The 284,540-nt window shown below is 32.0% G+C and overlaps 3 protein-coding genes and 1 long non-coding RNA gene across 6 annotated transcripts; 1 reads left to right on the top strand and 3 right to left on the bottom strand.

Annotated features, from left to right (window-relative positions):
- Window positions 1–41,934: 41,934 nt before the first annotated feature.
- LOC126742297 (60S ribosomal protein L27) lies at window positions 41,935–52,695 on the bottom strand. 2 transcript variants are annotated; one of them, XM_050448934.1, is made up of 3 exons: window positions 52,560–52,695; window positions 52,111–52,335; window positions 41,935–42,165 (listed from the first exon to the last, which is right to left on the bottom strand). In XM_050448934.1, exons 2-3 carry the CDS (start codon window positions 52,327–52,329, stop codon window positions 41,977–41,979), a joined length of 408 nt encoding a protein of 135 aa, XP_050304891.1. In that variant the 5' UTR covers window positions 52,330–52,335; window positions 52,560–52,695; the 3' UTR covers window positions 41,935–41,976. The 2 variants fall into 2 exon arrangements, with proteins under 2 accessions (XP_050304891.1, XP_050304890.1); XM_050448933.1 differs by lacking the exon at window positions 52,560–52,695 and adding an exon at window positions 52,394–52,553.
- Window positions 52,696–79,747: 27,052 nt separating this feature from the next.
- Window positions 79,748–181,461, bottom strand: LOC126742584 (high affinity cationic amino acid transporter 1). Of its 2 annotated transcripts, none has more exons than XM_050449317.1 (13): window positions 181,178–181,461; window positions 151,046–151,169; window positions 150,886–150,987; window positions 127,429–127,557; window positions 125,125–125,280; window positions 103,991–104,095; window positions 103,661–103,929; window positions 89,683–89,920; window positions 89,526–89,628; window positions 86,057–86,220; window positions 85,803–85,966; window positions 82,478–82,586; window positions 79,748–82,409 (listed from the first exon to the last, which is right to left on the bottom strand). In XM_050449317.1, exons 2-13 carry the CDS (start codon window positions 151,167–151,169, stop codon window positions 82,255–82,257), a joined length of 1,818 nt encoding a protein of 605 aa, XP_050305274.1. In that variant the 5' UTR covers window positions 181,178–181,461; the 3' UTR covers window positions 79,748–82,254. The 2 variants fall into 2 exon arrangements, with proteins under 2 accessions (XP_050305274.1, XP_050305273.1); XM_050449316.1 differs by lacking the exon at window positions 181,178–181,461 and adding an exon at window positions 159,745–159,989.
- Window positions 181,462–184,911: 3,450 nt separating this feature from the next.
- On the bottom strand, window positions 184,912–230,165 carry LOC126742011 (uncharacterized). The gene is made up of 2 exons (XR_007662459.1): window positions 229,278–230,165; window positions 184,912–185,431 (listed from the first exon to the last, which is right to left on the bottom strand). It is a non-coding gene; the product is annotated as an uncharacterized LOC126742011 (long non-coding RNA).
- Window positions 228,522–271,414, top strand: LOC126741998 (cationic amino acid transporter 2). Its single transcript, XM_050448521.1, has 13 exons — window positions 228,522–229,071; window positions 241,319–241,570; window positions 244,450–244,578; window positions 245,091–245,246; window positions 245,304–245,408; window positions 245,464–245,610; window positions 245,671–245,893; window positions 245,954–246,093; window positions 246,196–246,298; window positions 248,094–248,233; window positions 248,294–248,460; window positions 248,859–248,967; window positions 269,816–271,414. Exons 1-13 carry the CDS (start codon window positions 229,032–229,034, stop codon window positions 269,983–269,985), a joined length of 1,881 nt encoding a protein of 626 aa, XP_050304478.1. The 5' UTR covers window positions 228,522–229,031; the 3' UTR covers window positions 269,986–271,414.
- The last annotated feature ends 13,126 nt before the right edge of the window (window positions 271,415–284,540 follow it).

The raw sequence follows: 284,540 nt of genomic DNA, 5'->3' as shown, positions 1-284,540 counted from the left end.
TGTAGCTGTTATAGATTAGTAAATTATTGATTTTTTTATTTATATTTACAGCGTGATCAAGATTTTTAAGAAAATAAAAATAGACAGTTGTTGCATGGGGTCAGAAATTAAAAAAAAAAACAGAAACCAGTTATCCTCAGTCAAGTCACACTAGGTCTAGGTTTCTTTAATAAATAAGTACAAGTGCATGAGTAAGAATAGTATATATACCGTGTAACGGTAACATTAAACCATCCATAAATTATGGCATTATTATTAATGATAACACTTAAAGTTTTTTTGGAATTTTTATTTTACCTTGTTTTATAGTATGTTTTTTATGGTATTATATTAAAATTTAGTGTAAAATGACTTCTTACATGTCATATTCCTATAGGTATCGATAATTTAAAATTTTCATAATATAATAATTGTCAATGAACGTTTGAAAAGCGTTTGAATAGCCAATTATACATTACCACCGAACAATAACAAGACTAGAAGGTTCACTTAACGCTCCGCCTCTTCTTATGCCTATCGCACTCGAATATCGGACGCTACTCTTTTTAAGTCTCTCGAAGTCGCTCCCGGGCGAAATGCATATACCGGCTGTCTGATAAGGCATATTTAAAGTAGTATAACAGTTGTCTCACAGAGTAGCTATTTGTAGGTAGAACCACAGAATAAACGATCTCACAGAAGCGAAGGCTTGCGTCGGCTCCTTTGATATCCGTGAACCAGTTTTTTATAAGCCCAACTGACAGATGCACCCGGCGCAAATACACTGAGATATCTCGTAAAGTTGTAGTAAATGCATACATCGAACGAAGTGCTTTTATTTTTAAAATCAAAATGGTTATATTCATATAATACGGGAGCAAACTACAAAATTTAGTTACATTTCAAATAGGATTTTTTTTTGTTAAGGCTTATATTGGTCCTTGCTTTTTTAGAATAATTATAATAATTATTATTTTTATAAAAATTGTTATTTGACAGTTTTGATACACGATAGAGGTTTAGGTTAGTATACTTTTAATTTGTTTTGGAATGGATTTTTTTTGTTAGTTGTTTTATGATAATGGTAAATAATATTTGCCTTTAGTAAGGCACTAGCTGAGAAAAAGTCTGCTATTTGTGTGATGTTAATATGTTAACAATATACATATACATATGTAAATAGGTAGGTATTTTTAAATTAAATTTTAGCTGGAAGGTTTATACACAGGTATGTTTTCTCGTATGTTTTAAACACAACACATTTAAGAGTAGGTATCATCGGCTTTTATATATTTATATATAAAAAGATATATATGTATGTATTATTATATACATATGTAGGTACCACACATACGTCCATATTTTATAAAGGTATTATACGTTGTATAGTCGCCGTCCATTATGATAGTCTGGAACAAAATATAAGATTTTTAAGGGTTTTACTACTACTATATTGTGCACTTGCATGGGTAAACCAGTCCAAAAAAAGACAGATAATTGAAAATTAAAGTCATTATTTTTTATCACATAAAAATACTGTATACCTAAATCAACCTTAATATGTTTATCTATGTACAATGTTATGTACCTGCACGTATGTACACATACATAGATACATATGGTTGTATATACATATATGTTTATTAAATTAAATAATGTTTATTTTGTATTTATTTGCATGGCACGACAAATTAATTAGGGAATATTCTGAACTTTTCAAAGCTTTTAAACAACCATAATAATAATGAATAATACATAATAATGTAACTTTTCTATACCTACTTTCTTTTATTATTGTTATTGCTCACCTTCTAATATCCCTAGGAAACGAAAATAAACTTTTTCCAGCGACACTTTTGGCAAAACAACCCCTATACGCACAAAAAGTTGGCATTTTAGTGTTTTTTTTAAGTTTTTAGCACAACACAAATGAAAGAAAAAACAAAGTCACAGGGCACAGAGTTAAACTCCAAAACGAGGTAATGTGTAATACCTACTTAACAAAAATAAAATAAAAAACGGCAAATTACAAAATATCGCAAATATACACACTAACGCTCGTACTAATACACTAATTATGACCCGATACCCCACGTAGGCGACGACAGTTGTACCCGTTAAAATGGGGGTAAATGGGAAGAGCCTGAACGAAAAACCGGTTCGGTAAAAAGGGCTAGCCTTCGCTTCTGTGAGATCGTTTATTCTGTGGTAGAACTATACTGTGCTAGAACGTGATAGCGATTGTTTTGCGATTTGGTTTTATTAGGGATTTTATTAAGGATTCTGATAAAATGCCACGAATGTGTTGTGTTAATGGATGTTTAACTAAAGAAGGGACAGAAATATCATTGTTTCGGTGGCCCAGGGATGAACATAGGTAAGAATTTATAGAATCGTTTTAGTATAATCGTATAGTCTTGAATGATAATTTTTTTAATATTTATATTTTATGTATAATAGAGGGTAATAATATTATTAAAATGAGAGACAATAATAATAATAATAATAATAATATTTTTTTCCATATTCATCAGTATAAAAGAAATTGTAAATGATATTTGTAGATGTCAACTTTGGAAGTAGGCTTTGGGATTTGTTATTAATCATAGGTATACCAATATGACTCCAGAAGAATGTAGTAATAAATTAAGAGTCTGCGAATTACATTTTCCTCAAGAAACCTTAATGCGTAATACCATAAGAACAAATCTGCTGTATAACGCTGTCCCCTCAACAAATTTATGGCAAAATAGCGGAGAAACTAGTAAGTGTGTTCATTTTTTATACAGATAAATTTACCTTGATGTATATGATGAATTGTAACAATTTGTTATAAAACATTATGGTTAAGATAAAATAAGAAAATTAATATTTCAGGTGAGGCTAGAAGATTAACAGAAACAAAAACAACACAAAAAAGTGTGGAACAAGTATTATTCAGCAATGAAACAGGTAATTTTTTGTTTTATCGTTGTTTTTATATTATAATATACAGGGTATTTCCTAGTATTAGTCAAGCAAATTAGCAAATTATTTGTTTAAAGGTTTGACCCTTAAGTTTTTTTTTGCTGTAATTTTTTTCATGAAACCAACTAACATTTCACATTTCAGATAATATCAACATACAAGACACTTTGGTTGTGTGACAAACGGAAGTTGCAAATGGTATGTATTAAAAATATTATGTATTATACACATCTGTAGTTATTTTCACTTCAAGGTTTGGTAGAAGTCAATTAAATAACATGCAATGCTCTTCTTCATGTTTAGATAATGTTTGCCAAACCCAGACCGATGCTTCTGTCCAAGTCTACGTGTTTACAAGAGGTACGTATCTCAATAACTAAACAGTTTTTTCGCCATACAAGGTATTACATTTCACTGTAAAAAAATTATTTTATGTTTTTTTAAAGTCATTATATTAGTTGGGAATGGCGCAATAGGTCTCCTATTTTTTAAAACAATCCTAAAAACTACCATTTTAAACTTAATTACGGTATACGTGAGATATTTAAATATGCTTAAGAATTCAAATATTTTAAACATGAATATGCCACAACACGCATATAATCTAAAATTTGCATATTTTGTAGATAAAACTACACAAACATCGGCAAGCCTCTCTGCACATACACCAAGAAAATCTATACTTAAAGAACAACTAAAATCGCTAATAAACGATTTGTCGTCGACTGCAAGTTGTTCAAGGCAGCTTGAAACAGGGATAACATTGGAAGATGTGTATAAATTTTTGGAACAGAATTACTCAAATCTTCTACATTAATAAAAAATCAGTTAAATTTACTAAATAAATCAGCTAAGGGATGTAGGTACACAGATGAAGTTAAACAATTTGCATTGAGCGTATATTTTCTAGGACCTAAGGCATACAAGCAAATTTCTACAATGTATAGGTTTCCATCGAAGAGTACTTTAAACCGTTTTACAAGCAAATGGATAATAAATCCCGGTTTCAATGAATTTATTTTCCGTTTGCTAGCACTTAGGGTTAAAATAATGAAGGAAATTGAAAAAGACTGTATTATTTGCTTAGATGAAATTAGTTTGAAATCACATTTCTTTTACGATATATCCCGTGATAAAGTAGTAGGTTTCCAGGAGGGTAATAATTCAGTTAGTCCCAATGCAGCAACCTCTGCATTAGTTGTAATGGCCCGAGGTATTGCTAGTAGTTGGAAGCAACCAATTGCGTATTTTTTTATAATTCTTCAGCTCCTGTGGAGGAGATAAAAACTATAATATTTGAAAGTGTTAGAAACCTAAATCGAATTGGTTTTAATGTTATGGGGGTGGTCTCTGATCAAGGACCTAATTTTAGAAAATTGGTTAGAAAGGTACTCAAACTAACACCAAATACTACTCATTTTTTTGTAGATGATATCAAACTTTTTTTCATGTATGACGTTTTTTCTTATAATTTTCGTCTGTCAGACAAAAAATATATAGACATTTTTTATAACCATGACAAAAAAAAAGCCAGTAGACTTTGTCATAAACTTTCAGATGAGCACATATTTCCTAATGCCTTTCAAAAAACGAAGGTAAGGTATGCGTCTCAAGTTTTTAGTCACTCACTGTCTGCCGCCCTATACACTTATATACACTTTAAAGTTTTACCCTTAGAAGCAATTCCTACTGCAAAATTCATACAAACAATAAATGATTTATTTGATTTGTTAAATTCTTGCCATCTGAATAATTTTAATGCATTTATGGGAACAGAAAAATAGTTAAAATTTTTGGAAGAAATAAAGCTTTTGTTAAATGATTTAAAAGTTCTTAAATCAATAGAGGTAAAACAAAACGACGGAACAATAAGGTTTGAGAAAAAATGTATAAATAATACCGTGCATTTTTTAAATGGCTGGAAAATTACAATTAATTCCATTATATCTTTATGGGAAACATTAAAGAAAAAAAATTATTCATTTCTTTTAACAAGAAACCTTAATCAGGATTGCCTTGAGAATTTTTTTGGCCAGGTGAGAAATTGTTGCGGAAACTCAAGAAATCCAACTCCAATACAATTTTGTAGGGCATTTAAAAAACTATTTATAAACATATTATTAATAAATTGTATTAATGATATTAATGAAGTGTTACTTAACTTAACTCCTAATATGCTTGAAGAATACAAAAAAAAATACCAATAATAACAAATAAACAATCTTTAAAAGTTTTTACATCTGATTATAGAAATCTTTCAAGTACAGACGGCAATGCTTTAGTTTATATTACTGGTTATTTGTTAAAAAAATGTTTAATGCAACATTCTTGCGACACCTGCATTACATATAATGATGAAAAGACTTTACAAAAAGAAGAAACTATTTTTTTTAGAATATAAAGGCTATTCGTCGTCTAAAAACTATGGTGGTCTTAATTTACCACCCAGTAGTATTGTAAAATATATACAAAATTTAGAAACAGTTTTTCTTGAAAATTTTAATAAAATCCATTGTCACGGGAATGTTGGAGGAAACTTATTACAATTATATGAAAATATACCATTTGCACATCCTTGTGATAAATTTCCACACAAATATTTTTTAAGCCTATATATTAGGATGCGTATTTATTTTACACTTAAATTTGCAAACCGGCATATAAAGAAACACTAAACAGTTAAAAAATATAAAATTAACCATCTTAAACCATCTTTAAAGGGTTTATAATTTTACAATATACAGATAAAACATTAAAGGTCACTTCAAAAAAAAAATTATATTTCTGGTTAAAAGTTCTAGTTTAGTAATAGTTAGCTGGTATAGCTAAAATAAATATAATTTAACCTATGCACTTAAGATTACTGTTAATGTCGTTTTTCTTATTTTTTAGTTATATGTATGCATGTAATGTATAATATAATAATTTAGGATATGTTATAATTATGATCTTTAATCAATTTAACAGTTTAAAATATTTTCTTTTTTATTTAAATACCTACAACTAAAACAGAATGGGTCACAATAATATTAATTACATAGTTTGATTGTTTTGAAACACCCCGGTAAGTGAACCTTTATTTTATTTTGATGGCCAACTGTCTGCATTACCCTCGTACGAGCCGACACAGCTGAATACTTGCGTGTTTTTTTTGCGATCGGCGGCTCGTATTTGAGAGCGCTACTTCAAACACCCGACCGAGAGTGGGACTTCTAGTCTTGTTATTGTTCGGTGACATTACTTAGGAGATTGAAATATGTGGATCAGAGAATATCGAGTAGGTAGATGATAAAGATTGCCAGGCAATAAACAACTAAAAGTATATGAATTTTCAAGAAAAAATCATCATATAAATAACATTCAAACTTTTATTTGACGACGATTAAAATCAAAATATATAAAACATATAATCCTAAAAAATATGTGTATTTATTTTAATTTTTAAATAACTGTTTAGGCATTGTTTTGATAAAATCCCATGGATGATGCATCATCATAGTGGCCATAAGAAGTAACTATATCATAAATATTTTGAGGCAGCTTACTTGCTGAGTAGTTTTGAAAGACAATTTGAAAATTATATAAATCATTGTGATAAAAGTTTTGAAATTAAAAAATTCCCATCATATTTATCAAATATCTTAAAGTCGACTAGCTTACTGAAATGTTTTAACCTTAAGCAAATATATTTTAAATTTTATAATAACATTTTATAATAATAATTTTTAAAATAAACTATACTATGGACTCTCTACTATATTAAAATGTATTATATTATATTATATCAACAACTTAAAACTAAAATGGTAGAGAAGAAACTAAATCCATCCAGCTTGGTTATAATCATATTATAAATATGGTTATATAATATTATAAACTAGCACTTCTGATCACAACTGATCCTACAAAGCATTGAAATTATGAATTAGTCTAGGAATATAAAAATTAATGCAATATTACCATTCTTTAAACCCTTAACTAAAATTCTTGAGGGGCATGTCCCTTGATGCATATGCTTCCCCCAGACTTAATGTTTCTCATTTTACATAAGCTATTAAATCCTAAAAGTAAACAACAAAATATACAATTATGTCTGATAATTAAGAGTTTATATAACCTCTGATGTTTCTCCTGTTACAATTGTAAAATATATGTTATCCTCCATTCTCAAATTTATTTTGGATCTGACAAGCATAATCGACTTCCCTATTACTTTGTTCTCTATAAGAGGTATATTCTTCAAAATTCCTAAAATTTAAAAATTATTGTTTTATCTTTACTTTGTGGATATTAAACAAAAATGTTTGTTTAAACTATTAAAATAAGAAAATGTCTAGGTATCGTTGGTACACATTGGATATATGTGTTCCTTGTATGCCTGGCCAAAAAATTCTGGGTGAAACTTCCTTCCTGAAACTCCTTCTCGCAGACTTCGCAGATTGCATTTTTTTGGCTAAAAAATACATAATAATTCAGATTAAACCTAAAAAAATTATATCTTACCTTAGTGTTGCCCTAATTATCGTAAACAGACACTGCAGCAGCTAAAAAAGAAATTATAGAGGAAAGAAATCACTGAACAGTTTACTAGAAATTGAAAATCAAACACTAAAATATTTGTTTCTGAACTTAAAATTAGCGTAGTACCGAATATTATAGACAACGGAGTCAACACTAAGCACTATGACTGCTGTGAGTACTCAAATAGTGGCAAAATCGATATAAATAATAATTATCGCCGATAATTAAATAATTCAGGAAGCAAAGCAAATAAAATAAAATTTGCAATCTAGGTTAGGGAAAACAAAACAAAATTAATATGCCAATATTGCCATATATACCAACCGTTTCAAATATTTGTTTTAAAATATTTCGCGGGTATTGTGTCGAATGTCCGGGGGATCGGAATTGGCCCTACTCGGAATTTGTCCTACGTTTCCGAATCCGGCCGAACGGTTAAAAACAGTGTTGTCAGAACTCTAAAATATTCTTAGCAATGTGACCGAAATTCAGTATTCAGTTCAGGGAGAGGGATACTGTGTGAAATTGAATGTGATACCGACCATACAACAACTACAACGAATAAGGCCATTCAACCTAGAACTTATTGTTGTGTGTGTGTGTGTTGCAAAGATGGAAGGATTTGGTAATCAAAGATTTTTTGATCAAGAATTTATTAATGAAGCCAGACGGTATGAAACTTTTAATAAAATTTAAATTTAAAATTAATCAGTTTTATACTTATACAAATTATTATAAAATAGACAATATAATTATTAGGAAAATCGAAGTTTTATGACCAATATGCTCTTTTTTTTTAAATATACGAAACCTGATCCAATCTTGGGCCAACCTAACTCGCCCTAACTTTGTCTAATCAAATGATAACGACTGGACATCAATTTAAGCATTATTAAAATTAATTGGGTACACAACGTCCTGGTGACTTGGGTTGGCCCAAGGTTGAGTTAGGTTTTGAATATTTTAAGAAAATAGAGAATATTGGTCATAAAACTTCGATTTACCCCATATATTGCCTATTTTACTTGAATCGTTACGTAATTGCCCGGCCATTATCGTTAATGTGCGAATTTTTATCATTGACCGTAACATATACACTATACAGAATACCCCTAATTTCCATATAACTTCATAATACAGTTGCCGCCCGCGTGCGCCATCTAGCTATTAACAGTTGCGACCACAGACAATCCATCGCATCGGTCGCTATTTAGCTGCCGAAATTCGTAAATACGGCAATAGTCTGACAGTCAAACATAAATACCTTCTAGTTTGTTGTCAAATATAAATACCTTCCTTGCTTCTATATCGAAATACAAACCCAGGATTTTCGAGGAAAAGCCAAACCGTTCCGATCGACCGTAGGACAAAATCTGAGTAGGACCAATTCCGCCTTCTCGAATGTCCATTATGTCGAATGACGATTGTGTCGAATGCACCCGTCTCCCAATGCCAATAGGCACGCGAAATTTTACGGACGTAAACGAAAGGATTAATCGGTATTTGGTCCCATCTTCAATTCTCATTGGCTGGGCATATTTGTCTTTTAACGTATGCTCAAAATATAATAAAAAATCAGAAATAAAACTCTAATAAAAAAACTTAACAACATATCATTTTTTAAATAAAAGGCTCAAATAAACTGCCTTCTTTCGCTAAACAAAAACTTAACCTATCGTAAAAGCTATTTTGCACCTCCAAAAGAGTTTCGGGTAAAATGGAATTGGCACTTCCGACAATTTTATTTCGCAACTGCTCTAAATTTGTTGGCCTACTAAATTCATACTTGTAAATGGTCTGCTTAAGGTAACCCCACAGATAAAAGTCATTTGGAGACAAATCTGGAGATCTGGGAGGCCATTTAATATCACCAGTCCCACTAATAAGGCGGTTAGGAAAAGTATTTGTTAAAAATTTTTTTACCCTAGCCGCGATATGAGCAGGACAGCCATCTTGCTGAAAATAAACCGATCCCAGATCTGCATCAGGTAGGGTTTGAATGGCAGGAAGAACTTGGTTTTGCAGCAACTCAAGGTACTTTTGGGCGTTCCATTCCAAAGTGCCATCAATAAAAAATGGCCCTATAACATTGTCGCCCAAAATACCTGCCCAAACATTCAATTTCTGAGGATACTGGGTACGAAACTGAAAACTTCTGTGCTCGTTTTCCTGAGACCAATAACGAACAATGGAAGGATTGTGTTTGCCATGTAATGGAAAAGAAGATTCATCAGAAAACAAAATATTTTTTAAAAAATATTCATTTTTCATTCATTTACTTTTCATCAATTTTCCATCATGGTTTCACAAAATTCCATTCTTCGCCACTGGTCTTCAGAAATATTTCCTGAGTTTTTGAATACTTGAAACATTTGTACCCATATTTTTTCTAGATACGAGCAACAGTTTTATTGCTCATTCCCAGTCCCTCTCTAACACTTCTAGTGGACCGTGTCGAATCAAGTTCTAGGATACTGCAAACCATTTCTTCCCGCCGCTCTATATCCTAGACCACTTCAACAGGTGGTTCTTGACATTTTGTGTGGCGTTTTTTACAATCTTGAAGACAAAAAGATGTCTCAAAATTTGTAACCACATTTAAAACCGTTTTTGCACAAGGAATTGGTCTATTCTCAAATGTCACTGAAAACAAATCTCTACATTGTACTGCCGAATTGCCTCCATAAAACCATTTAATTAGTTGAACTCTTTCGGAAGGGGTATAAACAGCCATAGTGAAAAAAACACGAAAATAACGCTCAAAAATTATTAATGCAACATGCAGTAACACAGCAAAGTGAGGTCTGCTGACTCCCGGTTCAAAAAATAAAAACGAAAAATTCCGCCGTCTGCAAGCCGCAACCAAGCGGTGTTGCCATTATTTTGGGTAACACGTAGCTCACGATAACACGATCTATATACATTTCCATCATGTTTATTTTCTTCTTCACTATATTATATATAATATGTAGAGCCGAGTTTTAAGCCGTCGTATTTTTATAATTTTTTCATATTAAAGCTACAAACATTTCCAACTGATTTGTTATTATAAAGGGGTATAATAAAAAGTTGAATTCAACTCTAAACTTTTAAACACTCTGTGGAAAAAATTCATCACCGAATAGTGACTCTTTTTAGTGCATTTTCAAGCTCTATCTTTTCTTAACAACTTGTTTTTTAATTCATTCCGATATCTGTATTCTTAAAGGAAAAACGCGGGCTTAAAGGAAACAATGCAATAATGCTTTGGTAGCAAGAATTTGTTTTTAAAAATATTGCAAAATGGGCTGTTATAATAAAAGAAATATGTAGAAGTTTCCATGGCACCGTGGCATGTCAATAAGATTGTTATCAACGAATTACAGATTTAATTTTGCTCTACATTTTCGAGTTTTTTGAAACGTCTTTTTAGTGATTTTTGAAAGTGTGTTTCGGAGCTGTTGCATAAGTGATATAGTTAAAAAAGAGTAGCCCACAAGGTACATTGTAGAAAGGCTTGGCCATTCACGCAGTACAGTATCCGATGCCATTCAAAGGTTCAGAGAAACTGGTTCTAATTCGAGTGGGCCTGGATAGGGGAGACGAAGGCCCACAAACGCAGTTGAGGATCGATTTATTCGAAGAAGACTGGCAAATGGTTACGATACCTTGGTTTCACCCGATACCGTACGAAGAAGGTTAGTGGATCAGAATTTCATATTTCGTGTACCTGCTACAGTCTATTAGATGCGGGTCATCGAAGGCTGCGCCTGGCGTTTGCTCGATCTCATGCAGATTGGCACATGGACGAATGGCGAAATGTTCTTTTTACAGACGAGACTCGTTTTACGCGATATTCACCAGACCAACGTCAAAGAGTATGGAGAAGGCTTGGAGAAAGATACTCTCAATGTTGTGTCTCTCCGAGAGAGCAATTCGGTGGCGGAGGGGTGATGGTATGGGGTGGTATTTCATTGAACCTTGTTACACTTCAAGGGGGTATAACGCCGATAGATACATTAGGGAATGCTTAGAAAAACATGTGGAACCTTATAAGCCATTTATTAGAGAACATTTTATTTTGATGCTCGACAATGTTCGACCGCAGATAGCACAAATAACAGGACAATAATCGACGTTGACGTTCATGCATTTCATGAAATTTCATGATTTTTGTTTACCGTAGGAATAACAGTTTATGCAATACACGGGAGTCGAGCTGCAGTCGAAGTTTGCCACAATTCTGCGGGTTTTTGTAAAAATTGACTAAAAGTAATTTAAGATACAGTACCAGAATTAATTATTTTATTAATAATGCTAAAGTTCATTTGCCGAAAAGCGATAGTAATAGAATGAGTCCTAAAATTCAAATCTCTTTATGAATTTAATTGAATCTATTTATGGGTTGGGCACGAAGTGAACAAGAGCACCTTTTCTTTAGTTTAAAATTCAAGTTATCCCTATTTAGTATTTCAGAGTCCTCATCATGCAGGGTGTTAAAAATTTAACCCTTATAATGTACAACCTAGTCCGCCTCAGGTAAAATAAACAAGGTAAATATGTTTTAAGAATTCCACTTTAAGTAGTGCTGATCACGTCAAATTTTTATTAAATTATACCAAGCACTTCAAAAGTTATTCAAAAAAATCCGATTTCCAGCGGCATCTTTAAAGGCTGTATCATCCTAGAGAGGGTGTATAGGAAGTTTTTTTATAGGAAATTTCCATATTATTTGTTTTTACCTGAATTGAGAAATCTCTTCTCACATTTTCCGGGACACCGTGTATAATTATATTTGAGTCCTGTGATTTGGAGTTTCATTGATTGCTATTTAATTTAAGCTGGTCTCTTTAAGAAAAAATGGATTATTTCTTTTAAAGGAACATTAAAGCCTAGATTTAACATGCCCTGGAACTATGAACAGTTTGTTTTCTTACAACATCTCTGGTGAAAGGATGCCCAATACCTGTATAGAAATGACAAAAACCCTGCGTGCTGCACAGGTTGTTGTCGAGATCAGTGGTTGCCAAGTGTGTTGGTGCATCGATCTTATAAAGTCTCTCGTTGATCCTTTCAATGACTCTGTGAAGTCCGGAGTACGGGTTATCAAGACCCTGCTTCGGAACATCCTGGCGTAGGAAGACGTATGCGCAGGACTGTAGATCCTTGTGGACGAAGGCTTTCGATTTGCAGTGGTGGCTTGCAGGAGTTAGTTTAAGGTTGCACATGTGAAGATGAAACTCCTCGAGAAAGACGTTAAGGTCCGAAGGTGGATCTTCGTGAGTAAAGAACTCACCCGGGATCCGTAGAGTGGTGCCGAAGATATATTCAGCCGGCGAGAACTTCAGATCTTCTTTGAAGGCAGTGCGTAGCCCTAGTAATACTGTCGGCAAGATGTCCATATAAAGTTGCGTTTGTTAAGAACGAATTTTCGCTTTCAAAATGCCATCGTTGTACCAAACCGTTTGCTACCGGATAGACTGCCGTTGTTTGTATTCGTTTGCTGCCAATTAGTTGAGACATGGCGAAGAACAACAGTGACTCGAACTGTGAGTCTTGGTCGGTTGTAATCTTCGGGCATTCGCAGCGTGTGAAGAGCCAGAGCGCTTGAGATCTTCTTCGTCTTGCGGTTTTAAGATCAAAACTATCAAGGAAGTGATAGACCCGATCATAGAGTAACTCTACAGCAGTGTTAACATTACGAATAGATTCTAAAATTGTCTAAGCAAAATTATATTGAGAAGGCTCTTATATAACAATATAAGATTAGCGTTTTATAGTTATAAAAGAAAAAAGAAATTAAGTTATAAGAAAATCATTACATTTTTGCAATCTGTAAAAGTCAACCTAGACGTGATAACTGGATCTAAGAATCTCCCATGGCTATTTTTAACTATTTATTTGATCCAGTCGAAAAATTCTAATAGAATAATCAGATTATTCACCCTACAGGACGGGTGTGCACCCTCCTCATGTAAGATATATTCTGGAATGTTGAAATCTCCTAGGAATAGTAGTTTTGAATTATACAAGTATGTTAGTGAATAAGTGTAATCAAAAATTCTCAAAAACCTCGGATTTAAGCCCCAGTGGAATGTCATTTAGTATAACACGGATATTACAATGACTAAGTATAATTTTTATGCCTAAAATGTCAACTAGAGTATGTAAATTTTTGAAAAAAAACAGTATTAGGTTAATAACAGAAGAAGTTTGTTTAATTACCAAAGCAACACCGCCCCCCTTTACTCTCACTCATATAAGAATAGTTTCTGTCACAGCGATACACTGTATGTATTCATCAGGAAACAGTATAGAACTATTAAACCCATGATTTGGTCACGTCTCAGTGATAGCAATCACATCATAAGCAAAGTCCTATAACACTCTGATAATAGATGCAAAGGTCATCTAAATGCTACTGGATTGTCGCAGTGACCAGCTTGCGTTGAAGTGAGAGATTATTGAGAAGCTAGAAGGAAGAGCCGAATGATCTTATTTGCTAGAGAGTGGATCCAAAAAATTCTGATTTATATTTTCCATTAATTAGTTTATAAGCTTAACAACCGTTGTAATTCCATACAGCATGATTAGTATTTATGTCCAAATTAAATTTACTTTTAAAGAGCTGCAGTTGTTACGTTTATAAATACCCGTAGTAGATTTGCAGTTTTTAAGATCATGTGAGCCTGAACATAAGGCCCAACTAACTTTATTTTTACAGTATTTACTAGAGTGAGCCAAGTGGTTGCATTAATGGCAACGAGTTATAAAGGTTGAATCATAGATATAGCAGCTATGAAGACCAATGGCTATTATCTTCTTAAAAGTGACTGTGTCTAACTGTAGAGCAGCCTGAGATACGTTTCCTTTTTTCTTTGTGGGCCAAATCTTAAGCACACTTAACTTAGATAGATGACTAAAGAAATTTTATTTAGAGTATTCTTCTGAGAAACGCACTATTCGCACCAGCAGCATAACAGTTTTAAGTTGTCGAACTTAAAACTTAACGTAACCCTTCGTGAGTTCCTCGTTGGCTAATATTTTTATTCAATTTGTATTTTTTGAATCGGTGGTGACAAGCAGTTTTCTAGCAGCAATATATTTGGCGTGTTCGATTTATGTATAATTTTGTCAGCACGCTTGATGTATTTTAAAATATCTGTTCTCGTGGGATTGTTATCCTGGTCCGCATTCTTAGGTTTAATGATAAGTTTTGATCTTTGGTTCATTATGGCATCCCTAGGTTTAGAGGGAGATATCTCAGGAAGAAAAGAAGGGAGGTTTTTTTATCAATGCTCACCCTAAAATTTATTTTTTCTTTAAATAAATACATTAAAATAACAAAAGGTACAACAAAAATTAACGATAATAAAATTAAAAGTCAAAATTAAACATAAAATTATAAAAAGATGGAAATAGAAAACTTTAATTTCCTCCAAATTAAACGACACTTTAAGTCAACTTGCCGTGCCACTCCATAAGGGCATCTTAATAAACTTACTTAAAAGGTAATGAGCACCATTACTATTGACATATAAATTTATAGATAACATATTAGAGATATTTAGACAGACATTCCAAAGCATAGGCAACTTCAATTTTGCAATATTTAAAATTTTAGTAATATTAAGCAATATTAATATTTCTAGTATGAAAATATGGCAACACTGTCAACGTTGATTTTATAAGTAGTCTTTTTCTGTCAACATGTGTCTTTCATACCGTTCAGTCTTAGTTATTAAACCTTTAAACCGTACCTAAAGTATTTTCCTTAAGCTCTAAACGTATGTGTAATAAATTATGCACATCATGTGTAATAATGTAAATGCGTAATAGGTTGATTTTAATTTTACTTAAAAATTTCAATTGTCAGGAAAAAGAAAATGTATGTAGAAAAATCATTGGTTTTTTAATGTATGTAGTTTTGGGTACTGGGCCCGATTTATGTTTTAGTGTAACCATGTTAAGTCGTTTTCTTGAGAGGGCCTTATTAGAGGTGTATATAGCACTTAAAAGAGTTTTAAGATATATTAAACGTTTTTTAAATTTAAAGCTTAGGTTTGAGACAGTAAGTGATAGGATTTGTAGACTCAGATTAGGGAGGAGATGTAATTAATAGAAAGTTTACAGGGTTTATATTTAAAGTATTTGATTGCCCAGTGTCATGGGTTAGTAAAAAACAGCAGTCGGTTTCCATCTCTTCCAGTGAATCTGAGTATGTGGATCTTTCGCTAGCGCTAGCAGAAGCTTGTTGGTTGAGAAAACTATAATGCGATTTTTCTTTTGAGTTAAATGAACCAATATGCATCTTTAAGGGTTGACGAAAAACAAATAAAAACACAAAGTCACGGTCTCACAACATGTAATTTAACGGGCTACATGTGTTTCGCTCTAGTTAGAGCATCATCAGGCCTAAAATAAAAATACTACTTAAACAAAACTAAAAACTTACATAAAACAATAAAAACCTTTGGAAGCCATCCACACACTTCACAGTACATAAATAAACAATAATTTTAGGGTTATAAATTGTACAAAGCAGAAAATAAAAAATAAAAAGTGGGCCGCAACAACATAGACTCAACGAGAATCGAACCTGGTACAACAAGGTTATAAGTATAAGTGTAAAACCTATCGGCTATACGGACCCAATGCTAAAACAACTTAACACGTTAGCCAATGTAAATTGAAGAAAGTGACTACAAGGAAAATGTTAAACGATACTTAGCTAAATTAAATTGTTAAAAATTAAATTAGGTTCGAAAGTAAACACGTCATTCACACACACGAGAACAGGACTCTTTTTAGCTTTTGTAATTTCCATTTTCTCCAGAAGGTCAAGCTTCTTACCTTTAGGGCATTCATGAAGCATTTCAGCTCCCACCCCCGGAGAAAAATTATGAGTAGAGGCCAGCAAATGATTCGCAAACGCTGATTTGGTATCACTGACATTGGTATTTTTAAATTTTTCAAAAAGCGCTACGTGTTCTTTAATGCGTGTAGAGATTTTTCTTCCAGACTGGCCAATGTATACTGCGTTGCAATCGTCACATTTTAAAGAGTAAACTCCTGATTTAGAAAGGATGCCTGCCTTGTCCACTCTACTGACTAATTGGTTCTTTAAATTATTGACTGTCTGACGCGATTTTTACATTTAGGGATTTAAAGAATCTTACTAAATTTACGGAGATAGAACCAAAAAAAGGTCAAGGATCTAAAGGAACTTATTGAGTCCTTATTATGAACAATATTGTAGGTCAATTTATACTTATTTATCAATCAATCAATCAATCAATCAATGCTTTATTATCATAAAATTTAAAATTTTGTTGACAAAGCTATTATTTAAATAAATCATACAAACAAAATATACACAAAGACAAAACAAAAAATACAAATATATAAAAATAAAAAATACAACAAAACATACAAAAAACTTAACAATTTTATAAATTGTTTAGGTCACATTTCCTTAAAATCTATAAAATATATATACATTCACTTGTATACAAAGTCGGCAAAAGGCAGTTGTTTACAAAAACATTATTAGCAAACTACTAATTTGTTTATATAATATACGAATATTATTTATGTACATTATCATAACAACATAAACAAATTTACCAGTGTTTAGGAAGCGCGTGCTTAAAATTACATAACATTAATTATTAAAAAATTAAAAAAAGTCGTTTACTGTGTATAAGGCTCTCTCCAGCAAGTATGATTTCAGAGCTTTCCGAAATTTGGAAAAAGTTGTTATTGATTTGATTTCAAATGGGAGATGATTGTGCATTTTTTTTGCATTATAAAGAATGGATCGTTTAACTAGTTCTGATCGTGGGGTTGGTAAATAAAGATCGTACTCTGCGTTTCTAAGAGGATAATTGTGAGATGGCCTTTCTGACATATCTGATAAGTGCTTGCGGATTAGGCAGACGGATTCAAATATAAATAAGGAAGGAAGAGTTAGTATTTTAAATTTTTTAAAATATTCCTGGCAGTGAGTTCTGTAATTTAGTCTTAATGAATAGCGTATAGCTCTCTTTTGTAGCTTAAATATGCGTTCAAATTGAGTCGCACCACACGTACCCCAAAACGGAAGGGCATATCGGAGGTGCGACTCAAACAGGGCATAATAAACTGTTATAGCCGTTGCCAAACTTAGCTCCCTGGATACTGATCTCAGAGCAAAACATGCAGAACTTAATTTTTTGGATAAGTAATCGATGTGGATATCCCATTTTAAAGAGTTGTCTACCATCAGTCCCAAGAACTTTACGGAATCAACGACCTCCATTCTGTTGTTATTTATTACAAAAGGTTGCAACGCACCGCTAAATGATAATACTCTAGTTTTTGAGACGTTAAGGCACAAGAGATTTGAATCGCACCACGATTTAATGGTGACTAGGTCACGAGATATGGTTCTACGAAGAGCCACCATATTTAAGTTGCTCCAAGAAAAACTAGTATCGTCCGCAAAGAGACAAATTTTACCATTTATGTCCAGATTAGCAATATCATTTATAAATAGAAGAAACAAAATAGGGCCTAGAACTGAGCCCTGAGGTACCCCGCATTCTATTGGCTTGCTTGAAGACGTCATCGAATCAACCCTAACAGACTGATTCCTGTTGTTCAGGTATGACATGAACCACTCGAGAGGTGTTCCTCTAATTCCATAGTGCTGCAATTTATTAATTAGGATATTATGGTTTACACAGTCGAAAGCTTTAGAGAAATCACAGAAAATTGTTGCTGTAGAAAGATGGCTGTTTAGGCTGGAGTATATATTATTAAAGAGGGACAACATAGCATCATTGGTGCACTTGTTACTTAAGAATCCGAACTGATGCGGGGTTATAATTTTATATTTAAACAAAAAGGATAAAAGTCGTTTCTTTACCAGTCTTTCAATAATCTTCGATAATGTTGGGAGAAGTGCAATTGGGCGATAGTTCGAACATTGATCCTTCTCGCCCCCTTTATGTAAAGGAATAATAATTGCCGTCTTAAGGCAGCTTGGAAAGATTCCAATTTGAAGAGACATATTAATCAAGTTGGTAAGATGGTTTAAAGTGATATCCGGGAGATTTGAAAACATTTTGAGCGTTAGACCATCAGCCCCAGATGAAGATTTGTTTTTAATGTCTTTTATTGTGCTGCGTAGTTCTTCTAATGCTATGGGTGTAAGAAAGAAATTATGTAAATTCTCATTAGCGAGATATGAGAGAGGATCGTGGGAAGGAGTTACGGTATTCATGAGATTTTTGGCTACATTTATAAAGTAGTTGTTTAAGTTATCCGGTGAAGTGGGGATTGTGATAGATGGAGAAGCCTTATCCCTTAATTCATTAACAATAGACCAAGTTTCCTTACCAACATTTGCAGAATTAGAAATCCTTTTATTGTAATAGAGGTCCTTGGCTGCCTTTATTGTTTTATGGTAAATTTTTTTGTACAACCTTACGTAATCGTGGAAGAACACACTGTCTGAGAATTTTTTTAAGTGTGATAAGGAGCGTATATTTTTAGAAGACAAGCGTAAGCCTTTAGTAGACCATGGTTTTTTTTGTTTAATTTTGATGGGTCTAAGAGGAAATGAGTTGGATGCCAAATCAGACAGTGACTTTATAAATCGAGAAAACTCAGTGTTAACATCATCAGATAGGAAGTCCCAGTCCGTTCTTAGACATAGATTTTTGAAATTTAGGAAATTTTTTTCCCCAAAGATACGGCACATTTTGCGCGGGACTCTTTTATTTTTGTGATTTAGAGAAAATTTAGTTAACACTGCTTCATGATCGGAGAAACCTGAGTTAAAGATAGTTAAATCAACGAGTTCCGGATCAAAGGTTGATACGACGTAGTCAATGATACTAGAGCTAGTTTTGGTTATTCTGGTTGGGGAGTTAATATGCATAACCATCCCAAATGAATCAAATATGGACTGAAGGGATTCCTTAGCAGCACACACACTGGAGAAGTCAATATTAAGATCGCCACACAAGATTAATTTGCTTATTAAGGGCAGGGATTCTAGCAAGCTTAATAATTTTTGGCAGAAAATTTGCACGTCCGCGTCAGGTGTTTTGTAAATACAAACTATATAAAGGTCAAGGGTATTATGATAGACAATGGAAAATTCGAATACTTTTTCAGATAATAAATTATCAAATTTTGTGACCGCGGAAAAATCGTTGTTAGTGGACATTATCATAGTACCCCCATGAGATAAATTACTTCTATTATATCTAGCTAAAGTGGTATAGTTTTTAATAAATACAGGCTCATCAGTCTTTAACCAATGTTCTGTTATGGCAACAATATGTGGAAAGTTTAGCTCTTCCAATAAAAGATGTAATTCGTCTGTTTTATGTCTTAAGGACTGAATGTTAATGAGAAATATATTAAGCTTGCTAACGTCCATTTTTTTAGAGGGTGCTTGATCCTCTATTCGCGTCGTTTTATTTAAAAATTTTTTGACTTAGTTGGAGAAAAATAATTAGTTTGACCTTCTCTAATTTTCTGGAGCCGTAGGAGTCTTTCTGAAGAGAAGAAGGATCCAAAGGCGGAGAGGTCTGCTTCAATTTCAGCCGAACCAATACCATAGGCATTATGAAACCGACAGTATAATTTTCTCAGGGAGTCCATGTCAGTGGGAAGTCCTTCTGCGGCAAGCATTAGTTTAATGCTAGTTTTCGTGTGCCCTTCAAAGCATGTACTCGCCGGCAGGTCGTGGAGGTATGCCAGGTAGAGCCTTAGTGATTTTAAAATTGAAGGGTCTCTCAGTCTGGCCAATAGGTAGCGGCTATTCTCAGGATCAGAATTTTGGGACAGCCTCACTATTGGCGGAGTCAACGGATCCATAAAGGGCTCGTCTTCGTTCATCGTTTTTTTTTCTATTATTATTTTAGAGGGTTTCCGTGCAAGGGACTTACTCGCAACGATTGCTTCCTTGTCTGAAGCAATTCTTAAAGATCTCTCTGGCGTAGCAGTGGCTTCTGGTGGTGGCTGAATATTGGATGTTGGTGAATCTGGATGGGTTGAAGCATTCAATTTGTAGCCATCTACAATTGTACCTGCTGGCCACATAGTTGGGTCTTTTAAAGTTTTTAGGTGCTCCTTTTTTTGCACGCCAACTTTGAAGTCTGAGTCTGGACAGTCCTTGTTCTTCAGCATAGGAAAGCATCTAACAAAGTCCGTGGTTTTAAGTTTCTCCTTGACGTAGTGTGCAAGTTGATTTGCTGTATAGGATGAGGGGATCCTAGACACAACCACGTATTCCCATTCCTCTTTTACAAAAGATTTGGAAGGTGGAGGAGTGGTTTTGTTTATGGGAGTCTTCACATCTATAGGCTTTTCCAGATGCTCGGTCTGCGTTGAACAGGATTTTTTTGGTTTCGGGAGGCTACTTCCACTACTCGTGTTTCCCTTAGAAGTTAAATTGTCGATGGAAAGTGCCATTTGGTTAACACTTTTTCGGAGATCACCCATTTCCTTTGCGAGCTCTTCCCTTGATGAGTCGTGTATCTGGACCTTAACAGAATCTCCATGATTATCCAGGAGAATAGACGAGAGATTAAAAATGCCTTGCTTCATTTCCCTGATGGAATGGAATAAGGTTTCTTTTCCGTTTTCAGGAGTTCTTGTATGGAGGCAATGAATTTCATCTATTTTATCGTATAAGGTCTTCCATTTCGAGTCATGGTAGCTCAGAATGTCGTAGATCTCAGATAATACAGGGAACAGTTCGTTGTTCTTTTTTAGGCACGTTCCCAATGCTTCAACAATTTCAAGGGGAATCTGACTTTTTTGTAGATGAGAGACTTTGTCGTGCAAGTATTTGAGTGTCGGAGAGTCACAGACATTGCAAAAATATCTTACATTGTGGCACTTCTGCTGATAAAGCGCTTTTGTCATTGTCTTGTCCAGCCCGGTGCAGTTCATGCAGAAATTCCGGCGACACTCTCCGCTGCAACGAAGTTTATATTTATCCTTATCGGATACGGTTTTTTGACACGAATCACATTTGAACTCAGTCATTTTTTTATTAAGGTGAAGAAAGAAAAGAAATATATAATAATAAAAAATGTAAGATTGTAGACTAAAAAGTTCAAAGACAAAAACACTTATGTAGGGGTCAATGCTAATTGCCAAAGTCAAGTTCAGTTAAGCGGGAACAAATTTATAAACAGGTAGCACGCGCACAATAACCACTAGCCGCGTCGTCGTAATGTTATGATGGTTCAACAAACTATGTTGACAAAACACGTGTATTAAACAGGAACTACTTTTAGATCAGGAACAATAACAGTCAAGCGGAACTATTATTTTTTGCAGGAATCACGCACAGCAGAAACGTCAAAAAAAAAAAAAAAAAAAATCAAAACAGAACAAAACAAAACAAAACATCAATCCGGCAGGGCCAACGAGTGGAAACACGACCGCTTCGTACGACTGCTGCAGAACTAACTGAAAAATTTGTAATAAATTTTGTCTATTAAATGAAAGGGAAATCCGTTGTTAAGAGCAATATGTTTTATAATATTTAATTCTTTAGCGAAAGCTTCTTTTGACAAGGGGATATTAAACAATCTATAGAAAAATGAATTAAAGGAGGCAAAAATTATTTTAAAATTATAAAAATCACCTAATGTTGTTAATATTGAAATATTTAGGATAACAAGCAGTTTATGGGAAATGAAGTCTTTAATATCTGTATTCGATAGATATTTCTCAAAAATAGACATAATGTGATTATCTTCGTTATCAAAAAATTACGATCTTGTTTCTGGAATTTAATCCTGAAGAATTAATTTTGTTTGATAACATTGTTGGTGCTTATTGTACTTTTTTCTTAAACTTTATCGACTAAAAAAAACTTAGGAACACGTTAGTAGCGATAGATTAGATTTTAATTTTTATTTTATTTTATTGTTTTTTGTTTTATCTCTTAAGAAAACCTGTGAGAATGGAGGAATTACTATATCAATTGCTAAAGGCCATAAAATCTGTAAAAACAGCACCGGAAGAAAATGGTTGTCTGAAATATCAGAAATTAAAAACGAATTTGAATGGACTGACCAGCAGACTTTGGTTAGGGTGGGCCGATTTTTAATGGGAATCTCAAAAACATGGTTTGAAATGTGGTCGCCAGAAATAAAAAGTTGGGAAGCATTTCAGCGCGATTTTGTTGAAGCTTTCCCTCCTAGAAGAAATTTGGTTCATTTACTTTTAGAGGCCGCAGAGTTCAACTCAAACTCCTGTAACACCTACGATGTTTACGTTTTCCAAAAGGCAGCTATGTTAAAGAATTTAAGAGCTAATTGGGAGGAAGCTGACCTCGTAGAATTAATTATACATGGACTAAAAGAGCGAGATGTTCAGACTACAGCGACTAATTTAAACTTCCGAAAAATATCGGAATTGTTGACTTTTTTGAGCACTATAACCAAACCTTCACAAGCAGAGAAACCTTCGACCTCAAATAGTTCTTGCAAAAAGTGTCAACTTGTAATTTGGTATTAAAAGGCATACTTGCTGGAAGCATTACTGTTAACCAAGAATTTAATGCGATTGTACAGATATCGGATGTTGTCACTAATCTGCTGTTTCACGTAGTACCAGACTACATTCTTGATTATGACGTTATTATCGGACATAACTTATACAATGATCCAGAAATATCAACGATTACAGACCTGTCAGGGACACGTGTTCGCAAAAGAATTTCCCGTATTTTTCGTATTTCAGATGTTCCAAATAGCCAAAAACCCGTAATAAATGTACCAGATAAATATTATCATGACCTTTTAACGTTGCTATCACGATTTCCTAAGTTACTTCCTGATAGTGGATACTTACCAGAGGTAAATAATGCTAAACTACAAATCATATTAAAGAATAATTTCATAGTTAACAGATGTCCTTATCGTTTATCTCTCAGTGAAAGACAGGCTGTTCGAGACATTGTTGATGAACTAATCTTCCGCAACATTATTATAGAAAGCAACTCGCCTTTTGCTAACCCTATCATTCTAGTCAGGAAAAAGGACGGATCATACAGAATGTGCGTAGACTATTGCCAGCTAAATGCTCATACAATTAAGAATAGATTTCCATAACCGCTTATAGAGGACCAGCTCGATCGGCTTGGCTCGGGATGCGTTTTTACGTCAATAGATATGTTTTCGGGTTTCCACCAAATACCGGTAGGAGGAATCTATCGAAAAACGGCCTTTGTTACACCCGACGGCCATTTTGAATATGTCCGGATGCCATTTGGAATAGCTAAGGCTTCAGCCGCTTTTCAATATGCAATAAATAAAGCATTAGGAAAAATAGTGTAGCCCTAGTGTACTTGGATGATATATTAATACCGTCCAAGAATATTAAAGATTTAATGGATTCACTAGAGTTGGTTTTTGAAGCATTACAAAAAGCCGGATTTTCCTTGAATCTCCAAAAGTGCAACCTTTTTCAAGAAAAATTAGATTACTTGGGGAGAGAAATATCAGCTGACGGCATTCGCCTTGCGTAAAGTTGAAGCTCTATTGAATTCTCCCGTTCCCACTACCGTTAAGCAAGTAAGAGAATTTATGGGGATGTGGAGCAATGTTGATACAAAAGAAAGAAGGAAATTATTGATTATTGATATTTGATTTATGATTTATTATAATATTTCAGTAAAAATACCAATAAATATGAAGAAAACTATCACTCTTACGAGTTGGAAACGCTCGCCGTAGTGAACGCTTTAAAATACTTTCGTGTATACTTGCTGAGTATTCGGTTCACTTTAATTACTAATTGTAATGCCATAAAGGCCACTTCAACAAAGAAAGATATTCTTCCCCGAGTTGCACGTTGGTGGTGCTACTTGCAAGATTTTGACTTTTCCATAGTTTACCGGAAAGGCAGTTCTCTTCCCCATGTTGACTTTTTAAGTCGAAACCTGGTAATAGTGCGCCGCTTGGATGCTAAAGAAAACTGGATATATGTAGAACAAAGGGGTGATGCTGAGATTCCAAGAGTTTGCCAAGGGAGAATTTGTATTGATGCACAGAGACGATAAAATGCATCAAGGAAAACTAAAGTACGAATTTCAAGGCCCATTTGAAGTCATGGGTTTTACTGCTGAGGGCCGCTATGAGCTAAAACGCGTTGGAAAGACCACCATTACTAAAGCTGCTAAGGAGCAGTTAAGAAAACGGCCGACTGATTGGTCCCTCTCCATGAATATAACTGATTTGCTGGATATTCTAGACAACGATGAAGAAAAAGATAATGAGTAGATCAACCATGATACAAGGTTAGTAAAATACTCTGTAAAATGTAACATTTATGGCACTTGTTAGAAATATAAATGTTGTAAGTATGTTAATGTTGAAAATGTAAGATGTAAATGTTGATTTGAATAACAATTTGTAGTATTATTAGTGTGAATTAATTTAATATTAAAGTGTTGAAAGCATGGACGCTTTGCACTGTTGTTAATGTTTAAGTGTTGAAATCATGGATGCTTTGCACTGTTGGTAATGTTGAAGTGTTGAAATCATGTATGCTTTACACTTTTGTCAATGTATAAGTGTTGAAAGCATGGACGCTTTGTTAGAACTATCAGTCCAACCCTTTTTTGCCATGTCATGGGTATCATACCAGGTTTCATCTAAATAATATATAGATCTTTCTTCCTCCCGAAATTTCTTAATATTCTCCAAATATTCTATACGCCACCTGACAATTCGAGTACTGTCCATTACAGCAGCCCTTTTGTTAACCATCTTAAACTTAAATCCAAGTTTTATTAGGTATCTCCGCAAGGTTGAGACTAAGAAATGTTTGTCCCTTGCCGATAAGGTGTCCTTAACCATCTCTATAGTTGAAACCTCATTGTTTTTGTATTTGGAATACACAACTTCCCTTAGCAATTTGGCAATATCCATGTCAAGTAGTCGCTTTGATTGTCCTGCATCTTTCCTTTTTTTTCAGTCTTCAATCTCTTTTTTTACAAAATAGCATATTGTACTATATGAAACCCCTGTTAAAAACGCTGTTTGTTTTTTGCAAAGCACTACAATCATTTGTGATATGAGGATCATTTCTTAGATTGTTATAGACATTTAAACAAATTTGTTTGTTGTACAGACGCCAACTGTACTTAAACAATTACGTTTTAAAACCCCTTGATTTTCCCCTGTAGCTTTTACTTTCCTGGCTTCTTCCTCTGCTTCCTCAACACTAGAAAATGAACCATCAGAACTATCTGAGTCTAAATCACTCTCCAGATCACTGTTATTGTTTTCACCACAAATATTATTGTCTTTTTTGTGCACCCACGGTCTCCATAAGCCGACACAAACACTGTCCTCTTAATTTGACAAATTTTCCTGCCTATTTCCCCAGGGTCGAAACATTTTAAGATCTTTAAGTATAATATCAAAATAAATCCACAAACACAAATAAAAAAACACACTTCCTCACAGAAAAAACTGCGAAAAATTTAGACGAATACAGGCCAAATTCTAAATTCTTTACTTTCATAAACGTGTAAAAAAGCAAAACCGGCAAAACACATCAAATAATAACCTCACATGACCCTCCTCCCAACTATTAAAGGTAATAGACCTATCCAACAGAACTATTTTAAAGGCAATAGACCCATCCTTAAATATCTCTTTAAAAACACGACAAAAGTAATGCAAAAACAACCCAAAAATTTATCTAGGTACGGCCTCTACGGCCCCGTAATTTTCAAAATTAGTGGGATAGAGAGAGATACACAATCACTTGCACAGCCTAAAGTAGAAATCGCCAGATCTTAGGTGTTCTATCTTTGTTTGATAGACTAGCTAAAAAGAGGTGACAAGTGCTGAGAGTATTTAAAATGATTTGTAAAATGCTTGGATTTTAGTTCGCGGTCAATTTTTTGGTGTTATTTTATTTTTAAAAATAAACGATTCTAATAGATTCCTGAACTAGACTTAAAAGATTTTTTAAATTTCCTTCCGTTGCCATTACAAGACAAACATGGAGAGCGATATGCAATTTAAATTTTATTAAGACTTTGAGCTATATAATTTACACCTAATCAAAAAGGTCCTTTTCTCTATGAGTAACCTTTTTGATGTTTGAGGGTCTGCTGAACAAATGGACCCACCAAAGATGGACTGAGTCCCCTGGTATGAGACAGGCCAAAGCGCACATAGGTGGGCTCTCTGCCTGTCTCACCAAAAATCTACTACGCCTAAAAAGACGCGAAATTCGGCTAGTGACAGGTCTTTTAACCGGTCACTGGCACTTAAGAAGCCATCTCCATACTATCGGTATTGCGGATAACCCGGAATGCCGATGGTGCTGTGAGGAGGATGAAACCGTTGACCATGTAGTCGGGGAGTGCCCAGCACTCACGCGCGCCAGGTAACAACTTGGGTAACACTTTCAGTGTACCGAACGACTTTAAGTCCTTCAGACCAGAGAGCCTTATAGGTTTCTCTAAGGCCGTTGGGCTCTGGTAACCCCCGGTGGGGCATGACGGATCCATCAGGAGACCTATATGCACAACTGCCTTGGCAGCCCACTGTTTCGTCAATTCAATTCAACCTTTTTGATTAGGCGTTTGCTTTAGATATTAGGATTAAATGAAATTTGATTTCCCGCCTCTACCATTTTGATTAGTCCAATTAGGCACGTCAAACTGTCAAGTTAGTTACAACAGTTTCCGTTGCCAAGCAAGAGGACGCTAGCTTATTTGTCAGTTTGTGTTCTGTGCGTTACAGTTTCGTGGGCCTTTTATACCGTTTAATCTTAGTCTAGATATATCTACTATCTATATATTTGTGTTCTGTGATCTTGTTATTAAACCTTTAAACCGTACCTAACGTGTTTTCCTTAAGCCCTTAACATCACACTGCGTAACATAAAAGAGACAAATATTAAACGGAATTAATCAATTTCGTTGAAAATTGAAACAACTATAAGGGCTGACTTCCAGTTTTTAGGCTATTATAGTATACATGTTACTGCCAGGGAACTTGATACGATTACAAGTACTAATTTCCTACTGATCAAGTCACACTAAAGATAGCGTATTAGGTACATTACGTCTTAAGATAGCTTATTACGTGCGTACCGCGTTTTGTTAGACATAGAATCTTTACATTGCTAAGTGCCGGCAAGTGTGTCTTTTTTCAACTAACAGTACTTATTTGACAAATTTACAGAGAACATCTCTGAGACATGACTTTAGAAATGAGTTTAATATAGCCCTTGATAGACACTTCTTGACCTCTCTCAGAGAGATATGACTCCAAATCCCTTTAAGTAGATTTCTTATAACATCTGCAAGGCTTTTGAGCAATGGCGGCTCCTTCTTAGGGTCAATTGGTCAATGACCCCCCTAAAATAATTTCATAAAAATACCAATTTTATTAAAAATGTCTTTTATCTAAAACTTCACTGTGAATTATAAAAATCTCTAAGCAGTCTGCATTGGCAAAACAAATAAATATATTACTAACGTCGCGCCTCGCGCTCATCACACAAGTCCGTGGCTGGGCCGTATTTTAAATTGTCCCTATACAGTTCTTATGGCTTATGGAGAAATGCATGTAAAATAGAACAAAGAGGGCAGATTCGCATTTCGTGAGCGGGAGTGAGAGTCACCTTTCAGTCCTATATCGCTAACGTAGTCGACGGCCCAACTGGATGAATGTTTTGTTTTGGTTAGTTAATGTATTTTAAACAAACTAATCGTCTGTGTAAATATTTGCGGAGTTTTCGAAATTGCATTGCGCGGTCATGACGAAAGTAACAGCTCCAATAATCCTGGAATTTTTCTGGGACTTATCGATTTTGTTTCTGAACTGGATTTAATGTTTAAAGAACATATTGAAAAAAGTACAGTATTTAAAGGAACATCAAAAACAATTCAGAACGATATTTTAGAATCAATGTTAGCCATTGTACATACTCATATAATTAAGGAGATTGGCCAGACAAATTTTATGGCAATTCAAGTAGATGAGACCACAGACAGCTCCAATAAAACGCAGATGATTGTCATATTACGATATGTATTAACAGGTATTGTACATGAAAGATTTTGGAAATTTGTTAACCCACCAGGTACCACGCACAACATTTAACTAATGTAATATTGGAAGAACTTCAATTATTAAAAATTAATGAAGCACCTGAAAAATTGATTGCCCAAAGTTACGATGGTGCATTAGTCATGAGGGGTAAACTGGAAGGAGTACAAACAAAAATTAAAGAAATATACCCAAATGCACACTTTATTTACTGCTATGCCCATCAACTTAATCTTATCCTGCAAAAAGCGGCGAGTCAATATAAACCGATAAAAATATTTTTTGCAAATTGACACGCATTTTCGTCATTTTTCGGCCGATCTCCAAAACGTATGATGGTTCTGGATAGAGTGGCTAAAGTAAGGGTACCTAAAGCTGCACTCACTCGATGGGCTTTCAATACAAAATTTGTTGAAATTGTATACACTTATAAAGATGATTTAAAATCTTGCTTAGAGGAAATTATTGATGAGGAGCAAGATGGTAACAATATAAATCAAGCAACTGGTTTAAAAAGACATTTGGAAGATAAGCTTTTTTTTTTTTGGTTAAATTTTTTCCATAAAATAATGCCCCATGTTGATATATTGTTTAAACAATTGCAAATGCAAGATATTGATGCCATATCTGTCAAAAATTATATACTGTCTTTTAATAACAGTATCCAAATACTGGAATCAGAAGAACCAAGCACATCAACAGCAAAAAAAAAAGAAAAAGTACTACAACTACAGAGGATCCATAGCGATGAATTGCACTGGAAATTTGTGATATTATTATATCTAGAATAAATCACAGGTTTGGTTTCAATGATCATCTCATGATTTCACAGTTTTTCTACACAGAGAAATTTGAAGCATACACTACCAACTTTCCGCAAAATATTTTAAATATGGTGAAGGCTCATTATCGCACAGTAAATATTTCCAAACTAAAATCGGAACTTGAAGTCATATATTGTCGTGAGGATTTTCGCAATAGTGCCGGTGCAGTAGCCATACTTTAGCTTTTTATTAACATGAATTTGTCTGAAACATTTTCTGAAGCAGTGAAATTATTAAATATTTTGTGCACACTCTCTATGACAACCGTGGATCTTTCAAATACTTAAAAAATCAATAGTTTGATTTGTTTTTTTTTATTAGAGTAAACTATAAGTTTTCAAACCAAAATGACCCCCCTGAAGATTGACCCACGAGCCGCCACTGCTTTTGAGCCCGACTGATTTTTGGTTACCTATTTCAAAGTTTACTGAATAAAATACAAGTTGCTTCACTCGGCTCCACGCGCCGAATTACCTATTCACCGCCCCTCACTTCATTTGCCGGACGACGCTCCTACAATCGAATCTGTTGGGTTACACAGTGAGTAGAGTTTAAATCGTTTTGATGTGCGAGCGTTTTATTACTAGTTGTACCGGGTGGACTGGCAAATTATTATAATCTATTATATTAAAATGTCGACTTATTGTTCGGTAGACACTTGTTTTACAAAGCGTGGAAGTGGTTTAATGTTTTTTAGATGTTCGAAAAATGAAAATATATATATAAAATATATATTTATATATATAATAAAATAACAAATAAGAAATAAGGGTAACCAATTACATGCCAGGTTATAGTACCTCTCTGTCTTGAGAGGGTGTGTTATGACCAAAATAACGTGCGCAGTTTCGTTTTCACATAAAATAAAATATGAAAGTTGGATTTTGGTCAACTTCTTACTTTATTCTTATATTATTTTGCTATATAAATGCGTTATGGAACTTTTGTACATTTAACTCTTATTTTATTTTTATTTTACTTTATTTGTCTGTATAAATCCAGCTTAAGAGACTACATTGTTTACATTTTAAAATGGCAAAATATATTTTCCTCTCAATCTTTTGTCCTTCTTTTACAATATTGCACTTTTGCCAGAGCTATTTAAACGCTTTTTAAGTATTAAAAATATAATACCTTTTAAAGGTTATTTGAGTCGGAAACATAACTGAGCTTATAATGAAAAAACTAATCGAAAATTAATAAAATTCATAAAAAAATCGACCTAATTTAAAAGCAAAAATATTAATAAAAGCAGTAGTCAAAACAAAAATATCTTGGAGCATTAAAAAATTTAGTCACTTCGGCAACATTGCGCTACAGTCTTACGTACGTTTTACCACCGTCTATAGATTACAACAAGTCAGACCACTTCCTATACCGCCCGTGTTAAAGCAAAATTGACCTTGAATTCTGCTGTTTGCTGCGTACGAGCGTTTACCAGGGTTTATCGTAAATATCGATGAAAGCAAATTCTGAGGCGCGCTGATTATTTTTATACGAGGAGTATTCATAAGAAGTATTTTAAGTCATAAAAGAAGAACTTTTTTTATAGGACTGGAATAGAATGTGTTTATATGACAGTGTTTCTTAATTATTAATGTTTTTACACATTTTTTATATTAGCTTCACTTCTTTGCCTTTATGTAGCAATGTTTGTATGTATGTATATAACAAATCTAAGAATTCTATTTAAACTATAACTTCTACTTGTCAGATTGTTTTCAAATTTTGTAGGTGCTTGGCTTTCCATAACAAGGACAGTTTTTAAAATGTTTTTGAGTTTCCCTTTTCTAAAATTGGTGTATCTAGAAGTTTTGATCAGTTCAATGAATTTGAACTTTTAAATAAATTGGAAGCGTTTAATATGGCGGATTCAAAATGGCTGCCTTTTAAGTCAAATATAATATATAAAAAGTGAATTTGAAAAAAACTTACTTGTTGAATTGTTTAAATTTGCTACATTTTTAGGAGTCTTGTCAAAAAATACAAGTTTTTGCTTAATATTTGTTGAAATGTTAGAGATGAATATTCAAAAAATAAATCTAAAGTTAAAATAAATAAACAATAAAAAAACACATTTAAACGCACTAAAAAATATAAAATGATTTTAATACGGCATGGGTTATTTTAATTTTTAAATTAGGTCGTTTTAAAAATACAAAAGCGTAAAAGAATAACAAACAATTATCATAATAAGCGCTAAATAAGTAGTTTTGTAAATTATATACTTTGTATTCATTTGTGGATATACCTAGTAAATATAAACTCCTGGACAAAATTATCGCACCACTAATTATTTTGTCAAGAAAATTTAAATAAAAATAAATATCAGTTAAAACAGTTATAATTGGTGCAATTGCCTGGAAAAAATTAAAAAAATATTTTGACCTACCTGAAACTTTTTTTTAATTCCAGGCATTTGAAGTGAGTTTTTTCTTGTAAAATTTACTTAAAAAAATATATCTTGAGGGAAAAAAACAGTCTTTTTTATTTCTTTTTTCTTAAAGGCACTTAAAGTCATTTTTTCATATAGGATCTCATAAGAGTGATAATTTTTATTTTTTTCCAGGCACTTGAAGCTATTTTCAGGCAATTTAGTGGAATTTCTTGTTTCTTTTAGACTACCAAGGCAGTTTTTGAAAATCTCTTTTTTTTTTAAAGATAAAACTGCTTCGATTGCCTGGAAAAAGTAAGAAATGACTTTGAAATACGTGCCACTTTTATTTATTTCAGGCAATTGAGGTTCAAGTTTGTTTTTGCACAATTGAGTTAAAAAAAGTAAATTTTTGGTGAAATTTTTATTTCTTTCAAGCAGTCTGGTCAATTTATGAAAATCACTTTTTTTCTTAGATAAAATTGATGCAATTGCTTGGAAAAAGTAAGAAATTATTCCTGCCTGAATTTTTGTTGGTTTTTACTTTAGATAGTTAAAAAGTAATTTCTTAATGATTGCAAGCAATTTAAGTTATTGCAAGCATTAGTTTATGAAGTAGTTTATAAACATAATTTTAGGCAGTCCAAACAATTTTTTTAAAGTTAAAACATTACACTACATAGCGTGTCTTTCCATTTCTTTCAGACAGTAGGTAAGGCAATTTTTGACAATAACTTTTCTTGGACAAAAAGTAAAAAATAAAACAAATATATTTTTTTAATATTATTATTTAAAACTATCCTCTTGTTTCTCGACTGATTTTTTTTTCGTGATTTTTGTTCAACTTATTTAAGAAAATTACTAAAATATATCTTCCTTTTTTATTGCTTGGAAATTTGGTACTGAAATATGACCTGAATTAAAATAGTCCAAAAATATATCAACTACCCAACGATTAATTTCAAATCTTTCTTAGCTGCATTGGAAAATTAAAACCATTGTTTTTTAACTGCTTAAGATGTGATTATTATTGTTTTTTCAATAAATGACATGAAAAAGTAAAAAATGGTTTTAAATAAACTCCTGGACAAAATTATCGCACCACTAATTATTTTGTCAAGAAAATTTAAATAAAAATAAATATCAGTTAAAACAGTTATAATATCTTTTCTCGTATAAAAAGCAGAACTGGACAAAAACTATGTTTATGCTTTATCATGGAACATGCTGCTCGTGAGGAGTGAGAATACATCCGCAGGAAAGTTTTCATAATTTGATACGAGGAATGCTGCGAAGACTTCAAGCGGTCATTGCAGCTAGAGGTGGCAATACACGTTATTAAGAATTCATTATGGGTCTATTGTTTTATTTTTGTATCAAAATTGAAGTTAGTGAAAATCGATGCTTTTCCTTGTATTGAATTTAGTTACTTAAATCTCGTTTTGTTAAATAGAATATAATTGTTTTTGTTAATTAATAATGCATAGTTAACAATGCTTATAAGTTTGCTTATTTTTTTATCTTTATTAAAAAAAAATCTCTAAAAATCAAGTGGTGTGATAATTTTGTCCAGGAGTTTATATAAAATATGTTAAAATATTAAAATTTACCGGGTCTTAAACGCCGACATTGGTGGCCGACAAAAAGAAGTGGGGTGTGTTGGTTTGGGATAATAGGTTGTAAAATCGGCTAAAACTATTCCAGTAACATTAGGGGGAGAAAATAAATAATAAACTATTTTTTAAGATTGTAATGCTTTTATGTAAAACACAAAATACAGAACAAAATATTTAACATATAGGGATGAAATACATACTACTTTATTATTGGGTAATTATATTTATACAAATAGTATGTAATCAAATTATTGTCTAAAACGCTACAAGCAAAAACTCTCTCGCGAAACGGATGCACACAAGTTAACGTACTTGCGAAAACTAAACCTGGGTTCTACCCAGCCGATGCATGGCGAGGTGAGGAACGGGGGGTGGGGCAATCGATTTCAGGGCCGCTCGAGTGCTCTGACTTGTTGTAATCTATAGACGGTGCCGACGGTGGTTTTACTATTTTTCGAGTTCTGTCAAGAATTATGAATGAATGAATCCCGAGCGATGTTGCCAAGGAATTAAAACAAATAAACGCTTTAAATTATTGAGTCTAAGGGCGTCTTTACGTTTAAACAGCAAAAGACTTTTGTATTTTTACCACCAGCGTCGTCACATGAAAAATATTAAGGTTAATTAATTATGGTAATGACATTTTTCGCCTCTATTTAAAATTGCACAAGAGCGACGAAAACAACACGTATGGATATAGAAAATTATTTGTACAGTACACAATCCTAACCCAATTTGTAAGGGAGGGAAAATGAAAATAACAAATTTGTCGATTATTATATTATTTGCACTAGTGCATAGTGCAAAAAATATTAATAAGCTCATAAGCTCTGCCCCACTGGCAACAAACCAAACAAAAATTAATTGAAAATATGCATTGTTGCCAAGGGGTACTAACAACACTTTCTCCATCCTTTTCTCTCTCAGTACTGATTTTAAAACAATAAAATTCCACATTTTTGGGCTGGTTATGAATGAAACATTACGTTTATTACTTATAATGTCTTTGGGAATGCTATTATTAGTCTGACAAAATAACAAAAACGCCAAAAAGTGTAGTAATCAATCATTTAAAATTCAAACATTTCATTACTTAGTAGTTATGTCTATCTTTAGTTGTTACGTTTAGTAACAGTAATATATGCATTTTTTCACACAAACTTTTGCCTTTGATTTAAAAATAAATCCTAATGAAACCAGTCGTACCAAAACAACCTTTAATAAGATACCTAAGTACCTAATTATTAACAAAAAAAATTTAACCATTTAGTTCTTGAATTACGTAAACTTTGATAATGTAACATTTATTTAGTTTGGTGGCTATAAAAACAAATAATTTATAGTATTATCAATTTACATATTTTTCCCAAGTAGGTACATTAAATAATAATTTTATGCCAGATAATAAAGTTATTATAAAGTCGTGCTCCGTCTTCCCCTACAGTTCGAATTAGACGAAACTCGTAAAATAATAGCTATTTTTTACCCGAATTTCCCTTTACATTTTTTGCTAGTTCCCCGTCGGCCTGCCTTTGAGATCGAAAGATAAAAGGTTTTTCGCCGAGTGAAGCAACTTGTATTTTATTCAGTAAACTTTGGTAAAGAACTCGATGCTTATATTTATTATACTGAATATGCACACAGTGCAATAAAAAGAAACACTATAAGTACTTCTTAAACAAGTTTTTTACGTTTCACCTCGCAGGTAAGTTTTTTTCATTAAAGACTCAAAACTAGATTGGAGAAACTTATTAGATTATGTATTTCTGTAATTTTGAAATTTTCATTAACCGCAAGCCTTTTTTTGTTCCACATAAAAGTCAAATTTTGGAAGCTTGACTCTTGTTTTCTTCCTACCCAAAAATTAGACTCAAATATTAAAAGCAGTGTTATGTGCGTCAGTGTGTGCTTTTGAACAAATTCATAATACATTAGAGATTAAAGTAACTAAACTAGCCTTTCATTTTATTCCAAGTTTCATAGGAAATATCTTTAAATAAAACAGTTTATATTTTAGTTCTACTCTTTGGATAACTCGCGAAAGTCCAGATTTCAAAATTTATAAGGTAGATAACTGCGTTATTATTAAAGATATAGATGCGGTTTTTGCAGTTGTGTGCTACTTTTTTATGAAATATACACATTTTACGAAAAGGTGCAGGATATTGTAAAATTCGTATGCTTATGAGTTTAATAATCGATGCTCCACAGAAGTGTAATCTTATAGACACCCTGTATATATGAAATCGATTTTATTAATAAAACTATACTAAACAAAATATCAAGGAAAACATAAATAATAAAGGCAATATTACTGTTTCAAAGTTTTAAAAATAGCTTATTTTAAATTAACGTTTGGTTTTATTTTAAATTTATCAGAAGCAGTTTTAAACATTGCCTACCATCATTACAATATCACAAAATTGTTAACACGAGCATACGAATCATAAAGTATGTTATAGAGCTACTTGTGAACGAATTTTGTTGAGAATATAAAAGTTTGCTTGTATTCATACCTATACGAGTTTGAACGCTTATGATTAGTTTAAGAAACAACAATAATTATCAGTATGTCAGTTACTAGGTAGACAGACTCTCATAAAATTAAATTCTATTTATTGGCCATCTATACTTATATATATATATATATATATATATATATATATATATATATATATACGTAATCGGGATATATATATATATATATATATCCCGATTACAAGCTGAGATCCATTTTTGTTATATGATCAACAACCCGAGATCCGATTTTCAAGATGAGATCCGTTTTCGGATCTCGCCTTGTAACACGTGTATATAGGTCGCATTTGAATGCTAAAGGTCTAAAACGACTTTTTTCAAAAAATTGTCCGGATCTCGTTTGGCACGATTATGTATATTATATACTAACATGTGTTCCGTCCTAAATCTCTAGGTGGCGCTCGAGCCGCCTTCCTCTGTATGCTGTATTTCAGTTAAGACGAGATCCGTCAATCGCGGCAACGTTGATGAATTATTTTTTTACTGCAGGCGCGGATTTTTATGGGGCATTAAAAAATGAGCTTTGTCTTGAACTTGATGATTTGCAATATATAGGGACATAAATTATTATTTTTAGTTGCCAGCGTTTTCTAAAGTATATTACGATTAAGACGAGATCCATCAGACCAGCATGACTAATATCTTTAAGCAGGTGATAAAAGTATAAATAGAGGAAATAAACTTTGATTTTCTAGAACTAGAACTTCTTTGCATAACGTCAAAAAAATTAACTGTTAAAACATTTTTAACTTATACGCTGCAGCTTTTATTAGAATCCGCCAACAAATAACTGCAGAGAAAGAAATTAACAATATTTGAAATGTCAAATTGTATGTAGACTGACCCAAATTTAACATTTTTAGCTTATTCATAGCGCTCTTTTCCAAAATTAAAAATTTAATTTTTTTATGGTATGTAAAATTAGAAAATTTTAAATAAAACAAAGTCAATTTACGATTAGATGAGTGAGTTGTGATAGAAATCAAGTAAATACGCCGAAAGATGAACACTTATGTTAGAATCTTCTCGTTTTCTTTTTAACACTTCTTTAAAAAATAACACACATCAATCTTGATATAGAGGGTTGACGTTTAATTTTATATTTGACAAAGTTCTGTCAATTACCTCCTCACCTCCAGCTAACCTCACTTTGATACATCAAATGGGAATCCCCATCGTGTGATTTTGAGCAGCATTAAGATGTCTATTCAACAGTGCCAAAAAAATTAAATAGATTGAAGAAAAATGTAAGTTTATAGCGAATAATGAGCTAAAATGTCTGGTAATAGTGAATATTTATCTTTGTCAGTCATACTTTGGTATGTCATATGGGTATCCTATAGTCGTGTATAAAAATGTAAGTTTATAGACTTATAAAGAGTAAAGGTGTGAAAAGGTGCTTTAAAAAACAATCTAATCAGTTCACAGAATTTAATTTGTTAAGTGCTCAAAATCTGTTCTGTCATTCGCGAGACACTAATAACGTCTGTTTTGAAATTCCTCACGAACATTGGCAAGTGTTTGTCCGTTAATATCTCTATATTCGCGAGTTATTCGCTCCTTTATCAATACACATCCCTGGAAACTGTTTATTAAGCAAGTCTCGAACTGTCAAAGCGTAGTGCGGGGGATCTTGTTGTAAATACAAATTGTTTTATCAAAAGATATCCACTTGGTTTTCCAAAGATTGGTCGATTCAAGGATATATTGTATTTTCAAAAAAATGGACTATTTGGACTTAATGAACAGTTTATTACCATACATTTTTACTAGTAAATCGCTTCAACTTGCATCCAATTTTTTTTTGGCGAAGTAAAATAGAAAAGTGTTTGCCATTTAAAATAATGTGTGACACAATGAGAGTAACCATTTGGCCTACTAAAGTTTAAGTTGATAAAATGTCTTTTATTACCACACATGTTTGTTGAATAAACATTTTACATGCTGCTTACAACGATGTGTCACACGATGGAGGTTCCCATATGACATATCAAAGTGAGGTTAACTGGAGGTGAGGTGTTTGACCGAGTTTAGCAATTTTTGAAGTTTAAAATATTTCTTGAAGCAATCTAAAATGTTGCCTATTGACCACTACGCTGACTCATCACAGTGGAAATTTAAAATGAGTATATTTTCTCCACAAGCTGAGATCTCGAATCTGTTTGTTTGCCCAGTTGCATTTCTGACGATATTCGATTCTCACGATATTTGTAAACGTAGCAAGAAAGAGATAAGTCCTTTTAAAACAAAGATATTAAGTCTTTTAAAAAATACAAAACATGAATATTCATCTGATTCAACTTATTATTATGTTTGTAAGTTGATAAACAAAAATATATCCTATAATTCTTTTATGTAACGTGAATTATATTTTGGAATCAAACATATTTTGAACAAGTTTGAGATATTTTTTTTTCTTAAATGAAACCTCTTGTGTATTTTTGCATTTTCAAATTCACCGAATAATTTTGTACATGTTTTATAAATAATATCCTTTACCTATATTCAACTGTTTACGAAATAATTATGTTTAAATAATAATTATAATACTTTATTGCAACAGAAATTAATAAATTATAACTTTTTGCATAGCACACCATAAAAGTCAGCGGTTTGTGAAATTTGACGTAATAGACTAGTGAAACATACCTTATTAAAAAATAAAACTTTATACAATATTTATTTCAACTGATGTTCAATTTTTTGTCAATTCAATGCATTTTCGATCGACAAGTCTAATTTCTTGTTAAATTCTTGGCTTTAAATCATCAATATTATTTGGTCTATTCACATCAAGTTGGGATTTCAAATATCCCTATTAAAAAAGTATAATGGGGTTACATCGGGTGGCCACCATTTGTTAGAAAAAGTTGCATCCAGAAATTGTCGAACAGCAATGGCAAAGTGAGGAGGTGCCCCATCTTGTTGAAACCATATCTCGCTCGTTACTAGGTATGTCAGCCTCTTGTGGATCAAGGAATAAAACAACTAAAGCGGGGATAAGTCCAAACTATAGAAAGTCTAAGTAGCGCTTTCCGTTGTATTGTATCTTCGAAAAAAAAGGGTCCAAAGATTCGATATTTCACAATACTTGCCCACATATTAAATTTATGAGGGCACTGTATGTGATATTATTGGGTCAAATGAGGACTTTCGGTTGCCCAATATCTGCAATTTTCCCTGTTAACGTGAGTTGGGTTAACGTGTTAACTTGAGACCCCTGTAACTAAAATTTTCATTACAAAGGACGTATTGAATCAAATGGACAACAAATTAAATATTACAATACAAATAGTTTATTTGTCAAAAGAAAAAAAAAAGATGCTTTATGAAAAAAGAAGGCAGCATGACAAAAAGGACGGTTCATCGATTATAAAAAAAAAAAACGCTTCACATGCTCCTTATATTAAGGAAAGTATATGTAAACTATCCTATACATAACAAACAAAACAGCTAAATATTTCTAAATAATCATTAGTATCTCTAGTCTATGAAAGAATTTAAAACGAGCAGTAGTCGCAATAAATCTAGAATTAATTTTTATTTTTTAATGTCTTATGTTTCTTTAGATATATGGTATGCTATACAAAAAGTATTCAAAATATATCATAGAATTGTAAAATATCATGATAGTCCATTTAGAAAAATGAAGGGTGACGTCTTAGTTTCTACTTGGCACCTTGTATAAAATTTCATTTATTTCTTTAAAATTTTTATTTAAAAAATGCCCAAGTGACAATACTAATCGATGTATCCAAATAAAAAAAGAAGAAAAAAATATCTTAATATAAAATTAATCTGTTCCTTTCATCGTAAATGCACTATATAACCAATCATTTTAATTATCTGTATCTCTGTAAATATTTGTATATATATTTAAATAAGTGTTAATTATTTAAAAGTTTCAACTGGATTGTTAATTTGAAATATTTACAATACACTAAACTCAGACTTAGAGAATCGAAACAATAACTATCCTGTGATGAGGAAACTAGAACACACAACGAAGTTTGAATAATCTTGATGTCTAAATATTTAAATAGAGAACCTGTAAGTCAGTAGCAATGTAATTAATATGAATATCTTTCTTGTATTCTAGTACTCTCAAAGCACACGTAGTACAAATCCATTGAAAATAAATAGACTGAAGTTTTGAAATAAAAAATTAATTTAAAAATTTGAAAGGAATCAATCATATTTAAATGTTATCACAATAAAACTCATTCAGATTATTGTAAACACTTCCAAGGAGAAAAACAGACCTTTTTCCGAAATAGCTTAAAGAAAAGAGAAAAGCGCTGTTCGATGTGTTCCAGTAAACGATTACAGATTTTAATTTTATATATGATTGATTTGTTAATCAACGTAGAATGGGGCATTTGCAATACTAAATTAGCAGCAATATACAAAATCTTCTCCTTAAAACTAACACACTTTTGAAAAGCCAAGAAGAGAGACTTATCGACCTAAGTCGATAATCTCAAATTGCATTCTGTGACGTCATCAAAATCGTGACAAAATACTTCTTCAATTGACTTAAATGCTGAATAACGCCTATTAGGTATTAACGATTTCTGATTAATTAATAATGTTATGAATTAATCAGAAAAGTACATATTTTCTCGAAGACGGTGAGATAATAAAAGACCAACTTCAATTTTAATTCGAAAACGTGTAAAAAAGTATTGTTAGAGTAGAACATTAATCGCCCTGAATCCCGGCTATTACTTAAAATGCAAACATTTCAAACGATTGTGACAATTCCTTTTTTCTATTACTTTAAAATTAATAGGTATTTTTTTATATTTTACACACGTAATTATCAAAACATTTAATAACTAATATCAGCAATAATTAAAATATTTAAACTTCCAGTACGTAATTTCCAATATATAACATTTCTAAAACAAGAGTACTCATGATTCAATATCTTTTATTCTGATTTTTTTTTGTGAGAAAAATATTATTTTTAGAGTATAATTAAAAAAAAATAATCTAAAATTTTGCAAATAACTTATTACCAGAAGAAAATTCTAAAGAAGTCAATTTACGAGTAATAAATACAATGGAAAAACAAGCTACGTCAGTAAATGAGTCGCCATATAAATTTACTTCATATTTAAGCCAATAATATTCCTTATTTTCACGGTAATCCTTAACTACCATAAAGAATTATACCTAATATTCTATGAAAGAAATGAACCAATAACCAAAATATCACATATTTACGAGATTAATATATTTAACTAATTTAAAAAAAAAAAATTAGTGATTTGTTTAGTTTGCCTTCATTAAGAAAAAAAAAATCATCAATCCGAACACATAGACTTTTATGGGATCCGACCTCTTCCCTTAATATTGTGGCACACCTATCTAATACATATAGCCGTAATGAAATATAAAATATTAGCGGAAGATTTTTAAAATATAGTCCTATTTTCTGTTTAAATTACTTAATTATAGTCAGCTACATTATCGTCACAGTATAGACCTCTTTGATTACTTCTTAGGTTTTCGTTGTTACTCTACGTTCTTCTATAGTTTCCATTTGTATTAATACAGAAATAGTTTATAGGTAAACATAAAAGATTAACAAAACCTAATTTTGTTTTACAAAATGGCAATATTTAATCTGGCAACATCGTTGGATCTCGCGTTATGCGGTGACTTTAATGATATACAAGGTCGGATCTCGAGGTTCACCATATATTTAGTGGATCTCGGGTTGATATATATACATGGTATATATAAAGGGGTTGAAAAAATCTACCCCTCTCATGATCCCATTAATTGAACCACTTTGTTAAATATATTAACAAATTATTGCTTCCATATATTAAGGGCTTCAGGTGGATCTCAGGTAGTCCACGATATGATCGGATCTCGACTTGATAGAAAGAAGTGTATATATATATATATAAGACAAGGAAATTAAGAAAAAAATGATAAAGTCCCCACAGTTAAACGATCCCAAAAAAAAAATAGTCTTAATACCAAAAATTGTGTGGTGTTGGTATAAGGTGAAATAAATAGACACGTTTTACTGTTTTTATTTTATTTAAAAGACCTTACAAATGAATCTAAAATCGCAGTTTCTGGAAAAACCATTTGTTCTTTCCTTGCTTATACCGCTCTTCAAATTTGACTCTAGTTTGGAAACGAGCCTTCTTCCTCTTCATTGGGTCTTTTAAGTCCTTAGGGGTAACTTTTACGTCAGTAAGGTCTGTCACTGAATAACGGGTAGGCATAAGGTGGTTGTAGTTAAGAGTCTGAAAAAGTATTATCAGGTAATTTCTAACTTTTTAACTTAATTTCATTAGTTTATAATTAAACGAAATAGATATTACACAATGAGCACAAACTTGAATTATTTCAAATTTTTTTTTTTAAAGCTATAACCTACTACACTTGAATGCGAGAATTCTACTAAATATTTTGAGATTTAAAAAATGACAAGCCACTGCTTTCTTAGTCACAGTTGCTGCTAGATATGAAAAAATAAGATACATTTTTGATATTTAAAGCCCCATGAATTAATATTATTACTTTAAATATAAATGAGGTTGATGTTAAATAGAAACCTAAAAATTATGGACCTGTCAAGCTTGGGAAAAGCAATATTAGAGCTAAGTCAAGTGAGTCATAAATAATTTTCTCCTTTTGACTTACCAACCAAAATCAGAATAGAGGCTCAAATACTAACATGACAAGCTCAAGTAATCAAGGGGATATTTCTCTATTAAAAAATCTCCTATTAGAGCTGAAAAGCTCCAATCAATCTCTAAGGGAAGAATTACCGGAAATTAAATAGTCAATTTTATTCCTAAATGACATAAATGATGAAGAAAGACCCAAAAATATAGACTAATGGGCAATGTGCCGCAAGAAATTAAACACAAAAATAATATCTTGCAGTTTGTTTGCTTGCAATATCTCTGATGCAATAATGCCAAATGCTTATTTAAAAATGGCAAAAAAATACATTTTATAATATCATAAAAATTTGTCTCTTATTTTGACAGGCGCAAAGTTAAATGAATGTAGATAACGTATATTAGAGAATTAGGCAACCACATTGCAACGCCGCTCGATCGCATTGTTGATTCTACCGACACAAATATATTTACCAGTGACGTCGTCAAAAAAATATATACATGATAGATTATGCTTTACATTATACATAATATTATCGTTGCGTTTTTTTTTTCCATTATTTCATTATAAATAATATTACGTACTTCATTAAAGTAAAGTTTGTCAAGATGACATGAGCCTTTGCCTGATGTGTTGCCATTTTAAATTTTTTAGAAGCGGTTTTAGGAATAAGAATGTTAATAATTTTTTGTTTGCTTTGAAGTTTGAATGTTATTTTTGCGCTTAAAATAACGTATATCTATTTATATTTTTTATTTTTAATCCAAAATCTAACATAAATAAGTTAAATTAACATTATTGGATGTGTTGGTATATAGGTGAAAATTTCCTCTTTTGCAAATGCGTATAAACTTGACAACAGAATCGATGAATATGTTTGTAAACAAAACACTCCCCTTGCCCCTGTGCATATGTTGAACTCAAACGTTGTTGTTTGCTAATTCTAGCATTTCAATGTTCTATCCCTTCCCTGTAGCCGAATTGCATCAAAAATGTTGCTGTTCAAAACACCAAGAAGAACAAGCCTATTGTGATTGTTAAACTTTCTGTCCTTAAGAAAACAAATAACAATAATAATAATAATAATTATTATTATTATTATGTCTTTTATTGCCAACAAAATGATCTGTTGTCACAAAGCAACCTCAAAATGGTACACCATTAGAATGTGTGATACAATTTAAAAAATATATATTGCGTACTTCCACACTTAACAGAATTAAGTGTGTAAGAAAAAGAAGGAATAATGACGAAAAATCTCCAAGTCGAACCTGGAAATAAGTTTGTTTTAACAAGCACAAGACGACTTAGCTTGGCTGTAAGTTAAGTATATATGGTATAAAAATGGCCAGATTTACAATAGACAAGAACAAGGTAAAGATCCTATAAGGATCCATGATTGTGTTCATGAATATGAACTGATGTGAGAAATAAAAAACTCTCATAAATCATATTAGTTAGGGTAAACAAATTTAATTAAATAGTTTTATAAGTCAAGAAACATACTTTTGTAATAATATTAAAGAGGTACAGTTTTTTAATAATTGTCATAAAGATCTTAATATTATTCATATTTTTCACAATATTAATTAATTTAATATTATTCACAAAAAGATAAAAATATAATCATAAGAAAGAATTTTGATAGTTTTAATGTATATTTAGAATTCTTGGATAAAAGTTTTGTTTTATCTGAAACTGGTATAAAAAATGTCAACAACTTCAATATATATACCAAATTGTTTATAATAATAGTACTATTAATAAGTGTCATGGCTGTATTCTGTATATAAAGCATGATTTATTATTACATAATCTAAATATAGAAATTAAAAATCACAAGTTTTTAAGGGTAACTATGTGTAGTAATTAAGTTGAAATAGACATAACAGCAATATATCGTTTCCACTGTTTAAAAATCGATCAGTTTTTACTGGATTTGGATGAGCTATTATGTAATAAACTAGACAATACTTGTGATATTGAGATTTTCTGTGGTGCTATTCACATAACTTTAGCCATATATCTATAAGATACTGTATTCAGATATCTATAACGTACATTTAAATAACTATATAAAGTACCTTAGTGAAAACGGTTTTCTCCCTGCCTTAATTTTACTGACTGAGTTGACAGAAACACTGCCACAAAGTGTAAAAATATTTTTAACAACTAATTCAGTTATTCTAAATGCAAGTCTTTCAGATCATTATCTGATTTTATAAAATATATGTTTTACTAAACCTATTACTGAAAATAATAAACCTCAAATATGTAAAAAGTTAAAATTAAATTGCTTAACTAATTAAACTATCCTAACCCAGGCAATTTAGAATGGAGAATTCAGCTCACAAAATAATGAATGCACAAAGGTTTTTACTAAAAAAATTATCAATTTTCCAACTTCATATAAAACTTTAAATACTAGAAAAAAGTGTATTAAACCATAGATTAGAGACAGCTTGCTAACCTCCATTTGACAACATGATTTTAAATCAATCAAAAATCAAATATTACAAAGATTTATTTGAAATAAATTGTGGGAACTCAACGAAAATATAAGAATCCTGGAATTAATTAACTCTTCCCATAATGAATTACTAATAAAACAAAAATCATGTCTATTTTAATTGAAAAAAATATCCTCATTACAGGGAAAGAAAATATAGCTAATAATCAGGAAACATTGAAAAAATATTTTGAGAAAATTAAAGTTCTAAAAATCGAGGTACAAAATAAGAATAATCAACTAGAACTAGAAATAACGGAGAAAAATTAAGTAAAATTAAAAAACAAGAACTATAAAAAAGATTTGCAGAAATAAAAAAAATTACTTAATATTACGGACAAAAAGTACTAACAAAGAAAATGCTGATGTACACAAGATTTATAAAAAGTTAATTAAATAGCTTAGTCAAAGAAAAACAGTTTTAGAAGAAAAATTAAAAGAAGATAGAAAATTTAAAGCTATTATTAAGGAAACCAAAGAAGTAATATAACAGTAAAGTACACTTAGAGAAAACAATGAGAAAATACTAAAGGAAATTGATGCCTATAAACCTACACAGGAAAACTTGAATGGAGTAATTAGGACCCTAGAAGATAATATAAAAAAGGGTGGCATGAAACTAAAAAAAACCTTTAATATCTGAAACAAGAAATAATTTCAACCCATAGCAACGATCAAAATACTCCAAGGATATCTGATCTACAAGTAGGTTTAAATGATCAAAATAAGTATGATGGTAAAATTTTAATATTGACAGACGAATATGGGCGTCACTCTGACGGTTTATTTATTTAGTAGAATACTCAAATTTAAAAGCTATGGCCATAGATTAGACTATTATAGCGAGGGGAAAATAGTTTTTGTTGATATAAATATTCAATTTGGAAATCGACTTAATAAGGCGATTGTTCGGCAGATTGACATGATTATTTGTAATTGTAAAGTAAGTCAAACCTTATATGTATATGTACCAACTACATCTTCGTTTATAGATGTTGAATTAAATTAAAAACAGGTGAAAGAGGCAAATTGTAATAATCAATCAATAATTACTGTAAATCCTGCAAATGATAATTTTTTAGAAGTGGGTTTAGGCCAAATTTTAATGTCATAGATAAAAATAATAATATTGTTTTGGTATATTTTAATGCATATAGTTTAACATCCCATTTTGATGAAATTTGTGACTTAACCATTAAAAAAAATCCAGTAATTGTCGCATTGTTTGAGACATGTGTTATTGATTTTATAAACTGAAACAGGCTTCAGGGAGTTTGAGCAATTGATATTGATGTTAAGCAGTTATTAACAACATGCTTAACAGATAATATTTTGGACAAAGAAATTGGCACTGCTAGTTATAATGTGTATAGAGTGGATAGTGACAATAAAAAGACTATGTTAGAAAAAAAAGATCTGGACTAGGACAACGTGCAAACCTTTATTAAAAGGATGGGCCGACTCAGTGAAGACCGCGCATTGGGAGTAGAGGCATAGGGATGGGTGATTCTGGAGTTGGCGAAAAGGGACTGTTTAGGCCTACTTGCCGAGCTGTAGCTCCCCCACCCTTACTACTACAACTAGGTTTCCTAGTTCTTCAAGGGTTGAGTTCCAAACTTTTTTTTTGGGATGGTGTGATGAAAGCATTCTTGATAATCAATCTTTTGTCATCATAATTGGTGACTTTAATATTGATTTTAGAACTCGGGAATCAGAAAATTTTAAACAGATTTTAATTGATTTGAGTTAATTTAATATTGTACATGACACAACCAGGTTACATAGAGATAAGGATTCAATTATTGATCTACTGTTAACTAACCATCAGAATATATTTCAAGCTGCAGTATTAGAAAGTCCAAGAATCACTGATCACTAATAATAATAATAATTGAAATTTTGCACAACAAAGTATATTCAAGAGAGCCAAAAATCTTGCAAAGTAGAGGAAAATACATTGATTTTATCAGTTTAACCAATCTACGGGAACAGCGCAATTTTAATTTTGATAATGGCAGTATGAATGAAAAGTACAATGAATTTATTAGTATCATAATAAATGCATTCAATGTTATAGTTACAATTTATCCTAAATATAAAGTTTGGTAGAATGATTTGGTGCAAGATAAAATATATGGAAAAAAGGAAATCCAAAAGAGATGTGGAAAACTTTGCAAGAATTTATACCAAAATTTATACCCAAGTGATGAATTTACATATCATATATATTGAATTACTACAAATTGAATCACTATTTTATAGACAGTATAAATAAAATTGTATTAGACATAGACAGAACAAATATTGCAGAGGACTTAGTAAACCAGGATTGTGGACAGTAGATTTTATCATTTTAATTTAATTAATTATACAGAACCTAAAGAAATTTTGTTTAACATGGCAAATAAAATAAGTTTTGACAAAATTAATATCAACCTCTGCTTAATTTAATAAATTGTCCTCTTGAAACTGGTGAAATCCCTGAACTACTAAAATTATCAACAGTTATTCCAATACCAAAAGTAAATAAATCTAGTTTAGTTAATGGCCTAAGACCAATACAATTTTATGTTTGTTAGGACAAAATACTGAAAAAAGTTATATATACACAGCTTGTTAACTTTGAAATAATCTTAATGATAACTGTGTAATCAGTGACTTTCAATCTGGTTTAAGAGAAAAGTTTAACTGCGAAACTGCTGTTCAGGCTGTGTTGGCTTATTGAGAAAAAAAATAGATTGTAATTTATAGCTACTGGTGCCATTTTTCTGGATTTAAAAAGAGCATTTCAAACCATCAATAGAAAGAGATTAATAACAAAATTAAAAAGTATAGGTTTAGAGGAGGTTGTTTTGAAATGGTTTAATATGTATTTAAAAGATAGACAACAGGTATTAAAAATTAATGATGTTTTATCAGAACCGTTAATAAATAAATATGGTGTTCCATAAGGTAGTGTATTAAGACCATTGTAATTTGTAATATACATTAATGATTTAATAGATTATGTTAAAAAATGCACAACTTATCTTTTTGCAGATGATGCTTTATTTTATTTCACTATATGAATACATGAGCTTTAAGTTAAATTAAATAATATTTTAAAATTGGTCTATGAGTGGTGTAATTTAAATGATTTAAAGGTTAACATCTCTAAAACAAAATATATTATAATAACAAACGAATGTACAGACACACCACAGTTAAATATAAAAATAGAAAAATTCCATAGAATGTGTTTAAACTAATTTAACTACTGTTAAAACTTTTCAAAATAAATTTAATAATTTTTTTTTAATTATGATAGGCTGGCTTACTCATACAGATACACTTTATCAAGAATTACATCTTAATAAGTTAAATAAAATACTAAAAATAGAACAATGTAAACTAATATATAAAATTAACCACAAAAAGCAAAAATCTAATATAAATATTACTTTTATAAATATGATACATAATTATCCAACAAGAAATGTAAATAACATTTATCAAAACTATACAACAACTAACATAGGATTGGGAAATCCTATTGCAAACTCTTTTAAGGTATTTTGTATTTAATGAATTGCCAGAAAATATAAGATGTGTTCAACCATTTTTTCAAAAAAATTAAAATATTCCTTGATACTTAGTTTTCTTTTTAGGCATAGGCTTACTGTATAGAAGTAAAATAGTTACTCTCATGACCAATGCTTGCATGCATTAATTAGGGAGTTTTAATTGTAATATACACATGTAAACATTATTGGAGATAATAAAAATGTTTTCAAAAATTACTGCATGTTCCCTAGATTAAGTTCCTTGGATATATCTTGCTTAATAAAAACATGTGAGACACCCAAATTTCTCAAAGAAAAATTATGTGCCAAGTGTACCTCACTGCAATAATTTTTTTGTTTGAATAAATATTTTTATTTATTGGAATATGTTACTTTGAATACATAAAACAGGGTGTAAATTGAAATGTTTTTCAATTTTTTATTTAATTTAAATACACATGGAGTGATAGACAACAGTTGTCTTGTCAGCAGGGGTCTCAATGTTATGGAAAAACATATAGTTTTTTGTTACTTTACCACCCTATAAATCAAAATCTAAGACCTTGCAAGGTACATCTTTACGAGTCCTAAACTTGAAAAAGAATGTTATATAGCAAATTTGGTTTTCTCAAGGCCAAACAGCATTCTGGTAATGGCACAGTAACCTTTAGAAAGTCTAGACTACCATTGTTATATGATTATGAGTACTTCCATAATATAATGAATCTTTTTGTAATTTGGAAGTAAAACCAGAATAATTTTAAGCATATTATATATATAATTTTTTCACAGCATCCTCTTTCACACTATTCTTAATCACCTTGAGATAACTGACTCAAGCAACCCATCGATTAAGTTGATGTTGTCATTTGTGGATTTGAACTTTTGCTGCCCCTAGGCAATTTAAAACTTACCACTCTTTTTCAACAAAAAAATGAGATATTGTGGAGGGTTGTTGGGTGGGGTCAGAAATAAAACAGAAACCTGTTTACCTAAATGTCGACGTTTCGACTTATATTAACCCAACCCAACAACCCTCCGCAATATTGAAGATATTGGGTCACAAACACGAAATTGAAAAAAATTTGATTTTGATAATTTTTTTTTGTAATCCTCTGGCACGACTCTGATGTTTTTCAAATGGAGGCCAATATACATGCAGATTTGTTAAAAATAAAAGATTGGTGTGATGCAAATTTTTTGACATTTAATGTTTCCAAAACAAATATCCTTAATTTTAAATGTAATACAAATGATATATGTTTAAATAATGAAGCCATCACCATGCCACCGTTCAGTAAGTTTTTGGGTCTTTCCATAGAAAAGTTCCTTAAATTTGAAGACCATATTGTGAATGTATGTAGAAAAGTCGCATCAGGCTGCTACGCCCTAAGGGTTATTGCTACCAGTCTTAATTTCTTCATCGCCAGATCTGCATACTTCGCGATTATCGAGTCACACCTTCGATATGGAATTTGCTTTTGGGGTTCATGTTCAAATTCACTATTTAGTTCAGTGTTTGTACTTCAGAAAAGGGCCATTAGATATCTATGTGGGGCCAAGCCTTGTGACTCATGTCGCCCGCTTTTTGTAAGTCATAATATTTAACCCCTGTGTTGTATCTTTATTTTGGAAACAGTTTGCTTAGTTTTTAGGAAATATAAACAGGAATTCCACTATAATATGCGACAAAATTATTTGCTGAGGCTACCCATTCCTCATTTTGAACTGTCTGTAGCTCTATCATATACGGAGGTAGAAAGCTGTTTAATAAACTTCCACTAGAAAAAAGACAACTTAAGACTGAAAAAAACCTATGTACAAGGACAAAAATATTTCTTAATAATAATAATAAGCTTTATTTCCAACAGGTTACATATACCCAGTTACAGGAAAATCAATTAAATATATAAATGTATGAATGCATGAATTGTATTAGATTCATGCAACTAAACTATAAAAGAATTGCTATATAATAAAAAAAAAAATAGTGAACTTGAGAAAATAAATAATAAAAAATCAACACTAAATTAGGATAAGAATCAAGAATTAATTTAAATCAAAAGACCAAAAAAAAAAATGAGTAAATAAATGTATTTCTTGCTAGTAAAGCGTAGTATAGTTTAAGTGAATTTTTTAATGATTAGCATTTAAGTATTTTTCAAAGTTTTATATAATTTTATTTTATTTTAAATTATGTTCTTGTTTTTAATTCTTTAATGTACAGTCTATTGGCTTTGTCTACAACTTCTATGTTTATATTGACAATAAAGCATTTTTGAGTTTGAGTAAGTGCTTGATTATTTTGAGAATTACAAACATTAATAAAAAACAATGCTTTAAATAATTTATTTTATTCAAATTATTATAGCTAAGTCAAGAACCCCTTTTTCCACCACTCACATTCACAAGGCTTTTGCATCTTGATTTTTCAGATGCAAAATCACAGATAATATTTTCATGATATTCATATTAACCGATTCCAAGCGATCTATCGGTTTTAACCATGGTTAAGCCCTTGGTTCACCTTGAACAGTCCCTTTATAACATAACCAATCGTATCTGCTTGGATGTGTTTGGTTGAAGTAACTTTGTAATTTGTCAGCTGTCACTATGATCATTTTGTTTGTTTTTAAATAATACCCCAGACACCACTAATATTATATGTAATTAGTTATTAAACATAAATATCAAAAAAGAAAACTTATTAGCCATAATAAATTTTGTATCATTTTTTGTTTTTATTTTTTCCCGCACTTATTTCAATATCTTTGACATTTAGAAAACAGCTCTGGACGTGGGTAATTACTGTTCCAAATTGATGACATATAAAGGGCTAATTGGTGACGTCAGGTATCTCATGAGGTTATAACTATAACCTCTTAGAAATGTTTGGTTAATACCATTTAGGAACGGTAATTACCGATAGACTGCTTGGAATCGGTTATTGACAGGAATAAATCGGACTACTGTCAACAACCCAAGTTCATTTAACTTCTCTTTCCCTAATGAAGAATTATGAGTTTTAAACATGTTTCAAGGCAAAATCTGATCTTTCAGCACTATAGTTTGAAAGAGTGAGCTGGAACAAACATTCCTAGTGCAATGCAAAAAATGTATTAATTTTTTTTATACTTAGATGACCTAATGTTCCTTTTATAGTTAACAGTGGGAAAAAACTTTACACTCAAAAACTCCACATCCTTAAAGGTAGGACAATTTATTGAGAAGTATTAGCTTAACATTTACACTACATCAGCTTACTCTAACCTTAGATTTAGGCAATTCAATAAAATACCTTATTTAATTGAATGGTATGCAGATAGAAATTGTCACTGAGAGTTGGATTTATTTTATAAGTTAGATTACATTAATAGACATAGTGACTATTAATGTAATTTTAAGCAGTGTATTAGAGAAAATACCTTTTATAGGGGCAAAGGATCAAATGGTTAATCAAAAAACATAAACTAGTTGAATAATAAATTATTAGTATAACTAAAACTCACCTTGATAAAAGGCTTAATCTTGCTCCTTTTGTGCATTTTAGCTTTGCCCATCCTTTTGTGGATTTTACGGGGGTATCTGTCGATTCCAGCAACCAAAGCGTGCCCGTAGGGCTTGTCTCCAGTTCCTTCATCATAGGTTTTTACTACGATGGCTTTTCGTCCCGAGTATCGTCCTCCAAGGACCAAAACAACTTTTCCTGCTTTCATAATCTTACCCATTTTGGCCTAAAATAAGAAAATATTGGTTAACTAAATCAACTGAAAGTGAAATTAGGTTTCTAACCTAAAAATTAAAAATACACAAAAATGAAATAAACAGCGGATTTTAAAGAAAAATACTTTTACGGAAATATCGTTTACGAATACAAATAACAAACTAAAGTGTTTTGCTTGGAAATGATTAGGTATTTTTCTAGATGAATTAAGATTCTTTAAAAACACCAACTTACGGGATTTGTTATTCTGTCAAAAAGAATAATTAAATAAATTCGAAGTAGGTGGCGCTTGAGAACAGTGTTGCCAACTTTTGGAATTCTGAAATCCGTAGGAGCAGTGCGAAATATCCGTAGAAATCCGTAGACTTGCTTTCCTAGGAAATAAATTATATTTACAATAATTTTTGTATAAAATATTATCTGGCATGAATAAAATAACATAATAATCATAGAAAAAAATCGATGCGGTAATAAAACAATAATAGAAGAAATATAATATATATTTATTATACATATATTTTGTCCTACTTTAATATAACCCTACATAAGTAAGTTTTTGATAAACTGACGTTTTGATTATGAAAAAAATACTTAATTAATTTTAAAAATAACATAAGGGGAATAAGCATAGAAAACACACGCACACCAATAAAAAACATGATACTTAGTTTTCTTCTTCTGAAGATAAAAGAATTAGATTTACAGAATCGGTTTCTAGACGCTGTCGCTGATGTTTATATAAAATAAATGTACCCATATTGGTTACCATTGATTTATCTATTTCCCAATTAAAGGTAAGTAAATGATTTTTTTAAGTGCAAAAAGCCTGATAAAAAATTAGAACTTAATCTATTTCGAGTTTTTGTTTTATTTAAATTTATAACCGAAAAAACTCTTTCGACACAAGTACTACTATGTGGCAAAATTTGAATATGGTGTACAAGCTTTAAAACAGTTGGAAAAAATTTTTAATACTCTTTTAAAAATACACTTTTTTAAATTAGAAACATATTTCCAAAAAAGATGAAAATCCTTTTTTTTCAAAGTCTCCCAAACTGTTGAGCAAAAGGAGTCATTCTCTGTCTCTGCTATTGTAGTTATTTTCAGTAATTAAATTGGGAAAGTGCAAAACCAAAGGCATTATTGACATATCTACTTATAACTGGGTTCAATAAAAGTCATGTATTTTAAATCGTTTCTTGAGAAGATGGTGGGTAGTATTATACCCACCATATTTAACATTTTGGCCACCTTTCAAAAAACTGATTTACCACTATTACATGAGTTATGTGACGAGCTACCCTGTAAACTACACAGAAGCCCAGATGCTGACCCTGCAGTTCTCCCGAAACAATGTGTCCGCCATTTTTCAACTAGTCAATTGTAGCCCGTTATTCATGTAGCATATACTTTTTGTAAATTTTTTATAAATTTTAATTAATAAATTGTTTTTAAAAAGGAAGTTCGGGAGTTTAAGAATTTAAGTGGCGCAGTCGGTAGGATAGTCCGAAGTCCAATTGAATCGCGCGAACGGATTTATCGATTGAGACGTTCGTTTTAACGATTTATCGGACTATTTAAAACTTGGTGAAAATTCTGTGGAGGTGTTGTGTGAATTTATCGCAGATCTATGGCTTAGCAGCACACCATTGGAGGTTCATCGGTGATTGAACAAGTATCGTCCATTCACGCAAGGAGGCAATAGCTGAAGTTGTCCCTTATAGAGATGCCCGTCGCCTTTTTTATGTAAGTAGAGCTCATATAAATATAAATGTCGTATGAAGACGATTTGAGCGTAACTTTATATAATTTAAATATTAATACGGCTTCAGTTGTCTCAACATTAAATAATACTTCTAGTAATTTAGTACTTAATTCAAACCCAATAACTATGCCTACTTTTAAACCAGAATATCTTAACTGTGTCCCGAATTTTGATGGGAACCCCAACGATTTAAATCGATATCTTGTAAATTGCGAAAGTCTTATAAAACACTTTTATGATTAGGTATACAAATTCAACTAAGTTTGAATATACTATGATTATATTACTTATGATTATACAAATTCAACTAAGACCTAGGAATTTACCCCAACGACCATTACCAACAAACTCTCAGGTTTTTGGTAAACCGCAGAATAGAGATTTAAACGTATTTAGACTTAATCAGATCCGAGTTAGAGATCTCCCGCGACCAACACCTATGAGTATCAATTCTAGACAAGTATCTCATAATTCTCAAAATAATCAAAGTATGAATACTTATAAGGGTAATAATTACCAAAATAAATTTCAAAATAGACCAAATAATATATTTAAACAAACAGGACCACCAAACTTTATATCAGAAGAATTGTATAATACTGAGTTTAGCCCCTATTGTGACGAATATAATAATTATTCTGATAATTATTATGATGAAGAAGAATACGACCCCCAATTTTGCGAAAATAATATTCAATCTCAATACGAAGTTTACGAGCCTGAAGATATACAACCAAAGCCTGAAACTTCATCAGAAAATTTTACGATAGAGCCTCAATAGAAAATCAACAGTTAGCAGCACCTATAATAACTTACAATTTAATTACTGCTAGTAAATTACCCTACATTTTATTTCCAGAAGATAATCTTAAGTTTTTAATCGATAATGGTTCATCTAGATCGTTTATTAACCCCGATTTAGCATTTAAATATTACGCGAAAAATATTATAGAAGGGCCTTTTATTGTGTCACGCGGAAATCAAATGTAAGCTCATAAACATAGTACTTTAATTTCATCATCTAAAATTTTTAATTTACCCAGAGCCGTACCCTTGAAATTTTATTTATTTAAATTTTACGATATTTTTGACAGACTCTTAGGAGTAGATAATCTTGAAATTTTAAGAGCTAATTTGGATTTTGGTAAGGGATATTTCTTTACCGCCAACTGAAGTTAAGCTCCAACTCAATCACAAGTTAAATTGCTTTTTCAAAGTACTAAAAGAAACTCAAATCAAATTACTGTAGAACCCCGATGCTAAGTTATTAAAATTAAAACATCTATCAAAAATGGTGAAATAATTATACCATATGAAAGTATTGGAAATTGTGAAATTCTAGAAAGTCTTTCTATTGCTAAAAATGGTGTAGCCATTATTACAATCTTAAATCGTTCAACAGAAAAAGAAATTTTAGACTTTTCTGTGCCAATTAAAGTAGAACGTTTTAATCGAAAAGAAATAGAATCAATTGATTTTAATCTTATCGATGACTGTATGGAATATCATAATATCGACATCACTAATTCAATTCGAACTGATCATATGAATAAAGAGGAGAGAAATGCAATTTTAAAATTATGTAAAGAATACTCTGGATATTTTTTATGACGAAAATACCCCTCTTACCTTTACCAGCGAAATAAAACACGAAATAAAAACACGGATGAGACCCCAATTTATTCAAAAAGTTATCGGTACCCCTATATTCATAAGGACGAAGTCCAATGACAGATTCAGAAAATGCTTGACCAAAATATTATTAGATCCAGTTCGTCCCTCTGGTCGTCACCAATTTGGGTAGTTCCAAAAAAGGTTGATTCCAGCGGCAAACATAAGTGGCGTGTCGTAATTGACTTTCGAAGACTTAACGAAGTCACTATTGACATGCGCTATCCGTTACCAAGCATTGTAGACGTTTTGGATAAGTTAGGCAAATGTATTTATTTTTCAACCCTCGATTTAGCAAGTGGATTTCATCAAATTCCCATGAAAGAAGAAGACATACCAAAAACTGCATTTAGTTGTAAAAATGGTCATTATGAGTTTTTGCGAATGCCTTTCGGACTTAAAAATGCACCCGCAACGTTCCAACGAGCTATGGATAACGTTTTTCGTGGTATTCAAAACGAAAAATGTGCAGTATATATTGATGACGTAATCGTTTATTCTACATCTCTATAAGAACATCTAGATAAGTTACGCGAAATTTTCCAACGACTTCGCGAAACAAATTTTAAATTACAATTAAACAAAACCGAATTTCTAAGAAAAGAAGTGGCCTATCTAGGACATATCGTGACTCCATTAGGCGTTAAACTGAATCCCGACAAAATTAAAGCAATAAAAAATTATCCAATACCTAAAATGACTAAACAAATCAAAGTTAAAATTTTGTTCAAAAAAAAGAAACGAATTAATGTGCAAATATCGCAAAATAATTTTGATAGCGATATTAGAAATTTTATTAAAGATTATGTAAGACCGGAAATACAATATCATCTGTATTTCGAAAACCCTGATTTTTTCGAACCTTTTTGTGAAGTAATTAGGCAAACTTTTAAGTGGCCCTCTTTAAAATTAAAACGTTGTTTAAGCAAATTAATCGACGTAACTCACAAAGACGATATACAAGATATAATAAAAAATTATCACGAATCAAAAACAAATCATCGAGGAATTGAAGAAACCGAACGTAGAATTAGAGAAAAATATTATTGGCTTGATTTGAAAAAATCAATACAAACCTATATAAATCATTGTGAAATCTGTCAACAATGTAAATATGAACGTCAGCCTGTTAAAGTTAAAATGAATATAACACCTACAGCTAGTAGACCATTTGAAATACTTCATATGGACGTTTTTACTGTTGAAAAAACTAAGTCTTTGACAATAATCGATTCTTTCTCTAAATATGCGCAGGCGTATCCTATTTCTACAGCCGAGTCTGTCGAAGTGAATGATTGTTTATTAAATTTCTTTTCCCACCACTCAGTACCCAAACAAATAATAACCGATAATGGTACTGAATTTAAAAACTCTTTAATCTCAGAATTGCTTGATATGCATAAAGATTCATTTTATTTGTCCAAATCATCCTGATTCTAATGGTATGATCGAACGATTTCACTTTACAGTTTTAGAACATATAAGAATTTTAAATACGAGCGGATTTCTAAAAACACCAGCTATTAAAAAAATGGTTTATGCAATTCTTGCTTATAATCATACGATCCATTCCGTAACTAAATTAAAACCGGTAGATATAATTACTGGACATATATCAGAAAATAGCCCTTTCGACATTAAACTCGATCAATTATTGATTAGCGACTATGTCAATGTTCATAAAGATAAAGTTAAATTGCTATACTCTCGAATTAATGAAAAATTACATCAAAATAAAGAACACGTTATTGAAAATCGAAATAAAAATCGCGATGACCCCGAAATTTTCTAACCAGATCAACAGGCTTATATCAAAAAACATATAAGACAAAAAACCGCGAATGTTTTCAGAAAACCAACGATTCTTAAGACTACTGATAACGCTCAGAAAACAGTTTCTACAGATGTTAGCAAAAAGATTCATATGAACAATTTAAAGCGACCGCGAAAGAAATTTTCTTTTAGCGACTCCGAATAAGTAGGTTTCTTTTCTTTTTTAGATTACTCACGTTCACCGTGGGAACCCAAGGAACCGGCAAAATCGAAATAAGAAACTTAAGTAACCATGCTGGCTTAATTCCTGTAAAATTAGGTTTAGCCAAAATACAAAAATCGACTTATAATTTAATACATTATTTTAATCTTAATCCGTTAATTTTAGAAATAGATCAGTTAGATAATAAATCTGATAATTTAAGTTTAGTTTTAGAGAGTAATAAATATTATAGGAATGATAGTCATAACCAGTTAAAAATATTAGACTTAATTAGAAACAAAGTAACTATAAAACTTCATGAAATTTTACCAAATTATAGGGTAAAAAGAGGTTTAATTAATGGGCTAGGTTCAATCTTTAAATCAATAAGCGGTAAGTTGGATGCATCTGACGGCGAAAGATACGAAAAATTGATAAAACAACTAGAGCAAAATCAGCAAAAAATAGCTGACGGTTTATCAAAACAGAATGCAATATCTCTAAATGTCATTGACCAATTTAATGACACAGTAAGCAAAATAATAAGTAATCAAAAAATATTAGAAAATAAAATTAACGATATTTATTCACTAATTTTAGGTTCTGAAGGTCACTATTTTGCTATTAAAGAATATCTTGATCAGTTAAATAATCTTTATGAAATAATTAATTCGATTTTACAGGATATCGAAAATTCCATCACTTTTGCAAAAATGAATGTCATGCATCCTGATATAATAAAAACATACGAATTATACAAGGAACTTTTAAAGATCGAAAAAAGGCTAGATAATAAGTTACCATTTAAAATAACATTAGAAAATACTTTTATAATTCAAAAGTTCATTGACATTGAATGTTCTATTTCTAACAAAATAACATACTTTTTAAGAGTCCCAGTTATGCAAGCTTTTGATTTTAAATTTTATCATTTATATTCCGTACCAATATTTAATGGAAGTCAATTTAAGGCGCTTGTTCTGCGTAATACATTTTTCCTAAAAAATGAGCTTTACCATGCATTTACGAGCGAGCCCTGCAAGAAAGCTACCCCTCAAGACTACATCTGTCAAAGGATTAGCCTCGAAGAAAATGGAGTCAATGAACCTTGCGAGATCCGAGTACTGGACAACAAAAACACCTCTACATGCCAAAAAGTCCAAGTTCTTGTCACAAGATCCAGAGTCCTACCTATTGATGAAACTAACCAATTGATTGGAGTTTTTCCCGAAGCCGAGGTTATTAACCTTAATTGTACTCATCACATTGAGTCTATTCGTTTGCAAGGCAGTTTCCTTTTTAATGTTCCACGAAGTTGTGAAATGCAGACCAGTCAAGGACGTTTCCTGATTAATCAACCAATATTCAATAGCCAATCAATGATCCTGCCAACAATCGAAGAACCAACGGTCCAAGATAAATCAAGCTTTCAAGTTCACCTCGAAGACATCAAACTGGACGAACTTCATGCAGTCAAGTTTTGCAGAATCCACCCTTTAATCCCTTGGCAGAACAGTCGATTATTGAACCCCCAAATTTATGGACAATATGTATTTATTGTTTAATTGCTATTGCAGTTAGCTATTGTTGCTATAAAAGGTTCCAGTCTACTAAATGCCAAAAGAAGCCCAAGATTCCAGAACAGATCAACCTAGGAGATGTTCCACTTCAACTTTAGCCCGTTAAGTTGAAGCTTAGGGGGACGAGTTATGTGACGAGCCACCCTGTAAACTACACAGAAGCCAAGGTGCTGACCCTGCAGTTCTCCCGAAACAAAACCATTGTGTCCGCCATTTTTCAACTAGTCAATTGTAGCCCGTTATTCATGTAGCATATACTTATTGTAATTTTAATTAATAAATTGTTTTTAAAAAGGAAGTTCGGGAGTTTAAGAATTTAAGTCATGTCAAACAATAGAAATAGCAGATGAAAGGCTGGTGTTTTGACTGGTGCCCAAAGTCATAGAAATATGACGGCTACAATACAGTTTAAGAAACGAGGCAAATTTAGCCTTTTTATTTCTAAGCTGACACAAGAGCGCCACCAATAATTGGTTTTATTACAATACGTTTGATGTCTGTGATGACATTGAAAGCAGGTTGTATAGTAGTAAAAAAAGAGAAAATAAAAGTACCATATGGGAATGATGTTGGGTATGTTGAAAAAAACTATCAATTTCAATTTCTTTTTTCATATTTTTAAATTTATTCATGTACTGTTTTCTCTTTCCTATATAAAGTTTACCTTCTTCCTTTTCTTAACAAGTTTCTGTTTTTTTATGAAGTTCCTTTCCTATTTTTCTTGTTCCTACAATCCATTCAATGAAATAAAAGAATGAAATGGGCAAGACTAAAAAAATAATTTAATTAAACAACAATTTTAACTTCTAATTATTATACTTTTTCATTCTCTTATTTATTTCAGATAGATACCCTGTGGTTGTCAAATGGCAGGAAGAAGCAATCATTTGTTTAATTGGTGAGGTCGACAATGGAATGGATTGTAAAGCAATTATTAGAAATATTAAAAATTATGTTTTAACTTCTTTTCTCACCATATTTGAGGAAGCAGGATGCCATGTGGTAAAATGAAATGGTTGAACTAATCCTTGCATCTAATCCTGGTCTTCCAGATATTCTTCTTCATCATCCGATTCTTCATTCAAATTTATAATGAACCGGTTTCCCCCATTTAACATCATATGGTGTAAGTTTCTATATTCTTCTTCGAATCTAATTATTCTTTGTTCTGCTTTTCTCCACAGATCTGTCCCTATGTAATTAACGTCTTCCCTAATAACCTCTACGACCCTGCTATCAAATTTTGGATACTTATTGCTTCTTCTAATGCTCTTTTTGAGTTGTCCCCAAATTAACTGAATGGACTTAAGCACACATTAGTAGGCAGGTAATCTTACAATGGTATGACCATGCTGTTTAGCAATTTGGTCGACCCTATATTGCTTTTCCCATGACTTGCTATAAAGAATTTGAAGTACTTCTTTTTTGGTCTACAATTAATGAAAATACAAATCATGCCTTATCAAAAAGTATTGGATATCCTGCTTCGTACTGGATGAATTGGGGATTTTTTCCAGTAGTCTCGAATGATAAGAAGCATTGTTCATGGCAACCCTATTTTTTTAATTAGGAATAATGCTTCCTTCAAACCATGACTCAAATATGTGTGACTGCATAAACAAAGATTAATAATAAGAATTAACTAATACTACAAATAATATAATATTATATTCGTAAATCACATTACCTGGTCGTGATAATGGCCCCGCCTCCATTTTCAATGTAATATAAAAACGAATTAAAACTAAACTCAACTAAGATGACACAAAAACAAAATAAACGAGGTAAAACCAAAACTGAAAATTAAATCAACAGCACATCACATATCTACGCGTTTGTGTATTATGTATGTGTGTACAGTAGTCACTAGTCAGTGTAGTGTATATTTACCACTCAAAAAATCCCTGATGGCTTAAGGGGAATCCCATCGATGCGGCCAATACAATTAATACATTTTCTGAAGTATAAAAGCCTACCGCAAGATGTCGCAGTCGTAAACTGGAATTATTTTAGGAGGAAATGACGAATAAATAATTTTTTATCAAGCGGTAAAAAAAATATGCTACGTATGTCAACATACAGTGTAAATAATATAAGTCCCAAAACTGTGCCCTGTGGCACACCACATCTCACACGGCGTGGAGTGCTCAAAGAATCACCAACCTTAACTTGCTGTATTTGGTTATGCAGATATGATTTCAAAAGATCTTTGGTCAGTCCTGCAATCCCCTTTTATTCGAGTCTCTCTAGCAAGATACTGCACACAGTACAACACACAACATCAAAGGCCTTGGCCAAGTCTAAAACTATAGTTATACTCTTCTTTTAAGTATTAAAACCCGCGACAATGTGATTTACTACGCTGATAAGTGCGTCGTCAGTATTATCAGTATATCAGTATTCAGTTATTCGTTCAGTTCCAGAGTTTTTGGGAAAAAAACTCTGTCTTCACACACGACAAAGCGCTGTCTTCACAAACTCGTATTATCGAGTATCACATGACAATCCTGGCTACCGTTTACAAGAAATTATTTACTCTAAAAAGTTATACTACAGTACATTTATTAAGTCTTATGAAAAATATTAATTATTCTTTAGTTTGCGTGAAACTTTCCTATATCTTATAATTTGTCCCAATTATATTTTGTATATTAATTTTTAGTAGATTAAGTGCAAATATTTTATTAAATACAGAATATAGAAAACTAAATTTAACTTGTTTTTGAGATTTCAGCATTCCTCCATACCTAAAAACACTACTTGATCACTGGGTTTGCCGCAAGGCGGTAGCACCATTAGGTATATTACTAGATCATTTATTTATTACTAGGCGGTAATCGAGCGGTTACATTTTAAAACAGGGAATTGCGATAGTTCTAAATATTCAATCAACGATATTGTGACGATGAAGAAATTTGGTTTAAACATAAAAAAAAGAGTCGCGTATGGAATTTTAGAGGCGACATCGGAATTATGGTTCGCAGGCAAAAATAGTGGTGTGGAAAATTCGCGCTACGGACGATAGTTTCAGTACAGCTGCCGTTACCGCTAGATCATGCGTCTGGATATTATCAGGTCCTAATGGCGGTCGACTCAAGTGACAAACCGCATTTCCTCAACATGATATACGGTTTTAACTATTTTACGAAAATCTAACTTAACTTAGTTAAGCAAATGTAGTTTTTTAAAGAGTAGTATTGATTATTTAGGACAAGAAGTTAGTGAATATGGAGTAAAACCAGGGTTACAAAAAACTAAAGCAGTACTTAATATGAAAATTCCAAATAATGTTAACGAAATTAGACAATTTCTGGGCCTATCAGGGTATTTTCGTATGTACCTAGAGATTATGCTCGTGAAAGAGACCCGCTTACTCGTTTATTTAAAAAAAAGGCATGTATAAATGAATGGACACCGTTACAAGAAGCTGCATTTGATAGCATAAACGTTATCCTTAAGACCAATACTTACAATATATAATCCAGAACTTGAAACCGAATTACACACATGCCAATAGCATTGGATTTGGGGAAATGTTAATTCAAAAGAAAAATAAAAATAAACATGTAGTTGCCTATTTTAGCAAGTGAACTAGTCCAGAATAAAAGAAGTACCATTCATATAAACAGAAAACATTAGCCGTTGCATTATCGCTTCAGCAATTTAGAGTCTATTTACTTGGAATTCCCTTTAAAATTATTACCGATCGCTGTGCACTTAGAACAGCTTTTAGTTAAAAGGATTTAATACCTACCGTAGGAAGATGGTGGCTTCAAGTTCAAGACTTTGACTTTAACATCGTGCATAGAGCCGGGACCTAAATGGAGCATGTGGAGCCCTCAGTAGAAACCCTATGGAGGATTACTTGGATATAAGAATCATCAACGTTCCGGAAGGAGATTGGATCATAAAAGCGCAATTTCAAGATGATCAAATATTAATAATAATAATTCTTAGAGAAGGGTCCAGAAATAAATCTATTGAACAATATTACGAGCTTTTTGAATTAAAATAAGACAAAATTGTATAAAAAACTAGTGAACAACAAAGCATTATGGGTAGTACCTAAGTCATCCAGGTTGCAAGTCTGTAGGTTGTATCACGATAAAAATGGACATATTGGAGCAGAAAAACTCTTAAGAAAATGCAGGAAAATTATTGGTTTTAGTAAAAAAATTGGAGTTTGTAAAAAAATATGTCGAGTCGTGTCTTAAATGTCTGTACTGCAAGCAGACAACTGGAAAAAAACAAGGCTTCCTCCATCCTATAGAAAAGACTCCAGTGCCGTTTCACACTTTACATGTTGACCATGTTGGTCCATTTGTAACAAGTTCTAAAGGAAATAAATATATGTTTGTAATAGTAGACGCGTTTACAAATAGGTTAATAGGTATCAAGTAGGAGATGTGGTAATGGTATTAAAGACTGATGGGCCTTGTACTGGAACCTTTAAGAAATTATTGCCAACATTTAAAGGGCCCTTTAAATTAACTATGGTGATATTCAACGATCGTTATGAAGCTGTCGATCCTAGAAAAGGCGCTAGACGAGGCAGAATAGTAATAGCAGCAGACAAGAGATGAAACCATGGATTTTGTTAAGAGGTATGCAAACGGTACTTAAGTAAGCTTTTGAATTTTATGTTAGAATAAGAGTGTGTTTCTAGTATCTGTTGGACAGTTAAACAATAGAGAGATATATTAGGACTTTGTAAAGGCATCGTCTATTTATCTTATGTGTGTAAATAAAATATTTTAAGCGTAAATGCCATAAGACCCAAATACTTAAGCAAGGGCTTTGTACCTGTGGGAAAATGGCAATGAAGTTTTATTGTCTGTTGGGATTAAAGAAATATTTGCTATAGCTCCAAATAGTAAAAAGTTTGAATTAGTATCTGCTGGTTAATAGCAACAAAGGTCCAAACAATAAATGATTTTGTTGATAATAAAGGATTGCTTTTATAGGCCCAAATACGAAAGTATCTGTTCGAAATAGACAGCAATGGAAAAAAAATTAAATTAAGTAGATGTAAAGTATAAAGATTGTTTTTAATTGATTGTGCTATTTGCAGATAAAGAGAGCATGGAGTCTGAGGACAGATCTCAACGCAGGATGGTCGAGTGTGATGAAGAAAAATGGTTTCACCATAAATAAAGAAAAAGAAAGGGTCAAGTATGGAATATCAGAGTCTAAATTGACATCAGAATTATGCTTCGCACGAATCGTTCCACACCGCTTTTCTTGACTGTATACGGATGACAGTATACGGACAATAGTTTCAGTATATATATACAGGGTGTTTCCTAACTACGGTATGAAACTATACAGGGTGAATAGTTAGGTCGTTTTATGAAAAAAAAGTTCCCATGAACATATATCGGGAGTTGCTTTGTTTCTGAGATACAGGGCGATGAAGATTCAAAAAAAATAACGGTATTTTAAAAATACTATAACTATCCTTAAACTGATTTGGTTGAAATTTGGTGCAGTTATTTGAAATTATAAGACGCTTATTTAGCTGAAACTAGATTGAAATTATTAGGTCCAGTGGCGTGTCAGTGGGCACCACATGCTTATTGTTGTGAAAAAAACAAGGCCAATAGTTAATTGTTTTGCAGCTTTTTATTTATTTTTGTATTTAAGCAACTAAAAATACAACTTTTTCGTATCTTATCTTATTATCTTCATATCTGGCTTTGTTTTCGATAAAAAAATTTTTTAAGTATCTTTAACTCATTCTAAAAATTATCCATGGACGACAACATGAAATAAAAACCAATTAATTCGATAAACAATTTCGACCTTAAAGCACATGAGCAAAATGTCCACCCTCCAATGTACCACTTTTTGGTCTCTTGTGTCTTGTTTACTATGATAATAAACATTCAACTTCTACGATTTTTATTATCAGATTTTTGAAATACAACAAAATAACAAATACATTGCTTCTTATGACAAATAATTGGCAAGTCCATTCAAGTACCTCCTTTGTACCTACCTGCTTTGGAGACCAGCTGACAGTGATACAATTGCTATAAGTAAAATTCAGCTATCAATTAGCAGTGATTCATTACTCCATCATGAATAATTTTACTAACCATGAAATGACCGACATGCACTTTTTTTATGGATTAGCAAATGGAAATGCGGAAGAAGCACGAAGAATTTACCAGGACAGATATCCTAACAGAGTAATTCCATGTGCAAAAACATTTAAAAAACTCCATGCAAGATTCTAAAAAGAAACCTCCTGCATCCATATCACATACAGCGTGTACAAGCTCTACTGCCTCGGGATTTTCATCCAAGATTAATGTTTTGCAGGTGGTTGATTCATACGATGGCACACAATAATAATTTCCTACCAAATATTTTATTTACGGACGAGGTAAATTTTTCAAGAGATGCTATTATGAACTTCCACAATGATCATTTTTGGGCCGACGAAAATCCCCACGTTATTAGAGAAACTCATTTTCAGCAACAATTTTCGCTGAACGTTTGGATAGGAATTATTGGTGACTACCTAATTGGCCCATTTTTTTTACCGGCAAGATTAATAGGTGAATCCTACACGGATTTCTTGCAACACCATTTACCCACTTTATTAGAAGAAATACTCCTACAAGTAAGAGTCAACATGTGGTTTATGCACGACGGGTCTCCAGCTCATTTCAGTGTTCTTGCTCATCAGCATCTCGACATCATCTACCCTAATTGCTGGATTGGACGTGCAGGATCTCAAAATTGGCCGGCTCGCAGTCCTGATATGAATCCCCTGGATTACTATTTATGGGGCCATCTGAAGGCCCTTGTTTATAAAACTCCTGTTCTAGATGTGAATGACTTGAGGAATCCGATAATTGTCAATTGCAGTATCATAAGGGATACTCCAGGTATTTTTAAGCGTGTCAGACACTTAATGACAAATCGTTTGCAGTCGTGTATTTTATCAGAAGGTGGACATTTTGCTCATTACTTTAAGGTCGAAATTGTTTATCGAATTAATTGGTTTTTATTTCATATTGTCGTCCATGGATAATTTTTAGATGAGTTGATACTTTAAATTTTTTTTTCGAAAACAAAGCCAGATGTGAAGATAATGTAAGATACAAAAAAGTTGAATTTTTAGTTGCTTAAATACAAAAATAAATAAAAAGCTGCAAAATAATTATTGGCCTTGTTTCTTTCTCAACAATAAGCATGTGGTGCCCACTGACACGCCACTGGACCTAATAATTTCAATCTAGTTACAGCTAAATAAGCGTCTTATAACTTCAAATAACTACACCAAATTTCAACCAAATCGGTTTAAGGATAGTTATAGTATTTTTAAAATACCGTTATTTTTTTGAACCTTCATCGCCCTGTATCTCAGAAACAAAGCAACTCCCGACATACGTTCATAGGAACTTTTTTTCATAAAACGACTTAACGATTCACCCTGTATAGTTTCGTACCGTAGTTATGAAACACCCTGTATATATACGGGTGTCCGGAAGCTAGATGCAATCCTTTAAGGGGGTGATAGCTGACTTAATTTCATACATTTTAAGCTAAATATGTGTAGGTCGAAATTTGTTTATAAATTTTTTATGGCAATTTTTGCATTTTTCTCAAGAAATACCAAAATTTCACACCTAAACGGTAATAGAGCGCAAGTTACAATTAGTATCGGAGTTTCAAAGTTTATTTTGTTTTGTCTAATGGTAGAGTGTCCTTATAAAAAATATTTATTTATAATATGTTATTTAATTAACTTGAAGTGATTTTTTCTAATTTTACCTTGGTGATAGTTATATTATGGTTTTCACCACCAATCTTATTCATTTGAGAAGAATTCTTATTCTTTACTCCCTTGGCCGGTAAACCGTTCCTTTTTAAGGCCGCTGTTGCAGAGCACTTTGTAACATTATGAATGCATCCTCTGTTAAGATTATGTTTTAAGTTGTAATATAGGACTAGTATGACTTGCACGGTGATGTAGCGGCACTTATGAAAATTGATAGGTACTCAACACATGTAAAAATTTACGTGCATTATAATTCCCTTAACTGATTGTGCCGAAATAAGGCACAATTAATAAAATCGATATAATACGTTTAATATCCAGGAAATAAAAAAAACAACGTTTCTCTGGCCGAAATTTTAAAATTTTTTTAGGGGTGATATCTCAATACCTACCCTTACAAAAACATCGTAGCTGTGGGTGAAAAATTAAGATTTTTTTTTGGATGATACATACAGCACAATATATAATATTAATCCGGAGACAAACAGGCAGTTATGGTTTATTAGTAAATTTTCTATAACATTTATTAATACAAAGGAGAGGCGAAAGTTGTGTCGTTACTTTGGAGATAAACATTTTCTAAACTCTAAGTCCTTATTTCAAACAACTGAATAGAACTTTCTCTCTGATGATGTCGATACTAAGTTTTCTAGGCTTACTTGTCATTATCTAGCTTTGCTTGATAAATTGTTGAAAAACAACAATAAATCATTTATTGTTGTTTTTTCCCGATAACGGGTAATTTTTTGGTGTATTTGGTGAACGTATATGTTTTTTGTAATGTTCTGTATCTGATGATGGCTGTTTACACAGCCGAAATGCATAATACATTTACCTAAGTGTCCTACATGCATTTTTCTTGGAGATAAAGACTTCCCCTATTTGTAATCTTTATATACGCATTCTCCTACAAAATATGGACTTCTATTCAACTATATATTTAATTCACATAACATCAATACTACCTTTCAAACTAAACATACATTAAGATCCTTTGTTATCAACTGTAAGGACAAAATCCCGCCAGAACAAAAATCAGGAGTCTATCGAATAGGGTGCTCGAGTGAGAATTGCAATGCATTTTACATTGTACAGACCGGTAGAAGGTTTTCTACACGTTTCAATGAACATTGTATGGAGATTGAGAAGAGCAAGAACCGAAATATTTGCCCTACAAGCATCAAATCTAACTTTGCAAGACATGTTTATACTAGCCACCACAGTTTTAATCCAGCTACTGACTTAAAGCTTTTACATTTCTGCCCAAAAAGCAACAAACTTCATCTGTTGGAAATACTCGAAATAAATAAAGCTACACAAAACATCCACCATTACTGTGTTAATGATCAATTACATCATTCTTGTACTCACTTTTTCAACTCACTCTTCATAGTCTCTTAATACAATGTTCTTACCCTTTACAATTTCTTTTATATAGTACTTATCCGTTGCTTTTCTTCTTTACAGCGTACGATTCATTATGTTAACCGCGCCATCTATGTTCTCTATGAACCTTCTGCTGTTCTTTTACTTTTACCAAAAAAAAAATTGTAGTAACATACCATCAGGTACCATGTCACTTTTAGAACTTCTCCCATAGATGTCACCTACAGTGCTTGTGATGCAGAATGTAAACAAATAAAACTAAAAAAAATAAAATTAAAAAGAATAGTAATAAATAGAGGGTTTTTAATATGTAATCAAACCCTGAAGCGTGTACCTATTACCAATTTTAAACCTTTGTAAGTGTATCTTATATTAATTTTTTAAGTTTTTTCTGTGTCTGTCTTTTGTTCGTAGCTATTTCCTTTTAGTACCCCCTGATGATGGACACCACTGTGTCCGAAACATGTAGGGAATTTTTAGCTAACTAAATGTTTATTAAATAAGTGGAGGGAAGTCTCCACTTATGGTAAAACTGGTAACTTAGGTAAAATGAAAATCCTTTAGTCAAAGGATTTTCATTTTACCTTAACCTCTCAAATAACTTAAGTCATAACTTAATAACAGAAGTCAGACTGTAACGATCGGTTTCGCATTTTCGGGAAAAGATTAAAATTAAACTAAAACTACTTACAAGTGGCGTTATACAGATCGTGTTTTCGTTCGTTTCTTATAGGAAACTGCATAGAGGCGAAATTTTGCAACGTCGCGCGTGTACGAGTGCCTGCGACAGATCACCACCGAGCGTAAGGTAACCCCACAGATAAGTAAGTCATTTGGAGACAAATCTGGAGATCTAGGAGGCCATTTAATATCGCCAGTCCCACTAATAAGGCGGTTAGGAAAAGTTTTTGCTAAAAATTCTTTTACCCTAGCTAACGCGGCTGAGCAGGACAGCCATCTTGCTGAAAATAAACCGATCTCAGGTCTACATCAGGTAGGATTTGAATGGCAGGAAGAACTTGGCTTTGCAGCAACTCAAGGTACTTTTGGGCGTTTAAAGTGCCATCAATAAAAAATGGCCCTATAACATTGTCGCCCAAAATACCTGCCCAAACATTCAATTTCTGAGGGTAGTGGGTACGAAACTGAAAACTTCTGTGCTCGTTTTCCTGAGACCAATAACGAACAATGGAAGGATTGTGTTTGCCATGCAATGGAAAAGAAGATTCATCAGAAAACAAAATATTTTTTAAAAAATATTCGTTTTCATTTGCCTTTTCCATCATGGTTTCACAAAATTCCATTCTTCACCACTGGTCTTCAGGAAATATTTCCTGACTTTTTGAATACTTGAAACATTTGTACCCGTATTTTTTCCAGATACGAGCAACAGTTTTATTGCTCATTCCAAGTTCCTCTCCAACACTTCTAGTGGACCGTGTCGAATCAAGTTCTAGGGTACTGCAAACCATTTCTTCTCGCTGTTCTAATATATCCTGGACCACTTCAACAGATGGTTCTTGACGTTTTGTGTGGCATTTTTTACAATGTTAAAGACAAAAAGATGTCTCAAAATTTGTAACCACATTTAAAACCGTTTTTGCACAAGGAATCGGTCTATTCTCAAATGTCACTGAAAACAAATCTCTACATTGTACTGCCGAATTGCCTCCATAAAACCATTTAATTAGTTGAACTCGTTCGGAAGGGGTATAAACAGCCATAGTGAAAAAAACACGAAAATAACGCTCAAAAATTATTAATGCAACGTGCAGTAACACAGCAAAGTGAGGTCTGCTGACTCCCGGTTCAAAAAATAAAAACGAAAAATTCCGCCGCCTGCAAGCCGCAACCAAGCGGTGTTGTCATTATTTTGGGTAATACGTAGCTCACGATAACACGATCTGTATACTAAATATGTAACTAATGAAGCGAAAAATGCATTAAAGCATGACCGAACAAATCTTAAACACTGACTAAACTATACAATTGACTATAAGGGATTGAACCTTTATCCCTGCTAAGAATGGTTTTTCATTTTTGAATATCGCTAAACTTTAATAATAATAAGTAATTTTAAGTTGTCTTTCCCTACAAAGTGACTCGTATTTAAAACATGTTCAGCCAAACCTGACTTTTCAACTCTTCCATCTATCACATGAGCTACATGTTCTTTAAATCTAAAATTAATTGATCTTCTGGTTTGTAATATATACTTTTTATCATAATCGTTGCAATTAATCTCTTAGATCCCGGAGTTTTCATTGGTCTTTATTTTATCTTTTCAGTTTCATAAAAGATTTTGTGACTTGGCTGAGCTTTGATAGACCATTCTTAGACCTATGTCTTTGAAAACCCTATCAAAACCTCGTGTCAAGATAGGATCATATGGTATTGCAACGAAAGTTTGCTTATTTTCATCTTTTTAAAATGTGATATTGTTTTTAAGATTAACTTTAAACCTATGGCTTCTAATTAGCTTGTAATATATGGGGATTTAGGGCAGTAGGAAATGAAACATGCTACTTCAAAAACAGCTAAAAAGTATTTATATTTCAACATAAAAAATGGTACATGGTACGATTTCAACCTTCAAAATATGTTTATAAATTCCACTGCATGTAAACCTAGACATGACAATATTATAACAATCTCACTAACCTACTTACACCAATATAAATATTATTGAAAAAATATATATATATATATATATATATTTTCAATATATTATAGTATACAATATGAATACATTTTAATACATAAATAATAACTACATATACTACACCTCCTACGAAAAAGGAAAAATTATGCTTAACCTACAAATTCATAAAAATCCTTTACAAAATATTGCTAAACCCTATTCTTATGCATTAATTTGTTTTTATTTCCTATTTTTACAAGAATATTTAGAGCTTTATTTTCGATAACCTCATATGGACCGTTAAACAATGCTTCCATCTTTGTTCCACCCTCATTTCTTATTAAAACATTATCACCTGGTTTATAGCCAATGGAGTTAACTTTTGAGTCGTAAGTTTCTTTTCTTTTATTTTTGGAAATTATTAAATTATTTTTTGCATCGGCCCGAGCCCGTTGAAAACGAAATTTGTAAACGAAGTTCTATCGGGTAGTTATCGTTAAGTTATAATAGAGGATCCGTTTTATATTTGAAGGCAAATTACAAACCTTCCCAATAGATTAGACGGCATGTACTTAGTTTCTGTATGAACAATTGTGCAAAACTCCAGTACTCAAAAACTCCATGAATCTGGAAACGTAGCACATTGCATTCTTAAATACGCCCCCAAAGTTTTATGCGTATTTTCTAAACTACCAAACCTTTGGTGGTGATAAGCCGTAAAACAAATTTGTCTAACCTTAAGAATAATACAAATTTCCCTTAACGTTGTCGATAGAAACTTCTCTTCCCTTATCTAAACCAATTTCCTATGGAACACCAAAACGCAAAATAAATTTTTCTACAAAACCCCTAGCAACTGTTGTTGCTTCCTTATTTTTAACGGGATAACATTCAACGAAGTTTGCACTGCATTGTAAGTATGAGGCCCATTAAGATCCAAAAATACCTTTTGGAAAGCTGACGAGGCGGTCGTGGTGATTGTCATTGGCTCAACATAAGGCCTTGCATATTTATACCTCCGATATTCATCACATTTATGCACAAACTCATGAACTTCCCCTTGTAAGCCATTCCAAAAGTAAATTTTTTTGATATTGTTGTCCATAAGATTCATTCCCGCATGTTCACCTGTTGGCAAAATATGAAAATCATTTAGAATTATTTGTCTTATCTCCTTATTTTCTATCTTTTAAGTCTCTTAAAGATGCACCAAATACTAACGCTGAACAGGTCTCCTTAATTATAATTGTGTTTTAATTTTTTTTTAATTTTAAATTTCGTAAGGAAAATTTGTCTTTATTCACATATTTATCTAATTCGTTCTCTGTTACACAAAAGGCCTCAACAAACATTTTTAGCGGTTTTAATAATTCTACCACTCCAGGGTGATCAAGCCTTTCGTGAATAGGGTTATTAAAACTGTCGTCAGCAATTATTCTACTTTGCTGTAAGGCATTTATGCATTCATTATCTAATATATTTGTTAATTTATCTAAAGTGATTAGTATACGTTGTATACTATTGTTTATATTAGTATAGTTGGCTGCAACATTATTTTTCCCTTTTTAATATATATAATTATATAATAGAATTATATAATAAATATATAATATATAAGTACAATATTTATACTTCAAAATTATGTTCTTCTAAAAGCAATCTTCTAAATGTTTTTAATGCGAAACAAATAGCCAAAAGTTCCTTATCTATTGTTGTATCGCCTTTCGTCAACATTTAAACTTCGACTAGCATAACCAACAGGCATATCATCCCCATTGCATAAAACTGCTCCTAATGCCACATTTGAAGCATCAGTTTTAACAATAAATGTGTTAGACTCTGTAAAATCGGGATATTTAAAAACAGGAAGATTCATCAGTGCTTGCGTTATTTTTCAAATGCTTTCTGACACTCTGAATTCCACTAAAATGGTACTTCTTTTCTACTTAAGTAATTAAGAGGTAATGCAATTTGTGCGAAGTTTTTTATGTGTTTTCTTTAATAGTTCACGAAAGCTGCGAATCTTTTGGTTTCATTCACATCTTTTGGAACTGGAAATTTTAAAATAGCTTTAATTTTTTCGTGATCTGGTGCTATGCCCTCTTTTGATATAAAATGACCCAAATATAAAATTTCTTGCTTAAGGAAATCACATTTTTTTTGGATTTAATCTTAAGTTACCTTTTCGTAACCTCTCTAATTTTTAACCAAATTCTGGTTATGTTGATCCAAACTATTGTCAAAAACTATTAAATCATCTCAATAAACTAAGCATGAAAAATTATTTAAGCCTGCCATCGCAATTGACATTGCCCTCAAAAACGAGCTAGGACTTATTTGAAGCCTCATTGGAAGCCTTGTTATTTGAAATTGGCCTCTATCAATTACAAAAGCGGTACATTGCCTACTCTCTTTTTCGAGTTTAATTTGATAGTATCTCTGAAAAAGAACCAAGCGAAAAAGTATTTTGTCCCTGATAAAGAGTCTAAAAGATCAGTTATGCAGGGCAGAGGAAATTTATCGTCCTGTATACAATTATTTAACTGGTGGTAGTCTACAACTAAACGCAATTTTTTATTTCCGGCGCTATCGACATGTTTTGGAACAACTAATAAAGGTGCTGACCAAGGTGATCTAGCCTTCTCGATAATTTTCTTTTTAACATATCTTCTTCTTTATTTACCTCATCCCTATGTGCTTTTGGAAATCGATATGGCTTAACATAAATAGGTAGTTTTCCTGGCTGTAAATGTATTTTTTGCTTACAAATATTAATTTGTAGTTAAATGGGTCGTTATCCAATAATAAAATACATCTGAAAATTTTGAGAAATTTTTTCAGATTGTTCTAAATGGTCGAGTTCAAGAAATCTAGTATTCTATCTACCCTATCGACGGTTTTCTCAGAACTGTTGAATGTACAAATTTCGTAATCACTAAGTGATTTAATTTTTGGCCTAAAATTTCTTATATTGATGTCCTTCTCGCGAGCATTTGATATTTTAATGGGTATTTTATTACTTTTAGGCCTAGTTACGGTGCTAGCAACGAAAATTCTTCTGGTAAAATAATGACATCTCTATTTAAATTATCAACATTAATATATTTAATAATTTTACACCTTGCCGGAATGTGAAATAAAAATTCTTGTTTTGATTGCATTGGTATGCTTATTTTCCTATTATTCTTTCAGAAAGATAGCCTAAAATCTTCAAAACTAATTTTAACTGAATAATGCTTTAAAAAATCCGAACCCAAAACACCATTAAACTCGTCATCAAAAGAATCGATCAAAACAAAATCATGACCCACTTCGGTGACACTATCTTCGCGCTCTCTGGTACGCTACTGGACTGTTTCTCCCCATTATTTAAGTAGTAAGCCCTATTTCCTCTAGTGCCTCTATTTGATTAAAAATTGCCTCTCTTTGACTAAAAATTGTCCCTTGGATAATAGGTATTTCCGTTTCCCCTATACGAACTAAAATGTTGCCGCAAATCAGGGTGGTTATTAAAATTCCTAACTCCAGAATGTCCTCGTGGAGTGAAATGTGTGCCTCGTGAATAGTTTTGCCTACCAAAATGTGATTGACCTCGAAAATTTTGATGCCTACCACGCATGTTCTACAAAGGCTTTGAACTTTTATATTCTATCCTCGTCCTTTGCGCCAGCAATGGCCTCTGAAAGAGATTGATAGTTTCGCGCCCTAATTATAGTACGCAAATCATTGTTTAGCAATCCGCTTGCAAACCAACCCAACCCAACTCAATAACTATTTTTATTGTATTAACAGTATTTATTAACAACATCTATTAAATTTATCTTCGAATAAGAACCAAATAACTAACTTCCATTTTTTATCAAAAATAATAATGAGCTAGAATTTGATATTTATAAAAAAGAAACAAATACTTTTAAATACATAACTAGTGACTCTAATTATTAATTGTTTTCAACATAACATGCATTTCTTGGTACATCGTTTGGTCACATTTCCTCTAAGTAATAACAGATTTAATAAAGAAAAAGCAACAATTAAAACGGTTGCTAGGGTCAATGGTTATGGCGATAAGATTATTGATAAGCTGATTAGAAGACCTAGGTTTAAAGTTAATCTTAAAAACTTTTCTACATCTCAAAAATATGAAAATACTAATAAAAATAATTTAATAGATATTTAATAAAAATACTTTGATAGACCAATCTAAGATTGGTCTATCAAAGTTCAGCCAAGTCACAAAATCTTTTATGACACATGACATTTTTTATTCACATTAAAGATGATGTAAAAAACAAATTACGTTTAGAAATGACATGTATGATAGTGTTGGTGTGAATGATAAGGTGAGTATTTTAACAAAAAGTATACAAGTATAGTGTACAGTAACAAAAAGTACATTTGATCAATAAATAAGCCTTTAGAGAAATAAAAATCCACAATTGAGCATGGATCACTGCAAATATTTTTTTTTATCATATAAGGCTTTGAGAAGACATATAAGGCTTTGAGAAAATATCAAAAAAATAATTAAATCTTGCTATCTTATAGAAAATTAAAAATTATATCAAACATGCGGTTATAAGGAAAACATAGCCGATTTCAATCAATTTTATATACCGTGTGGTAAAAAAGTCCCAGACCCCTTTAATAATTCGTGAACACCCCCTTTTATCAAAAAGTGTCCCAAATAAAGACTCTAGATCTCTTTTAGACCTATATTAGAAAAATAACCGTATACAGGAGTCATCACAATAATAGAGAGAGCAAAGCTATTTACAATCAAAATTTAATACATGGTTCTCTGCATTCTAAAGCATCCCCAAGGTTTTTGATGTACCGTTATCACCTGAAATATAATGTTCAACGTTCGAATCCTTGATGGTGTTAATCACTTCTGGCTTATTAGACTTCCACTTCCTTAATATAAAACCACCTGAAGCAAGCAACTTACTAATTTTATCTTTCAACGCCCGCGCATTTTCAATATTGTCTGCCCTTGAGAGTCCATGAAAAAATCCTTTATTATCACTTTTGCTACTACAGAATCTACTGGTGCTGTCTTAGCTAATTGCTGCATAGATTTGACAGCTAAATACCCAGAACTCGCCATTCCGTAAGTAATTATGTTCAAACGATAGTGTTCGATTGGTTTATTTTCATCGAACCGCCATAAAATTCTTTGATAGTCCCTATCCCCTGCCGAAACCCAAACCTGACGAAACATTTTTTCAACGTCTGCTGTGATAACTACCAAATGCAGTCGAAATCTAAAAAGAATACTAAAAATGTCATCCTGTAACTTCGGGCCTACCATAAGATGATCATTTAACCAAGCTCCAGAAGATGTGATGGCGCTAGCATCAAACACCACGCGTAATTTTGTTGTCAATGTTTTCTTTAAAACTGGACGATGCAGAAGATAATACCTTTTAAATTCCGTTTCTAGTACGTCCTGAACTGCTTCTATACGAGACATGTGTGCTAAATCGAAATATTTTTGTTAAAAACCTTGATACAGCTCCCTTAGCTCCATATCCTTATTAATTTTTCTTTCGATAAGGATACATTTTTTTAAAGCCATTTTAAATGAATCGTCTTAACTTGGTACCCCTAAACGAAATGGAACTTGGACAATAAACCATCCTTATCCCTTTTTGTTGTCCCAGCGAAAAAATTCTCACACTCTTCTTCCTCCTTTGTTTGTGATTTGTCGCACCCCACTTCTTCCAAGGCCCAAAATCTTTCAAGTTGATCTTGAACAGAAATCTTGGAAACCAAATTACAATTCTGAACCGAACTTGAATTTCCTACAAACCCTAAGCTCAAATTTGCTCCCAATACATAGCCTAGTTTAGTTTCCTGAATAATAAGTTTACCTTCCCCTAAACGAATTCGCTCAGTACCCAGAATGTCCCAAAAAATAGATGCTCCAAATAACACATCCACTTTACCTACATTACCTAATGATTTATCCGCCAAAATAATAGTAGTAGGTATTTTCAATGCCGCTACATTAATATTCGTAGATGGAACAGTATTAGAAATTTGATCTATTATTAAAAACTCTGAATCAATATTATACTCTGTGTTAACTGAGTAAATTTTTGTATTTGCCAATTGTGTAATTTTTGTTATGCCAGGGCCAATATCCAAAATAAAAATATTTGTGTGCTCTACTGGAAGCTGTAATTTATCCCTTAATTCTCTAGTCATGAAGGATGACTGAGCCCCACAATCTAGTAACGCCCTACATTCATAAAGATCACCATCGTGGCCTTGAACCTTAATTATTGCAGTAGAGAGAATAGTCTCTGAAGCCTTATTTTCCTTATTATTTACCATTTGATTTTCCTTATACCCATTAAATGATAAATTAGCCCTAGACTCATCAAAGTTTCCCTCATTTTTTGAATCCTTACCTATTTCTGATATTCGTTGTTCAGATTTATCTTCCCTGTTTTCCCTTGACTTGTCACAATGTAACAAGGAATGATGTTTTCCCTAACAATACCTACAACCCTGCGTTTACATGATTGTACTCTATGCCCTAGATTTAAACAGTTCCAACAGACATTTGTCTTATTTACAACCTCCCTTTTTTCTTGTAATGACATATCTAAAAATTACTTACAATACTGAATGTAATGCTCTGACGGTTTACAAATTACCCATCATGATTTCTTTTGAGCGCTGTATGATTTCAAAGTAGAATGAGGCCGCACCTGCCTTGTTTGTAGTTTTCCTTTGTCAACGTGTTCGCCACGTTGAGACGCGTTTTTCTGAAATTTGTCTCTAATAGTGAACATTTGTTTGCCAAAAACTTGAGAAAATCATCCATAGTGGCAAAGGTTTCTACAGCCGTACTCTTTTGCCAATCTTTTCTAGCTATTGGATCCAATTTACCTTCACAAATAAAAATTAATAATGGATCCCAGTGATCAACCCCTACCCCCAAACTTCTAAGCGCCCTCAGATCCTTCCTTATCTTATCCACAAATTTTCTTAGATCCCCATGAGATTCCTTTAACATATTTGGAAAACCATACATCGTCTCAATATGACTTAACGCTATGAGCTTTTAATTTTCATACCATTCCCTTAATAAATCCCAAGCTTCCAGATAATTTGATGATGAAACCTCTAAGGAATGTATAACATCCGCTGCCCCATCTTTTAATGCCCCTTTTAAATAGTAAAACTTTTGTATATTTGATAATAATTTATGTGCTTGTGGATGATGCAAATCCATTAGGATTTATATATATATATATATATATATATATATATATATATATATATATATATATATATATATATATAATATAAATATATATATAAAATGTTAAAAATTTGTATCTTAATCTTATTTTTTAAAAAAATCTTATCATTATTTATTTAAAAAAATATTTGATATTTTATTGACAAGGAAAAATACTATCTGTCAAATTAAGGGAAAAAATTTGTCTGATCGATGACATTTGGCAGCATTGCACCAGAGATGTTGCAAGCAAACAATATGTGCATATATGTGCCCATCGTTCCACGGCATGCTACTTCTAGCCTTTCAATGTTCTAAGGTCTCATCCCCTTGGAAGACATGCCACAGTTTTTCAGACAGAAATATTTGCGATAATAAAATATGCTAGGGAAAACATTAGAAGAGCATACACTAATAAACAGATCCTAATATTAACGGATCGCTAAATCACCCTAAGAACCCTATCGAACCCTAGGGTTACATCAAAGTGTTACATGGTTTGGGAGTGCCTCATAGAACTAACAACCTTAGGAGACCGCAACTAAGTTGGACTTATAGAGCCTTCGGGATATACAGATATTCCAGGAAATAGAGCTAATGAACCATCATATATTTGGGACAAACAAACTCTGTTAGAACGGGACATATGGCCATTAAAGGACATTTAAACAGAACTGGAGCGTATAATGGAGATCTTGACTTCCGATTGTGCGAAAGGGAACCAGAAACAGTCCCACATGTCATTTGGAATTTTCAGGCCTTGCGCCGCAAAAGGCAACAAATATTTGGGGGAGAATGGGAAATATGCATGTTTTCAGGATGTGTGATATACCGGTTTTTATAAGCGCTGCGCATATCGTTTTCATCAAATATCTAATTATTTATGTGACAAGATTTCTTCATTTATTATTTTTTTGATTGGTGGATGAAATGTTTTTGAATTTTAAATTGAATGATAATGGGTATCCCACAACTCTTCTGGAAATGAAAAAGGCATGCATTGGACTTGGAAGTCCCATAGAACCTACCAAATGAGATAATATCCATTGGAACGCGATCTGTAGCAGATGCACATAAGTACACACAGAAACAAAATTGCGCGTAATCACGCTGGAATAGAAAATCCAAGGTAGTTTCTTCAAGAAGTTTTGTATGCATTTTTCTGTAGGGAAATACTCAGTGGTCGAATAATTTTGATAGGTGCTATGATGCAGTTAGTGTTTATGATATATTAAGTATTAGTAGGAATTGCAATTTTTTTAGACATCTTTATATTATATTTCAATTTCTATGCGTCTATTCTAAATACAAAAAGTTAATAAAACTATAAATGCAAAAAAATAATATACAAAAACAAATATAATTAGTTTATTAAGATTATTGTACCAAAATAGTATTTACATACGTCAAAATAATGTTACATAGAATGTCATCACTGTTAATTAGAAAATAAGTCAAATAATTAACATAGTGCTTTTCAAGATATACATACATTTTTAAATACTGAAAAGATCATAATATAGGAATATAACCAACAATTAAAACTATATCAACGTATAAATTAAAAACAAAGACAGCATTAACAGAATAACTATAAAATGGGTTTTAAAGTAAAACAAACAGAAACAGGATAAGAAGTAAACTAAATAGAAAATTTGAGTGCGATGAAGCAAGGGAGATAAAATAAAGAAGTCCGAGTTAAAATTGACAAAAAAGACTAGTATCATAAAATTCTATCACAGGCGTGTATATTTAAAATTTCATCAACAGTGCAAAATGCCTTGCTAATGAGAAATCCTTTGCTTTTTTCTTAAATTTATTTAAAGGTAGAGTCCTCTGGTGATATGATAGCTTGTTATAAAACTGTATACCAAAAAATTCTGAGCCATTTTGACACCTTTTAAATCTCCAATAAACTACCTAAACTACCCGGATAGCCTTTCTTAATACTACTAAATAGAAGAGAAATTTCACTACTATGTCCCCAAGGCACAATAGCATATGTGAGGTGATATGTGAGGCGATAGTTGTGACATACGCATCCTTTAAGACACTCTTAAATACATATTCTTTCAGATCTCTAAGCTAAAAGATATTTTTTACTTTTTTTCTTATATGTGATATGAGCAACAAGAGCATCCCAGCGCAGCTCTCTATCTAAAAACACACCCACAAACTAAACTGGATCTGCCCTATATGCCTAAAATATCTCTGGTTGAAAGAACCATATATTTTTTTATTTTTTCGTATTGGTTCAAAACAATCCGTTAGAGACACAGAACAAATAAAAGTATATCTTAACAAAATATGTTAACATTAACCTTAGAATAATGGGTAATATCATAGAATTTGTGTATTTCAAACATATAGGTATCTAAATAATATTTATAAAATACTAGAAAAATAATAAATAAAAACTTTATAAATTTACAATATAATCTTGAAGTGATGTTAAATTGATCAACAAAATTGCCTTAACGTATTAATAATTTCAATTGTCAGGTGGAATATACTAACTATATTATCTAACTCTATAGAGTTCATGTTTTATAAGATTATCGAAGGCAAGAAAATATCACATTGCTTATAAATATTAAAGAAATATCGCATTAATAGATTTAATACTACCTACATTCCTTGTTAAACTCTGGTAGTTGAAATATAATATAGGGTGTCGGCAAGGTAGGTCCAATGCTTTAAGGGGATGATAGCTAACCTAATTTCGAATATTTTAAGGCAAACATATATAAGTAGAAATTCGTTTTTAAATTCTTTAGTGTAACTTTTGGGCCACATTATCTACCAGAGCATTTAGATGGAGCTAACTATTTACAGTTTCTGCAAAATGATACTGCTGATCATCTAGCGAAAGTTGGAATCTTGAAACGAGAAAGGCCAATAATCTTCCAACAAGATGATTGTCTAGAGCATTGGATCTTGGTGACTCTTTTCCGGAGGGTTGGATCGACGGAGGCGGACCTTTTCCTTGGCCTTCTCGATCGTCTGACGTCGAGCGAAGAGTTGGTTGGTAGAATCAATCAGACATTTGACAGAATAAAAGAAAAGTTGACGATGAGTGTAACTACCACCGAAGTAAGTAACAGGCTCATGCCTATACTGGAAATGGCGAATTACACTTTGAGCATCAAAGTAAATAGTTTAAACAAAATTCTATTTGATTAAACATTAAACGTCAAATTATCCCACAATAAGATGCCCCAAAATAGACGCTTTAATTATGAGATTGATAACTTAAAATAAAGGGCAGTAACTGGACGTATTCTAAAAAGGTTTGAACGATGAAAGCAATTTTATTTGATTTTATTCAAGCATCAAATAAATTATTTTATTTCAACTCTACAATTATTTTTCACGTTTAAATCTCTTTTCGTTCTTTCAGTTAACACATATTTGGAATTTATAATGTTTTATTACATACACATTAGAAAAAACAAAAAACTTAGATATCAATTGTAAGTTGCGTTGTATTACTGACTAAGTATAAAATTTCGGTATTTATAAAAAAAATTGTAAAAGTTGCAATAAAAAATATACATTTTTGACTTAAAATGTTCGAAATTAGATCAGCTACCATCCGGACACCCTGTATAATACATATTAATAATATTATTAGGGATCTAAATTTATATAAAGAATCTTAGTCTAGTGGGATTCTAAATGGGATTCATGTTCAAAACATTGTCGATGGAAAATTTAAAAAATATATATCAAAATTATTTAAACAAATATCCTTACACGAAATGTCCGCAAATACCATATTAGAAAAAAGATAATCTTCTTCGAAGCTATTTTTAACTTAAAGTTTTAATCAAAAATAGAAATTCATCCATGGGTAAGATTTTACTCCGGAATAAATGCTTCATTATAAATGCCATTTGCCATCGATTCTTTTTCATCTACGTGCATAGAGTTTTCTTTTAGCTGATGCTCCTGTCCTTTCTTATTCTGTCCTGCCTTACTGTTTTTGATTCCATAAAAGAAATATATTATAAAGCCTAAAATGCAACCGTTGTTAAGTTCGATAAATGTTATAACTTAGTTTGTATAAATAATCACTACATACCTACTACAAGCCAAACACTAAACCTAATCCATGTGTGAAGATCCAGTTCCAACATTAGGTATAGATTGAAGAAAACACTTATGCAAGGAATATATGGTACGAGAGGCACCTGGAAATTTTTTAAAATTTTAATCTCTTAATAATACTAATTATAAATAATATAATACAAATTGTTTAAAACTGTAATGGATCGGATTTAAACCATTTTAAGAGAGTCTCACAATTTACGATAAATCGCCGAAGTTTAAAATTAATAAGAGTTTATGCGAGCGAGCATCGACATAGAACGATCGTTTTTAGCATTTATAATAAACTTGATGGTAATCTCTATAGTTTGAAATAAATTAATTCTGTGGTAATCTCTGTAGTTTGAAATAAATTAATTTTATTTAATAATAACCATTTGATTTCTACATTTTTATAAATATGTATGTGTATCCATGTATATAGAGTGCATCCGTAAAGTAGCGGATAAATTTAATAAAAATTAAATGGACCGTTTCTGAAAAAAATGCTCGAACCCGTCGATTTTAATATTTGGTTTAGGGTTTTTTTAGGCCATTCAATGAACCCTCGTCTACCTATCCAACGATTCGGAAAAACTTCATCTAGATAATTGCGAACGGGTAAAGCATAGTGTGGCGGGGTTCCATCTTGCTGAAAAAAAAGATCACGTTGATGCATGTTGGGTTCTTCCAAATCCGGATACAAAATTATCAGAGCGGGGATAAGATCATTTTGACGAAAGTCCAAATAACTCTCACTAGTGTCATCAAAAAAGTAAGGTCCTAAAACTCTTCTTCCACTATACTATGCCCGAATTCACGAAACTTTGCTTCAATCTGCTTATCATGCTTTGGCTAATAGGCGACCGATCAGGATGAGAACTGAACCAACTCCTTTTGAGTACGCGACATATCTTTTAAACCAATCATGTACATGGTTTCGATTCTTTCATGTTTGGTTTATTTTTTCATATTTCATACAATAACCCTAGGTAATAAAGTGTAGTTACTAATAAAACGCAGGATGGCACTGCTTTCGCCTCTGAAAAAGAATAAACACCACTTGTAAATGTAAAAATACCTCAAGTAGTTGCACCAACAAACATTCACTTTTTGACACTAAAGACAACTAAAAAACCAAAATAACAACATTTAATTTAGATTTAGGTATTTCTTTAATTTTACATTTATCATAATTTTTCGTTTAAAATTGCTTATGTAACCACTATTCGTTTGTTCCATATCCTTTGTAAAAAATGCGTTCTTTTTGATTCTGCATTAAAAAACGGTGGTTTCCATTTTAAAAACATATTGATGATGTCATATCTGAGTCGTCCTGTATATTTAATTTGCATGTAACTTTCCACGTTAATTTCCAGGTTAACTTTCCTTGTAACAGTACCCAAATTTCTGATGAGCTTGATATTTCGTCGCGAACTGTGCGAGGAATTTTACAGCGAAATAAATGTATGTGCTATAAATTGCGGACTACTCAAGCAATTTTTGATGAGAATCAGGTGAAACGGATGGAATTTTGCGAAGAAATGATGGAAAAGGCGAATATAAAACCTGCATTTATAGAAAATATTTTATTCACACAGACGAGTCCTCTTTTCCTATACAAGGTCGTCACTATCTATCTGTTGCCGTCGGTTTCTAAACAGCAAATCAACACATTAGTATCGCAAAAAGTACGCAGTACCCTCAGAAGGTTAATGTATGGACTGGTGCTTTGGGAAACCAAATTATAGAGCCCTTTTTTATTGATGACAATCTAAATGCCGAAATATACCTTAACCGATGAAATTATTCCTACACTTCGCAGGCTGAATGTTAATCTCAATAGAATTTAGTATCAACAGGATGGTTGGCGACTTTTTTGCAAGAAACGTTTCCAGATAAAGTCACATAGCAACGCCAGGGTTTATTCGATGGTATGCGAAATGCTTGTATGCAAAGAGGGTATATTAGCAGGTAGATGGAAAGAAACCAAAGATGTTCTAGTCATGAATTTGATAGCACGATCGGATTGATAAAACGAAAAATGAAAGATGGCAGTCTAAAAGAAATTAGTTGTCCAGACGCAACAATTTTTTATAACCAATATGACCAAATGATTACTCTCTATGACTTAGACAGGAGAAGTCACAAATAATAGAAAAAGTTTTTTTTTCGACTGCTAATGACGGCTAATGACGGTCTTCAACAGCTTTATCAATTACACTGAATGTTAAAAAATTACGTTCATTGGTTTTGTCATTGAGTTGGCAGAATCGCTAATTACTGGAGGTAGAACAGAATCATTGCACAAAAGAACCAAGGCCGCCAAGGCCAAGGAAGGAAACAAGGCCGCATTTCAAAGAGAGTGCTTTACTCTCATCAATATTGGTGATCATCTTCCAATTGTAAAAATCTTAAAATCGAAAAAAGAACGAAAATTATTTGTCGTCAGTGTCAAGTAGCACTGTGTATTGAATGTTTCATGCTTTATCGTACATAAAATGTCTTTCAGTTCATAATAATAAAAAAAAAATCTTTCATATCATACTGTTGTTTTATTACTGCTGGACGATATTTGTTTCATTATTCATTACTGCTAGGATAAATACGTCCCATAATTTTTTTTCAAAAACTACTTTGTGAAAAAATTTGAAATTTGGTATTTATGTTTTTTAACTCCATATGACGAGATTTATATGCTTAAAATGAGAGATATAATGAAATCTAAAAGTTGTATTGAAAGGGACAAGAAGGCATTGAACTGCACTCCCCCGTTGGTAGCGAGCGACCAAACCAAAGCAAAGCACCAACGCCAAAAATTATAAAATTAACGTCCGCTCTGCCTTGAGGTTTGTGGACACGATTACGACTTCCCCTCGACGCGGCGCGATTACTGATACACACTGATACTTCTGTTTATTTAACACGGTATTAAATTGCCTATGACCGGTGCTTAGCCAGCCAGACCGGTATATGACAATACAGTATACATTATTAGAATCTACCTTATAAATTTGTTATTTATGAGTTTGACATTTTATTGAAACAAACGTAGGGATCTATAGGGTATTGGTTTTATGTTTAGTACAAACATTTTTTTAAAATATTTAATTATTTAAACAAATAAATAAATTATTGGAAAAAAGAAATTGGGTGAAAAACTAAAAATGTATCTGTAAAAAAAGGCAGGCTAGTTTCTGATATATGAAATACTTCGTTTCCGTTCCGAACTTCGCCTTTCAGTCAACAAGTTTATCCATATACACGTTAATTATGTTTAGGCTTCTCTATTATTATTTTATTACTACTCAAAAAAATACCTTAAAAGACAACTCAATATCAACAACTGGTTGTCTAGCGATGACAAATATAAGAAGCATCATAGCAACTAAGCTGATCACAAATCCAACACAATAAAACGGCTCCTTAAAAATAAGCTGTGGCACGTTTATTAAAATTGCAGCAAGTAAAGCTGAAAAAATACCTAAAAAGTAATAAATATTACTACAATAACATAATATGTAAGTCAACTAGCGTTAAGTAATAGATAATCTAAAATAATATTATTACTTACTAAATATAGATATAGCCCAATTTGTTATTCTAGTAGTCTGTAGATTCGGTTCTCTGTTCTTATGTATATTAAAAATTTCCAAAAATGCTTTAAAAAATGTAGGCGAATACGAATTTGCATCTTTATCTAGATTTTTTATTATTTTTTCTTCAGCAACTTGGTACCTTTATATGAAAAAAAAACAAATAAATGTATTAAAAACAGGTGATTATGTGATTATGCTTTTTTATGCGATTCTAAGTTTCAAATTGATATTGTTTATTTAAAAAAAAAATTGGACGTGGCCTTAGTAGAAAGTAAATTATATGTTGATTTAAGAATTATAGTTTTAACTTTCAAAATGATGGACCGATTATAAATTATAGATTATAGAAAGGAACTTTTTTTTAATACGATCCACTGTATTAAAAAAAGTATCCTTAGATCAACTCAACTAAAGTAGCATGTGTTTAAGAAAAAAATTATAATATTTATATATATATATATATATATATATATATATATATATATATATAATTTATATTTTTGCCGACGACCTAACCCAAAGGTATCTTTGATTTGATGGATGTGTAAGATTTAATCTTTGCTATTATGATGCTCATTCGTATATCAGGCCAACTCAATTTTAGTCGAATTAATTTATTTTATACAAAGTCGATTGTTGAACTTTAAACAATATTATATTGGTCTTAAAAGCAACATCTTTAGCTAGTAGTACTACTTTAATCATTTAAGTAAATTCAAAACTTTCTAAAAAATTTATGTTTTCCCTCAAAAATGAATTGGTAGGCCAGTTTAGAGATCTATTAGATTCTTTGATGTGTCACAGATCCCGCACTAACTAGTCGGTGCGTCTATGTCGTATTTATTGTCGCATGATATACATGTTTAAATGGCAAAATTTTATATCGTTTATCTATGAAATCATTTTAAATGTACGTAAAACCCCATGTTTTATACTATTTTTTATTTTTCTTTTGAAAATGTCAATTTTTAGAAAGAAAATAATATCACAAGAAAATAATACAAAAAATTGACCGCGGACTAAAATCCAAGCATCTTACAAAATATTTTAAACACTTCCCGCATTCACAGACTTGTCACCTCTTTTTAGCCAGTCTATTAAACAAAGATAAAACACCTGCGTTCTAGTGATTCCTACTTTAGGCTGTGCAAGTGATTGTGTATCTCTCTCTATCCCACTGATTTTGAGAATTACGGGGCCGTACCCAAATAAATTTTTGGGCTGTTTTTGTATTACTTTCGCCGTGTTTTTAAAGAGATCTTTAAGGATGGGTCTGTTGCCTTTAAAATAGTTGTTGGATGGGTCTATCACCTTTAATAGTTGGGAGGGGGGTCATGTGAGGTTATTATTATTTGATGGGTTTTGCCGGTTTTGCTTTTTACACGTTTATGAAAGTGGAGAATTTAGAATTTGGCCTGTATTCGTCTAAATTTTTTGCAGTTTTTACTGCGAGGAAGTGTGTTTTTTTATTTGTGTTTGTGGATTTGTTTTGGTATTATACCTACCTAAAGACCTTAAAATGATACGACCCTGGGAAAATAGGCAGGAAAATTTGGCAAATGAAGAAAAGTGTTTGTGCGGGGTTATGGAGACCGTGGGTGCACAAGAAAGACAATAACATTTGTGATGAAAACAATAAGAGTGATCTGGACAGTGATTTAGAGTCACATAGTTCTAGTAGTTCGTTTTCTAGTGTTGAGAAAGCAGAGGAAGACACAAGGGAAGTAGAAACTACAGGGGAAAATCTAGCAGTTTAAAATCGTAATTGTTTAAGTACAGACGCCAAACAACTTTATCTAAATATCTATAACAATCTAAGGAATGATCCTCAGTTCACAAATGATTGTAGTGCTTTGCAAAAAACAGCGTTTTTAACAGGAGTTTCCTATAGTACAATATGCGTTTAAAAAAAGGGATTAAAGACAGAATAAAAAGGAAAGATGCAGGACAATCAAAGGGACTTGACACGGATATTGCCAAATTTCTAAGCAAAGGTGTGTATTCTAAACACAAAAACAATGAGGCTCTGAGGTTAAGTACACTTTATCGGCAAGGGACAAACATTTCTCAGTCTCAACCTTGCGGAGATATACCTGATAAAACTTGGATTTAAGCTCAAGATGGTTAACAAAAGAGCTTCTGTAATAGAATTGTCAGGTAGTTTATAGAATATTTGAAGAAAATTAAAAAAATTTGGAAGGAAGAAAGATCCATATATTATTTAGCCGAAACATGTGATGACACATTTATGATTGATGTGTGATTTCCATTCTCTGCGAAAAAGTCCCTTTTTTGCCATAGTAAAAAAACCATATTTTTATTAATTAAACAAGTTTAAAATTTGTTGTTTTTTACAGCTTACTGCCCCTGTTTGTCCTTTAGTGACACAATAAAGACTGCTTCTTCTACCATTCTCTGGAAAACCCTTTTTTGCTATGGTAAGAAAAACACTGTTTTTATTAAGAAACCAAGTCTAAAATTTTGTTTTTTATAGCTTACTGCCCCTGTTGTCCTTCAGCGATACAATAAAGACTGCTTTTTCCTTCATTCTCTGAAAAAGTCCCTTTTTTGCCATAGTAAGAAAATCCTATTTTTATTAATTAAACAAGTTTAAAGTTTTGTTTTTTTCAGCATACTGCTCCTGTTTGTCCTTCAGCGACATAATAAAGTATATATAATGTAATACTTTAGTATCCATATGCTGATGTGACCGTTTTGTAATTCAAAAAGGTAAAAAGTAAGTAATAAAAGTAAGTTTTGATAAAAAAGTAAATCTTTAATGCTTTAATCCACAGAATAAATGGGCCGAAGTAATTCGTAAAACTTATTAAATTAAAATTTTTGGTTAAACTCATTTTACGTACTTAAATCTTATAGTTGAATGAAATATTATCTTGCTATCAACTATCCTAAATTTCTAACTTAATAAAACTAAAACCAAAAATCCCGAATAATAAAGTTTTAAATACAAATAAATTTTAAGGCCGGACCTGTGCAACTTTTCACGCTTGAGTAGCTGTGACTGACGACAGACGTCTAACAAAATAGTACGTGGGCTCATGTAGTCAAATTTTACGAAACAATTCTATAAATTCTTTAAAAAATGCTTAAAACATTTATTTATTTAATGGAATGATTAAATATCGCTTAGAATATTACTTTATGACTCTTACCACATAAAACTTTGCGATTTAAACATGCATGTCATGTGACAATACAAGCAACACCGGCACACGGACTATTCGCGGCACATCAAAGATTCTAATAGATCTTTGAACTGAACTATATGCCATCAGCGTACCCCTGGGTTAATTTCAAGCATAGTGTGAATTTATCTACAAGCATACTGTTTGGCCAAACTAATTTTCGTTGAGAAAAAATTAAGTTGGACCACATACTACGCTCAAAGTAAGTTCTTAATGAAATATTTTCATATTTTATTACCTTAAAATAAGAACACACACGGCAACAATAGTATACGCGAGAAGAGTTCCTATAGACATCATATCAATTAGTTGATCTAGGTCAAAAATCATTGCCATAAGACCTAGAAAATAATTCATTTATATAAGTCACTATTTGCTTTTTTCCAAGAACTAACCAGAAAAGATTCCAGAGAAAAGAGTTGCAATAAAAGGTGTTTGTGTGTAGGAATTAATCTTTCCCAGCGGCTTAAAAACAATTCCATCATTTGCCATGGCATATATCACCCTAGGAAGAGGAAACATAGCGCCTAACATGCTTGTGCAAAGAGCAAAGACTGCCCCGCTGGTTACAATCCACTTTATTGTGATCCAACCCACTTTATCAAATGCTGTGGGAAATGGAGCATTAACATCCTAAAAAATTATAAAATCCTAAAAATTATATATATATATATATATATCTATATATATATATAAAACTACGAGTTTTTAAATCTAGCTAGATTTAAAAACTCGTAGTTTTATAAACGGCGGCCAGATTGTCAAATTTTCAATTAACGATCCATTATTTTGCTATCTGGCTAGGCATTTTACAAAACAAACGTGACTACTTAGTCACGTAAATGGTAAAGTTTTTAACGTTAGCCGGTTTGTAGAATACGAATTGTATTAAAAAGTATGTAATAGATAAATAGTATGTATTGATACCATACATACATATTTGCCAGCATTAAGCAGGTAAAAAAAAAGTTCTTTGTATCTGTAGGGCAATTAAAGAAATATTTATATACGCTTTATTTTAGGGATAAAACAAATGAATAGAACTGTTTTCTTTATAAACAAAAAAAAAACAAGTATTTAACATTCTTGTATATGTATGTAAATGTATAAAAGCATACTTAAATTTAAAAAAAAGTAGGTTATAATAAAAAAAAGTATATTTATTGGAACATGGACCACTGAAATGGTTCTACTTGTATAGATCCTGCGAGCCTTAAAACAAAAGCATCTCTTAGTGCAGCATTGCAGTTTACTAGATTTGCACTGACATTTCTTAAATCCTTGTCCTTCAAATTGCGAGATCTTAGAAACTGCTTCTCTTAAAGTGATATTAACATCTGGTATGACAAACCATCGATTAAGGCGACCATGCTCTCAGAATATTTTCTAGTACCCCTTCTCTACACAGATATATGCTAGAACTTACACAGACATATGCTTCCCCACTTGCAAATCCTTGACTTTTTTTAAATTATTTAATGGATAAGCACAGTTTTCGTTGTCCCCTATTTTCTCTATTAAAAAAATTTTCTGTTGTACAGTTGATAATAGTTGACTCATTATCCAAAAAACTTGGAAACCCTTTAACTTGATTTATTTCATGCGTTGTCTTTGAAATAATATTACCATCCATAGGATTATCATTCTCTTTCACATTGTCCTGATCCATTACATTACTACCCCTTCGAAAATACTTTGATGCCCATTACTTTTTTCCTCCTTCTCTCAAAACAATATTCTACAAGACAACTGGGATGGCATCAATCTTAAAGATCTATGAGTCTGGTTCTGTCTCATTTGGAATATTATTTACGATAAACTAATCTTCCAAATCCTCTTGTGTTAAAATGGTTTTAATTGTTTCATACAGAAAGCTACTTAAATAAAGCACAATCTAAAAATCCACACCAGATAAAGCTTTATAAGGTGATCGTCTATAATCCTATGGAAAGATGAATTCTTGGGCTACTATACAAAGTAGCAACCAAAGAACCATTTTTGAGTATTATTGTCTGAAAGCAAAGCTCTTAACATGTTCTTGATATCTTTATTGCTCCTTTCAATACTCCCCTGACTTTAAGGATGTCTAGGGCCATTATTTATTATTATTTTACAAATCGGCCATTTTAACATTATTCGCTTAATAATATGATTGATGAACTCACGTCAATTGTCACTGCAAATTTTCAGAGCTCCAAATTCTAAAAAAGTCTTGAGAAGCTTATGAGCAACGGGTGGATAAACCACCCGTTTGCTTTTTAATGGCGCGGATTGAAACTTTGAAAGGCAATTAAATCGATCTGCCTTTGGACAAAATATGTTTTACTACCAATCCTTTTCGAGGTTGCTCTCGCTAATGCTGGCCGCTTTTTTTTAAATACTGAAATGCATCACGCGCCAGAATGTCAAACAATGAATATCTTTTTAGCGTTTGATAATCTAGCCCAGTAGTCAGCCTCGCTTTATAAAACGCCTAGATATTTAAAAAAAGGCAAAGAAAGACAACAAAAAAAACTGGGGGAGACACAATCTTTTCTTTGTCATACTTTAGTAGTTGGGTATAAACTGTATATATTTCCTTTTCTATTGCATTAATCTCGTATAGGTAATATTGATTTGCGGTATATAATATATATATATATATATATATATATATATATATATATATATATATATATATATATATATATATATATATATATATATATATATATATATATATATATATATATATATATATATATATATATATATTATTATGAAAATGTAAATACGTTAATTATTCTGCTAGTTTTTGTACAATTTTATTAGTATTGTATAGTTAAAGTTGATTCGTAGGGTTTCTTTAGGGTTCTACTTACGTTTGGTTTATTATTTTCATCTATAGTGTTTAGTTTTTAGGTAGTTCATCTTGTTTGAGAGCCCCATTTTGGCCCCAATTTAGGTTATTTAGGTTATATTATTGTAAATCCCTGTAGTTCTAATTTTCTAGAATTTGTATACTTGCTTGCTTTGACTGTCAGTATTCTCCTAAAATTATTGGTCTCTTTGGGCACAAACAATGAGGATAATTCTAAATATTTCGAAACTGTTCCATCGGGTTTTAAAAAGGACGCGCTTCGTGACAAATCATTCAGTTTAATTGTTTAGTCAGTTTTTACCTTGGAAACAATTAAACGACAGTGAAAGCGAGTTAGGTTAGTGTTTTTGACGTTGACAATAAAAGTGTGTTCCCGAATTTCGTTACAATTGGTGTCAGAAGTAAAGGATATTTGGAAGCTCATTTTAGTGGATGCCTTTAACAAGAAGTCAGGCCAAGATGGAGACCGAGAAATTGATGGAACTGCTATTAAGGAAGTTTGACGAGCAAAAAGTAGAACAAGAAGAACGAGACCGTAAACAGAAGGAAGAACAAGAACAACGAGACCGTAAACAGAAGGAAGAACAAGAAGAACGAGACCGCAAACAAGAAGAACGAGACCGTAAACAGAAGGAAGAACAAGAACAACGAGACCGTAAACAGAAGGAAGAACAAGAAGAACGAGACCGCAAACAAGAAGAACGAGACCGTAAACAGAAGAAAGAACAAGAAGAACGAGACCGTAAACAGAAGGTAGAACAAGAAGAACGAGACCGTAAACTGAAGGAAGAACAAGAAGAACGAGACCGCAAACAAGAAGAGCGAGACAAAAAACAGGAAGATTTACTAAAGACAATTAAATCTGACCTGAAGAAGGAAAATGAAGACCTGATAAGGACCATGAAAGATGACCTAAAGAAAGAAAATGAAGACCTGATTCGAACCATGAAAGATGACTTACTTAATTTAAAAAATAATCTTAAAAAGGAGCAGGAGGAACGAGACAGAAAACAAGAGGAACGAGTTTTACAACTTAAAGAAGATCTGGAGAAGAATCAGAAACAATTAATGACTAACTTTGAAGCAACAGTAGAAGAAGAATTGGGGCAAGTACAAAAAAAGATCCAAGAACTAGAGATGAAAGTAAAACGGACTCCTCTTCATCCCGATCCTGGAATGCAAACAATGATGAAAGTAAAGCCACCAAAATTCGACGGCAAAGAAGCATGGAGTACCTATTTGAATCAATTTGAGGCCGCTGCTAGGGGAAATCGCTGGGATAACGAAGAAAAGGCAATCAATCTTAAGCTAAGCCTTAGAGGAGAAGCTACAGAAATATTAAGAATGGTGCCATCTGAGGATCAGCTCAATTTCGACGTACTGGTGCGTACCTTAGAGATGAGATACGGTGAAGCCCATCTACAACAAGTGTACCAGGCTCAATTGAAATCTAGAAGACAACAACCCGAGGAAGGACTCCAACAGTTTGAGGCCGATGTTGCTCGATTAGTAAATCTGGCTTACCCTTCAGCCCCAACAGAGTTCCGAGAACAAATTTCTATAAATTGTTTTATTGACGGAGTTCGAGATCCAGATACTAACCACGCTCTAAGGATGGCTCATCATAAAAGTATATCAGAAGCTTTGGCCCATGGACTAGAGTATGAGGCAGCTTTTCAAGCAACTAGAAGGCAGACACGAATAAGACAAATCAGAACTTCGGAAAGTGATCTCGAAGACCGCCTAAAGAAGCTTGAATCATTATTAGCGAGGAAACCTAAAAGACCATTGCAATGCTGGAATTGCAATGAGGAGGGGCACCTTAAACGTCAATGCCCCAAGCCTTTAAGAGATCCAAGGAACCAGGAAAACTTCAACTAGTCAGCTTTATGGGGCGCAAGCTGGCTGGGTGCTACCAAGCCCCACGTATAAGACTAAACCGGCTGCCACATCCTGGAGAGAGCTTGGTAGTACCGGGAAAAATATGCGGCCGTGAATGTGAGATGGTAGTGGATACAGGATCAAGTCATACTATCGTGAAGCCGAACATCGTAGCACACTGTAGGCTCTCAGCACCACCCAATTTAATTCTGGAGTCTGCAAATGGAAAAAGGGTCCCGATTCTTGGATTGCACGAAGCTACAGTCACCATTGGCTTAACAACATTCCAACAGCCAGTACTAGTGGCAGAAATCATGGATGATGTCATATTAGGATTAGATGTTATGAATGCTCAGCAGTTTAAAATGGATGTATATAACCGGATATTGACGACGAGAAATGAAGAGATTTTTATGCACCACCTATATGAAGATAAAGTAAATACCAGAGTCGTTAAGTTATTCAAGGATGTTACTATACCAGGAAATTCAGAGGTGGTGGTTTATGCTACAACTGGAGGAAAAGAGGGAGAAACTGTTTTGATTGAGCCCATGGAAAAATGCAAACTATATGGTCAAGGAATTTTTCCAGCCAAGACGTTAACTACGCAGAAGAAATCTACTATTTTGGTTCGAATGGTAAATTTAAAAGGATATGATCAACACCTGAAACAAGGAGAGAACATTGGCGTATGCTCTGAAGTAGTGGCAGTCATGAAAAATGCTGATAGAAGTCGTTATTTAAACAGACCTTTTCCTGTATGTTTACGAAACCTATTTGAAGAATCTTCTGCCAATTTAACCATGGACCAGTGTAGTAAATTGCGACGTCTTCTTGAAGAAAATCAAGATGTGTTTTCCTTGCACGATAAAGACCTGGGAAGAACTGATTTGGTGCAGCATCGAATTAACACTGGAGACAATACTCCGATTAAACAAGCACCTCGAAGAATTCCGATAGCTAAACAAGGAGAAGTTTCCTCAATGCTTCAAGAAATGAGGACACAAGGAGTGATAGAGCCTTCTCAGAGTCCTTGGACATCTCCAGTTGTGCTAGTGAAGAAAAAGGATGGATCCACTAGATTTTGTGTAGACTATCGGCGACTGAATGATATTACCAAGAAAGACAGTTATCCCCTACCAAGAATTGACGACACCCTGGACACGCTATCAGGTTCACAATGGTTCTCAACACTCGATCTAAAGAGTGGATACTGGCAGGTAAAGATGCACCCAGAAGATAAGGAAAAGACCGCATTCTCGACTGGAACAGGACTTTGGCAGTTTACAGTAATGCCCTTTGGACTCTGCAATGCTCCAGCTACCTTTGAGAGACTTATGGACACAGTTTTACGTGGAATGACTTGGGAATCATGTTTAGTTTATCTGGATGACGTTATCATACTGGGGAAAACATTTGAAGATCATTTGAAGAATATTCAAAAGGTATTTGTTAAACTGCGAGAGGCCAACCTGAAGCTAAGTCCTAAAAAATGTTGCTTATTTCAAAAAGAAGTTCGATACCTTGGCCATGTAATATCAGAAAAAGGTGTCAAGACTGATCCAGATAAAGTAGAGGCGATCGAAAAATGGCCACGACCCACTGACAAACACCAGTTAAGAAGCTTTCTGGGCCTTTGTACCTATTACAGAAGATTTGTAAGAAATTTCGCTAATCTTGCAAAGCCTCTACATAAGCTCACGGAGGACAAAGTGGTATTTAGTTGGTCAACAGACTGTGAAGAAGCATTTCAACAGTTAAAAAGAGCACTATGCACATCTCCAATTTTAACATATCCGATTCCTGGACAAACTTTTATTTTGGATACCGATGCGAGTAATGTTGGAATTGGGGCCGTTCTATCACAAAAATATGAAGATGGCGAGCAAGTAATAGCTTATTTCAGTAAAACATTATCAAAACCAGAAAGAAACTATTGTGTCACTAGACGAGAGCTACTGTCAGCAGTAAAAGCTATTGAACATTTCCATAAATATTTGTATGGTCAACGATTTATCCTTAGAACCGACCATGCTTCGTTGAAATGGCTGTTTCAGTTTAAAAACCCCGAAGGACAAATAGCAAGGTGGCTTCAACGATTACAAGAGTATGACTTTACAATAGAACATAGGAAAGGCGCATATCACCAAAATGCCGATGCTTTATCGAGAAGACCCTGTATTGAAACATGTCAACATTGTTTTAAAAAGGAATCAAAACAGCTTCCAGAGATATTTACTTGTAATCGTATTGGCCTTCACAGTTCTAAAGAGTGGGATGTAGCTAGTTTAATCCAAGATCAGTGTGATGACCCAGTATTTGGTCTTATTTACGAACTGAAATCTCGAGAAATTTCGAAACCAGAATGGAAAGACATTTCTGACAAATCTCCAGAACTTAAAGCTTATTGGTCTCAATGGAATTCATTGGTTATAAAAGATGGATTATTAAAAAGAGTCTGGGAGAGCGTAGATGGAAAAGAAAAGACATATCTGACAGTCCTTCCTCGAAAACGTATTCCGGAAGTCCTTGAAGCTGTTCATGGCGGTGTCGGCGGAGGACATTTTGGAGTTAGTAAGACCTTGGCAAAAGTGAGAGAACGGTTTTACTGGCTGAACAGTCATCAAGATGTTGAACGCTGGTGCCGACAGTGTGAGCAGTGTTCGTCAAGCAAGGGCCCAAAAACCCGGACAAGAGGAAAGATGATGCAGTATCTTGTTGGTGCACCTTTTGAACGAATTGCCATAGACGTAGCAGGACCCTTTCCTACTAGTAGCTCCGGAAACCGATATGCTCTTGTTGCTATGGATTACTTTAGTAAGTGGCCCGAGGTTTATCCGATTCCAAACCAAGAAGCAACGACAGTAGCTGAAGTGCTGTTCCAGAACTGGATTTGTCGATTTGGTGTACCCAGAGAGATACATTCAGACCAAGGAAGGAACTTTGAGTCACAAATATTCCAACAAGTATGCCAGTTGCTGGGAATCAATAAGACCCGTACAACCCCACTACACCCTCAGTCTGATGGAATGGTTGAAAGATTTAACCGCACATTTGAAACCTATTTAAGGATGGTAGTAAACTCTAAGCAAACCGACTGGGATACCTGTATACAACCATTCCTATTGGCATATCGTTCTTCTATCCACAAGTCAACTGGAAAAAGCCCGGCAAAAGTTGTCTACGGTGATGAACTTCGTTTACCTTTGGACATTATTACTGGAAGACCCCATAAGTCTGAAACCCTGGAGGAGTACGTCGACCATTTACAAGAGCGTTTACAAATTGTTCACGAACAAGCACGGGATAAACTTCATCTAGAAAGTAACAGAATGAAATCACGTTATGACATAAAGGCAAATTCTACCGGTTTTAATCCTGGGGATAAAGTCTGGTTATACAATCCACGGAGGACGAAGGGCAAGTCACCAAAGCTCCAGAAGGATTGGGAAGGTCCATTCAATGTGGTCACCAGAATCAACGACGTGGTGTACCGTATCCAGCGACATCCGACAGCGAAGATGAAAATTGTAAACATCGTCCGGCTAGCGCCCTATCATGACTCAGGTGGTCCCATGTTTGATCGGGACGATCAAACTTGAGAGGGGAGCAGTATTATGAAAATGTAAATACGTTAATTATTCTGCTAGTTTTTGTACAATTTTATTAGTATTGTATAGTTAAAGTTGATTCGTAGGGTTTCTTTAGGGTTCTACTTACGTTTGGTTTATTATTTTCATCTATAGTGTTTAGTTTTTAGGTAGTTCATCTTGTTTGAGAGCCCCATTTTGGCCCCAATTTAGGTTATTTAGGTTATATTATTGTAAATCCCTGTAGTTCTAATTTTCTAGAATTTGTATACTTGCTTGCTTTGACTGTCAGTATTCTCCTAAAATTATTGGTCTCTTTGGGCAAAAACAATGAAGATAATTCTAAATATTTCGAAACTGTTCCATCGGGTTTTAAAAAGGACGCGCTTCGTGACAAATCATTCAGTTTAATTGTTTAGTCAGTTTTTACCTTGGAAACAATTAAACGACAGTGAAAGCGAGTTAGGTTAGTGTTTTTGACGTTGACAATAAAAGTGTGTTCCCGAATTTCGTTACAATATATATATATATATATATATATTATATATATATATGATAATGAATATATATATATATATATATTCAAATTTTTTCAATACCCTAAATTACCGGAAGTTTTTTTATCATCAACAGATTAGAAACTTATTAATTCATCAGCTTCAATTAACAAAACTTGAAATAATAACAATTGAAAAAACTAAACAACTAAAATGCTTGTAAAAAAACTTCATTACTCTTAAGATTTTTTTTTCTAATATAGGGTTACTTTTTAATACAAATTAAAATTAACAAATAGATAGTTTCTCTTAATAAAGGCACTGAAAAACTTTTGAATACTGTGTATTATCACCGCTAGCGTTTATGCAAGCTTGGATGCTATCCTTCTTCCAGAGCAGCATGAACCAGCTCTTTTATAGTCCTAGGTGAGTTGCTACCACTTGCGTGCTACCACTGCCCCAGAAAGCATGTCTCAAGCATGTTCTATGGGATTTTTGTCTGGCGATAGTGCAAGCAAGTTCAAACGATTGATTCCGATTCCAGATACAGGTGTTATCATTCATAAAAACGAAAGCCTCACAAACAGCTCTTTACCACAGTCTGATGTAAAAGTCGAGAATCTCCCTAATGTCTGTCACCAGTCATTGTGCCTTGAATTTAAATTAATTCTATGCGACGATTAGACATGATACCAGTCTAGAATATAGCACTTCCTCCTGCAAAGGCTGGTACGGGGTGTGCATGAGCAAGCTGGGCAGCTCTCATTTGTCCCAGAATACCCGTGACCGATGCGTATCCCCCACTAAACAAATTATCCTTTTGTCAGAAAAAAAACACTCTGTTCCAAAATTTTGCAGGTAAAGCCATGTGTAATACCACCCACGGTAGCCGATAAACTTTGTGCTCAGGTTATAGTCGAGGTACCTTTAATGGTAGGTGACACCTCAAACCTGTTGCCAGTATTCTCCTCCGCTATGTAAAGACTTGATACTAGATATATACTTTAACTCCCAAAACCTCAAACATATCTCTTTGGAGTGCTGGTTATGCCGTAGTTGGGTTTCTTCAGATGATTAAGTGAATATAACGGTTTTGTTGTTGATTAGTTAGTCAGCACACAGAAGCCCAACTAGGATGATACAATAGCTTGTTAAGGCTGATCGGGCACAATATTCCCCAAAAGCATATCTCCAATCTCATAGACAATATGGGCAGACATCTCCAAGCTTGCATAAAGGCCAGAAATGGAAATACACCGTATTATAAACTTTTTCAGTATCTTTATTAAGAAAAACTCTCAATTAGTTAATTTTAATTTTCATTAAAAAATATCCCTCTATTTAAAAAAAATTCTCAAGAGTAATAAAGTTATTTTAGTAATTATCTTAAATAATACTAATCCACTAATAGTTTTCTAATCTATTTTTGCTGCTATAAAAAGCTGTCGGAATGTTGCGCGAAAGTGAATGCAAACACACTAGACTCACTAGCTTAACTTCTCGGAGGATTTTTTTGTATACTAGCAATGACCTAAACCAGAAGAATAAAGTATAAAGTAAAATATTATGTAATTTTGTGTTATCTTTAAAATAGAATTTTTTAAGCAGGTAGGATTTTATCGAAACAATAGGGTAATTTTATTATTTGAAATGATGCATGTGGATTCCCATTTATCTCCGTGCAGGGCCCTGCTTCTCTGATTTGCAAAACAAGTCTTAAAGATGACATTTAAATTAAGAAAAAAATGGTGTCTATTCTATAGCTGATACAGTGTCAGTAATTTTTGATCTAAACCCAATTTACTTCTTGTGGAGTCTGAAATGTGTGTATCCAAAAAGTGCCATCGATTATCTAAAAAACCCGTATAATTAATAGCTGTAAAGTTTAATACGGGATAGAATGAATTGTTATATCTTTAATGCATAAACATAAGACAGCTACAAAAGCATGTGTATTTTAAATAACCTAAGCAAAAGAAGAAAAAAATTAATTTAATTTGTATAGTAAGTCCATTGTTATAATAAGTCCCAGGAGAAAAACTAAATTACAGAAAAATTTAAAGAAAAAATTGAAAAATCGAATAATTTGTACAAATCGTAGTATACTGACTTTAGAAAAAAGGAGAGAAAAAATTACACAAGAAATTAGATAGCCCCTAAGGGCTGAATTTTGAACTGTGTAATTATATGTATATTGATTCCTAGGCAAATAATGATAATATTATAGAAGATTTAAATGAGTTAAAAGAAAAATTAAATTTGTGGTACAGACTTTAAATATTGTGTTTCAATATTTTATTTCCACCTCTCCAAAAAATACCGTTTAATTTTTGGATAAGTTGCCAACGGCAGAGGCGATTTATGTTAAGCATATAAGCATTTAAGCATAAGGGATGCCGAAGCAGGATCCGAGAATATGATCAGTATAAACCCGTCATTTAAGCAACTTACTGGCTTATGGGAAACGATACTTTTCTAAATCTGCAAGTTCAGTTAAAGTCTTGGAGGTAAGTATTACTTTAATTAGATTCTGAATTTCAAAAAGGTAAATGAACAATAAATATCCTCAGTAAATCTCTTCAAATAGTATTCGGGTATCTGCCTTCAACATGATATAATATGTTTATATGAATAGAAATGTTATAATATGAATAATATGTTTTTCTTGTATTTTTTCTAGTAATACCTAGCCGAAACTAAGTTTCTATGGCTGTTGGCTGGTCTAATTTACTTAATTGGCTAAATAACTCGACCCTCTTTAACAATATGTAACTTTTTTAAAGTATCTTTTAAGCTAGTGGAGTAAGGTATAGCGTATGTTACATGAAGTTGTGTTAAAATTTTGCGTAGAATAGGAAAAAGCATAAAAATTTATCATTCCATTTAAAAAAAGGTAACTTTTTTTTACTACTGTTGTAGTATCCTTTACATGAAAAAATATCTTCTTAATGTAGATCTGAAAGAGATAGATTATTTTTATTTGGACACTGGATAAACGAACTTTTTCATAAAATGTTGAAAATTGAAACTACGAGGATTTAGAATAAAATTACCTATACGAATTAAATTCATTCCCAAATTTGCATCAATTGATGCAACCAACCAATAGCCCCCAAACAGAATAGAATAATAAAATCTCGCTGTTAACTTAGTTGTAGGATAGCTAAAGCTATTAAATGAAATATAAGAAGAGCTATAAATAAACTTAAATAGTGAAGCTAAACTACAACAAAGAATAGCAAAACACTACAAAAACTATAAGAATAATTAAGACGGCGTAGTCGACGACGGTACTTGACATCAAGCTTAAAGACATTTTGACTGCTATTTTTTTTATCGAAATTAGCGGCTTAGTTTCGGAGTAAGGCGACCCGCGCACCTCTATCTACTAGGCGCCAGCGGGCGGCGGCTGGTAACTATCCATAAAGGGAATTCGATTTATTTTTATTTTATTGAATGCCTTTATTTTTTGTCCAAATTTATCAAACTAAATGTATTCAAAGCAATTTATTTTTAGAAGCTTAGCAGAGCGCCTTCGACATATGAGCCATTATCAGTGCTAACTGACAATGAGTTGGGTGTTATATGCGTAAAAAAACATTATAGTTAAAGGTAAACGAATGGAATGTACTCACTTGTCAGTTAAGCCCAGAAGTTTTCCATAGTGGGAACACATTTGATGAAAATCACAGTATGAAAATTATTTATATATTATTATATTAATATCTGGCTGTTATTCTTGAATACAGGATCAGCTTTGTGAATGTGTTTTAAAAGTTGGGATTTTCATAAAAAAAATCTGTTTTGTTATTTTCAAGACAAACAAGATATTTATTTGTCCTTGATCATTTTTTGTAAAAGCCCTTCAGGGACGGAAAGCAGTACAAGAGCAATAACAGTTTTACTTCGTAAAAATAATATACTTTTTACTGTTTTTTTTAAACACAATTGATCCATTTTAAAAATGAGCTATGTCGGAATGCTAACATTTCCAAACGTACCTATTTTAAACACTACGACTTCCTAATCCTGATGTTGGAATGATTAAGATTGGAATTTTCTCAGTGTATTATATTATGTCGCAAGTTCGAGGGTGACCATTTGGATCTTTGAAATCGTAAAAGATACAGGTTTACTTTAATTATGGCAAAGTTGCATAATTTGATGCTAATTTAAATGAAGTTCAATAATTTTAAAATATCGGAATATTTATGGAAAAAATCAAAAAAATTTCTGTTTTCTTTCCCTTTTTTCTAATATTCTTTTTTCATTAGTTAGTATTTTTTCTGATACTATTCCAAATCGTAAAGCAAAATGAATAAAAAATCTATGTTTTTCATGGACTTACTTTTTATGGAATACTTTTTCATATGATTAAAAAGTATTATTTATTTTCCGAATTTTAATTACCATAAAACTATGCAACTTTGCTATAATTTAATTTAAAATATTCGACTCGCGACAATAATTTTACTAAAAATTTTTTCTAAAAAAATGCTCGTATTTTAAAAACAATAATAAACTTTAGCATGTTTATTACGTTTTTCCATAGACTTATAAATATATGTAAATATAATATCTTATCAGTAAAAGAAAACAATGCCTTGTCTTACAACAAATGCTGTTTTTGAAAATGTATAACTGCCTACATTTTTAAAAAATACTGTAAACAATATGTAGAGATTTTTTTTATTTTAAAATAGTTAATTATTGTATTACCAAGTCCAGTCGGAAATACAATAATAGCCATTGTATATGGGAAGAAACAAATAATTAAATTTTTCAAATAAAAAAATCTTGCTTTACTTAAAATAACGTGGCAACTTTATTTTCGGTTCGCATTTAGTCCCAATCATGATTTATATTTAAATTTTTCAAGCTGCTCTGTTGCCCTCATTTTAGTAAAAAAAAATATTTATTGATTATAAATCCGCAGATAGATAAACAGACCGACAGACTAAATTTGTATTCATAAAAATTGGTATCAATACAAATGCCATCATATGACACTTACTAACTTGACTACCTGATACTTAAACAATAAAATTACAGTTGAATCAAAGTATCGTATCATGTAAAACATCAAACTTTTTGGTATGTTATCTTAATATTTTTCTTTTAAAATAAAAAATTAATTGTAGCATGTTAATGGTCAATCCTGATGATGTACGACTAAATATAGATTTATATACGACTATGCAAATTCGGAGTTGACCATGAAATTGAAGGGAACCTAGAAGTTTATTTTTTATAACACCGTTAAAAAGAAGCCATTTCGATAATCAATCACTGTCTTCTTTAGGGTGAAACAATTTAGGCTTATTATTAGGCCGAAACTATAAATAGCAACCCTAGTGGAATTTTATCTCTATTTGGGAAAAAATATATGTTTTTTTTCTGTAAACCATTTTTTCGTTTAAGAATAAAAAAGTAAGGTTCTTTTAGACTTCGATAGTGCTATTTTGTTCTGATGTTTTACTTTATACATATTAAATAAGAGGTCTACAGAGACTTAAATACAAAAGTTTTATTATATTACATGTACCTGTTCATAGTAAGGAACCATCAATGTTAAAACAGTTGATACTCCAAAGTAAGCTCCAAAAATAATTAACAAGCTGATGACGATGGCCAATGGAATATCTTTTTGAGGGTTTTTGGCTTCTTCTCCAGTAGTGGCGACAGCATCGAAACCAACAAATCCATAGAAGCATTTGGCTGCCCCTGCCATAACACCCGCTATTCCATATGGCATGAAACCTCCAGTACCAAAGTCTGGACCCACATTTTCAAGTTTCCAGTTATTTGTATCAGCTAATAAATAGTCGAAAGTCTTATTAGATGAGCTTGTGATAATTAATTAGTAATAATTTACCTTTAAGAGATCCTGCTACTAAGACGACGGCCACCGTAACCAAGTTGATAATAGTAAAAATATTATTTAATACTGAAGACTCTTTCACTCCAAATGCCAGTAATGCTAAAATTAAAAGTAATGTTGCAAATATAAAGTTATAAACATTTTGTTTAACCATTTTTTTACTTATATTGGTAATTAATTTAAATATACAAGTGCATAATTGTGGTTTGAATGTTATGCCTGTAGAGGGTACGAAGTTCAACAAGAGTATGTCGACATAGCGCCGTCGAACTACAGTTTGACCTTGGGACAACTCGAAACTGAAGGGTTTTTTGTGGATATTTAAGGTCAAGTACTACCAACAAGAAATTATTTAAAGTTTGTCGTAGGTGACTCGACATATGTAGGTATGGATGTGAGATAACGGAGTCCATTCAGCATGTCACCAGTGGATGCATGCACCAATGGAATATAAAGAACGGCATAATTTAGTTGCAAAGATACTGCATCAAGAGTTCGCAGAAAAACTAAACCTCCTATCAGCAGCCAAGGTACCATATTATAACTGTAAGCCGAAGCCAATTCTTGAAAATGAGCAACACAAATTATATTGGGATCGCACTGTACTTACAGACCAACGAATAAGTAATAATAGGCCTAACCTAATACTAATCGACAAAATTTCTAGGAAGACAACCCTTATTGATGTATAATTATGTTATTATAATTATATATATATTATAATTATGTATAATTATATTATTATTATTATATTATATATGATATAATATTGTAGCTATTCCTAATAATAACAACCTAAGAGCGAAATATAATGAAAAGATTATTAAGTACAGGGATCTAGAACACTAGGTACGAAGACAGTGGGAAAAGAGAGAAGTGCGGACAGTTCTAAATATTGTATCAACAACAGGAGTAATACCAAAGAGCCTGATAGAAAACATAAAACTACTAAAGCTTAAGGAAAGCATCTATAAGCTAACGCGGAAGTCGACACTATTATTCACATCTCGAATCGTCAAAAAGTTCATTAAAAACGCAGATAACATCAACTAGTTTAAGAAACATATGTACTTTTAGGTCAAGTGTATTTTGTGTAAATAAAGGTAACGAACAGAGTCCGATAACATGGAAAGCACTTTATCAAAGCTTCATCCTTCTGAGATCTGAGATATCTGGGATAAGTGAATGTTTTTCCCTCCCGGCACATCCCGGGGAGTGCTTTTGCCATTTAGCATGAAATCTTAATAATAATAATAATAATAAAAACAATAATAATAATTTTTATACATATTTTATAGGGTGACCAAATAACTTCATGCTACTCTTATATTATTTAACCTATTTTTGCCTAAACTGTTGCTCCGAAATTTTTCTTCATTTAAGTTGGTTTATTTCATTAGTTAAATCATGGAAATTGTGATTAAAAGCCATAGTTTAGTGGCATACTTCGTTTTTGAATTGCATTTTCGATAATCATATTTGTATTTTAGGCTAGGTTAGCATTATATTGATTTCAACTTTTCTCTGACGATCAACCATAGAAAAAAGAAAACTGGTTTTTTCCCACCGTACCATTTTTTTTCCTAAAATGATTATTGGCAAATTTTAAAGTAAGCCCTAAACTAACAATTTCCAGTAAAAAAATCCCATAAAAAATAATTTTTTTTGGTCGAAAATCAAAAGGGGTATTGTAATACCCACAAAAAATTTCGAAAAAATGATTTTTATTTTTTTCTAAATTAACTGTAACTCTGACAACTTTTTGTTTCAAATAAAAGTTCTTAGGAATTTTACGAGGTATCCGCATGTCAAAATAAATCGGTTCTAGCTATTATAGAATCGGAAAAACTTGGAAAAAACTGTAAAACATAAAGATCGAATTATCAAGAGCCCTATGGAAAAATATCAATTTTTTATTCTTCTATCCTGCACTACTTTAGAGCACCTTTAAAAAAGGTTATTACCAATTTGACTCTAAAATGAACAGAAACCCTATTTCTTTACAATTTTCGATTTTTGAACAAAATCCGGGGTCAAAATGACCATTTTTTCAAAATATGCTCCGAATTTAAAATTTCTTTTTTCTGGTTAAAGACCATTCAAAAACTAGTAAAAAAGCTTTATGACAAATTTTTGCACGATTCATACGAGAAAGTCACAATCTAAAGAGAAAGATCAGGTCCCATAAGAAGCAATGTATTAGGATAGGAAAAAGTGGTTTGTTTCTTGTTTTTTTTATTTTTATTTTAAAAGGCAATTATAATAAAATAAAAAAAAATTAAAGGAAAAAAAACGAATAAAAAAATTTATCAACTTATTGAATTGAAGCTATAAAAGCCGTGATATCAGTAATATAGTAAAATAATACAAAAAATACACCGTTTTTTGACACCGCATCAATGTCTTTTTTTTCTAAATTGATAAACTATTAATATAAATTTATTACCAATTTAGCAACCCCCACTAAAAGAACCCTAACTAAAATAAAACTATTATTACTATTATTTGTTTTCCAGGTATTTATACCTTGTCCTAACCTTGCTGCTTTTACTATTAGGTATTATAAATATTACCTTTCTTGTAAATGTTCTTAAACCTTAAAACACCCTGTAGATTAATATTACTATTATTATAAATAATATTTTCCTTATAAATGCTTTAAAACCCCTAGTATAATTTTATTTCTATACTATTATTATCCTCATAAATGTTCCGTAATATCAATAGCCTCTGTATATTTCAAATATATATTTATTAATATTTATATTCATTTTATTTATCCTAGTAATTTATCAAAAAAACCGTTCAAAATTGTCCCCATAATACTAATATTTCATTAATAAAATAACTCGTGACGTCACGAGACGAACACGACGCGTTTATAATTGTTGCCAGACATCTTCCATCCTTCTCTCAAACCGCTTTTCCTACTCTAACTCGTAGCGCAAACGGGCCGATTTGCCGCCACACTACCGAAAACCCCGTTATTACGTCATCTGGCCATGTGCGACTCGATAGTGACGTCGTCTGTATGCTTTAAAATTGGGTGCTGGACCGCCAACTTTATTGTACCATGAGCTGGCTCCCTGTGTCTCCAGGGTATGACTGGTTGATTGGAACGGCTTTTTTTTGGGGGTTTTTCTTAAATAACAGCGCGTTGCGGAAAAGGTTTTTATTGGATTATAGCCAGATAGTGTCTGGTGATTTCAGAAAAAAAAATGGTTGTCGTAGGTATCATAGGTATGCCGGTATAAAGCGTCAAAGTTAAAAAAAGGTGTAGAGCAAAAACTACTCTACGCCACAGTATAAAGAACAAGACAGTAGGTTCACTCTCTTGCGGCCGTTTGAAGTAGGGACTTCTAAACAGTGCCGACTTTTTTTACGCGGTCGTAAATCATTATTTAGTTTCGACGGCAATCCTTTACGATACGGGGGGTGTTTGAAACATTTTTAATAAGGAATATTTTCGTACATCGCGGCGGGCAGCGTGTAATATATGGAATTTTTTGAAATTAAAGGCACTTTGTATTATTGTTAAAATGAAATTGAAAGAATATTATTAAGTATCTCTTTTGAACAAATAACTGTAAGAAAAACACTTGGTAGATAGCTTTAAAATTAAGTTTATTAGAATGTACACAATTAAATCTTAGCTTTACGTTCCTTTCATGCTCTTTTCTTAACTGACCAAGAAACTACCTACCTAATATTACATACACTTAATTAATAATAACTTCGTTAATATACCCATTTTTTTAAATATTTAATAAAATTTACATAATAATGTGATAACAACACTCAGCATATGGAACTCGGTAACAGTGAAATATAAAAAGGCAGTTAAATAAAAAAAACTTAATTATTTGCTTTTTAAATAGGGGATGAAAAAACAAACCACTAAAATTCAAATAAAACGAAAATAGGTGTTTTACAACCTAGAATTCTTATAAATATGCAAAATGAATATAGTTTTACATTGGGGATTATAGTACACATTAATATTTTGAAACTTAAACCCTTAAAAACAACCCTTAATGACGAAAAAAATGCAGTTTTAAGTATGGTTAGACGGTATAAGTGGCTAAAATTTATATCATTCAAATGATTGCAATGCAACTAATAATAAATCGGATAGCTTTCAGTATTAAAAACCACCACTAATAACAGAATATTACCAAAAATTTTGCATTTTTTTAGATTAAAATCACGATTTAAAGAAAATATGTACTCTAAATCGCTGACACTTTTTGAATTTTTTTGTAGGATCTCAATTTTCCGAGATATTTAAGAAATGCTGAAGAAAAGCTTGTATTTTTTTCTGTAAACTAATCCCTTTTTATTTTAAAAAAAAATTATATCCCCTTTTACTCTTGCAGCCATCTACGCAACATATCGCCGGCATTTTTAAAGTACAAAATTTCCGCACAACGCTATTATAGTTCTAATATTGAAGACGCCCCTGTATAACGCAGTCGCCACCGGGCAGCAAAAAAGAGTAGCATCAGAAAGCGAGTGAGAAAGGCAACATTTTGGGCGGCGCTTAGAGTGATCCTTCTATTCTAGTTTATGTTCGGTGTCTACGCAGAAGGTTGTAGAGTACATCGAAGAATAGGATTTAAAAGATTCCTAAAACGCTGAAAGTGTGAAGTCTCTAGGTGCTGTCAATAAAGAGTTATTAAGAAAAGTAGAAAAAAACGGCTAAAAAAAAGGCTCAAAAAGGGGTTTATATTTGTTAACACAGCTCACCCTGTACAATACGTAGCGTCATGAATAATACCTCTGTTTAATCCTAAAGGATTAAGCTTTCAAACGGTGTTAACAAAAAAAATTTTAAAAATTTTTTTAGGAATAGAAAAAAATTTATTTCTCGAAAAATTCACTTTTTTTTTCGAAAAAAAAAAAAAAAGTTTGAGCTCGTTTATCTCGGAAGGAGTTTCTTTTGGAAAAAAATAGTTTTAATAAAAAAGAAAGCTACATTTACGTAGAAAAGGGCTGTTTTGTTCGCATTGTCGGGAACATTACCGTTTAGGCCCCACAACCGTTTAAGTCCGCGAGGTACCGCGCAAAAAGTTCAAAATTCATTCACAGAAAAATCCAACTTCAAAGGGTTTATCTTAAAAAGCGCCCTTTGGGAGTTGCTTTGCATAAAGGCCTTTGACGTCAATGAGTTTCAGAAAATTCGGCTCAGTCAGTTTTCCACAAGTTGCTGCACCGACTGTTTTCGCGAAAAAAGCGGTATTTTGCCACGCCCACGGCATGCCACGGCATGGTCAAAAAAAAATGTACATCATCACGTAGCCTTAACCTTCCCACATAAAACGGTGAATACCAGAAAAAAAAAATTCGCCATAGAAGCAAAGTTATTAACGTTTATGTGACGCGAGTCCTAAAATCTGTCAATTCTTCACGAGCACATATAAGAGCTTCGCTCTTAAAAATAGATTTTCATAAACTAAATTAAATATTCAGGTAATTATTTAAGAATCTTCCCTTAATAGAGAATGTAGTTGAAGCAGGGGACGCAAATATGTTTCCTGATTGGTGCATACCTTGGCAACTCTCCCTTTCTCATCTTGTCCTGGTAAAACCTTAATAACTCTTGCTAATTTCCATTTTATAAAGTATTATTTTGTTTAATTACCGCAAGGCTATTTTCTTTTAAAGGAATTTAAGGATATGAGAATTAAGATTTCTGCTGCACGGTGTAAAGGTATTCAATATGCCATCTAGATCAAAAATTCCTATGCAAGCTAAGTAATAATTGGTAATGATCAAGTCTATTTAATTTTAGATGTGTCAAATCCGGATTAGGTAAAAACGCTAGAGGGTCTAAAAAGTAACCTGGAGAATATAGCAATCATTTGCATCAGAGGACATAGCTTGTAAGGGACTATAAATGAGCAAGGATTCTATTTGTATTAAGATTTGATTTAGCACTTCATAAGTCAAAATTTGCATACCCCTGACTTTAGGCAAGTGGGTTTTTGCCAATTTAATGGCCAGGAAGGTCACCCTAGTGGGAACTGTAAGGTAGTAAGAAAGTGCATTTAATTTGTTCTTTAATGTTTTTTTTTATTATAGATATTAAATATATATGTAAAAGCACCAATATAAATAGTGCCATTATCATTGATAATTTATAATATTGCATTATATATTGCATGTAATGCATATACAGTGTGGTGACTTTAACTGGAATAAATTCAGTTAAAACTAATCAAATTTTATCTCGCAAAATTCCTGAAACCCATCGATTTTTGTTTATTTTTTTTCACATTTCAAGCTTTTTTTTCAAATGGAAAGCCACTTTTTTTAAACTCTCATTGAAAAGAGCCCTTTTTCCTGATTAAATTCCCCTATTTACTTTTGTGATTATCTAAAGGAGAAATACGAAAAAAAAAAAAAAAAACATTAAATTATTAAGTCTCGAAATATTTTGTGTTGGTAAATTTTTGGCGTGTTTGTTTATTTTATTGGTATCAAGACATTTCCTGACATTGCTGTAGTGTCACTGTTAAAGTGAATTTTAACCAGTTGTTAAATAAGTTAACCTATATTGAAAAAATGCCTTATTTATCCGAATTCCACAAGATTGAAATCTTAATGATGATTGGTTATGGGGACAGAAGTCGTACTCAGCTAGAGGTTGTCCACTTATTCAGGCAGAAATATCCAGATTTGCCACCTATTAACCAAGGTACGGTTAGTAAAATCAAAAGCAGATTTCGAGAAGTTGGGCACGTGAGGGATGTTTCAAGACAAAAGTCTTCTAAAATCGATGAAAACACCCAATTAAATGTATTGTTAGCGATGGAAGAAAATCCGGTAACTGCAGCCAGAAGATTAGCTCGCGAAAATTCTATTCATCCTAAATCTGTGCTAACAATTTTAAAAAGTGCAAACAAACGACCTTATAAAATGCAACCCGTTCAAGAGTTATTGGAAAACGATCCAGATGGCAGAGTTCAGTTCTGTGAATGAATGATGAACGCCATTGACGAAAATCGCATATCTTCGGAGTGGATCCTTTTTTCTGATGAGGCTACATTCACCCTAAATGGCCATGTTAATAAACAGAACTGTCGCTACTGGTCTGACGAGAACCCACACTGGGTAAGGGAAACTAATACACAATATCCCCAGAAAACTAATGTTTGGGCTGGCATAATTGGCAGGCAAGTTATAGGGCCCAAATTCTTTAATGATACTTTAACTGGGGAAAGATATCTAGAATTTCTTGAACATGAACTAGTTCCAGTCTTACGTGCCTTATATCCGAGTCAGTTCGATCCAGATTTGTATGATGAAAGAATCTGGATGCAACAAGATGGTGCTCCCCCAGACCCCCACATTATGCTCGTAATGTACGCCAGTATTTAGATGACAATTTTCCAAACAGATGGATTGGTAGAAGGGGTGCAATCGAGTGGCCGGCACGTTCTCCCGATCTCACCCCACTTGATTTTTTTCTGTGGGGACATTTGAAAAGTCAAATTTATATGAGCAAACCAGGAAACCTTGACGAACTCAAAGAACGTATTAGGCAAGAAATCCGACAAATATCTCCAGAAGTGTTAGAAATGTCAGAAACGAATTTTATTATCGTCTTGGGCTTTGCGAACAAGTAAATGGTGCTCATTTTGAGTATCTTACATATTAAACGCAACTTTTAATAATTTAATGGTTTTTATTTTTTTTCGTATTTCTCCTTTAGATAATCACAAAAGTAAATAGGGCAATTTAATCAAGAAAAAGGGCTCTTTTCAATGAGAGTTTAAAAAAAGTGGCTTTCCGTTTGAAAAAAAAAAGTTGGGGTTAATTTAGACCCCCCCTGTAGGTGAAAAAATACAAAAACTATCTTGAAATGTGAAAAAAAATAAACAAAAATCGACGGGTCTCAGGAATTTTGCGAGATAAATTTTGATTAGTTTTAACTGAATTTATTCCAGTTAAAGTCACCACACTGTATAGTAAATTGGAAGCAACAGGGTATAAGTCTTTATAATCAATAGCCAACTGTTTTAACGTGCATACATCTAAATAGGAAGAGTAGCTTATTACAAAAATTACAGTTTTAAGAACATATTGATTTAAGGGTTCCTTGATTAACAATCTCTATAGAATTCTGTGGTATTTTAGAGCTTTCAATTTTTAATTTTTGCCCATTTTTTATTTTTTTATTATTTTTTAAGTTTATTAAAATTCTCTCTAAGTACATACATGCTGTTAATATTAGTGGTTACAGCAATTGGATTTAATCTAAAATTTAATATAATACTACTGATTCGTAATATGCAAAAACTGAGTGAAAACTTGCGTAGACAAAGACTCTCGTGAAATCGTTATCGATGCATGTCCTTATAGGTAGTGACAATAGTAAACGAATCGATTAGTCTATCGGTCGGGTGGTCGAATAGTTGCCAGACAAAAATGGATACGTTTGGTTAGTGCGTATCATGGCGCCGCGGGGACAAATACTTCGTTCTATTCGACGCATTTTTTCTTTAGAAATAGACGCTTCGACTTCTCCTCTAGGTATGGCTATTAAGAAAAAAGCAAGAGGCAAAGATTCTTTGAAGGTTTTATCAGGTGATGATGATCCATTTGGTGAGGTGAAAGCGATAGACGTGTTAGTTCGTCACTCGCGTCTGACAATAATTGTGATGATGATATCGTGCCGAGTATTTTGTACAAACTAACATTATGTAAAGAGGTCAAGTCGCAAAATATCCTTTTGAAGTTTAAGGCCCAGTAAGAGGGTGTCATTTAAAGAAAACAAATTTGAATGTTTTTAAGCCCGATATTCAAAATTTTGTTGTCACTACATAAGGTTTTAAAATATTCATTGTAAAATGTCATTTTCATTGGCAAGTTTCATTGATTAAATATTATCAATGAAATAATTTCATTTAAATAGTGATGCATAAAATCGCCATATTGTTTTTGCAATTCCGGATTATTTATTAAACGTTTCACAAGTGAAAAAAAGCGGAAAATTTGGAATTTTAGAAATCCATTTTTTTTTTGAGTTAGTAGGGAAACCACATAACTTCCTGATTCGGCTCGATAAGGCCTTAAATGTTTCTTCGCATTAAAATTTATAAGAAGATACAAGTCTTTTAGTGGCAACTTCCTCCAACTTCTAAAATTTCGTTAGAGTTTCATTAAGGATTTCATATTTATTAGTGGTATAAGAATTATTTATCCTTTTTAAATATTTTTTCTAGAATTAATATCCCCCATAACTATGTAACCAAAAGTTAAGTTAATAAAAATGGACTTAAGAAAAAATAAATCTGCTAATATTTTTGGAGTTAAAGTAAATAAACTTTCTATAAGTATCTTAAGTTTGGGTGTAATAATCTGTATTTTTGCATAATATACATAAGCGGTGTTCAGAATTTTAGTTATAGGCAAAATAGGCATTACATCGAGGTTGGGAATTTTGATTTCGTTTTGAGACATTATTCCGATAAAAAATTCATGACGTCTTTATATGATGGCATATTAGTAGACGCGTGCGTATATTCAAAGCGGAAAATTAAAGTAGGGTCTAATTTTTTAAATAACATTTGTACTTTTTTTTATCTACTGGGTAACCCATATTATTAAGAGCGACAAGGTTTTCTATAAAATGGATCATTCCCGATATTCATTTCTTGGTGGTGTGATGGGTCTATGGGTACCATCAATAGCTCCCAACAACCTGGGAATCTTGGTTATATTGGAACCCATCACACGATATTCGCTACAACTGCATAGTTTGTAAAGACATATAGCTACTTTTTTCCATAGACACAGGTTCTCTTGATTTAAGAAAAGCTTTCTTAGGTTTTAACGTAGGTCTTAACAAATTGCAGAGCAAAATGAATGAATCTCGTTTCATTCGAACATTTTCGAGGAAGTCCATATCAGAATATTTATCAAAAATAAGTTGCGAATTTCCAACACACCTCGTTTTCATCCAAATCTTTTCATTTCTTAACATGCTTATAACATGAAGACTGCTTAATATATCAAATATTGCTAATCCAGGAGGCGTCATTAGCATCTTGATTTACTTTGTTTTTTCTTTTTAGAATATTATTTTACTTCAATTCACAAAAACTTATTACAGCTAAAGCCAATATACAGGGTGTCCCAGCGAAAATGAAACAGAGCTATTTTCGGTATGAAAAAAATTTTTTTTTCAAAAATCTCGGACACGTCATGTTTATTTTTGAGGGGGACAACTTTTCCTTACCAAGGCACCCTCATACCAGCAACCCCCTTCGAGGGGGTGGAATCACTCCTAAAATCCTAAATGGAAGGAGGGGTCGTATGATACTTTATTTTAAAGGTCTTTTAATTCTGAATATAACTGCCAAATTTGAAGTGGCTAAAATTATTTCTCTGGATAAAACAGCTTGTCAAAATTGCGGAAACAGCAAAAATAAAAAAGGTATTATGGACTCTTTTTTGGATAATATTTTTAAAAGAATAAGGAAATCCTATTTTCGAAGAGGTCACTTATTATTTAAGAGGCCACTTAATAACTGAAATCCTTTACGAGGGGTTGAAAGCACCCCTTAAATCTTAAACAGAAAGAGGGATCGTGTTATACCTTATGTTGAAAGCGTTTTCACTTTAAATTTAAATGGTGACTTCTGAGTGACTGATGGATTTCTTCTGGATATGAAAGCCAAATAAAATTCTGGAAAAAATGCTTTAAATAAACCTTTATGCCTGAAACCCTTTCTTACATTTTTTTTTATTGGATCATTAAAACATGATTAAAAATTTATTAGTATTGTTAATATTAAATAACAACTCTGACTCTAATAATCAACAGAAAATACGTTTTAGAAATAGTTCCTAAATTTAGGGAATCTGGCAGTGTCTTAAATAAAAAGCGTGAGGTTCAAAATGCTGTTGTTGTCAATGAAGCAATGCAAATAACTGTCCTAGGTCAACTTCATGCCGAGCCAGGAATAAGTGTCAGAAAATTGGCGACGAGTACAGGAGTAAGCAAAAGTAGTGTTCATAGGATACTTAAGCATAATAAATTCCATGCTTACAAAATTCATCTGGTGCAAGAACTGAATGAGGACGATTTTGACAGACGAGTGCAATTTTGTGAATCGCTTAGTGATATGATAACTGTTAATCCGCGTCTTATTTACAATATTTGCTTTTCAGATGAATGTACTTTTTTTCTTAATGGCAACGTAAATCGTCATAACTGCCGCTACTGGTCAAATGCAAATCCGGGCCAGTTTCGTGAAGTTCATACCCAGTTCCCTGAGAAGTTAAATGTTTGGGCGGGAATCTTGGGCGGCTCCATTGTTGGTCCGTTTTTTCTGCCCGGAAATTTTAATGGAGAAATGTACCGAGATCTCTTGGAAAATGCCGTATATCCAAGAATAGTAGAAATAATGGAAGGCGGAAATCATTCTGATGATGATCAAGTCGTTTTCCAACAAGACGGAGCGCCTCCACATTATGCTGCTGGTGTGAGGCAATATCTTGATGAGATATTTCCTGATCGTTGGATTGGAAGGAGGGGACCTTTTATGGAATGGCCAGCTAGGTCACCCGATTTAACCCCATTAGATTTTTTTTTATGGGGGCATTTAAAAACAAAAGTTTACGCTACCCAACCAGACACCCTAGAAGACTTACGCCAGAGAATTATAAATGAGTGTCAGATGATAACACCTGAAGTTCTACAAAACGTCAGGCATCGTTTTGAGCAAAACCTGTATTCCTGCATAGAAGTAGGCGGGGCACAATTTGAACATTTAATAAATTGACGTAATTTAAATAAACTTGTTTTATTTAAGACACAAAAGGAAAAGGGTAGGTATTTCTTATCTCTCCACTTTAACTGGCAGTAAAGATTGTATTTCTTGCTATTTTTATATCCACAAGATATCCATCAGTCACTCAGAAGTCACCATTTAAATTCAGAGTAAAAAGGCCTTCAAAATAAGGAATGACACGACCCCTTTTTCTATTTAAGATTTAAGGGGTGCTTTCAACCCCTCGTAAGGGGTTCTAGGTATTAGGGTGGCCTCTTATTCAATAAGTGACCCCTTTGAAATTAGGACTTCCTTATTCTTTTAAAAATATTATCCAAAACAGAGTTCAAAATACCTTTTTCATTTTCGCTGTTTCTACAATTTTGACAAGTTGTCATATCCGGATAAAAAATTTTAGCCACTTCAAATTTGGCAGTTATATTCAGAATTAAAAGACCTTTAAAATAAGGTATCACACGACCCCTCTTTCTATTTAAGATTTTAGGGGTGATCCCACCCCCTCGAAGAGGGTTACTGGTATGAGGGTGCCTTGGTAAGGAAAAGTTGTCCCCCTCGAAAATAAAATCGACGTGTTCGAGATTTTTGTAAAAAAAAAAATTTTTCATACCAAAAATACCTCTGTTTCGTTTTCGCTGGGACACTCTGTATAATAATCCTGCACTAATTTAATCCTCAAAATCAATCCTTGTAAACAGTGTTGTACTAAATGAAAATAGTCCATCATTTGATGCATGAACCTATAGATCAATGTTAACGTAGCTACTATAAAAAACATGAGCAGCATTAGCAGCAGAAAGGGGATGACATTATACCAAATTTTTTAGTAAGCCATCTAATAAAGAAATAAGAAGAAACTTTTCTATGTTTAAGATTTCAGTGTCATTGTGAACTAGAGTATCAAAAACATTGATTAAGAAGGAAGAAACAGCTTTTATATAGGCTAACCTTTTGTTTAGCTAAAGAAGGAGGTCTTTTTGAGCATTCTGTGAGCCTTTTATTTAGAAAATTATTTGTTAGGTTTATTATCACAAGTTTTATTTTCTGTTTTTTTATAATGTTTACATTCTATTTTTATTAGAGTTGATATTTTATTTCAATAAGAACAACGCTTTAATTTTCAATATGCAATGAACCGCATAAAAAAATTGTAATTACGAATCTATGAGGTTTTACACATATGAGTTCTGCATTAGAAAAATATTATACCAATATAGCGTAATATTTTTCAAAATTTTGCGGCAAGAGACACTGCCCCCACCGACGTCAGACGCCTTCTAAAATAAAATTAAAAATAATTGAGCTCGAACCTCAACACCAGCGTACTGCCGCGGCAGTGGTGTTGCTCTGGCGATCTCGCCTGTTAGGAACTTTATATGTGTAGTAATCCATTCGCCAATCTGTATACAAAAGTTTCTTGATTATTTTATTTTTATACCTTATCTGGAAATATCGCGCCGATGGCTGTACAATGGTCAGCTCATTAATAAAAAAACCCGCGCTTAAAATTTATGCGTAAAACATTTATTAGATTTAAATTATAATACTGTGGACTAAAATTAAATTAATATTTATGAGAAAGATGGAAAAATAGCGTATAGCGATAATTGATTATTGGATTACTTTTAAATATGCAAATATTTAAAAAAAATTGTTTAAGCAAAAACAATAAATATCCGGCATTGACGGACCAATTTAATTTGTGTACAAAAATAAACATTAAAAGAGAATTACTTACTTAGACATTTAGATATAGTAAAAACACTATATTTCTCCTGTGTACGCTCAAAATTAAAATATGCTACAGTAGTTTACTTATCGAGTATATACATATTAATATCTTAGAACAAATTCAAAGAAAATTTGTAAAATTCTTTACAGGTTTAATGCTTGCAGTTTACAAGTGTATATGAAAATATTTCGATCCAATTATGCTATTCGAATTAATTTATAATACTATTCACTCTCCAGAGTTGCACATTTTGTTGCACCTCAACTTATTAATAGGCGCCATACTTTGTTTATTTTTTATATTTTTAAGAACCAACCTACTTAAATAATATACCATGCCATATATCATATTTGAGATTCTAGAGCACTTATAATTTTTTTTATTAAAGTCTTGTTACCAGTATATTAAGTGGTATATTCTTCTTCTAGATGCTCTTTCTGTTGCTGTTCAGATATCAGACGGGTATAGAGAATGTTCGATTTGCTATTTGTTTTTATGGTTTATTTAGAGAATTTGTTTTTTTTTCTTTCTTATGATTGTATAAAGTAACTAAGACTTTTTATTGTATTCTTTTTTTTTCATATTATTATATTGTTGTAAACTATTAATGAATTGTTTTGCACTTTGGTGATAGATGTCTTAACCTATTGGTTCTGTAAAATAAAATAAATAAATAAACTATCCAGGCCTAGACGTAACAGATCAATGAGTACAACCCATCTATCTCAGTTTCTACTTATTTTTAGAAATAACCTAATTTCTGCAACACGACTAACTAGTATTTAAAGGGAGATCAAACTTAATATGTTACAAACAACTTACGCTGGTAGAGCACCAAAATCCGGCTGAAGGAAATGAAGAATAAGCTCACCCCAAAACTGAGTAAAAGAATATTATTCAAACAATGAAGTATTTTAGAAACAACTAAATGCCGAAATAAGAAACTTCACTAGCTAAATAGCTCACAAAAACTAGCCGCTTAATTCGTATTGCAAATTTACGAATATTGCCAGAACTTAACCAGAACCAGATTTACGAATATTGCATGATTGACATTCATTATCCTCACACTTATTTCAGCACTTGCAAGTGCATTGCATTGCAGCTTTGAACATAGCTATTTCACGTTTCTCCGCAAGTAGGACTCGAACACTGTAATTCCTCTAACGATGTAAAACAATTTTCCTATAGTCTATTTCAGGACTCCCTGCTTGAAGCTTAACTCGAAGCTCTTGGTTATATCCTCCATTATGTTCGTCCCGATAATATGATCGTCTTTAATGACAGCAAATCACAAAATATTCAAATGTGACCTTCCTATGGTAAACGTATCGTTTGTTTCACCATGGATATTTGCTTGATTTTCCGTTGCTGTTCGTAAGCGCGCGAATTTAAGAGCCAGTGTTAGTGCATCAACTAGCTTAGGTCGATATGCTAGTACTAGGGTCAGCCTCACTTCACCATCGTGGAGTCCATTTAAGAATGCTTGAGCTGCGAAACTACCTTGACCCTTTCTTTCCTCAATGTTCAATCCTAATATCCTAGTCGAACCAAACATGAAATATCAGCTTCAAATTCTTGCTGATTTCTAAAACTGATTTTTCAATTGCGTGTGGTAAAAACGTCCTAGGTGTGACTGGCACATAGCACATTACGCATCTCCACATACCTCACCAGGTAGTCGTAGACTTCGGAGTCTTTGCAGGATGGCAGCAGCATCTCCTCCCAAGGCCAATGTAATGGCAATCGCCGTCTCCCTGGACCAACCGTTTGCTTTTGCCGCTGCTTTAAATTGACTCTGATAAATATTCCCTGATTAAGCCAGTGATGAGGATTAGAGTATTCGAGCGGAGGTGTGGATTTTCCTTCAACTTAGCGTCATGGTCTTCAAGTAATGCGTTACGAAACCGCTTCTGCACGTCCGCTTTCTTTTCTGTCGTCTTGCAGTCCCTTTCCTACTGTTATCTTTTCAACTAATTATCAGCTTTGACTTTTCACATACTAATAGCCCGATTTATTTCAATTTACTATTGTTCACCAATGTTCAGTTGACTGAAGTTCAATTTATACCCCACACCTGACACCAATGTAGCACTTTTTGCTGTTTTACTGTGTAAATTAAAATACTTGACACAACAAAATAGTCAAACTGATTTCTCACTATTTCGCTAACTTTAGTCGTATGCTCCTAAATGTCGCGAGTTGTACCCACAGCTCGCACACTTCTTAGTGAAGTCGATTTGCGTGATACTTGAAGCAAGATTGTCTCATGAATTAGTAGTGAAGAATGCTAACCCTCATCTCATTTGCTTTACAGATGACTGTTCCATTGTTTTCTTAAGACCTTTTTTTACATTCTTTAGCACAGAATCTAAAAAATATTTTTTTTAATAAATTTAGCTTACAGTTAAGTACTTCAAAATTACCTATGTTCAATTTCTAACTGAAGACCTTAGAACCTGAAAAAACAAGTGGTGTCATCACTGCAACTGGTAAAAAGAAAACTATTCAGAGTAGTGTGGCAGTACAAACAGGCAGAAAAAAGATCAATGAGACCTTTAAAAGAAAAAAAGCGACCGAAGATGGCCCTTATTGATGAAAAACAAGAATCCAACATTCATAAGTAAAAATTCTTAAACAGCAAAGTATTCAAGCAACTAAATATATCTCAAGTCTAATTCCAAAACAATTCAAATCTAAAGTGACTGATCTCGTTTTGAATTTCGTCTCGAAGTCGATGATTCTGAGTACTCAAATATATGAATCCTTTTAATGGGCATGTAAATAATCAAAATTTACTGGAGCGATGAAAGCCTAATTAGAAAATGTCATACAAAGAATACAGAGCAGGCGACCGTTTGGGCAGAATTTGGAAATGTTAATATCTTGGCTGTACCGGGTGACACAGAAAAAAGGGAATGGTTAATAACTTTTTTAATAATAGGTATATTAATAGAATAGTTATAAAAACATCTTTTGACATATTCTGTTGTTTATCATCACTTCCGGTTTAACCGGATTTTTTTATTTTAAATGAGACAATTGGTATATTATTATATATTTTGATAGAAAATAATCTTCTGAGAATAATGATACTGCATTTGCTACTTTTTGTTTAAGACTCATAGAAAAAATGATTTTTTACATTTTAAAATGGAGTGCCATGAATGCAAAATTTCCAGACCAGTTTTTTGGCCCTTACTTTATTTCTTTTGATAGCACGTTATTGGAAACATCACCTTTGAAATGCATATTTTTTTCCAACAATTTTATACAAATATTTTTTAAATCGAATAATAAATAAGTCAAAAAATGAACGAATTTATTAATTAAATTCAATAATAATAGCACAGATGGCTTTGATTTAATCAATAATAGGAGGTTTTGTAATGATACGCCTGTCTATTCTTTTTGCAACTGACATAACACTTCATATTTTGTAAAACCGTTGATTGAAGAGGCTTCAATCAACGGTAAAACGTTATATTACTATTTGAGCATAAAAGAACAAAATTTTCAATGCAATACTTTTTTTTAATATCTTAATACTACATATTTTATTTAACACTTAACTGACATAGCGTGGATATACATAAACGGTAAACAAAAAATATTAAGTTTATTTTTTAAATTATTCTAATTTAATTTTTTTTTGTTCGAAATTACTATTTTCTTGTCTAATGAAAGTAGGTATGCGCGGGAATATAACGTACAGCATATTAGCTTTTTCTTTATTGGTAAACATTGCAAATATTAGTAAACATTAAAATTCGTTCAAAAAAGTGAGGTAAATTTATTTAAATAATACGTAATATTTACGCTGTATCATGTATTATGTCAATTTAAAGTTTTTTGAAAAATTGAAAAATGCATCAAAACGCAGCCTCCTATTCAAGAAATCAAAGCTTTCTAAGCTGTTTTTATTAATTCAATGCGTTTATTTATGACATTTTTTTTTCTTCTTATATGCTGAATTGTCAATTTATTTAAAAACAATTATATCAAATTATTGGGAAAAAGAAACCACATATTAAAAGTGGTTGTTACTAATAATGTGCTATTTAAAAAAATAAAGTAAATGACAAAATTAATGATTTAGACATTTTAAATAGCCATGCAAAAGACTTAAGTCATAAAATGCAATTAAAACTATTTTTTCCGTGATTACTTGATTCAAAATTAAATATTTCAACGCATTCATCGCACCCTATTCTAAAATAAAAAAAAAGCTTTTTTCTATGAGTATAAAATAAAAAGTAGCAAACGCAGTATCACTATACTCAGAATATTATTTTCTATCGAAATACGTAATAGTATACCAAGTGTCCTATTTAAAATAAGAAAGTTAGTGTCACTTCCGTTAAAACTGGAAGTGACAAAAAACAACTGAATCTGTCAAAAGATGTTCTTCTAACAATTCCATATTAAGTGTTTCCTTTTTGCTGTGTCACCCGGTATATATCAAAAAAATTTAATCAAAGTAAGTAAGTCGGTCATTTATAAAATACATACTTCAACTTTCATACAAAAATCAACTCTAGCACAAAATCTATGCCTTCTCTCTACAAAATAATTTAAATATTTCAAACATCTATTGAATAATACGTAACAAAATTATTATTAAAACCATATTTTAACAATAATTATGTTACATTACAACATTGATATCTTAACTAATTAATCATTACTTTGGTACTTTTGAAAAAATCTATTGTATTTTATATCATACATTAATTTTAAATGTATCCTATTTTCACAAAATAATTAAATGATTTTTATAACAAGATATCACTCATTCTCTCTTCCATTTCAAAAGCCCTGGTTTCATTAGCCCTTAGGGTTTTTTTTTTGGAAAACAGTCTATATTTCTGAATACAATTTACATACCTACAATATAAAAACTTGGAATAGAAACCAATGTGTCTAATAGAAATAAAAAACGCTTCTATAAAACAAAAGGGGAACAAAAACAAGCATATTATCTGCATCTCATTTTTATCTGAAAACCGTTGGACAGGGTGTGTTAAAACTCTAAAATATTAAATAAAAAGAGAGGTCAAGTGATATATCATCTTGAACCTCTTGAAAAATGTTCTCCAATAATACCATAGAAAGCCATATTTCAGAAAATTCTTCTCTGTTTCTCAAGGAAAACAATAAATAAAAACACTATTGAAATTTTCATTTATTATTATTTAGTTAAATATTGAAAATGATTTCTGTTATTTTGAAGACAATAATAAAGCTTACTTTCAAATTCTTTATGGAAATTTACTAATATTTCTCGGGATATAGAACGGCATTCCTGAACTATTCTCTGCTGGAGTTGCTCTAGTGACTAAGATTGCGTTTTTACAAGATTTTAGGTGACCTCACAAAAAGAAGTCAAGAGGTGTTACATCCGGGGATCTAGGTAGACATTCAATAGGATCTGTTCTTCCGATTCATTTGTTAGAATAATAATTAACCAACCAGTGCCTAACGGGAACTACATCATGAGGAGGCGCTCTATTGGATTATAGTAATCGTTCTTCTAAAGATAAATTGCCGTGTATATCCCTCTGATTTTTTAATTCTCGCATTATTAGTTGTTCGATAGACCTCTCTAGCATTTCAAAATCCATGTCGCTATTTAAATTTCCTGGTATAAATATTGGGGATCCTGCGTATGCCCTTCTCTTAACACGTGTGGGTTCCCGCCATTCCAGAAACGACAGTTTTGCTTATTAATATGTTCATTTAAATAAAAGGTACGGTCATCACTCAGCCAAACATTTTTAACTAGTCGAGGTTCTGCTGTAATCTATCTGTCATTATTTCACAAAACTCGATGTCACCAAGTTCTTGCAGTCTTTGCAGTTTATAGGGATAAAATTTATGCAAGAAACGTACCTATTCTTATTGATTCACGAAATAATCTAAATGCTACAGCTGCTTGAAGAGTTGATAAAGTTGAATTCATTGCAAATTGATCCGGAACTTTAATTTGCGCTGTTTCGTCGACTAATCTCAGTAGATTTCTCTTCTTATTCGTGATAGAACCAGTTTTTTCAATTTTTCTAGTTGGTGAATATACTCCGGACTTAAATTTTGACCTGGATGTGTTTCTGTAAAACGTTGACTTGTCCTTAAGAAATATTTATCGTTGGAACCATAAATGAAAATAATGTCTACGCCTTCAGCTTTGCTGTACACCATTGTTAAAATTGAGAAATACTGCTTTTTTGAAACGAAACTGTTTTTCAACTGTTCTTAAAATAATAATACTAGTACACGTTATTTTTAGAGTAAATTCTGTGATAATAAAATGGGAATATTTACAAGAAGTGCTTTTTTTTCAGAAAAAAAAATCATACCAAGTAAACCAATACAAAATACCTACAGGCCTGACATGTTTATTATTCTTAAGAGACATGCCAATGTACTACCGGCAGTAATCATTTTGAATATTTAATGAAATAATAATAAAAAAATTGAAAGTGTGTTTTTATTTATTGTTTTCCTTGATAAACAGAAAAAAAATCTAAAATATGGCTTTCTATGGTATCATCCTAACGGGTTGTAGGAAAAAGTAAGATAATATGCTTGTTTTGGTTGTGCCTTCGTTTTATAGAAACTGTTTTCCGCGTTTTTTTTATTTAGTTTTTCGTTCCTAATATATGGCAATTTAAAGTTTTTAAATTCACACCCTGTATAATTTTTACATTTAAATTAATGCATATAGCTCTGGTTTGAAAACTGTAGAATATTCAAATAGAAATCAATATACAACTGTGTAATTTTTATAATATTAATGTCATTTAAATTTAAACACTCTACTGTGGTTATAATAAAAACACCTTGATATTTAGGTTTCGGCATATTTTGATTTTAAATAAGCCTGAGTTAAATTAAGGGGGATTTTACCGCGGTAATTACCTCGGTTTACTTGACATGCTATACGTTAATGTTATATAATTCCTTCAAGGTAAAATTGTATTAGTGCAATAATCCTTATACTGACTGCAATATTCATGTTAAAATATTCAGCATGAGTATATTAAATTTGCTTAATTTGATGTATATATTTGCATTTATCAATATTTCTAAATTTTCTTTTGAAAACTGTATCTGATGATGTGAATATAGCATACCAGAATTATAATTCGTAATCTTACGATCAAATGATATTTCTAATGTCAAATCCTGATTTTAGAACATATTATGAATATTATAAAAGAAATGGATTGCAAATACAAAGAAAATACTACATTTTACATGTTTCTATGTATTACATATTGGGCAGCTTCATCGTAAAAAAATATGAGCGTTTCTTTGAAATACAGTAAATTTAGCGTATTTGAAAAAATGCTTTTTATATTAATTTTGAAACCATTTCACCCATGATACCATAATACCGAATTCAACAGTAAAGAGCACTATTCTTATTATAGGTCTAAATAAAATTATAATATTCAGGATGTTGACTTAGAAACTTTCAAATCAAATCAAATTGTCTACATATATCATATGTCGCTTTAATTATTAATATAAAGTAATTGCTAATTACATGAAAAAGTATGGGTATGACAATAATAAAACAATCATTTAAAATTTACCTGTTAGAAGTAGTACCAAAACAAAGGAAAGTATATCACAATATGGGCTTAAGTACGAGGCCTTCATTGGCATCCATTCTGTAAAAGCGATGCTTATTTTGTTGCCTGCCAAGGCATCTATGTAGTTGCTAAGCCCTCTGGCTACACTGGCAGTACCTAAGAAAATTATTATTTAATGTAATTACCTTTGTCACTTTTTTAATGCTATATTATGTCCCATTATTTAATTTACTCACTTTTAGATACCTTTTAATACCACTAGTTCACCATCAAAACTGAGTTTTGATTCGAAATCTTCTTGTTTTGTCTTTTAAACAAATAAAAAAGATACAGCTCGGTGTAATAAGAAAAAAAACTGTATAATTTATTGTGTAAGATGCCACAAAAGAAAATATTTGAATCTCGTGAGCCAAATACAAATAACTGTTTTTATTTTATATATTTTATTATTCTGTTTTTTAGTATAAATAAAGACAATCAAGAAAACTGTTAAATAGTGAACTAATAATAGCTTTCAAAATAGTCTCTGTTATTATAAGGCATGTTAAGGCATTGCATAGGTAACATATTTTTAACTTGTTCTTACGTTAAATTTGAACCTCATAGTAACGTGTGTATATTTTGTGTAATCTTGGTAATAAGTTAATTGAATTAACTTAATGAAATATAATAATAAATTGGATTAATTAATTAATTGAAATAACTTTGAATTAAACTGCCGGCAATTTATTTTTTCAGTGGAAAATTCTTTAATAAAAAAAGAAGTCTCAGTAAGATTTTTCACAAATAGGGCCAAAGATGGCTGTGTGCCTTTAAGTCTTCCTAAAGTTTAGTCATGTATCTTTTAAAAGTAAGTCTCTTTTTGACAAAAAAGCTAAAGTTTTCGCTCAAAAATAACTATATTGAGAAACCAAATATTTATATAGTAAACGTAGCATTTTAACGTTAGAAGCATACATACTTCTTAAAATCTCACTTTTAGACAAACTTATTTAGAGTATCAAACACGGAGTGCGATTTTTATAGAAATTTGTTTGAGGTTATTAACCATTTCCTTCCTAAACAAAAAACTAAAAAATTTGGTGAGTTCGAAGGATAAACCACAAAAAGAAAAACCAATTAATCATGTTGAAAATTTAAGAAAAATTTTTTACTCTTAAGAATTTTTTTTAAATATGAGGTTATTTTTTAATGTAAATTAAAATTTAAAGAATGATAGTTTTTCTTATTAAAGGTACTGGAAAGCGTTTTAATACAGTGTATTTCTACCTCTAGCATTTATGACAGTTAAAGATGCCTGCCAATACTGTATATATGCTATAGAAACGTATCATCCATTTTCTCTAAGAGACCAAACAAAAACAGAACAAAGGTAAGAACACAAAGGCACGGTCTCATCAAATCCATATAATTTTTTCAAAGCTACACGTGATTCGCTCCTATCGGAGCATCACCAGGCCTAAAAAATACATTAAGATCTTAAGGCCTGAAGATGCTTCGATAGGAGCGAAATACGTGTAACTTTGAAAAAATTATATGGATTTGATAAGACCGTGACTTTGTGTTCTTACCTTTGTTTTGTATATAAGCTGTTAAGGAATATTATGCCATTCTTCTCGAGCTGCATGAATAAGCTAGCTCTTCTATAGTCCTAGGTCGGCTTTTGCATACTGCCACTGTCCTGTAAAGCATGTCTTAAGTATGTTCGATGGTATTCATGTCTGGCAAAAGTGTAATCCAGTCCAAACGATTGATGCCTTTCGATTCCAGATACTCATTTACAACTCTAGATACGTTATAAATACCGTGAAGTCGGGTATTATTTCTTTAAAGTGCTGGTATTGCCATAGTTTGGTTTTCTTCAGATGGTTAAGTAGATATAACAGTTTTGTTGTTGACTAATTACACGCCTTCTTGGTCTCTCATGGAGATAATTGTGGAGATAACGATTCCAAGTGCATATATTATTTTGCCAATATAGAACTCTATTAGTGACAAAAAAATAAATAAAATACACAAAGCTTTAAGCGTGGCTTTTTTCAAGTAAAGCCACCAATCTTGCACGGTCAATCTCACTTATGACTTGTCGAGATCCTTATCTTAATAATCAAACCAAATGTACAAAAAAAAATTAATATTTTTGTCGGCCAACAAATATGCGACGAATCCGAAAGATAAACATTGATAAATAAGTCAACAAAAATTTGCGGATGCTAAAGAATTTCTTCGTATTATAAAAACGAAGTGATGCAAAACTTTTAAAATTAGGTATCGGACAAAAAAAAATAAATAAATGTTATTTACCTATGACATATTCCAAAATAAGATTCCAGCCAATAATAAACGCTATAAATTCTCCTACTGTTACGTAACTGTATACATACGCAGATCCAGCTTTTGGAACTCTTGCTGCAAATTCGGCGTAACAAACTCCTAAAACAAAGAATTTAGAATTTAGTTAGTTAAATACTGTACTTGACAGTTGATATAAAGATTTAAAAAATATATGTATGTATGATGAAATATTAGAGTGTGGCGGTAATCTCGGCTGTATCTCGAAAAGTCTCATAGCTTTAAAAAAAAGCTCGCTATAAGAAATTCCTGAACATTTCAAGTCAAAAAACGGACGGTAGCGTATGGCGAATAAAAAAATTTGTCATCAATATGTTTTTTAAATGGCAACACCAAAACTTTTTTAATGCAGAATCAGAAAGCACGCATTTTTTTACACAGGATATGGTAAAAAATATGTATCTAGAATACTACTAATATATACTGTATACTAATATATGTACTACTGAAATACCTATCTAAAATAAATGTTTGAATTAAGCAATGTTAACAATCTGACAATAACCAATAATAATAACCAAGGCGATTTAAAAATTCTTTTTAAACGTCATAAATGACATCCGAAGTAATATTTCTAATTTAATGGCGTATTTGTTTTTTTAAATCTTCTAAACTCGCTGGTTTAGTGACATACACTTTACTTTTTAAGTATCCCCACAAGAAGTATTCGAGGGGAGTTAAATCTGGGAATCTGGGTGGCCATTCAATGAACCCTCGTCTACCTATCCAATGATTTGGAAAATCTAGATAATTGCGAACGGGTAAAGTGTAAAATAGTGTGGCTGGGCTTCATCCTAAAAAAAAAGATCACTTTCGTGCATGTCGGGTTTTTCCAAATCCGGATACAAAGTTATCAGAGCGGGAGCGTAGAGATATGATCATTTTGAAGAAAGTCCAAATAGCTCTCACAGTAAGCTTACAACATTAAAAGGTCTTTCAATGGCTTTCAAGACAGTGAGTCTCATCAAAAAAGTAAGATCCTAAAGTTCTGCCTTCCACTATACCGCACCGGTGCGGTAGAGGAAGAGCTTTGTGATTGTGTGAAGTAAGTGAAGCACGGTGTTGTGTATAACATTCTGTGAACCAATTAGGGTTTTCCGTCGCCCAGTCGGTTCCATAGCCGTTTAGAGTAAACGCTGCCTCATTAGAAAATATTATCCGTTTTACAAAATTATTGTTATCATTACATAAATGGTGCATTTCCTCACAAAATTTATTTCGGCGATCAAAATCATCTGCCGATAGCTCTTGAAGTAAGAATATTTTATAAGGGTGAAACTTTTCAATACTTTATGCACAGTATATATACAGTGCTTTCATTTCAAAACAATCCACCCTTAATAACTTTCTTAAAAAAAAAAAAAAAAAAAAAAAAAAAAAACACGTCAAATTAGATATACAGGGGGACGTTTAATTATGCATTTACTGAAGTTCTGTCGATCACCTCCTCACCTCCAGCTAACCTCACTTTAATATGTCAAATGGGAAACCCCCATCGTGTGATACATCATAGCAAGCAGCGTAAAATTCTCTATTCAACGGTACCAAAGAAAAATTAAATCGGTAAATGTGTAAGCAAATAGCGAAAATGTCTAGAAATAATGAATATTTTATTTACGCCAAACTTTGGTATTTTAAATGAATACTTTTAGTGTGGTACCTACATCATCAAAAAAATACAAGCAATTTAGAAGTTAAAATGTGTGGTAACAAACAATACATTTAGTTCAAGCAAATTATTTATTTTTTTAAGTAAAGAATGTGTACCGTTATTTGTGAGAAAAGAGAGTGTCTTCAACTTTCTTGCAAAAATCTTTGCAGTCTTATAACTTTGTATGTGTATTTATTTCACTTATATTTTTTACTACACTTTGGTAGTTCGAAAGTGGCTTGATGAAAATTTTCGAGAAAAGTGGATTGGCAGACGTGGTGCAATCGAATGGCCTGCGCGGTCTCCGGACCTAACCCGACTAGACTTTTTTCTTTGGGGCTACTTAAAAAGCAACGTTTATAAAACCCCACCTGAGAGTATTGAGAATTTAAAAAATAGAATATTTCAAGAATGCAGAGAAATTAGCGGGCAGACCTTGCCAATGTTCGTAAGGAGTTTGAAAATAGGCTTTTTTATTGTCTTGCTAATAATTAAATTTGTTTTTCTACCCTACCGATTTACATTTTAATTGCTTCTTGGTCAATCAATTTTATTTTTTTTTACAACCATTGATAGCATAATGAATGCCCTTTAAAATAATGTATCACACCATGGGGTAGCCATTTGACATACCAAAGTTGGGCGTAAATAAATAAAATATTCATTATTTCTAGACATTTTCGCTAACTATTTGCTTACACATTTACTGATTTCATTTTTTTTTGTACCGTTGAATAGAGAATTTTACGCTTCTTACTATGATGTATCACACGATGGGAACCCCCCCCATTTGACATATTAAAGTGAGGTTAGCTGGAGGTGAGGAGGTGATTGACAGTACTTCAGTAAATGCATAATTAAACGTCCCCCTCTGTATATCTAATTTAACGTGTTTTTTTTTTTTTCAGAAAGTTATTAACTGTGGATTGTTTTGAAATGAAAGCACTGTATATTATACATTATATTGATGACGTCATATTTTTTTGAGTCACCCTGTATATTTTATTTGCATGTAGAAAAACCCTAAACCCAATAGTAAAATCAACGGGTTCGGGCATTTTTTTCAGAAACGGCCCATTTCATTTTTATTGAATTTATCCGCTACTTTACGGATACACTGTATATCTTACCTCATATTTCTAAAAACAATAGTTATAGTTAAGAATTTATCATTCGGATTTATTACTATGTTTGCCAGCTTTGTTTTTATTTAATTACCCTTATTACTTTTTACAATCACCTTAAATTGCTCATACTGTTTACATTATTATAATGCCATAATTTATAACTACGTAAAATACTAAGGAATGCAAAAAAGTCATTTATTAACTTAAATTATTATGATAATATAAAACGTCAAATACTTGGGTTATTTTTACTGTATTTAGGGAATACAGAATTAGGAAAAGAAAGATTTTTGGAAGAGAGAGCACAAATAATATATTTAAATAAAAGAGAAAATTTATCTATCTTATATATAAGAAAAATCCCAAGCGCTTCACTATCGTAAGATTTCGGTCAGTTTCATTATTATTAGAGCGAAGCTCTTATAGTAAATGCAAGTTTTTTTTTGCGAATTTTTGGCTTTTCGATACATAATTGATTATAACTTTGTTCTATTTTTTTTTAATTTCTGCATTATATGTGTAAGACCCTGTTTATTTTCTAAGGAATTAAAATATTTTTCTTAGTCATTAAGATGAAATTTATCGGTCTGACCCAAAAAAGAGTCAGGATATTTACAAAACTAAAGCTAGCTCAGCGGTATCGTAAGTAACCAAATACGGTTAGCGTTTCCCCTCGGGAATTATTTTTATGGGTTTCGATAAAAGAGTCTGAGATAAATATTGAGTTTATAAAATTCATTTGAGTTTTGGTCACTAAAGAGTGAAGTTATTTAATAAAAATAATAAAGGGTGTTGTGACAAGTGTAAGTGTGTGAAATAAGCTGTGTTGGTTTGGTGTAGTGTTTTACTACAAGAAAGGGTGAGTGTTATCATAGAGTATGCTTGTGCAATGGTCTGGGACCATTGCACAGCTCGTTGTATTTAACAAGGCTTTGTATTTGGAGAGGACCCTCGTGTTTTGGTGTCCCTTGCACCCCTCAGTACAAAGTGTGTTATCGTCAAGTGGTCTAGATCGGAGATTGCAGTCTCAATCTCATGTTTTATGATAATGTTTTTGGTAGCATTTTGGCTACGGTTTGTGAGTAATGTATTGCTCACGTTTTGACATATTGTGTAAAACATATTTTATTTTTATCATTTTATTATATTATATATTTTTTTATTTTATATTTTAATATATGTATTCTCATTTAAAACAAAACTCTTTTAATGATCTATAATAATTCTATCTCAATTTAATTAATTCCGTAATCAATTAATAACTTGATATATTTAAAATAACGCATATTGCTAAAGATCTCTAATATTCATTGAGTTAAGGGGACACCCAAAAATATTAATTGGGAGTCAGTCAGAAAGCAACGTTTAAGAGAAATGTGTGTAAGGTGGTGTGTTGGAAAAAGAGTTGTGTTTACTGGTTAAACCAGGCTGCTAAATTTAATAGTGGTGAATATGTGAGAAATAGTTGATCTTGAGTCGATATGTGGCCATTATGAGAGGTTTGTACAGATCGCATGTTTGCGCATCTTGAAGATGCCCGCACAAGTAGGTGTGAAAGCCTCTGTTCAATTAGGAACGAATGCGCAATTCCTCGAGTGCTGTCTGGTAAGACTGGGGGCCTTACCTGGGGCTCGATTGACACGAATAAACAGAAGGATATTAGAAATATATCCTTTGTCTAATTCGTTGAGATGCTTACTGTTTAGCGGCAGTGGAGCGTCTGGGGAAGCCCTTACTATTTTAGGTGACACTAGCTAGTCGTCAAATAAAGGAAGATAACATGTTTGACATATGTATATATTGAAATGTGACATTGTGTAAATTGATGTTGACTGAGATGATGCAAGGGAACGGAAGCTCCCCGGTGAGTATATTTTATTATTGCCAAAAGTTGACAGAACAGTAAATATTGTTTTTTTATTATTTTTATGTGATGTTCGAGTTTATGTCTAACAATATAAGAATGATGACTGTTGAGTGAATTTGCATTGTAGAGACCCATGGGCTAAGAACAACTATGACAGGTAATAAACCACATTTTAAAGCGTATTTTACAATTGAACGATTGTATATCATTCAATATCAGTACTTTGTCATTACTGGGACCTTTAACAATCGGATAAAATTAATAAATTGGTGAATAATGAATTTTGGGATATTTAAGTAAAGTGGTTAAATGTTGATGAACATTAATTAAATGGTTATCGTAGAAGTAAAATCACTGAGCAAGTTTAAAACATATTAATTCATATTGTTTATATGAGTTTTGCTTAATTTTTATTATTAATTAATCTTACGGAAATAAGTGTGCTCAGGTTCCTTTTATTATTTCAGGTCTACACGTCACCATCTCTACTTTGGAGTCGCCCAAGCACCCAGTTGTTTTACAAGGTGTTTATTCTATTTTTATGATTTATTTTGATTATTTTGGACTATTTTGAATTTATTTAACGTATTAAAAATTATAAAATTATTTAACTGACGCTCACAGCTTTTAATTATTATATATGTATGAGAGATGAAACTCAATACGAAAAAAACTTTATCCGAAGGGAGGCCCGTCCAAAAAACTACGTTTTAGGACATTTTTCGGGGTGTCAATTTGCGTCGTTACGGCTTTTCCTAATTTTAAAACTTACAGGCATAAAACCACTACACGTAAAGAATAACTGAGGTGATGATTTTTAATGATTTGAAATATAAATTTTTTAACTTCTTAAACGGTTTAATTTGATATAATATGGACTAATGATATTTCTGCGTAAATATAGTATTTCTTTTTATCAAACCAACTTTTTGCAAAAGGAAATTCGTTACGAGATAACCAGGCCTTAATAGGAATTTTTATTTATTTATTTTTTAAAGTGAATTTTACAGTCACTAACTTTTTTATAAAAAAAAGGATAAATTTATTTATACCGATTTAAAGCTTAATCTATTAGCTTTTTAAAAATAAATTTCTCATCCCGCTCGGTAATATAGAAAATTATTCTACATTTAGTTGTTTTCGCTGTACACAATTTTAACAATTTTGACTCTTAATACTGGAATCTCTAAGCTACATACGAAAACCATATTTTTCCTCAGATTCCCAAGTACCAATATCTAGCTACATCTAGCCACCAAAAGCGTTTTTTTATTTAAATGTTTAGGTCAGACCCACTTTTTAATTTCGAAAATTTGAGGCTGAAAACTGGGTCAAACTGATCGAGAAATAGCATTGACGATTGATGATGGTTTTAAAAATAATCGCCCGCAACAGCAAAACTGATAAAATGTAATAAATATTGAGTGATACGGACTAAACGGGATAGTGCGGTAGAAAAAACAATATCGAATTACCAAGTGCCGAGTGTCGGCGTGCAAAACAAAGACTTGTATTGTATCGGGCCAAGTGTTCGTCTTTTGGTTTTTAGCTTAGTTAGTCTTACCACCGAACATAAACTAGATCTAAATATCTAGCACATTTTTTCAAGTATGTACTATCAAAAACTTTAAAAATAAACTTGATTGTAAGCCATTAGCATAAAAATTAAAAAAGTTAAGAATAAAATAAAAATAATAGCAGTTTTAAAAAAATTTATCATAAAAAATTATGTATTTATTTCAAAAATTAAAGCGTAGCCTTCTACAAGGGACTATATATAGGTACCAATAATATGTTCAAAAAGTGTCAGGGATTTAGGGTACATATTTTTTTTAAAATCGTGATTTTAATCTAAAAAAATGCAAAATTTTTGGTAATATTCTGTTATTAGTGGTGGTTTTTAATAGTGAAAGCTATCCAATTTATTATTAGTTGCATTGCAATCATTTGAATGATATAAATTTTAGCCACTTATACCGTCTATACTCTATTTCAGAAGTGTGTAGAGCAATAAAACCTCATTAGGTATGCAAAAGTGGTACCTGGTGATCCACCAATATTTTATGCCACTACCTTAGTTGGGTATTAGTTTCAATGTAAAATTCTTTCTTTTCGTTGATTGCAGGTAGTGCCACCCGGTTTTGGGTCAATTTATGAGTTTTGCCCATTGTTACCCACTGATAAACATTGAAAACGGTTCGCCAAAGGCGTGCAACTGGGACTTGTTTTTTACCTTATAATTAATGTACTTAAATGCTATTTTATTTTAGAAAGTTACTTTTGTTTAAATGGAAAAATATATTTTTATAACCATACTTAAAACTGCATTTTTTTCGTCATTAAGGGTGGTTTTTAAGGGTTTAAGTTTCAAAATATTGATGTGTACTATAATCCCCAATGTAAAACTATATTTATTTTGCATATTTATATGAATTCTAGGTTGTAAAACACCTATATTTATTTTATTTGAATTTTAGTGGTTTGTTCTTTCATCCCCTATTTAAAAAGCAAATAATTAGGCATTTAATAAGTTCTTTTTATTTAACTGCCTTTTTATATTTCAGTGTTACCGAGTTCCATATGCTGAGTGTTGTTATCACATTATTATGTAAATTTTATTAAATATTTAAAAAATGGGTATATTAACGAAGTTATTATTAATTAAGTGTATGTAATATTAGGTAGTTCTTGGTCAGTTAAGAAAAGAGCATGAAAGGAACGTAAAGCTAAGATTTAATTGTGTACATTCTAATAAACTTAATTTTAAAGCTATCTACCAAGTGTTTTTCTTACAGTTATTTGTTCAAAAGAGATACTTAATAATATTCTTTCAATTTCATTTTAACAATAATACAAAGTGCCTTTAATTTCAAAAAATTCCATATATTACACGCTGCCCGCCGCGATGTACGCAAATATTCCTTCTTAAAAATATTTCAAACACCCCCCGTATCGTAAAGGATTGCCGTCGAAACTAAATAATGATTTACGACCGCGTAAAAAAAGTCGGCACTGTTTAGAAGTCCCTACTTCAAACGGCCGCAAGAGAGTGAACCTACTGTCTTGTTCTTTATACTGTGTCTTTACTTTTGCCTCTAGATTTGTTCAAAGTAGGGTGTCGCTTAGTAAAAAACTTGTTTACGACTCGGGCGTTTTATTTATCTTTTTGGTTACGGAACTGCATAACGTAGCTAAAATTTCATAGATGGTATGACAATAGTTTGAAAATGTTATACATATGATTAGGATTGGTACAAAAATATAAACATTAATAATAAATATATGTTTATAGTATGCAGAGCTTATTGATGTTTACGAACATTAATAAGGGAAATAATAGTACAAGTATTAGGATTATAAAAGGGGTATTAGGGTTTGTTTTTCTTTAATATAGGAAATAAAGGAGATAACAAAAAAGGTCTTGATGGTTTATACTATTCCTTATTTTGTTCCCGTTAATTATTTGCATATCTTATTACATTGATTCAGTTCGTTAAAAGTTTGTTTTAAATTTCTCCTTTGTCTATTCATGTTGATTTTTTGCATATTTTTTTGTAATTGCCTATAATAAAAAATGGAATAAAAAATCTACCCGAAATCCGAATACACAGACTCTTACTTACCTCATTTTTTCCATCAATTTTTAGGTACTCCTATGAGTGGTGTGTCAATAACCTTAGCCTTTTACTAGTTTTTAATTGTTTTTTTGGGTAGGAAAAATACATTTTTACTTCGGTGCATATTTTAAAAATATGTTCATTTATATATATAAAATATTTATATATATATATATATATATATATATATATATATATATATATATAAAAAATATTATTTGAAATATTATATTGGAAGCTGAAATTACAAGAGTGTGTTTTTATTAAAGGAGATCACACATAATATTCTCTAGAAAAGGTAAAATTGATAAGTCAAGCATTCGAGACTTATAACAATACTAACAAACATACGAGGGATATACGATTTGAAAATGTTAAATAAATTACCTAATACTACAACATAAAATATGACATCTCATGAAAATTAAGAAAATTCCTGTTACTGAGAAAATCTCATTAAAAAGAAGTTGCTTAATATGGTTAAAGGTAACTTGAAAAACGAATATGTTATTGACAACATTGTAAAATTATGAACTAGTTTTAAGATTGCCTTTATATTATTGTGTACCTGATTGAATTAGTTTGAAAATAACAAGGTAAATAACTGTTGCACCTAAGGAAATATGACAGTACATCAATATTGCGTGTAGTAGATATCTAAAAATAAGTCAATAACAAGTCACTTCAGAATTTGGAATGATATATGGAAAAATTGTGTCGACGTCTGAAAATTAATATACAGTTTTACCACCCATATCCCAATAATTTTATGGAGACGAAGTGATGAAGTTCTAGTTCTAAAGAGAACTTTTTTCAATAATATATATTAATATATAAGTGTCTTGTAATTATATAGTCTCTGAGTGAACAATGAATAGTATGCTTATTGTTTGTCATGAGATATCAGATTACATTGTGATATACCATTGAGATTATAAGATTTCACTAACCATAAAAAATATATATAGAAACATATTTAAAGTACAAAGTATTTTACTTAGCACATGTTTAATCTTTAACCAATTTTTTTACTAATTTGTATGAGAATCATAATTTTTTTTATATTAGGAAAATTTGTTAAACAAACATTTTTGATAGTAAGGGAACAATATATTTAATACCTGCTAACATAATATTATTTCATTATTTGTTGCTAAATAATATTTGATTTCCTTAATATTGGCTACAGCATTATTGAAAAGTATAATAAACAAAAACATATTTTTATGTTTCTACGTTTTTTAGATAAAAAAACGTATAACTTATAAATTTATCCTGAATAGATTAATTTTTAAGTAGTATTATTTTTAAATGTCTGTTAAAATATTGTAAAACGTTAATATCAAAAAGACTTTTTTTATTTAAAATTAATCACTTCTAAATCTGTTATAATCAATATTTTTTTTTTAAAAGTATGAACATTGAACTGGATAAAGGCACTTTGATTAGTCAGCCAAACTACTATAAAAAAACTAAATTAATAATATTATTGTTATTTTTTATTACACTAGGTTCAAGTCGCTTTCATTTAACAACGATACGATTATCATATTATATTAAGAAACTATGATCAATACACCAACCGCTCTATTAAGTGATGGCAAGAAGAACCTTTTCGCTGTCTACATATATGCGGTGCCTCAATGGATTATCGACGTAAAATTTAAGTGTACTTGCAAATAGTTACATGAGTTAAATACATCGAAGAACCGCAAGTGGCAACAAAGTTTATATATTTCAACTTAAAATACATAGTGTAACAAATGTCAATACCGTGCCCAGCCCTAGCACTATGGTAGTAGCCACTACCAGACGGACTAATAAGCGTCGCGAGGAACTTAGGTGGTGTGAAAAAGACACGACCGCTTTTAGTTTTAAGGGTTAGTCGGTAATTTTTCTCCAACACGAAATCACGAAACGTTTTATCTTTAATTAATTTAAGCCGTAGAGTAAGGTAAAAACTGTACCAGACAATTAATAAATGTGTTATTAATTGAACCGGCTCTTTCATTCATCACAGTGGCGCACCAACGGGGCCCGAAGCCCTTATTTTACCGTGAAAAGTGAAATAAACTTTCAGGAAGTACTCGATTTAAAAACAGTATTTTCGTGTTGTGCATGTAATTTTTACACAATTCGTTGTGCTTTACCGATTTCATAAACTGCGGCAGTACGTTTTATACCTACGCAGTACTCCTAATTCCTGATGCATCTACTCAGGCAGGGAGCAATATGAACTTGACCTCAGAGACTTTTGTGTTGAACTTGAGTGCATTAACTTAGACTGTTTTTGTTCCTAGACTACGCTAATTAATGTAAATTTGTGTTAAACCTAGTGGCATAGTGTACACAAGCTGCTAAACTGTAAGTACACTTTTCTGAATATTAATAAACAATGCCCGAGTCAAGAGCACATAAACTGTAAAAAAACTGATGACAAACTTTTTCATCTAGTGCATGGACAGATTTTTCCATATTTTCTAGTAGCTCATTAACTATTTAAGAGACTTTTATTCAGCAAGAAGTTACAAAATATGAAAGTTTTTTGTAATATTTTTACACTGTTGGTGTATTAATCGACTCCTACTCTTAAGATTTGGTAATATGGTACCTAATAATAGTTACGAGTAGTTACGCATCATTTAACATTGTTGCGCAGAAACCAGCAAAAGCTGTATCTATGTAATTTTTAGAGTAGTAAATTTTACTGTTCGCATACATGTTTAAGAGTTCAGTTAACTTTTAATTTTACAGTGCATATTTACCTGGATAAAAGTAGCTGTTTATTCATCTTTTATCTGGAATGTGTTTATAGACAATAGTTTGGAATAAACATTTATAATTTTCATAAAGTTTGTTAACATGCCAAGACACAACCAACGAAGGAATAGTACAATGGACCCTTCAGGAAGTGAAGAGTCTAGTGGTAATTAATAATCAAATGTATAATGAACAGTTTCAGCAATTGTTGAGTACCACAACTATGTCAGCCCAAAATGTTAGCTTACCTGGAGATCAGAACATAGAGGGACCAGTAAACATAGAGAAAAAGGGAAACTTCACTAAATGCACTGCTCGCTTTGATGGCTCACGAACATCATTAGTGGAAGCATTTCTAGATGCTGTAGAGACCTACAAATCCTGTGCAAACGTGACTGATGAGAATGCATTACGAGGACTACCCATGCTACTTGTAGACTTGGTAGAGATGTTAACACCTTTATGGACCTTTTGACCCGCAGCCGTTCTACTGAGATTAATCGGGAAGAAAGTAAACCAGACAAACAGTATCCTCGACGAGATTAAAGAACTGAAGGTAGAGAAAGACAGAAAAACCGTTTAAGACCTATATGTAGCTATTGCAAGAGAATTGGTCATGCAATAGAGGACTGTAGGATTAAAGAAAGAGGTCCGACTAGAAATGAAATACATAAAGAAGACCGCATTACTTCCGAGCCAAAAGTCATACTCACCTGTTATGGATGTGGGACACCTGGTGTTTTTAAGTCCAGGTATCCAAAGTGCAAGTAAAATAATAGCCATAGACAACCTGGAAATTCAAATGTGGCATTACCAAAACCTACCAATATTTTTGGCATTAATATTGCAGAACAAAATAAATATTGTTTAAGGCCACTTCTTTCTGTCAAAATTTTAGAAGAAGATGGATTTGCATACGCAGATAAGGGTGCCACTAGATCTGTCGCGGGGAAAAGACTTTTTGATATTTATAAATCCAAAAGCACGAATTACATGTTTGAAAATATTAGTGGGCAGCGCCTGTGGTCATGGTTGAGAAATCAGATGGCTCCATGAGAGTTTGTGTTGATTACCAGAAGCTAAATCAAGTGACAGACAGTGACAAGTACCCCATGCCTAGGTTTGATGACCTTCTGCAGTGTACAAAACACACAAGATTTATGTCATTAATTGACTTAAAAGCGGGCTACTGGCAAGTCATTGTAGGAGAGGAGGACCGTGATAAAACTGCTTTTATCACTCCTTTTGGGCTTTTTAGATTTAAAAGAATGCCATTCGGCCTGAAAAATGCTCCCGCTGTCTTTCAACGGCTTATTGACAAGTTTAAGGCTGGTTTAGATGTCAATTTGATAGCGTATATTGATGATCTTCTAGTATGATCTGAGACTTTTCAAGAGCATATTCAGGACCTAGATGTGTATTCACGAAATTGCAATAATTTAACCTAAGAGGTAATAGGAAAAAGTGCAATTTTGTTGTGGGCATAATAGTAAACCCTGATAAGATTACGGCAATAACAAATTTGCAAGTTCCGAAAATCTGAAAGAGCTACGCACCTTTGTTCAAACTTGTTCCTGGTATCGAAAATTCGTGCAAAACTTTGCTGCTATCGTGAAACCCTTAACGGATCTTACTCACAAAATTGCATCATGGACTTGGGGTGACCGCCAGGAAGGTGCATTTCAACGACTGAAGGAGTTATTAACCACTGCACTAGATCTACGACAAGCTGATGAAAACCAACCCTTTATTATTGCAACGGATGCAAGTGACTATGCCATTGGAGCTGTTTTACCCCAGGGGGAGTCCTCACAGGATAAAAAGCCTATTGAGTACGCTAGTTGACTACTCTGTGCAGCTGAAAGGAACTACAGCACAACGGAAAGGGAAGCACTGGCGGTAGTTTGGGCAGTAAAAAGATTTAGAGGATACATTGAAAGACAAATTGTAACCGTCCGAAGTGACCATCAATCCTTACGGTGGTTGCTATCTATAAAATCACCCACTGGACGTATTGCACGTTGGGCGCTGGAATTACAATCCTACAACCTCAAAGAGGAGTATACGCCAGGGAAAGTAAATGTTGTGGCCGACACACTTTCCAGGTTGCCATTTGTAATGTGACTGTTGAATTACCTAGATATTCAACTGCAGATATTTGGAAGGATCAGATGGAAGATCCAGAACTTGCCAAGGTAATTAAATTCCTTTGAAGACTCATCAGACTTTAACCGATGTTCAGAAAGGGGATACCTTATCGAAAAATGGGTTTTATACAGATATTCACCAGAAAGTCATACAGAAGAGGCACAGCTCGTTATACCCGAACAAAAACGCCAACAGATTTTGATGGAGTATCATGATTCTGAGACTGCCTACCATGATGGAATAGATCGAATACTATCTCGTTTAAGAATCCGTTATTTTTGGCCAGGGATGCGCAAAAGTGTCATAGATTATGTAAAAGGGTGCTTGGAGTGTCAAAAGTATAAACCGACAAATTTGAAACGTGCAGGACTTTTACAAACTCCAGTGCAATCTTCTTGATTTGAAGTAATTGCAGTAGATTTCTTTGGGCCGTTACCAGAGACCGAGATAAGAAATAAATAGATATTGATCGTCGAAGACACCGCATCTAGATGGGTGGAGTTGTTTGCTCTACAGGAAGCCAATGCTGTATCCACTGCAAAGGTGTTAATCGAAGAAGTATTTTTTCGCTATGGAGTACTTTTGTACTCCATAGCCCCATAGCCCTTGGGCTATGACTAGCGACAACGGAATGCAGTTTGTAAGTGAAGTTTTCCAGCATGTATGTACAGTGCTTAAAATTGATCAGCAACTTACATCATTTTATCATCCTTCTGGTAATCCAGTAGAAAGAAAGAACAGAAATTTAAAGCCACGATTGGCAATCTTAGTAGAAAATGACCATAGAACTTGGGATCAGTACCTGTCAGCCATTAGATTTTCCCTAAATACTGCGTGCCAAAATACTGGCCAGACTCCCGCGTTCCTTACTTTTGGACGCCAACTCAGAACTGCTGATGATGTCGCTCATGACATGAGAGCCATTATTGAATATGAAAACTTCGTTCCAATGATAACACCATACCTGCTGTTATCATCAAGTATTATAACTTGCAGTAACTAAAACGTGGCTACCCAAGGTTTACCCGAACAGTATGATAAGTTTGACGGGTTATCAGCTATTTGTGTAAAGACAGCTTGTTGCGTGGCGGTGGACTCTGTGTTTATATTGCTAACAGCCTATTTTGTACAACTATCGACACAACTTTTATTGATGTAATTATTGATTGGGAACATCTGAGGTTGGCTGTTAGGGTCAAGCGGGTGCACTGTTTGCTGTGTATTCTATACAGTCCTCCTTCTTGCAGCTATAGACAGCTAGGGGCTGTTGACACATTGCTTTCCGCATTGGGTCATATGTATGACTATATTATCTTAACAGAAGATATAATTATACATTTACTGTTAGAGAATCGTCGAAAATTTTTTTCTTAAATCAATCTTAAAAACTCACAACTTATTTCAGGTGATTAAGGAACCAACTCGAGTGTGTGAATTTTCTGAAAGTCTGATTAATGTTTTATGTGTGGATCGAGGTATGCAGGTTATTAAGCCGAAAACAGTGAAAATATGTTTATTCGTTTTTCAATTTAAGCCTTGATCTACATAAACCTAAACGCATAACTTTTCAAAAGTCTAAAATAAGTGAGATTGACTAAAAATGATATCCGTGTACTTTTAGCTGATTCATCACTATATTAATTTGTGTCTAATATAGCGATATTGGTGAAACTATTTTCTTGAAAAAAGCCAGTACAGAATCATTGCGTAATATCCCAATGACTTAAATAATATAATCTGAAATATCAGAATTCATAGAAATATAATTTTACTCCCCAAGAGAAAGAAATACTTCTACTGGAAAATGGCTACTAGGTAATTTGTACACTTAAATCCCAGTAATCAAAAGTCGAGAAAAATTATTTAGACTAGCTACTTTATAATTTCTTATTTCTTTTGAAAAGGGGAGAAAAGAGACGTATAGTCTATGTTTAATTAAATAATGGTATGAAACTATCAAAAAAACCGAACGAAAACCTGGAATGAATATATCGAGGTGATTCCTTAAAAAAGCTGATTGGGTATTCATTTCGTAAGCGAATCATACATTTTGAAGCAGACCTCTATCAGATCCACGTGCATGTGCGCATGGCATCGAGATCGAAGGAGACAAAGATACATCATTTCAAGCCGTCACCGCTTACCGCTTACAGGTTGATTATGGATATTCCTAAGTTTTAAACAGTGCAAAGTTTCGCACAGAATCTGCTGCACAGAATGTGCAGCAGTTTCGCACATTCGTTGTTCTTAGAACTTTTCGATATTTGCTTCCCGAGTCGTTTTTGTTTCCATTATTATTGTTATACCGTTTCAGTTAAAGTTTAAATTAGTCTATTTTAGTACTTCGTGTTTAGTTTTATTCATTATTAAAAATTTTTTGAAATAGCTTTTTAGCCACCAGTTGAAGAAGATATCGCATCTAGAACTGGCGATTTTGGTGTTGGTCTAGTCTTTCTAAACAATAATGACTTACATATGCAGAGCCAACAAATTTTTTAAAATATTTTTTAATGTTTTAAACGAGAAGGTGGTCAGTCCGAGTATACTATTATTACGTTAATTGCAGAATTACATTTAATTTTGTATTCTACAAATTAACGAATTGTGAATGTGGGTGATGTCCAAGATCATTGTAAAATGAAAAAAAGTTAGGCGTAAACACCAGAAAATTGATAATACGAGAAAATTCGCTTTACAAAGTTTTTTTTTTGCAGAAATATTTGTTGCTACAATAAATAATTTTTTTCCTATCATTACATAAGTACTGTTTTTACCTAAAAAATTATTTTTTTGAAGCATATTCTTATAAGAAACTACTTTGTTACTTTTACAATTTGCTTTTTGAAAAACGACATCTAGTCCAAACTTTTTGTTTTTAAAAGTAGTTTTTAATCTTAAAAAGATTTCCTTCAAAGCAAAAAATAAAAATATTATTAATAGTATTTTTAACGATAAGAAAGCAATTGTTAAGATTAAAAAATACCGTTAATGAGACTGTTAGGCGCGGGTGTTTTTTATTAAATTGTGAATTTAAGGGGTATTGTGACAGGATAAGCTGACATAATTTAATTAATAACGGGTGTGCTGCTTTGAATAGGAAGTCCTCATAAAGTTTATATTTACAATCTTGATACTTGACTTTTAAAAAGATTCTGAAGCCTCTCACCAAGCTTTTGAAAAACGACACCTCTTTTATTTTTGATTCCGAAAGTAAAAAATGCGATTCAAACGTACCCTCATATCCAAATTGTGGGGGTCGTCAAATACTTTCGTCCCTAGTTGTTTGCAAGAAAAATTGTATTAATCACCGATCATCGGTCCCTAACATGCCTGTTTTCCATCAAACATCACGGTAGAAGGCTAGTAAGATGGCTAGTATAATGACTTTAACTGGAAAAGTACAACTATAAGATCGAACACTAGAAAAAAATAACAAAAACGCTGATGCGCTATCAAGAATAAAGATTAACCATTTTCAACAAGGCGCTAACTTTCAATCTAAAATTCCGATTTATGCTTCAAATGAATGCACCGAAATCGAGCCCGCACGCAAAACCTCATTCACTCCTGAAAACTTGGATATAAATGATGACGTCGGGACAACCGATTACAAGAAATTTGCAACGATGTATGGAATAAAATCACTAATGGACTATTCAAAAATTGAGATATCTGGCCAACGACATCGGCACCGTTTGGAAATCTATAAAGGAAAACCTTGACACCTCCAATGGTGAATATTTTAATAACTGCATAAATAAATTCACTGATGGCAAACATCAACTAGAAAATGTACTAAAGAACCAAGTCTCTGTCACATTAGTAATAGAATATTTTAATATAACAATACAAAAATTGCAAATAGACGATCAAACATTTAATAGAGATCTCGAGCCAATCCATAAGTCAATATTTAATATGACTATCACCTTGTCATTTTACGAAGCTCAAGTGAAAGCTTTAGATATTTGCCAGTCACTAATGGAGAGTTATTCCTTTTTAGAAAATTCACTTAATGACCTCTTAAATGCCATAGCCTTTGCGAGATTAAAAATGCTGCCCAGCTCTATTATCACAGCCAAAGACTTAATCAATGCGCTGCAAGAAGTTTCACAAGGATTAAGAAAAAATAATCTACCCTCACCTATTTACTCTTCATTTGTTGCTCAGTATATCGATGCTCAGGGAGCGATACACAATAGGTCTTGAAGCCTATCTAACCCTTACGGATTAAGTTCTGGCGGTGGTCACTGCTATTGCGACACCGTGGGATCTTGACCGGTAAATAACGTGAATTGTAGGACTCGGTAAAGGAATCGTCAAAATTTGTGTTATTATATGGTTTTCAATACAAATCTTTAATTCGATCAGTTTTATTAGCTTTTTATTAGTGCGTATTTTATTTATCTGATTATTTTGTGCGGAAAAATGGCCAATGTTTATAAAAATAAGGATCTAGTGGATATAATACGTACCTATGGAGAATGCCAATAAAATTTAGCCGCACCATGTTGTATACGGAAAGGTTTCCTTAAGAAATCATCCAGCCCTACGTATATTTGTAGATATATATATATATATATATATATATATATATATATATATATATATATATATATATATATATATATATTATATTTTATCTTTGTGTATTCCTTCCTCTATTTTTCTTTTAATTTTATTGTTATCTTTTTTTTATATAACTTTCTTTGAAATACCATGTTTAGATAAGGTTTAAAATATTACTATAGATGTTACCTCAGATCTAAGAACACAAGCTTAGCGTATATTTATATTTGTTTTTTTTTGTTTATGTAGTACATTTTCAAAAAAATATTAATTAATTATTAATAAATGTATATATATATATATATATATATATATATATATATATATATATATAAATATATAGAAAATATTTACTATACCGAGTGTAAACTATTGTATTTTATCTTTGTGTATTCCTTCCTCTATTTTTCTTTTCGTTTTATTTTAATTTTTTTTATATAACTTTCTTTGAAATACCATGTTTAGATAAGGTTTAAAATATTACTATAGATGTTACTTAGTTGGTTTTTCTCAGATTTATAGTTTAAAGAGTTTTTTGTATTGATTATGTAGTATATTTCCAAAAAAAGGCAGCTTTTTTTAACGCAATAAAATAATCAAAAAGCCGCTTTTTTTGAAAAAAAAATTATATTAATTTATTATTAATAAATATATATATATATATATATATAAAAAAATTAAAATAAAACGAAAAGAAAAATAGAGGAAGGAATACACAAAGATAAAATACAATAGTTTACACTCGGTATAGTAAATATTTTCTATTGGTTTTCTATTTTCTATTGGTAACGAAATCACTATAATTATAATTCTAGTCATGTTTTTTATTACTGGTCGCATTGCTCAGTATATAAGAATAATTATAATATAATAATTTTTTTTTGTTTACGTTTGTTTATGTGTGAGATATTAAACTGACTCTGTGTTGTAAGTTATACTTATTGTTCTTTTGTTTGCAGTTTAATAGGCATGTAAAGTAATTCTTTATTCGCCATTTCATCATTTTGTTGTATTCAATTCTTTTATATATTAACATACTTTGTTACTCTCTTATAGTTTCTCCTGAAGAAGTCACTAAAATATAGGACGAAATATTTAGAACAAACAAATGAGTGTTATTAGTATATTGTTATTAGTTTATATATCATAAATTATAATATTATTATATATATATATATATATATATATATATCTGTATACTACAAATGATTATCAAAAGTATCTTAAAATAAAGGCCTTTTCTTAAACTGTGGACAAAATTCTTAGAAATATCATTATATTTTCGCGTTTTGCTTCCAGACGTTTTGCGCGATCCTTTAAATATTTTATAATAATTTAAATTTAATTTTTGATTAAATGGATATTTCATTTATATTGATGAAAAAAAAATTAGCTTTAGTATTTATATCTATTAAAAATGAAAAGCTCGTAAAGATTGGCAATTTTTCTAAATTTTGGAGCTTTAAAATTAAGGAAAATTTATTTTACACTTATTATTTTTATTTATACATATTGTTTTTAATCGTGCTACTTTTTCCTTTATACATATTTATCTCGCTAAATGTCCTAACGGTATTAGCATTTTTAAAGAGCAAATCGTTTTGTAGTACAAATGAAATATTTTTCTCGTTACCCTCTTTATTTCGTCTTTACTTCGTAACTTCTTTTAATCATTATACATACATACTCCATTGCTTCCTGTGATGGTTGTTTTGCTATTCTATGCATTCTATATACAGAGTATTATTTATTAAGCGTCTAATATTACACAGGGTGATTTTTCAAGTATTTTTAAGGTACAAACTTTCTATACATGTGTGGTTTGAAACGATTTGGTTAAGATACAGGGTGTCAAGGATTGTTTTTTTTGTGCCTAATTCTCTAAATAATGCCGATTTCTGAAGGGAAATTGGTACCTGGAGGTTTTTTTGGTCAACATTTTTACGCAAAAGAGGTACTTCATTAGATGTAGCTAGGAGCAACCATTTTTGAAATATTTCCTTTTAAAATCATCGGTGCATGTGTTTTAAAAAAGTGAAACAACTCTAATAAGGAAAAAGATTAAATAGGCTAGTCAATGCGTTTTGCTTGTATTGTTAATACAATTTTGACGTACAGTTGAGTAGTAGGTACTCAATAAGTGAATCATTGTATATTCTTTTAAATGATAAATTTTACGAATGCTGAGTATGCTGACATAAATTTTACATCCGGACTTGCTAATGGGAATGCATATGAAACTAGACGTTTGCATCAGGAGCGTTATCCGAATCACATAGTTCCAACTTTAAAAAACTTTTTCAAGAATTCACGTTCGGTTAAGAGAAACAGGCACATTTGAGAAAGTTAGTCACCTGTCGGATGCAGCTCGAATAGTAAGAACGCCAGATATCGAAGAGGCAGTCCTTAATCTGATAGAAAAACATCCGCAAATTAGCAACAAGATAGTAACGTTTACGTTAAATATTTCTCATTTCTGGTATGGAAAATTTTAGTTGACCATTGGTTATATTCCTACCATGTTAAAAGAGTTCAGGTCCGGCTGCCACATGATTTCCCGTACGTATAAACTTCTGCCATTGCTTTCTCCCCTGCCTTATTCAAAATCCTTTGTTTGAAAATCTAATCCTGTTATATAACCGACTAACCAAATTTCTCATGTAACACTATATGTAATTTTTATACCAATCATATGTGGTCAAATGAAAAATCACATGCAATACAGGAATCAGATTGTCAAGAACAGTTTTCCCTAAATGTGTGCAGAAATCCTGGGAGGTTTTTTAATACTGATTTTACAGATACTTATTAAATAACACCCTGTATATAGAATGCATAGAATAGCAAAACAGCATCACAGGCAGCAATGGAGTATATATGTATAATTTTCTGTAGATTCACACCTTACACAGTTGTTAAGATGTTAAGAAACTTGATATTAAGATAAAAGTATACGTGTTTGTACTTTGCATTTTTTGTCGGGTCTCCAAATTAACGACAGTAATACTTCTAACTTAAGTCCAAAAAAGCACTTAGTTATACCAACAGACAAAAAGATTTTTAATTATAGTGTTGCCGCTCTTAAGGCAATCTTTTTTATATATTTCTCTTAAAGCAAGATAATTGATCGAGATATACTATAAAACAGTGTAAGCCTAACATTTTAAGTTAAGTAATGGTATATTGGTCTCATTTAGAGAGAATAATAAATAAGTAAATCTTTAAATTAATAAATGTAAAATCAATTTTTACCAATTTGAAAATAAATAAATTTGTCAATCTTTATGTGATTCTTAATTTTTAATAGATATAAGTGCTAATTTTGATATTTTTTTTCATCAATATAATTTCTTAAATACCCATTTAACCAAAAATTGCATTTAAATGAATAAAAAATGTTTGAAACATTTTCTAAAGAAGAACGTTTGAGATGATATTGTGGAGGCAAAGTCCTAACATTTAAAGCTTATGACTTGATTTACACCATATAATATTTTTAGGGAGAAAAGGATAGCGCAAAACTTCTGGAAGCAAAACGCGGAAATAAAATGACACTTCTAAGAAATTTGTTAACAGTTCAAGAAGCGCATTGATTTTGAGACACTTTTAATAATGATTTATCGTCTACAAAAAAAATATGTTTATTATTAATATTTCTTTATTTTCAAAATCAAGAGTAATGCCCCATTGCTAATTTTGTAAATAACGCTACTACCGTATCCTCTCACGGCTTCTGGAAAAACTAAAATGCATTTGACGTCTACATAGAGACGAAAATACCTAACGTCTTATATTGTGCTTTCATTTCAAAATGAACCGCCCTTAATAACTTCTTAAAAAAAGTCAATATAGATATACATATTGACGATTAATTTCATATTTGATAAAGTTCTGTCAATGACCTCCTCATCTCCAGCTAACCTCACTTTGATATATCAAATAGGAACCCCCATCGTATGGCACATTACTGTAAGCAGCATTAAAATGTCTATTCAACAGTGCCAAAAAAAATTAAATCAATTGACGTATGAACGAATAGTGACCAAAAATGTCTGGAAATAATGGATATTTCATCGAATTCGAACTTTTGTATTTTAAATGGATAGCCTAAGTGTGATACATCATTTTGAAGGGCATACAATTTGCTATCTAACCAAACCGAAAAAAAAAACGAAATCGGTAGCGAATTTGTAAGCAAAAATGTGTGGTAATAAAGACATTTTGTGAACTTATTTTGGTAGATTAAGAAGTGCAATACTTCATCCAAAAATAAGAAAAAAGGAAAACAACAATAGCATCACGGCTGTCACAGTCACTCCAAAGGTAGCTCTCCAATAGTCTTTAGGGGTTATCCAGTAGGCTTTAGAGTTTTTCCAGAATTGTTAAAACCCATGTGCGGCTTTATATGTTATGTTGGATACCGATAAACTACCTAACTTATCAGAAAACTGGTATGTGAAGTCGTAGGTGTTGAGCGGAGTTGGTTATTCTCTCAAATAATCTTAACCAAAAAGTTACCCAAGGTATTATATTTGATTTTGTGTAAATAACATTATCTAGTAAGTAAAGAATAATGCATGGTTGGAGGCCTAACGCAACAGGTACCTTTACATATAATATTTACAATTCAATTGATGTATTTGGGATTTTATTAAACGCGACAACCGTTCACCTCAAGAGTAATTTCAGTTTGAAATTTGCATTTGTCCAGATTCTGATGCATATATTCTATAAAAAATATATTTCGCATTCTCTTGTCAACTCTCCTTTCTATTTCCCCACAGTTATCTATTCTTATCTTATCTTACAAATTAATCACACTTAAGATCAAGTAACTTAAAAATAGTAAAAGTATATACTATCATGATGTCTATACACAAATTGTCAATAGTGTAAAAAATCAAAATTAATTCCCCTTAATAATTTAATTACTTGCTGTATCAGTTACGGAGTTTTATTTGCGAATGATACCACTAATACTATTCGATTCCCTCTAATAGATAGTCCAAATGTTAATATAAATTAGGGTACTTATATTAAAAATACAATATTAAAAGATGGTGCCAGTCAAATTATATAAGCCTGTTCTGATATAAAGTCATTCTGCTCATGCATTACATATCTTTGCTTTCTAATGTAGATGTATGAGTTTTAGCAGATTTTGTATATCAAATATTAAAATCAACATATTAGACTAGACTAATAAATCTATAATAATATCTTACCTGACGTCACAGACTCTTAAGGGTACGAAAATGTGCTGAATATTATTTTATTTACCAGTACTATACTTTTTTTAATATACTTCCATATCTTATAATAAATATAAATTAAAAATATTTTACTCAAACACTGACACAATATATTCAGATTACCTCATCAAATTTCATTTAATCTCTACCATATTAGAGATTTGAGTAAAAAATGCTTTGCTCAAACATTAAAACATTTGTCTCGCAGTTTTAATCTCATCAAGAGCAGGCAAATAGAAAAGTATCTAACGGTGTTATAGTTTACCTTACTGTCTAATACTGACATTGCACTGGTATAGAGCCCGACATAATATTTATAATTTCTTATTATCAATTATCTTCTTACTATCTTATTGTGTTATGTGTAACAAGTAAGGCCACATGTGTAATTAATTATTAAATTAATTTATTTTCTTACCTGCAAAAGCACTTGCTATAGCAGCTGCTAAAAAGGATAAGCATACAGCGGGACCAGCTACTGTTTTGGCTACAGAGCCTGCTAAAATGTATACTCCAAGCCCTAAAATTAGAAACTAATAAATTAAGATTTTTTATTAAAGCATTATTTCAAAACGGACCTAAAGTTGCTCCCACGCCAAGAGCTGTGAGATCTAGTAAGTTGAGGCACCTTGCCATACCACTCTTTCCATCAAGGATGTCAGTTTTTTTCCTGGTTAAAACATTTAATATTCTCGCGGACATCTGTAATTTAAAGGACGGTTATTAATGGAAGTTTTTGTATAAAACTGTCAGTTACCTATTTTGTTGGGTAGTACGTCACTATTTAAATAAAAATCAATTTAGAAAATACTATATCATACGCTAAATTATTGAAAAAATATTAATAAGAAATAAAATTATGTGAGATATTAAAAATAAGAAACGAGCTCTGAGATTGACAAAATCTTAGCTGCTGGGTATATAAAAAACCTTTTATACCTTAAGGAATATGAAATGAAGTATTGAATTTAAAAATAAATATAGTATCTATTATAGTTAATAAAATTTAAAGGTGTTATAATTTTTCTTCTTTTAAAAAATCTTAATTATTCTATAAAGAAGGGCGTCATATAGGGCGTATTATAGGCGTCAGAAAAACTATTCTGACTTTTTTTTTAAGAAAAAGAAACCGGCTAATAGAAACAAGATATGCTGAAAATTAAGTTATTTGTTTAATATAAAAACTGGCGATGTTACATATTTTTTTGTCCTAAATAAACATAACAATTTTTTTTCACAAAAATTTGTAAAATGTTCAATTCATTCTATTTTTGCAGTTTATTTTATAACGTAATATCTTCCTAGGTAAAAATGCCTTACCTTGTTTGTACTGAAAGTTTTTTTATAAAAATAAAAATAAAAAGTCAAAATTTACAAATTAAGATAGGTTTTGTCTTCTTTGACGGTTAAGTTTTGTGGTCCATAATCCTCCTGACGTTATTCCTCTATTCCAAAAAATCATCCAAAGTTTGTTCAAAATCTGTATCACTTTCCGAAGTGATACAGATTTTAAGCTTTGTGGTATGGAGCGTTATTGATTACAACCACAGTTCTTGGTTTTAAATTTGGAAGCAGATTCTCTGTGACCCAATTTTTATAATTTTTGTAGGTCCTGTTATGATGATAGTCGCCACTTGTAGTGATGATTCCAACTTATATATGAGTTAAGTTTTCAAAGTTATTTGTTTATTGTTATCTATTATTATTATGTTAGTACATTGATATTTCTTCTTTCAAATACAGTTAAATTTGTGCAGTTACTTAATTCGAATAAAAAGAGGTTTAAAATTTCAGTTTGGATACAAAGGAACATCGAATAACTGCTTAAAGGAGAAGAGGAGAGAGCGAGAAAGAACTATGAATTGTTCTAAAGGTGTCGAAAAAAGTTGAAGTTTGCTGTAATCGTATATTTAACATATTAAACTTAAAGAAAAAATCACAGTTTTTCTAATCTTAACACGAATAAACATCAAGATAAGAAATTAGGCCATAGGCTGAAACTTACTACAATAATAAAAATAAACCATCGCAAACACGTAATGCTATGATATGCCATACAGAGCAGCCACCGGACACCAATGGATATTTTGTGAATTGTAATATAAATGGATACAATATTTAGGGACTTATCGACCCAGGATGTAAAGTTGTTATTATACGTCAAAGTGATGCCAAAAACGTTGGAATCACTTGGGAACAAAGTGCTGTAAGTCTTAACAGATATGAAGGGCCCTTAACGAAAGCCGCGGGAACGTCTTAGGTAAAACTAACGGTGGACCTATTTGAAGCTGAGGGTTTCATTTTTCTAGTAATAGATCACCTACAAACAATACCTTTGTTAAATGGGAAATTTGTGCTTGATAAAACAGAGGCTGTTACTATCATGCGAAATGGAACTGTATGGCTCAGAAATGGCTCAGTTACTTGAAGTAGACGACTTACCGCCAAAAAAATATGCTTAACGGCAAAGGAAAATGTAGAAATACCACAGAACCATGTTGGTGTTACTTATTGTGGGTACAGTGACTTTATCGGAGATATATTTGTAGATCTCCGCCAGTGGTATGGACCAAATAAGGAGTGAGTAGCTCCAAGCTGCGTGACTTCCTCTTCTAATGCTAAGCTTCTGTTACTCTGTCACAAAATCCTATAGTTGTGAAGCAAGGTTAGATGGTGGCACGTTGTATTCCAAGTATTCAAGACAACATATAAGTAAGCGTCAATAAAGTAAATAGTACTTGTTTGTCAAGATTTTCTTTACATGATATTAAGAGTCAAGTATCTGAAAACGTATCAGGTAATAAGCGTTTATTAGTAATTAATAAATTTAGATACTGTTTTGCGCTAAGTAATAATATGCTAAAAAAGATTAAGAATTCCAGTCACTATAACCTTTGGATGATAAACCTGTGACGTATAGGCCTTATCAGCTTTCCTTTAATGGAAGAGAATTATTAAGTAAGAAAAGTATACAAGAGCCCGATTCGCCGTATGCCAGTCCAACAGTCTTAGTAAAGAAGAAAAATGCCCAGACAAGAATATGTGTCGATTATCGTGCTTTAAATGCTAAGACAATTCGTGATTGTTACCCACTTCTAAGACTTGACGAACATTAGGCTAAAAAAAATAAAGTATTTTACTATACTTGAGATGGCTAGTGTATATTATTATCATTAAATAAAAATGGCAGATAAATCTAGGCAGAAGACGGCTTTTGTGACACCTAACGTTTAATATGAAAACCTGAGATGCCGTTTGATTTAATAAATGCACCTGCTGTTTTTAAAAGAAATATCAACCAAATACTAGCCTCAATGAGGTTTAATTAGGTGTTCGTAACGTGGGAGTTACACTCCACCTAGATAAGTTCTATTTCTTTCAGACCACTATTGACTATCTTGGCTATGAAATTAGTGCTGAGCATATACGGCCCAACACCACGAAAATAAATGCAGTTAAAGAGTTTTCTGTGCTAAAGAATGTACACTAAAAACGTAAACTTATAGGCTTATGTATGGCTATTTCAAAAAGTATGTTAACGGCTTTCCTCAAATAACATGACCACTAATGAAAGACGCTTCTTTTGCATAAGAAGCAGATCAAAAGGGGGCGTTTAGCAAATTAAAAGATATTCTGATCAAAATACCTTTTCTGGTTGTTAACCCTAAACTTGAGACAGAGGTACACACGGATGCCTCAAAGCTTGGGCTAGGGGGTATATTCGAAGCCACCGTAATATAGAAAGCCAGAAACATCATCCTACTCTCCAGCAGCTACGTCACGTCGAACGTCTATTGCCCGAACGACTTGACTTCCTCGCCCGGCCCGGCATTAGGTATGCGCTCGGTAGGAAGGCATTAGGAAGTATTAATAATAACTTTTAACATCTTTAAATCTCTAATATCGGACAGATATGAAGAAAAGAAAATTATTTAAAATGCTCATCTCAGAGAGCCGTCCTCACCAAGCTTACTGTTGAAATTATTTTCGACAATTCAGATATCAATCCTGAAATAACATGTGACTGAAATTTCCAGTTCATAAAATTAATTTATTAAATTTTTTATTCTGTTTTTATCGAGTTCTTTTATCTAGCTATTTGAGTTTTATTTCTGTTGGTGTTTTATTAAATTTATGTTAAACCAACTTTCATATTATTATATTTATTATTTCATTATAATTATATTTATTTTTTTTTAAAGTTTTGTATTTATGTTTTAATTTATTATAAATATATATTTCGGGAGGTTTCTTTGTTAAAGAATGTTATATTTCTTTATGATATTTTTGTTTTAATAAAAAAATATGATTTTATGTATTTTGTACTACTACCAGCACACTATCAATTTTAAACAATTATTTAGTATTTTATTAAAATTGTTTTAAACAATCTTACATTATATTATATTTATTATTTTCCTAAGAGTTTTGTATTTATGTTTCAATTTATTCTATTCTATATATGTGCATACATATAGTATACTTTGGTAGCTATTAAAAACTTGTATGGGTTATTTGTCTTATATTTATAGCTTGTTGAAGTATTTTAGATTTTTTTATGTTGTTTTGTTTTAATTAATATATATAAATATATATATGTTTCAGTAGTTATTAAAAACTATTGTATCATATAGACCTTATTTGTCTTATATTTATAACTCATTAAAGAATTTGTTGATTTTTATATCATTTTTGTTTTATTAAAGAATATGTTTTTATTATTTGTACTTCTTTCTACTAACACACTATTAATTTTATTAAACAATATTATCATTTAAACGATACACAATAATAATATTATGATTTTAACAGCGGTAGTATTGAATAAATACGGCTATAACATACGAACGACACGGGATACTCAGACGTTCGACGTGACGTCACGACTCTAGGGTTCTGGCTTTCTATATTACGGTGGCTTCGGTATATTACTCCAGAAGCAAGAAGATGGAAGACTAATACCCGTTTTATATTATAGTCGTTAGATTTCTAAAGAGGATCAAAAGTGCCATTCTTATGAATTGAAGATCTTGGCTATTATTAAGAGTCTACAATAGTTTCGGATATGATTGATCGGATTAAAATTTACCGTAGTTGTTTATCATAGTGCCGGCAGTGAGCGAACATGACTTGATTCCCAGAATAGCCATATGGTGGTTAACTGCACAAGAATTCAACTTTTCTGTAGAGCATCGTGCAGGCTCATGAATGGGGCATGTGGATGTATTGAGTTGAAGTCCTGTCAGCGAACCTAATGAGCTTAAAGAAAAATGGCCAAGGACATTTTGGAGTTGATAAAACTATAAAGTTAATAAGTATCAAATATTCCAGAATGAAAAAGTACAACGCTAATAAGTGTATCGCTACATTTTATCATGTTTCGAATGCGCTTATAATAAAGTAACAGCTGGCAAGAAGAAAGGATTCTCCATCCAATTGAAAAGATTTCATTACCAATGGATACTATGCATATCGACCACCTTGCACCTTTTGTTAAAAGCACAAAAGGTAACTCATACCTTATAGCGTTAGTCGATGCTTTCATGAAGTTTGTGTGGGTCAAAGCAGTAATAGTACGAAAACTAAGCCTCTGATTACCTTTTTGGAACATTTGGATTACCAAAGCGGGATCATGTGCGATGGGGGAATTAGCTTTACTAGTGAGGCATTAAATAGGATTACCAAGGACCTAGCCATATGAGTCGTATACAATGCAATGGCTACCCCAAGGCCAAATGGGCAAGTGGGACGTTTCCATAGACCTTTATTAAAATCAATTTCAACGAGTCATAAAGAGGAATGAAAATGAGACCAGTCGCTGCATTCTGTGTTTGCTATTAATTCTGTAGCCAATAGTACGACGGAGAAAAGTCCATACCAATTACTTCTTGGTTATATGCCTAAAGGGAAGAACGATTCGTTCCCGAGTGTACCTGTAGCACAGAATGATGGACAATGACATCACTAAAACCAGAAACGATACTGGGTTAAAAGTTCGATAGGCGCAAATGAAACAGATTGTTTTGACGCTAAAAGAAAGCAATGTCGAGAATATTAAGTGGGTGATTTAGTTTTGTTAAGTGGCCAATCACCTGATTTAACATCGCTAGATTTTTTCTTATGGGGATATGTAAAGGGACAAGTTTACACTAAAGAGCTAAGAAATTTAGAGGATTTAAAAAACAAAATTACACGTGAAAATTTCTTCCTAATTCGAAAATACTTTATATACTTTTTTTATATGATTTGACGGTTTATTAATAGATTGACAAACTAAAAAAAAACTAAAAAAATTAACAAACTAAGACTTCAGTTTGTTAATCTATTAATAAACCGTCAAATCATATAAAAAAAGTATATAAAGTATTTTCGAATTAGGAAGAAATTTTGATGATACCACATAGCAGCTGAAAATTTGAAAGATAAGTACACGTGCTTGTAAAGCAAATTCGTAAGAAGCGCCTGTACCACTGAGCTAATAAAAATATACGAACTCTGTGTGCTTTAAAGTGAAAAAAAAACTTATATACAAATGTTCATATACACATATTTACTGCATTAAGGGATAAGAAACGGGAAAGGGGAGGAAAAGGATTAAAGTCGGGATAAATACATATACATATATTATGAATGAAAAAAAATTAATTTATATATATTTATTTTTATTTTTTTACTGGCGAGAGAATAATAATTGTTTAGTTTGTTTTTTAAAGGTAGCATAGGATAAGACAAATGTTGAAATGTTTAATGAGTTAACAGTATTGGCGAGATTATATAAAAAACTTCTTTTAAAGAGTTCTTTTCTGTGTCGAGGAATAGTTAGTAGATGTAAATGTCTAAAGTCGTCGGTGGTGAGTATTTATTTGAAACTGGACTTTACTGTATAAATATGAAGGTGCTTTGAATTTTAAAACTTTGTAACTAAGAGAAGCAAAATGTAATTTTCGATGATTAAACATATTTAACCATCGCATGGTCAATACACGATATCACAATGGTTGAAATTGGATAACACTAAAGAATCACAAATATGGTTTTTTAAGTCTTGACCTAAGACTTTTCTTTGGTTATAGATAAGTTTAAGTGCACTATATGCTTTCATCAGTTATATGCTCATGAAATCGAAGATCAGAAATAATAATATGACCTAAGGATTTCGAGGTATTAGTTATTATGATAGGGGAGTCATTTATTTTGAATTCCTCGCTTATTCTAGATCTGTGGCTTTTATGTCCTCCAAATAAGGTAACTGACGATTTTGTAGAGTTTATTTTTAAATGATGTTTGGAAACTATAATTAGATATTGGAAATCGGTATTAATATTTTGATTTGCAGATGTTATAGTATTAGCGTTAAAGTGAAAATAAAGTTAAAAAGAGTATCGTCGGCGTACAAATGGTAATTACAAAATTTTAAAAAGTGTTGTTTAATTATTGTATTATAATTTTTTTATGTAGAATTAAATGAAAAGTAAAAATTTGGTAAAATATATAGGGCATTCCATTTAAAAAAACTTACTTAACAATGCAAACTTTGTTTTTGCGATACTGTCCATTTACCAATGCTGTTAATAAAATTAGTATTTTCAAACAAACATTTTTTTATCTTAACTTTTTTTTTCACATATATAAGAATATAAAAAATCGCGTGTAAATAGAGTTAAGACTTCCTGTATAATTTATCTACCACCTAACTTAGTAATACACAAAGTGACAAGTAACTAAATAAACTTTTATGAATAATATATACATACATATAGTAAAGCTTTAAAAAGATATATATTCATTTTTTATCGTATCTTGATGGGTGGTTTTGCAATTTGCGATGTTTTTCAAGTCGCTTTTATTTTATTTTTTCGCACATGCATTAATAATTATTTTTCTCAAGGACTATAATTATAAATGTTACTAGATATCATGAACAATAAGCCTGGTAGTTAAATTAGTAAGCTAAATTCGTGTATTATATAGACTATTATCGCATTATTCCTGGATCCAACGATGATTAACGTAAGCGTATTTTTCTTATAAAAAGTCTTTTCAAAAATCACTTGAAATAGATACGTCATTATTTTTCATAATTTTAGGAATTGGGTCACTTAAAAACAGTAAATTAAAATTTATAGTATATGGTTTGTAAGTTCTAAAGGCTCTAACAGGCGGTTCGGCGAGCGTAAGCGGCAGCTAGAATCGGGCAAGCACCTCTTGATGAAGAAACTGATAGAAAGATTCTAACAGTTGAATTCATTTAAGCTATTTTATTGTTGAACATTTAAATAACCTAGTTTTTGATCTAAGGTTTCAAAAAAAAACTAATTTTCAATTTGTCAAATGGCTTAGATTTTGTATATTAAAATATATACAGTTATAGTTATTTGTATCTTACTGATATCAACTAGCATGATTTTGTAAAAAGAAGCTCATCTGCTTTTTTCCTCATAAATATAATAACCCACTTTTTTCCTGGGACAGAAAATCATTTCAATATAAAAGAGCCTTTCAACTATCCGGATCTACTGTAATATACTTTCAAATATGTTGTCCCACGAACTTAATAAATATACGTGGACTGTTAATGCATATGGCCACGATACCCAAAAATGACCACTGCTTGGTGGCCGCCATGTTTATAGTGGTTGTGTCCTTTTGATGTTGGTCACTCTGAACATTTTTAGTGTTGCCAACAAAAACTATATTAAATAACGGTACGTTTTGTATAAGTAATACGAAATATATGCATTCCGATATAGGTTTTGATAAAGGAATAGCTTCATTTCGTAATCAGTGCAAAAATATTTATTTCGAAGATTGAGCACCTATACGCGCTCAAGGTATCTCGAGGCGAAAAGATAAACTATTCAAACAAGTATAAGTCATAAATAATTCCCGTACAAAAATTAAGATAAAAATCACTTTTTGCACACTATAAAACTCGTACCACTCAAGCCCACATATTATCAAGAATAATATGAGTAACCAATATTAAATCAATAATAAATAACTAGTATCTTGATATTTAGAAGAGGGTACCTAATTATCGTCGTACAATTTTGTGCAGTTTTTTTTGTGAAAAGCTTTTTACAAAAACAAGTGTAAGAAATAATCTGTAACCTTCAAGGATTGAAGAACATATTTGCCTCCCTATGAATTATGATTCTCGCAAATTTTTATAATATAATAAGAAATAATAGTGCTTCTTGATATTTCTTAACAGAAAACTATTAATATAATGTTTTTTTTTATAAGGAAACAACACTTATAAATCTTTTATACTTACAGCTTATTATAAGGTCCTATATACGTGCTTCTTTAAAAAACAGAAATTTATATATTATACTATTAACATGGACCTATAAGCCCAAAAAAATCACCTTAAACCAAACCGTGTGATTGTCATTCTAACTGACTAAAAACATTAAACTACCCGTCCAGACAGAGAACAATGATATTAAAATACTCTAAATACCAGGTAATCAAAAATTGCAAGATAAAGGTTGAAAACGATTTGAACGAACCGAACATTAACGAACCATTGTGTGTATTCTCGGGGTTTTTATAGAAAATTTGTTAAGAATTATCTTTTGGAGAGGCACAGGTAGCGAACTGTGATTGCACCAGATTAGGCGTACATTTTAACTCGGCTTTTAGTGTTTCTAGATTGGCTAATAATTATATTAACAAAGGGTATGCCATAGAATCTCGAATGCATTAATGTAATAATTTTATAATAAATATAATATATAATATATAAATATTTACAAAATATAATAAACTTAAAGAAGTAACGAACTAAGAAGGTATTTGTAAGAAAAAACATATTTGTAACAATTTCAACTTATATTAAAACTTAAACAAATATTTTTTTAATTGTTTCATTATTTAGTGGCACAATATTGCCGCTTTACTGGACTTTTCCGGCTTTGACACTTTTCTCACACACAACATTTTAATACAATATTCACACTTCACATTCTAGTTCAAATTACATTTTTTATTGCCCTATTGAGGTTAAAGACCAGTTCTAATAGTTCATTAAGCTTCTATTAGACTTCAGCATTAGCAGTATATTATTAAAATTATTATTTTAGAGCATCTATAAATAGTAAATAAATGATCTTTCGGTTCAGTAGTTACTTCGCTCTAACATGCTGCTTAGCGAATTTAGTGGTAGACAAAACCATAGGAGGCTTAGGCTTTTTCCCTAAAATATACTTTTGTTAATTTTGTACTTTCTGTAGAATACATTAACAGTTAATGTCTCATTACCAGCTACAGAGATTTCCTAGGGCGACATTTATCGCAATAGGCAATTAACCAAACTTGCGCTTATTTTATAGATATATAGGATCAACCGCTAGAATTCAGCTATAATTTAGTATTATCCTATATTCGTTTTACTGCCAAGCGATATCACCGCATTTTTTTATGTGCTTATTTTTGTTATGAGCTATAGCGGTAGTATAGATTTTGGAGACTAGGGAAATATGCCAGGCTGTAGTTTTGAGAAGGTTCTTTTTTTTTCAAATTCAAATACAAAGCCTTACTATGAGCAAAAATAATTTTAATAAAATACAAACATTACAGAGTATAGCACGACATTCTTGAGTACAAAAATGGGAAATGTGAATACATTGAAAATTAAACGACATTTAAATACATAAAAAATAGAACATACTAATTATATAAAAAAGTAGATTAATAGAAAAGTAAATATTAATTCCAGCTAGTTAAATTAAAATATTCATCCAGGGTGTAACAAGCTTTAGAGATCAACATTTTCTTTAAAAGTTAAATATAACATAGACTGTCCTGTTACTTGTATAACAGAACATAAATAAATGCCGATATAAATAAATGCCTTTCTATTGGCTCACAGTGTGGTATGGGCAATCTGAAACTGTAAGTGAGCTTAGTGTCAAAAAAATTATCTCTTATAATTTCGTTTTTATGATTTTTGATTATAAAACTTAAAGTCTGTAAGACATAGTATTAGTTAACATAACATTAGTTAAACTTAAATTTAAGTTTTAGTGAAACTTTTAGCTCACGAATCGTTCTTTTTTGAAGTATAAACAGTGAGTCAAAACTATATTGAGCACATGAGTCCCAAAAACATATGTCATAACTCAGTTGAGACTCTATAAAAGCATGATACGCTTTATTAGCTATATCAAAGTCTAAACTATAAAAATTACTCTAAGAGCATAGAAACTTTAGAAACCAGAAGATATCTTATTGCATATCTTAGTAATATGGTTTTGAAATGTAAGTCATCAATTATTAGACCGAAAAATTTTTTAGAATGGTACCTTAGAATAGGCTTATTGTTAAACTCAGCATTATATACAGTGCTTTCATTTCAAAACGATCCACCCTTAATAACTTTCTTAAAAAAAAAAAGAAAAAAAAACACGTCAAATTAGATATACAGGACGTTTAATTATGCATTTACTGGAGTTCTGTCAATCACCTCCTCATCTCCAACTAACCTCACTTTAATATGTCAAATGGGAACCCCCATCGTGTGATACGTCATAGTAAGGAGCGTAAAATTCTCTATTCAACGGTACCAAAAAAAATTAAATCGGTAAATGTGTAAGCAAATGGTTAGCGAAAATGTCTAGCAATAATGAATATTTTATTTACGCCAAACTTTGGTATTTTAAATGAATACTTTTAGTGTGGTACCTACATCATTTTAAAATTCTTACATTTTTTATAATAGATCATCAAAAAAAAAATACAAGCAATTTAGAAGTTAAAATGTGTGGTAACAAACAGTACATTTAGTTCAAGCAAATTATTTATTTTTTTAAGTAAAGAATGTTTACCATTATTTTCAAGAAAAAAGAGTGTCTTCAAATTTTTTGCAAACATCTTTGCAGTCTTATAACTTTGTATGTGTATTTATTTCACTTATATTTTTTGCGAAACCTACCTTATAGGTACAAAAAAACACTGCAATACCTTACATTTTTAAGGCATTTAAAAAGCAGGTGATTTATTATTGTTAAAACTGTCAGTTTGACACGTGCAATTTTTCAATTTTCATTAAAACAGTGAGTTAATAAAATGGTGTATACGCTAGCCGAAAGAATAGAAATAATTTTCCTTCATGGAGCTCAAGATCGGTGTGCTCGCAGGACCGCAAGAGCATTTAATGAAAGGTATCAAGATAAAAACGTGAGCCATAAATAAGTATTAGAATCGATACGAAAATTTAAAGAGACGGGATCGATTTGCAATAAGAAAAAATATGAAAATAGAGTTGTCGATGAAGCATGCCAAGTTGAAGTACTAGGACAATTTGCTATGGATCCAACTTTGTCTATACCAAAGGCCGCAAAACTAACAAATATTTCCACTGATTCCGCACATAAAGTTTAAAAAAAACGAAGTTCTTTCCTTATAAAATTTATATTCTTCATGAACTCGGAGAAGATTTTTTGATTTTGAAGATTGATTATTTTGATAGGAGAATTCAGTTTTGTGAAGTGATGTGCCAGGGAATTGACGACGATTCCCATTTATTGAAGAACATTTGCTTCACTGACGAATCGACCTTTTTTTTTAAATGGCCTGGTGAACAGACATAACTGTAGATACTGGGATAATGAAAATCCGCATGTTTTTCGGGAAGGCCATATCCAATATCCACAAGGAATTAATGTTTGGGCAGGAATTTATGGGAATGAAATAATCGGGCTATTTTTTTGGAAGAAAATTTGACTGGCGAAATTTATTTAAGCCTTTTAGAAAATGCAATATACCCTTCCATCATCCAATCTATGGAAAATCAAGTAGATCAACATGGTGCTATATTATTGAATGAAAATAATACACATTTTCAGCAGGATGGAGCTCCCGCGCACTATACTTTGGAAGTTCGAGAGTGGCTTGATGAAAATTTTCGAGAAAAGTGGATTGGCAGACGTGGTGCAATCGAATGGCCTGCGCGGTCTCCGGACCTAACCCCACTAGACTTTTTTCTTTGGGGCTACTTAAAAAGCAAAGTTTATAAAACCCCACCTGAGAGTATTGAGAATTTAAAAAATAGAATATTGCAAGAATGCAGAGAAATTAGCGGGCAGACCCTTGCCAATGTTCGTAAGGAACTTGAAAATAGGCTTTTTTATTGTCTTGCTAATAACAGCGCGCATTTTGAACATTTAATAAAATAAATTTGTTAAACTAATTAAATTTGTTTTTCTACCCTACCGATTTACACCTTAATTGCTTCTTGGTCAATCAATTTTATTTTTTTTTACAACCATTGAGAGCATAATGAATGCCCTTTAAAATAATGTATCACACCATGGGGTAGCCATTTGACATACCAAAGTTTGGCGTAAATAAAATATTCATTATTTCTAGACATTTTCGCCAACTATTTGCTTACACATTTACCGATTTCATTTTTTTTGGTACCGTTGAATAGAGAATTTTACGCTCCTTACTATGACGTATCACACGATGGGGGTTCCCATTTGACATATTAAAGTGAGGTTAGCTGGAGGTGGGGAGGTGATAGAACTTCAGTAAATGCATAATTAAACGTCCCCCTGTATATCTAATTTGACGTGTTTTTTTTTTTTTTTTTAAGAAGGTAGTAAGGGTGGATCGTTTTGAAATGAAAGCACTGTATAGAACCGTAGCCGATCAATAGTTCTAGCCTGGACACTTATCCCCGCTTCCATCGATACCTCACAACAGAAGCCGAAATCATGCGAGGCGACGACCGCATCGCGATGGCAAAAATTCCGCGCTGGGGCACATATTTTGCGTTGATTCGAAATAATATTTTACTGCAGTTATTATTGTAGTTTATAGTAAGATTACGCATTTAAAATTTTAAACTACCAAACTATTTTGATACTCGCTTTGAGTTTTAAAAAGAATAAAAATTCGGTATTTAAATTAGGTGGGTAAATTAACAATTTTATTTTTAACTTACATTTTACAATCTTAATTTTATTTAGATTAATGCCTACCTCTTGCTGCATTCCTGTTTAAGTTCAGAAAAAATTAAAATGGATTTTAAATTTTTTTTTGGTTTTTTTGATTATCTTCGGAATCATTCAAATTTTCGATTTTTTAAATAAGCAACAAAAATTTGGCGTAGGTAGGTACTTAGGTCTAATTAGGTAGGTCTAATTTTGTTTTCGGCATTAACATTTTTACGAAAAAGTAATACAGAAATGCAAAAACTTTCCCATAGCAACCAAGATAACCCACAAAAGTGTCAAGAATAAGTTTTTGAAAATTTGGTTTTTTTTCGATAATCTTCAAAACCACATAAAATATAATATATATATTTTTTTATATGGCATATTCTTTTACAAGTTAATAATGTGCAACTTTGGGGTAAATTATCCATTTTCGTATTTTGAGGGTAGACGAATTTGAAACACCGTTTATGTATATTTTTCCAATAAAATAAATAATAAAAAATATTTAAAACATTTATCATATACCTAAAAATACGTAATAATAAAAAAAATATATTATCTTGTAAAATGTAAAATATTAGGTCCCGCGGTATCTCCACTTAGCCGTTCCACTGTACGGCGTGCGCCACCAAATCTCGGCTTTAATTTTGATGCCACGAAACCAGTGTCACGGCTAGAACTCTCGATCGACTACGATAGAACACTTAAAACTCAACCCATTTGTTTCTGAGGAATTAAAACAATGATTATTCACATCACACTACTCCTTATCGCTAACACATCAATCCACATATGGTGACGTTTAATTTTATATTTAAGAAAGTTCTGTCAATCACGTCCTCCACTTTGTTATGTCAAATAGGAACCACCTATTGTGTGACACATCATTGTAAGTAGCATTAAACTATCAATACAACAGTGGCCAAAAAAATTAAATCGGTTGATGTCCAAATATTTTTGCTTACGTTTCGCCTTTACGTCAACGAATTTAGTTTTTTTCCACCACTATCACTTTTGTTTTTTTTTGTATCACACTTAGAGTAGCCATTTGAAATAGGACGAAAAATAACCCTTATTCCCAGATCTTTTTAATCACTATTCGCTGGTACGTCAACCGATTTAATTAGCACTGTTGAATAGACATTTTATTACTGGTGATTGACAGAACTTTGTCAAATATAAAATTAAACGTCTCCCTGTACATCTAAATTGACGTATGGTTTTTTCTCTAAGTTATTAAGGGTGGTTAGTTTTTAAATAAAAGCACTGTATAACAGGCGGAGTAGTGGTCCCAGGACAAAACCCTGGGAAACTCTAGTAGAAACTTTCACTTTCTAAAAGAAACAATTGTCAAAGTTTGACCTTTTGAAGATACATCACAGAACACCACTGCAGCCATATCACCTGCATGGAGACTGGTGTAGATTACCTCGAGAAAACTAAACATTACATCTCCTGTGCATTTTTCTTCCTGGAATATTAACTAGTTAGGACTTAACAGATTAAATCTGTTTAAAAATTAAACCTTTTTTTCACCAATTTCTCGACAATTTTGGACATGATAGACAGAAGAGCTATGATCCTAAAATTAGATGTATTGTTATGTTCACCATCTTCGTGCAGACGAACAATCACTGCTCTTTTAAGACAGACAGAAAATATATTTGTTTTGTTTTGTTATATTTGTTTGTAAATAAATATTTTTTACATCTACGAGACCCTCTAATGTCTTTCTTGGAAGAAGCAAAAAGATCGTCAGCTGATGACTGATGATCGAAGATCAGCTAACTCCTGTAAAGTTTTTATTTTTATTAATTTTTTATTGTGTCTCTGACCTCATAATATTTTTTTGGACTCGAGGAAAATGTAGAAACAGGTAGTCGAACTGACATTGTCTTTGTTTTCGTACATACAAAGACAATGTTAGTCCGACTACCTTTTTCTACATTCCCATTGTCTACCACTTTTAAAAACAAAGAAAATTGTATATTTAACATTTATTTTGTTCATATATTTTGCAGGTTCGTACTTATTTGAAATACCTTAAGTTAGCTTAGTTGAAATATTACAGTAATATAAATTAAGCCCGTTGCCGTTTAATTCAGTTGAAAGGGCATTATATTATGGGCGTTATTTTCCTCATTTACAATATGCCAGAATTACTTAGATTTATTGGAAGAAATCTTTTGGAAAGTAAAAGGCTGTTTCTATAAATTCTCCTATAATTATGTTATGTAATGCTTCGTTATTGAATGAAAATTTCCTAATATAATATAATATACCTCGTATTTTAGAGTCTAGAGTTTAAAGATTTTTTTCTACTTCTTTTCTTTCTTATAAGGTCGATCGTCCTTTGTAGCCTTGTTTTCCAGGAATTCCACCTTTTTCTCATTTAGTTTTTTTTTGTTCTACTGAGTAACATAGGGGCCGCTGTTGCTGCAAGTAAAGCCCTTAACTACCTTATTTTTTAAAACACATTATGAAGGTCGTATAATTATAAATTACCCTTGCACATTTCGAATTCCCTACTCCCATCATGATGCTTAACCACGTTATTCAGAACTGGTTTCACTAAGCTTAGTAACCTAGAGCAACACTCGAACAAGAGTCTAGACAGATATGTTACTAAGAGATCCTTCTTTGATCTCTTTGAGCTCTGATCCCTTCTAATATCTTTCTTACTCCTTCTGAGATTTGTGGGCTCTTAGCATGGTCTTGGTAAAATCAGGTGCAATAAAATCTAAAATATAGTAGAGAGAGTCTGTTTTCATTAAACACTGTAAACCTTTAACTTTTTTCAACGGTACAGATATGTGTAATATTCTCATTTACTGAACTGTATCTTGTTTTGTTGTTTTATTCATCTACACATTTGTAATGTATTATTTAATTTTCTTGTAGTTTTTTTTTATAAATCTAACTACATTTTTGTAATTAGGACATAAAAGTTTTCAATGACTCGTAAATACGTAACTGTTTCCTAATTTAACCTAAGTGATATATTGATTGCACCTAAATCCCCATGCTTAGCATTCTTATCTTGGGAACGATGTATAATATAAATTAGGAGGAAGTAGTTACATTAACTTATAATAACGGGATATCAAAGGTATCAAAATGACGTCATCAAGACGTCCCGAATTCCGCAGGAATGTTTTTAAAATTTGACACGAGGAATGCCGCGAAGACTTCAAGCGGTCATTGTGGTAGCAATACACGATATTAAGAATTTATTATTGTTTTTGTTGGGTCTATTGTTTTATTTTTGTATCAAAATTGAAGTTAGTGAAAGTCGATTTTTTTCCTTGTATTGAATTTAGTTACTTAAATCTCAATTTGTTAAATAGAATATAATTTTTTTTGTTAATAAATATTGCATAGTTAACAATGCTTTTTATTCATTTTTTGTATTTTTATTGAAAAAAAATCAATCAATCTCTAAAAATCAAGTGGTGCGATAATTCTGTCCAGGAGTTCATATAAAAAAATTGACTTAAATTCCAAATATATATTTACTTATTCATTTGGAAGCATAACAAAAAAAAAACAAACATTCTTTGGTTAATTTTCTTGATGAAACATTCAGTACAAAAATACTGACAACTTTTAATCTTTATATATTTCCGGAGGAAATTACCTCCTGAGTAGTATGACTGACGTAAAATGACGTCGCCTAGACGTTCTAAATAAAGGCTAAAAGACGTCGATGGCACGTTTTGAGGACTTCCATATATATATAAATAAAATTGACTTAAATTCTAAATATACAGGGTGATTTTTAAGTTGATACTTTTTTTTTAACTGTGTATAGAACTCGGTAAAATATAAATTTTTTCAAATAACTTTTTTCGATACACTCAAAAACAAGGGACATACAGAATAAAAAAAGTGAATATGGGTTTGTTTTTCATCGTTTGTTTATGTGTAGTTTTTGCTCGAATTTTTGTATTATCGATCACGCATTGTACCGATCAGTTAGTCTTAGACACTTTTGGTTTATTGTTGTTAATTTTAAATTTGCAAATCCTAAAAATGGCACATCGTTATGAAAACAATGAACTTGTGGATATGTTGCTTATTTATGGAGAGTGTCTTCAAAGTGCTGCTGCTGCTTCGGTATTATACGCAGACCGCTTTCCTTTGCGGAATCATCCTACACCCAGAAGTTTCATAAGTCTTATTCATCGGGCTAGGGACACTGGCGATTTACGGGAACATCGTGGAGGGCATGCAGGAAGAGGAAGAAGACCTGAAAATGTTCATAGGGAAGAACAAATTTTACATCTCATCGAAGAAGATCCAACAATAAGTACTCGAGTTCAAATCAGTTTGACAATTCGTAGAACCAATTTTCAACACTGCTTTTCTGCTAATGTGTGGAGAGGAATTGTCAATCGGATACTTGTTGGACCATTTATCTTCCCACACCGTTTGACGGGCGATGTTTATTTGGACTTTTTAGAAGACGTGCCACTGAATATCAGGCAAGCTATGTGGCTCCTGCAGGATGGAGCACCTGCCCATTTTAGACGAGAAGTGAGCAAATTTTTGGATATAAGATACCCAAATCGGTGGATTGGCTGAAATGGACCAGTTGCATGGCCACCAAGGTCGCCAGATCTAAATCCATGTGACTTTTTTTTTGTGGGGGTATATGAAAAGTTTAGTTTTCAAGACGCCTATCGACACACAAGAAGAAATAATAGCACGTATTGAGCAGGCTGCGGCAACAGTTAGACAAAGACCGATTTCTCTATTGCGTGCCGTTACGGAACAGTGGTTACGGCGAGCAAATCGTTGTGTTGAAGTTAATGGTGACAACTTTGAACAACTTATTTAAATTAGAGAGGACCGTATTGGACTCATTTTATAACATTTTGGCAATGCAATTTTTTTATTTTTCGGTTTTTTGAATAAAGTTATTTGAAAAAAATGTTTATTTTACCGAGTTTTATTTTACCAGTTAAAAAAAAGTATCAACTTAAAAGTCACCCTGTATATAAGTATAAAAAACATTATTTGGTTAATTTTCTTGATGAAACATTCAGTACAAAAATAATTATAATATAAAAAATAACTTTTAATCTTTACAATATTTCCGGCGGAAATTACCTCCTAAGTAGTAAATATCACATTTTTTTATGAACAATGTTGTTTTTTACATACTATTCATCTGCGTTAACTGTAACCGCGACCACCAAGAATAAAAGCGATTGATTTTGTAAACCTATATTAATAGACTCAGGAATCTTCTTAAGACATTTAATTTTTTTTCTTATTTTTTTAATTGTTTTTATTTTATCATAAAATAAAAAATTAAACAAAACACAAGTAAAATTAAACACTACAATCTAACTTAAAAGACTTTGTACATAATAAATAACATATATAGTGCTTTCATTTCAAAACGATCCATCCTTAATTAATAACTTTCTTACAAAAAAAAAAAAAAAACACACGTCAAATTAGATGTACAGGGGGGCGTTTAATTATGCATTTACTGAAGTTCTGTCAATCATCTCCTCACCTCCAGCTAACTTCACTTTAATATGTCAAATGGGAACCCCCATCGTGTGATACATCATAGTAAGGAGCGTAAAATTCTCTATTCAACGGTACCAAAAAAAATTAAATCGGTAAATGTTTAAGCAAATAGTTAGCGAAAATGTCTAGAAATAATGAAGATTTTATTTACGCCAAACTTTGGTATTTTAAATGAATACTTTTAGTGTGGTACCTACATCATTTTGAAACTCTTACATTTTTTATAATAGATCATCAAAAAAAATACAACCAATTTAGAAGTTAAATTGTGTGGTAACAAACAATACATTTAGTTCAAGCAAATTATTTATTTTATTAAGTAAAGAATGTGTACCGTTATTTGCGAGAAAAAAGAGTGTCTTCAAATTTTTTGCAAAAATCTTTGCAGTCTTATAACGTTGTATGTATATTTATTTCACTTATATTTTTTGCGAAACCTACCTAATAGGTACAAAAAAACACTGCAATACCTTACATTTTCAAGGCATTTAAAAAGCAGGCGATTTATTATTGTTAAAACTGTCAGTATGACGCGTGCAATTTTTCAATTTTAGTTAAAATAGTGAGTTAATAAAATGGTGTATACGCTAGCCGAAAGAATAGAAATAATTTTCTTAATGGAGCTCAAGATCGGTGTGCTCGCAGAACCGCAAGAGCATTTAATGAAAGGTATCAAGATAAACACATGAGCCATAAATACGTATTAGAATTGATACGAAAATTTGAAGAGACGGGATCGATTTGCAATAAGAAAAAATATGAAAATAGAGTTGTCGATGAAGCCTGCCAAGTTGAAGTACTAGGACAATTTGCTATAGATCCAACTTTGTCTATACCAAAGGCCGCAAAACTAAAAAATATTTCCACTGGTTCCGTATATAAAGTTTTAAAAAAAATAACTTCTTTCTTTATAAAATTCATATTCTTCATGAACTCGGAGAAGATGATTTTGATAGGAGAATTCAATTCTGTGAAGTGATGTGCCAGGAAATTGACGACGATCTCCATTTATTGAAGAATATTTGCTTCAGTGACAAATCGATCTTTTTTTTAAATGGCCTGGTGAACAGACATAACTGTAGATACTGGGATAATGAAAATCCGCATGTTTTTCGCGAAGGCCATACCCAATATCCCCAAAAAATGTATGTTTGGGCAGGAATTTATGGGAATTAAATAATCGAGCCATTTTTTTTGGAAGAAAATTTGACTGGCAAAATTTATTTAAACCTTTTAGAAAATGCAATATACCATTCCATCATCCAATCTATGGAAAATCAAGTAGATCAACATGGTGCTATATTATTGAATGAAAATAATATACATTTTCAGCAGGATAGAGCTCCCGCGCACTACACTTTGGTAGTTCGAGAGTGGCTTGATGAAAATTTTCGAGAAAAGTGGATTGGCAGACGTGGTGCAATCGAATGGCCTGCGCGGTCTCCGGACCTAACTAGACTTTTTTCTTTGGGGCTACTTAAAAAGAAAAGTTTATAAAACCCCACCTGAGAGTATTGAGAATTTAAAAAATAGAATATTTCAAGAATGCAGAGAAATTAGCGGACAGACCCTTGCCAATGTTCGTAAGGAGTTAAAAACAGGCTTTTTTATTGTCTTGCTAATAACGGCGCGCATTTTGAACATTTAATAAAATAAATTTGTTAAACTAGTTAAATCTGTTTTTCTACCCTACCGATTTACACTTTAATTGCTTCTAGGTCAATCAATTTTATTTTTTTTACAACCATTGATAGCATAATGAATGCCCTTTAAAATAATTTATCACACCATGGGGTAGCCATTTGACATACCAAAGTTTGGCGTAAATAAAATATTCATTATTTCTAGACATTTTCGCTAACTATTTGCTTACACATTTACCGATTTAATTTTTTTTGGTACCGTTGAATAGACAATTTTACGCTCCTTACTATGATGTATCACACGATGGGATTTCCCATTTGACATATTAAAGTGAGGTTAGCCAACACCCACTCAAAGACAAGGCCTTAGTGCTTGGCGCATGACGTCATCGATGTGGGCCACCGATTTTTAAAAACGAAGGGATTTCATATGCTAATATCTCAATATTTGGCTTATTTTAAAAAATGCTAGGAATAGAATAGAGTTCAGAAAACATTCAAAGGTATGTTTTAGTTCTGGTTGAATGTCAGGTTAAATATTATGGTGTAATATTAAATGCAGACTCCTAACTCCCCTACATCTGCGCCAAAATTCAACATATGTATTTAGGTATTTATAATAATATTAAGTAGTAAAAAATGTTATTATATACACATAAATACATATATTGACTTTAAAAGCTTAAAAAGCTTATCATACAGTTAATGTAATTTTTTAATTGCAGAAAAAGAAGCACATTTTTTCTTTGAAGTGTCAAAATCAGGAAAATAAAATTTTTGGTCTGGTTTAGAGTTAAGCCAATTATTAAATACACATTTAAGTAAGTGAACTGTGTCAAATAGGTAAAGTAATGGTCTCTGATTATCTATGGGATGAGGATAAACAATGCTAAGTTGGTCTGCAGTTGAAAAATAACTCATGGCTTTCCCGTTAATGGCATTATTATCACTTATAAAAAAACTATGTACCCAATCTCCTCTAAATTTTCAATAATTGTCTTAATAAAATTATGAAGTATGTCTGATGTAATTTTGGAGATGGGAGTTATGTGAACTACTTCCTTAAAGCTAGAACACACACTTGTAATCATAAAAGTAAACGCTGAGGAAGCTAGAAACTTATTATTGACAGATGTTTCAGTGATATTACCGCCTTTATAGTCCATGTAAAGGTCATTATGAATTTCATCAAAAAGTAGTGTCACAAATCTCCCATGATCCTTTAGTAAACTAAACACATTTCGGGCATAAGTTAAAAACATTTTTTTTTCATCTATGTGGGGATCGGTCATGTGTTTATTACAAATACCCATTATAGTTTGAGGATGTGGTAAAATTAGGGATCCATAATCTCTTAAATACTTGTACGCATGAGGACTATACTCTATTTCAGAAGTGTGTAGAGCAATAAAACCTCATTAGGTATGCAAAAGTGGTACCTGGTGATCCACCAATATTTTATGCCACTACCTTAGTTGGGTATTAGTTTCAATGTAAAATTCTTTCTTTTCGTTGATTGCAGGTAGTGCCACCCGGTTTTGGGTCAATTTATGAATTTTGCCCATTGTTACCCACTGATAAACATTGAAAACGGTTCGCCAAAGGCGTGCAACTGGGACTTGTTTTTTACCTTATAATTAATGTACTTAAATGCTATTTTATTTTAGAAAGTTACTTTTATTTAAATGGAATAATATATTTTTTTCACAAATTTATTGAACATAATATGTAGAGTAAAACAGTTGAAAATGTCACTTTTGGATCTGGCACTTTTTGAACAGTGTATAACAATTTTAAATTATAATAGATTGTAGTCTTCTTCGTCATCTGACGAACTGTCATCACCTCTTGACATTATAATTAAAGGATCGACTGTCTGATCGATGAGGTTGTCAAGATCCCACATTTTGTCCTCTTGCTTAATTACATGCTGGACTGCTTTTCGCCAATTCTCTGGTGTCGCTTCCGTAATGGCTTGATCAAAGAGTAGCTTAACATCTTTCATTTTAAAAGTCGTGTTTTGTCTTGCTACAAATCCTTTTACCTGCGCCCATATCAGTTCTATAGGATTTAGTTCGCAATGATATGGGGGTAAGCGCAGTACAGTTATATTATATTTTTCGGCTATATCTTCCACGGCGTATTTCATGAAACGAGTTTTGTGTAAGTTTGCTATTGCCAGCAGTTCTTTTTTTATCAAATTTGCTTCAAACGCAATACCTTTTGCAGTCAGCCAATCGATAATTTCTTGCTTTCTCCAACTTGAAGTTGGCGTCTTCTCTATTCGCCGTGAATGATAGCTTGCGTTATCCATAACCACCACCGAATTAGCCGGAAGAAATTTTATCATTTCACCAAAATAGTCCTCGAAAACGTCTGAGTTCATGTCTTCATGGTAATCTCCTGTGCGAGTCGACTCAAAGGTTAGCAGACCTTCTTTTAAAAATCCCTCTTCGCTTCCAATATGTGTGATTATAAGTCTTTTTCCTTTTCCCGAAGGTACTTTAATACCCGTAGACAGGCCTTCTATGAAAGCTTGGCGAGCACTGGTTATATTTTTGTCTTGCCTAAAGTTATTAAGGGTGGATCGTTTTGAAATGAAAGGACTGTATGTACAATTATACATATAGTCATTCGCACATGTGGGATGGTGTTCTTCGTGGAATATGTCCATGTTCTTTCACCAAGTTGTCTATTTTATAATTTTTAGTGGTCGTATTAGGCTTGTGTGCACATAATAAATTGTAAAGCTCAAATTTTCTTTTTGATTCGTCAAAATTAATTTTGTTGTCTTTGAGCCAATTTACTATTACACCTTTTGTCGAGGATTTTGTGGACACTACTTGCTAATACAGAGTGATAGGGGGCGTTGTCCATAATAACAACAGTCTGTTCTGGAATATTTGGCAACAGTTTTTCTTCTATCCATTTCGTAAAATTTGGCAGAAGCAAGTAAAACCATTAAAAAAATAAATTCCTGTAAATATTTAAAATTTTAAAATATGAAATAATATACTGTTGATAAAATATGCCCTGGCTATATCAGTCGCTACTCACTATGAAGACACACCCGGCCACCTGTAAAAAAAAGCAACAACATCCATAAATTATTATATATATTTATTGCAAGGAAGATAGCGAAAAGCGTCGGGCATTGAATATCGGTCCGCGGAGAGAGAACATCTATTTTGGTTTTTCTTGCGAATGTTCGTCCTCGTTATTTTATATATATTTAATATATGTTGAATGTTTTTCAGTGATTTAGTTTTGTTTCATATTTCGTGTGAATTTGTTAACATCAGAACTGAGAAGTGAGAACCTGTGTGCTTTTTTTGTAGTTAGTTTTGTTTCAGTTATTATTATTACAAAACCATGTCATATCGACGTGACGATCGTTTCGAGCATGGTCATCGAAATCTTAGGACTGGGAAGGAAAATCGAAATGATTTAAGAACCAGCTGACGAAGTTGTACTTACGCAATGGAGCCCTATTGTGAGTTAGCAAGTTTCAGGGAAAGGTCAAGGTCGAGATTATCACGTACTCTATCTTAAAGCGATGATTTTTGTTGTCGACGTCAGGAATGTGATGGATCGGCAGGTTGCAGTGGCGTTACGACAATTCAGGAGTCTCTGGAATAAGTGGGGATAACAATTGTTCAGGGAATTGACCAATTGTTGTCAAAACACGGTAGGCCTGCTGGTACTGTAAGTATGTCATCTAGCAATAATATTATTCAGGAATTTAATCTGTTGATAAATAATATTAGTGACTGGATAAATTCCGTTGATGAATATGCAATTATGCATGAATGGGACGATAAAACTGTTTGTTTTTTTTGCTCTTAGTAAATTAAGAGAGCCGGTTGAAATATGGTATAGAGGCTTACCTACGCGTATGATTAAATGGCCAGAATGGCGTGATATGTTATTACAAAATTTGTGATGATATATCCGGTTAAAAACACCTCAGAAAAATGTACTCAGATCTTTAAAAGATATGTTTCAGGTTTTGGAGTGCCCCGACGGATCATAACTGATCAGGATAAAGCCTTTACTTCATCTGTTTTCGGTGAATTTGTTAATTCAGTAGGTGTTAACCACCACCTGACTGCTGTAGCTGTTCTAAGGGCAAGTGGACAGGTGGAACGCTATAACAGGACCATACTTGAGTCACTTGCTGCAATGGGAGCTAATGTTGATGATAATGAATGGGATATAAATATTGGTAACATTCAAGTCGGATTAAATGGTACTTTTAATCGGTCCATTGGTGCTGCTCCCAGTGAAGTATTGATGGGTTTCCGTGTAGTTGGATATGGTCAGTTAGAAGCCCAAGAACGTGAGGTGCTGGACGTTACTGATCTGAGGGAGCGAATCGCTCAGGTCACCAGTCGATATCGAGAAAATCAAAAACGTCGATTTGATACCAAAAGATGTGTTCCAGTGAAATAGGATATTAAAGATTTGGTTTTCTTAAAAATAATAAGTTCAATGGCAACTGGTACAAGACGCAAGCTATTACCAAAATGGCGAGGACCCTTTAATGGACAATGATCGATATCAGGTGGAAGACATACCAGGTACATCTCAGTCAAAAATAAGGTATTCTGGTATGGCTGTAGTAGATAATATGGGTGCTTGGGTAAGGTACGAGTAAGACTCGGTAGCGTGTAAGATACTCGGCAGGCTTATGGCCGGGCTTTTCTCTGGTGCGGCAGTGTATCAGACAAAAGGGTGGAATGCACACACACATTCCTGGTGGGAAATGCACACGCAAGTTCTGACTTGGAGCACTGTGGGCAACTGCTTGGAGGAACATTTGTATCGTAATATTGCAGGCATTTCACCGATCTGTGCTGTGCATCACCAATAATTGAGGCCCCATAAGCGTTTTTTTTTTGGTTAACCTATGTTTATTTTGTTACACGTTTATAGTTTATTTGTTTGCAAACAATTGTATTTTATGTATTTGTTTTGTTTATCTTTCTATTTGCTTGAGTCTTGATTTTTTTTTATGATTTACCAAATGGATAAAATAGATTGATAGAATTATGTAATAAAAATACTTAATATTTACCTGAAGTAGGCAAGTCATTTTAAAGACCACAAAGTAGACGTCATTATGTATGCCGGATATGAACGATTATACTAAAATGACCAATAAGGACGACAAAAAGACGTCTTTGATCGATGTCAAAGTGACGTTCCTAGAATGACGTCGCCTAACGTCATTTGACATCATCTTATTATCTGGGATATTGTAAATAATATTAATTAAGGACAAATAATAAGGACATTGAAAATACATAGAAGTTGGCGTAAGAATATTTGTTATTGTTATTACAGTTGTTTTTCTGTGTTCACTGTTTTAAATTAAAGGTTAATTTTAAGCTACTTGTATCATTTTTACAGATTTTGTAGGTTTCTAATCTTTTTGATTCATATCTATTTATTACACTATTAAAGTCGTCTAAGGCGAGTCGTCTTTACACGTTATTATCTTATTGAAAATTCTATTGTACATAGCACAATACGATGCCATTCAAATGACGATATTTGTTCTTATCAATCTTCCTTTAATCATTATTTTTTTAGCGCTTATTGCCATTGTAAGTAATATTATACTCTAGGGTAATAAAAATACCTTACTAAATTATAGGACCAGAAGATCTAACGTAGATACAATACTATAAATTATCATACGCCATTTATCAATATCACGGGGCTTCTCACTGATTTTTACAATGTTTGTTAAGACAATCCTTTAATGAATTTTATGTTTACTTTAGAGTGTTTGCTTTTCTTTTTTACTTATTCAACTTGAACAATATTTTAACTTTATCACTAGAATTAGGAAATTAGTACTTGTTAGACGGCTGACTCCGATAGCACAGTGAGCAAGTGTTCACGATGCGATCGTGTGGTCGTAGGTCGGAATCATAGCAAGAAAATGGTTGTTTGTATTTCTTACATAGTCCACTTGTGGTTCGGAACTTACGTTAAATTGTACGTCCATAAGAAAACAAGCAATACATAATTAAACTGGGAGGCAGTCGATAATACGACTCGAGTTCATTGTAATTGAGACAAGAAAAGTTCATATCTCAAAGACATTTTTAATTTAAATAACTGTTTTTTGTAAATTATTATAATATTTTCTTTTGATCAATTTTATATCTTTTTATCACTTTTGTGATATCAAAGTGTGAACAAATTTTAAAGTCAATAACGAATAAAAGAAATATGTAAATTTGGCCTTACTCCATGCAATCACAGTGGAGCACTCGCTAATAAGCTATATTATATCGTATTAAATGGTCATCACATGTATGAAGCTTGTATGGTGAAAATCGGAATCGTATATCGGCCATCTTGCTTGGTAAAATTGACAGGGAGCTGATGAGAGACAGTTGTTGACATTGACTGATAGAACATCATTTGTCATTGTCATACCATTTGAGTTTGTTTTTCATTTCAACGAATGCAAGCGTGGGTTGATTTTGCTATTTGTTTTAAGGATGTTATTTTAAATTCACGACTTTTTTCCTAAAATGTTCTCTTTTAATATTGGGAGTAATGTTTTAATTGATTTGCGGCAAGCAATTCCAGGTTTCTGGTAAGAAAATCTGATTTTATTTATTACTATTATATTTTTGTATTGTCAATCTTTAGTGTTTAATAAAATCAAATTTAGTTGATTTCAATGAAGAAGTTTTACTTTTCAAGTACTTAATTTTTAACTTGATTATTTTAAATACATATTACAAAATGTCTGGCCTTTCATTTTCTATTCAACAATTAAAATTTGATTTAAAATTTTCCTGACAATTTCCTTGATGTAAGACTATGTATATTTTAAATGGTTGTGAGAAACATAGTAATAAAAGATTTTTTTAATTTCCTTTAGTTCATATTACAAGTAAAACATGGAGAGCGATATGCAATGTAAATTTTATTAAGACTTTGAGCTAAAGAATTTCTTCTGCTCAGTTCTCTCCATAAATTTTAATAATGCTGATAGTGCTGGCTTTACACTACAATACATATTTATTTAAACATTTATTTTGTCTTTTTTTCACATGAATCATTTAGTAAATTGATTTATAAGGTTTGCACTGCCTATTTTTTATTTTATTTCATGCTCGTATCATACCACTTCCTGTGTTCACTGAGACGAGACATAGGTATAGAGACTAAGAGACCTGAGCACCCGGAATGGATCAGAATTAATGTTTCTCTTACAACTTATTAAGTTTTTATTAATATTATAGTTCCAAGATAATATGTTGTTAGTATTATAAGAGAGTTTAGTAGTTAGAAGTTTTATTTTTCTTTAGGAAACAGATACAAGTACAGTAAATCAAGATAATTCATCCTCTATTGAATCTATGTGTTAATAAAATGAGCATTCCTATTAACCTAATAGGAATGCCTTTAGATTTATGATGAGAAAATAACACAAAAATTCTGACAACCTTTTTTAATCTGTTTCAAATTAGGAGAGTTCAGTGCTAACAAAATACCTTTAAACATTTTTAGATTATATATCATTTAATATTAAATAAAAAATTTTAGAAAATTTTTTAATTTTCTAAAAATAATTTGATTTAACTAACAAAAATACAATTACCATTAGAAGTATGTACATATTCAAGATGCATCTAAGAAGCAAAGAAAGAATTAAAACTAAAGAGTTTTTAATTTAAACAAATAAAAGTACTTTTTTGCAACAAAACCACGATTAAAAAATTACAAATTGTTATAACAATTCACCCGCATAAAATAATATTTTGTCGCCAATCAAAATATTTCATTCATTAAATGAGCAAATGTACGTGGTATTCAAAGACGAAGATAATTTGACCCTCAATAAAATTTAATAGCAAGATAAAATAGATAGGAAACTCAGATGCTAAGACCCTTAAAGCATACAAAAATCGGGTATAAGTATATACAGTAAGGACGCGCAGGTTAGCACAAATTCATTTAATTCGTACGCAATTTTTTTAATGATGAATTCATGTATACAGTGATGAACCAAAAAATAAGCAACAACCATGTCTCATACCTAATACTAACATTATTAATTAATTTGCAACTGCTTGGGTCATTTAAGCATATTCAAACATGTTTTTTCATAGTTTGTTAACAGGTATATTCGATTGTTGACACCTTATCAGCATTTAATCGCATGGAGACAATATGTGTTACCTTACGTAAATGTCAGTAAATGTCAAGTGCAGTTGCAAAGTTTAAAAGTGGGGCGCGTTTAACTGAAAAACAAAGAATTGAAATTTTGATGATGGTAGGATATGGCGACAAGACTCGAACACAGGCCAAAGTTTGCGATCTGTTTAACAATAAGTACCCGGAGAGGCCTATTACACGTTCGGTAGTAAACAAACTTGACAAAAGTTCAGAGATTTCAGTTATCTTAGAAACAAATATGACCATGCTTCCAGAAAACAGACAATTAGATATTTTGTTCGATTTACAAGAAAATGTACATAAATCAACTCGACAAGTTGCTCAGGTTGCTGCAGATCAGTCGCTTAGTAAATCATGTATTTTAAAATATTTGCATAGGAATAAATGGCATCCATGTAAAAAGTAAGACTGTTTTTTCTGACGAGGCAAGTTTTTTTTTTAATCGTTCTGTAAATAGGCAAAATTTTCGTTATTGGGTACCAGAAAATCCACACCAGAGTATGGAAAGTCACACTCAATTTCCCTAGAAGTTAAGCATATGGGCAGGAATTGTGGGCACGTCAATTGTGGGTCCCTATTTTATTCAGGGCGCACTTACCTCTAAAAAATATTTAGAGTTGCTTCAAAATCAGATAGTACCTAGTTTAATTGCACTTTATCCAAATGGTGAAAACTCATTTATACCGGCGGATTCGGTATTGTTCCAATAGAATGGCGCCCCTCAAACTATTCGCAAACAGTATGAGATTACCTTACCAACATTTTCCCAAGGATTTATTGAATGGCCAGCAAGGTCGCCAGATTTAACCCTATTGGATTTTTATCTATGAGGTTATCTAGAGACTACAGTTTATTTTGAGAAACCTGAAAGTTTAGAAGAATTAAAAAATAGAATTACAGCCGAAATATAACAAAGCCGGCCTCAAACAATAAGTAAAGTATAACAAGAATTTGAATAACGACTTGGCTACTGTCAGCAAAATTAATAACTACTTAATCGATATTAAGGTTAGGTATAGGACATGTTATACAAAATATACTTAAAATTATATGCAGAATTAAAAAATAAAATAAAAAATGAGTATTTCTGTTTAAAAAAAATCAGGTGATAGTTGTAGCTGATTTTGGCCCACCAAAGGTTTTTCTTTCGAACTCACCCCTGAATTTTAAATGAATTTGTTCCAACTTGCGCGTTTTCACTGTATATAAATTTCATAGTTCCAGGTAACAATAATAAACAAAATTCAAATTAAATTAGGTAATAAATACAAATATTTTCAAAACTAGGTTTGATACTTTAAACAATCTGGTAACATTAAAAGTATGTCACGAAGCAATAAATATTTTCAATAATGTATGTACCTACCGTTCTATTCACCGGAAACCAGTTTACGCTTAAAAACTGCTTGTCATTTAACAAGCAGTCTTTCAAATTTTAAGAGACACAGATATTGGCAATGGTTCTCAATGTAAAACGAAAATATATTGACAATAATCTGTTGTACACAACAGCACGAATTAGCAAATTAGTGTTAACCTAATAAATTTATTTTAGGTATATATTGTTAATTTTGTTCGCGTAGCCGTTAATAACTATTTGGTGTCACCCAACTAGAACAAATTCACTCCGCTATTGATATACCAGCGACTACTAAAAAAAACCACCTTGCTACACGATTTACCTTATGGATTATATTTTAAGTATGCCCCTCTCTCAGTCACTCGTTTTGTAGGTATTTTGTGTTTCATTCTTAATGATTATAATTTGACATTGAATAAATTAGTTCCATAGATGCATTCAGAATGTAAACAAAAAGAAGGGATGGTTGCGATTGTATAGTTACTTGAATATAAGGTTGATTAGTTCGTAAAGAAATTGTTACATAATGAAACGATTTTTTCTCAGACCAATGAAAAATATGTATAATAAGTAATCTACCGGGTGACACAGGAACGCACAGGAAAAATGGAACACTATCTCTCACGATATAAGAGCATCTTTTGACATATTCAGTTTATATTTAACTATTTATCAGTAATTACTTAAATATTTTACATGCCTATTTAAAATGTCCAAGCCAGCATTTATTAACTTTTAATTATTTACTTAATGTTTTTAAACAGGGCGTTATTAGGAACAACCATTTTTAAAACGCATTTTTTGCCAATAAGTTGATATATTTGGTTGGTAAATACACTAAGTAACTTAAATAAACGTACTTAATTGATAAATTTAAGTAAATAAAAAAAGCATAATAGGTTTCAATTTATTCTGTAGCAGGGAACTTTGACGACATAAATTATTACTATTTGAGAATAAAACAACTAATTTATTAATGCAACGTTTTCTTACAATACTTGAATACTACATAGTTATTTTTATATTTTTTTTTGACATAGTACATTTAGTCACACTTTAATCTATTATATACATAGATTCAAAGGTTTTGCATCGCCTTGTTTTTATAGGAAGATATTTGTTGCCCAACAAAAATGTTAACAATTTTTTTTATAAGTTCATTTTTGGTTCATGTGGAAATATGCCTCTACAAGTCATAAGTGAAATTGACCGTGCCAGAATAGTGGCTTTACTTGAAGAAGGTTCACACTCTCAAAAGTTCGTGAGTAATGGAGTTGGGGTTTGGCAAAGTGATAAAACCGTTATATTCACTTAACCATTCGAAGAAACCCAACTATGGCAATACCAGCATTTCAAAGAGATGTATGTGTTGCTTGTGAAGCGTAAGTATCGGTCTCTGCATTGCGAAGGTGAATACTGGCAATTGATTTGACGTGTCACTAATTATCAAGTGTACCTTTACTAAAACCTGAGTACAAAGTTCGTCAACAACAGTAGGCATTTTTTGCAACAAGTTTTTTTCTGACGAAACACAAATTTGTTTGGTGCATAATAGTCATCGGATACGGGTATGGAGGGATCGAAGAACAGCTACTCAGCTTGCCCATGTACACCCCGTACCACCCTTTGTAGGTGCTATATTATGGGCTGGTATCATATCTAATGGGCGCACAGAATTAATTTATATTCAAGGCACAATGACTTGTGATAGATAATGATGGAGTTTCAAGACCCTTACGTCAGACTCTGGCGAGGAGCTGTTAATAAGGCTGAGTGCCAGAGTTGTAAACTCTGACCCGCACTATTGCCAGACATGAATCCCATAGTACATGCTTGAGACATGCTTTTCACGGCAGTGGTAGTACGCAGAAACCTATACAAAACTATACAACAGTTTGTTCATGCTGCTCGGTAAGAATGATACAATATTCCTCAAAAGCATATCTTTAATTTCATAGACAGTATGGACAAACGTCTCCAAGCTTGCATAAATGCTATAGGTGGAAATCCACGGTATTAAAAAGTTTTCCAGTACCTTTATTAAGAAAAATTATCAATTTGTTAATTTTAATTTGTATTAAAAAATAACCCTAAATTAAAAAAAAATAAGAGTAATAAAGTTCTTTTACAAGCATTTTAGTTGATTTCTTAATTAAACTAATCAATTAATAACTTTCTATTATCCTGGAACCCATAAATGAAAATAATATCTGCGAGTTCAGCTATGCTTTACATCATTATTAAAGATAAGAAGTGCTGCTTTTTGTTTAGACAGAACCGAAAGTCAGCTGTTCTGAAAAGAATAATATTAATATAAGTTTCATTCTATTAAGTAAGTTCTCTAATAATAAAATGCAAATATATTTATAAGCAACGCTTTTTATTCGCCAAAAAAACCATAGCAAATAAATCAATGCCAGTATATTGGTAGCCATCATTTTGAATATTTAATGAAATAATAATACAAAATTTCAACAATGGGTTTTCATTTATTGTTTTCCTTGATAAGCAAAGAAGAATTTTGTGAAATGTGTCTTTATACAGTCTCTGGAATTCATTTTTCAAAAGCTTTAAGATGATGTATCACTCAACCCCACTTTCTATTTAAGATTTTACGGGTGTATATCACCCTGTCCAAAGGGTTGCAGATAAGGGTCAGATAATATTCTTGATTTTGTTCCCCCTTTGGTTTATATAAACTATTTTCAGTGCTCCATTTCAACCATTTCAAGTTTTTATATTGTCACTCTGGATAAAGAGCTGGACCGATCGGGAAGGTAAGGATTGTACAATTCTTACATGCAAATTTAGGATTAGTATATGTAAAGCCGGTTTTCTACTAAACGGACAAAATAAAAATAAATCACTAACTTGAGTGACATAAAACAAAACTGCAACTTTTCGCAAACTTTTTTTGAAGGCTCGCGTGTTTTGCGACAGTTTTAGTAGTTAAGTAATTAAACAAAAAAACTATTCTAATTTAGGTATAACGCTAATATTAAGTATAAAATGTATCGTTTATTATACCTACATGATTATTTTTCTCGAGTAGATAATTTGTATGTTATGGGTTTGGATCTCAATATAAAATTTAAAGCATAAGCAGATTTAAGAAGCCGAAAGGCTAAAGTATGTATATGATGTGCAGGCGATTTTGTTGATAATCTGAATAATGATGGGATTTGTATGAAAAAGAGGATTGATATTAAAAGTTAGTTAAACCGTGACTTTCATGTTGAGTTGAATAATAGATAAATTTGAGATTGGAAGTATTTTCTTACACTAGGTAGAAAACTTGTTTTGAAACTACGTACAAGTTTAAAAGATTTATTTTTATTAAGTATATTGGTTTCTCAGATCATGTCAAATATAGAAAATAGTAAAGTTTCAAAAGAACAATGGACAAGCAAAGAAATCGCTACCTTAATAGATTGTTTTAGGAATTTGTGGAATCCAAAGGATCCAAACTATCGGAATAAGATTCATACAAAGATATTGCCCAGCTATTTGACAGCAACTGGATGGAAATTGATAAAAAAATTAAGAATATAATTTTATAATATCAACAATACAATACAATATCGTGAAGGGAGGAATTATAAAAAAAAATGAAAACCTCTAATTATACATAAAATAACAAATGTAAGAAATAGATTACCATATGTCAAATGACCCCGGTGGTGTACAATTATTTTTTGATTCGACGTTCAGACGCAGGTAATTGTATAATAAAACACAAGTTTGCATAATTCTTTCTACTTTTGAAGGTTCTAGTAGTATAGGTTTTCGGAAAATACGAAACACAGAGGCCAATATACCAAACACATTTTCAACCACTCTTCTTGCTCGGCTTAGACGGTAATTAAATATGCGTTGCACAGACCCATGCTCTTGGTGTCCGAAATATTGTTTCATTATGTTTGGTGACAATGGAAAAGCATCATCGGCTACAAGAACATATGGTATAGGTTTATTTCTTCCTGGAAGTGATGTGTTTTCAGCTAGGCAAAGCATTTTTTTACTCAAGGACTTGGCAAAGCTAGATTTTTTAAAACTTCTTCAGAAATTGTAGTTCGCATCGACTATAGCAAAGAGAACTATGCTAAAGGTGCCTTTATAATTGAAATATTCGCTTTCGTTGTATTTGGGTGATTGTATGATAACATGCTTTCCGTCCATGCTACCCAAGCACATTGGGAAATTCTGTCTTTCATTATAATCATTCGCTAACTTCTGCCACTGCTCTGAGGTTTTGGGCACCTAAAATAAAAAATGTATTTAATTAACCTTCAAGCATAATATAAACAAAAAATTATATAAATTTTTTTTATTTTAGGGAAGTAAATCTTCAGATGAAGAAGCTCAAACGAAGATCCAAAATTCTTCTGACATGTCAAGTGACATCGAAGGGGAAAGACCTAAAACAATTGAGATGCTTAATTTGACCATACCAATGGAAACAGTACAACTGTCGATGCAAGAGGCTTCAACCTCGAATTCACCAAAAACTGTAAATTGTGAAACTCAGTATGTAACTCTAAACATTAAAACCAAAAAGAAAAATAATGCACATATGGAGCAGGACAGTGAGAGCACACAAGAATTTAATATGATGAAATCAATGTATAAAAAACGAGAGCGTGATGAGTATGAGGTGTTTGGACAGATGGTAGCTCATAATATTAGAAGCCTTAAATCAGAATACGCAAAGATTTCAGTGCAACAGCAAATTAGAAATGTATTATTTAATGCTAGCAAATTCAACCTACCACAAAGGAATGTTCAGTCTTTTACCTCAGTGCCTTCACCGTCCCCATCATTGATCACCATCTTATGTGACAATTCAAAGATAACTACGAGGCCTGAAAATGAGAGTCAACAATATACTATTTTTGATACTTCAAATAAACTAAACCCAATGGAAGAAATTTCAAGTATTTTACATGAAGCTTTTGCATCAGTTTCTGAACTAAACAACCCAAACTAAGATCCTGAAAATAAATACTTAAACTCATAAAAATATGAGTTTAAGTATTTTATTTTTGAAATTTTAGAATAATTACTTTTTCTTATGAATGATTTATTAAGTTTTTTAAATACTTTTTTCCCAAATAGACAAAATTAAATATAATACTCTTTCTTATTGCTTACCTTTATATATTCATTAAGAACTTCATCATGTGCAATCACAGTACACTTGGCCATATGCCATTAGACCTAATGCCAAGAACAATACTAAACACGAGTTCATACTCGGTCAACATACCAGACCGAGCGCACTGGGATCAGAAACCGATGGCACTAGAGAAAGCTGACATTCGAGTATATTCAGACAGCTCCAAAAACAATTTTGGAGTAGAAGCAGGAATATAGTGCACTAACTCAAGGACAGAAAGATCTACCTGGCTTATGAAATACTCATCAATTTTTCAGACAGAAGTACATGCCATTGAAATATGTACATGAATGTTTAACCAATTGCAACTTGAAAATAGAACCATCAAAATCTACAGTGACGTCAGGCGTCTCTAAAAGCGCTAGAATTGTCTATCTGCACATCTAGAGCAATATGGAGCTGCAAAAACGAGCTCATAAAGCTTGGCGAAGGAAACAAAATTACCGTAATATGGATTCCGGGATATGCTGGGCTTACACAATGAAGTTTCTGCATGGAGACTGTAGAGCACAACCTATGCAGATGTCCGGCACTAGAAAGAATCACGCAGGCCATCTTCGGAAATGCCTTATCTAAGACGGAAGACAGTCAGAATGCTTCTCATAGTCCAATTATTGAGGTCTTAAAGAGGGCGGACTTGATTGGGGAAAGTTTAAACACCTAGGAGTGAGCCACAATAGATCTAGGGTCGCAATGGAGGGACATAAGGTATCCTACTCACAACAAACCTAACCTAAAGGTATTGAGTTGTGGAACTCTGATGAAGGCCTAATAAAGACCGAAACGTTAAAGAAAAAAAATTAAAGGGCTTGAAGTTTTATAGGGTTCCATATCCAATTAACTCTAAAAAACCAAAAGCAATTAACTGGGTCACTAAAATAACATATTAAATAATAAAAGTTATTTTTAGGGTGAGTGTTTTCATCACCAAAGTTGTTTAAAAAATAATATTATACATTAAAAATTTTAATTGTACAATTTATATATCAAGCTTTTGGGAGGAGGTCCTAAGAAGCTCATTTTCTTACATAAGATATTCAAATACCTATTACCAAAATATGTATTATTATTATAGAATTCATCAAATGAAACTCGATTTTCACAAATAACGTTAACCACTTTTATTCTACATCACCAAATATAATGGCAGACTACCTCAAGTGAAAAATGGCACATAAAATTCAAAAATTAATCAAATTTGCAATATCATAAAAAAATACCACAACTTTACCATAGTGGCTATTAGAATGTCCTCCTAAATTATATATAGCCAAATTAGGAAAATAGATAACTCAGACAATTAAGCAAATATAGCTGAAACCTAATATATAATAGCAATGAAAATAAAACAAATACATACATAAATATATAATAAAATTAGTCATCCATCAACCAAAACAAATAAATGATGAAACCATATACATTATAAGTATGTACCGGGTAATCAGTTAAGGGTAGCGAGCGGCCATATCTCATAAGATATTGGTCGTATAGATTTGAGAAAAAAATTATCATGATAAAAGTCGCCAAGAGAAATTGCTGGAAATTATTTTCGAGTTTGTCAAACGTCCGCTAGAGGGCGTAACAGCCAACACCAAGTAGAAAAATGGGATTTTTATAGAATTTTGTCTAATGAAAGTATATCGGTAATATCATTCTCATATTTACTGACCATTTCCCTACATTTTTTGTCTAAACCGTTTTATTCTATCTATCAAAATAAAGCGGTGGGGCAAGTTCAATTGTTTTTTTAAATAAACCAAGATTTCTCCCGTTTCTTTTGACCGATTTTAGCAGACTTAGGCCCATATAAAAGAGCATAATTTGCACTACAAAATGCTTATTTGGTTTTGAATTTTTGACTTTTGCTGTCGCCGCTAGATGGCGATAACTCAAATGGTAGCAAATTTTTGAGTTTTTTTCAAAAAAAAAAAAATGTAATGGTATATTAATTTTTATATATTTTAAAAGAGGATATATTTCTCTATAATTTAGTGAAAATAATTTATTGTCTACCTTTTTTAAACCCTTGATATTGATCAAAATATAATTTTATTACATTAAAAAATGTCACGCCACTGTTTTTTATCAAAATTCAAATCAGTTTTGTAATCTCTTATAGGTTACTAAGAAAAAGAACTTTTGAGTTTTTTTCGTTAGACAAACGGTTTTGGATTAAAAAAATAAAATAGGTTTACATACTGATAATTATTATAAGGTTCTAAATTATTTTTAAATATTACATCTCACAATAATAAAATAATTATCTATTATTTTTATCATTAATAATTATTTAATTAACGAGAGAATGCATTAGTTCATAATTTATTAATAATTATTATTATTTCATAAATTAAATTAAAAATCAAACATCGCATTTAAGCGAAGCAGGCCATGATCTACGAAACCGAAAAAAAATTAAGGAAAACACTAAATTGTCAATCACACTATTTTGACAGTTCCTGCCATTGACATCTAATTTAATGTTACGTTCAAAGTATTTTTACAACAAATCATGCCTTTTACGAATGAAGAAGCCTTTGATATGTTGAGAATTTATTTTTAATGTTTTGAAAATGCGGCGATTGCTTCTAGGCAGTATGCACTGCGTTATCCTCTCCGAAGACGGCATTCCAGAATGGTTTTTCGGCATTTAGCCTTACGTTTAAGGCAACTTGGCACTTCAATTTGCAACCAACTTCAACTTTGAGAAGAAATCGTAGGGTAAGAAGAGAAGATAACATTATAAATGTGTTGGCTTATATTCATGCACACCCCCATATAAGCATAAGAGAGATCTCCAGAGATTTAGGAATATCCTATGGCTTAGTGCAAAAAATATTAATGGATTTTAAAATGCATCCGTATCATGTTGTGATTCATCAGTCCTTAAATGAGACTGACTTTAAGGCTCGATTACTCCTACTGGCTTAGAGACTTCATTAGGGAAAACCGTCCTATTTTGTCACAAATATTGTGGACAGATGAAGCATCGTTTAGCAGTAATGGCAAGGTAAATCTTCATAACATGCATTACTGGTCGGACACTAATCCACACTGGTTACGTGAAGATTATCAGCAGGGTCGATGGAGCGTTAACGTCTGGTGCGGTATTATTAATGGTGCTATTATCGGTCCGCACATATTTAATGGCAATCTAACCGGTGACATGTATTTGAACTTTTGATTGAACGATTTACCAGGACTCTTGGAAAATGTGCCTTTAGAAGTAAGAAGAAACATGTGGTTTCAACAAGACGGATGCCCGGCACATTATTCTCGAAATGTGCGAGATTTTATGAACAGGCATTTTCCTAACCGTTGGATTGGTAGAGGCAGTCTATTTTTCTGGCCACCACGGTCCCCCGATTTAACCTGCCTTGATTTTTATCTGTGGGGCCGAATAAAGGATTTAGTATATAAAACTCGACCAACTACTCGAGAAGACATGATAGTCCGAATTCAAAATGCGATAAATAGTATACCAAGAGCGGAAATATGAGTCAGCTGTCAACTTCACCCAGAAGAGATTAAACCAGTGCATCCAAAATAACGAACAACATTTTGAACATTTACGATAAAACTATTAATTTATTTTTAACGTTTATTTTTAAGTTCTGTGTTCTTGTTTTTAGTGTTATTGCTCCTGCTGTTGTTGGACAGTTTTATTAAGAACATTTTTTCTGAAATTTTTTTTTTAAATGATTAAATTTAATTGAAAATTTTTTTTGAAAAAAAGTCAGGAGGTTCTTTTTCTTAGTAACCTATAAGAGATTACAAAACTGATTTTTATTTTGATAAAAAACAGTGGTGTGCCATTTTTTAATGTAATAAAATTATATTTTGATCAATATCAAGGGTTTAAAAAAAGGTAGACAATAAATTATTTTCACTAAATTATAAAGAAATGTATCCTCTTTTAAAATATATAAAAATTAATATACCATTACATTTTTTTTTTTTTTTTAAAAACTCAAAAATGTGCTACCATTTGAGTTATCGCCATCTAGCGGCGACAGCAAAAGTCAAAAATTCAAAACCAAATAAGCATTTTGTAGTGCAAATTATGCTCTTATATATGAGCATAAGTCTGCTAAAATCGGTCAAAAGAAACGGGAGAAATCTTGGTTTATTTAAAAAAACAATTGAACTTGCCCCACCGCTTTATTTTGATAAATAGAATAAAACGTTTTAGACAAAAAATTTAGGGAAATGGTCAGTAAATATGAGAATGATATTACCGATATACTTTCATTAGACAAAATTCTATAAAAATCCCATTTTTCTACTTGGTGTTGGCTGTTACGCCCTCTAGCGGACTTTTGACAAACTCGAAAATAATTTCCAGCAATTTCTGTTGGCGACTTTTATCATGATAATTTTTTTCTCAAATCTATACGACCAATATCTTATGAGATATGGCCGCTCGCCACCTTTAACTGATCACCCTGTACACTTTAATTTAACCACATTCATACATTTTATAAAAAAATATTTCAGTTGTAGGTAAAACAATTATCTTGACAGGAAAAACTTTTTTAAACTCTTTCCAAACCATCTTACTTATTTTTTAACTAAAAATATGTTTATTTTGAATTTGTCTAATGTCACTTGGAAGGAGGTTATAAAGTTTTGGAGAAAGTTGTTAGAAACATCTGTGCTTGCATTCGTCAGAAAATCAAACTGATAGAATGATTCTCATCTATTGTAGTAAGCTGAGTGCTCTATGAGTGTGGTCAAAATATTGATAAAAAAGTGAGGATGATTGGAAAAAATACAAAACTTTGCTAATTATGAAGATTTTTCTACATACGTTAAATATGTAATTTACACACGAAAAATAAAAGAACAACCTTATTAACAAAAATAGTAATGGCTTCACTATGTCCCCAGCAGTATATTTTGGTTTTGTCTGGAACAGTTTTTAGTTGGATGTGGACTCAATTTTAAATCATAAAGGCATAATATAGTTAGATTTTACATCACATGAACAAAACACCTTTATCAGGTGTTAAAAAACAGGTTCTATTTACTTAAATTATTTCATATTTTATGTAATTTAATATATTATAAGTATAAATTTTGAAAAAAAAACATAATTTAAGATATTTAATTATTAATAGGCAAATAATAACAATGAGGTTTAATATAAATTAACTTATTCAAAACAATAAATATCTTTATTAATAAAATATTGAAATAAATAGCTTAGCGCAACCATAAGAACTATAATCTAATGATTAACAGGGCTACCTCCAGCATAAAAATATTAGTTTGGGACTTGACATGCACATCGGGTGTACGCTTGTATGTAAACACGCATATACAAGCACTTTGTATACAAAGGCAATAATTTCCATTTCCTAACTATTATCCCATTCCCTAAATAGGGCTCAAACTACCTAACCCACTATTTAACGGCAACCCAAGGCTCCCCTTTTTGCAATTTCAACTCTACATGTGCGCACACGGGGCTACCGCCCGTGTACATGGACTAGGACATGGATAGTAGTCCCAGGTACATGAATAGTACATGAGAATAGTACATGTACTGTATAGTACAATGGCGAGATCATTAAAATTATCAAAACCAAGGAAAGGTTTTTAAACAAATTTAGAAAATAAAAAATAAGCTTTTGGTGGGATACTAATTTGTGTGTATTGGAAGTACACACAAATAAGGCAACAAATTAAAATAAAACATATAATGATCATTTAAGTAGAGTAGAAGCATTACTTAGGGATCCCAGGTTTTTCTGGTCCCATGTTCGTAATCAAAAATAAAATCTGATTTTACATCTCAGGTCTCCTATAAGAATATGTCCATACCTGGCACAAAAAATATTGCAAAAATATCTTTGCAACATATTTTGGTTCAGTTTTTAAAAATGAATTACCATTCCGCATCAGTGTAAAGTTTCTTCCAAAGTTAATAATAAATATAATAAAGGGATGTCGTGATTTTTTGGTACCACCTTTTTTTATTTATTTTTAACCTTAGCCTACAGACATCAACTTATCTAGATGAGTCGCCTATCAGTAAGGTACTTCCATTTCACGGAAAAAAGGGGCTAAGCATGAGGTGATAAACTATAGACCTGTTACCATTTTGAATACTCAGTCAATCATGCTGAAGTCAGTCTTGAAATTGCTTCTGTTTCTAATGATTCACAAGAACTACTTTTTGCAGATGATTTTAAGATTTACATGGAAATAACCTCTCTAGGTGATTGCATCTCTCTGCAGAATGATTTAGATAGAGTTGTTGATTTGTGTTCAGCAATGTCGCTGACACTTAACAAAAATATATTAATTATAGTTACAATATTAGCGGTACCCAGCTTGAACATTCCAGCAATGAAAATGATTTAGGTGTAATTGTTGACTGTAATTTACCGATCACATTATTAACACAGTTAATGAGGCACACAAAATAATGGGTTTCGTTATTAGAACTAGCAAAAACTTTAGTGAAAGTTGTTTAAAACTGTTTGATAGTAGGTTTTACCGAAGTTATAATATGAAGCATAATTTGGTCTCCACAATATGACGTCTGGATTTAAACCATAGAGCGTGTACTCCGCAAATTTTAAAAATATTTATTTTTTAAGAGATTTGGATATTATTCCGAATAAGTTTGTAACCATAATTTGCTTCTGAAAATATTTAACAGATTATCCCTAGAAAATCGGCGCATTAAAGCATCTTTAGAGTACATTTATAAAATTTTAACAAATAAGATTGATGATCATCAATTTATGGCAAAGCTGCCATTCTTCATTAATTTTGGTAATATCAGACAAAGGAAAATTTTTCATCTTGATTTACCTAGAACAAATATACAGTGTTGTCTATTTGTTCGATGTGTACACTCGATTGCACCCCTTCTACCAATCGATCTGTTTGGAAAATTGTCATCTTGCACAGAGCACCATCTTGTTGCATCCAGATTCTTTAATCATACAAATCTGGATCGAACTGACTCGGATATAAGGCACGTAAAACTGGAACTAGTTCATGTTCAAGAAATTTTAGATATCTTTCCCCAGTTAAAGTATCATTGAAGAATATGGGCCCTATAACTTGCCTGCCAATTATGCCAGCCCAAACATTAGTTTTCTGGGGATATTGTGTATTAGTTTCCCTTACCCCGTGTGGGTTCTCGTCAGACCAGTAGCGATAGTTCTGCTTATTAACAAGGCCATTTAGGGTGAATGTAGCCTCATCAGAAAAAAGGATCCACTCATTACATGTACATATCACATTTTTTAAGTAGTGAAAGCCATGCAATTTCTGAGAAGATATTTATAAATGAGTTTACAAATTTTTATATATGGTGTTACAAAATTTAGTGAAAATATTTTGAATACAGTTATATGACTATTATGACTACAAATCTTTCGGAAATTTGCAAGTCCTAATTGTTTTGGGTCCTCTTGATATTTTCCGTCTCAAAAATGGTATAAACCTAATTTTAGGAAAGGATTTAAGGAGGCTTACCTTTTTGATGGCCCATATCTTATGTTTCAAATAAGAAATTTTAAAATGTAGATCACCATCTAATTAGCTATGAAAAAGTCTAAAATGATCGTTTTTTGCATTTTTGAATATAATTAATTTGATTTGACAAAAAATAAAATAGGCATAGCCCACTTCGTTTTTTCTAATTTAATTGGATTTAATAATACTCTGCTTTTGTTTATCAGCGATTTTCTATAACGCTATTTTCTAGAACGCTCAATTATATCGAAATAATGCAAGAGACCAACATTTTATATTTTTTCATGGCTAACTGGATGGTGTTGCTAGATTCTTAAATTTCGTATGGAAAACATAAAATACGGACTATTAGAACGGTAAGCTCCCCTGAATCCTCTCCTAAAATTAGATTGAAGAGGATTGGATTGATTGAGACGGAAAATAAAAAGTGCACCAAAAAAACGAGACATGCAAATTTTCAGAAGAATTGATGCATAGTTGTATGTTCGGTTCCAAATAATCGATTTTCTTCAAGTAATTTACGCGAGCTGTAGCTCTGAGGGACTGCATTATAGGACATATGTTTACAGGAAAAAAAAGTCTTATTTTAAATCCAACTCTCAAAATATCCAAACCCCTGTATATACTTTCTATAGTTTTTTTTTCATTTAATATTCTCTATTAACATACACATACGAACCATAATAGACGATTTAGGCATAAAGGGGTTGAAAGTAAAGTTTTGGAAACACTTTAACTTTTCTATTTTTCAGTTCCAAATATAATGACAGATTACTCGATTGAAATATGAATATTAGCCAAAAATTTGAAATGTACTAAAAACAACTACAATAATTAGAATTACAGTCGTACAAAATGAAATTGAAAGTAAAGACTATATTATTACCGTGTTGTAAAATCTGGTTCATTGCAGATTTAAAGTGCTAAAATAATGGTAACAGCTGGAAACAAAACAATTAGGTTTCATTCACTATGCAAAAATTAATTGTATTGCTAGTAAGTTTGTTTCCTCGATTAACGGTTTTTATATACAGCTTTCTTTTCGTTAAAAATAGACTCCGCTATGGTTTAATATTTTTGTTATAGAGAATACTACTACTATTACTTAAACTCGTTTTTAGATTAGTATCTGAGAAGACTTGGCTTTAGATGTAATATTATTTTTTTGAGCAGCCTCCATTTTTTCAACATAACAGCTCCTCTTGAATTACTTTAAGCAGCTTATTCCTCCTCTCATCAACCTTTTACGTAACAATTGGAAACCTTGTGGTACTCAAACTTTTTATTATATTAGCCAGAAAACATGAAGTTTGTATCTATGTACACAATTAAAATTACCTTTACCACTCCATAAACCATGCATAAATTTAACACAAGCTAATACTCTGACTTAAACTGGCCTCCTGGTGGCGAGGGCTTTTGATATATACAAGGTGTCCCAAAAATCAACGATAAGTCAAAAAACGGGCAATAGATTAGGTGCTCAGGGATTCAAAAAAAATATTTAAAGAATTCCATCTTGAGTACTCTTAAAATTATAGGCATTCATAGAAAACCGAAAAAATTGACACCTTTGTTGATCGTTTTAGTACTGTGGTTACAAATTTTTTAATTTCATAATTTTTTTTTAATGTAACCCTGAATACTCTTCTTTTTCAACTGTTTACATTTTTAAGAAATTATCAGATTTTTGCTCAACTTATGTTAGAAATTGTGTCTTTTGACCATCATTTCCCAACTTTAAGTAACTGCTCTGAAAAAGATAAAGGTGTATTTTTTTAATACATAGTCAATTGCACGCCGCTTCTGTAAGCTCAGTTAAAAACTGTGCAGTCAAAATACGAGTAAATGAAATAAAACTTTCAAGTTGATGTTAATGTTCAAATTCCTGATACGTCGTTTTAAATTGGATTAGTGTAGACTTTTTCTTAATTTTAATTTCTCACTTTTTATTAATTATTGTTCTCCCTAAAGTACGTAAATTTAAATAATTTATTTAAATTGAATGAACATGGGGCCAGGCTATTCTTCTACCCCACCCTATCTACCTGTACGGGTATTACCTGTTCAGAAATACCCCTACAGGGTAAGTAAAGCAGGTAGCGATGCAACTTAAGTTATTAATTAAGAGCTTTGCTACTGCAATACTTTGCTATACTTCGTTGACTACACAGATTTCTGTATTCGTGTTGATATCGAGTTTTGGACACTGAAAAGATACATAAGAAAAAATACCATACAGGTAGTAGCACCAAAAGACCCTACACACTATCACCTTATCACTCCTGATATTCTAGATATAGCTGTCACAAAAACTTAAGCCATAACATTGTAATTGAAAATATGGACTCCCTTAGTACCTCTGATTATACCCCAATCCTAATCACTGTAGCTCAAACCTCTATGCAAGATCCCTATCCTGAAAAACTTATCACTATCTGGGAAATGTTTAAAAATATACTTGCAGAAAATAATCCAATTCCAACTACAAGCTCTATTGAGGAAATAGATTCCTCAATAAAACAATTAACAGATGCAATTAAAGAATAGTTTAATTTAGCAACCACTAAAATCCCAATCCCAAACACCCACTCCATAGTCTTCCCAATGAGAATTAAAAGATTAATAAGAACAAGAAACAGACTAAATAAATAGGCTAGACTGCAAAAAGACCCAGAGGCAAAAAGAATTGCGAATAATCTTACGAAAAGAATAAAAAACCGAAGTCTTACACTTCAGAGATAAAAGATGGGGCAATTTTTTAGAAAAACTTAACGATGGCGATGAAATCAAATCAAAATTCTGGAAGGTTTTAAAAATACTGAGAGGGAGAACAAAAACAGAGTTCCCGCCCATAGAAAACCAAGACGGTCTTCTGGTATACTCGGACTGGGATAAGGCGGAAACCTTTAACAGATCATTAACAGAACAATTTGACCTAAACGATATACCAGATAATCCCGAATTACGTAAAGAAATAGAGCTATCAAATGTGCAAATCGAAAACCTACCACTAAACGCATTACCAAACTATAAAAGTATAAGCCTACAAGAAATAAGAGACGTAATAAGGGACCAAATAAATAAGAAAGCACCAGGCCATGATGAAATAAACAACAAAATGCTGAAAACACTATCTGACAATACACTCTTGGACATAAAAACCGTTTATAACAAATGTAATTAACGAAAAACAAAAAAAAAAACACAATGTGTTTTTTAACAAAAAACACTTTGTGTTTTGAACATAAAACACTTTGTGAACACAAAGTGTTTTTTGTTAAAAAACACTTTGTGTTTTTCTTTGTTTTTCGTCAATTTTGTATGTTGGTCTCTTAGAAAATAATGGATGAAATTTTTGGATTTGACAAATGTAATTAGCCTGTGCTATTTTCCGGTCGAATGGAAAGAAGCAATTGTGATAGTAATACCTAAACAGGGTAAAAACATAAAAAACCGGAAAGTAACAGACCCATTAGTCTGCTGCCATCACTGGGAAAAATCTTTGAAAAGACGGTACTAAGCAAATTATGGGAGGGGCTAGATGAACTCAAAATAATCCCGGAAGAGCAGTGCGGATTTACAAGAGGAATATCAACTGAGTTGCAGCTTGCACGGATACAACAGAGTCTGGTGGATTTATTTAATGCGAAGGGATCTACCGCCATGATCACGCTCGACATAGAAAAGGCCTTCGATAGAGTGTGGCATGACGGTTTGATCTATAAGTTGCAGAAATTTGGGGTGTCCGCAAGGTTCACTAAATTTATTAAAAATTTCCTGAAAGACAGGGAATTTACCGTTAAAATAAATAACTATCACCTTCTATAACAGGATGAGAGCGGCAATTCCCCAAGGCTCCCCGCTCGCACCAATTTTATTCAACATATACCAAGCGGACATTCCAAAAAGCACATACTATTCGCAAGTCGCGTTATTCGCGGACGACACTTGTATCTTTGCGAGCTGTAAAGATTTAGACCAGATATCAGCGTACATGCAGAGTCATCTAGATAAAATTATAGAGTAGGCAAACAACTGGAAAATCAAAATAAATAGTAAGAAAAGAGAGGCCATTCTAATACCAAAAAAGTATGACCGCAACATCCCAAATTTGGCAATTTCGTGCACGCTGGTCCCCTGGAAGGATGAGATAAAGTACCTAGGAGTATATTTCGATAATAAAAAAACTTTAAAATGCACATTATAAAGCAAATTAATTAATGCAACGGAACCATTCATGCGCTTTACTCCTTTCTCTGCAGGTACAGTAAGCTCTCTTTAACTAATAAACTAATGCTCTATAAACAGGTTCTACGTCCTAAACTGCTTTACGCCTCAAACATTTTCTGGAATACTACGAAGACGATTATCAAAAAGCTTCAGGTGTTTCATAATAAGTGTTTGAGGATGTTCACTAATGCACCCTTCTTCGTAAGAAATGTTGATCTGCACTCTGACTGCAAACTTGATACGATTCAAGAATACATAATTAAAAAACATTCAAAGTTCAAGGAAAAAGTCAGAAGTGTAGACAACTCCCTAATAGGAGAATTTCTCCTGAGACCAAGAGAAAACCGGCCATGGAAAGGCGTAATGTGATATTAGCCGCCGAACTCAAATATGACTAAAACAGTTCTTTTAGTATCTCAGACTTTGTTTTCTCGTTAAAAACTCTCTAATCCAACCTCAGCACCTAGATGCTACAGAGAAAAGTAGTATAGGAGATCAAAGTACCATAGCACGCAGTAGCAACTGAGAAGACCGGCAAGAGCAATAACAGCTAGTCCGGAAGAAACCAGTGTAGAAACAAAGGATATCGAGTTTTCCCTATTTTGGCTTCTATCTCTATCAGAATCTACCCAGAATTTGATCAAGCCGTCTTTATTCTATACGAGTACTACCGTCGGATAAACGTCGACATATATGAACCAAATACCTCAGCGTCCTTACTGGAATATCCCTATGCGAAAATTCTATAACTTTTTCAATTCTTTTGGAATGGCTCCCCAGGTGGTTGCCACAGCCGTAACATGTCGAAGACAAGTACAGTACTAGATATTTATTGACATTCATTACCATCATAGACATACTTCTTTTGGCACGTACAAGCGTCTTTTTTACTGCTATCTCTCTACCAACAGCCTCGTCATTAATTGCAGGTACGAACATTACTATTTCATTATACTTATCCCCAAATGACTTTTATTTTTGCGATTATCTTAAGAAGACCATTTACAAATACAAATTTAGTAGGCAAATTAGACCATTTACAAATACAATTCTATGTGAGTTGTACACTGATGTATGTAAAATCTGTAAAAATATTTTAGAAACTTTCGTGTAATATTTTACGATATTTTACTGCGAGTAAGACAGTTACCCCATCAAGTCAGATGCTAGTTAAATTCAGAAATCGTCGAACGGTTTTTTAAAAAACATTTATTGATACAAAATGGCCTTAAAACTAGGTGAACAAAAATATGAACAGCAACGGAATTAGCCGAGGCTTTGACACAATATTAATGTTGACAATATATTAGCAGCGATTTCTTAAATATAAAAATAGTCCTAAGCTAAGCATTTTATAATGTAATATAAACAATTACAGGTAAACCTCGATTATCCGTCAGGGGTCGGGACCAGGGTGCGACGGATATGAGAAAAAGACGTAAAATAGAAAAAAATACAAATTTATTTAAACAACCTAAAAACAACTTGCGAATATAAAAAGGAATAAACAAACCTATATAAAAATAATATTAAGTCATAAACATTATGGTTTTTTAAAAAAATCTGTTTTTTTTTTGCTTTATCATTTGGAAGCGTTTCTTTCTTGCAAGGTGGCGTATTTTCCTCAATAACACTAGTTGAACTAGTTCTGCTTCTTCTTGATTTTTATACCATTGTATAATTTTTGTTACCATATCCTCAGCTTCCACATGGCTAATGCTATCTTCCAGATTATCTGGTAAATCATCTTCACAATCTTCATGATCAGTGGCTTCTAAAGGTTTTAAAACATGGTTAATTAATTCGTCGTCTGGTAAAATATCATATCCTACATCCTGTTCTTCAATATCTAACCAACTAGAAACGTCATTTTCTGAGATGTCTTCGAATCCAGAAAGAATGTTTGAAAATGTTTGCTTTATGGATGAAATATTAGGTGTTGGATTTTCATTCTGATCGAGACCTGTAGGCATAGCAAAAGCATTTTCGGTAGGCAACAATTTGTTCCAACTTTTATTCAAGGTTTTTGCGGGTATACTGTTTCAAGCTTCAGCGGCAATATATATGGTATCTTTTATGGAAAATATTTTCCAATTTTAAGTCCGTATCTGTCTCGGAAATAAGTCCTTGAATAAAATCCTTTCGATATCTTCTCTTGAAACTTTCAATAACCTCTTGGTCCATAGGCTGAATCAAGGATGTCGTATTTGCAAGCAAAAAGTGACAAGTTATTTTACCATTTTCGGACTTCTCTTCAATAGGATGAGTTGGCGCATTATCCATTAAAAGCATAGCTTCTTCGGGAAGATTATTTTCACGTAAAGAGTTTTTAACTTCAGGGAGAAAACACGTTCTAAACCAATCAATGAATATCTCTTGACTCATCCATACACTTTTTTGGGCTCTATATTTCACAGGCAATAATCCCAAATCCATGTTTTTAAAGGCACGAGGTTTTTTTGCTTTTCCCATGACCACAAGCGGAAGCCTATGATCACCGCTAGCATTTGCATAAACCATAATTGTTATGTGTTTTTTTTTGAACTTTATATCCAGGTGCAGACTTCTCAGAAGATGAAGAAGCTAATGTCGTTTGAGGAATTGCCTTCCAATTTAATCCTATTTCATCGCAGTTGTAAATTTTATTTCTTTGTAGACCAAGCTTTTTAATTTCCTCCCGAAGCTTGTTAACATAATCTACCACACTAACATTATTAGCACTTAATTTGTCACCATCAATAGATAACTGTCTTATTCCGTGTCGAATTTTAAATTTGCCCAACCATCCTGTGCTTGCTTTAAAAGACGGGTCGGTATTTGGCAATTTTTTATTGAACTCTAATGCTTTTTGTTGAATAATCGGGCCTGATAAAGGTATTCCTTGACTTCGCTGCTGGGAAAACCAGTAAAAAACAACCTCATCAAATTCATTGTGGGTAGCTAATTTCATCGTTTTTCCATGAGTAACATCACCATCTGTTGATTCCATTTTACTGATATGGTTTTCAATGATATCTCCATGCTTTTTTAAATCATTAATTGTAGTTCGCGGAACATTATAAATTTTTGATAGTACTGTAGCGCTTTCTCCCTTTCTTTATCGACACACAATTTCATATTTTTTAGCCAAATCCAGCACTATGCGCTTTCTTATATTATCAGACATTGTAAAACGTGAAACAGAACAGTTTTACATACACAAACACTGTACAACTATCCACCCTGTACCTTAAATATTGAAACCGATATTGGAAGCTAATTTGCACGATGCGTTCGTAGTGCATGCAAGTTAAAACAAATCAGTGGGTCGCGCGGTCGGGCTCTGTTAAAGCGGAGAACACACATAAGCCATCGCGACCACGATCGCGATGGCGATAGCGATCGCGTTCCGATTTAGTAAACGTAAACGAATACATCAGCACATACATGCTGCGACCTATTCGCGTTTGTCCAGCGACCGATCGCAGTGTCCAACGCGATACAAGAACATTCGCGATCAAACGCAACAGGTTACGTTAATCGCAGGTCGCACAATTTATCTAACCTCAAGTTGAGGTTAGATAAAATGACTGATTTTACGGAATTATTGATTGAAAATGTAAAAACGTATCATGTTTTATTTGATTTATCCCATCCAGATTACAAAAATGTACGTATAAAGAACAAAATATGGGACGAAATCGCAATATGGGATTAAAACACATAGGTAAGCATTTTGTTTATTATATAATTAGTTAAGTAATGAAAACTTTAATCAAATTATTGTACTAAAATAAGTAACCAATTTCTCACGTATGTCAAAAGCCAAATTTACTGCTCTTCTTTCATCAACCGGCAAGCTGTTAAATAAAACTTGGGGTCTATCATTATTCTCTTGTAAGTATACAAACTGTTGATCAACATTTTTAACTCGTAGAAGGTTGTGCAATACGCAAGCTACTTTGACCAGTTTTTTAGCTGTATCTACTTTAACTTCTAATGGCCTAAAAAACAGTCTCCATTTGTGTGTCAATAAGCCAAATGCATTTTCGACAACCCGACGTGCTCTACACCAGCGATAATTAAATGTTTCTTTATTTCGATCAAATCGGGATTGTCTGTATGGAAATGGTCTCATTAAATAAGTACTTAATGTAAAAGCTTCATCGCCTATTAAAACACACGGAATTTCATCATGATCTTCCTCTGATATAGATCTATTCGGTGGTATATTAAAAGTGCCATTTGAAAATTTTCTACCCATAGCCCATACTTGAAATATACCTCCGTCACTGTTTTTACCATATCCACCTACATCTATGGTAATAAATTGGTATTCAGAATCAACAATCGACATTAGAACAATTGAAAACTTTTTCAAATAAGAAAAGTAATTTGATGCACTATTTTGTGGACACTTAATAGTTATATGCTTTCCGTCTATACTACCCAAACAATTAGGAAATTGCCATAAATTTTTATAACCCAAAATTGATTTTTCCCATATTTCTGCTGTAGGCTCTGGCATATAAATTCATAAATTATTATTTTTTATTATTATACATTAATAAATTCGTTGCAATCTCTTCCAAATTGCTTCACAAACTTCTTCAACAATTGAAGCAACTGTTGAGAATCCCATCCGAAAACTATAATCAATTGTTTTATATGAATCGCCTGTCGCCAAAAATCTAAAATTAAAATATTTTAGAATAATGAATATAAAAAATAGCATGTTCTATTCAAAGTAATATAGTTTCTTTTGCTAAGAAATAAATGTCGCTAGTAGAGCTAAAAGTAGAAAACAAATGTAATTCTGTTGTATTTTCCTCCTGAAAATGGACATTGAGGTCCACAAAAGTGTCACATATTACCATTAACGATTTCGCAGTAATCATAAACTATTCACCGTTTTCTGCAACTTTTTTTTCTGTAGGTATTATTAAAACATATTTTTTTATTTGGGTAACGATCTAAAAAAACGCTGGAAGAACCTAAGAGATTGTCACTCAAAATATCTCCGCACCGAAAAGACAAAAACTGGACAAGCTGCTAAATCTATCTGCCGCTTCAAAACCTGGCCTTGGGCGCAACAGATAGAAGTTTTCAGACCTTTTTTACAATTTGCTCAGACTGATACTAATGTAACTGACGAAACAGAAATTCATGAGTTTGCAAGCGAAGAATGCGAACAACGTAGTGATACAAACGAAGATTTACAAAGTGACAGTATACTAGCAAGTGAAGATAATCATCGAAAAATATAAAAAAATTCACTTAAACGAAATCTAGAAAAAAAGAGAAAATCAATGAAAGACTCGACATCCAACCCACAAACTTCATCTGTTGATAAAGTTATAAAATTCCTAGATGAGAGACACATTGCAAATCAGAAAACTAACATTACAGATGAAATTGATATAACATTTCAAGGGTACGCAGCAAGTGTAAAAAAGTTGTCGACGGAAGTTCATATTTCACAAACAGTTGTACTGCTCAGGAAGTCTTTGAAGAAAGTTCTACAACAACCTGGTATGAGGAATTCTGTACGAACAATATTGACTAATTAATTATTAAGTATTTTTTATTACTATGTAATCTAGCTGTTGTAAAACACTTTAATAAAATATAAAAATAAAATATAAATGCTTATTCAATTACCTTAATGTAAATTCTAGCCGTTCTGTTGGTCCAATAGGTTCCCTAAATGTAGTTTGATCTTTAGTAATATTTTTTCTAATAAAATCTAGTATTTCATCAAAACTATTAAAATTCATTCTGAAATATGTATAGAACCGATTTTCATCCTTACGGAGTTCAGGATATAGGTTATGAAATTCTCCTTCTTCGTTCCGCTTTTTATTTATATCATGTACCCAAATATCCCTTCTCTTTTTTTTCTATAATTTAAATTATATTATTTAGCGTGTGACGTCTATTTTAAACGGTTATAAAATATGCAGTACTTCAAAAAAAAACAAATAAAAGATAAGGTTATGTACTTACTTTATTGTTTCATCAGTACAATTTTCTTACTCTAATAATATAGCAAGAATGAGTGCCTCTTCCTCTAAACTACACATTTTTCACTTTTGGTATAAACTGGATCGCAATCGCAATATGTCTGTTCACTTACACCAGCGATCACTATTTGCATCGCTATCGCTATCGCGATCGCCTATGTGTATTCTCCGCTTAAATCTTTGCCGCCAAGGTGCGAATTAAATTCTCCGAATTTATTTTCAACAACAAGGTGGGGGTGACGAATAACAGAAGTTGACGAATAATCGAGTGCCGCATAATCGAGGTTCTACTATGATTGTGGTTTGAGGATATGTCTCCTCCACCATCAGTTCTGCCAACGTCCTCGTTGACAAGTCTCTGCAGGATTCTCAAAGGGATGGCCTTCTTTCTTCCTTGTTTTTGCCAATGGTAGATGATCAATGCTAAGCAGCATAAAAATATGATTGATATTGTCGTAAGAACATAATTGTGCATTGGAACATATTGTGCTAGGTCATGTAAATGTATTGGTTTGATGATATCTTCTTGGATTTTCTTAGGATCTTGTCTAATTTCTAAATTGATTGAAATATTGGTGTTTAAGACTTTTATAATTTTTGGAATTATGACTAAAATATTGTTGATGGCTAATGAGTATTTGTGTTGATTAATTATTACGTCACATTGACTTTGAATAAGGTTGCAGTCTTGGAGTATAATCTTCTGAAACTGGAAGCAAAAATTTTCTTCATAAATTGTTTCAGGGCTTTTTGTACAAAATAGGAGTGCATTTCTATAAGTTAAGGTATGTACCTTCAAATTGTTTAGAACTGTGGCATACTGATAATTGTTGGGTAAAATACATCCATTGGCAATTGGTCCAGAGCACATTCATTGTGAGTTAACTTCTTCTCATTGGCTATACCATAGTTCATTGCAATAGTATTAACTAGGACTTATAATAAATTTTGATTCATTATTTGGCACAGGATTGACTAATTCTAAATTACATATATTTTGTTCAAATATGGTATCTTAATTGCTAGATTTGCCATTTTATTTAAAATTAAAATGCCGGTTTTACAGATTAAGATTAATTCCGACAAATGCTTGATTGGCCATAGTGCATTTTTACGATAGTGAATTTTTAAGTATTGCCATATTTCATTGATTTGTTTCGAAAAGATAAAATACGTAATATTTTTTCCAAAAATTGATTTAAGTTGGTAATCTGAATATATTGACTTTTCAGATTTAACATTAAATTAGACTGGGTATTTGATTTAGAAATTTCATTACGTATGTTTTTCGACTTCTCGTTAATCGTATGAATATCATTTTTAAACTCTTGCATTATATTTCCTGTGAATGAACTAACGTTGATTTTGTGCATAGACTCAAGCTGATTAAATTTGAATATTTGCAAATTCTGGGTAATAACCTCTAGGTCGTTGTTATCTAAGTTTCCTGTAATGAACTTGATACCACTTCCTAGGTAGTTTATTAAGCCTCGTTTTTTTCGATTTTGCATAATATTTAAGTTATTTTCGTCAAATACATTTAACTTGAATGAAAGTGTCATACGTATCATTTAATGCTTTAGAAGTCAAATAAAATTGTGATTTAATTAAAATATTATCTTAATTATTTACAGAGGGCTGAATAATTAATAAATTGGTAAATAATTAAGATAACGATTACTTAAGGCTACTTATATTAAAGGGTATATATGTAGTGTCATATTGACTTATTACTAAAGAGGGAGCAACTTCTTCTATATAATATCCATTATTGTGGAATTTGTGCACTTGAAGTGCTTAGGGTAAAATTTTGGATTTTTCGAGAGGGGTTAAGTGATCGAAACGTAAGATGTTTTCAGGGTTGAACTTTTCTAAAATTGGGTATGATGGGTCCAGTATATCGAATTGATCTTGGGGGATGACTTTCATACTTTGATGAAAATTTACGTAAACGGTAGGCGTGGGGTTGGGAATAGTGCAAAAGCTATTTTCAACTTTTACTAAACTGTCAGGTATAATATGATTTTTTATGTCAAACGATGGCAAAATAGCGACACCATTTTCGAAATTTTCTGGTATTTTTAAAAAGTTATTGTTAAAGTTGTGTACCGGATGCAAGAGGGGTTTATTGTAAGCCAAAGAGAAGGGTATTATTATGTTGTCCAACTTAAGGGTTTTGCTTTCATAATCTAGCAAGGCTTTTAAGTTTTTAAGATCTTTTGATCCTATTAAGGCATCAAAGTCGGTATGCCAATCTAATACTCTCATTTTAAATTCGTTTTTTATACCTAGCTCTTCTAGCAAGGAAATTTTTAAATTTTTGGTTTCTTTATAAGTGGTCTTGCATGTGGTTACTTCGAAAGGTTCGATAAATATTTTGTCGGAATATTCATTTGCAATTTTAGGAGATATGATAGAGTCAGAGGCACCAGAGTCAATTAAAATTGTCAATTGCTTTTGTGGTAAATAAAAGTATGGGAGCTTAATTACAAATTGTAATATGCTTTTATTTTTATTGATCTTAGTATTGTAATTGTTGGTGTCAAATTTGATGGTGAAAAAGTGATAGGATCGCCGAACTTTAGCATTAGGGCCTCTTTAATTTAAGGCCATGAATCTAAATCTGGTCTAGAAAGTAAAAAGTCTCGACCATTGTCAATTAACTTTGACATAATGGCTGCTAAAACAAGTTTATTTTGTTCAATACCATCATTTGTAAAATATAATTAATAAAACTTTCCAAATGGTTTTGAATTTCAGAAAAGGTTGTTAAGAGAGAAGCACAGCATAAAGAAACCAGCAGTCGCACTTCAATAAAATACATTGGCTTGAATAAGCCAGTTCGGTGCATGTCTACTAACGCAGGCGCGGCATATTTGCTTATAGTAGGGATGCCGCTGACACTCGCTACGGTCCATGCGGCTTTTGCCTTGGCTAGAGCCGGACTTAAACATTTTTTTAGATATTATTATCTTGTAAAATAAAAATACCTACATAGTACAAATATTTATTTTTTAATATTAATAAAGTTTATACATTAACAAAATATTTAAACAAAAATAAACATCGCATTTCTACATCTAACAACGACGATATAGAAGAATACGTGCAGGAAGTTAATTAGGTATGTACCATAAATTTAAGAGACCACTCTTTGAGTAATTTTAATCAAAATCACAAAACAAACACGCAAAAGTTTTTATAAAAAACGCTTTGTACGGCGCTGAACTAGGCGATACACCTATGAACACAGTTCGATAAACAGTGAGCTCGGCATCCGGAGAACATGGCTGCGGCATGGCTAAGGATGCTATTAGTTCGCTTACATTTTCGAGCGGAGTGTGACTGCTGGTTTCTTTATGCTGTGAGAGAAGTGTGGAATCTTATGTTTTCCATTCTAATATTTAATTACGCTTGGATAAATTAGCATCTAAAGTTAAGTTATCTAATAAGTTACTTATGTTATCTAAATTATTTTGATCGGAAATATTTTGACTACTTAAATTAGAAATGTTAGAATTTTCGTTTTCAACTACTAATCCTAAAGATGCCCTGTTTCGTATTAATATGTTTTTTAGTTTTTGCGACGGATATGGACTAGACATTAAATAATGGCAATTCAAACAAAAACTTACAGTACAATCAAGGGATGAGCCATAGAGCTTGCACAGTAGAGGTTCACAACCAAAGGAGTGTGGCTGATGAGTGAGACGTGGCTTTGAATCGTTCTGGTCCAGATGAGATGTTTGGAAAGGCAGCACATTAATTAAATTATAATAAACAATTAGTAATCCCTTGGTTTTTAACAAAAAACACAGGAAATTATTTATTTTCTTGAAACGGCGAGAGCTAGATATAGAGAAACATGATCACAAAAGACTTAAAATGAAGCAGGGAATCAAAAGACTTTTAAAATATATAGCGTGTTCCATTTAAATAATCGAACGTGTTAGCATATTTCTATATAAGCGGCAACACTGCAGTGCTCAAAAAATTTTAGACCGATTGTCTGTTACCATGGCTACCAAATTTTCAGAAAAATACTATATTCCATTTTCCATGTACGGTTAACGTACCATCGGTCGTCAATTACCCGGTATAAAAGTTATAATTGTTTCCATTAGGGTCATTTGAGATAATTGAGGCTCCGAAAACACATTTGATGGAATTGAATAAATTTAAAACGGTCGTTTAAGTTCTTACTTATGACATTTGTTTGGATTAAAAAGCAACATAGCGTTAAGTGTTATCAAAAAAAAAGTTTACGTTGTGAAGCTTGACATTAAATGTTTCCATAGAACCACACACACAACATAAAAAATATGTCAATAAACGTCGACCAACATTTTTAAGAAAGTTTCAGATTTTGTTCCTAACCGATAATGTTAATTATCTTTTTTTATTTGGAAAATATAAATAAATATTATGATAAGAGGTTCTATTTTCACTCGTCCACTTTATTACATACACATATAGTATACAGGTATTTAAAATGTATTAGAGAAAAAAATTAAGGGAAACAAACTAATGTTAAATTCAAAATAACTCTCCAAAAATTTTAACAATTATTAGGATTTAAATTTTAAGTTAGTGGAATATATTTTTAACATAAACTAAGTAAAAAACAAAGCAAGACAAAAGTAGAATTAAATAAAAATTTCTTTTATTTTTTCCTTTTTAGTCTTTCATTGAGATTTTTAAATAAAAGAAAAGAAAGTGGAAGAATAAATGAGCAAATATATTGTAGCGTTTTTACCCAATTGCTAGATGTGAATTAAAAATGATGCACAAAAATAAACAACTAATTTATTTTTCACGTACACACTAAACACGATTACTTAACATAGATATACAGTGTGTTGCATCGCCAGATATCGCGAGGCATAGGAAATCTCATATAATTTTTAATAGGCTTAATAATGAATTCCCTTAGAACATTAAAAGGCTAGAATTAGCATTGCCGTGGAACTATGGGCAGTTTGTTTGCTTGCACCATCTCTGATGCAATTATGTCAAATACTTATCTAGAAAAGGCAAATAAACACACTTTATAATATCATAAAAAATTGTCACTTATTTTGTCAGACCCAAAACAAATCTATTCCTCTTTAATAAAATATGAACCTTTTTTTTCCATAAAATATAAGATACTCTATAAAGAAGTCAACACTGAAATGATGTATGAACGTAGAATTGAAACATTGAAATGAACGTAGATTAGAGAAAAAGGCAACAACATCGCAACGCCGCTCGATCGCATTGTTGATTCCATGGACACAACTAAGCTTTATCAGTGACGTCGTCAAAAGATATTTACATCATAAATATTTATTATTAATAGATTGTGCTTTAAATTATAATCAATATTACCGTTTATGAACTCTTTATTCTTTTTTTTTATCGTACTTCATTAGAGTAAAGTTACTTATCCAATAAAACGAATTTTTATGGAAATTTAATATTTTATAATTATTATAGATTTCTTAATAAGTTTTTATTATATTACGTTTATGACGACGGTTATTACGAGATTGTCTTTTTCTTAGTTTTGATTCAATAATAAAAAAACTAAGTGGTGCCCTCTTATTTAATAGCTATAATCAAGTTTAGATTCTTTAATAGCCAGTCATAAGTGATTGAAAAAAAAAATCGGTTTTTAGACGTCTTTTTAACTTTACCAGACCCCTGAAATCATTACATATAGGTCCTGATAAAAAACTAGGAAATCTGCGTCTTGTGCTATCCACAGATTTAACACAACAGTTTCACAACAATTCTTTTCAGAATAGATTTCTGACTTTTGTTATTTACATTTTTACTTGCCATTTTGACAAAAAAGTGTATAGCTATATTTATATATGCAAATGCAATGTCGCCAATGCCTATATTCAATTCAAAGTCTTTACTGTTTATTTCTCAGTTCTTTGACAACAATAATTCACTGCTTTTTTTAGAAATTTTCTCTCATCCCACGTGTCAACACATCTAAATAAAAATCATCAATCACAGATGACAAACAACACACTGAACTAAACATCTGGAAAAATTCTCTGCAAAATATGAGAAGAGACAGAGACAACCAAAGAGACGTGCAACTAGATAGAAATTTTTATCCTATTGTTGTTGCTCTCTTTAATCTGTATATATTGTATTTCGTTGTCTCTCTCTTCCTTTATAAAAGGTGAGCTAAGGTGGCGCCACAATACTAATTTTTTTGCAATGCTAAATGTATTTGATTATCAGAGCAGTCAAGAGAAAACATTCATCCATCTCCGTCTAAATGAATGCAAAAATACGGGATAGCTTGTGTCCAATTCTCTAGTATTTCTAAAATTATAATTAAGTACGACAACAGTGCAATCCTTGATCAACATGAACACGTGAACTTCAATATGGCTGAATAGTTGTTGCTGCTGATTAATTTTGTTTTGTTTTACATCATTAGTTGAGATTTTGGACGAGTGCTTAAATTATATGTATTTTATTACCTGCCGGATTTAGGTGAACTTGGTTACAGTAGTTAGTAGTTGTCGTTTTTTGTAGGATACAGATTTCAGTGTTTTGACTTGTGTTAGGAACAAAAATATGTTCATTAAGGTAATTGTCAAGGCTGTAGTTAAAATAGGTATTTCATGGAGTGTTACACCAAAGGATTTATTTTTTGGAATATTATTACAGTACTGTGATAATTAAAATCTTTCTGTATTTTAATTGCATTTATGTATATGCTTACTTTTACCGTCTTAAATTATAAATTATGAAAATAATTAAGTAAAAATGCATGCACATCTTATAGTTATACCATTTACTGAAAATACAATACATTACGTTTCAGAAATTTATTTAGTTTATTTAGTTCCCCAATTTAAATGTTATTAAATTGCATTGTTTTAATTAAAGTCTGCCATCGTTCTGAACAATTAAAAACATATCATTAACTATTAACTTTTTATTTGATTTAATTAAAATTAGCCGTTCTGTCTCAGAACATAATTATGATGTTCTGACTTCTGAGACATAACGGCTGATTTTAATTAGAATAATTCATTAAATGCTTAATAGCTGAGGTTTGAATTATGGCGGCAAACGCTATCTGCGCCATCTACGTTCACCTTTCACGAAGAAAGACAAAGATGGAAAATAATCGGATATTTTATTACCGCATAGTTGCGCGTCTCTTTGGTTGTCTCTGGAAGAGATTAATTTTGTTTAGCTTTTTCGCAAAATTTGGTTCATAAAACAGTTTTTTAGCAGAAGAAAAAAGAACGGCTCTGCAAGCTAAAGAATTATAAAAAATGGCAGCATTTTATATGACATATCAGATATCTGGCAGCCAGTGTAGTCACGAGGAGGTAATTTCGCTCTCTCAACGCCATCTATATGTCGTGGAGTAGAAGCTTTTTATTGTCGTTTAAATCGCCCAAGCTAGCCGCTGCTCTTTTGAACCGATTGTCAGCGTACAATCAGAGACAACCAAATTGAACAACCATGATTCTTAGTTGGTATTTACCAATGCGTTTCTGCGATTCTAGTTTTAACCAAAGTAGGAGAAAACATGACATGACGAGTCAGATGTGTTAAGTTTTTTCTTTCAAATATACCACCCTGTAGTGTAAAATCTAAGGCGTTTGTGATATACAGGGTGTTACAAAATTCGGTGCAAATATTTTAAGAGTGTATTGTTTGAGTCAAAATAAGATTTTTTTCCTATAAACATGTGTTCTAAAATGCACCTCCTTAGAGCTACAGCTTAAGGAAAGTCGATTATTTAGAACACTGACTACAGTTATGCGTCAAATCGTTTAAACATTTGCCAGTTCCCGTTTTTTGGATGATCTTGACATTTTTTGTCCCAAAAATGGTGTAAACCCAATTTTAGGGAAGGATTCTGGAGGATTTACCCTTATGATTACCCATATCTTATGTTTCTAATAAGAAATTTGAAAATCTTAAACATCATCTAGTTAGCTATAAAACAATCTAAAATTATCATTTCTTGCATTTTTTCGATACAACTAATTTGATTTTACAAAAATTAAAGCAATTGTTTTTTCTAATTTGAGAGTTTAATTGTGTTTTATAATGTTTCCCTTTAGTTTTTCCAGATTTTCTCGAAGACAGTTAATGGTATCGAAAATATTCCCCCTGAATATTATTACAAAAATTTAAAATTTTTTGATGACTAACTAGATGGTATTGCTAGATTTTTAAACTTCTTATCAGAAACATAAGATAGAGGATATCAAAAAGGTAAGCCCCCTAAATCCTCCCGTAAAATTTGACTCACACCATTTTTTGGGCCAAAAATGAAAAAAGCATTCAAAAAAATGGGAACTTGCAAATTTTCAGGAAATTTGACGTATAGCTGTAGTCACGGTTCCAAATCATCGATTTTATTCATGCAATTTGCGTGAGCTGTAGCTCTGAGGAAAGGCATTTTAGGATTCATGTTTATAAGAAAAAAAAGTCTTATTTTGACTCAAACAATACGCTCGTAAAATATTTGCACTGAATTTTGTATTTTGTCATACTGTATATTCATAGAAACTTTTTTGCTTGATTTCGTCCAAGGATTACGCTCCTGGATTTTATCGCAATAAGAAAAGAAGAAGTTTTATAACTTTAGAAGTAATTTAATACACTCGTTATAAAGCCAAGCATGTTTAAAGGCAAGAATTAGTTATTAAAAACAAGCCTTTTTAATAGTAAGAGATATATTTAAAGGCTAACTTAAAATTTTCTGGTACGGTATGTTTATATAAATTTTAGAATTATAGGATCATCTCACTTAGTTTTTTCCACAAACCTGACGGCAGATTTATTTTATCATTTTTTGGTTGTGGTGCTTTGCTTTGGATTAGTCGCTCGCTACCAATGGGGGAGTGCAGTTCGATGCCTTCTTAACTGGAAAAAAATTACGATATGCTAGCCTTGTCGCACAAATCAGAGTCGTTCGTGCCTCATAGTTATGTGGAGGGGCGCAACTACATGTAAATCTTATGCCCGGTCGCTTCTAAGCCAGTACTGTATACAGTTCTTTTGTGAGTTGAGTTTGTTCGACAGTCTTATTTTTAAGGTTTTAAACAACAAGAACAACTCCCTAGATTTGATAGGTTTCAGCAAACCTGTTAAATTAAATGATTAAAAAATACCTATCAGGCTGGCTTCGTGGGTTCCCTGTATGGTCAGTTGTTTCAGTCATACTAATGGAGCTGCTAGTAATTCATATAAAACAACCGACTTATCTTTGTCTTTAGTCTAACAAAACTGACCATGCATTATTTTATTGTCCCGAATTTTTGAGATTTTCTATAAAAGATCGCATTTTACAAGCTACAATTTACATTTATGTTCGCTGGCAATGGCCAATCAAACCATTCTCTTTACTGCACAAGTAAAATTTTGCGTTCAAGACATTCAAAATTTGTAACTGCTCGGGTATTATTAGATTGCGGGTCGCTGTCCAGTTTTATTACGTTCGATTTATGTAACAAATTACAATTAAATAAGACGAAACACAAACTTGTGTTTTCAGACGTTACCGATAATTATTCACAGACATTACTCAGAACTATTCAGATTATAAATGCAAACTTTTTATAAGCTCGGCATATGACAATTATTTCTTTAAATTGTCGTGTTTTATTCTAGAGAAAATTACGTCTGACATACTCGATTCAATAATCGATATGGATCATTTCAACATACCATCTGATATAAAACTAGCCGATCCTGATTTTTTCATACCAGGACAAATCGACATTACCATAGGAGCTGATGTCTTTTGGAATTTAATAAGCGTAGGGCAAACGAATGTAGGTTTACGTTCAGCTTTGCTTCAAAATACAAAATTAGGATGGATAGTAGCTGGGTCTATGTCCATACCATCTGATAAACATTTCAACAAATTGTTGAAAATCAGCTGAGTAGATTTTAGGAAATAGAGGAAATAAACGATAAAAACCATGGTCATTTAAAGAACAAGCATGCGAGCATATTTTTGTCAAAAATCGTTCTGTTGCAAGTAATTACAGATTTATAATATCACTACCATTTAAAGAATCTATCGATAGATTGGGAGAATCACGTGATATTGGTATGAAATATTTTTTAGCCCTTGAACGTCGTTTTATGTCGAATAAAAAGCTATCATATATGGAATTTTTAGCAGACTACGAGGCGTTAGGTAAAATGACTATTATCAGCGATGAAAGTCAGTGCGACACGGGTTGTTCTGAATACTTTATGCCTCATCATGCCGTCTTTAACGATGCTAGTACCTCAACAAAGTTACGGGTTGTTCTTAACGCGTCTTCTCCCACCTCTACCGGGATATCTCTGAATGACCTGCAGATGACGGGTCCCATAATTCAACGAGATAGTCCATTATATTAAAATTTCGAATGCGTTCAATAGTCCTATCTTGACAAGTCTTGATAAAACCATATAAACGAAAGCTGCAAAAAATACTATGGCGCACAAATCCAAACGAAAATGTTAAGACTTACGAACTAAACACAGTAACATACGAGACCACCGCTGCATCATTTTTGGCTATTCGATGCCTACACTAGGTAGATCAGAAAAAGTTCACTTCGAAATTGAGCCCCATTATCGCAAATAAGAAATTATGGAACACCAAAAATGAGAAAAACTTGTTCCTCTATAAGACGACAAATCATAGGGGCCTTAACTGAGCAAAGAGGGACGAACAAGGGAAATTTGGTAAAGTTATCCTCTTGGATAACTTCAAGACGACCAATCCGTATTTATATCCCTGAGTAAAACGAAGCAAGGGCCCAAAAAGATCGACGCTAATCGTGTTTCGTGGCTTCAAAACTTGAGTTTGATGTCCCATTAATCCGTGTCGCCCCCGGAGAGGCTTTTGCGAACTACATTTGGCGCAATGCCTAACTTATCGAAGGATCAGCTCTCATTTTCAGCCAGTCATAATGACGCTTCAATCGTTCGTATGTCTTGATGACAGCACTATGATCAGTGATCATGATTTTCTTCCAAAATCCTACGTCTTGGATGCTTGGGTACTACTTTCTTCCAGAAATCTTCGTCATCTCGAAGATACGAGTAAGAACACTTCATATACTTGTAAAGTAAATTTCCTTCAATTCGCCATTGAGTATAATTAATAGAATTCGCTACGACCTGATTGAAAACTCTTCGATATCACTTATCTGCAACTTCTGGTTCCTAGTTTACATTCAAGACTGTTATCCCTTTAAAGGAGTATCACTCTAAGTAATGTCGTAATTTCTCGCAAACATAAACAATGGCTAACAGTTCTCTCTCTGTTGTGAAAAAAATTCCTCTCTGCTTTAGACAGAGATCGAGATATGTAACAGATAACATGTTTATCATCATCAAACTCTTGAGACAACCGACCCCAATACCCTGAGGCATCAGCCTGAACCAAAAAGGGTTTTGAGAAATTGGGACAAGTGAGTACAGGAGCGGAAACTAACGAACTTTGACATTCTGGGGTCCAGTTCTACTTTTTGTGTATACAAAGAAGAGCAGTAAGAGGAGAAATATCGGTTGAGAATTGGGGAATTAAACGCCTGTACCAGGACGCCATACCGATGACACGTCGAACATCGGTGGTGTTCTTTGGAGTCGGAATGTTCAATACGGCTGTCACCTTATCCTGGTCGACATAAAGTCCATCGACATAAAGTTTATCGACAACATATTCTAAATACTTAATTTCGGATCGACAAAATTTACACTTATCCTGAGAGAGAGTTATACCGGCACTATAAAATTTCTGGAAAATCTTCCCAACAACCTCCAAATGTTGCCGAAAAGTCTCAGAAATACAAATTACGTCATCTAAATAAACAAGACATGTGACTCCAAATCAGCTCTCAATAAAATATCTACCAATCGCTGCCAAGTTGCAGGGGCATTCTTCAACCTAAATGGCATTCTCCTAAATCAATAAAAGTTCCTGACCAAGAAGAGAAAAACTAGTTTTATCACGTGAATGTTCATCAACTTCGATTTGCCAATATGCAGAGTAGACATCTGACTAAGTAAAATACTTTGCATTTCTTAATTTGTCGTCCAAAATACTATCAATAAAAGGGACCGAATAAGCATCTTTAGCAGTAACAGAATTTAGTTTTCGATAGTACACTCAAAATCTCCATTTACCATTACCTTTCGGTACTACTAAGGCAGGAAAGACCAGGCAGATTGTGATGGTTCGATAATGTTAAGTTGCAGCATATTATCAACCGCCTCATCAATAATCTTTAGAGTGGCGGGTGAGTATCTATAAGGGCGCAAATGAATAGGTTAGGCATTACCAGTATTAATCTGATGTTTCACTAAATCTGTTCGACCAAGCTTGCCACCCATTAAAGAAAAGTACTTTAAAGTCAATTTACTCAAGGTGCCATTTTGCAAATCAGGAATGACACCAATAGTTTTCCAAAAATCGGTACCCAATATCAACGGACAACTCAAATTTTCCACTACCAAAACATTGCAAATCGCTACCTTATCATACAAAACAATAAGTAAGTTAATTGCGCTACTAGTTAATCACCTTACTAGAACTATGATTTTCGGAATTGCACTGAGAAAAAGGTGACGACAACAATTGCATATCTGATCGTTGTAATATATTCCATATGCTTAATCAATAAATTTCACACCAAATATAGAAACTTCGAGATGAGGACGCTCATCTAGAATAAGAGAGCTGGGGATACTAGTCGAGACCTTAGGAATCAAACTGATCTCTTGACTAGCAATTCTCCTTCTTTCCCGACCTTCTGCTATTTGGGCATGAACGGTAGTCACATTTTCCTGACCGCAACGGAAACAGTGTAGACGAAGGGGTTGTGGACAAGTACTACTCAGATAGCCAGTACTATGACAATTCCAACAAACCACCGGACCACGAGAATTCTGAAGGTGCGGTGAAGAATTCATTGTATGTACACGAAGGTTTTTTCGTCGCTGATACATCAGCTCAGGCTCGGCGACATTATTACTGGAGGAGGTTGTATGCGTTGAGTTCGCAATTTGATGTTCTCAATCTCTTGTGCTGCAAGTTCCAGCTCTGTGGTATTGGTGAAATTGTGAAGTGTAAGTTGATTTTGCAATGAGGGGAGCAAATTTCGTCGTATAATGCGAACTTGCATTTCCTCAGATGGAGGCTCACGTAACTTTCGAAACAAGTTTTACATTTGTGCAATTAAGATTGCAGACTTCTCCACTGGGCCGTGTGTCCTATTTTTTATATCACACCAAATATCCTCCTCATATTCTGACGGTAAATAGGCAGACCTAAGGTTACATTTTAATTCTTCCCATGACCTGACATCACTGCGTATAGATTTATACCAAGACAAGGCTCTATCCGAAAATAAAATTACTGCACAATGCAGCAGGTGACTCACAAGATATCCACATATTTCCACACAAGCAAAACCGAACTCCTCTACACGCTCAATAAAAATGGTAACACTACCAGAACCATCAAAATGTAAATACCATTTTGAAATTGTTGAAAAACTCTTAGACAAATCATGGGAACCTAACGGAATTATGACATCATTAGCATTAGCAGAAGTAAACACGGGTACATTCCGCTTCAAGGTGGAATTAGACTTTGGAGGAAAGGAATAGTTCCTCGATGGGGAATAACAAGAACACGGTATTGTGTTAACTGGATCCAGTGAAATAACATTCGTCGAAGGAATGCTGTAAAGTGGCTAAATACAAAAAGTTGGTGCTGTTCGAGTGAACTGAATTGAAGCAGGCCGAAACGAACAAGAGGGATCTGGATTTACACATACAGTTGAAGGATTCATATTGGGTGAAAGATGCTGTGAGACTTCTGTCTGAGCTTGAGAAACAGAAAGGGGATGATTCAGAAGGGAGTCCTCTCCAGGGGAAGCCTCAATAACAACGGGCACCTGCAAAATTTCGTCTACACTCGATGTCAAAGTTCGCTTAGCCATTTCTAACGTATCAATAATGGAATTTAACTGAGTAGACAAACTTATTAATTCTTCAGAAAAATCAGGGTGAAATTCTAATAACTTCTTGAAACGACCCTGGATATGTAGTGCCTTAGACCGCAACCTACTATACTCTTTAATAATATTTAATTGACTAAGACCTGAGATAGCACTTTCCAATAAATTACACTTCCCTGTACAAATATCAACTTTATTATCAGGGTTCCAATTCTATTACCCGAAACATTGGCAAGCTATTAAGTTTCATATATAACCTCTATTTTCAAATATAACCTTAAACGTTGACGCTTTTCCATAAGAAGACCAGTAGTGGAAGAACACTAATCACTGTAAGTAAAACACCTCAGTAAGAAATTCCCCCCAACCTAGAATAATTTAGAATAATTATATCTAATAATATATCTATAATAACAATATCTAATATAAAATGCAAATCTAAATTTTATTTCTATAAGCTTTAAATACCTAAATCACTCCTAAAAAATCTCCAAATTCGGAAAAACAATTTATATTTTCACAGTATTACAGTAAGCATAACCCAGCAGTTCCTATTTGCCCCTAGCCTAGCAAAAGAATTTCGCTCAAGAAAATTCAATTCACCTCAAAAATTTACTATAAATAATTTGTTTAATTAGGCCCTATCACGCTGAAACATTACATTAAAAGAAAATCTTAACATGTTATAATCGTAATTAAAAAATGAAATGTAAGTAGATGAATAATCTTAAAACTTTCAAACACCCTATAATATATTAAATCTACCAAAAGGAAATTTAATTTAAAAAAAAAACTTTCAAAAGAAAAGGAAACTATGGAAAAAAAATCAAAATCCAATCTCCCCTTCCTTCCTTAATATCCATAAATTTATTTCTTTCAAATATTTTTGTTAAGCCTTAGTATGGGTATGTTTTACTGGAAGATACCCATAGTGGTTTTTTAAACATCTGGTATATAAAAAAATATATGGAAAATTTTATTTCTTCATAAACATAAACTTTATTTTAAGTACACCCTGTATAAGAGAAAAAAATACTTCAGGTAACTTTTAAACATCTTGTATACACCACCCTGTATAATTCTATAATAAAATTAAATTGCTTAAAAAAATTAGGGATTAAAGTCCACCCTGTATACAAACAAAATTCAATATAATAGTTAACAATAAAAATTGACACTGACCTTACTGATAGGAAGTAAAACAAAATCCTATTTAAAAAATATTTTAAAGCAATCCTTATTAATGAGTATGTATATGAAAACAACTAATATGTCATATCATTCCATTCATGAAAAAAATATATTTCCTTCCTACAATTAAAAGTTTTTAAAGAAGTTTGATTTTTTTAAATCGGTCGATTCGTTTTCGAGAAAATTAGAAAAATCTTTGTTTATCTTAATTTGTTCAGATAGAAAACAAAAACATTAAAATATCAGTTTTTATTTCAATAAATGTTCAAAATGTTGCCCGTTAGGTTTGCCAAATCTACAATTCGTTTATAATTTAAAACGGAAACTACCAACATAAACAGCAATTCCGAAAATTAGACGTGGAAAAAACTAAACAACCTGAATTTTTTTCCGCATTCTTTTCATCAACACAGATATCCTGGACGAACTGTATTTATTGTTATACCTGCTTAATTATTTATAGTTTCTAAGGAAAATAAAGAATTTATTTTGCCGTCAGTTACATTTGTGATAGTCTTGGAATAGTGAAAATTTATTTATTGAATTGAAGATTTGACTTCCAAAATGGTTTACACAATAGCCGAAAGAGTGGAAATTATTCTAATTTATGGTGCCCAAAATCAACGTGCTCAGCAAACTGCTGTCACGTTTAACGCTTAATAACTTCGCATAGGTATGTTTTGGACCGTGTTACTAAGTTTACTAAAACTGTTGCAAATAAAAAAAGTGATCATCGGCGAATTTTGGATGAAGCCGCTCAAGTTAAAGTTTTGGGTCTTTTTGGAATAAATCTTAATACTTCGTTACGCAAAATTGCTGCTGCCACTGGTATTTCATTAGGCTCTGTTCACACACTTACCAAACTTCATAAATTTCATCCATTCAAAATGAAAATATTGCAAGAGTTAACCGAAGACGATTTTGATAGGCGAGTTGAGAAAAAATGACTAAAGCGATTAATAATAATTCTATTCATGTAAAGAATATCTGCTTCAGAGATGAATGCACATTTTATCTAAATGGATTTGTTAATAAGTATAACTGTAGATATTGGAGCAATGAAAATCCTCATGCATTTGTAGAAGGGCATACCCAGTACCCCCAAAAAATTAATGCATGGGCAGGTATTTTAGGAAATAAAGTGATTGGGCCATTTATTTATTAACGGAAATTTAAATGGAGACATTTATTTGGATATGTTGGAAAATACCATCAATACGCTTATCACTAAATCCATTGAAAATCAAATCGATGGTGATTGAAACCCTATACTTGATGAGGCTGAAATATATTTCCATCAAGACGGCGCTCCTCCTCACTATATTCTTCCCGTTCGCCAATGGCTAGACGACGAGTTTTCAGATAAAAGGATAGGGCAAAGGGGGCCTATAGAATGGCCTGCTAGATCTCCTGATATAACGCCGTTAGACATTTTTCTATGGGGTCATTTGAAATCTATTGTGTTTACTCGTGCCATGATATCCCACAACATGTTTTTGAAAATGTCCGTCAGGAATTTAAACATCTCTATATCATTGTGTGGCCAAAATCGGGCAACATATTGAACACTGATTGAAATAAAAACTGATATTTTCATGTTTTTCTTTTCTATCTGAACAAATTAAGCTAAACAAAGCTTTTTCTAATTTTCTCGAAAACGAATGGACCGATTTAAAAAAATCAAACGTCAAAATAAAAGACTTCAAAAGACCTTTTAAACAAGCTATTACTCGATACCCCTTGCCATTTCAAATTTTTAAGGGGATGACCCTGGGGGGCAATGGGTGAAAGGGGGTGAAGTAATTTTAGGTTAGAAAGTTGTCCCCCTTGACAAACCTTTTGACGTATTTCGGCGTTTTTTTTTAAACAGTGGTTTTCGATAAATCCGTGGTGGGAAGTTTTCAAATGTCCTGTATAATAAGCTATAGTCCCTACATATTTTGTCTCTAAACTATCCATGCTCATATACCTAAGTAACAATAGTCACAATATCATCCTATCTAATAAATCAGCCGGAGATAAAGATTGAAAAAAAAAAATAATGTCACAGTCATAAATTTATAAAAATGAATTATAAAATATCTAAATATTTAACAAAAAAATGAAATGTTGCCTTTCACCAATTGTTATGCACTGAAATATTGATATTTAAAATGAAATATTGTTATATAACTTGCCATGAACATTAGCCACTGCCAAATTCATAATTGACAATACATTAGAAATAAAAAAGTATAAGAAACTTTAGTAAGTTATTCTTTCAAAAATCATTAAAATTCCATGAAACTCCACCCCTAATTATCATCATAACCCTAGCTATGTGAATTAAAAAAAAACTCTAGAGAAGATTACAGCAATATCCAATGTACAAGAACAATTATATGCAGGGTGTCCCCAAATTACATCGCAATATTTTACCAGCTGTCTAAAAATAAGACAAAAACTTCGTGAACTCTGATAATAATAGGGATGAAAAGCCTTGGATTCTTACCATTCTTCCTATCTAAAAAAATATGTTTTAGTTTTTATTATTACCTATGTCAGCAGTATTTTTTTTATAATTACTATTGAAAGGGGGATGTGTGCCTCGTGACACTGTTCTGATGCTTGTTCCAGGATTTTCTCAGAAATAGCTTAAGGCATTTTTAAAGTTATGTTTTGCTTGTGACCTGCCTTGTCCACGAGCTCTTCGAAAACTTCAATTTTCACATAAGTTACGGTGGATGTTAATAAAAAATTGACGATCTGGATATAGAGAAATAATTAACACCAAGAACTATTTAACTTTACCAACGTAAATATAAAATAATTAAAATACTAATCAAAACGTCAAACAAAACTCAAGCAATAAACAAATTGTCAACAAGCACTACCAACTACTATTTTTTATTTTATACATAGTTACCTTTCCAATACCAACTCATGATTTACTTAAAACTTAATAATTATTTTTCTTGAAACCGGATTTTTCTAACGAAATAAGACAAGAGTAACTTTTTTATGTAAAAATGTTGGCATATAGCATATAACCAAAATTTAATTTTTTTAGCAATTTTCATACATATATATATATATATTTATAATTTTTTTAGCAATTTTAATATATATATATATATATATATATATATATATATATATATATATATATGTATTAAAATTGCTAAAAAAATTAAATTTTGGTTCTATTAAATATGTCTTACCCCAAGATAAAAAAGAATGACCACTGACAACTAACCACAAAACTTTTGATAATGTGGATGACATCTTGTTATGTCAAATAGTCCAGCAAGACTAACCGGTTTACAGGGGCTATTTCTAGGGAGTTAAGTTTATTCGACAGTCATGATTTTAAGGTTTTAAGCAACTTTACAACTTCTTAGATCTTAGATAGGTTCCAGGAATGATTTAAAAAAACCTATCAGGCCGGCTTCGTGGATTCTCTGTATGATCAGTTGTCTCAGTCATACTCACTCACTCAGTAATACAGATTAAATCAATTTAAATAGGGTCTTTATTAAAGTTATTGTTAATTGATAAGAGACAAGGAATTAATGAAAGTTGTTAAGCAGTTGTAAGTTTTATTGTTACCAATCTCTATAATTAAATCGGATGAAAATATATTTTTTGATTATTAAGTAAAAGGTACTCCTTTTCCAGTACAACAAAATTCCATACTAGTATACGTTACCCTTTAAAAAAGCAAAGCTGACTTTAAAATGCTCTTAACAATATACGCAAGGTTAAAAGAAATTCACCATTTATTGTTGCTCTTAACATCAAGCAATTTTTATTTAAAACGGTCAATCACATTTTAAATACACAATATACAACTGATTTTACACTTATTTTTTGTACAGAACTAGTTTTATCCTGATAATAAACATCTGTCATTACTTATTAATTTTTATTAAGAAATCTAGATTGTTCCAGACAACTTTGGTATTAATCATCAATAAATAAATAAAATCAAAACAATATCCGATAATAAGAATCTTTGATGTATAATATAAAATAACTTAAGATACTGGATGTGCTAGATACATTTATATAATATACAAAAAGCTTTTTAACTAAGAATGTAAATCTTTTATTGTTAACTTTAAAGTTGTTTATTTAAGTATATATTAATTTAATCCTCAGTAACATATTTTACCATTATTAAGATATATGTATACATATATTACAAATTAGTTATTAAAAAAAAATGTATCTAAATATTTAAAGAAAATATTTTTTATATACAAAATTAAGTTTAGTTCCAAAATACTAAATACTCGTATGTCTATTTTACATTTGGTCAGTCATTCCACCTCTTTTTTACCTAATTTATGTTTATTAAAAATCATCGACTAACTGATATTGAAAGATCCAATGTATTACATCTTAACAATATTACAAACATCATAACAATTTTAGAAAAAGGAAGACTTTTTTTATTTGCCCATAAGCATATTATCATTCACTGACAGGAAATTTTAAAAATTATAAAAACTAAAATAATAAACAAGAAGTCTGAAGAATCTGCTGTGAATTTTCTTTAAATGTATTAAAAAATGACAATGTTCAATTTTTGAAGCGGGAATTTACAATTGTGAATGAAAAAAATGGTAGCTGTGTTTAAAAAAGGGGATTCTAACTTGCTGAGAATTATAAGGTATTAATTTATATGTCCAAAGATGCAGGGTGTTACAACATTCGGTGCAAATATTTTAAAAGGTGGAGTTAAATTAAGACTTTTTTTTTTCTATAAACATATGTAAATATGTTTTTCTATGAACACAGTATCCTAAAATGCTTTCCCTCCGAGCTACAGCCCGTGTAAATTGCTTAAAGAAAATCGATTATTTGCCACCGTGACCTCAATTATGCGTCAATTCTTTTAAAAATTTACATGTCCCCATTTTTTGAATGCTCTCTTCATTCTGCGTCTTAGAAATGGTGTAAATCCAGTTTTAGGGGAGGATTCAGGAAAGCTCACCCTTCTGATAGCCCCTATCTTATCTTTCCTATAAGAAATTTAAAAATCTAGCATCACCTTTTAGTTCGCCATGAAAAAATCGAACAATTTTCTCTTTTGCTTTTTTCAATATAATTAAGCGTTTTCGAGAAAATCGCTGATAAACGAAAGGAGAGCATTATTACACCTGATTATATGCTTTATATATCTTTATATATATTTTTTGTCAAATCAAATTAATTTTATCGAATAAATACAAAAAACGATAATTTTAGATTTTTTCATGGCTAATTCGATGACGCTTTAGATTTTCAAATTTCTTCTGAAAAACGTAATATATGGGCTATTATAAGGATAAGCCCCCCTGAATCCTTCCCTACAATTAGGCTTACAGCATTTTTGGGACGGAAAATGTCAAGAGGATCCAGAACAATGCAAATTTTTAAAGAATTTGACGCATAACTGTAGTCAGTGTTCAAATAATCCATCTTCTTCAAGCAATTTGCACGGGCTGTAGCCCGGACGGAAGGCATTTTAGGATACATGTTTATAGGAAAAAAAAGTCTTATTTTACCTCCAACAATACGCTCTTCAAAATTTTGCACCGAATTTTGTAACACCCTGTATATCATAAATTTTGTGACATTACCCACAGAGTATTTTAATTTTAAAAGAACCTTTTTAGTTTACAAATGCTATGTCGTTCAATCTTAACTTTCTAAATTAACGCTAAATGTTACAATTAATTGCATTTATTGCATTTTTAGGTAATTTTAACCATGTAATAATATATATACATATGTATGCCCATTTTGTTTAGCCCTATTTTTATGGCATCTTTTGAATCACAGAATAGTTTTTTTAGTATAGTTTTAAGTACTAGACTATTTATAACCCTAAAGAACTACATATGTTATATCTATAAGCTGTTGCGCTATGCAATAAGCTATTTTACTTAATTCCGTGTCTATTTTAATTAAATGCTAATAATCTTTTTTTAAATTAAATTTAATAATTAAAAATTTATTTTTCTTTAAAAAATAACAAATTTTACCAATAAATTTTAAAATGTATAAGTGTCAATGTAGAACATCTCTCTATATCGTTATCCGTAATAATTCTTGCGCTCATCTTTCTGGAGAATAACTAAATCGTCAAAGCCTTAATCAAGAAAATGTAGACAATAACCGCTGCTTACTGCAAATTACTCGACATAATTAACCCCTTTGCGCTTCAGTGTCCCGTGATTTATTTAAGAATTACCATTAAATATGGAGTCTAGTACAAACAACTCAGAATCGATTTAGACAATGCCTTTAAAAAACTATTTATCTCTCTACTGATTCGTAAGAATATTAATTAGCCGTCATAATTATTTACTAAATGAAGCGGCTTCAAATCAACGGGTCGGTGATAATATGGCTATTGCATGGTGTTTTGTGCTGTGAAATTCCTGTGCGGAAATTTATTCAAAATCCTCATAATCAAGTAGGTCAATCATATTAGTGTACCAATCATGTTACTAAGAGGGTTTAAGTTATTACAATATACGCAAATTCGTTTCTTTTTCTCTTTATTTTTTTCTTTTAAATCTACCTCCTTATGCACCTTTAATTGATTGTTATTTGAGAATTGTTTTTTAATTGGAATTACATGCCGAATATAGATATAGACATCTAGTAAGTTTCCAATCGCGAACCAAAAATTTATTAGTTAACCAATCATCTCAAATATTTTTACCGGCAAATTACGTATAATTTTTCCTTTATTTGAATTGGCTTCTTGGTTATCAAGTTTAGCGGATAAGGGTTGTTTTAATAGAATTTCTATATATAATTAGATATTTTGTTATCTTAGTTATTGTTATAAAATATATTTCTAAGCTAATTAAATCTATAAAAGGCAAATGTTTTTAAAAAGTAAAATGTAAATAACTTCAATGAGTGTGTGGTTTACGGCTACTATCTACACTTTTTGTGACTTCACTTTTTTTTAGTAATCCGATTAGACCTTACTTACTTTAAAAATATTGCAATACGTGATAAAAAAATCTTATACAAATAAAAATTGTTAGATTTCGCTGTTATTGCATATTAAAATGCCTATGAAGTAACGTGAATCTACTCGAGCATTTTCCGATTTGTAGCTTAGTACGAAATTGTATCGATTACATCAGAAATTAGTCGAGTGGGTTTCGTCTATTTAATTTCGCATTAAAATAAAAAAAATATATATATATAAAGAAAATAAATAAATAACCAGACTATAATATGTGATAATGTGCCTTATTTTTAAAATGCTATGTATACTAATAATAACGAATAAAAACCTTTCATATGATTTCTTTACTTTTGTTTTGGTTTATACCCTGTGGATTATCGAAGTTACTACATCCTATTAAGATTAAAATTATTAAACATGAAACCTGTTATAATATAATTGTAATATAACTTAAGAAACTCAATATAACTGTAATAAACCTAACTTTATTTCAATTTTTGGGCGAAGTGCGATGACCCTAAATAAAATGCAAATATGATCAAAAAATTATTTATTGCTCAGTTGCATAGACAAAACATAATGCAAGACAAATCTATTTTACTCCGGTAACGCTAATAAAATTTATAAACCATAATATTTCCATAAAAATACAGTTTTTTATGAATTTGAAAGAGGGAGCATGCACATGCCATAGTAGAAAATCATCTGAGGGATATATCAGACTGCAATCTACCATGGGAATAGCTCAAGTTTATTAAAAATTAGTTGTAATGTCTCCCAGAGTTTAATACTCTGTATTTTTATTATATATGTATTATAAGCCTCCCAATAATATTTTTATCATCCAAACAGCCCTATTAGTTTAGTGACGCAGTTTAGTTATTTTAATTTTGTAGATTTCAGCTGGTTATAGGATAATTAATAACATACTATTTTACAGATAACAAAAAAATTTTTTTTTTCAACAAAACTGATAGTAGAATTTATAACTTGATTCAAGAAAATTAATCTTAACCAAAAAAATTAAAGTTCTCAATCCAAAAAATATGGTCGTTTAATTTCAATTTTCGTGTTTCCATGGAGATGTTTAAATCATTCATTAAGATTTTTAAAAACGATGTTAAAAATTGGTTGTTAACTTTTATTACAGATCACCTTTGACTGTAATTATATACTGACCATTTTGTTTTTTTCCTTCGAACAAGAGTTTACATTTTAAATGGTAGTTAAAGTTAATGTATTTTTTTGACCAATAAGCAAAAGTAGCATATGTCGAGTAAGTAGGTTATATCAAGTTATTGGTATTTAATATACGCTATAATTTTTTATATAGGTGTCTTTGGTCTTTTTTGTTATTAGTATCAATTTTTTGATAATAGCTCTAAACGACTTCGCATTTTTTGGGTCGGAATTGAAATAACACAAGATCAAATCGATCTGATAGTGTAGAATAGGTTGATGTAGTGATGAAAATTGGGATTGATGATTTGTGATACAATTTGCCGCTAAAGCAGATACAACTAAACCTAACTGGTCAAATATATCGCTTGCTATGCCTTTCGTTTAAGGGGTGGATAATCGTACTTTTAACAAGATAATGAATGGCCTCATTCTCCAGCGATTACATTACATTTTTTCTTCGCGATGCCAGTATCAATACTTCTCCATGACTGACCCATTTATAAAATGAACCAGTCATTCGCATATAATGGGTTAAAGGTACAGAATTCTTGTTAAATAATATTCTTTACATAAAGATCTTAATCTTTCTGGATGTTCAATTTCATTAATTTACTTGATGGGAGCGTAGTGTATTTAGGGAATGAAGTGTCAAACATTAAGTGATACTTAAGATTTTTTATAGTTAGCTTTTAATGATATCTTTTAGAACTTTTGAATATCATATCATCAATATTTTAAATATTGTATTTCCTTCAAGCAAAATTAAAAACCACATTTTTAAAAGTTAAAAGTAAATAATGTTTACTAATGTTACAGTTTGGAAACCTATTTGAATAGTAGGATAAACCATAAAAAGCATTTTTTTAAATCAGTGATATGTTGATAGTTGTGCCTATGTAGTTTAAGATTTAAGTGACATTGTTGACTTTTATTTCTACTGCCCTGAAAAAGATGGATCAAAAATGACTTTCGCCGGTTGTATTAAATTAACCCAGCTCGACTAATAGACTCCACCAAATTCTGTAGTACTATTCTCGTATGACGCATGACAAGCCGCCAGAAACTCAATGCCACGGCTTAGTCACAGATCACATAATAATTCATAGCATATAGTTGCGGTTATAATACAACATGGATAGGTCGTGTGTTTTTCACATTTTTGGCAATCTACATTAAATTTATATTTTTTAAATAGGGTGCTGTGAACTGCTGTGTGTGAAATAAACGAGAAAATTATTTTAAAATAGCCGTGTACAGCCGCATAACTGTTTTGAAATGTTAGCATTTTATCTGCCTAAGTAGGCCACTTTTGGGTACACCTTCACTAAGTTTAACATTTAATATGGATCTACCATAAATTCATGATAGCCTTACTACTTTCATTTATATTTCTCATTGTCGATATCTGTTAGTTAATTTAAGAAATATATAATATTTAAGACTGAAAATGTGTTGTGTTACATTTACCAATTAACAGTAATTTGCTCACAATTTTCGTTAATTATCGACGCGACAGTAAAGTGATTGTTAATTTTAGAATATATTATTTTTAATCTCATGTTTTAAAAACTTTTTTCTGTCTGAAAGGGAAATCTCAATATACATCAAGATGCCTTTAGTGGAAGAAATTATGTATATTTTTAATATAGGTAAGTCATTATACATAATAATATAGAAGTTAATATTATATTAATAACAAACATAATGGTTAAATAGTTAATAAGTATTTTAATAAATAAATAAGTACTTCGTTTTAAATATGTTGTAAAAAAAATTGAAAAATATTTTAAAAAATTTCAATCCCTCCAAACGGGTTAAATCTAACCTTACTTAATTTTTTAAATGAAAAACTAACCTTATTGGAAAAGGAAGGCTTTTTTAAAAGGGAAATTGATAGCGTAATTTTCCTTTTGAAACAAATTAACCCTTGGAACTGAAAAAACTGTTTAGAGGTATGAAAATTAAAATCAAAATTCCTGATGCTAAATGCGTATTTTGTTTATTTTGAGAAGATGAATATCGCTATAACATAACTTCACTACCCCAAAATTCTGTAGGTACATGCCACCATATATATATATAAGTATACCTTTAAGTATTTGTGAGATGGAATTTACAACAGGGGTAGTATACACTCATAAATTTTTCTATTAACTTTTTGTTTAAATTTTTTTATTTCGAATTTTCGATAGTTTACTTCTTTAAATTGATCATATACGATAAGTGTTTGTATTTCTGATACTAATGTTCAGCAGTGCTTCCAACAGAAATTTAGATGTACTTAATTTTAATATTTTCCAAATAAATTTTAAAATCTTAATTTAATTGTTTTTTACCTTTATCGCCTAGACCATTTTGATGTACAATGTATAATTTATACCCTTAGATATTTTTTTCTTTGGTTCTCTGGTTGTCTTGCTTTAAAGAAATAAAGAAGTGGAAACACGTTACAGAAACTACCATCCTTATTTTTTTGGTTATGGTTGCCTAAGTATATTTATTATTATTAAAGATATTACAGATCAAACTTTCAATGCCGCACACAAGAATGAGCCTTCTTTTTTTGCTTCTTTTCTTTTATCATGGTAGGCGATGTAAATGGGAAATAAATTCTCGGCTCAAATCGTATCAGTACTTAATTAATTTAAGTTCAAAATGATCGATCTAAACTATCTAAAATATTTAATGATGCAACGTTTTCTCTTAAACCAATTGTAACATCTTTGGTATTTGTAATGGAACACTCTGTATACATTAGCGTTTTGGAATCCGTAATTACTTTTTTTTCTTTAAAGTCTTTTTTTCTGATATTCGAAGTATACTCTTCTTAAATGTTTTTCAATATTCTATTTGCATTCCTAAAAAAAATTAAATTCTGGGTGTAGCTAGCTATAAGTTAGTTATATTTATATATAGTTATAGGTATTGGTATTCTCTTAAGAAATTTGTTGTAAATATAAGATGACTTAAAATTTATTATTTTAACGCTAAATAGGAAAATACTAAAAAGTATTTCTTTTATATCTATAATATAACTAATGTTTTATTTTTGAAATATAACTAACGTTATATTAATTAATGTTATGTTATAACCTTATATATTATCGAATAATCTAAATCCAATGTTAGATGTTGTTAATTTTTCAAAAACATCTTATATCCCCTTTTTTTCTGATGCAAATTTTGTTATATATTCTTTTATGGTATTTTATTCTGAGGCGTTATACAAATTTATAATACCAATTATTTAAAATACCTTTCTTCCAAACCTCATGCTATCTTAAGTACTCCTATAAAATATGCATGTTGTTTAAAGAAGTTATCTGTAACTTAAATTTGTGCATTTTAGTGCTAAATAGATTTTATTATTATTAGTTAGATAAACACGTCAATTGAAATTAGATCGCTAAAATCTCTGTATGTAAGTAAGATATATTTAACCGTAATTTGTTGATGGTTTAGTTTTTACAAATTAAAAAGTGTTTGTGTACATTTCAAGATTAATCTGCGTCAAGGTAACTTATAAGTATGTATAATTTGTAAATATGTAATGTAAGAAAATGGTAAATTAATACTATAGATTCCATAGATTTTTTTCTGGTCAAATTGGCCTTCAAGCTATGTGCTACATAACGAAATTATAACGGCATGAATAAAGCATGATTCTATTCTTGTGATATATTAATGTTAAAAAAATTATATGCATATATTGTTTTATTATTATCGTTATTACCTTGTATTATTACTACCTACTTCATTATATTTAATATCGTAAATTATAATAAGAAAGGCTATATATTTAACGAGACATACTCGTGGCTAGTTGCCGGTTCTCCGACGTCTAACCCGCTCTCGTAATTAATTACTTTTCGGATCTCAGAAAAATACAAGAAGAAAAACTCCACATCAGAATTAGGTGAAAATTGGTCAAATTATTTTTGATTAGATTCCGCTCTCACCTCCTATTTTGTTTGGCGATCCATTACAATTTACATTTTGTGGTTTATTATTATTGGCTTCCCTCGTCAGCTGTTTAGCTTGGTTTCCATCTTGGTCAAGGACTGTCAAGTAGTTGTCGGTCTTACGGATGGTAACTATTTACAGTTTAAATGATGTAACTGACTTCAGGATGTCAAAACAAGATTTTGACTCAGCAAGTCCACATTATTATTAAAGGTAAGTTTCCAAGAGTATCATTACCAACCCAGGAATTGTAAACTAAGCAACAAAGAATGCAGCAAAATCTATTTTAAATATTATTGGAAGTGTGTGTTTTTATATATTTTTTGGCTTAGTAGTGATAAAGACAAACTAAGTTCTCGTTTTTATACTTCTGGCATTGACATCATATGTGTCCTTCATCTTTAATCATTATTAATGACATCCATTTTTCTGCGCAGCTCCCTGATGTCCTCCCTAGTAAAATTGGTTTTTCCCCTCTGCCCGCTGACAATATTTGCAGTCCTTTGGACAGGGGCTTCTTGGTAAGGCATCTGCATTTCCAAAGATTCTCCCTGCTTAGTGTCAAAGTCAAACTCCTGTAGTCTCTCTTTTCATCTTGCCACTTGACCCTTTTTAAGAGATTTTTAAACTAAAGGAGCCATTTTAAATCTACATGGTCATCGGAAACCTTCTGTCATGGAGGTATTTGTAAAATTGTTCCATAGCTTTGACAACAGCTAGCAACTCTCGACAAGTGAAGCAATAGTTACGCTTTAGCTTGGACAGAGTCTTACTAGATCCCGCATTTGAAACAGCACTTCTCCTATGCCCACATTTCTAACGTCGGTGTTCAGTACAAATTTTTTTTTCAGGTAGGAGATAGCTCAGGATAGGGTGCTTGTCAGAGTTTCTTTTAGATGATCGAAAGCTTTCTGACAGCCTTGGGATCATTGGAATTTTTGTTCTCCTTCTGTCTGGTCAATTTCTACGTACAATCGGCAGTAAATGCATAATTTCATGTACCTGCGTAGTTCATACTTATTTTTGGGAACTAGCCAATTTTGGACAGTCTGAATCTTTGAATTGTCAAGCACACTGATGGAAATGACATGACCCAGATACGGCACATCCATTTGTAACCGATGGCATTTCTTTAAGCTCAAGTTTAGTCCAGAACTTCGTAGCCTCAAGAGTCTTCTAGATTTTTCATGTGGCCCTAAGCGCTTTTTCTACCACACTAATGTCATCAGGGTAAACGAGGCAAGTCTTCCAGCATAGTTAATAAACAGCACAAATAGCGTTAAATTGCCATAATCCAGCACCCATTGTTAAAGCCGTCTTTTCCTGATTTTTAGAGGCCAACTCAATTTGCCAGTATCCACTTTTCAGGTCATGAAAAAGATCTTTAATTCAACAAGGTTGTTTCCTCTCTCTCGGCCAGTGGTAGTCTTCGAGCTGTCTGCCGGATGAGATAAACATTTTCCGTATTGATTTTGTGCTAGACTATGTTGGTCTTTCCTTTCTTCCAAGTATCAAAAACATCTCCATATCTATGTACCAAATGCGTCAACCTTTTTCTTTTTAATACCGTTGCTATATTTTTCTGTAGCATTACAATTTTTAAATTAATTAAAAATAAATATTTACTTAAAAGTTTTTGTATATTATACAAACGATAATATATATAACAAAAGGTCTGTTTATAATTTTTTTATTCGAAATAACTTTTTAGCCCTTGAAACGTTTTGCAGAATTTGTTGACCCATTAAATACCATTATGGGTCACCGTACCGTGAGAAATTCTTACAAATCGTCTGTACAAAGGCCCAAAAAGCTTCCTAACTGGTGTTTGTCAATGCACAAGTATTGAACTTCTTTTTAAAAGAAACTAAATTTTTTAGAACTTAGTTTAAGGTTAGCCTCCCAAAGCTTAATAAATAGGTTTTTATATGACTTTTAAAGGTAGCTAGAGCATTACAGAGCCCAAAGAGCATAATTGTCAAAGTCTTGTTTTAATCGAGAATGCAGTATTTTTTTTATCTTGTGGGTGTATTTTTACCTGCCAGCATCCATTCTTTATATCCAGCATAATAATTCTCTGTACGTTGATCTATTGTGGCATTAAAGAACGTTGTTTAGCTATTGTAATTCTCCCTGGTCCTTGTATTATCGGAGCATGGTCTCTAGTGTCAGTCGTGTAAGGAAAATACGTCTTGGTTTTCTTTAGAATGCTTCAATTTTATACTGTAGTCAATCGTTAAATCGGCAGAAAATTTTTTCATATATGTTTGTAAACAAACAAATGTTTTGTGTGGTAAATTTAAACGCTGGAATTTTAAAATCGACTACTTTAGAGTATACGCTAATGTTTCCTCCTTGTTTCAGGTGTAAATCACATAATTTCAAGTTTACAATTGAAACCAAAACAGTAAGTTCCATATAGATAGATAACTTGATTTTACAATTTACTGCTTTTTACTGGCTTAATTAAAACAGTTTCTATATCTCTTTCTCCAGTCGCAGTATTTCTGAATTAGCTAGTATGGTAATTAATAAATTTTGGACCACTTTTTTTTGGACAAAGTTTTCGTCAATATCCTGTTATACAGATCAATTTTAAATTATTGATCTGTCCTAATACCTAATCCTAATATGACGTCATCCATAATTTCTGGCTCCAGTCTTCTGCCACTGAACTGAAGTTATTTTTTTTTTCTAATGAGGATTTGTTTTCCATTCGCCAACTGAATTAAATTTTTTGTATGCACCATCTGACAGTCTTAAACCCACTTGAAGAATCGGGATTATCAAAGCTCTCTCCAGAAACTGATCAACAGTTCAGTCTTATATGTTGGGCTTGGTAGCATCTAATCAGCTTGGCCTGATAAAGCTGTCTAATGAAAGCTTTTCTAGTCCCTCAGACCCACCGAAGTCTTGTGGCATTGTCCTTTAAGATGCCCCTTTTTGTGACAATTCCAATAGCGAAATGCTCTTTTAGGCTTTCTGGCCAAAAATGACTTAACCCTATTTTTATCTTCTTGATTTAATATAAGTAAATCAAATACATTGTTTAATGTATATTTTATCCCTACACACATGTTTAATCGTTTAACTAGTAGCTATAGTACAGTGAAGCGCTTGTGACGAATTTTATAGTTTATACTCATATTATAAAATAATATCAATAAAAACCCTATAAACCTCCAACATGACTAAAAAGAAGCAAAGTAGTAATGTTGTATAGTTTTGAACAACCCCTTTTCTAAAATAGATTTAAAAACCAGCTTAACTACAGTTAAGAGCATTTTTGATGAATTTAAAATCCTTCAGTTACAAATCGAACTGTTGTGCCTGAAAAATAACTTTGAAGAATTAGATAATCAAGATCAGGAGCTTACTGAGTTTAAAAATTTATTTTATGATGCTGTATTAAATGCAAAAGTAATCGTAGAAAAAATAAAGCCTAATATGACAACTCCAAGTGGTTTGCTTAATTTGGGTTCGGCAATGCACCCACCACCTTTAGATTCAACTGCTTAGTATGGTCCACGTCCACCCCCTATACCCTTACCTAGATTCGATGGTTCCTATGAAGCATAGACCAATTTTAGAGAAACATTTGTGTCATTAATACATAAAAATACTGAAATAAATAATGTAGAAAATTTCTATTATTTGCAATCCAGTTTACAGGGTGAAGCTGCTCAAACTACGCTACTGACAGTAGTTATAGCATAGCATGGTCTTTATTACAGGATAGGTATGAGAATAAAAAGGCAATCATCCATTTTTATATTAAATGCATTTATGAGTTACCCACCATTAAAGATGAGTCACATATTCCACTAAGAAAATTCTTAGATCTGTTTCAAAACCATTTTAAATCTTTACAGAACCTGTAGACTAATAGTATACTTACAATGTCAATCAACCCACAACTACAGAAAATGTCAAGCCGGACATCATACTCGTTTGCACCTAGAACCCAATCATAATCCTTATGATAATTATTCAAACACTAAGCCCTCTGAGTCTTCCCTGAGAGACATGCAACTCAATTCCTCACAACCTAAACGAGAAATCAATTCAAGTCATATAAACACTTCTAACCTTAGGAATTTAATTCAAGGTGATAATGCTAATCAACACAAGTTAATAGAACCGTATGTTCAACAAGCCAAATAATTCGGAACTTGCATTGTGTAAGTCAAAAACCTACTTTTTTCGTTCTTTTATCTGCAGCATCCTTATCCGTCTATAATAATTTTAAACCGTGAGCCCATTATTTGCAAAGCCATTTTGAACAATGGCAGCCAATCAAATTTCATAAGAATCCAATTATTCAAACATTTAAATCTACCTTATCAATCTGTAAACATGTCAGTTTCTGGTATAGGCCTTGATAAGACAAACCTCACCAAACGAGTGAAACTTAACAAATAAAATCTTCTGTTATTAATTTTTCTACAGAAATGTAATCCTTAGTAATTAATAAAATAACAGGATTAACACCCCAATTTACCATTGATCTTTCCAAATTAAACCTGTCCAATGATGTAATTCTTGCATATTAAACCTTCCAAACCTTCAGCGATTGATATCCTTATATGTGCCGGCTTATTTTATGAGCTCCTTAGTTCTAGACAAATAAAGACTGGCAAGGGTAACCCTATTTTGCAGAAGACTCAATTGGGATGAGTTGTTAGCGCACCGGTACCCTTCTGTCGTATATGTTTTATGACAATACTGCTTATCAGTCGCTTTTCTACAATAATAACGTTCAAGATACTCTAAAAACTTCTTACGTAAGATACTTCCTACCAAACCTACAGTTTTAGGGTTAGGAGATTCCTTGCAGTCTATCTTAAAGCGATTTTACCACCTAGAGAGAAAGTTTAACAAGCATTTAAAAATAAAACAGGCAGACACCAATTTCATTAATTAATATATTTCTTTGGATCACATGATTGAAATAGATCCTAGCCAATCCATTGAATCTAAATATTCACCATATTACTTACCTCATTATTGTGTTGAGAAGACTGATAGTACCACAACCTGTTTAAGGGTAGTTTTTGATGCTTCGTGCACATCAAGCATGGCTTAACCCTAAACGATACTCTTAAGGTTGGCACTAATATTCAAAATGATCTATTTTTAATTATCCTAAGATTCCGTAAGCACAGTTTCGTCCTAATTCAAGTTTAAGTACATATGAGCCAACGTAACCTGCAGCGCATAATATGGCACAAAAATCGCAATAAAAGGCTTTCATTAGAACTTCGTCAATTAAAAATTTCTGAGATCCAGCAACTCAAGGCTGTAAACAGCCGGCATCACACAGCTTCCTCCTTAAGTCCAGCTTACATAATATCTATAGGCGCAAATCCCCAATAATTACGATCTTGCTCTTTATCTCTCTTGCTCTTATCTTACCATCCTAGAATTAAATCCAAAATCTATAATGCTTACATCAAGCAGCGTTACCAGAAGCTTTTTATTTGAAAAATTCTCAGATTACACTAAATTGAAAAATGTGACTGCTTATTGCTTTAGATTTATTTTAGTAATTTGGCTCCCGTAGAGCGTCAGAATGCATTGGCGGTTTTAGTTATCATGGCGCAAGTAGAATGTTTTTCTGACGATCATCGAAACCTTAAATTCAAAAATATTATAACACCTCAAAGTAAATTACAATCTTTAAACCCCTTTATCGAGGAGTTCTCAGAGTTGGTGGACGACTCCAGAAATATAATCAAGGTAGATTATAAATACAAGCATCCTATATTATTACCTCAAAATCATATCTTAACTCATCTAATTATCATCCAGCACCAAAGAAATCTCCATCCCGGAGTACAATCTACTTTATCTTTTGTCAGGCAATCATTTTGGTCTATTCATGGCAAATCGGCAGTGCATACGCTAAAGCATACTTTGTTATAGGTTTAACCTTGAGCCTTTAACTACTCTAATGGGAGACCTGCCCGAACCTAATGTTAATCCTTCTAGGCCCTTTCTCTTCGAAATTAAAAAATCGGAAAATTATCAAGGCTTATTTATGCGTCTTTGTGTGCCTAGCTACCAAGGCAGTGCACTTTGAATTGGTCACTGACCTTACTGCCCAAGGCTTCCTAGCCATGCTCAAACGTTTTGCTTCAAGAAGAGGGTTGTGCAAACACTTTTATTTAGATAATGGAACCGACTTCGTTAGAGCACAAAATAAACTACGGAAAATATATAGCTTATAAACCTCACTTCAATCTTATATTAAAAATAACATGATTCAATTCTGTTTTAACTCCGCGCGATTACCACATTTAAACATCACTTACGTCGCATATTATCAGATAAAAATCCACTAACATACGAGGAGTTTTATACATTCGTGGTTCAAGTAGAAGCGGTGTTGAATTCCCGTTCTATTTTACCCCTAAGTAATGATCCCAAGGACTTTAAAACCTTAACACCTGGGGATTTTCTCATTGGCCATGCCCTCAATATGGTTCCTGATTTTGAGCAGCAGAAACCAATGAACCGATATCAAATGATCCAGTCTATGATGCAACATTTTTGGCGCAAATGGTCTGAACAGTACCTCTACATCCTCCACCAGAGATCCAAATGGTAGTTCAAGAACGAATATCCTGACCTCGTCGGAGCCTTACTTCTGTTAAAACACGAAAACAACCCTCCGTCTAAGTGGACTACTGCATGAGTGACAAATGTGCATCCAGACAAGGACGGCGTGATCCGCGTTGTTAGCGTTCGCGTTGCCAATGGGAACATTATAAAACACAGAGTTGTAAAGGTGTGCGTCCTTCCTATACATGAAGAACATTGATCTTTTTACAAAAACTATTAAATTTAAGGAACTTAGATGTTATTACCAAGACTTTATTTAGTTTATTTTATTTGCTTAAACGTAAATTTAGTCGAGATTCTTAAGCATGTTAATATCTAATCTATATTAAAATTAATGTAACTTTAAACTTTAATTTGGCTGGTACTTTTAAGGGCAGCGGTATGGTAAGTCTGGGCTGGGATTCTAAAATCACAACTCGATCTCGATACGATCACGACTTCGAATTCGATCGCGACTCAGTCGTGACGAGAAAGGTGATTCTAAATTTCAATCGTCGGCTAAACTCGTTTTATTCGATTTGATTTAGGTTTTTTGGTATATATTTGTTATTTTCCCTAATATTTAACAGATGGAAACGTCAATTGTCTTTTCTATTGATAAACACTAAGAATTGTCATTTATTTTGTAAATTTTTTTCGCCTTCGTGTTTTTTTTATTTAAATATATGCCTATATTATTTCTTTAAAATAAAAAAATTTCGTTTAAAACTACCACTATCCATTGAAAAATAATAATTCAATTCATGGAAAATCACGAAAACTTGTGTTCATCCACTTTTGATTTTAATATAGCAACAGGGGTTCAATCAATATGACCTATATAATAACACCAGGGAAATTGGATCTCTCTATAAATGTTAATTCATTAATTTCTCTCATCTCTTATACAAGGTGTCCAAGAATCGATTTCCCTTTTAAAACTTGAACAAGTTGGCAACCGTGTAATATAGCGGAGCCGCGTTAGCGGCGTTCGATAGTGGATCGATGCGGATTATTTAGTCAAAATGGAGCGTTGGTCAGGTGTGCATCGCGCGTTCATTATTGAGGCATACTTCAAGAGTAATGATTCTTACATAGTTGCAAGACGAAGATTTTGTGCTCACTTCAATATTAGGCGTGTGGAGGACGCTCCGAGCAAAAATTTGGTGAAATCCTGGGTGCGAAGGTTTAGAGAAACATCGTCAGCTGTAAATGCAAAACCCCGTGGTCGTCTAAGGACTGCAACTGCTCCTAAGAATGTTGAGGCCGTGCATGCTGCGATTATTCGAAACCCTAGTGGATCAGTTCGTAAAACATCACAAGCTTTGCAAATGCACAAATCATCTCTACACACAATTCTAAAGAGAGATTTGAAGTTTCATCCCTACAAAATTCAAATAGTGCAAGAATTAAACCCAAATGACTTTATAAACCGGCGTTCTTTCGCTGAAACCATGATAGACCATTTTTTTGTAAACGATCGAGTTAACAATATCCTGTTCAGTGACGAAGCGCACTTCACCTTTCAGGCGCAGTCAATAAGCAAAACTGTCGCTATTGGGCACCAGACAATCCAAGACGAAAACACGAAAAGCCCCTACATAGCCCAAAGGTAACTGTGTGGTGTGCTATGTCGTCCTCGGGAATTATCGGTCCGTATTTTTTTGAAAACGGACGCGGCGCAGCCCTTACTGTTAATAGTGCTCGTTATTGTGCGATGCTTCGGGATTATTTGACACCTCAGCTACAAGATTTTGATGGCTTCAATCAGGATACCTGGTTTCAACAGGACGGGGCTACCGCACACACAGCCCGAGCGTCTATGGAAGTCGTTAGAGGATTATTTCCGGAAAAGGTGATTTCCCGTTTTGGAGATCTAAACTGGCCGGCTAGGTCTCCCGACCTCACCCCACTGGACTTTTTTTTGTGGGGATTCCTCAAAAGTAAAGTTTATGTTGATAGACCTGCCACCTTGCAAGAGTTAAAACAAAAAATACGGGAAGAAATTAATGGAATACCACCCGAGATGTGTTTAGCAGTTTTCGACCACATGAAGGCGGCACTACCAGAGTGTTTTGACCGAAATGGAAGGCACCTCGACAATATAATTTTTAAAACATGAAATCCGCATATATTGTGTGTAGTCCTACCTTAATAAATTCTTTTTAAAACTGAAAAAAAAATTTGATTAACCTTCAAAAAGGGAAATCCATTCCTGGACACCCTGTATTTGAAAAATTAATCGGTCAGCAAAGTGATTGTAATAATTTCAGTAATTTCATGGATCCAACGACTTGCAGTAGTTTCGCTAATTCCAAATTTAAAATTTTGTCCAATGCTTCTTTGGTAATAATCTGTGGCATAAAATCTTAACATACTAAAACTGCCTATTCAATGATAACTCTAACTTCCTCTGCCTCCATTATTAACAGAAGGTTGTGGAAAATAGGGTCGAATTAAATCTATTAGTTGTTGTGTTTAAGAAAGCTTCTTGATATACTAATGAAAAAAAAACTGGTATGACTGGTATATACCCAAACGTGTCGTCGATAAATCGTTAAAAACTAGGCAATCCGCAAGACACTCACTACTGAAAATTTTATTTATAATCAGTCATATCGAGTAATCGTGTCGAATCGTGATTTTAGAATCCGAGCCCTGATCGATCTGTCGCCATGATTTACGTACGCGCGAGAGGCGTTCCTTCTTCTCTTAGATCCGTAAGAGTCAAGTTGTGTGTTAAGTTTTGTAGTTTGTATACGTTACAAAATGTCCAATAAAGAAGACAAAACTGTAAAATTAAGACTTGTTATTTCTAAATCCTAAAGGGCAATATCTAAAGGGTGAAATCAAGATTCCCCAACAAATACCATAAATCAATTTAAGTATTAAACCTAAACTACAAAATAAGAGCAAACCATTAAAATAACTATGAAACTAATCAATATTTTTACATTTTCATACCTATATTCAAAATTTAAACTAATACTGATGCAAAATTTAAAAAATGTGAAAATTACTGTGATCATTACAAGATTATCTTTATCATAATTTGAAGTAGGAATTAATGCGTCCTTCAGGACCATAACTCATTAGAGAAGGAGGGAAGTTTTGTTTAATAGATACATCATGAGATTAATATTATCAAGTAAAAGAGAACAATATATGAGACGTTCTCTTATATGTTACGAAGTATCAACAAGTTTATTGTTATTATTATCACTGATTTTGTTTTATCTCTTTTAATAATTGATAAGACATAATAACTTGGTTTTAATAGCAAAAATATAGTTCAGTTTCAAGTCATTTATTAAATAACTGATATTATAGATTCTGCAGAAAAAATGCGGATACCTACATGGTCTCAAGCTCAAAGAACTTTAAGCCGAAAGAAACTGGTGATACAAAATGATGACACTAAACTTGCCAAAGTGTTATCTACCCTTGATCTGACAGCTTTGGGAGTAGGTAGTACTCTAGGAGTAGGAGTTTATGTATTGGCTGGTGAAGTAGCGAAAACCACTGCAGGACCGGCTGTGATTATTTCATTTTTAATTGCTGCATTGGCTTCAATATTAGCAGGTATTTATTATATTAAGGTATTTTTAATATCTCATAAAATAGCCGAAATAGTTTAATATTACTTAAAAGTTACCTCTTAAAAATTAATTTCCTAATTTAAGAGCTATTGAAATATAATAATTAATATATTTAGTACAATTAATGTATACTAAGATCCTCGTAGTATTTCCATTTTTTTATTTTTGTAAATGCAATAAAGTAGTACATTGTTCCTCATTTATTTGCTATAAAAATTATTCTTTTTAATAAAATTTCATTAAACGACAGGTATTACAGGTATTGGAAGTTATGTTAAAGTGTAAAAATGCATGTAATTTTGACCCTAAGATGATGCCAAGGGTCATAAGGATATGATGAAGGATGTCATATTCTTCATTTCCTCCCGTAGGTAGTATACTACTTCTTGTTATACCGGAAGAAGAGTATGCTTACTTGACTCTTGGAGACCGAAACTTTTATAAAAAGACTTATTTGTGGGAATTGAAAATAATAAATTAAGCAGATTCAAAGTATTTAATGTAAATGAAGGTTTGCCAAGTGCCAAAAATTAAAATAATTTTACACAAAAGAGAAATTTTACAGTACCAATGTACGACAACAAGTAACAGTAGTTGAATGTAAAATGTAGATATTATAGAAAATAACTAAGCACTTAATTGTAATAATTAAGAGTTTATATAAAAAAACCATAGATTTATCACACGAAATAATTAGATTAAAAAATTATATTTTATTTAAGGACTGCTGATAATCATTTACAGATTTCACAGGCGATTTTCATAGGCACTTGTTTGATGTATTTATTACGCTCTGGAAATCTTTTAAAATGTTACTTTGTTTGTCCAATTCAATAATGAGCACCAATTAGATAGGTCATTTACAGATACGTTTATGAGTTAAGATATCAGTTTTATCTTTATTATTGATTAGGCTTCCCAATGTCCTGTGAGATTTAATGACACTATTAAATGATAATAAAAAAATCATAAAAACTATTGTTATACGACATTTTTTCCTGCACTGTTAAATCTTTTAACTAAGCGATTAAAAACATTGTGGTTTTTAAGACTTTTTGCAAAATTATATAATTAACATACCAGATGAAATTTAAGTTAAATGTATATTGTTGTGACGAGTTGTCTGGTGTTGACTTGATGATTATATTCAAGTTCCCAGCAGCGTGTGCTTGATTTGATATATTCATGATCATATAACGCTAAACATACAAACTGAAAAAACCACTGAAGGAAACAGAAGCAATTTGGAATGGCAATACCGCAAGCATAAGCTCTTGCGTGATGCACGAAATGTCTTATAAAACGGCTTTCTATTTACATTCGGCATTTAGAGTTCTGTTGTTTTTCTTTCGTTTTTGGGCGAAAAAAGCAAAAGGTCCCATTTGAGTGTTTTTGTGAACTGTTACCATGTTAAAAACTTGTGACGTTTATGCCGCACCATGGAAGGAAAGCGATTCAAGCCAATCTTCGATCCGATCTCCGATAACCGATCGGGAACCATCATCATGAACGTAGAATAGGGGATCTTAGAAATAAACCTACATGAAAACTGGAATGTGAAGTGTGTGTGAAATACTAGAATCCTCATAGTTTTAAATCCAAATATTTTAGTTATTTAATATTCATTCAATCTATTAATAGGCTATAAAAATGGTTATGTGTTAAAAAATATGATATCGAAGTATGCGATTTAAATATAATTATATTTATCCGCTATACTAATCTATTTAACTTAAGGAATACTGTTATTTTAAAATAAGACTATATATTAAGAAATATGCAGTACTTATATTTTTAAACGCGCCGCCATCCATGAACTTATTCTTTTAGATAGTGGATAGTATGACACCAGATAACCAGATACTTAATTTAATTATAGTATACGCTGTAAAAGATTTTCTCCAAGTGCTCAAGATTGTATTATCCCTCCTTTTCTTCTATTACTAGCTTTATACCTTCTTTGATAGCTTTTATACACAAAAATCCAAACGCTGACTTTTTTCGAACAATCTTTCTTTAGAGCTCACACCTGATATATTCAGCTTATTTTTTCTGACTGTCCAATTTCTTTCTTGTGTTTTTAACTACGCGTTCTGGTGTAATGGTACATGGAAATAAGTGAGTTTATTAAACAGTATACTTTTAAATAATTTGCTAGTTTTCACAACCTGTTTAGTTTAGGCAACGCCGATTAGTTCCATCCTTTTCTGCTAGTGCTTTTCTTATTTCGGAATTTAGTTGAGAAGCTTTGTTGGGTTATTCTCGGTGATTTAGTTTTATTTTTTCTATGCAATCTTAAGTTTGGCTTGTTCTTTATTTCGACCTCCCTTAAAATGTTATTAAATCAGGTTTCAATAATCGATATTCCTGAAAACAGCTCGATATTGACAAGGACTTCAGATCAGACAGGCAGGTTATATCAAAATGCGATTCTTCCTCGCTTTTCTAGGGGGCTCATAACTTAAATATTATTTCTAGTATTATTAATTCCTAACAATATAACCTTAAATAAGAGAAAGCGATGAGTAATTTATTGTTTCTGTCAAGCATTTCAAAGGATTATTGTAAGAAGCTTACTCCTGAATTAAAAATATGTATATTGTGCAGAATAACAGGAATATTAAATATAAAATAATTGATATTGAAAAATCTACTAAAAAAGCAGGTCTTATATACACATTTATATTTTTACAATTTTATCAATAAACATTGTTTTCCACTTAAAATAATAGTTTATTATACTTTTTTCACACAGAATATTTTTGCTACAAATATTTCGAGAATATTAGCCAAAAACTAATATAATTTTTTTTCTTTAAATAAATCACATTTCCAAATGCTTTACTATAAATATTTTTTTAGGTCTTTGTTATGCTGAATTTGGAGCCAGAGTTCCAAAAGCAGGATCTGCATATGTTTACAGTTATGTCTGCATAGGCGAGTTTTTTGCATTTATTATAGGTTGGAATCTCATACTAGAATATCTTATAGGTAAGATTAAATTATTATCAAAACACTAAATAAGTCATTTTTTATAGAATGGTTATGCAATTGGTTCAGTTTTCGTTGCCTCTTAACGGATGCGCATATTATGGATTTTTGTCAAGTTAAATACAAGTCTGCTCGGGAGGAAAAAAAAGTTGTAAAGCAAAAGTTGATTAACTATCCACTGTCATGCCACTGTCATTTTTTTGGCAGGCCGATACTAATGTTCAACTTATGGACCAAAAACTTTCGTCCCTCCAGGTAATTTATATTCGATTAAAAAACATTCAATTTTTCATTTTCGTTTATTAGAAAAGTAGTCTATTTGTCTCAATAGGGGTAATGTCTGACTTGTGTGCGCTTTCCCTAAACTCAATATTACAGTCGTCAGAAATCACCGCTTTTCGCCACTTGAAACTAATTTGATTCTTAAGAGGTAACGAAAGCCAGGTTTATATTTGCGTGCTAGGAAAAACTTTTTTTTATTGTTTTAAATATTATCTTTCTACAAATTCTAGGATCTGCATCATGTGTTAAAGCACTCTTTTTATATTTTGATAATATGGCAAATAAGACAATGTCAAACTACTTCATGCAGACAATGCCAATGAATGGAGGACAAATTGCGACGTACGCCGATATTTTTTCTTTAGCATTGTCAATTGTTTTTGCTGGTAAGGTATAACTATTTTGCCTTATTTAATATATTTGCTAATAGATTTTACTTACAGTGGCGTTGGCGTTTGGCGCAAAAGAATCATCGCTAGTCAACAATGTGTTTACGTTAGTAAACATTATAATAGTACTTTTGGTTATTATATCTGGGATATTTAAAGGTAATAACTATAATCTCTAGTAGTATAACGTCATAATATTTTTTATAATATAAAGCTGATGCAGCTAATTGGAACAGAACGGCCCAAGAAGCAATGGGAATAGGAATGGGTGGTTTTGCACCTTATGGCATCAAAGGAATCATTAAAGGGGCTGCAAAATGTTTTTACGGATTTATTGGATTTGATTGTATAGCCACGGCAGGTAATAAATTTAGTTTTGGATTCGAAAATATGGATTAAATTAAAAAAAAAATTCTATTAGGCGAAGAAGCAAAAACGCCCCAAAAGTCTATCCCAATCGGAGTAGTAATGTCCCTACTTATAGTTTTTTTATCTTATTTTGGAATGTCCACTGTCTTAACTATGATGCTACCTTATTATGAACAAGATACCACCGCCCCATTACCTCATGTATATGAACAGATCGGGTGGACAACTATCAAATATATAGTTAGTATAGGAGCTTGTTGTGGGTTGTTTTCGAGGTATTTTTATACAAGAGAAATATTTTTCGGACAATATATATATGTATATATATATTTTAGCTTATTGGGAGCAATGTTTCCACTTCCAAGAATTATCTATGCAATGGCCTCAGACGGCTTGCTTTTCAGAACTTTGTCCAAAGTACATCCTAAGTTTCAGACACCTTTTATGGGTACATTGTTAGCTGGTGCTGTTACTGGTAATTTGTGTTTTTCTTAAATTGTCATTAATACTATTATAACGATGCCCACGTTAATTTGATTATATTAAAACAATCTCATTTAAATGAAATGCCTCCTAGGGATTTTGGCTTGTATCTTCGAGCTAAGCAAGCTGACCGAAATGATGTCAATTGGGACACTACTGGCATATTCCATGGTTGCGGCATGTGTATTAGTGCTAAGGTAAGAACCAATTTTTTTTTTATAATATGAGAAATGAAATTATTTTTCATTTATTAGTATTATATTTAATCATCGAATTAAATGTTTTCAACAATATTATTTAAGAAAAAAACAGCGCTATAGGTTTATTTGCAGAATTTTGTAATCAATACTCTTTCGTTAACAAAAAAATATTAAAATTAAGACTTTGTATTTTTAAGCGAAATAATGCTTATTTTTAACATGTTTTGTAGTGAAATAGTTACATTTCTGTATTACCTAAAGTTTAATTATTTCAAATAGAAATAAAAATGCGAAAAATAAGATTTTGAAAAGCTGCCATTTTGCTATGGGTAGAAGTACTGACTTAATATTCCAGAACCATAAAGCATTCAGTGGGAGCTTTCAAACAATGTATCACATGACCCTTCCTTCTATTTAATTTTATTTTTCAAAAGGACTTCTCGCCGCCATTTTGACATTTTGCAAAATGAGCTAGGAACCAAAAAGTAGTATTTAGGTTGCTAATGATGTGTGCTAAATAAGAGGAGAGGGGGAGGGCAATTAAGAGCTTATTTATATATTTCAGTAGTTCGTTTGCGAGTTTGCTAGCGTTACGCGAATGGGGATTTCTTGATTATTTCGTAATTTCATTTTGCTCTTTAACAAAAAAAATATAAATTCTATAAATTAATTTTTGTTGTTCAATGTATTAATTATTCTACGTTTTACGTGAATAAAATTATAAATTTATTCTATACTTCATATTTTGTGAATTTTCGGGTGAAGAATAAGAAATTATGGCAGGAAGTGATACAAACTGTGAATATGAAAATGGTGTTCCAGGACCATCAACTAAGAAGAAATTAAGTAGGGAAATTGTGCCTAAATAAACACTTGGCTCGTTATTTAAAGTAAAGGTACATTGGTCTACAAAACAAACACTGCCTAAAAAATACCTGTGGTTATTCGCCCTATCCCTAACTTCAAAACAGAAATCTGCTTTTCGGAGTGTATTACTTTCCCTTAGTTCCTGATTTTTTTATATTTAAAGAAATGGTATTTGAATTTTTTAGTGTGCGCAATACTAAGATCTTTTCCTACAACTTCTCCAAGAGTTCTGCTGCTAAATTTTAAAATCTGAATTACTTTCTCCAGCTCTGTCATCATTATTGTTTTGCTCTGAGTATATGTAATTAGTAATTACCGTACCCTTAGTCTCAAGATAATTAACAATATTCTGCCCTGTTGTTTTAGTTGGAAAATGCCTATCAGGGAAATTCGGAGAGAACATTTCGGGGACTTTTCGAAAACTCTTTCCCGTGTAGTAAATAGATCATACTACAATAAATAGAACACTTCAACATAACATTTTGAAAATTTGCCTGGTGGTTTTATATTTTCAAATAAATTCTAAATCGCTTATTAGAAAGTAATGAAATTACTTTCTACTACTTATAAATGGCTTATCTTACTCGCACCTTTAAAAAAGTCAATACGATTTTTCTGTAAAATATACAAGAGAAACATTATTTTAAAATATCATAATTTATATGGGGTTTCATATGGCCAGCTTGGCGATACACCACCCGTTATACATAAAAGTGTTGGTGTTCGAACTCTTTATAGATGTTAAATTTCAGATGCCAGTTGTGTGTCTATATTTATAAACACTGATTTTGAACTTACGTTGTAAAAAACTCTTTTGATTATAACTTCAGTGGAGGGAGATCTTAAACTTTTAGTTGCTTAAATTATATTTATCATGTATATTAACAAAATTCCAGAAAGTAAACAAATAACTCAATATTTTTAGATACGCTCCTGACTCAAAGAAAACTGATGTTCCCGAGACTATCACGCTAAAGTCATTTATAAAACAGACTATGTCTTCCCAAACGACATATCCAACAAAATTGACATCATCTGTTGTTTCATGGCTTATTATAATTTTCTGTAAGTAATTTTTATTAGAAAATCCATTAATTTTGTTAAATTTAAATATGTATTTTTTAGTTACGCTTTGCTTTATTCTATCCGGTCTAATGACTATTTTCGAAGACAATTTATACAGAGGTGAAGCATGGCTGATAAGTATATGTGTTGTTCTGGGAATATTTCTTCTTCTATTACTCTTCATTGTTTCATTTCAACCGACGTCTGATATGGAACTCGGTTTTAAGGTACGTTTTTTACGATGAACTTAATAAAAAATACATATATACATATTTTTTATTAAGTTCATCTTAACGAAAGTTTATGGTTTCAATGCAGTGAATAAATAGGTTTTTTTTCAGTTAGAATTCAATTTTTAAACGAACATTAAGTTATATTAAAATATATAAAACGTACCCTCATATATTTTCCGCATTTATGTAATTATAGATTCAATTCCCAATAGCGGTTTGATCTTCTCTTAATAAAAGATCAGATTCAGCAATAGTAAACCGTTGACTAGGCCATTTCTCGACTAAAGCTTTAAATCTAAAAATATGTTTTATACCCATCAGAGTTGGTTCGACTTAGTTAAGATATAGCTAGACCTCAGAAATATTCGATTTTCATGAAGTATTGTATTTAGGTCCCATTAGTTCCTTGGATTCCTGGAATAAGCATTTTCATAAATATTTATCTTATGACACATATCAATAAGGATACCTGGCTAAAATATGTTTACTGGATGGCAATTGGTAAGTAAATACTTTATTTGTATTTCTAAGTAACAAGAGCCTTTAAATTTAAAAAAAAATCACAAACTAATTATTATAAATTGCACTTTATTTCGAATAGTCACCCACTTACAGGAAATACAAAAATGTATTTAAAAAAAAAAATTAAACAATAGTTATTACAAATGAACTCCTGACTTACGAGATATTCTGATGAATGGCAGAATTGGCGTCTCTACAAACACGATTTAATAAGTTTAAGAACTCAGAGAACCCTAACTATTATAATTTATATAAAACTATATAGACATCGATCTGATCAAATGCTTTCTGAAAATCTGTATAGATGACATCTTGACCCCGATCATCTAGGACTAAATAAATAAACTGAGATAAGCAGCGCAAGTTAGTAATGCATGAACCTTTTTTCCATAAACCCGTGTTGGTCCAAAAATAAGCGTTTAACTTGTGTGTAAATTTGAGCATAAATACAAATTTAAAAAAAAGAAGGAAAAACTACACTAGAATAGAATATAATCAAAAAAGGCCTATAATAAAGTATGCAATTTCTACCACCTTTTTAAATATTGGGGAAACACGGGCAGTTTTCAGAGGTTAAATATATTCTCGCAAAGCGATGTAGAAAAGGCTCCTTAACAACAAAACTGGGTATTTGATCAATGCCGGATATTTGTTTATTTTTAGTTTTTTGGATGCAATAATGATCTAATTTTCGTTAGTATTTTATAAATTTATCGTTGCTTAAAAATATATGGTTTAAGTAAAAACTGTAAAAACACTTTCCAAGAAACTTGAAAACACATTAACAATCCTTAGATGAAGAATATTTGTTAGAGCCGATCAAAACACTCCGTATCATAGAAATTCCTTTTTTTTGTTTGTATAAAAGACTCAAATTCTGAATTATAAAAGAAAATATATTTATATTTTCTCAGTAAACTGAATATATTTTTTATATGCCAAGTCTATTAGGATTTTAAATTTTTTCCTCATATATCTTTAAAAATATTGTAGTAATAGTTAATCATGTGCTTGCGATAATCTTTATAAGCTTTTTCTTTTTTTTTAGTTTCAGTGTTAATTCAATAACATACTTATTATACCAATTTGGATATCTTCTTTTCCTGCTAATTAGTTTGGTTGATACAGGGTGTCCCAAAAAAGCATGGTACATAATTTGATTTTTTTTTAATGGAATCACCTATATTTTTTTTCTGAAATGGGAGTCTCATTTGACTCTCTCTTTAACCGTTGATTAAATATTTGGGATAACGATCCTGTTTTAAGATACGCAATCCTGTGTTAAAAAATGTACCCGGTCAACTATCGATTACCGTTCAGTTTCCTGCACCGTGTGGTGCTGCTGAAGCTGGCGAAGCCGAAGTCGCGAAGCAGAAAATCTAGGAACGATTCATTTAAGCTGCGTGATCTTGGCTTCTTTGACTGAGGACTTAGGTTTTCAAAGGCGCTGGAATCTCCAGTTATTTTCTTAAGACATGGATGATGCTGCCAAGTATGTTTTTATTTTTTTTAAACGTACATCTAACACAGTGGTGTCATTTAGGTGGTCAAGTGATGAGTGATGTACTTAAGGGTGGAGGCATATTGAAATTTCTTACAAGTTAAATTTTTTAAACAAAAATTATTACAAAAATATATATAAAAATCTATTTTTACAAAATTACCAACAAAGTTTCATACAAGTTATAATTCCAACAACAAAAATGATGTTTTCTCTATTTTGTGTTCAAGAGGGTCAAGCTTTTAAATAAAAAGCCTGTTGCACTTAATTAACGAAAAACTAATTCACAAAAAATATATGGAACAAATTTTAAGATATAAGTAGGTTTCACGTAAATATAAAGATCAATTGAAATAATTCATAAGACTTAATATCTATGGTAATATAACTTCTTGATCAATAATTTTTTGTAAAAAGTAACCCATTTTGTCATGTGATTCAATATCTGAAAAATTGTGCAGAAAAAATTATTTATTAAATGAATACATTATTGTGACCACTTTTTCTCGCCCATATACGATGACTTCTTTAAATTTAAAATACGAAGTTCTGTCTTTAGAGAGCCATCATCAACTTTGTTTTTTCTTGTCGGCGCTATATTGACTATTTGCAGTTGTGAATAGCTCTTTTAATTAATTCTATCATTTAATTTAGGTTGAACAGTAATTTAATGTTTGTGAATAAAGACAATTATTATATAGAACTAGAGAAGTTTTATAATGGTAAGTAAACTATATAAACATAACTGTAACCTCAAAATATTAATTTTACCGCGGTTGCATTGGCGGGAATGGCGGGATTCACGTGCACAATTTTCTTTGTTGACAACTTTATATTTCTTTTATATTAGACACTTTTTGCTTAAGATACGAAATTAATACAAAAGTCCAGTGGTGCAACTAGACAGTAACTTTTGGAGGGGTTTGGGGGGAGGGGATCTTAAGCACTAAAATATGCAAAATTCAATGTAATTTCATGTGTCTCTGTGTTTTTATGGGAGGGGGCGCAAAATTCAATGTAATTTCACGTGTTTCTGCGTTTTTATGGGGGGAAGGGTTATTGCACAAGTATTAGTAGCATGAAGAGCCACAACTGTAAGAAATATGAAGTTTTTACATTAGCTAGTGGCGGAGATAAACTAATAAATATTATTAATTTAGCTAAAAAAAGTTACATTATTCTATACATTTCATATTGGGAACTTTGGAATTATTATTTTACAAAATTGACAAAAATACGTCTTTTAATTTCAGAATACGGAAAAAGCAGTAAAAGACCATGGACCCTAGAAAAAATAAGCGATATTTTAGTTAGTTCCCGGGAAGCAAAAAATAAAGGAACTAGAAGGAATAATAACCAGCTGTATTACTCACGTATTTATGAAACTATAGAAATTGGTGGAACTAGAAAAGTAATTAAAAAAAGAACCAAGGAAGATGATCACATCATTTTTATAATTGCCTATGAAGAGTTTTATAACAAATTAATTGAAATTCATATAGGTACGGGTCACGGAGGCCGCGATAAGATGTTAATGGCATTGAAATCCTAGTATGCAATTCCCAGACCAGCAGTAAAAATATTTGTTAAATGTTGTACAACCTGTGCGGAAAAAAAGCAACTTCCTACAAAAGGTGTGGTAGTGAAACCCATTATATCCAAAGATTTTAATCATCGCGGACAAGTAAACCTTATCGATTTACAGTCAACGCCTGATGGAGAATATAAATGGTTAATGAATTACCAGGACCATCTTACCAAATTTATTCATCTCAGACCTTTAAAATCTAAGAATGCCAAAGATGTATGCGAAGAACTTCTAAAAATTTTTTTAGAATTCGGAGCTCCTATTATCTTGCAAAGTGATAATGGAAGAGAATTGTAAACCAGATAATCCATGAAATGGTTGCTAAATGGCCCTCTTGCAAGATCATTAATGGACGCCCGCGTCACACGCAAAGTCAAGGAAGTGTTGAAAGATCAAACCAGGATGTGGAAAATATGCTTAAATCTTGACTAAAAGATAATAATTCAACAAACTGGTCCCTTAGCTGCAATTTTGTTCAGTGGCAAAAAAATTCTTCCTATCACAGGATCATTAAACGTTCCCCATACAAATTTCAAATCAAAAAAAAGATTTTTAAGTTGGTTTGTTTATTAAGTTATTCATACTATAAACAAAGAAGAAGATTTAGAAACAACTTTAAATAATAGTTCAACTAGAGGTTGTCCAGAAGATACTTTAGCTGATCGCTACGAAACATCTGATGGAGTACACGATGCCACAATAACTACCTTACAAGTCGACACGATTAGCAATCACACTGACGACAAATATTCTACTGACATTTATAAAGAAATCGAGACTTCAGTAGTTACCGACTTAAATAATACAGATGACTGGTACTTACCTATGAGTTAGAAGAACCAATAGACGATTTAGAAGCAAACCATGGAGTAGAAACACTGTATATTGATGATAATGCTACAGAGGAATTTGTGGAAAAATTTCATGGAAATATTTCTCAGCAAAAACCTCAGATTGACAATAAAGAAACTATTACAGATGCTTCCACCGTAAGATGTATAAAGTGTGACAATAATTTGCCTAAATCAATTTCCTTAAATTCCAAATTGTTGCAATCGAGGTTCCTAAGGTAGAGGACCACTTGATCCCAAGAATATATTAGGAGCCATAGTAAATGTAACTAATGGTGTTTATCAAATTGGTACTACACATGGCATCTTAAATCGATGGTTTTCCAGGAATGAAATTTCTTATTGCAAAAATAATACCATAATTAACATCCCGGAAGAAAAGTCAATTTCCTTAAGGGAAGCTCTAAGATTGTTTTCAAAGTTTGAAGGACAGGGTTTTAAAAAGTGTTCTTGTAAACCAAGCAAGGTACAGTGTCGCAACAATAAATGTTTATGTTTTAATACTCATATGAAATGTAGTAGCAAATGTCATAAAAGCGGACCATGCTGTAATAAATAATAATTTTATCTTTTGTTTGTGACCTCAACCTTAAACTGTTGGTATATTTGTATATTTTCAAAAACATTAAATTCTCTTTAACGGATTTAGGTCAAAGAAAAAACACTTTGGAGAAAAATGCTTGTATCTGCCGATGTTTCAATTTAAATTAGATCATCCTCAAGGCACTAAAAACAGACAAAATTTATGATAATATAATAAATCAGAGTAAATAATTATCTGTATATTTAAATCATATCCATTTTATACAGATAATTATTAACTCTGATTTAATTGTCCATAGGTATTTATAATATTAACATAAATTTTACCGGTTTTTAGTGCTCTGAGGATGATCTAATTTAAATCAAAACGTCAGCAAATACAATTTTTTTTCAAAGTGTTCTTCTAGCTTAGACCTATAACTCCAACTAAAATCCACCAACAGTAAATAATTACTCTAGAACTGTAATTTTTACTTTTATTCCAAATAAATTTTTATTTAAAATATTTATAGCTCAATTCTTTTTTCCTCTCTACTACTAGTTTTGTTAAAGCTAAAAAAAGTCCAAGGCCAAGATTTTTAGCTATACATACTACATCTATTTCTATAATAACTATATTATACATACAAATAACAAATTAACTGCAATGAACCAAAGCCGAGATGATATTGTTTTTATATAATAATTCGACTGGATGGCCGTCAGTCGTATTATAATACGCCTGATCTCATGTAGTCATATTGTAATATACTCACGTACAGATTGAATTTAACAATAAGCCTACCAAGATTCAGTGTCATATTGTAATACGCCTAAAATTATTAGTCAAATTGTGATATTTTGAATTATTTGAACTATATGACAATATGCCTAGGCATATTGAAAAAGCCTAGGCGTCTTACAATACGACTGAATTTACAATAAGCCTGCGATATATACAATATATAAGATATTCAAATACTGGCATGAATAAAACAGAAAGGTACTAAAATTTCATTAAGTTATAAACCTCAAATACTGCAAGAAGTTTAAATTAGTTCAAGTAATGAATTTATATAGGTAATGAAAAGAATAGGTCCCATTATACTCCCTTAAGGAACGCCGATTTTATATATTTCTGGGAACTTAAGTTAATATTTACTTAAGTGTATTGCTTTCTTGAGGATAATTAACTTTTAATGACTTCCAACACAATGCTTCTCACTCCATAATGTTCAAGAACATCAAAGAGGTTTTGGTGAGACACTGTGTCGAAAGCTTTAACACGGTCCATGAAAACTAGTATCACCTTTTCATGATCGTCAAGGCATTTGGCGATCTCTAAAGTAAGCCACTCTAATAACATCGGTAGTCCGTCTCCTTCTTCTAAAAATCCATATTGTCTCGACGATCAGATTTTCGCTTGCTTAAAAAAATATCAGTCTATCCTTTAATATTTTTTCAAATATTTTAGCTAGATTATTAACTAGACTAATTGGTCGATAATTTTGAATTTTATTTCGTGATTCGGCCTTATGAATTGTTATTGTTATTGAGACTTTAAAGTGTTCTGGTACTTTTCCCGTTATAAAGATTGTATTACTATGTGTTGTAAGGATAAAACAATAAAAGGCTGAATTATAATTAATATCCTGCTGGTTATTCTGTCCATCCCTGGACTACTATCTGATTTTAATGATGATATATATAAGTTCCTTAAATGACACTGGTTTTAATAACAGAAATAAGTTGGGACTTTGATTTGGGTCTAATATATGTGGTAGCAAGGGCACTTTTATTTCTTTTTTCTAATTCTGTACTGAAATCCACAAAGTATTTGTTGCAAATGTTTGCCATTACCAGAGAATCGTTAAAAAGTTGGTCTTATTCATCCTTAATAACCAATGTATTGCTCTTTTTAACGTTGCCTTCACCGGTTATATTATTTATAATTTTATATACTTTTTTTATATCATTCTTTTTCCTATTTATTGTGTTTTTGTAAAATGTATACTCTGTTATATGTATTAGTTTATATAAATGATTTCTAAAAGCTTTGTAAATGTTATGTAATTTATGATCGTAATGTTTTTGTAGGTTCTTCTGCAGTCTATCCCTGTGTTTAATTGAGGCAGTCTCTTATTATCTATTCCTTTACCCTCTTTTTATTATTTTTAAACCCTTCTATTCTTTCAGATGCCTTCATAAGTTTCTTAGCAAAAATAATTTAGCATGTTCAGAAATGTAGCGTGTTCAGAATCCTAAATTTCTATAACCTCCAGTCATAATTTATGAAGTTTATTTTAAATAATTTCAAGTTAATAAGTTTTCTTTTGGGATATTTATCTTGTCTATTTGTTAAAAAGGAGAATTTTGAGTGTTGTGTTGCGATATATTGACCATAATTGGATAGTAATCTGTGACACAAGTATGTAATATGTAAGAATTTATATATTACCACTTGTTTTGTCGTTGTGCTAGTGTTGATAAAAAAATGGTCTAAGCAGAAGTCTAAGTCATGTCTAGGTGTTTAATATAAAAAACACCAGTTTAATATAAAAACAATAATCTGACATGAGACAGAAATATTTATTTACTATACTGCTATTTACGTCCTTCAAGTCAATATTTATATCCCCTGTAAAGATATTAATTTGTAATAATATTAATTTGCAAATTGGTCATCAAAAACGCCTGTAAATCCTCAATTAATAAATTAATATTTGAGTTTGGACTAATAAAGCATTCACAAGATGTTAACTGAAAACACTCAGTAAAACTAAAACATCACAAGAATTTAATTTTGCTTGTTGAAATAAAAGTAATAATTTATCAAAATTTTCTTGGTGAATCCTGACTAGTTAAAGAATATAAAATTAATAAATGATTTAAGCAAACACTTTTTTCGACAAGACAACTTTTTTCGACCTCGGTTAGTTTTTGTAGATACAATGACTAAATGGTGGCGAGGTTTATAATTAGATTTTTTTTAAATTTGCTTTTTGAGATTCCCATTTTCGGTTATTATAAATCAGAATCTTAAATAATAACTAAATATTTATCAATTTGCCATGGGCATTGGCATGGTTTAGTATATTTATTTTTGTTTTATTTAATTATATCTTATATATTGTATTATACATATTATAATTAATTAAATGATTTTATTGTTTTGACATAAATTTAAAAAATGGTCTGATGATCTTATTAGAGAAAATACGTTATTTGATTTAGTAATTCTTATGAATTTGAAATATTTCTTTCTTATTGCTTATTTCTGATTTATCTTTTTCAAAATATTCACCATTGTTTTCAGATTTCGTTTTCTCTATTAAGATTTTTACGAAATATCCAGAAACATTACATTAGAACGCGTTGCCAAATGAAGTGAAATTCCATGTAAGTGAAACAACTTATATTGCTTGTACAAAACAATGACTGAAGTAACGATTTAAATAAATGATTAAATGCAGTGATTTTTTTAACTGTTTTAAATACTTTGCTTGAGCTAAAATAATTAAGGCCAAAAAAATTTTAAAAACTCCAAACAATCTATGTAGAGTCCTTGGCTAGGTTCATTTTATCTTTTGAAGAATGACACATATTTTTCGACACTACGACGAAAAACAATTAATAGATATTTTATGGAATCAGAGTGACATGCACTGTGTTTCTCTGTTCAATTCTATTTTGAATACTTTCTAGTAAGAAAAAACTCAATAGTTGTAATAACCATAATATAATAATAGTAGTAGAGACAAGTAATATTAATCATTGATGCTTATCTCATTTCAAATAAAAACAAACATTTATAAAACAAGTAAAAAATTTGCCATGATTCATTTATTCTTTGTTGTGTGACGTATTTTAATTATAATGTTTACTTATCATTCATGTTAAATAAATTTGTGTCAAAATGAATTACTCTCAGCGAGAATTAGTAAATATGACTTATCGGTGAATGCCTTGGGAACTGTTTTTTGGCTTTAAGAGTTTATTAGAAAAAAATTTCTAATAACCGACATCCTATAAATAGAGTGTTGAAGAATTTAAAAGAACGATTCTAGAAACTAGAACGAAAATAGTTTTAAATTAAAAAAAAACAATTGGCAATCAGCACGTCAATTGTAGAAACATCGGAAAGTAAGAATTTAGGAATATCGAAATCGTCCGTGGGAAAATGTTAAAAAAAACAAATATCATCCCTATCATGCTTAGTTACATCAAGAACTTGCTAAAAATGAATTTAAAAAAAAATAATAAGTTTTTGTCAATGGGCACAAAATCACGCAGCAGACAATAATAATTTTTTTAAATTTGTGCTCTTCATTGATGAATGTATGTTCCACAGAAATGATTTTGTGAACCGACATAACTTTCATTTTTACGACACAGAAAATCCCCATCGAGTTTTTATCAATAATTTTTAACACACTTGGAGCCTCAATGATTGGGGTGGAATAGTACATGATTTTGTTATTGGCCCATGCTTTTTTGAAGATCGTATAACAGGAGAAGTTTTTCTAAATTTCTTAAGAGAGGATTTTCTATACCCGACTTAGTAAGGCACCGGCCCACTTCAGTGCAATGTCAGGGAACATATCACATACCAATTTAGTAATAGATAGACTGGAAGGCTAGTTTAAATATTAAAATTAACTGTTCTACACATATTTATTAAACTTAGATCCCGCTGGTCACCAGAATTAACACCCCTGGATTTCTTCTTGTAGGGAAGTGTTAAATCCGAAGTTTATCGTATAACACCCACAACTAGGGAAGATCTGATGGAGCGCAATCTTTTAGACATATTACACCTATTACGCTTCGTGCTTTTAGAAGATCTTTCGCACGTAGGGCTGATTTATGTTTGGAGCAAAATAGTAGACATTTTGAGCAATGTTTGTGCTAGAACTTTTCTATAATGTTTTTGGTGAATTCTTCATGTAACTAAATTTAATGGGAGTGTTTTTGCTGTGACGATTCTGTATTTGTAAGTCCTTTTCATTTCATTTCAATTTCAAGTCCTTATTGGTCTTACTCTAATTTTCGGATTTTCTACTACCGACTTGGTGAATGCCAATTTGATTTCTTCATTTAAAACTGTTTCTGTTCTAGTTCGTTATTTTAAAATAGGGTGCCATGAATGCGTTGAAAGTTTTAATTTTTAATCAAGTTTTCATTGCATTTTATGACTAAAATCTTTTACACGCCTATTTAAAATATCCGAATTATTAATTTTGGCATTTACATTATTTTTTTAAATAGCACAATCTTGGGAACAACTATTTTTGAAATGCGGTTTCTTTCTCCCAATAATTTAATATGATTATTTTTCAAATCGGTTGATAAATAAGCCCATAAGAAGAAGAAAACTAATTCACAAAAATGAACGAACAGGAAGCATTGTAATGACACTCCTGCGTATTTTTTTTTCAAGTGACATAACACATCATATTTTGTCAAATTTCATATTACTATTTAAGAATAAAAGAATAAATTTTTCAATATAATATTTTTTTCAATATCTTAATACTACATAATATTTTATTTAACATTTACCTAATATAACATAGGTACACACAAACGGTAATTAAAAAAAATATATGAAGTTTATAAATTATTTTAATACAAAACTGTTCACATGTATTGTTCGAAACGACCACCTTCTTGTCGAATGAAAGTACGTATGCGCGGGAGTATAGCGTACGGCATATCAACTTTTTTCTTTATTGGTAAACATTTTAAATATTACCAGATTTATTTAAATAACAAATAATAATTTCGCTTAACAAGATGTCATGTATTGTCAATTGAAAAATTAATGAAGAACGTCAAAACGCAGCCATTCAAGAACTCAAAGCCTTCTATGCTATTTTTATTCATTAAATGCGTTTATTTATGTGACTTAGTTTTTTTCTCATTATGAACTTATTTATCAACCAATTTAAAAGATAATTATATCAAATAATTAAATTAATAATGTGCTATTTAAAAAATAATGGAAATGCCAAAATTAATGATTCAGACATTTTAAATAGGCGTGTAAAAGATTTAAGTCATAAAATGCAATGAAAACTAATTTTCCGTGATAACTTGATTAAAAATTAAAACTTTCAACGCATTCATATCCAAGGGGCATCCTATTTTAAAATTTAAATTTTTTTTTCTATGAGTATAAAACAAAAAGTAGAAGAGTATCATTGTTTTCAGAATATTATTTGCTAACGAAATACGTAATAATATACTAAGTATCCCATTTAAAATAAGAAAGTTAGTGTCATATCCTGTGAAACCGGAAGTGATGGAAAGTAATAGAATATGCTAAAAGATGATCTTATAACTACTCTATCGATATACCAAATTTCATTTATTTATCTTGAAAAGTAACAAAGTTATTAAGTGTTCCCTCTTTTCAGTGTCACCCGGTATACAAGAACCATGAAAAAGTAGTTTGAGATAGGACATCGATGGTCGGAATCGTTTCCAAAATACAGGGTGTTGAAATTTAAAAAAAAAATAGTTGTTTCCTCAATGAAATTTTTAGGTTTTAAATGATAGGTGAAGAGGCAACTTTTTGAGGAATTGCAAGTAATTTTTTAACTTGTCCAGGGACAGACTTGTAGCACGTGCACGTTACATTTTTTTATAAAAACAGGTACCCCAATGTTTTTTTGAAAAAAAAAATTTCTGAATGTTTTGTTTATTTTTAACAAAACACAGCCCTTGCATTTTTGCGGTTCGTCGCACCGTTTTGGTGCAAAAAAATAAAATCCATACCAGAGTTCTTTATTTTATTACTTTTATTATATAAGTTTTTTTTTATTGCCCGAAAATTTTAGACAGTTTGTCATGGTAATCTCTATAAAAAAAATAATAAAAATAACAAAGTGTGTACATGTTTTTGTTCTGTTTGATGTAGGTGCATATCTACCATCCTATTTTTACGGTATGGGAGTCACTTTTTTAGGAGATCAGATCGGAAGTTAATTTTTGCAGAAAATCGAGATACCATACCCAATTGCAAATAATATTGTCAGAGAGAATATTAGAGAGATCAGAAATAACTCTGGTTCCAGCACGATGGCTGTCCAGCGCTAGGAAAGCTCTTACATTACGAGTAAATCGTAATGTAAGAGCTTTCCTAGATCAGAACTAGAACAACAGGTGGATTGGTAGAGGTGATTCAGTCCCTTGGCCGGCAAGGTCACCTAATCTGACACCTGTAGACTTTTTTGTATGGGGCGCCATAAAACAGCTTATCTACGCAACACCTGTAACCAATAGAGAAGACCTAGTTGCTAGAGTTGTGGTGGCTGCGGACTTTCTGAGAAACGATCCAGGGACCTTTGCTCGCGTACATCTTGGGTCAACGTAGGTGCAGAAAATGTGTGAAAATACATGGAGGACACTTTAAGCATTTGGTTTAAATTGTTTTTTTGTTGTTTATTGTTTAAATTATTTTTTTATTGCTTAAATTGTTTATTGTTTAGTAAATTATTCGTGTTTCTTATTGTAATGATATTAAAATTTTTGGATAACTAAAAATGCGTCGGTCATCCTCCACTAAATTTATTTAAAAATTAATAATCTTACATGTTTCGGACATATAACATGTCCATCATCAGGGTTCTATAGAGAACCAAGGAAACTTAGAAAGATAAAGATTCAAAGCGTTAAAATACAAAAGGTAATATTTCTTACACAAATTGAAGGTTTTCGTCAATACATAATAAAGCTATAGTGCCTCCGGCAAGGTCAAAAGGTTAAAACAATGAATAAAAATGACATCTACAATAATGATAAAAAAGCTTAATTAATTAACGAATAAATAATTGGACGTTGACGACATAAAACTTACATTAAGATGCATGAGAAAGGGACTAAAACTGGATATGCACAAACAATAAAATCACATGATTACAACACTACGATAATTGTTATGAAAACAAGAACTGAGGTCAAAAGAACCATATAATTTTTCAAAAGGTAGGGTGCGCCATATATAAAATCACCTGCAATTCCTCAAAGAGTTGCCTTACCACCTATCATTTAAAGCCTAAAAGTTTCATGCAAATCCCTACAAGCGTTTCTAAACAGAAAAAAAAAGATTTTTCAGAAAAGTTTCAATATACTGTATTTTGGAAACGGCGCTCTTCCGGCCATCGGTGTCCTATCTCAAACTACTTCTTTATGGCTCCTGTACATACTTTAGCATTTTTGACCATTTGAAAGGGTAAAGGCAAACTTGTTGGTATCAAATTAAAGATAAAAGAATGCTCTATCAAAACGCGTGACTAGATACCGGGTGCTCCATTTAAAAAAAAATAGCGCAAAATTGAATCGAGAATATCATTATTTGAGTGACAAATTTGATCACCCCGTATACAAAAAAAAATGCAATTCCTAAAGATAAAATAAACTTAGCCAAGGACTGTATAACATTTTTCAAAACGATAAAAAACGTCGATAGTAAATATTAAAGTTTCAGTGAAACATTGATTTTCTGAAAAATTTCTTTAAATTGTTAGTAACTAGGCAACGTCGCATTTTAGGGCAGAAGAGTTTTAGGATTAAATAGTGAGTCACAAGAGACTTCCATTTCGGAAAAAATTTTAAGTGGTTCCGTTAAAAAGAAATAAAATTATGTACTACGCTTTTTATTATATTATATTAAGACAACCTGTATTAACAAAACTAATTTAAAAAGTAGCATCTCTAACTCAATTAACATTATTAAAGGTTTTTTCCCTTTCAAGTTTAGCCGCAATCGAGCACCGCGATATTAAATGGACACCCTGTATAGTGTAAAATATTATAGAAACGTTCGCAAGCCTGATCAACACCTAAAATCATGTACTGACCAGTCAGTATTAAATATTTTCTAAAATTAAAAGAATCCTGCAGACTTTTACAAACCTCGAACTGCTCACATGATCCAACATGAGCCACGACCGTTGCGCAGAGAGGAGGATGAAAACTGTCCACACTTAATATTGATAAAGCGTCCTCAATAACATTACATTTGAAATTAGAATAAATTAAGTCAGTCATCAGTCATTTTACGGTCAAGTTCGGTAATTTTGGTAAATAACTTAGCCATACCATTCTGAAAGTAGTTCTTAATAGTCGCAAACTGCTCGATATTGGTATCGCACTGTCTGCACGTTATTTTGATAGCGCGCGTTTTGTTTCGTGTGAAGCGCGTGATTCCTCCTCTTTGGTGAGTCCAGTGCAGGTGATTTGAATCGACGAAGTGGTTGCTTCTGTTCACCGGCGTATGGTTAGGCAACACCAATTAACCCGGCGTGTTGCGGGTTGTTAAACATTAGATATATTTCGACGATGCGTACGTTCGTATACATACACGTTAACTTTGCCGTTATTTGACAGTTCGCAAAAAAGTGTTTTTGGAATCGTTTTGTGATGAGATACGAACGAATTATATTGGCAATTTTTTTGCAACTTTAAAACTAATTTGTTAAACAATAGTTTTAATCCTTTGTCAATGGTGTATTGTAAAAATTTTAAAAAATAAGTTGGGCCTCATCTTTTCATTTTTCTTTAATATTCAAGGGGGAGGAATTATATAAATACGTTATTTTTATAAATTAAATGGTATACATACATTTATTTTTTATAATATCTAAAAAAAATATTAACAATTAGAAACTTTTTACTTATTTTAACAACAAAAGATTTAGGGAAATCATTTAGCTCATGGTCCGATGGTTTTTTTAAAGTTGCTTTTTTTTATTTTTTTTGCTTATTCTTAGTAGAAATATTTTTTCGCCATGCTTTATCGATGTACAGAATAACCTTGCATAAAACCTACAGAAAACGGGTTCGTTCCTAATGCATATGTTGGACATCATCATGATATGAACTACAAAAATTATAAAAAGTGGGTTACAAAGACAAGAAGATTCCAAATCGAAAATCGATTTTTGGAACACTGACTACAGTTATGAGTCAAAGGCTGCCAGTTATCTTTGGGCGCAGCCAGAGCCCAAGCCCCACTCCTCGCAGAGAAAACAAAGCTTTTCCCTTGGTCTCAGGAGAAATTCTCCTATTAAGGTGTTGTGCACACTTCTGACTTTTTTCTTGATCTTATCTTGAATGTTTTTTTTAACTATGTTTTCTTGAATAACGAAATTCGGGAACACACTTTTATTGTCAACGTCCAAAATACTAAACTAACTCGCCTTGACTGTTGTTTAATTGTTTCCAAGGTAAAAACTGACTAAACAATTAAAACTTAATGAAATGTCACGAAGCGCGTCCTTTTTAAAACCCGATGGAACAGTTTCGAAATATTTAGAATTATCTTCATTGTTTTTGCCGAAAGAGACCAATAATTTTAGGAGAATACTGATAGTCAAAGCAAGCAAGTATACACATTCTAGAAAATTAAAAATACAGGGATTTACAATAATATAAGCTAAATAATCTAATCTAATCTAATCTAACCTAAATAAACTACAGAACACTAATAAAATAGAACAAAAACTAGTAGATGCAGATCAACATTCCTTACAAAGAAGGGCGCATTAGTGAACGTCCTCAAACACTTATTCTGAAACACTTGAAGCTTTCTGATGTTCGTGTTCGTGTTATTCCAGAAAATGTTTGAGGCGTAAAGGAGCTTAAGACGTAACCTGTTTGTAGACCATTAATTTATTACTCAAAGAGGACTTACGGCTCCTGCAGAGAAAGGAGTAGAGCGCTTGAATGGTCCCGTTGCACAAATTAATTTGTTTGATGATGTGGGTTTTGAAGTTATTTCTTTTTGTCAAAATATACTCCTAGGTACTTTACCTCATCCTTCCAGGAAACCAGCGTGTCCGAAATTGCCAAATTTGGGAAGTTGCGGTCATGCTTTTTTGTTATTAGAATGGTCTCTATTTTCTAACTAGTTATTTTGATTTTCCAGTTGTCTGTCCACCCTATAATTTTATCTAGATGACTTTGCATGTACGCTGGTATCTGGACTACATTTTTACAGCTAGCAAAGACACAAGTGTCGTCCGCGCATAATGCGACTCGCGAATAGTGTGCTCTTTGGAATGTCCGTTTGGTATATGTTAAATAACACTGGAGCGAGCGGGGAGCCTTGGAAAACTCCCGCTCTCATCCTATTATAGAAGGTGATACTTCCATTTATTTTAACAGTAAATTCCCTGTCTTTCGGGAAATTTTTAATAAATTTAGTGAACCTTGCGGATACCCCAAATTTCTGCAACTTATAGATTAAACCGTCATGCCACACTCTATCGAAGGCTTTTTCGATGTCGAGTGTGATCATGACGGTAGAGTTCTTCGCATTAAAATAATCCATCAGACTCTGTTGTATCCGTGTAATCTGCAACTCAGTTCATAATCCTCTTGTAAATCCGCACTACTCTTCCGGAATTATTTTGAGTTCATCTAGCTCCTCCTATAAACTGCTTAGTGCCGCCTTTTCAAAGATTTTTCACAGTGATGGCAGCAGACTAATGGGTCTGTAACTTTCCGGGTTTTTTATATTTTTACCCTGTTTAGGTATTACTACCACAATTGCTTTTTTCCATTCTACCGGAAAATAGCACAGGCTGATGCATTGGTTATAAATGTTTTTATGTCCAAGAGTGTATTGTCAGGTAGGTTTTTAGCATTTGGTTCTTTATTTTATCATGGCCTGGTGCTTTCCTATTCATTTGGTCTTGACTTACGTCTCTTGTAGGCGTATACTTTTGTAGTTTGGTAATGCATTTAGTGGTAAGTTTTCGATTTGTACGTTTGATAGCTCTATTTCTTTACGGAATTCGGGATTAGCTGATATATCGTTTAGGTCAAATTATTCTGTTAATGATCTGTTAAAAGTTTCCGCCTTATCCCAGTTCGAGTATACCAGAAGACCGTCTTGGTTTTCTATGGGAGGGAACTCTGTTTTTGTTTTCCCTCTCAGTATTTTTGAGACCTTCCAGAATTTTGATTTTTCTTCATCGCCATCGTTAAGTTCTTCTAAAAAATTGCTCTATCTTTCAACTTCCATCCTAACCTTTTAATTCTCATTGGGAAGACTATGGAGTGGGTGTTTGGGATTGGGATTTTAGTGGTTGCTAAGTTAAACGATTCTTTAATTGCATTTGTTAATTGTTTTATTAAGGAATCTATTTCCTCAATAGAGCTTGGAGTTGGAATTGGATAATTTTCTGCAAGTATATTTTTAAACATTGCCCAGTTAATGATTTTCTAAAAGTTTAAGTTTTTCGGGATAGGGGTCCTCCATAGAGATTTGAGCTACAGTGATTAGGATTGGTGTATGATCAGAGGTAGTACGGGAGTCCATATTTTCAACCACAATATTATGGCTTAAGTTTTTGTGACAGCTATATCTAAAATATCAGGAGTGGTATGGTGTTAGTGTGTATGGTCTTTTGGTGCTACTACCTGTATGGCATTTTCACTTATGTATCTTGCCAGTGTGCGCCCGGTTACTGTCTCTGACAATATTTAGGCATTTGGCCGAATCCCCCAGTCTACGAATTTGCACCTAGGAGCAATTTTATCGCTGGATTACTATTTAAGAAGTTAAGCTTATTGAGATTACCTATTTTTTGATTCAGTTCGTTTGCGGGGAGACTCAATAAATACAAAAGAGGGTTATTTCCCGCGCTATTAATATTTGGTGACATAGCCACTTCCCTCTTTGGCTCCGGCCCCGGAACACCAGTGTCGTTTTTTGCACAGGTCGAGTTTTTTCTGCGTATGACACTGCCGCAACCTTTCTTTTCTGACTACTGACAAATTTTGGTTTTTTTGGGCACTGCCAATAGTTTGCAGGGTGGTCCCCACCGCAATTGTAACATTCCGCCGGTTTATTCATTTCCTTATTCACTTATGGCTTCTTGGCGCAATATTGCAATTGCTAAGAGAATGACCGAACTCCTGACAGTGGCACTGCCCAATTTGTCTGGTATCTTCTTAGGTTTTTGACTTCGACCCTGGCCCTTACATTCAGGAGTGAGCTCACTTCGTAAATTTTTTGTTGATCTTTAGGCAAAAGAAACCCGATCAAGTCAGTTTCCCTCCTTCGTTAGTCTTAAACCAGCCCAAATTACAGGGGGTGAAACCCAGCACTTTTATTTCGTCCTCTATTTCAAATATATTAATAATATATTTTAAAATTATGATCGAATTCTCTCAATATTAAATTAAGCTTACGATCATCCTCCAAAAAGAATGAATGGTACTCTTGGTTATTTTCTCTGAGAAGCTTAGTAAGATCCCTATGGTCCTGAGATGTCTCAGGGAACAGAGCCAAGTCCATCCTGTCCTTTGTTACTTCTTTGTTTTGCTTCTTCTAACTTGTTATTTATGATAATAGATTTAGTTATTTATGATAAGTTTGTGCTTTGCACCCAATTTCTCGTGTCCTTTAATACGATGTTTGGAACTTTGACTGCGTTGTTATCCTGAGTAGGCTTAGCTCTGTTTTCATTTGAAAGTGACAGATTGGAAAGCGGTGTTTGGAGAGGGTTACTTCCAGACTCTTTGCTCGTGCCTGGCAATGCTGGGAAGTCATCAATTTTGTTATTTGTATTTTGAGACGGTATACTCATCTCAACATCTAGCGCCCCTTGGGAGCCGTCAGGTGAGGAGACTTGCGCGCTACGCATTCGTTTTCTAGAGTTTAACTCTTCTCCTCTCTGGTTGTGACCTCTCAACACCAAGTTGGCCAATTCCTATTAAAATTCAATGTTTCCACCAGTTTGACTTAGAGAAGAAAGCTGCTCTCTAAACGATTTATTTTCTTTTTCTAAATTGTCAATTTTTATTTGCATTGATTCTGCCTGGAATTCTAAAAAAGATTTGGCTTTTTCAAAAAGTTCAACCTCTCTTTCCTTTTGTTCAAGGGATTCTTGTCTAATGATCAAAGTCTCCCTTTCCTGAATCTCAATCTAGAGCCGTTCGTTATTAACAGTCGTTTGCTTCATTTTCTCCAGTTAGAGCGGAAGCTAGTTATTTTGTCCAGGGATTTCAATCCCTGGACACTCTTGGAATTACCGGAGGAAAGGAGCGGGATGGGATTTTGAGTGGGTTTGATCGGGTTTTTACTTATTGTAGGGTCTTTTTGTACAGGTTTTTTTGAACTGCCCGGATATAGGAACCCCAGACTTACCCCGCTCTGATTTTTTTTGTCTCGTTCTGCTCTTTTTGCTAATTTCCTTTGTTTTACTTTCTTTTTCTCCGCATTGTCATCCGCTCTTATGCTGCTGCATGTGGTGTTACCGTCGACCTCTGAACTGCATTTGCTTTCGAAGCTGTCTTCTGTTTGCATTCTTCCTAGTTCTGATATTCCTAAATATCCGGCCCCCCTATGATAAGGGTCGATTGTGTGTTATAATCCGTTCTGTTATTTGCCTTTTTTTAATTGCCTTTATTCTAATTCGATTTAAATATATGCAACTAAATAAATATGCACAGTACTTTCCAGAATTCAAAATATTCAAAGAATTCCGAATACTCGACGTTGTTTATCCGCGGTCAACCGCCCGGTACCTCGGTCGACTCGAGACGTTCTTTGTGTTGCAGTATCTAACGTATTGATATCGCAATATCCTATAAGCGCACTTATAAAGGTGCGTCCAGACCAGGCGCGCCGAACCACGCTAAGCATCTGTGAACGTTGTAGCAGCGTTAGCGAACGTAATTTGGTCTTTGGGCGAGAAACGTCCAAACCGACTGCTCCGCTATACAACAAACATTTGTTCGTTAGTGTTCCAAGCCCTGTGATTAGTTGTAAGGTTTTTTAAAATTTTGTGGTGAATATTAAACCGATTCGCTCGTTAAACCGATAGTTTTGCGTCAATATTAAAATATGAATGATATTGACATTGCAATTGCCGCCACTGCATTTATTTTAATATGTTATCATGTTAAAAAAGCTCAAAAAAAGAAAAGACGACGCTGGTGGATAACAAGGCTATTTCAGAGTCGAAAAAAGTAATAGTGGAAGCGATCTATTAAATTATTTTTTCGTGGGTCCACTCGTCAGACGTTCTTAATTACACGATTACCAAAAACAGTCAATATGGATATCGGACACAATCAATACACGCATATAAAAACAAAAAACAAAAGTATATTACCAGTTCACTTCAAAAACTTCGTCCAAACTAACCGCGCCAAGACGCACACGAGCCTCGGTTTTCTTTTGATGTACTGACAACTGGCGGAACAACAAGTTAGTGCGCGTTTGTGCGCCCTTTCGCGTCCACGCTGAATGCAATGCAACGTTGCAAAACGTTTTGCGCGGTTCGGAGCGCCCGGTTTAAACGCACCTTAATGGACGCGGTATGTACGTGAGATCCTAATATAGTTGCAACAACTGTATAACTTATACCAAAGTTTTCACAACCTCTCCAGTCTCGAGGGCGACCATCGATCGACTACCGTACGTGGAATCGTGGAAAGCAGAGGTCGATCGACGATCTGTCGACCCTCTCTTTTGCCATCATTATGGTCGTTCGACGGTCGACGTGACCGATGGTTGTGAAAGCTCTGTAATTTACTATTATTTGGTAAAGTTTACAGAATATACTATATAGAATATTTTCCAAACTTTGCTCTTGTGGTCTCCCTTCTGCCTTAATGTTTATCGCGATTTAAAGGATAAACTCGATATTGAAGAACCTATGGATGAGTTTATCTCTAAGAATTGAAGCAGGGCAACAACTTTTACCAAATCTTCGAAGTAGCTATATAATTAATCATTAAATAAAAATAATAAAGTCGTTCGTGAATGGTAGTTTTATTTTCTTCTTTCATAAATGTTGTGTTAGTAATATCCAAGTAGGTTTTTTTGCTTTCCACGCTATGTAGGTTCAAACATAAGAAAGAAAAGGGAAAAGGAAGAGGGAAAAATTAAGAGCCCTGCATACCACAAAAAAACTATTTGTCCGGCCCTGGGCTAAAGAGTTACTATTTTGTTGAACAGCGATTTTTTTATAAGTTTTATTTAAAACGTTTATATTATTCAATGGGTAACTAAAATTGCTTCGGTCATCCTCCACTAATTTATTTAAAAATTATTCATCCTACATGTTTCAGACATATAATATGTCTGAAATATGTATAAGATTCCTTGGTTCTTTATAGATCCCTGAAGATGGACATGTTATATGTCTGAAGCATGTAGGATGAATAATTTTTAAATAAATTTAGTGGAGGATGACCGAAGCAATTTTAGTTACCCATTGACATATTCACTCCACTGCAAGTATGGACTACTTCTTCAAGTTTATATTATTGTTTAGCCACGAATATGTGGTAATAATATATAATCGAATATATATATCATTCTAATCGTTTTATTTATAGGTTTAGTAATATACCTTACATATGGTATTTGGCATAGTAATGAAAGGTCGCCTCCATTGACGTCAACTGTCACACGAAATGGATCTATAAAGCAAAATGACTTAAGTGGTAATAGCTACTATGGTGCTACAGTTGCCAGTAAAAGTGAGGATTATGAAGAAAAGCTGTAAAAGTTATGACAATTTTTGTCCGCAAATATTAAATAAAGATGGCTGTTCAAAATGTTATTAACTCTGAAAAATACAGGGTGACTAAAACAAATTATGTAAGCTCTTCATACAGTTAAACTGAAGTATTTTTATCAGTATTTTCATTGCTCAATGTGATCTTTGTTATTCAGAGTGTACAATAAGATTTATGCCAAATTTTAACAGATCATAGCTTTAACACATCCTTGTTCGATTCGCGTTTATAATATAAACTATAGTTTAAACAAAGTGTAAAACAAATTTATAATACAAGGTGTTACAGAGTGAGATGCTGATCCTTAAGGATGTTAATCTTTAGGTAATTTTAAGAAGAAAAGTTCAAATAAAGTTGTCCTATAACCTCCTTAACTTTTGAGCTACAGAATATTGAAAGTTGTCACCTTTAGAACCAAATTTAGGACATCCTGTATGAAATTTTTTTAAACTATTTAATATTAAAGTACCGGATATAAGATAGACGTCTAGAATTAGAGTTGTTATACTGTAATAGTAAAATAATATAAATATGTTTATGAAATAAATAAATTATTTTTTTTACTAATAGATTGACCATGCATAAAAATATTTTTACTTTTTTCCGCGGTAATGGCATATAGGATAAAAAAAAGTCAAGAAATCAAATTTACCCTAAGTGAATGGAAATTGTAAAATTATTAAAAATGGCTGTTCAAACTCAGATGGTGTATGCTAAATTTCATACACATATTTAGGATGTTAATAAAGTTATGGTGAAGTAACGATTTTTTTATTAAGATTTTAACTTACTCTAGCTCAAAAGTCCAGGGGTTTAAGACATAGCTTTATATGAACTTTTCTTCCTAAAACCACCTAAGGGTTAACACCCTTAAGGATCAGCATCTTATTCTGTAACACCCTGTATAATACTCAATTATCGTTTAAAAATTAAAAAACACTTATTCAAATTAAATCTTCTGTCATCTTTCAAACTTTGCCATAGATCTTGTAGAACATCCTGTTTATTTAGGTCGTCGTTAGTAGTCCTTTAAATCCTTAAGTCCTTAGAACCCTTTTAGTCCTTGAAGACCCTTTTAGTCCTTGAAGTCCTTTAAATGGGGAATATTATGCGTTTAGGTACTATATTAAAAAAACCTAAACATTTTAATGACAGGTATAAAGTTAAGAAATTTTATTGTCACCTCGCATATATAGACTTTAAAACACTTTCTTCTATTTAATAGTGGAGATTTTATTTAAAATTTTAAAACATGTATGTAACTATTATTTGCCAAATTTAACACAAAGCAAATTTGTCGGGAAAATGCTGTATTATTTTATAATATTTAATTTATTTAGTTGTAATATTTTACAAATATACTTATTTGTTACTATTATGATAATTTTGACCTAATAAAATAAGTTAATTAATAAATATGTCTTTTTTAAATATTATAAGAGACACCTCTAGAATAAATAAAAAAGATATAGTAAGGAAATATATCTTCCTTAGTTTCGAAGTTATAGCGAAAAAAACAATTATTAATTACCGGGAAATAAAAGACGCCTAATATTATGATTGAAACCACAGAAAAGTTGTTAGGCAGACAACAAACAGATGAATCCAACTATACAAATATTGAAACCCGAATAACCGAAATAATGGAGGACCTTAGTCTATACTTATAATCTCAGTGCATCAAGATGAACCAGAATAGAACGGAATTTGCATCTTATGTTCCTATAGATATTTGTTAATAATAAGTTTTTATGTTGTTTAATTTATACGGAACATTACACACTTCCCTTCTTAATTTAAAACTACAAAAATTAACCTCTATGGCAACGTATAATTGCATTCATAAGAAAACATAAGAACCGCAATATAATACGTGTCTTTTAATTAATAAAAATGACAAAGAAGTGTCAAGTGGGTCACATACAGAACGTGTTATCGTGAGCTACGTATTACCCAAAATAATGGCAACACCGCTTGGTTGCGGCTTGCAGGCGACGAAATTTTTCGTTTTTATTTTTTGAACCGGGAGTCAGCAGACCTCACTTTGCTGTGTTACTGCACGTTGCATTAATAATTTTTGAGCGTTATTTTCGTGTTTTTTTTACTATGGCTGTTTATACCCCTTCCGAAAGAGTTCAACTAATTAAATGGTTTTATGGAGGCAATTCGGCAGTACAATGTAGAGATTTGTTTTCAGTGCCATTTGAGAATAGACCGATTCCTTGTGCAAAAGCGGTTTTAAATGTGGTTACAAATTTTGAGACATCTTTTTGTCTTCAAGATTGTAAAAAAATGCCACACAAAACGTCAAGAACCACCTGTTGAAGTGGTCCAGGATATAGAACGGCGGGAAGAAATGGTGTTGGAGAGGAACTGGGAATGAGCAATAAAAGTGTTGCTCGTATCTGGAAAAAATATGGGTACAAATGTTTCAAGTATTCAAAAACTCAGGAAATATTTCCTGAAGACCAGTGGCGAAGAATGGAAATTTGTGAAATCATGATGGAAAAGGTAAATGAAAACGAATATTTTTTAAAAAATATTTTGTTTTCTGGTGAATCTTCTTTTCCATTACATGGCAAACACAATCCTTCTATTGTTCGTTATTGGTCTCAGGAAAACGAGCACAGAAGTTTTCAGTTTCGTACCCAGTGTCCTCAGAAATTGAATGTTTGGGCAGGTATTTTGGGCGACAATGTTATAGGGCCATTTTTTATTGATGGCACTTTAAACGCTCAAAAGTATCTTGAGTTGCCGCAAAACCAAGTTCTTCCTGCCATTCAAATCCTACCTGATATAGACCTGGGATCGGTTTATTTTCAGCAAGATGGCTGTCCTGCTCATATCGCGGCTAGGGTAAAAGAATTTTTAACAAATACTTTTCCTAACCGCCTTATTAGTGGGACTGGCGATATTAAATGGCCACCTAGATCTGCAGATTTGTCTCCAAATGACTTTTCTCTGTGGGGTTACCTTAAGGAGACCATTTACAAGCATGAATTTAGTAGGCCAACAAATTTAGAGGAGTTGCAAAATAAAATTGTCGAAGGTGCCAATTCCATTTTACCCGAAACTCTTTTGGAGGTGCAAAATAGCTTTTACGATAGGTTAAGTTTTTGTTTAGCGAAAGAAGGCGGTTTATTTGAGCCTTTTATTAAAAAAATGATATGTTGTTAAGTTTGTTTATTAAAGTTTTATTTCTGATTTTTTATTATATTTTTATCAGAGTAGATATTTTATTTTTTATTAGAATAAAATTTCATTTTCATTATGCAAAACACAGCATATTAAAAATTTTAAAATTACAATTCTATGCGAGTTTTACACATTGTCATGTCTGTAAAACCCGCATTAGAATAAATATTTTAAAAATGCCTGGATTTTCGCGTAATATTTTGAGACATTTTGTCGCCAAACGACGCAAATCCCACGAAAGTTAGATGTTTACTAATCCCCATAGAGTAATTAAAAGTATATTAATATTATTATATTAATATTTATTTCTCTATGCTAATCCCGTCCTCGGGCCGACCGGGGCGGTGCTCTGTCGCAGGCTCGTAAACGCGCGACGTTGCAAAATTTCGCCTCTATGCGGTTTCCTATAAGTAACGAATGAAAACACGATCTGTATATTGGGAAAAAGGAAAATCAAAACGGTAAGACAAACAAAATATTTGTGAAATATCTATTGAATATTAGATAACAAAATGAACCTTTTTCGCTTCAATTTTTTTACAAAAATATTAATAAAAATGTGTATTTAAATATATTATTATATTCTGAAAAAATTGCCGCTTAATAGAACCAGTAAACGCCGCAAAAATGTCAAGAAAGATTGTTTTTCTTGGCAGCAATGGACACTTACATTTTATACATAACAGTTATTCTACCTTGCACCAAGATGCATTATTTTTATTAACTTTTTTGATAAAAATATTTTTTATTCTGATATATTGTTGATTGGTCTCAAAGTATATATCATTAGATACCATATAAAAGAAAACTTTAAGGAATACATTTTTTAGACGTTACAAAATACAGCACATAAAAAAATTCAGTGGATAAAGATTTATCAATATATATTTGAAAAATTAGAAAATCGATCATTGGCTGACAGATGGTGAACTCAACTCGTCGCCTATGATTTGCAGCCTAAGCTTTTTCTAGGTATTCAATGTTCTAAGACCATATATAGTAAAATACATATTTATGTGAATTGTCAATATTCGCTATTTTATTAAACAAGATGTTTAACTTATCAAATGCTCGAAAATGTTTTCCTATTGGGCTTCAGAATACCCATAACAGTCCATTTGACAGCGTCCCAGATGCAATGGAATTACAATATACAATACAATACAATCGCTTTATTGTCAAAAAATTATAAATTTTGTAGACAAAGCTAATATAAATAAATAAATAAACACATACAAGTAAAATTCTTTTTCAGATAATATGCCGCCATGAGAAAAAATACTTCTATTGAACCTAGCAATTGTAGTATAATTTTGAATACAAATAGGTTCATCTATGTTTAACCAATGTTCGGTAATGGCGATAATTTCAGGAAATTTAAGTTCTTCTAATAGAAGGAATAAATCGTTAATTTTGCGTCTTAAGGACTGAATATTTAAAAGAAAAACACTGAGCTCGCTATCTTCCGGCTTTACAGAGGGTGCTAGATCCTCTGGTCGCGTCACATTACTTAAAAATTTTTGTTTCTAGATGGAGAGAAGGTAGAAAAACTATTTGATTGACTTTCCCTAATTTTTTGAAGCCTTACCAGTTTTTCAGATGAAAAAAAGGACCTGAAGGCTGAAAGGTCATCTTCAACCTCGGCGGCGCCGTAGACGTCATGGAAGTGAATATACAGGTTTCGCAATGAACCAAGATCGATGGGCAGTCCTTCGGATGCTAGCATTAGTATGGTATGACAGGTACAGCCTAAGGGCTCTCAGGATGGAGGGGTCCCTTAGTCTCGACAAGAGGTAGCGACCACTTTCAGCATCAGAATTTTGGGAGAGCCGCACTATAGGTGGAGTCATCGGGTCCAAATTCGGCAGCGGCACATATTTGTTTTTAACATTATCCACCACTACAATGCTGACGTCATCTTGAGTAAGGGACTTGCATACAGCTATGGCTTCCTTATCCGAACCGATCTTTAATAATACTTCCTTCCTGGAAACACTAGCAGAAGCAGCCTGGGCGGCTGTGGTCAATGTTATTGGCTGCACCAAAGGTAAAGGCTGTAAGGGATTCGCTTTGTCACCATTTATTACGGTGCCTGGAGGCCACATGCGAATCTCCTTAAGTTGTGCAAGGTGATCATTATTTTGCACCCCAATCTTAAAACTCGAGCTGACCCCATTTTTCTGCATGTAAGAGCAACGAATGTATTCAGTAGTCCCGAGTCTCTCTTTTATGTAGTAGGCAAGCTTATTTGCTGTAAAATTTTCAGGAACATTGGATACTACGAAGTAGTTCCATTCTGCTCTGGCCATGAAGTTTTGCGATGGAGTTTTTTTGGCAGTATTTTCTTTGGGAGTTGAAGTGGGTTCGGTGTCTTCCGTTTGAGTATAAATAGAGGTACTTTTTTTTGTATGGGTGGAATTTATTTTACTATGGGTTTCTCCTTGACATCCAACTTTTCTATTTTCAGTACCATATTAGCTACATTCTTACGTAGTTCCCCAATTTCTCTGATGAGGTCTTCTTTGGAGGAATCGCGGATCTGGATTTTTATAGACTCTTCATGATTGCCCATAAGTAGAGAGGAGATGTTGCATATCTCTTGTTTCATATCTCGAATGGAGTAAAAAATTGATTCTTGACTCTCATATTTGCTGTTAAGGACAGTATGTATGACATCAATTTTCTCATGCAGTGTCTTCCACTTAGAGTCATGGTGAGTCAAGATCTCATATATCTCATTTATGACCGGAAAAAAGGTTTTTTTGTTGTTCCTCTTTAGACATATTCCTAGAGCTTCAACTATTTCCAAAGGGATCTGTGATTTCTGTAACTGTGACACTTTGTCGTGGAGGTATTTCATCGTTGGAGAGTCACAGACCTTGCAGAAGAATCTTAAGTTGTTGTACTTTTATTGATGGAGTACCTTTGTAGTGGTTTTATCTACGCTACTGCAACGAACTTTGGTATTATCTTTTTTCAAAAAGGTCCTTTGACATCCATCGCACTTAGACTCGGCCATATTTAGATTAATTTTGGAAAAAGGTTTAAAAAGCCAATGATATTAAAAATAAAACCGTCTCTAATACACGGAAACTATTTGTTAACAGGATTTCGGAACAGTTTTTTGTAAGAAACACACGCGCGGCGAAAATCAGACGTAGCAATATAAAGTTCAATGATTGTTGAAAAAATAATGTTTTTATAAACAGAACTATTTTGATATGGAAACACTGGCGGAAACTACTTACTCGTAGTATACAGGACGCACACGTAAAGCAGTACAAGTTCAAGTATCAACTACGTGCCGATACAAGGTCAAAACAAATCAGATCAAAAACAATCGAATATAAAGCACAAACACAATATCGATTCCAGCGGAGCCGACGAGCTAACACAACCAACTCGTACCACTGCCGAGAATAGAATGAAATGAAAATTACAATAATCAAATATTCTTGCTTTTAACCACCCCAAATTTTTAGGTAAAAAATCGTTAAAATCGATGGTACTCCTCGACCCATGTACTCAAAAATTAAATTAATAATCTTTCGTTGTGATAATCGAGTTATGACAAACGTGTTATTTATTATCTTGCCGTTATTGGCTGTAATAAATATTTAAATGGTGTTGGTGTAGAGTTCACAGTCTGTCTGTGATGTCTTTCCGTTCATTCCCCAGGGATGCAGGTTTGTTATTTAAAAACACACTGTATATCAACATACTAATATAGTAATGATACACTTATTATTATTTGAATAATATTAGATATATATTAAGATCTTGCGTATTAAGTAATAATTTAAATGATTTATTTACAGTTTCAGAATAACTTAAACGAAAGTTACAAATATGCGGTTTAGTTTAAGATTTTTTACAATACGTTTATTTCCTTTTTTTCAGTATATTAGTTCTACTGATTCTCATTTTGGCTTAAAAAATTGAAAATGCACAAACAAATCCTTAGGGTACTAGTTTACTATCGATTATCTGATGATAGTAAAATAATCATTTTCTTCGACAGTTTAACCGTAGCCGATCGATAATTCTAGCCTGGACACTTATCCCCGCGTCCATCGATACCTCACAACAGAAGCCGAAATCATGCGAGGCGACGACCGCATCGCGATGGCAAAAATTCCGCGCAAAATATGTGCCCCATATTTTGCTTTGATTCGAAATAATATTTTACTGCAGTTATTATTGTAGTTTATAGTAAGATTACGCATTTAAAATTTTAAACTACCAAACTATTTTGATACTCGCTTTGAATTTTAAAAAGAATAAAAATTCGGTATTTAAATTAGGTGTGTAAATTAACAATTTTATTTTTAACTTACATTTTACAATCTTAATTTTATTTAGAATAATGCCTACCTCTTGCTGCATTCCTGGGTGCAAAAGCAATTATAAAGTGCTACTGTTTAAGCTCAGAAAAAATTAAAATGGATTTTTAATATTTTTTTTTGATTATCTTCGGAATCATTCAAATTTTCGATTTTTTAAATAAGCAACAAAAACTTGGCGTAGGTACCTACCTAATTTTGTTTTCGGCATTAACATTTTTACGAAAAAGTAATACAGCAATGCAAAAACTTTCCCATAGCAACCAAGATAACCCACAAAAGTGTCAAGAATAAGTTTTTGAAAATTTGTTTTTTTTTTTTCAATAATCTTCAAAACCACATAAAATATATATATTTTTGTTTATATGGCATATTCTTTTATAAGTAAATAATGTGCAACTTTGGGGTTAATTATCCATTTTCGTATTTTGAGGGTAGACAAATTTGAAACACCGTTTATGTATATTTTTCCAATAAAATAAATAATAATAAATATTTCAAACATTTATCATATACCTAAAAATACGTAATAATAAAAAAAATATATTATCTTGTAAAATGTAAAATTCTAGGTCCCGCGGTATCTCCACTTAGTCATTCCACTGTACGGCGTGCGCCACCAAATCTCGGCTTCAATTTTGACGCCACGAAACCAGTGTCACGGCTAGAACTATCGATCGGCTACGGTTTAACACGCCACTATTAAATGTACAAACATAAATAAATGACAGTTATTTGCTTTTTGCATGGATCATATTCTTAGAATTGTTGCCTTTAAAATTATTTAACTATTTAGCAAAAATATTCTCATAACTTGCATTTTCAGGGATCCTAACTCAGTTCTTCTGTACAATTACCTGTCTGTGATATTTTAAATGGTAACCTTCAGTTAAAAGCTTAAGGCCGTCGTCCCACCACAGATACGCGACGGCGACGCGAAGGCGATACGATTTCGCCTGGACACATTCAGACGACATGCTGTTGCTCCACCAAAGGTACGCGTTTCGTGTTTCCTACGTTAAGTTGTTCAGTTTAGTTCAAAATGACATCGAGTGAAGACGAGGATGTGGTTGCAATGTATTGGTATTTGCGGAATAGAAAAAAAAAATAAAAAGGCAAAAAAAAGAAAATAGTGGGTGCATACTTTTATTGAGAAAAATTAAAAAAAAAAAGTTTGTTGCTGCTAAGAAGCTGCACAGACATCCATTAAAATCCAGTTCAGCATTTCGTTGTGCCATAATAAACAAAAAAACAAAACTTCGATAAATGAAAAAAAACGCCAACACACACAGCTTGAATGTTGCTTCGCAACTGACACGTCCAGTCTCCCAGCAACACGAAGGCGACACGCATTTGAATGTGTCTTCGGCGCAGCGTTGGTGGGGACAAAATGATTTTAAAGCATGGGTTCGACACGAAAGATACACGCTGGCGACATCGCGGAGATGTGGCGTCGCTGTCGTGTATCTTTGGTGGGACGGCGGCCTAAGAGAGTATATAAAATACGTGTTTTGTGAAAAATTTACAGAATAATAAGCTCTTGTTATTTACTTGAGAATTTCATTCTATTAAACGAGTGCCTTTATTTATCTTAAAAACTATTTTTACTTCATCGATACACTTAAGATTTAGACTCACCCTAAGTTTACCCTTATGATTAAGATTTATAATTTTTGGATGATTCAAAAATACAACCCATATATTCGCCCATTTAACACCAAATGAATCAAATATGTAATTCTATCTCTGATTTTCAAAATACGGCCTGAATTTAAATTTATACTACGCATTTTATTAATTTGTTTTGTTTATGATGCCAGAAATACCAAAAATAACCTTCTTTACTAACTAAAACCTAAAACTAACCTAAAAATAGCCTTCGTTGATAACATGGTGTCCCAAACACAGTGGTAAATAATTTACCACCAGATTCCTCTTTAAAAAAATCAGGTTAAGTAAAATTTTCCTAGTCTGAAAGTCAAAGACAACCAAGATACAGGGTGCTAAACTTAATGTAATGTAATACTTTTGAATTTTGGCCATAAATTTAGCATTTATTCTTCGTTTTTAACAAAATTTGGACATTGAGTTTTTTTATAGGGTAAATCTTAAAATTAACTTTTTCTTCAATTATGTCATAAAGGGCGCCACCAGCAACATGTTGATTTTTTTTAAACTCCATAACTTTTTTAGGCTTAGCATAATGTATTTTTTTATTTAAAATATATATATATAGTATACTTCAAAAATCTCACGACGATTAACCCTTTTCAAGATATTTACATTAAAAGTCTTCAATGCGCTCAAGATAAAATTTTATTTTCCTATTTCAGGCTAAAATATTAGTTAAGTAGGCTGTGCCGACGAACTTAAAAAATATACCTGAACTACTAATTCATATAGCCATGTTACCCAAAATACAAAAAAATTACCACTGTCTGGTGGCCGCCATTTTTATAGTGGTTGTGTCCTTTTAATGTTTGTCACTCTGAACAATTTTAGTGTTGCCAACAAAAAATATATTAAATAACGGTAATGAGGTTGACGACACTGTATATCCTCTGGAACCGGAGATGTATCACCATCCTTATTTAAACGTATTTGGGTCACTGTTCCTCAAAACCGAATTATTGTGAATTGTCTGTCTATGTTGATAGAATAATAACTTACAGAATAATATATAGAGTTGCTTATTTTTACTATATAAGCCCTTGCTAATTACAAACCCTCATAAAATCATCTATATTTTGATTTTTATAGATGGTTGTACCTATTAATGTGGAAATACTGTACACAGAAGGAAAGTAAAGGTCGTAATAGTAAAAATAGAAAGAATATAAAAGTGTGGCGGCCTCCTACACTTTTCATTAAATTGGCAGTCTAAGTATATTTATTAAGTTCGTGGCTGTACCTGACAAGATGAATTATTATAAATGTCATTGTCACTGTCAGGGCTTATGTTCTTGTCAGTTATTTTGATAAGTGGATATAAAAATTCAAACTCATACATTAACTCATACAGTAACCAACTCGAAGACTTGATCATCATAAGCGTTAGTCCTTTGTCGATAGTTGTGTAAGCTACATTAGCTTACACAACTATCGACAACCGTAATATTGGCAACCTCCAGTTCCCAAAAAATGTATAAACGCGGTGTGTAGTGCTATTTGATACGGGAAGATAACGCCGGGCAACATAACCCTTCTTCCGTCTTGAAACTCTTGTATCAACGCAACCACCGAGTATCCGAGCACACCAAAATGTTTACAAACATCTGTGAAATTTATTAGAAACACTAAAAACCCAATGTTAACTATGCAGTTTTCTGTGTTAAAATACAAGCATGATTGTTGTTTTACTTAAAACATATTGTTTTATTTATGTTTAAGTTACTAGAACGACATAACGTCACGAAACATAAAAAAATTAAAGCAATTTTATATGTATTAAATGTTAAGTCCATCAACAAATCTACATAATTACTTTTGATAAAAAGTAATTATGTAGTCAGAAAAGTGGAAGTATATTTTTTTTTATAAACTTTTACATTAAAAACCAGCAGAAATATTTTTTTAATTTAATTACTAATAATAAATTTACAATAATTTTTTACAAAACTCATATGTAAAATAGCTTTTTTTCTTCCAGTGAATTATGAAAGAAGTAGTCTTGCTTTTCTAGAACAGAACAAGTGTGGCAGTAACTGTGAAAAAAATAATTAAATTGGTTTTATAGTGTCTCTGTTAAAAAAATTATGGACAAAAAACTGCCAAAAACAAAATTTTAAACTTGTTTTCTTAATAAAAACAGTGTTTTTCTAGCAAAAAATGTCTTTTTTCTCAGAGAATGAAGGAAGAGGCAGACTTTATTGTGTAGCTAAAGGACAAACAGGGGCAGTAAGCTGAAAAAAACAAAACTTTAAACTTGTTTAATTAATAAAAATAAGGTTTTCTTACTATTGCAAAAAGGGACTTTTTCCCAGAGAATGGAGGAAGAAGTAATCTTTATTGTGTCGCTGAAGGACAAACAGGGGCAATAAGCTTGGCGTCTGTAGTTAAACAATTACGTTTTAAAAACTGTTTGATTTTCCCCTGTAGCTTCTACTTCCCTTGCTTCTTCCTCTGCTTCCTCAACACTAGAAAATGAACTATCAGAACTATCTGAGTCTAAATCACTGTCCAGATTACTCTTATTATTTTCATCACAAATGTTAATGTCTTTCTTGTGCACCCAGGCTGGGTGCACACACTCTATAGCACTGACAAAAATAAAATAAGGTAATATAAAATAAATAAAATAATAAATAAATAAACTCCTATACGGATTAAAAAAATACGTCATATATATCATGTAACCCAGAAAATATCAAAGTGCAAATGATTAAATACGGAACGCCGTAGAACTCTTCACTTGGCAACTTTTGTGCACAGGCTCCTCTCGCAATTCCTCTTCATTTAAAAAAACTTAATTCTGTCCTAGGAATAATGTACAATATTTTAATATAAGACAAGAAATATATTCACTGTTTCACAATATCACACTACCATGTTTCAAAAATCTTTCACATACAACTCGATTAAACTTTACAACTCCTTATCAGAACAAATCAAAAAATACAATATCCAGAGATTTAAATATAAGATGCGAGAAACATTATTCTCTAAACAAATTGGGCAATAGTAAGAACAAAGTGTATACTGTTGGGTGCAGCTGTTTGGGTTGGCCGTTTGGAATCTGCGAATGGCCTAAATGAATGTTTTTTTTGTAACTTTTTTTTATTTACTTTTTTTTGCTTAAAGTAATGATTATTATATTTTTAGCGATAAGTAAATTATTTTTGATTGTTGTCATTTGTCAGCTCGAAGCTCGACCAATTCATTCAAATATGTATTTTTTTTTCTGTTAAAATGTTAATACCATCATGTATATTTACTAGATTTCTTCTTGCCTTACAACTTTCATCATTCGTTGTCTCTGATTAATTAAAATGAACTTTAATAAACACCCTATGTAAATTGAGTTAATGTGTTGGCGGAGTGAGTGAGTGAATGTGACTGAGACAACTGACCATACAGAGAACCCACCAAGCCGCCTGATAGGTTTGTTTTTTTTTTCATTTAATTTAACAGGGTTTCTGAAACCTATCACATCTAGGGAGTTGCTTAAAACTTAAAAATCAAGACTGTCAAACAAACTCAACTCCCTAGAAAGTCCCTAATCTAGTGCCTGTAAACCGGTCCCTGTAAACTAGTAAAACTAGTCCCTGTAAACCGGTTAGTCTTGTCGGACTATTATTTATCCATAACACAGTAACTATTCCCTTATTTGGAACACTATTCCTTGATTCATAGCACGCCTTTTCAACATCTCCCAAACTTGCTCAATAGGATTTAAGACAGGGCATTGCGCAGGCTATGGCAATACCACTAGGCTGAATATGGTCCTGCTCCAAAAAGTTTCTAGCGGTTCTTTCAACATCCGAACCTGTTTTGTCAAGCTTAAGTACAAAATTCTCCATTAATTTTCAAATTCTGTAGCGCCTCAATAACATTGGGTTTCAGAATTTGATCCTGGTATCTGAAAACCTATCGAAACTCTAACACAAACTATGAAAGTTCTACCCTACTATATGTAAACTTCTTGAATAGTTTGCAAGCGAGACGCATTGCCACACCCTCGGCTTTCTTGAATCGGGACGAATCGAATCAACACTCCGATAAAGCAAGAACTTCGAATTCCGATAGCTAAAGGAGTTTAGTTTTCCGATAGAGAAGTTTTTTCAGGGCTGTAAGAAATTAAGATTATAGGTGTGATAAAATCATCCGAGAGCCCTTGGACGTCTCCAATGGCGTTACTAAGGAAAAAAAACGGATCTACCAAATTTGTAAGCTGTCGGTGACTCAAGGATATTACCAAGAAAGCCAGCTATTTTCTAGCAAGAATTGACAACACATTGGACCGTTGTTTAAGAAATAACGTTTGAGTAAAACAAAAGATTTATTTCAACAAGCATACTAGTTTCTGGGAACCAATAAAACACACACAAGCCTCCTACATCCTTAACCTGATAAAATGGTTAAAAGATCTAATTGTCCTCTTGAAACATACTTGAGCAATATGGTAAACTCTAAGCAAACTAACTGGGATACCTATATGCACCCATTTTTATTGGCATATTGTTCTTCTGTGCATGAGAGGCGACAAGGCTAAAATTCTTATATTGTTTTGAAGTTATTTTGTCGTTTAGGTCCGCTAGTTAAGATTGTTTAAATTTTTACTACTGAACCATATTCAAATGGCCGATAAAATTTGGATGCGCAATGGCAAAACTCTTTGACGATGACAGAAGCTCGTTTAAAGACCTCCGGTCGTAGAAACTCGTAGTTTACATCGCAGTGTTATAACCGAGTATTATAATCGAGATCAATTAAGTGATAATGACAGACGTTTTTTCTGCATTTTCATAACTTATTAATTTCAAAATATCTTTTTAAAGTAAAATAAAAAATAAATTATTATTCGGTCAAAGTCGTGAAATAATTAGCAATTTAATAAATTTTATGGAAGCTGAAACGGTGGCTGGAGAAGTCAATATTTCTCTCCAAAGGGTAAGTTTTTAAAATGCACATAAATTGTTATTTTGTAATAAATATTTCCTTAAATTTAAATACTAATCAACAAAATAAACAAAAAAATGGTTTATGCTTCAAATTTTTTGCAAACGTGAAGACATTTAGTGTTTTTCACAATTTATTTGTTGAATTTTTACATAGTTTTAAAAATTATGATTTTTAGATTAGCTAACTTGTAAAATTTATATTTATACTAAATATATTATTTTAATATAATCATCTACTTACATATGTAGCATAAGCATATTTTTGTATTGGTGTCTGGTTTTAAGTTAATATAACTATATATAACTATCGGCGGAAAGCCATAGTTATATTGTTGCTAACTTATTGATTCAGCCTTATTAGGTCAAGAACTCTGGAATTTCCTG

This window comes from Anthonomus grandis, chromosome 11 (assembly GCF_022605725.1).
Source record: "Anthonomus grandis grandis chromosome 11, icAntGran1.3, whole genome shotgun sequence".
In the NCBI taxonomy this organism is placed as follows: Eukaryota; Metazoa; Arthropoda; class Insecta; order Coleoptera; family Curculionidae; genus Anthonomus; species Anthonomus grandis.
This window is presented reverse-complemented; position numbering and strand designations above follow the sequence as displayed.

Excerpts from the sequence above, each read along its gene's own strand:
- LOC126742297 (XM_050448934.1), bottom strand. The coding sequence starts at position 52,329 with ATGGGTAAGATTATGAAAGCAGGAAAAGTTGTTTTGGTCCTTGGAGGA. Across the intron at positions 42,166-52,110 it reads AGATTAAGCCTTTTATCAAG|ACTCTTAACTACAACCACCT; the intron begins GTGAGTTTTAGT and ends ATACTTTTTCAG.
- LOC126742584 (XM_050449317.1), bottom strand. The coding sequence starts at position 151,169 with ATGTCCGCGAGAATATTAAATGTTTTAACCAGGAAAAAAACTGACATC. Across the intron at positions 89,921-103,660 it reads TGGTTCCTTACTATGAACAG|GATGTTAATGCTCCATTTCC; the intron begins GTACATGTAATA and ends ATAATTTTTTAG. Across the intron at positions 82,587-85,802 it reads ATATTGAGTTGTCTTTTAAG|GTGCCTCTCGTACCATATAT; the intron begins GTATTTTTTTGA and ends AAAAATTTCCAG.
- LOC126741998 (XM_050448521.1), top strand. The coding sequence starts at position 229,032 with ATGCCTTTAGTGGAAGAAATTATGTATATTTTTAATATAG. Across the intron at positions 245,894-245,953 it reads TGTTGTGGGTTGTTTTCGAG|CTTATTGGGAGCAATGTTTC; the intron begins GTATTTTTATAC and ends TATATATTTTAG. Across the intron at positions 246,299-248,093 it reads GCATGTGTATTAGTGCTAAG|ATACGCTCCTGACTCAAAGA; the intron begins GTAAGAACCAAT and ends CAATATTTTTAG.